Consider the following 286,667-nt stretch of genomic DNA (forward strand, 5'->3'; position numbering starts at 1 on the left):
GGGGGCTCAGAATAAAAGTGCCTGCAGTCAACAGTCTTCTCCCTGCCACAACTCTTCCCTTCACTGTTACTCTACTTCCTGTCCCAAATCACCCAGCTAGTTTTTTCAAAAGCCCTCTCCAGGGCTGCTGCAGCCCCAGGAAGAGGCCTTCTGATCCCACTGTGGTTGATGCTAGCCCCCATCCTACCCACACATCTGTGTCCTGTCCAGAACCCAAGGACTCTCCAGGTCAGGATCTTAAGTGTAATAGTGCCCAGAGGTAACCTCTAGTGAACACTACTCTAGCTAAGGGGCTGGGAACCTTCTTTGGGAGAAGAATGAAAGTTTGATTGCTGTAGAACCCAGAAAAGCACAATGTGTGTGAATTTTGCTCTCTCCTTTCTCAGTCCAAGCACTCTTTAGATTTTCCCAGGATTTGGAAGCTTGGGGTAGGAGTGGGATGGGTGCAGGGAGGGAGGTGTGTGACTCAGCTCCTCCCAGGAGCTTTGGTGGGGGACAGGGGACAGAGTGTCCTGCCCCAGTCCTCCTCCCCACTTCACCCCACCCCCCAGTCTTGGCCAACTCAAACAGGCCCCCTCCCTGCCCATTCCCTGCTCCTGTTTACACCGGGAGCCCCTTAGTCATTCTCTGGCTGGCTTTTCTACTCTCCCCAATATCCCTCCTCTCTTGGCTCTCTCTGCCCTTATAAGTCCTCTCTGAGTGGCCCCAACACTGCCTGCCTTTCCTTTTGCCATGCCTGCTTTTGTCTGGCCTTCCCCTCCTGTGCTCCCAGTTGGGCCTGAATTTGGGATTCCCTCCAACCCTCAAGGCCATCCATCCAATAGTCTTCAGAAGAGAAAATGGGTGTGGAGAAATGAAGTGACTTGTCTAAGGTCACATGATTAGCCAGATAGGGTGAGTCTAAAACCTAAGTGTTATGACTCTAAATCCAAAGCCCTCTCCTCTCAGCCCCCTGACCCTGTGTTCTCTGCCTCCTTTCAGCTTTGTCTTTGTCTGTCTCTCAGTTTATCTCTGGCTCAGCATGGGTGCCTCTTATTGTCTCTGTTTTCTCTCTCAACCTGACCTCTCTGCTACCTTCTGTCCCTTCATTGCTCAATGGGAATGATTTGATGTGATGACTGAGTATTCCTAATCATGGTGTACTAATCATGATGGAGGCACAGGGATGAAGGGCAAGGCCAGGACATTCACTGGGTTAGTACTGTCACTATCAGCCTGCTCCAAAGACAGCCGTTTTAGATACAGAAAATGACAGAGATTCAAGATGCAGGTGCAGATTCTAAAGCCAGGAATCATGCTGAATTTTGGTAGTGTGGGATGGGTAGAGTATTAATAGTGGTTTATTTAACACATGCTATTTGCCTGGCTCTGGGCTGCCCTTTAAGTTGCCTCTATCCCCTTTAATCTTCCCAACTATCCAGCACCAAAGGTATTGTTATCCTCATTTTACGGTCAGGAAACTGAAGTTTACTAACAACATGAACAGAAAAAAGAGCAGAGAGGGAATCCAAACCCAATCCCAGTGGATTCCAGAACTTTGCTTTTTTCATTATTAGCCCTCTATACTGGGTTGGGATTTCTATAAGGAATAGGATTCAAGAGTAAGGATTTTAACCTAGATCTGTAGTCTTTAGGGGTAGGGTGGGGGAAAGATTTTATGTATAGGTCATTAATCCTTCTGAAACTGGTTGGAAGTTCTTTTGTGTGCATATATGTGATAAAACTCAGTGACTACCTCTTCCCTTTTTTTCCTTTTATCTTTTTAACTTTTTTTTTTTTTTTTTTTTTGATACCGGGGATTAAACGCAGGGACACTTAACCACTGAGCCACATCCTCAGCCCTTTTTATTTTGAGACAGGGTCTTGCTAAATGCTTAGGGCCTTGCTAAGTTGCTGATGCTAGCTTTGAACTTAACGGGATCCTCTTGCCTCAGCCTTCCAAGCTGCTGGGATTATAGGAATGTGCCACCACGCCAAGTATCAGTGGCTTCTTTCAGATTCTCAAATGCCTGGAAATTCTGAGAACACTGGGTCAGGGTGTTCTGATTTCAAGACATAGGTTTGAGCCTTTTGAGGCCCGTAAAAACTTAGGTGGGTAGAGGTGACTTTAGCTGAAGTTGCTATGAAGTAAAAGCTCCCAACGGGTGTGCTGATGCCAACACAAACGGGTTATAGGTGTGCTGAGACTGACGATCCCCCTTGATTTTTGAAACCTGGGAAGATCTGGTTTTGCCAGAGACCCTAGGCTAGTGGCTTCTGGCCAGAGCAAGCCTCTCTTGCTTACTTCAGGGAATTGTGCAAATATAGCATTCTCAGCATGAACAGTGCAGAAATGACTGGTTAAGAATCGGATGAAAGGGGGTCAGAGGAGCTTGTTGGTTTGTGGCTCCTAGGTTTGGTCCTGGGCCCTGTTCCTCCTGTCCTGTGGTGGGGTGATGAGCAGGAGTTGGATCTCACAGGGGGAAGGAAGGAGGGACATTTGTGAAGGTTATGAAGCTGAAGGGAATTGGGGATCCCCATCAATAGAGTAGGGGCCCAGTCATAGCAGGAGTTGACTCCAAAGGCTGCTGAAATTGGGGCAATGCTCTGCATGTCTAAGAAGGAAGTCGGAAAGTACAGGAGCAGGCTCTCCGGACCCATGGGCTCTGTCACTGGCCTGACTCAGGTCTCTGCCTAGGGGAACTGACAGCTCCATCATCTGTGAGTCACCAGCACCACTCCTACCCCTGTCTGACCTGGGAGCCACCCCTCCCTCATGTCCCAAACCTAAAATAAACCCAGATTCCCCTCCCCTACCCCCACTTTGTTCAGAGAATAGGAGGGGTGGATGAAAGATGTCTGCTCGGGTGACAGGAGCAGTCCTGGGATGCTTCGATTCTCTTGGGGATCTAGGACTCTGAATCTAGTGATTGAGACTGTGACCAGGTGTCTCTGCAGGTACTAGACTGGGAGCTTTTCTAGGCTGGAGAGAGGCAGAGGGACAGGGACTAGTTCAAGGGCACTTATAGGGGAGGGGCAGGGCTGAGGGCATGCTGGTATAAAAAGACCCAGGGGTCCAGAATGAGCAGATCAATGAGAAGGAATTTGCCCCCTCCAGCTAGTGTCTTTTCTTTCAAACTCTCTTCAGATTTTAATGTTTTTTCTTTTTCCAGCATTTTTGGAGGCTCCAGAGTTCTACAGCAAAATGTAATGACCCCAGATAGGGAGTTAAAAGGAAAAGAAGATCCTTTGAGGTGTCCAAACATTGACCTCATTTTATTTGCTCACTTGCCCCATCCCTATTTCTTTTCTTCTTCGTTTCCCACTTTGCTGCCATTGTCCAGCCTCTGTAGAATCAAGGGATTCCTGACACTTCTCAGTTCAAGGGCTTGGAGGCTGGAGGAGAGACCCATCCAGGGTGAGAGCTGTGGGTGAGAATGTCAGCTTCCTGGGATGGTCTTCCCAGATGTAAGCACATCTGGAGCCCATCAGGCAGGGACGTGGAGCACCATGATTCCCAGTGCACATCTGATTGGGCTACAGATGAGCCAGGCATTCCCTCCTACTCCCACAAGTCTGCCTGCCATTTCTAGACCTCTCTTGGGAAGGATCACCCTTCCAGACAGGAAGTTAGGGCATTGGAAGGGGCCAGGGAGGAGAACAAGAAGGCCAAGGATTACATCCCAAACTCAGATGTGCTCTTTCAGTTTCACTAGCTTCAGCTCTTTGTATTTTTTTCTGACTCCACAGAGTTGACAGCACCTCTGATTAGGTAGAAATAGGTGTGTGTGTGTGTGTGTGCAGCATAGTATACACTTTGTCTTTAATAGTTTGAAGCTGAAGATGGGGCCCAGAATGACCCCCTCCTTGCTTTTCATGACCCGCATGAGTCCTCCCCATGAGTTCACTGGACCTCTGATGCTTCTCACCTCTCCGCCTCCGAACATAAACACACACTTCTTCCTTGGCTACAAATTCCTCCCTGTTCATCGTCACTTTACAGTGAGTACATTTGTTCTTCAGGGATTATGTAGAAGGCAAAGAATAGGTTCATCTCCTTGCCCTTCCCTTCTGGAAGAGCTGACCTGTTGGAGAGCTGAACTATGGGGTAAATGGGGTTTATAGTGATCCCTGCAAGAGTTCCAGGTGTCCCTAGCAACATTTCATAAGGGTAAAATAGAGAGTCATTGGCACCAACATTCTTGAGTTTGGTGATGTGGGGCACTCCTGGGGACCACAGTCCCCTTTCTTTCTTCCAGAACAGTACTATGAAGAGGAACCAGGTCTAAGGAGAGTTTTTTTTAATTAACTAAAAAATACTTAAATTGATCAATAACATTGCATGTTTTTATCATGAATAAAATGATACTTGAAGTATATATACATTGGAAAATGGCTAAATCTAGCTAATTAACACATGCATTACTTAGCTACTATTTTTATTGTGAGAGCACATAACATTTACTTTTTTTTTTTCTTTTACATTTTTCTTTTTTTGTGTTTGTTTCTTTTTTGTTTCTTTTTTGTCCACACTGGCCTCAAACTTGTAATTTGCCTGCCTTAGCCTCCTGAGATGCTGGGATTACAGGTGTGAGCCACCAACCTGTACATTTTTCAAGAATACAATATATCATGATTAACTATTGTCACCTTGTTGTACAATAAATCTCTTGAAATGTATTTCACCTATCTAACTGTAATTATGTATACTTTGACAAACATCTCCCTCTCCCCTAACTATCTGTTTTGGGTAACCACTATTCTACTCTCTCCTTATGTGAAATCAACTTTTTTAGATTTCATATGTGAGTGAGATCATGTGGTATTTGTCTTTCTGTGCCTGGCTTGTTTTATTTAACATATGTTCATCCATGTTGTTGCAAATGGGAGTATTTCATTCTTTTTTATGGCTGAATAATATTCCATTGTGTTTATGTACCACATTTTCTTTATCCATTCATCCATTAATGAACACTGAAGTTGATTTCATATCTTGGTTATTGAGAATAGTACCACCATGATTACAGAGACACAGATGTCTGTTCAACACACTGATTTCCTTTCCTTGTAGTGGGATTACTGGATCTCATGGTATTGCCTTAGAGGATTTTTTACGGGACTTGGGATTGAACCTAAAGCCTTTGGTGTACAAAGCACTCTTTCTGCCACTGAACTACACACATGGCCATGCCCATATACACATTCATATTTATGAGACAGGGGTCTCATGTTTTGCCTTGGTTAACCTCAAACTCCTAGACTCAAGGGATCCTTTTGTCACATGTTTGAGGCCAACCTTGGCAACTTAGCCTACCTCAAATATAAACAAACAAACAAAAGGACTGGAGATGTAGCTCAGTGGTGAATTGCCTTGGGTTCACTCCCTAGTACCCAAAACAAACAAAACACAAAAGGGTTGTCCTTCTGCCTCAGCCTCCCGTGTAGCTGGATCTGTAGATATGACTCTGAGTCTCTCAGAAGATTCTTAAACTTGGGGCTGGGGTTGTGGCTCAGTGGTAGAGTGCTTGCCTAGTACACGTGGGTTTGATCATTAGTACCACATAAAAATTTAAAAAATAAAGGTATTGTGTTTACCTTAAAAAATATATATATATATATATATATATATATATATATATATATATATATATATATATATATATGCCCTTGGATTCCAAGGTTGTGACTTATAAAGTTGAGATGATAATACATAAAAGGAGGTAGTATTGTGCTATACAATTTGCAAATTTACAATTTATAAGTGGTTTATTGCTAGGTGTCTCATATCAAAATCTGTGTGGCTTCCTGCATAGCCTGTAGCAAAGACTGCTTGCACTATGCCCTTTCAGCACCCGTTCTTTCCCATTTTAAGCCTCAACCCTTGATTGAACTTCAGAGTCCCAGGGGAGAAGCCAAGAGGAGTAGCTCCCTAACGCTTTGGCTTAGATTCCTTTCAACAGCTGTCCAGCAGCGCAGAGACCGGGCACCAGAGAACCCTGCCCTGTGTCTGATCAACATTTGGCTAGAGGGTTCTAGCTGACAGAACTCTGGGGTTCTTTAGTTTCTAAGATAGAGAAGGAATGTGTGATAGAGATTAATCAGGGAAGAGGAGTTGAGGGGTTAGGTAGAGAGATAGGTGGCTGGGGGAGAGAAAGTTGGCACGAAGCTGGCAGTTTCCACCTTAGGGAGACCAGCCCTTCCTTCAGGCCACACCCTTCCACAAGAGCTGCCATGACTGGCCACACCCCCACAGCTGGCTGGGAAAAGATCTCAACCTATCCTCCTCTATAAGCAATTGCTTACAGATGTTCTAGGAAAAGGGGGGTGTTCAGAGGAGGAAAGGCAGAATAGGGGGTGCAGGGAAGGAAAATAGAAGGAAGAAGGGGGAGATTCATAGAAGGGAGAGAGGAAGTTATCTTTAGGTGGGGAAGCCTGTGAAGACCGAGAAGTCCAAGAGAAAGTAACAGTTGAAGAGGAAAAGCAGGAGATGGAAAAGAGGGTCTCTTTGCCCCTGCAATTCGCCCTACTCACTGGGCTACTGAATACCTCGAAACCAAGGCTCTGATGATGTTACTTCTCAGTTTAAAGCCTTCTGTGGCTTCAATCTTTGAACCAATGAAAATCTTGGACTGCTCTAGAAGTGCCTAGAACTGTGCATGGCATGCAGAAATTGCCTTTGATCTTGCTCTGCACACAGTATTGAGTGCTCACTAATACATACAAAACTCTGAGGGCTTAGGCGAGGGATGAAAAGGAAGGAGGGGGAGTTGGGCTAGGTAGAGGACATAAGAGCAGAGAGGGACATGAGAGAGGACTTGGGTAGAGAAAAGGCAGAGTGTCAAATGAGGGTAGCCAGGAGTGAAAGAGAAATGGATGGGGGAACCAGGAAGGAGGTCCTGAAATAGGAATGGAGAGGACAGGGGAAAGGAAAGGGGAAAGAAAGAAGAGGGACAAGGACAGAGGAAGGGGAGAGGAATGTGGAAAGGTGGGGCAGGTGAGGAGTCCTGGAGAGTGGGAGGTAGATAGACTTCGGAAGCCTGGATGGCGGAGCCAATCCTTTCCTGGGACAAGAGCTCTCATTGGCCAGTGAGTGGGCAGGAAGCAGACAGCTTGGTCTGCTCTTTCCCCACCCCAGCCTACCTTCGTTTAGGACCCAGCTTTCTCTTTCCTTTTGTCATTTTTGTATTCTTGTGTTGACTCTGTTCTTTCCTGGGTCCTCTGCCCTCTCCACTCCCACTTCTTAGAATCCTGAAGTCAATCTCCTCCCCACTCACCACCCTGCAGGTTAGTCTCCTGGGTCTCTTTTGGTCCCTCTCCTCTGGGTGTGTTTCCCAGGGATGAAGCAGACTGGAGGTGCATCCAGATCTGGTCTGCTCTTTGCTCAGCGCCCATCCCCCTCCAAACCAGTCCAAGGCTGAAAAGTTTGCGTCAGAAGTCCCCTTGGCCCCTTTCCTGCTTCTGAATCCCAGGGGCGGTATTTGGGGGTGGAAGGAGGGGTAAGGTCCGAGGTGGAAAGTCTGACGCTGATTCCAGGCCCCCAGCCCCATTCAGACTGGCTGAGCTCATCTCTCCAAGCAACCACAGCTGGATGTTTTCCATGTGCTCACCTCAGGGAAGGGGCTGGGGGCCAGAATTCCAGACAGTTTCACCACAAGCAGGCTCAAGGCTGAAGCACCCTCAGGTGCCTCCTGTCTACCTTCCGCTTATGTTCCACAGGGGCCAGTCCTGGGGGAGGAGCAACGAAAGGAGAAATAGGCCATTAGAGGATTCAAAGCTGGAATAGATTTTGGACCCAAGTTAGCCCAGGTTTCTTCATCCCTCTACGGGAGTGTTCGCTTGCGCTGGCCAGGCAGGACGTGAATGTGTATGTGAGGTGAAAACCTGTGTGTGTGTGTGTGTGTGTGTGTGTGTGTGTGTGTGTGTGTGCATGCCTGCCTGTGTTGTCTGAATTTCTCAACATGCTATGTTGGTGTGTAGACTTTGGTGGAGTTCTGTGTCCTGGGTGATCAGTGGACCAAAAGTGTGTGTGTGTGTGTGTGTGTGTGTGTGTGTGTGTGTGTGTGTGCGCAATGGAAGTCCCAGTGCAGTGGAAGGTGACAGGTTTGGGACAAGTTCTTCCCATCACCTCCCTCCTTCCTTAACTCATAACCTTCTTTTTCAACCACAGATAACTGGAGAGCTGGGGAGAGCAAGTCCTGAACAGGAATGGGTCCTTTTAGTAGAGTAAGTTGGGACAGTGGGACTTCTGGGGCTGATTGAGGTGCGGTGATAAAACCTGAGTGGATATAGGGACTGAGGGGAGAGTTGCCCTGGCCCCTGCCATGGGGGCTGCAGAGCTGGAAGTTTTAGAGGGTGCCCTGTGAGGGTCTCTGCATCCCTTTCCTCCCTCTCCTGGAGGCTCTGAGTTCTTGGACAGGCTGGAGAAGACTGGGGGGAGGTAAGGAGGGGGTGGTAGGAGGCACTTGGCTGTTTGTTCCCTCTCTTTCCTGACTCCTTTGTGGCAGCAGACTGGCTTCCTTCCTCTCTTCAGCACCTTGGCTCCCAGCTCATTTCCGCTCTTATGCCCTAGTGCAGCTCTCAGCCTTTCACAGGGGTTCTCTAAGCTGGTCTTCTGGGGAAGGGGACCCCTATGTAGGTGCATAGGGCTGAGGAATGCCAGTGAGATGCCAGGGTGCCCTTTCCTCAACCCATTCGAAGTCAGCAAACCTGGTTTGCATGGATTTGGGGAGAGGCTTGTTTGCCAGGGGATGGGAAGCAGGGACCCAGGTGTGTGATTACCTGGGTCCTGCCTCTCCTTCAGCCTGAGATGTGGATAGAGCAGGGATGGAAAGATGCCCTGCCCCCCCAACCCCAGCTAGCCTCCCTCTTTGTGTCCCTACTTGGCTGTCCTTGCCTCAGTCTGCCCCTGCCCCACCTCCCACCTCTATCCACTGCCCTACAAGTCAAGGAATGTAAGTTTCCTCTCTCTCTCTCATTGATTAGTCATGGGCACCCCTATCCCCGTGGGAACCGTTACTCACCCTTGGGCCCCCCCAACCCCACCAGTCACCGACTGTCTCCCCAGAACTGGCTGAATTCCTGTAGGAGGAGCTCACAGCCAGCAGTTGAACATGGGGGGGCGGTTAGTGGGGGTTGTGGGTGGTGGGTAATGTCCTAGAGACAGCTACTTTTGGAACAGCAGTTTGATTTTATTATGGCCCAGAAGCAGGAGTCCCTATTTCTCCCCAACACGTACACATATGCACAGGAGGTTGTATTCTTGGTTCTAGCTACTTTAATAGTTATGGAGGTTTAGGCAGAAGGGGTGGGGTTGAGGTAGTGGACTGTCTGGAGAAGGGTTCAAAGCAAATGCGCACCTAGTCCCTTCATCATTGCTGGCTTTGGGGCCAGGGCTAGGGCCTGGGGCCTGCTCTTTGGACTTGGCTGAGTGCCCAGGCCTGGCCTCTTTCTCCCATAATCAGACAGGGCCCTTTCCCAATAAGGAGCCTCCCAACTCTGGGTCTACTCCCCTGCTGCCCCCACCTCTCCTCTCCCCTCCAACAGCTCCTCTGCCCTAAAATGGCCACATTTTCCCCTTCTTCCTCCTTCCCTCCCCCACACCCAGGTTTGGGGCCTTGGGGATGGAGGGGGGTTGGGTAAGGGTAAGATTGCACAGGGGCCAGATGGGCAGATTTGGAGAAAGGTAATGAGATCTCAGAAGATAAAGGAATTGGGCCACATGGCCAAGGTATGTAGGGGGTAGGGATGGGAACACAGCTTCCTAGAGTTATTGTCTCTCCTATAATAATAATAACTTGAGCTTATGGCACATGTTAAGAGCTTTACATATGTGTTAACTTATTTAATTGGCACTGCCCCTCTGTGAGGGAGGTACTATTGCCCTATCTCATAAGACAAAGAAACTGAGGCAAATAGAGGCTGATTAACTTGTCCAAGATAAGTGGGAAAGCTGGGATGCAAATTTAAGTAATCTGGTTTCACATCAGGAGAGACCAGCCCACCCAGCTGGTGCTTGAACCTCACTGACAGAGACATAAGAATGCCTCGTATGGGGCTTATGTGGGGTGGTGATGGCCACAGAATCTGACGGTCAAGTGTGCCCCACTTGGGATCCCCACCTTGGGTGTTTGGATAGATTCAGATTAAACATTCTCAAAAAGAGCAATCAAGGGCTGGGGAGATAGCTCAGCTGGTAGAGTGCTTGCCTTGCAAGCACAAGGTCCTGAGTTTGATCCCCAGTACCGCAAAAAAAAAAAAAAAAAAAAAAAAAAAAAAGAGCAATCGACCCATTAAAGTTTTTTTTGTTTTTGGTATTGGGATTGAACCCAGGGTGCACTTAACCACTGAACCACATCCTGAGCCCTTTTGTGTATTTTATTTAGAGACATGGTCTAGTTGAGTTGCTTAGGGCCTTGTGAGATGCTGAGGCTCACTTTGAACTTGAAATCCTCCAACCTCAGCCTCTGGAACTGCTGAGATTACAGGTTTGTGCCACCATGCCCAACGACAAATTCATTTTTTAAAAAACAAATATAAACTGGGCATAGTGGTGCACGCCTGTAATTCCAGTGGCTCGGGAGGCTGGGGCAGGAGAATTGTGAGTTCAAAGCCAGCCTCAGCAACTTATTATTAAGTGATATGCAGGTTAGCACAGGATCCAAATGTGAGTGACTGGAGGTGGAAGGTGGGAGGGGAGGAATGTGTAAAAAGGGGCAGAAATAAGGGTCAGGGAAGATCTAAGAGAATGAGGAAGAAACCAACAAGGTTGTATGTGTGGAGGGACTTCCTGAAGCTCTTCTCCAGTTTTGCTTATGTTCTAGGAAGTTAAAAAGAGTGATTTATTCTATCTACTGAGAGAAGCAAAGGAAGAAGGGGGTGCAAATTCTTACAGCCCTGAAAGCAAATGGGGACCCCCTGGGACAGATCCAGGTACTCATCCTGGAGTTTCAACTTGAACTCTGCCTTTTAGCTCTCAATTTTGTCTTTCTCTAAACCAAAGGAATTGGACGACATGATTCTTGAGGTTCCATTTTAGTCCAACACACTCAGATTGTTATATAGAAACTCAGGGGAAAACCAGAGTAGGAACTGGAGTCCTCCTGTGGGGGCCAGAAATAAACAAATAACTGGTAACCAGGATGAGCTCAGGGCTCTGGGGGAAAGGCTCTGCTGGGGGTAATGGGAGGGAAGCCAGGCCAGGCAAGGCAGACTTCAGGAAAAGTGAATGGAGGATGGACTCATTCACTGGATCCTGTACCTTCAGAAACTAAAACCTAGGAATCTGAGCCTCCCATCCAAGGAAGCTGTAAGGAAATCAAGAGCTCTGAACTTCTAGGAAGAGCAAATCCCCAGGTCCCTCTGCAATTTTAAGTATTATGAGGAAAAACAGCTACAGTTATCAAATACCAGCTATAGATCTAAGCATTTTACATATATTACCTCATTAACCTCAAAATAATCCTATGAAGCAGCATTTTATATTTTTCAAATTGATTTCCACATTTAATCTTTCTAACAACCCTCTAAAGCTAACCAGGCCATTTGATGAGGAATCTTTAAAAGCAGGAAAAGATGGAAATGTGTTCCAGCAGGGCTTTCTAACTGGTAAAGGTGGAAGTCCCTGAGGAGTTAGGGGACTCTCACATCCTAGTAAGATCTCCTGGCTCTGGGCTCGTGGATTGGGGTGGGGTATGCTTTCCAGCCCTTGACAAATGGAGCCTAAAGATATGTATCTACATCCCAGGTTACTGTTTAGGAGTGAGAAAATAGTACCTTGATATCTTTGAGAATGTTTCTGAGAAGTCTTCAGAGATAGAAATAATCATAGGGTTGGTGATTGCCTTAAATTTGCAAAGAGACCTGGAGAGATTCAGAATGCAGAATTCTGAGTGAGCTAGCTCTCCTTCTCTTTTCTTTTTTGGTACTGGGGATTGAACCCAGGGGCTCTCTACCACTGAGCTACATCCCTAGCCTTTTTATTTTTTATTTTGAAACAGGATGTCACTAAGTTGCCCAGGCTGGTCTCCAACTTGTGATCTTTTTGCCTCAGCCTCCTGAGTAGGTGGGATTAGGTGTGTGCTCCTCTTCAGTTTCACCAACTACTGGTCCAGTATCAGGAGAGAAGGAAACTAAATACATAGATATATAGAGGAACTTCCCTGTTATTGGGGGTTGATAGGAGACTGCATCTCCTGTGGGTGATTGTAAAGTTAATGCATTCTTCCATCCTTTACTGGACAGGAGGTGGAGGTGTGAATGGTAGTGTGATGGAGGGGGGTCTGGGAGTGAGGATGAGGTAGTTTGCCCGGATGACCTCTGATTAGCTAGAAGAGCCTGAGATTTTTGAGGAAGATGAAGTTTGCCAAAAGGGCATGTGGAGGAGGGTCAGTGTTTTTGGGTTCCAGCCTGGGGTGAAGTCAGAGACATAAATCACACCTCCCAACTGCCCGTTTCCGTTTTGAGCTCAGTTCCCAGCCAAGAGCCCAGCTAGCCTGCCAGAGGAGTGAGCATGTAGATGGGGGAGGGGCCAAGGAGCTGGAAGTGGGTGATTTGGAATGGGAATCAGCTGGGAGTGGGAAGTTGGTCTCATCAGGGTCACAAAACAGGATCAAGGTCAGGGCTGGTAGGACAGGGGGCCCAGGAATCTCCAAAGAACTGTCCTATAGATTCCTTATCCCAGTCAGTATGAACTGACTCTCAGCCACACCCAGTCTGTTGACTTCTCCCCCAAGCTTAAAATCACTGGGATGTGCCTAGAGGCACAGATACTGGCAAACACATACCCCACTTCTCTGCCACTCAGCTATCACTCACTTCTCCCAGAAAACTCCAGATCTTTTGGGTGAAGCTGGCAGTGAGTGAAATATCCTCCTCTAGTGATCCTTTTTTTGTTTTTTTGGTGGGCAGGAGGCTACTGGGGATTGACCCTAGAGGCGCTTTACCACTAAGCCATCTCCAGTCCTTTTTTTAAAGACAGGGTCTTGCTAAGTTGCTGAAGCTGGTCTCAAAATTGTGATCCTCTTGCCTTAGCTTCCCGAGCTGCTGGGATTACACTGTGCTGGCTCCTCTAGTGATTTTAAAGGCCGGCACTGTCATCTCTTTTGACCTTCCTCACTGTAGATGGGTCTGGCTGATTTTCCTTCTCACTTAGGAGGACCCTGCGGGCCTGTTGTCCTAGTGGTAGACAGTGCCTCCTGACCACAGTGATGGGAGAGGCAGAGCCAAAAGGTCTGGTTGAGTGTGCATGTTGGGCGGGGTAGGTGTTTGAGGGCAGGAAATCCAGAAAGCAACTCAGACAATGGCCTTTTCCTCTGGCTTGGGTTCAGGCTGCTGGTTCCTGCCTGACCCCAAGGGCACCTCCGATCTCTCCCTTTGGTTAGCTTCCCACTCACTGCTTATTTGGGGGCAGAGGCAGGAGGGCCAGTTCTTCGGAGGCAAAGTAGCCCTTCTGTCAATCCTTTTCCCAGTGATGGTTCTGGATTGACCACAGGGATTCAGGGATGTAAGAAACCTCATCTAGTCTGGGACTACCCTTCCCCTGCCTGGCATCCCCTTCCATGTAGTTTGCCATGGTCTCTTACATGGTATAGCTATAAGCACTTCAACATCTTACAAGAAATATCATGCTTTTGTTTTCGGTTCAGTTTACCCCTTCTGCTCTTGGAATTGTCTACTTGCATCCCATTGGACTTGGCTTTAAAGGAGTAAGGATTGTGTGCCTGTCGGTTGGTATAAACCAGTACTGGGAGAATAATATACACCTCTTTTTTTTTTGTATCAGGAATTGAACCCGGAGGTACTTAACCACTGAGCTACACCCACAGCCTTTTTTTTTTTTTTTGAGGTGCTGGGGATTGAACCCAGGGCCTTGTGCTTGCAAGGCAAGCACTCTACCAACTGAGCTATATCCCCAGCCCACTACCCCCAGCCTTTTAAAAAATATTTTATTTAGAGACAGGGTCTCGCTGAGTTGCTTAGGGCCTTGCTAAGTTGCTGAGGCTGGCTTTGAACTCGTGATTCTCAAATATACACATCTTGATATACAAGGTAGAAATATGATTATACTGCAGAAGAGAGATCTTGGAAATGATTTTTTTTTCCAAATTCTAGAAAAGGGGGAGTAGGGTAGAGCCACATCAGGACCAATTAATTGGGGTAAAATGACACTGAAGCTTCTACCTCTTCTACCTTCTCCTGCTTGGTACATAGAATAACAGAAAGCTTCTTTCCAATATACCTTCTGCTGTAGTCACTTGGGTCTCAGTGTTGTCTCATTAATGGACCCAGTTTATCTTTAGCCTTGCTCCTGTGAGCCCAGCATCTGGAATGCACAGTCGTCTGCATGCTTTATTGAGGCCCACGTAAGCTCTGCACAAGTTTCCCCAGCTCATTCTGACTCTGCTGTGTCCCACTCTTCTGAAGTCCTGCTGTAGTCTGCACTACACAGTCTAGCACTTAATTATCCAGGATATTTATAAAGTTCTTATGCAATTTAGAAATTGAATACATTTGTATGTACATATGATGGAAGCAACTATAAATATTTCATGAAAGAATATTCCATAGAATTTTCAATGTTGACATTTGCTTTTTGTTAATGTGCTTTTATTTTGGACAGGAAACATGTCTGTTATACTGAAAAGAGGACTTGAGTTTGTTGCCTCCCTTGCTTGATATGTGACAGTGGCAAGTTAGTTAACCTTGCTGAGTTGCATTATATTCATCTGTAAAATAGAGATAATATCTTTTTCATGGACTTGTTGGGAGAATTTAACATACTATCTGTACAATTGCAGCTCTTGGAAGTAAATATTAAAACCTCTCTGATGAATCTGAAATCTACTCAGTCTCATATGCTCTCCAAATGTAATGTGACTTATTTCATAGGTCAGTTCTCAGCACAGATATCACTTCCTCCAAAAAGCCTTCCTAGTTCCCTGTACTGAGTACTCCAGATTTCACCAATCATAGCACTTACCTCTCCATATTATATCTTTTGTTTGTCTCTTCTACTAGACTAAATTCTGTAAGGTAAGGTTCTTGTTTATTTCTGTTTTTCCATGGTCTAGGACATTGCCTGGATTAGTAAATACTATTTGAATAAACTGAGCCTTTAAAAAAAATGTAATAAAGGAGTTGGGGATATAACTCAGTGTAGAGCACTTAGCATGTGCACGGTCCTAAGTTTGATCCTTGACCCTGAAAAAAAGAAAGTAATAAAAATATAACACAGTGATGTTATAAAATTGTGACAAATATAGATTTTAAAATATTTTATATGACATTTAACATGGGTAGTCTTCTAGCAACATAGCACTTCTCACTTATCATGCTTTTAATGGTAGCCAATTCTTAAAATGGATCTAGAGATTGGTCCAATTACTTGTTAATGGTGGTCTTGATCTGTCCCCACAGAATTCTATGTTTTCTAAGTGTGGCAGAGATCACTGACTCATGGGATCTAGTCTATTTTTCCTTCTGGTAATATGACCCTTCTGCCCGGCTACCCACACACTGTGTTGTATGCAGCAGGGCACTTGGCTGCCAGCTGGATATGATACTGTCCTGCCTGTTTTCCAGTAGGCGGGGGCCCCATCACTAAGTTCTGGTCAATGGGATGTGAGTGAAGCAATGTGTGTAACTTCTGGGTCATGATCTCAGAAAGGAAAACTAGTAGCTCTTTACTTCCTATTTCTTACTGGGATGTGATGACATATTAAGCAGCCATCCTGGACCCCAAGATGCAGTCTTCTCCACCAGTCAAGGACTATCTATCTATTCTTTTTACCTCTGAACTACTTCATTCATTTGTGGGTCTCTTTGTTACAGCAGCATGGTCTACATTCTTTGCATAAAGATTATCATGGAATTCATGGAACCCTTAGCCTACTCTGAAGAAGAATGTTTTCAAAGAGTTAAAAAAAGTTTTAATGAAAAGAGAATCTGCTGGTCTATTTTACTGGATGGCATTTTGTAGAAGATCAAAATTTGCTGTATCATAAACATATTAAAAGTTTTTGTAGGGTTATAAACATACTGGCTTAAAAATATATATATATTTTTGGTGGTATTGGGGTATGGTACTTTACCACTGAGCTACACCCCTAACTCTTGATTTTGTATTTTGAGTCAGGGTCTAAGTTGCTGAGGCTGGCCTTGAACTTGTGTTCCTTCTGTTTTAGCCTCAGGAGTCACTAGGATTATAGGTGTGTGCACCCATGCCCAGCTACATACTAGCTCTTTTATTTAGCTTTATTAACTGCTTATGAAAACTCTGAAACCCCAGATGGATTATGTGATTGTCAGTTTCCAACATGGCCTCAGTGACCTGTATCTCTTGGTACTTATGCCATGTTCCCTTCATTTTATGCCTGAAAAATGGTTGGCCCCTGTGTCTAACACAATACTTGGAAATGACATGTTTAACAACCAAGGCTAAGACATAAAAGACATTGCGTTTCCAAACTTGGTCTTTTTCTTGATTACTTCCTCTGAGGGAAGCTAGCCACCATGTCATGAAGATACTAGAGCAGCCCAATGAAGAGGCCAAAGTGAAGAGGCACTGAGACTTTCTACCAGGAGCCAGCACCAATTTGCCAACTATGTGAATGAGCCACCTGGCAATATAGGGTGGTCAAACCCAAACTTTCAGATAACTGCAGCCCTAGTTGACATTTTGACTGCAACCTCATGAAAGACATTGAGTCAGAATTGCCTAGCTGAGCTATTCTTGAATTTCTGACCCATTAAAATCTAACAGAATATCTAAACAATGTTTATTGTTTTAAGTAACCACACTTTAGGGGTAACATTATGCATTAACAGAAAATATAGATTATAAATTCCTTGAAGTAGGATTCCTGTTTTATACTTGTTTCTACCTTAAGTTACTGCTTCAATCACTCTCCCTACTTCTCACCTGGCAGACACAGCACAGGAACATATTTGGTAGAAGATGAGAGATGAAACGACATTCGTTTTGAAATTCAGCACAATGCAATTGGCTGAAAGATATTAATTAATCTATTTGACCATTTTTTTTTTTCTTCCCTGAGAGTTAAGATTTTCCAGGATGGTGAGAACAACAGAACTCAGATGAGTAAATGTTGTTTGTCATACTGGGATATCTCCAAACTCTGTTCTCAACCTTTAAACAGGATATTTTTTTTTAAGTCTGGGTATTTAGAGAAGCTCCAGTAAATGAGAGTCTTCCAGTATTTGATAGAAACTCACCTGGGCAAAGGAAGCGAAACACCGCCTAGAGGGGAAGTAAAGGGACGCCTCTATTCACAGGATAAGTTCAGGCTCAGGCCCTTTCTCAGAGACCAGGTAAACACTACACAGCTACAACTAACTGAATGGGCAGTAAGAGACTTAGGTGAGGAAGAGCAGCTCTGGGTGGGATGAAGAGATCAGAGACAGACTTCCCTTATATCCAAACTCAATATATATTAATATAAAGGACATGACCCAGACGAATATCACTTTGAAACAGTAGCTTGGTTCCTTGATCCATTTTGAGTTCACTTTTGTTTTGGGTGACAGATAAGGATCTAGTCTCATTCTTCTACACATGGATAACCAGTTTCTCCAGCACCATTTCTTTAAAAGGTTATCTTTTCTCTAATATCTGTTTATGGCACTTTTGTTAAAGATCAGATGACTGTACCTATGTGGTTTAGTCTGTCTTCTGTCCCATTGGACTATGTGTCTGTTTTTATGAACAATGGGCTCATCTTATAGTTAAGAAAAGTGAGACCTAGAGAAAGGAAATGACTTGCCCAAGGTCATACAGTTAATGTAGGACAGAGTCTAGGTGTCTTATTACAAGCTCTTTTCACCATGCCACATTTGCCTTCACTCTACTTCTATTACGTATTCCATTTTATACTACTGACTTCCAACTTCCAGTTTTGGGTTCCAGACTCCCCCTGCCCCACCCAATATAAGAGACTTTGCTACTGTTTTTAGGTTGAGCATTGTTCCTTTCCTGACCTCGATGTTCCTTATTGCTTTCAATGAGAAACTGAGTCTATTTCTCCATAGGCTGGAGGGCTCTCAGAACTTCTGGCTCCATTCAGTTTGTGGCAGGGAAGCTGATGGGCACAGTGCAATGGGATGCCTTTTATCCTGGCAGGCTGATTGGACCCAACTGGTGGTCATGGTCTTGTGCCCATTGGCAGGCAAGGTGCTCACCCATGTACTAATTTGGTGCCTTATCATCCATGGGTACCAGATGGTTGGATGGATACCTATATTGCACATTCCTGGCCTCCTGTTCCTGGCTTGTGTCACTTGTAGGTTTGTATATGTATGTGAGGTTTAGGAGGGTGGTTTCTTCATGTATTTAAGATACTGGCATTGTCAGACTGTCAGGAAGGAGGATGGCTCACTACCAACTTAGACTCTGAGATGGACAGTCCAGGATCTGGACTTCAGAAAAGTCCTTCAAATGTCTCTGTGATTCCTCTTTTCCCAACTTTCCCTGATTCCAGAATTCTTGGTGTCACTCTTCCCTAGTTTGATACCAGAAGCTAAGGAGTCATATGTGGTATGTACCTCAGGCCAAAGTTCCCTTTTTCTTTCTTTCCTTGTCTTTTTCTAAGCCAAAGTTTCTTTGAAAGGGAAGGAAGAGAAATGAGGTGTGTGTGGGTTAGGATGAATGGACTAGAAAGCAGCAGAAGCCCCTTGCTTGACTCTTTCTCATAGGCTTTAGAAGACTCTGGGAACTAACTATCGCCTTATCATTTCCACGGCAGTTCCAGGCAGCCTTAGATTGTAACTCCACCTGCTGGACACCACGGAGATCAACAATGTGCAGCTTTGTCTACAACTAGCATAGAGACTAAAACTTCAATACTCCACCTTTATCCTAGTGCTAAATCTTTCCTCATAGAATCTGTTGAAGATGGTTCTTTCTCAGGGAAGCAGCCCGACTGCTTTTTCAAGACCAGGTACTAGGGAGATGAGGTACAATATCCCCTCTATGCTGTCCTTTCTCTATCAAAAAAATCTCTCAGAGGCTGAATAAAGAGCTTCCTTCCTTCAGTTGCCCTAGGATAGTAATTCTGTTCAGTGTTTGAGGAATTCAGACTCAAACTCGGCTTCTCCTACTATACTCTCACAACACAGATACTTCTGACACTAGGTGTGAGGGGGTTTTCCCCACACTCCAAGCAATCACCTCTGCAGAGGATACCAGCAAGCTGTCCTTCAATTCTGACACTATACCTAGAGATTATGTCAGATCCCTCATGCTGAGTCCCGAAGATTTCCCCCTCTTCTGATGCCAACCACACGCACTTGTTGTTTTACTTGGGCTTCTGAATGACTGGCTATAAATCAAGTTTCCTGCAACTCCCACTCTTGGGTTTGATTAATGTGCTTCAGCAGCTCACAGAACTGAGGGAAACATGTCTATGGGTTTATTATAAAGAATATTACAAAGGGTACAAATGAAGAAATGCACAATAAGGTAGGATGCATGGTGGGTGGAAAGGGTGCAGAACTTCCATGCTCTCTCTCAGCATACTACCTTCCAGAAATCTGCTCAGCTATCTGGAAGTTCTCCAAATCCAGTCCCTTAGGATTTTTATGGAGGGAGACTATTGCATATCTAATACTAATAGACTGTAGTAGACTGGGTAAGGATTCCCCCTGCTCAAGATCTGTCTACTTCAGCAATCTTTTTGGCCCATTTGGGTAGCAGTCCTCTCTCCCTACAGGGTATAGGGCAGGACCTCTCTGGAATGAGGACCATTTCACAAAAAGGGACAAGGGTAGGTGGGAGAATATTTTTATGGTCAGCTCCAAAACAAAAATGTGGGAAGATTAGAGATTCTGTGACTTGTCTTGGGGAGGAAGTTATGAGCCAGGAATGGTAGATGAAAACCAAAAAATAAATACCATACTCTCCTATGCCCATAAAGCGACAGATAAATGGAGTTAGATTATAGGATTCCTGTTAGCTTTAGGGCAGGGCAAAATAAATCTTAGGTAAAGAATTGCCTACACTAAGCTGGATGTGGTGGTTTATGCCTGCAAACCCAGCTACTTGGAAAGTTGAGGCAGGAGGGTTCCAACCATGAGACTACCTTGGGCAACTTAGTGAGACCCTGTCTCAAAATAAAAAGTAGAAAAGGCTGGAGATGTAGATCAGTGATAGAGGACCCTGGGTTCCATCCCTAGTACCACCACCAAAAAAAAAAAAAAAAATTGCCTAAACTTGTCTCTGTATCCTACCCAATTCAGATATGGGAAACTGGGTGTGTTCTCTACTGTTCTTTTCATATCTATAAGCAGTATTCTTCTCTTGCTTATTAGCAAAGAAAATGCCATTAGTATCCATTGACAATCATTCAATCCATGCTGACACCATGGGCTACATCTTCAGAAATGAAGGTCATTTATAAGTAGTGACAGCTCTCAAATTGAATTCTTTATTGGTGAAACAGTGGACAGTGTTAATCACATGCTTGAAACTGGTTGTAAAATAATATCAATCCATGGAGTTTTACAGGGCTAGGAAAACAGTTTACATTAGATCCAGAAATCTATTTCTCCTTCCCCACCTCACATTACAATCTATCAGGGTCAAAGAGCAGTCATTTCTTGGGGTGGGATAACCCCAGTGACTCTGGAGGCTGAGGCAGGAGGATACCAAGTTCAAGGTCAGCCTTGACAACTTAATGAGGTCCTAAGTAACTCTGGAAGACACTATCTCAAAGTTAAACAAAAAAATTTAAAAAGGTTGGGATATAGCTCAGTGGTAAAGTGTCCCTGTATTCAATCCCCAATCCAAAAGAAAAAATGTAATCATTTCTTATTTTTTGGAAGCCTAATTTTGACTTAAAGTATGCCCTTTAAATGTCTTTTTGAATTTTGTTTTAAAAGGAAGGAATTAAAAAATTAAGACAATGTTGGAGTTAACCTTGTTAGATACAGTTTGTGTGATTTTGTTATCAAGGACCTTCAGTTTACTCATTACAGTTAACTGTATTGAGTGTTCACTATTAATACTTTTTTTAAAAAAAAAAAAAACTTCGATGTATTTTTCCATTCATACCTTTAAACAATTATATGTCATAGGTATTGTACTTTTATTATCTTTAGGTTCTTAATTACTATTATGTTATATTCTACTCTGATTAGTGTGGATTTTTTAAGGACTTGAGTACTTAAAAACTCCCAATAGTGTTAAGTATCTTCCTTGTAAATTTCTTAAAAGTCCTTATTCAATAATATGTAGTTTCAGAAACTTTATTGTATATATGAATTAATCTAAGGTATGTTATGAAAAAAATGTGTGCTGCTCCACATTTTCTGATTCAGGAAATCTGGACTAGAGCCCAGGAATCTGCATTTTTAAATAAGCATCCAAAGTAATTCTGATGTAGGTGATAGTTAGTTGGACCATGCTTTGAGAAACACTGCCTTTGACTATAAATGGCCTGAGGGTAGGGCTGTAACTAAAACAAACTTCCATGTGTACATCCCATTTAATTTGGCTCCATGTAGCAATAGATACAACATTGGGGTTTGTATCATTTTTGGCTGAGAATTGAACCCTCATTCATTTTTCCCCTACAATAAGGAGAGGCAGTCCTAGGTTGTTAGAAGCCCTTCTTCCTGAGGGAAGAAACTCTTTTTGTGTTTAACGGGTCCCCTGCCCCCGCTTTTTGCTAACCTGGTCCATCTCTACACAAAGGTTTGGTGAAGGCTATGAGATCTGACATAAGGGCCCTGGCGATTCTGCAGTCCTCACTGGAGAGGATTCAGAAAAAACTGTTATTTTCGCCACCTTTTGAAATGTACAATGCAGGGGGCGGAGTGAAGGGAGGAGAGTCAAGGGACTAAGCTGGAGTTGGTAAACAAGCTTTGAAGAAAATAAGAAAGCATATTAGCAGGGGAGAAATGAAGGGCTGCACATAGCTCCTGGAACACCATGGCATTCTCTGGAGTCAGCTGTAGTCGCTGCTGGGTGTCTCCTATTTTGAGGGAAATAACAACAAAAAACCAGTATTGGCAAACTGACCTCTGGCTAACATCTGAAGGTTTGTCTGGAAATGGTTTTCTGAAAAGCAGTTTACATCAGAGAAGGAGAAGGAAGGACAAGTCGTGAATATAAAAAAAAAAAAAAAAAAAAAAAAAAAAAAAAAAAAAAAAAAATTAGGCCAAAAAGCATCGCAAGCACCTCAAATAGCCCGAAGGAGGTTGCAGGGTTGCAGGGACCAAGCGGAAAGCTCCATTTAATCTCTGGCCTAGCTAACGTAGCCCAGAGCATGCTTTCAGTGCACTTTTAAGCGAGACTGTGATGAGCTATTCCAGCTCCTAGAATCAGTGATGACTCTTTGAAGAGTTTCTTCCCCCGAAACTCTTGGGAAAAGATTAACTAAAACCCTGAATTGGGAAATTAGGGAACACTGTGGTTGCTCTGTGTGTTTTAGAAAGTTGTATTTGATTGAATAGGTGAGGGCAAAAGTCCCTTCACTTTCTAGGTGCCTCCCCCCACCCCCTTTTCTTGGCTTATCTGGATGGCCTCAGAGAATATTTTAAATTTGACAGGAAAATTTTATAGAATGATCAAAAGTCCCAGAAATGGATGTATAATCATCATCCTCTTTATTTCAAAAATACTTTTGATTGAATAACAAAACAAACAAAATTTTAGGGTGTGACCAAACCTTAAAAGTCATCTAGTTCCATTCCCTCTATACAGAGAAGAGAGGATTGAGGTACAGAAAGTTTGACATTTCTAAGGTCATAGGGCTGGTCTTAGATTCAAAATAAGTGTATGACTCCTAGTTCAATGTTACCTATTAACTGCTTTCAAAACCACTTTTTCACATAGTTTTTGCTTGCCTATTTAGTACTCAAATAATATAGCAACAAGGTTTTTTAGAAAAAGTTTTTATTGGTGCATTATAATTATACATTCACATGTTATACATTCACATATGTAGGCATATATAGGGCTTTTTTTGTGTGTGTGTGTGAATGAGATGGCATATGGCACCTGTTCCTCTGAACTCATTTCCTTTAAAGGGGGTGGGGGACAAAAACCAAAAGCTGACCTCTATCTTGTTAAAAAAGCAAACATTCAAAACTCCAACATGCTTTAGCAAACTCTCAATGCTCAAGGTACTGATTATCCAGTTTCCATTCTCCCTCTTTAGGTGACCTGCCCGCAGATGCAGATGTTTACATTAGTCAGTGGTTCTATAAAAAGTCTGATACTATGTACATTGTGGAATGGTAGCTAAGGTACCATCTTCTCAAACTTAGCATTCCAGTGGTCTTCAGAGGCTGTGGGCCCCTGACAGGTTAGTCCAGTAGTTCTGGGAGTTATTCCTAGAGGCCTGGCCTATCATCAGCTCTTTTAGTTATTCAAATGATCTTGCAACCACCCAATTTTCTGTATTATTTTTCCTTCCTGCTTAAAATATCTAGAGTGTTCTTTTTTCCTAAACATGACTGATGTATTTAAAAGACAATACCACACAACTCAGTAAATGCTATTTTAAAAGGTATGAACAAGTGCAGGCCATATAGGTCATCTAGTAGAGTGCCTGACTCTCGTGCTGGAGGCCCAGGTTCGAGTCCCCAGCCCTCTGTTCTTGTGCAAACAACAAACAAACAAGCGAAGGACTTCTCCATCGTATCTAAAAAGTATGAACAGAGAACAAGAGTATAGAACAGAGCTTGAAAAGGTTAGCTAAGGAGGTAACATTTGAGTTGGAACTTGAAGATGGAATAGGAACATGCTAAGCAGAAAAGTGTTGGCAAGGGTAAGAAATAAGTACATTTAAGGAAAGGTATTACGGTTTGGATGTGAGGTGTTCCTCAGAAGTTCACATGTGAGAAAATGCAGTAAGGTTCAGAGAAGAAATGATTGGGTTCTAAGAGTCTTAACCCAATCAGTGCATTAATCGCTGATGGGATTAATTGAAGCGGTAGGGTGTGGCTTTAGGGTATATATTTTGTATCTGGAGACTCTGCTTCCTGATGAAGCAAGCTGCTTCCTTCTGCCATGCTCTTCTGCCATGATGTCCTGCCTCACCCTGAGCCCTGAGGAATAGAGCAGGCCTTCTATGGACTAAGGCCTTGAAACTGTGAGCCCTATATAAACCTATCCTTCTTTATAACTGTGCTGGTCAGATCATTTAGTCTCAGCAGTGAAATAGCTGACTAAAACAAAAGTATGATCATTAAAGATGATAGTGCATTCACCAAGACTAGATTATGAATAGGATGAGGAGAGATAAAGTTGTAGCAATTTTAAAATGCAGTGGGATTAAGTGTGCTTGCTGGGCATAGTGGTGCACATCTGTAATCTCAGTGACTGGAGAGGCTGAGGCAGGAGAATTGTAAATTTGAGGACAGCCTCACAAATTTAGCGAGACTCTGTCTCCAAAAAAAAAAAAAAAAAAAAATGGGTTGAGACGGAGACTGTAGCGGAGACTGTAGCTTAGAGGTAGAGTGACCCTGGGTTCAATTCCCAGTAACACACACACACACACAGAGTACTGGCTTTAGGAGTAGCAGACATGACTTTAATTCTGGTTCTTCCTTACAGAAATCAAGAAACTTTGGTCAAATCTTCTGAATTCTATGACCCTCAGTTTCCTTATCTACCAAGTGATGGTACCTACTTCACTCAGATTATGTAGAATTAAAAAAAAAAAAAAAAAATATATATATATATATATATATATATATATGTACTTTATACCATGTTTGGCACATAACAGTTGCTCAGATAAGCCTTTGCTTTTATTACAAGGTAGATTGGGAACAAATAATTAAATATCTTGAAAGTTGTGCTAAAGCAATGGAAGATAAAATGAAATGGGAAAACCCAGAAGCAGGCGAGGCTGCTGATCTGAAATACAGCAGTTACAGTGGGGATGCAAAGAACTGGGTTGGCTTCAGAAGTCATCTCTGGTATTGAAATGCCAGCATTTAGTGACTGACTGAAAGTGAAGGAATTCTGAAAAGACTGGAGGAAGAGTGTCATGGTTAACTTAAGAATAGTTATATAGGAGGAAAAGCACATTTAATTTAGGTGATCGTTGAAATTCTAAGTGCCTTTAGGTCCAAGGCCTCCTTGAGGAAAGAACCTTAAGTAATTTTGTGTATAGGATTAATATGGTTCATACCACAGCATCACAAGAAATAACTTGTTACTCCTTGAATGCCCAGTGAGCGGTACTGAAAAAACCCACTGGTCCTGTACATTAGGAGGTCCAGTGGAGACAGAATAGAGTGGGCAGACTGCAGCAGATTAAAAAGTGAGAATGGGGCTGGGGTACATAGTTCAGTGGTAGAGCACTTGCCTAGTATGGGTGAGATCCTGTGTTTGCTTCCCAGTTCAATCGGGTGGGTGGGGGAAGACTTAAGTCCTTCAAGAATCTTTTAAAAAACCTGGCACTGAAGGAAAGCAAGCAAGCAACTGCTTGAGAAGGAGTGTGAAGGGGTCTATGTATTGGTTTACTGAGCATGCACTGAAAGAGACTGAAAAGCTAAAGATGATGTTTTCCACATTCCCTTGTAGCTAGTTAGTTTATTTTTATGGTGCTGGGGACTGAACCCAGGACAGTGCACATGCTAGATAAGTGCTCTACTACTGAATTATATCCTTAGCCTCCAGTTAGTTTAAATCACATCTCAATTAAACTCTGTCAATCAGATACGTTAGTTTATCACTTGGATTCAGAAGCTGGAGGGGTTAAGAAAGGGTGTAGGGAACACATTTGGGAATGCTGACAGTGGTAACAGTGGTGTGCTGCTTCCTAATGTAGGGAAGCAGTGTCAGTCCCTTAGCCATCTTTAGGAATCATTTCTGGTAGTCCAGCATTTGTTTCTTCAGCTCTTCTAAAAACTGTGGTCCATTTAGCACCCTATAACAAGTCCCCAACTGATTACACTAGTTAGAATGGGTTCTATTCTCTGCAACCAAACCCTGATCAACTCGGAGAAAAAGGGTATATCTTTTTATTTTTAAAAGAATGGATGTGACTAGATTTTTGTAGTAGAGTTAAGGAAAGGTAAAGAGAGGTGAGAGAATTACTTGTGGAAAATATTGGAGGATGGGGAACTGAGTGTGGCAGCCTGCCTTCAACACAATCCCAGTGATTCTTGTCTTTTAGTATTCATATTCCTATACAGTCCGCTCCCATAAGGAAAAGGGCTCATCAGTGTACCAAGAGCATAATGTAGAAATGAAGGAGTGTGACTTCTGAAGTGAAATCACGCATAGAAGAATTTATAGCTTCTACCTCGCTCTTTTTATTTTATTTTATTGTAAACAAATGGGATACATGTTGTTTCTCTGTTTGTACATGGCGTAAAGGCATACCATTTGTGTAATCATAAATTTAGAGTAATGTTGTTTGATTCATTGTTATTTTTTCCCTTCCCCCACCCCTCCCACCCCTCTTTTCCCTCTATACAGTCCTTCCTTCCTCCATACTTGCCCCCCTCCCTAACCCTAACTCTAACCCTAACACTAACCCTTCCCTCCCCCCATTATGTGTCATCATCCACTTATCTACCTTGCTCTTAAAATTGTCCATTCTGGGAATGTCAGTTGACACATGAGGACACTCAAACAGGCTGCAGAGAGTCCCACATGGGGAGGAGCTGAGGCCCTTTGCCAATAACCAACCCTGACTTGCCAGACATGTAAGTAAATCCCCAGACCCAGCCAAGTCTTCAGAAAGTTTCTGCATTTGCTGAATCTTGACAGTAACCACAGAAAGACCCCAAGTCAAGATGACTTAGGTAAGCCACTCCTGAATTCCTTTCCCACAGAAACAGTGAGAGTAACAAATATTTATTATTGTTTTAATACAGTGTGTTTGAGGGGAAATTTGTTACACAGCAATAGATAACTAATACAATAGATACAGTACAGGGCACAGAAATGAAATTAGCCTTGGAGAGGAAGTGTATCTCTGAGATAAAAGAAAAAAATTGCTGTATGAGATAAAAAGTAAGGTGAGTTTGACACCAGTATTTTCTTAAGAAAGATATAAAGTCATTGGTGAAAGTAGGGGGTGGGAAGTGGGGATTACTAAGTTAAGAATAGTAAAAGGATTGTAACAGTAACCAGATAAAGCCTAAAAGCTTAACAGAAATGAAAGCCTGATTTTAGAAATCATATATCTGCTGTGGAGTCAGGTAGTATATTTGATATTTTCCCTACCTATGCTTAATACGCTACAATTAAAAGGTGGTGGATTTTACCTGACTTGGAAGTTGGGGAAGGAGAGAGAGAACAAAGGGGTCTAGGGAATTCAGAGTGCTGGTTTTAGGCCACTGAAGAAACTGATCATGGACTTCAAGTTTGCAGACATGGAAATGAGTTCTGGAAGAAATCTGTAGCCTGGGAGAAAGAGAGGATGAGTACAGAATCAACATTTAGGGGCCTGGGGCTGTAGCTCAGAGTGGTGGAGCACTTGCCTAGCATATGTGAGGCAATGGGATTGATCCTTAGCACCACATAAAAATAAACAAATAAAATAAAGGCATTCTGTCCATCTACAACTACAAAAAAAAGGTAACAAACAAACAAACAAACAAACAAAAAACAACATTTAGGGAGGTAGACTGGTACAGATGCCCAAACTGATAATTAGAAATCAGAAATCTCAGGTTATGATCACAGTTCACTATGACACATTATGTATCCTTAGCAAAGATGAAATTTTCAGGTCCTGTGTTTTTTTCCTCTACAACTCCTGAGTTAAAAAATGTAAAATGCTAAGGAAGAACAGACTTGTGTTGCACTCTACAATTATTTTAACAATTATTCTTAAATGTTTTAAAATTATATATTACTTAATACACACATAGTAAGCCTAATAAACACCAAGAAACTCTAACTTATTGAACATACTACTACTAATATCCCTTTTCTTCCTGATCTCACCATGTTGGCCTCTTCCATAGGCAAATGCTATTTTGAGTTTTGTGTTTTTCATTCTTTTTCCTTTTAAAACACTCATGACTCATATTTATACATGACCTGTTTCTTTAAAAAATTTTTTTTGTAGTTGTAGATGGACAGATGCCTTTGTTTACTTTTATGTGGTGCCAAGGATCGAACTCAGTGCCTCACACATGACAGGCAAGTGCTCTGCCACTGAGCTACAGCCCCAACCAGTTTCTTTTTTTAAAAAACGTTTAGTTGTATATGGACACAATACCTTTATTTCATTTATTTTTATGTGGTGCTGAGGATTGAACCCAATGCCTCAACAAGTGCTCTACCACTGAGCCCCAGCCCCAGCCCCATTTCGTCATATGTAAAATAAATCTTGGATTAAGTGTTTTCTAAGCTCTCTTTCAGCTCTACATGAGATATAATAGGTGAACAACAAAGTTACATACTTAGTAGAATCACATCAATGCTTCTTTTTCAAGGGTTTCATAAAGCTAAAACTCTGAGTCGTCTGACAAAATCTCCAATTCAACAAAAGGATATCTCAATGGAGCTTTTATCTCAAGACTTTCCATCACTTTCAATTTGTACCCCTGCTATAAAGATTTACTGTAGAGAAAATCAACACAAGGAGTCATCCAATAAAAACCTCAAACTCAAATCTGAGGAAATAGAACTTGAACAGATGAACTTGAAAAGCATACATTATTTCAGTGACAAGTATTTTAATGAAAATTAAGAGGCATGGTTGGGTTTGTAAGTAGCAGTTTTTCATACAACCTGGATTTATTTTCTTATAACACAAACAATTATAATTGTCTTCAGATTTCCTCAAAGTGTCTTACACTATTTTTTTGTTTCATATAAAACAGTTTTAAAATAAGGAAAACACAAATGTAAAACTGCTGACCTAATAGCTGTTCTCTAGGGTTGCAGTCTGGCCTAGATGCTGTTCTTCCTAGCTATAAACAACATTGGATTCTGTATTTGTCTCACCATTCACCCAGTTTTAAGAGTTAAGTGAGTGGGAACATGCAGTAGAAATTGCTGTGGAAGTGGCAAATATCCTGTTCATACTCAGGTTTTCATTGATCAGATCTCAGTATGGCTGGAACAGAAAGTCAGCAGAGATTGTTGGTATGAGGTAACACGTTAATGCGTCCTCAGAGATTTCTGAAGAGCCAACACTGTAAAGTAGGATGTGAATGTGTTTGAACCTTACCAGTATCAAGAAGATAACAATGAAAAGAATGAGCAAATACTATTGCTACAGTATTCTTCTCATGGAATTTCAATAGTTTTTCCTTATTGTACCCATTGAATTATCACCTGAAATATGTACTTGCTTAAAGGTCTCTTCTTTCCAAGGCCAGTCCAGCTTTGATCCTTTAAATATAGTATACACAACAAGACCCCATCTCAAAAAAAAAAAAAATATATATATATATATAGTATATAGTTCTGGGGATATAGCTCAGTGGTAGAGCTCTTGCCTAGCATGCACAAGGCCTTGGGTTCAATCCCCAGCACCAAACAAAAACAACCAATCAACCAAAACCAAATACAAAGTATACAAATTGCCTTGATTTTTATATACTGCCTCTTTAAAAACGATAAAAGTAAAATGTTATTGCTTCAGTTTTTGAAGCTTATTATGAAGTGTGAAAAGGGTAACTAAAGGACTCCAAGATTGCCAGTATAGTACATACTGTATATATTTTGTATACTGTATATATTTTGTATACTGTATATATTTTGTCTGTATATATTTTGTCTAAGTGACTAACACAAGCAGCTACTGTTCTGCCTCACCAATGAAAGGGTATTGCAGTGCATTATTTGAAATTAAATCCAAACACTCTCCCTCTTCAGTTCAGGTATAGCTACCAGGAGAGTTAAGCATCACTTATCATCAACATGTGTTTATTCCTGGTGAGAACATTTGCAAATTACAATGGCACTTGCAGAAACCCTGCAGAGAAAGGCAATCTTCCAAAGAGCAAATCCTTTCCTTGGGATACAGAATGGAAGCCCTGGACAAGACCCAGATATAGAGTTTAGCTTTTTAGGCCAAGATTTTGAAACACTTCTGCTTTAACCTTCAACCATAACACTATAACTGAAATTAAGGCAGAATATTCAATTTTTTACCTTTTACTGTTCACATTTCAAAGGAAGGGTATCTCTAAAAAAGAAGGTTCCAAAGATAAGAGGGTCCCACAGATAAGCAGCTACTCCCAATTTCTGACAGAAGTGCTAGAGATAAATAACCATTTCTTTGTACTGTTTTTTTAGGACTCTTCAACTATTTCCAGCAAACTAAATCCACACTAGTGAAGCCTAGGTCCAATGAAAATCCCAAGCAGTCTCTGAAAGCTTGTGAATCAGACATATTAGCAGCTTTAATAATTAATTGACTAAGGAAACAACAGGACTATTTTGTGAGTTACCAAAATTAACATTCTTCTAGAGTGCTACTCATGCTCCAGAAGGTTGGATGTTTTATGATTAAGTTCTAGTAGTCATGAGCAAAGAGATGTCCTCCCAAAATAAAAAAAAAAAAACTAAGATTTTTTTCCACAAATGGTAGATATTAGCTTATCTTAGCCCTTTACATATTTAAAAGAACACAAAGTAACTATTTTCTATTCAATTCCTTTGTTGAGTTGTATTGTGATAAGACTCACACCTCTTGTTTTTCTTAACTAGTTAGGAGCTCCTGGTTACAAGTATTATATGGACTGTTTTGTTCTGTCATCACCAAAATTAACAAAATCAAAGGGGTTTTGTATCCAGTAATATGATCACTTTAAAACAAAGTTACATAGTTGTGAGGTATTGCTTAACGCACAGACATAAATGTCCGTAATGAGGGATACAGGGAGGTTTTATTTCCTCAGTAGAGTACCACCCTCTCTAGCTCTTATTAACTTAAGATCATGCAGCTAGAAGTAGAAATAGTATTGTACTGGGGGCTTATCCAGATCTCAAATCCCTCCCCAGGCCATACAGCTTTAAAACCAAACTAAATTTGAAAATGACCAAAAAATTGATCTGCAATGTCTGGGACTGTAACTTAGCGATAGAATACGTAGTTAGCACGCATAAAGTCCTGGGTTCAATCCCTAGCACTCTGGGGCGGCGGTGGGTGGGGGGGGGACCAAAACAACAAACTTCTACAAAAACTGATCTGGGGAGGTTATGATGTCTCTTTGTCAGGGCCCACAAAGTGCTATGACAGTCAGAGCCTTGGGTGTTTCAGAAATCTAAACTGTTATGCACACATTCCATGGCAGTCACCAGGGCCCTCACACATTCAAGTTTTGAAGCTTAATCAAATTTCACACACCAGTGGAAAGCCTACCTCTTCTCCACACATACATTTGTTTCTCCCCTCTATTTCAATCTTCATCCCTACCTAATCCACACCTACTTTGACAGCTAGTAGTTTCTAGCTGGAAGGTGGGATGATAATGAAAAAATCTACCCTATGTTGGAAATATTCAGACAGTAAGATGTTCTAAAGTTTCTAAAGAAGAATGGGGTACTCTGCTATATAAATGCTATCAATACCTGAGAGAGTCTGGATTAATAGATGGATCAGAAAAATCCCATTTCTATAAACACTTAAAAGAATTTGGTCCACACACAGCAAAAAAAAAAAAAAAAAAAAAAATTATATATATATATATATATATATATATATATATATATATATATATAAATACACACTTGTTTTCTCCAATCCAAGTTTCCTACCTACTTTAGTTGGATTTTGTGTGTGTACGTACACTAAGGATTGAACCCAGGGGTACTTTACCACTGAGTTACACCCTAGTCCTTTTTATTTTTAGGCAGGGTCTTGCAAAGTTACTAATGATCACCCTAAGTTACTGAGGCTGACCTGGAAATTGGGATCCTCCTGCCTCAGCCTTCTGAATGGCTGGGATTACAGGTGGGCACCACTGTGTCTGGTTTTTCCTGGATCATTTGAGATAACCTCAAAATCTATGTTTGGGATGTGATTTTTGATTTGGGGGCTACATGAACTTAACCAAACTATCTACCTTGATGGATTATCAAGTAAGCCATCTTCAGAAGAATTGATGGAAGTTCTTCTGAGTATGAGGGTTCTTGCATTAAATGAATGAGAATTCAAAGGGGGGAAGAAAAAAAGGTACTTGTCAGTTTGAAAGTCACAGACAATTTATCATTCTATTATTAGATAAGGAGAAAAAAATGAAGAACCCTTGGGTAGCAGGAAGAAGCAAGAGTCTTCTAGGACCTGGCATCTGCAAGGAAACAAAAAAACAAAACAAAAACAGACAAAACAGTTTTTAGTTCCTTTCAAAGACAAAAGCACCAACTACATGGGACAACAGGCCACACAACTATAACCCAATTAAATTCTCTTGGTCAACTGGAGGAATCCAGTTGTTAATGACAGAACACCAAGGGCGTTCTGACCCTTAGCTCTTCAGTACCACTGTGTACACAGAAAATGGCTAATTGAATTGAAAACATTTTATACAGACATTAGTGTACACTTCTATTAACAGTTTCCTAAGTGAGGAGAACATCAGAATTGACTCTCCAGGCAAATGATGCCCTCAGACAATTTTTTGGGGGTACTGGGGATTGAACTCCAGGGGCACTTAACGACTGAGTCACATCCCCAGGTCTTTTTTTATATTTTATTTAGAAACAGGGTCTTGCTGAGTTGTTTAGGGATTCGCTAAATTGCTGAGGCTGGCTTTGAATTTGCGATCCTCCTGCCTCAGTCTCCTGAGCTGTTGGGATTATAGGCATGTGCTACCACACTTGGCTCCTTCAGACAATTTAGGACTAATTCCAATCAACTTAGATGGATCTTTTTCTCTTCTTATATACTCTGTTTACTCATTAATTCAACAATATTTTTTGAGCTGTTACAATGTACATTAGGGGATAAAAATATGGTATTACCTGTCTTTGAGGTACATATCAGGTAAAAAGTGGAGTTGTTGATAAAAATACCAATGGGATACAGTGCAATAAGTACTAAGTGAACAAAACATGCTCATGTCTATACATCCAAAATTCTCCACCCATACACAAATTCCTTAGGGGAATAAATCACATCTTCTATTTCTTTTGTATCCTTTAAAGAAGTTACAGAATTCTGTAACAATAGACATTCAAAAAATGATGCTTCATTTTTATTGAGAGGATAAGAAAGTCTGTGGCTCTTAAGGATTCTTAATTAACCTAGGACATTTTTTTTTTTCACAGAAAAAATAAATTTGCAGTGTGTAAGGAGTTTAACAGCAAAGAGTTAAGTTCTAAAGAAGTGTCTTATCTTAAATTATAGAGAAAGAAGTTTCTCCTAGGTTTTCATCCTAGAGTTGCCGTTTTTACTAGCAAGTTATCTGTACTGCGTGATCACCAAACATCTTGTACAGCACATCAGAGAGGAATTCAAAGTTCACCATTTATCCAGGTCTGTTCGATGTATACTTTCTGACACACCCCAGTGCTATTGTGTCTCTTTTCCTTCTGAAGTTAAATCTTATTTTCTGGTTTTCAGATGTATTTGATAATTTTAAGTCAGAATCTCCCAAGAAAAATGACCAATATTTATTGAAAGATATTATTGTCTTTGGCTAAGAGGCATTTGCTTTTAGCATCTCTTTCCCACTTCTCAGCAGAAGAAACATTAGTTTTGGTACAAAATGAACCCTAACACAGATTAATCCACTTACTGTCCAGAGAGAGTGAGACTGGCAAGCAATAGGTCAATTATTTATTCATTCAGTAAGTATTCACCAAAGGCCTACTATCTGTAAGAGAGTTGGGATTACTTCCATTTTCAGCCTTTTTAATATTCCCTTTGCCAAGAGCAATGCTGGGCAAACTCAGCTAAGGCATATATGAAGTGTCGAACTTGGCCCTGCCAATCTCAAAGAAAGGCATCATCCTTGAAAAGTAAAAGATTTTGGTCTCTTCATATAGGTTTTGTGAAGTTCTGCTCAATCAAATACTCAGATAATATCAGCAACGTAAGACTCTTAAGAGACCCAAAACTTTTAACTGCTCATTAAAAAGTATGAATTTTTTGATGAGAATTAAACTGTACTGCACAGGGAGAGAATTGCTGAGCAGTGGAGCACAGCTGTCTGATTAATCTCAGTCCATTAAAAGAGGCGTGATGGATCTCAAATGCAACTTCGGTTAAAAAAAAAAAAAGGAAATGTGTACTAATGTTAGCAAAAACAACTTAGCATGTTAACAGAATTCTAATTTAACCAGTAAATGTCTATTCATTAGCGTGTAAAGCCATAACAGAGGCTATATACTTAAAAAACATGCGCGTACACAAAGCTTTAATTTGGTACCATAATCTGAAAGAAAATTGGACTCAAATTGCTTTATGTCCAGTTAAATCTTGCTACCATCTGAAGAGATACTGAAATAAAACTGAAACACTTACTTAAGATATTCAGTTACTGTGCATTTCCATCTGCAAGTAGAAATATTTCAAAATAAATACACCATGTCAATTGAAATTCACTTCATCCGCTATGCTTACTAAACACAAATGACTTATTCCTGGAGTATACTGAATAATCATATAAAAGTAGAAGAATTTAAAGTTAGTGATCAAATTCCTTTCAAGAGCATGGGAAAACAGTCCCTCACTTACCAACCCTTTTGGTTTGAAATTTGATGATTTCACTTTTGGGAAATGCAAGTATCCAGTGGGAGATGTTTTAAAGGGGATCCTCTAACCCCTCAAAAATTAGCTTAAATTGTAGCAAAGACTGAAATCAAAGGAATCTGAATTTGGGAAGCAATGCTAAAAAAAGTTTGTATTAAATAAAAATTATACTACCTTGGGTATTCTGAATGTGGGGATTTTGTTATCAGGGTAGTGTAATATGTATTTAGTTATCTGTTTACTGAGCATTTCTTTGGAGTTCTAGGGAAGACATCTGAATTCTATGTCTTATGCTGGCTCTTAAGACTTATTATTTTCTTTTTCTCTCTACCCATTTCTTTTTAGGACAATTTCTGATCCCAATTTCCTATTGATAGTATGCCTTGAAAATCAGGGATGACTTCCTCTTAGCCAAAATCAATAGTTTTTTATTGGGCCCCAAATTTACTTAGGATATTTGATGTGGTCTTATACTCTTCTTTTCTTTTTTGCGGGGGTTGGGGTGGGTACCAGGCACTTGACCACTGAGTCACATCCCCAGTTCTATTCTGTATTTTATTTAGAGACAGGGTCTCAAAGTGAGTTGCTTAGTGCCTCACTTTTGCTGAGGCTGGTTTGAGATCCTCTTGCCTCAGCCTCCCAAGCGGCTGGGATTACAGGCATGTGCCACTGCACCGGCCCTTATACTTTACTCTTTATAATTTCTGATTTCGAACCAGGGCCAGGAGAAGAAATAAGTGAGTGAGGGTGCTTAGAACACAAAATTTAAGGAGGCACTTACTTTTGGGGTGCAAGGTGTTTGGACTGAACATATCTGATAATCAAGACGGTTTTTGGCATGACAAAGAGAGTAAAAGCATTTTGCTGCTATTTCACTTACTGTTTTTCCATGGCAGAACATACGGCAGAGACTTGGGAACCCGCATGCCAGAAGCCAGGTTACTCTTATGTTCCATGACTATGTTGCTTGCAGGACTGCAAAAATGAGGAGAATTTTGACCATGTCAGCATATCTGAATTCTTCAGGCAGGCACACAAGAGATAATCAAAATGTGTGTTTTTGTAATTTGGGCAAAAGCAACAACCTACATTCATTTGAAATGTAAACACATTTCCATTAAAACATTCCTGCAATTAGGATGATTACCATTTTCTCTGGAAAGTTCCCTGTTCTGAACAGGCATCAAAATGGGTCTAACCATTTTCACTTTCCAGAAATTGAGATAAACAGCAATGCCATCTACTGTTCAGTAGTATGACAGGCTCATCAACTCATTCAATAAACAAGACATGAACTAAAGTGCCATTCAATTTAACCAAAGGAAGCAAATCTCAGAACTGATATAAAATTAAAATTGCAACCAATAGAATTCATCTTTAAGTTTTTCTATCTCAGGGCATATATAGTTTTTATTTAATAAAATTATCAACTGATCTCAGTAACTAAGAAATAAAAAAATCAATAAACATTCTATTCAGGAAAAAAATAAAGTCTATTATCTTATTCCTTTATTTTTCTAATCCAGAAATAGTCTCATTTGAATTGGAAAATTGATCTTCTAAGGACTGAGTATTGGTGGTAATGAGAAATCTTAGTTTTAAATTAGATACAAAAATTAGTGGGGAGATGTATTTTCTTTCCTGAAAATACATACTCTGGGTCTCCAAATCTCAAATAAAGAACTTTTATGACTACTATTTGTTTTTTTATGTAGACATTAGTTTCCTAAAGTAAAAATGATTCAAGTGGTATAACTGCAAATTTTTTCAATTAAAATAATTTAAAGCTCACAAAAACAAAACACAAGAATGTCTGGCATCAATGTCTCCCTTGTTAAGACTCTATAGTAATATTTTTGTATTCCCAGTGATTAGCACAGAACACATGACCTTTTTATAAATCAAGGAATAAGTAAAGGAAAAAAACTCCACTAAAACAATGTCTATATTTAGTTATTACCAAAGATCATCATCAAGGAAAGAGGGTAGATTTGAATTTTTCTTTTTAGTAATGGGATGCTCTCATCTGGGGAGGCAGTTCTGGAAAAGAGACCATTTCATTTACCTGTTGTTGCCACAGAAGTTAGCTGTGCCCCAGACAAATGGGGTGCTAGTCTGTTCCCACAAATCTGCCAAAGGAAGCAAAACATAGTTTGTAGTACTACTTGATAAGATACCAGTTCATGCTAGTTGTATGTGTAATATGGGAAATGATACACCTAAGTTTGGAAATGCAAGTAAAAATTGATCAAGCACCCTGCTGAAGTGACACAGAAGCAGGAATTTAATTGAAGAATATAAACACAAGCGACATAAATAATAATAAACGTGCCTAGTAACAATCAAACACAGATGGTACAACACAATTTATGGAAAAAAGCAGATGTAAAGGAGTGCTTTTTCCAATCAAGAGCGATAGGCTGTTCTACGTGTCTGCACAGGGATACAAATGTGCTCATTTTGGGGTCCAATAAAAATAATAAGGCATTCTGAACAACATGGTATGTTCATAAAAAGGGAAAATATTCCTTCTGTCTTAAGCAAATGGCTTGGGATTTAGACATGGTGAAGAAAAAGATGTAGAGGCACTTTACCTTTATCCCAGTCTTCATCACAAGGAGGGCACTGCCATGTGCTCTCAGTCAGAGTCTCTTGTCCAAGGTTCCGGGTTTGGTTAACTGCAAGACAATAGAGATCTGATATAAGAAGGAGACAGTGCCAAGTTACTGCTTTGAAAGATTGCAGGGAAGTCTAATGGGTCTTTGTTTCTAAAAAATGGATAATATAAAAACTAAAAAGGGATCTTATCTCTTTGCTGACAGAAAGAAAGCAGAAACAAAGATATTTACCATATTTAAGGCAACAAAAGGATTTTATTTTTAGATGATTCATTAGTAAAATGAATCAGGCTATTCAGAAGAGAAAGGAGTAATGACACATCAGAAACTGACAATCTACTGCTACTCCAAGATAAAAATCTCAAAGGCAGAAAAATATTGTTCTTTTGAAGTGAAGAAAGAAAAATCAAGTTGACAATGTAGCATAATACAGATCTGAAGGGGCTAACCTCAAGTATTGAAATAATTTAGCTAGTCAGGCTTACCCACATCCTGCTCAATACAACTTTTGTCATCACAGCTTGAGATATGATGACTGATTTCAGCCCGAGGAACCTGGTGGCGAGCATTGAAGGGACAAGTAGCCAATTTGTTTGCGACATCAGGATGATTCTATGGAACCAAAATTAAGGGATTTGTCAGTTCTTTAGAAATCTTAAAGTCTAAAGGGAGTAGCTTAACCTTAGTCTATAATGGCTTCCTTGAAATTCCTCAATAAACTTACAGCTGAACTATAGTAGGCAAACTCACAGGAGAAAATTAAGAGGGAATTATTTATCACTCACAGACAATATAGTCATTATTTCAAAATCAAAAGATAAGCTTCTTTGTTATGATTGTAGACTGACAACACAGATAACTGGAATTTAAGTGGGTTATGTAGAGCTAAATAGTAAATTTGAACCATATCTTTTTCTCCGTTTCTCAAAGTTGCAAGATTCAGGTGGTGTAGTTGTAATGGTAGCGTTCTTTGGATGTCTTTGCAAGCTGATATTCAGGATGAATAGTAACATTAAAACTCAGTCTGCACTGCAGTAGTGCCCTGCTATTGCAATCCAATAAGTGCTAGAAAATAGTTGTTGTAAGAGAGCTGCAGAAGAGACAAACCAATGATTTTTCAGATTAACACAGGGACACTTATTTAAAGTAATGATGCCTGCAATGAAGCTCTGAACAATTTAACCTTTATTTTGGCTATTTCACAAAGGAAAAGCCCAAATGATAGAGACTACTTTGCTGACCAAGTTCCTTGCCTTAAACCCAAATAAAGAGTTTAATGTCATTCAGATTCTATGGCAAATATTCCAGCAATTAAGAAATTTATTTATTTATTGATTGCAGTGCTGGGATTGACTCAGAGCCTCATGCTTGCGAGGCAAGCACTCTGCCAACTGAGCTACATTCCCAGCCCCAAAAAATATATTTATTAGGAAAAGGAAAAGATATGTCACCAATGCCAGGTGCAGTGGGGCACGCCTGTAATCCCAGCAGCTTGGGAGGCTGAGGCAGGAGGATTGTGAGTTCAAAGCCAGCTTTAGCAAAAGCAAGGTGCTAAGCAACTCAGTGAGACCTTGTCTCAAAATACAAAATAGGGGGCTGGGGAGATAGCTCAGCTGGTAGAGAGATTGCCTTGCAAGCACAAGGCCCTGAGTTTGATACCCAGTACTGAAAAAAAAAAAGAAAAAATACACACACACACAAAATAGGGTTGGGGATGTGGCTCAGTGATTAAGTACTCCTGAGTTCAATTCCTGGTAACCTCCCCAAATGAAAGATATGTCACTAATAAAACTCGAAGTAAAAATAATGTAAGGCAGGGAAAAGATTGGAAAAACAGAACTAAGAAACAGTTCTATGGGCAGGAATCTCCAACAATTTCATAAGAGGTATCAGGCATTCAATGCAAGGTTTTTTTTTTTTTTTTTAATTTTTTAGTTGTAAGTGGACACAATACCTTTATTTTTATGTGGTGCTAAGGATTGAACCCAGGGCCTCACGCTTGCCAGGTGAGCATTCTATCACTGAGCCACAACCCCAGCCCAATGCAAAGGTTTTGTGGCTAAAGATTAAGGACATTAAAAGACAGGAATTATAATAGAATCTTTATACCACTTGACTCCCATTCCCGATCTTTATCCTTGAGAAATGTTTGAGAGTATGTAGGGTGGTATGGGTGGTGGTGGTGGTGGAATTCTAGTGGCAAATGCTGATCCACATTGTTCAGGTTTAACTTTAAGAGATCCTTGCTCTAGAGATTAAAAAATATGCTAGAGAAATAATCAAAAAAGACATTTTATTTCTAGGATGATAAAAGAAACACTTTTTTTCCTTCTCTTTTTGGTGGTGGGGATTGAGTCCAGTGCTTCAAGCATAGTAGGCATGCACTCTACTACTGAGCTATACTTCCAGCTAAGAGAAACATTTTTAAAGGATGTTAAGTCTGAACTGTATGCAGTTTGGATTAAATACTCATTTTTTTCCAAGCATAAATGCTTGCATAATTTTGGTCTCTGTACCTGACATCTGCATTCTAACAACCCTGTCAAAGTTCCTCTTAATTAATATAGCATTAAAGTAGTTTATATCAGATAAGTCTATAAAAGAGTAACTAGAGAGGAAAAATTCTAAATTTTCTTTTTAAAAAAGATAATGAAATTTCAAGAAACAACTGTTTTTACGAATAGTATTTTCCTGGGCTAATCTCTAGATATTCAACTGCTCTAAAATTTCTAAACAAAATTGGAAAGCAGTGTATTATAGTATTTGATTCTTATCAAGACAATGAATACATCAAATTTATAAGGTAAGAAGGATTTCTCACTGCTAGCAAAAATTAATGTTTTTGTTTTAAAAAAGGGTAAGACGACTCCAGAGATGTTGTTTATTAAAGAGTACTTTGTAACTAGTTAGGGGGAAGAAAACCAAAACAAGAAAAAATGATGCACCCCAAGAAATAAACAAACTCCTTTCTATAAATGCTGGTGTTTAACACAGAGGTAGATTCCCAAAACAATTCTGGCATTTGATTAAAACATTTATGCTAAAACTATTTGCTGTTTACAAAGTTTGGCCTTTTAAAATAACTTAAGAGGGCACGAGAGGGTAAATTATGAAAAAAATACCCTACCTTTCGGCACTTGATAAGATGATAAGGAAACCTGCAGGCCCTGATCTGGTGGTTTTTATCATAGGGGCACTGTAATAACTTTTCAGGGTCCAGGGAGTCGACTGAAAGAGAAAAAAATACAGTGAGTATAAAGCATAACAGGTTCTTGTAAAACTACAGCATTACAGGAACACTGGATTTTCTATGTAATAATAGAAAAGTTAGTTTAAAGAAAACTTATGTTTAGCTGGGTGCAGCTAAATATGGGTCTAATCCCACCAATTTGGAAAACCAAGGCAGGAAGATTGCCAGTTGGAGGTCACCCTGGGCAACTTAGGGAGACCTTATCTCAAAAACAACAAAAAAAAGTGTGTGTGGGGGGCAGGTAGGGATATAGCTCACCGGTTCAATCCCCAGTATTGCAACAAAACAAAATAAAACAAATCTTAGATTTAAAATAAGGGTGACTACCCAAAGATGAAAATGTAACTTTGAGAAAACTGTGTTATCATTGAGTCTTTTTTGTTTTTTCTTTCTTTTCCCTCTCCCGTTTTCTGTCCATTTTTCCTCTCAAGGTAAATTACTTTCTAGAGGTGGTGTGACAGGGGACAGCCTTTTCTGTAATATATTCTTTGCCTGGCCCGACAGTGCTGAGGTCTGAGTCCTTACTTATGGAAGTCAGACTTCCAAGGAAGGACTAACAAGAGAAGATGCCCCTCCACTGTGGCAGCCTCCCCATCACTGCCAGACATCACTGACAGGCTCTGTCAGTCTGGCTGAGTATGACTATTAATAAAGGACCTGCAAAAACAGTTTAACTCCATGACCGTATCTTTTGAAGGACATCAGAGTTGCCTGAGGGGACAGGATTTCTCTAGTAGTCTCCCTCACTTCATGTTGTCTGGGGATTCAGGCTTTCTCTGGCCTAGAAGTGGCTAAGAAGAATTTGGGCATCTTGGAAGGAGACAAAAAGGGAGATGGAGGGTAAGGAAAATGGAACCAATTTCAGCCAGGGTAGGGAGTAAGGAAAAGGAGGCACAAGGAAAGCCCAGCCTTGACGTCACTCTGTCCAGTCTAAAGAGGACGTATCAATGTACAACTAATTAGAATAAAATCAAAAAATTTAAAAAAAATGAGGATGTATCAGATGGGGTTGCCTCCAATGAACCGGTAAGGAAGGCAAAGATGTGGGGAACCAAGGAAATGGGACACTGTAGATACAGGAGGCAGAAGGTAGAGTCTTGAGTTGGGAGAGGGTGTGGTACAGGACCCAAGCCTTCCCCCATCAATGGATAAGTCCAGTGGACCCAGCAATTGTGGGGTATAAGATCTCAGTTCATCTTTGTTTGAATATTGTTTTCAACATTGCTTATCTTTACTACAAAGAAAGTTAAGCTGGGTACAGTGTTGCATGCCTGTGATCTTAGCAACCCAGAAGGTTGAGGCAGGGGGACAGCAAGTTTGAAGCCAGATTTGGCAATTTAGGGACACCTTCAGCAACTTGGCAAACCCCTGCTTCAAAATAAAAAAAATAAATAAAAAGGTCTGGGGACGTAGCTTAGTGGTAAAGTGCCTCTGAGTTTAATTCCTAGTACAAAAAAAAAAAAAAAAAAAAAAAATTCTTTTCTTGTTCTTCTTTCTTTCAGAAATGGGCATTGAACCCAGGGCCTCAAGCACAGTAGGTAAACACTATGCCACTGAGCTTCATCCCTAGCTCTTTTCTTTTTCTAAAAGTGTTAATTAAAGGTCATTTCTATTCTTTAACTTTATCAATTGTGAATTGTTTATCTTATTTTACTTTATCATTATCTTCAGGGGTAGCAAGAGGTTTTATTGGGTTGCCGCTTGTCCTCAGAATGTGCTTAACCATTTAATTTCCGTTCCTAAGCAATGCTTCCAAGATCCTAAGGCCTTGTATGTACTAGGCAACCAGAATTTCCCAACGAGTGTGCTAAAGTTGGAATGGGTTGCTGGTGTGCCAATATATCAATATGTGGCCCACTGCACCTGCGAATCCTACCTCTCACCAATCCAAATGGTCCTAGGGCAAGTTGAGGCTGGTTAATCCCCTACGTTAGCATCCTAGTATTCCAAGACATGAACAAAGTTAGTAAGCATTGCTCTACTTTAATTATATGTTCTACGTAAACTTGAAAAATATTAGTGGACATTTTTTCCCCATCTGTCTGCTTTAATTTACCTTTATTTATTATTTTGTTTTTTGGTATTACTGGGGATTGATCCTAAGGCCTTGTATGTGCTAGACAAGCACTCTACCACTGAGCTACATTCTCAGATCCTCTTTTAAACCTTTATGTTGAGACAGGGTCTCACTAAGATTCCCATGCTGGCCTTGAGCTTATAATCTTCCTGCCTCAGCCTCTGGAGTAGCTAGCTGGGATTACAGGCATGTGCCACTGCATTTTGTCTTTTAATTTGTCTCCATAAGTAGTGCTTGATGTTGGTTACTTTAGTTGCCTCTTAAATGAAACCATTACTTTTATCAAACTGGTGATTTTACTTTCCATATTTTGGAACAGACAGAAAGAATGCAAAAGAATAATTGAGTGACTACCCAATTGGCCAGCTAAAAAAAAAAACAGAACAAGCTGCAAAAACAGAACCTCCTGAGGCTAAGACAACTGTAGACATACAGAACTGTTGTGTGAAAGAAAGCCCCTATCCTATATGTGCTATTTAAAACCGTCCTTAGCTGGGGGCAGTGGTGCATACTTATAATCCCAGAGACTGGTAGGCTGAGATAGGATCCCAATTTCAGCTTTAGCAATTTAGCAAGACCCTCAGCAGCTTAGTGAGAACCTGTCTCAAAATTAAAAATAAAAATATATAGCTTAGTGTAAGTGCCTCTGGGTTCAATCCTCAGAACCAAAAACAAAATCAACATTCTCCCCATCCTGCCCTTATGTTATATAAGATGCCCAGGCTAAGCCCCAAATCTTAACAAGCATGACTTAGGAAGGGAAATTAAATGGTTAAACACATTCTGAGGACAAGCGGCAACCCAATAAAATCCTTTTGCCACCCCTGAAGATAATGATAAAAGTAAAATAAGATAAACAATTCACAATTGATAAGAAGCTTATAAACCAGGAGACTGCAATGAAAATCAGGAGCCAGTGGGGAATTGAAACAGACAGTTTCACTGGAAGAGTGGTAAACATGGAATAAATTGCTAACCATGATCGTGATGCAAATGAGCCAGAAAGGTGACTTGAAGGACAGAATGAATAGGAAGGAAAAGTCTTAGAGGACAGGCAAGCTTATTATGCCAACCAGGCTCTTCTTGACCAGCAATCTTTTCAAATTTTGAGGCTTTAGGACACCCAGGGAGCATTTATAGAAGAAATTCTTATTAGTTTCCCTTCATTTAATCTGTTCCATCACTAGCAAATGTTAGGCCATGTCAGCAGTTGACAGACTGGACATACCTTATGATTCATACAAATCATACTGCTTATATAGTGGCATATGTCAGAATTGATAATGAGAGCTTCCTACCATAATGCTTTACTTCTTGGTTTCAAGCAATTGCAGTTATCTCTAATCTAATTTTCTAGATTTAAATTTATTTTTAATTAAAAATATTTAAAGCTGATAAAATATAAAATTTGCCACTTTGATAATTTTTTGATTTGCAGTGCTGGGGATCAAACCCAGGGTCTAGTATATGCTAGGCAAACACTCTACCATTGAGTCACATCCCCCAGGCCCCATTTCAGTAATTTTTACGTGCATACTTCAGAAGTGTTAAGTATATTCACACTGTTGCGCAATCAACCTCCAGAAATTTATCATCTGGCAAAACTGAAACTGTCCATTTAACATCAACTCCCCGTTTTCTATTCTCCCCAGTCATTAGAATCATTCTAATTTTTAAAATGAGTTTATTTTAGATATGTTAAGTGAAATCATACAGTGTTTGCCTTTCTTTGACTGGCTTATGTCATTTAGCATAATACAAGGTTCGTCCAAGTTATAGCATGTGACAGGATTGCCTGTATCTTCTATTCTAGCATTTTTATTCTCTTAATGTTTCTAGGAGCTACTTCCATGTCAATATGCATAAGGACTATTTCATTGCTGCATACAAATATACCATAGATTCTTTACTAAACATTTAAGTTTCCAATTTTTACTATGAAATACTATGACTAATAATCTAGTAGATGCTTCTTTGTGCACTGTATGAATATCTCTCTTGGGCAGATACCTGACAGTGCTGAAATGTATGTCCATTTAAAGTTGTAACAAATACTATTAAACTACTCTGCAACAATTTTTCTGGCTTACCAAAAATATAACTTGCTTTGGAAAACAAAGTGGGTCCTGTTGACAAGCTTCCTCCAAAAAGCAGAGACCCTGCTGTTACTCAAATTTAATTAAGGCTTAAATGGAGGAAACTTCATGGGAATAAGGAACCAGGCATAACAAAAGTATCATCTTTGAGGTATAATCCAAGGACAGAACCTAGAGATCTTTAGGACTCTTATTCGATTAAGGTATAAGCTTCAGGTAAATTTTGGAAAGAGGTCAAGTATACTTTAATGCAGCATTTCCCAAGTGTTTTTCATTTAGGGATTGTGTTAACATGCAGATCCCGATTCAGTAGGTCTGGGATGGGACCTGAGATTGTATATTTACAAACACATAGGTGAATTTTGTTTTTTTCAAGAAAAAATTGTCTGAAAAAAGGAAGAGCTGAGACAGAAAGGGGAGATGTTGCTTTCTAATTGAATACAGAATAGTAAGCATCCAAGAATAAATACATATACCATACAGAAATTTCACTTTTTGTATATGTGTGGCCCTGGGGATTAAACCTAGGCCTGACTTGTGCTATAACCAGAAATTGGACCAGCCCCATATATATCATATTTTAAGTAAAAACATATTAAGACATTAGGAAGTAGGGTGGAACCCTAAAGAAGATCAAAGAGAATTAGCCTTCTAGATCAGTGATTTTAAAAGTGTAGTCCTCAGATCAGCAGCATCAGCACCACCTGGAAACTTCTCAGAAATGCACATTTTTGCTGGGTGCAGTGATGCATAACTAATGCTATCTACTTGAGAGGCTGAGGTAGAAGGATGAAAATTTGAGGCCATCCTGAGCAATCCGGTGAGACCCTGTCTCAAAATAAAATAAAAATGGCTGGGATGTAGCTCAGTGGTAGAGCTGCTTGCCTGGCATGAGTGAGGCCCTGGATTCAATTCCCAGTACTGTTAAATAAAGAAGTCCAATGGAGATTTTTATTACCAAAATATACAAACTACAAAGAAATAGTCTTTATTAAACTGGGCATGGTGGCACATGCCTGTATTCCTAGTGACTTGGGAGGCTGAGATAAGAGGATGGCAAATTTCAGGACAGCCATGGCAATTTAGTGAGACCCTATCTGGAAATGAAAAAAATGGCTGGGGGTGTAGTTCAGTGATAGAGCACCCCTGAGTTTAGAGAGAAAGAGAAAAAAAAAAAAAAAAAAAAAAAAAAAGAGAGAGAGAGAAATAAAAATCCTTCCCAGGATTTCTTATCTTAAAAACTCAATACACATCAATCTTATTATGCATACTATAGTACTTCTCAAAATAGAAAGAAAACAGTTACTATCCCTGTTGTAAATATAGGAGGAAACCTGAATCTTGAGTTAATATGCCTAATTTAATAAACATACTGTTCATTATAGAATATATGCTTAGCATGTGCCAGGATCTAGGTTCAATTCCTAGCACCAAAGAACAAAAACAAAACAAAAAAAATTAAAAAATAGTTTAACAGATTTTTCCCCCCCTCAAAGTACTAGGGATTGGCCAGGGGTGCTCCACCACTGAGCTACATCCCCAACCCTTTTTACTTTTTATTCTGAGATAGGGTCTCATTAAGGTGCTGGGCTGGTCTTAAACTCTTGCTCCTCCTGCTTTAGCTTCCCAAGTCACTGGCATTACAGGCCTGCACCATTACACCTGGCAACACAGGTGTCTTAAGTGCTGCTTTTTCAAAGCTCTATGATTTCTTACACATCTTTAATTATTTAAGTTTCAATTGCCTCATTTAAAATTTGGGCACCTCTCTCTAGAGAGACCTTTCCATATTAGCAGTTCAGGGAGAAATTTGAATTTTTCACAACACAATAAAGTCTCGTTAAGACATAAACTACAAGTAAATGATTTAACTTATTTTCTAAAACGACAAGAAGTACATACTGTAAGTGTCTTCCATGCTGAAAACGAAGGAGCTGAATCCAAGTGCTAGGGGGGAAAAAGCAAGATTCAGAGAATCAGAAATGAAATGTACCAAAAAGTAACCCTAAGAAGTGGAGTCACTTCTGGAATCAAAGCTACAGAAACTGAAGAAACAAAACCTTTAGTGCATACCCTTCTCCCCCCTATTTTTTTCCTCTTTAAAGCATTCTTTATTCCTTTGAAGCATTTATAGCATTATTGCCCATTTCACATTCTTGGAATAAATTCTAGGGTCCACCAATAGTTAAGAAAAATACGACTACTAAAATGAACTCTATTCAGGTAATAAGATGTCCATCTATTTTAAGTGCCATTACACAGTCTGTCACTGTTCATCTGCTATTTGGGTTTGATGCTATTTAACAATAGAGGGGGTGAATCAAAATCATAAGACTACTTTTAAACTACAGTACTATTTTAAAACCCTCATCCCAAATTCTTAAAAATTACAGGAAGGGGAAGGCTACTAGTCTTGCCCTTCTCTGGGATATGAGAATGCTAGGTGTCTAAGTCAGACAGTGAACACTAAACTCATCCAAATGCTCAGAGACATTCTAGTTTATCATTTTCATGTATTCAACATGATTAGAAGTGCTACCTTGATAGTCCCCCTTTTTAGTGCTACTTCAATTTTACACCCCCTAAACTACTATGCTAAAATGACAAGACTTGTTGAGTTAAGCCTCTTCAGTTAATATCATTCCCTCTGGTCACAAAGGGAAAACTTTTGAATATTAGGACTTAAGAATGGTCTATATTATGGACAACATAATTATAAGAGAACAAACCTAACAAATGTAAAAGATAAATGGTTTTGTAGTTTGGATCCTCATCTACAAAGTTCTTCTCTGCTGAACATGTGATTAAATAAACTATGAGAAAAAAACTATTTTTTAATATAAAAGAACCCCCATAGGAAACTTCAAAAAATTGGTTATATTTACAGCTGTTGTCTCTAGGCAAGCTCTCCTTTGGTCTCTCACACAATTCTACACCCCTTCCCCTCATTCTATGACATAAGCAACATTAGAACCTAGGTTAGGAAATACAAGTGATGGGGCAGAGTATCATTTGTTAATAGCAATCATTAGTGAAACTATCTTAAAAATATTTTTTATGTTTGGATTAAGAAATCCTGACCTTTTTTGACATGTTTTACTTATATACAATTACTTCATACTTTTTCGCTTAAATAAAAGATCTGGAAGGAAGAATCAAGAATTGTTTCTTGATTTCAAGGCATAAAAATGAGGGATGAGTGCCAGATTCAGTGACTTGTAGGAAGTCAACCTATTCTTTCCCGGAGAAATGAGTAATTATAGTAGACTAAGGGCAGTGGAATTCACAGCATCACCACTCAGCTGTGTTCCTTTAAGTATCTTCCACATCAAACTGTTGGCAGGTGACTCTTTTCCTTTTCCTTAGACCCGTGGTGAATTTAACAAACTATGCAGTTCAGTCTGGGAACTGGATCTAGAAGGAAGCTACTGTTAAAACTTTTAACACAGTCACAGGCCGCTGTAATTTTTCCTCTTCAAACAAAAACAAAACCAAAAGCTGAGTAGATTTAAGCAGCGGGACTAAATAAGAGGTGGGGGAGATGGTTAACCTAAAAAAAGGTAGTAAAAAGTAGTAGGGAGGCCCTCGAGTGGACGATGGAGCGGAACCAGCAGAAAGTCAACAGAGCTGCGTTCAGAGTCCCAGGGCTGAAAGCCACTGGCGTAAAACTGAAAAAGAGAAGGTATTAGGTGGTGGCGCTAACCCAGTACACGAAAGCCAGTCTGTTTGGAGGAGCCAAACCAGCGTGGGAATGTCTTTCCTACCTCAGTCGAGAGGCGCTCTCCCGACAGTCGCCTTCGTCCTATAGCCACGCCCCGGCAACGCCCACTTCCGGTCCCTGGCGCTAGGGGGCGGGGCCCCCACTTCCTGTGACAGGCGTTCTTGGCGCTGGGGCCAGTGGGGTCTCCTACCCTTGCCCCTTCCCCACTAGGGCCCAGCTGGGCCCTTTCTGCTCCTCTGTGCCTTCTTGGGCCCATCCTTCGCTGGCCCCGGGCCAATAGTGGTCCTGCGTGGGTGGAACTCCAGCTTCCTTGCCTGGTCTTGGTGGCGGCCATCTTAGAAAAGAGGAGCATTTAGAAATGGGCCCTTGAGGGAGTGGGACTGGGTCGAGGTGGGGAGCTGTTTGGAAGGAAACCTTGTTTGTGGAAGATGTCTAAATATGTAATTTATGTTTTGAGGGGAAGGAAGAGGAATTAAGAAGGGCACAGGCAGAGCAGCCAGTTACCAAGGGCAGGAATTTTGTGTCTGGCGCAGTGATGTAGAATTTTCAAAATTCAAAAGACAGTAATAGTACTTGAGAACTAGGTTGGTAGGATGATGGATAAGTTAGTTGGGTTAAAGGGAGTTTTAGGTTGCAGAGGACAAACGGGCCAGAAAGTTAAAACCTGATAGAAAAGCCAAATATACTGTGAGCCTTTGTTCTGCAATCTGATAATATATATCAGTTTTGTCCCCAAAAATGCTTAGGGAAACAATTACAAAAATGGGTGAATGGGTAAATGGCAGTACAACATATGCCAAAAAAGTGGTAGAGACTGTAAATCCCCTATGAGGAAGAAATAAGGTCTAAAATGACCTGGGAAGGCATTATGGAAGAAAGGGATTTGTGATCTTTGAAGTCTCAATGTAAAAAAGGTGTTGACACTGCAGGTAGACCTAACATAGCTCCCTGACTCCCATTTAGAGAATTGAACCCAGGATCTTCCACATGCTAGTCAAGTGCTAGGGACAATGTTTTAAAAACAAGACGTAAAGAATGTTTTTGTACTGTCCAAAGTGTAAGATGCAGTCTGGGTGCTGAAATATTGGGATTTCTGGCACATTTCAGTGTGTTAGGGTCTAAATATGGGTTGAGAGGACCTATTCTGACAGTAAAAACTGTAGCCTTAGTGAAAAGGATCTTGGAGATCATTTTATTTTTGTATGTATAATTTGTAAACATAAATTATCAGGTCTGTCCCCACCTTAATTAGCAGTCCTTAGGTTGATGAGTGTGTCCTTCATAGTCTTCGATTCAGATTAAGCTCCTAAAAAGAAATAGGTGTTGATGGAAAACTGGCTTAAGCCATTCTTGTAGGCTAGTGAGTCTAAATCATGATCTGCACATTAGAATCATCTGGGGAACTCTTAAGACATACCATGCCAAGTTCCATTCTCATCCCAGACCAATTAATCAGAGAGAGCCAGGCATAGTTATTTTTAAAAACCTACCCAGATGATTCTAATGTGCAGCCAGGATGAGAACCACTGACCTAGGCACTGTTTTGAATTTATAAAAGCTCTTCTTTCACCTGGGTGGCCTGGATGATTCATGGGAAGGAGGAACAAGCTGTTAAAGTGCTTTTTCAAAGATAATTGCTAAGAATGAAAGCTTCATTGCAAGCTTAGCACAAAGCATTTTATAAAAGCTGCTGTTTTGGCAAGTCAGTTTCAGACTGTTAGGAAATAGTTTAAAAATATATACATATTTTTATTTTGTGGTACTGGGGATTGAACCCAGGGCTGCGCTACCTCAGCCCTTTTTATTTTTATTTTTTATTTTGAGACGGGGTCTTGCTGAGTTGCCAAGGCTGGCCTCCAAAGTGCAATCCTCCTGCCTCAGCTTCCTGAGTTGCAGGGATTATAGGTGAATGCCACTGCATTCAGATGGTTTAAATTAATTTTAATGAAACCCCAGACCTCTGAATTTATCACAATGTCATTCATGCATAATTAGCAGGCCAGAGTGATTTGAACCAAAATATGATTTTCCAGGCTTTAAATTGCATTAATTTGGAGCAGTTGTTGTCATTGTTACTACAGTCCATAAATTCTTTTCGTTCAGTTACCTGCAGATTGAATTGCTGAGGCAGAAAGAGCTATGGACATGAGAGGATGGGGAGTGGGTCCTGAACCTGAATCCCAAATCAGGCTTTACTGTGTTCAGTAATGCCTTGTCAGAGTGACAGGATCCTCAACTGATAAAGATGTCCCATTTAGCACCAGTGAACAAGCTTAAGAATTTATAAAAGCCCAACTGTCTTTTGGTGGTGATTTTGATATAAAAATGCACCACATATCCATTCTTTCTACTTTTAAAAGCTCTGTACATTCCTTTTCAACCTAGAAACAGTCTGCTTTGTCTGAGATCCCTGCTGAGCTTTCTTTCACACTGGTCTTCAGTCATGTTGATCATACTTGGAACAGGAAAAAACAATGAGACCAAGTAACTTGTACAAGGGTCCTTCTCCGAGTTAGTAGGACTCAATACCCAAAATAGACTCTAACTCTTGTTGATTCTCTCAGTGTGTATACTAGCATTTATCTCTAAATTATAGATTATATTTTTAGAATAATTATTAGTTAAAAATAAAGTATGGACTAATGAGTAAAAACATCTGTATTTTGTTGATTGAAAGAAGAGTTTTTTCTGCTCTTAAGACTAAAGGAATTCCAGTAGTTTTTGAGAGTATACAGAAGTGTTTCAGAAAACCTAATGAAACTTAAACCTTTGAAACATTATGGCAGTTCCTCAAAAAACTGAAAATAGAATTACCATATGAACCAGCTATAGCATTCCTGCATATATATCCTAAGAAAACTTGTTTCCCAACAAAAGAGATAGTTGCAGCATACTTACATACTCATTTTTGTTGTATCACTATTCACAATAGCCAAGATATGAAATCAACATAGGTACCCATCAACAGATGAATGGATAAAGAAAAAAAATATATGCAGTGGAGAATTATTATTCAGCCATAAGGAAGAATGAAATCCTGCTATTTGCAGGAAAATGGATGGAATTGGAAGATATTATGTTAAACAAAATAAGCTAGATATAGAAAGACAAATTTCATATGTTCTCTCTTGTATGTGTAAACTAAACAACAACAACAAACTCTCAAAGATGACCTGAAAGTGGAGGAGGACTATTATGGCCTGGAAAGGGGGTGAGGGGAGAAGAGGGGGAATATGAGCAAGGCTCAATATATGCATGCATGGACATACCAGAGTGAAACCCATTAATTTTTGCAATTAATATGAGTTAATAATCAAAGGTGCCAAAACACACAATGGAGAAAAGATAGCCTCTTCAACAAATGGTGCTGGAAAAGCTGGAAATCCATATGCAGTAAAATGAAATTAAACCCTTATCTCTCACCCTGCACAAAACTCAATTCAAAATGGATCAAGGACCTAGGAATCATACAGAGACCCTGAACCAAATAGAAGAATAAATAGGCCCAAATCTTCATCGTGTTGACTTAGGACCTGACTTCCTTAACACAACTCCCAGAGCATAAGAAATGAAAGTAAGACTCAATAAATGAGGTGGACTCAAACTAAAAACCTTTTTCTCAGGAAAAGAGACAATTATGTGAAAAGAGAGACTATGGAGTGGGAGATAATCTTTTCCACATGCACTTCAGATAGAGCACTAATCTCCAAAAGTTATAAAGAATTTAAAAAATTTTACACCAAAAATACAAAGAACCCAATCAATAAATGGGCCAAGGAACTGGGCAGATACTTCACAGAAGATATACAAGTGATCAACAAATATAGAAAAAAATGTTCAACATCTCTAGTAACTAGAGAAATGCAAATCAAAACCACCCTAAGATTTCAACTCACTCCAATTAGAATGGCTATTATCAAGAATACAGGCAATAATAGGTGTTGGTGAGGATGTGGGGAAAAAGGCATACTCAAATATTGCTAGTGGGATTGCAAATTGGTGCAGCCACTCTGGAAAGCAAAATGGAGATTCCTCAGAAAACTTGGAATGGACCCACCATTTGACTCTCTTATCCCATTCCTTGGTTTATACCCAAAGGACTTAAAATCAGCATATTACAGTAACACAACCACATCAATGTTTATAGCAGCTCAATTCACAATAGCTAAATTGTGGAACCAACCTAGATGCCCTTTAATAGATGAATGGATAAAGAAACTGTGGTATATATACACAATGGAATATTACTCAGCCATAAAGAATAATAATATTATGGCATTTGCTGGTAAATGGATGAAGTTGGAAAATGGATGAAGTTGGCCTTGAAATAGGCCAAGCCCCAAAATCCAAAGGCCAAATGTTTTCTCTGAGAAGTGGATGATGATACATAATGGGGGGTGTGGGGATAGAGGGGCTAAGAGAAGAATGGAAGAACTTTGGATTGTGTAGAGGGAAATGAGGGGAGGGGAGGGGATGAGGGAAGGAAAGATAGTGAAATGAGACAAACATCATTACCCTAGGTACATGTATGATTACATGAATGGTGTGAATCTACAACATGTACAACCATAGAAATGAAAATTATACCCTATTAGTGTACAATGAATCAAAATAGTCTGTAAAAATAAAACTAAATAAAAATTAAAAAGGTAAAAAGAATAATCATAATAAAAATTAACTTTTGCTCATCAGAAAACAAATATCATCCAGGTTTGGAAGCATATGTCTGTAATTCCAGCTACTTGGGAGACTGAAGCAGGAGGATTATATATTTGAGGTCAACCTTAGCAACTTAGCAAGACCCTGTTTCAAAATAAAACTTAGAAAAGGTATGGGGTTGTAGCTCAGTGGTAGAGAACCTCCCTAGCATTTGTGAGGCCTTGGGTTCAATCCTTAGTACAAAAACAAACAAACAAACCCAAAAGACTAAAATATTATATTTCTTTGCTTCTGGCTTGAATTTTATCAACTAAAAAATTGATTTTCTCATTTAATTATGATTTCTGATTGGTAGTTAAGTGTATAATTACAAGTAGGCATTTGTAAAATCTTTGAAAATGAGGGATTATGTAACAGGTGTTATTGGTGAGGATAGATTGGGAAATATTGCTTTAGAGGAGAGTGAAAAGTTGGGATTGGTTACAATTGTTTAGGCAAAGTAGCAGGGAAGGTGGTGGAAGCCAATGAAAATTATAGTTCTAAAATTCCAATACTGCTATTTGTCAGATCTGCTATTTTAAGGAATGTCAAATGTTTAAATGCAGGTTCATTTTCTCTATGAAGCTATCTTCTAAGCTCTACCTGGGATTAAGTCCTTACATCATTTTTTGTTTTTGTTTTGGTAACATCTCAATACCCTCTTCCCTCCCATTGCGTTGTACCAGTGGTTCTCAAAGTATGGTTCCCAGAGCAGCAGCAGCAGCAGCATCACTTGGGGACTTGAGGGAATGAAAATTCTGGGTCTTATGACAGACCTACTGAATCAGAAACTGGGGGATGAGATGCCCTTCAATCTGGGTTTTAACAAGCCCTCTGAATGTTTTGGATATCCAGTAGACTTTGAGAACAAATGCCTTAGACTATAGTCATTGACATTGTTCCCTCATAGCAGACCTTGCCACAAGTTCTTTTTTTTTTTTTAAATTGAGGTGTGATTGACAAATAAATTCTATATATTTAAGTGTACAACATGGTGTTTTGATATAAATACACCTTGTTCAATGATTCCCATAATCAAGCTAATTAACAAAACTACCATGGAACATCGTTACCTATTTTTATGTGTGTGGTGAGAATACTTAGAATCTATGCAGCAATTTCAGGCATAGAGTACATTGCTGTACAATAGATCTTTGGAACTTACTGATCTCATAACTGAATACTTGTAGGTTTTGACCAAGTATTTCCCATTTCCCCTATGCTATTATACTTTAAATAGTGTTGCAAACATAGTAGATACTTGATTATTTGACTTGTGAACACAGGTACATTTTGTCAGGAGCTGCAGTAAATGTAAGACATCATCTATCTTATAAGAGAGTATGTGGAAAGAAGAGACTGAAATATTTGCTTTTTCCCCCCTTTCCTTATATTATAGGTGCATGGAAAGCCTGCACAAAAAGGCCCATAAAGTTTATATAAACCACAAGAGAGATAAGGATATGGAACCAATAAGATATGTTTTGATATATATCTAGGACATGAATAATGGGCCTCTGCAATGTTTCCCCCGCCCCAGTTCACAGTGTGAATGGAAGAGTGAAAACCTTAAAACTTGATTTTAGGGAAGAAACTTTATAGCTGGAAAAACTTATTACTATTCCATGAACATAAATTGTCTTAATAGGACTTTTTGGAAAAGAGAAACTGGTTACCAAGGTGTTTAAAGGTTGATTTATTCTGATAGAAATATTTAGCCAGAGTATCAAGTCTCTTTGTACCTCACCATGTCTATATAGATCCTTCACATTCAGTGTCCTAGATTGTTTGTGGGCACAGGACTAGTACATAGTCAAGATCCTGCCTATCCTAGTGGGGTGATTTTATTGGTGACTCAGAAGTAGGTGTCCCTGGGTTCAATCTCCAGCCTAACATCAACAATCTTATCATAAAGAATATTATAATTTAACAATAACAAAACATGATAAAAGGTTACATAGAGAAATAAGCCACCTGTTATGGGGGTGTGTTGCAATATTTAGGACTTTGGGGAACCTAGAGAAGTTTTGAGGCAATTACTTTTTTTTTTGGTGATGCTGGGGATTGAACCCAAAGCCATTGTGCATGCAAGGCAAGCACTCTACCAACTGAGCTATATCCCCAGCCCTAAATGTTACTTTAAAAAAAAAAAAAAAAAAGCAAATACTTTTTTCCTCCATAAATTTGTTTGTTCATTCATTCATTCATTCATTTATTCATTCTGGTACTGGGCTTGAACTCAGGGGTGCTTTACTACTGAGCTACATCCTTATCCCCCCTTTCTTAAAAAAATTTTGAGACAGGGTCTCTGAGTTGCGCAGGCTGACCTTGAATTTGTAATTCTCCTGCCTCAGCCTCCTGAGTTGCTAGGATTATAGGCGTGTACGCTGTGCCCAGCTCTTATCTGGATTTTCTTAACGCTTTGGCTGATTGTTATATGAGAAGCCAAAAAGTGATATTTTAGCTTCTGTTGTGCCTTCTCCCAAGCACTGAAAGCTTATTAAAAGTTTTAGTAGGTTTGGCACCCATATTTTGAATGCCACAACTCCCTATTAAGTGATGTTTTCTCTCTTAAGACAAAGGTGACCAACTGGTTTGTCTGGTTGTTCCAGGACAAATATTGGTGGGGCTGTTTTTCACACTCAAAAGCATTAGAAAAATAAATAAAAAAAATAAACTCTGGGTTTAGAAGAAAAATTATGTGGTGAATCCAAATGACTGACTTTTTAGGGGAAGATTCTGTATATTAAAAATATGATAAAGACAGACATCTGGGGCTGGGGTTGTAGCTCAGTGGTAGAGCACTTGCCTAGCACGTGTGAGACACTGGGTTTTGTCCTCAGAACCACATTAAAAAAAAAAAAAGGAATTGTGTCTAACAGAAAAAAAAAGACATCTGCTGGTATTGGGCCATCTTCTTGGGGAACATTCTTTTGTTTTTATAGTTGATTGCTAAATACCAAAGTATAATTTAAAAAATTGAAAATGTGTGAGGCATTAGTCAAGAGATGAGAATAAGCTGGGTGTGGTGGCATGAGCCTGTAGTCCCAACCACGCAGGAGGCTGAGATGGGAAGATCACTTGAACTCATGGGCTCTAGCCCAATTTGGGCAACACAATAAGACCTTGCATGAAAAAAAGTATATTATGTAAATTTAAAAAAATCTTATAGTTGTAGGTGGACAGAATGCCTTTATTTTTATGTGGTGCTAAGGTTGAAACCCAGTGCCTCACACGTTAGGCAAGTGCTCTGCCACTGAGCTACAGCCCCAGCCCTATATTATATAAATTTAAGGGAGAAAATCAGTAGCTCTCGTTTGTACACAGTATATAGAATGTACTAGGTATGAAAAGTGCCTAGTTATTTTTCCTTCCATTTTCTGCTTTAATTGAAGAGAAAAAAAGATAATTTGAAAAGATCTAGAAAATTCTTGCATAAGGAAGAGCCTCAGGGCAGAAAATATTCATTTGATTGTAATGAGTTTTTATTTTTGTGGTACTGGGAATTGAACACAGGGCCTTGCACATGTGAGACAAGTGCTGTACCATTGAGCTACATCTTCAGCCCTTTAAAAATTTCTATTTTCAGTGGGGTCTCCCTAAATTGGCCAGGCTGGCCTCAAGCTTGTGATCCTTCTGCCTCAGCTCCACCCTTCCACCTCCATAGAAGCTGGGATAAAGGCGTGAACCACTGCAGCATGACTCTTTTTTTCCCCCTGTGGTGCTGGGGACTGAACCCATGACCTTGTGTATTCAAGGCAAGCACTCTACCAACTAAGTTATATCCCCTGCCCCTGAACTTTTTTTTTTTGTACTGGAGGTTGAACTCAGGGGCGCTCTACCCCTGAGCCACATTCCCAGCCCTATTTTGTATTTTAGAGACAGGGTCTCACTAAGTTGCTTAGTGCCTTGCTTTGCTGAGGCTGGCTTGAGGTCCTCCGGCCTCAGCCTCCCAAGCTGCTGGGATTACAGGCGTGCACCCCCGCACCCGGCCTTCTTACTTTTAATTATCAATCTAAATATACTTGGAATAATCAGTAAACTATAAAAAAGCTAGTGTTATTTTTAAAATTACAGCTTAAGGGAAACTGATGTCTGTCAAATTAGATCTTGGCATTTGAATTTCTGTTAGATGTACATAGCACCAGGCTCATTGTGTAGCAAATACAAAACACTTGATTGTGACTTCCCCTATGAAGATTAATGAATGGTATGATTGAGGTTGGAGAAACTTTAACTGTCATATTAGAAGTCACTAACAACAGGGAAAGTTTAAGTGAGGAATAAGTTGGATTAAAAAAAAAGCTAGAATAGGGATTTAAATAGTTGAAGGTGAAGGGGTGGCATTTAAAAATGAACAGAGTGACAAAGAATAAGGCATATTAATCCTATAATCCCAGAGACTCAGCAGGCTGAAGCAGGAGGATTCTAAATTTGAGGTTAGTCTGAGCAATTTAGCAAGGCCCTGTCTCAAAATGAAAAGGTCCTGGGAATGTAGCTTAGAAGTAGAATACTCCTGGTTCAATTCGTAGTGTTACACACAGAATAAGGCATTTTAAGATGAGGGTAAATTGACTTCAGAGAGTTAGGAAGATAGATTTGGAGCCATGTTCCAAGCTACACTTCTCATAAAAACTCTATTGTTTAAGTAGCACGGAAGATTTGTATAGAGAATCGATAGAAGAAGGATGGTCTAACGGTTATATACTAAGTGACTTGGAGAAAAAAATTGGGGGATGAAGAACCTAATTATGGAACAGCTTTTGAACCCACATGCTGACTATATTACCCCTGCTAAGAAGGGAAATAGGGAAGTAAGCTCTCTAGCTGTTTGGTTGACAAATGAATATATGAAAACAAGGAAGCATAAGAAATCAAATGAAACTTGTCATTGGAAAAATATTCTTTATTTAAATAAATAAACGTGTTAAGATGCCAATGACAAGAGTTGTTTCCTAAAATTTGACAGTTAAGTTTTCCCTAAAGTTAAAAAAAAAAAAAAAAAAAAGAGACTTAAAATTAAATCTTCTATCTGCTGGCTCTTCAACTCACAAGTTCTCCATTAGTTTTTCTGACCTGTAAGGACAAAGATTGAAGTAGTGTCATTTTGATAATGCTTTTATGGAGGGTGTAAGCTTGAGGTATGTTGGTAGCATTTCAGATATAGATTTAGACAATATTTTTTCCAAAGTCTGATTTAAAGCACTCAGGACTTCCCCTTATTGTGGGCAGAGGAAGGACTTCCAATATATATATTTATATATTTATAATATATATGTTCATATATATATTTTATATATATGTATATGCTCTTTATTTTTTGTTTGAGACAGGATCACATTAATTTTCTTTAAGGCCTGGCTAAATTGCTGAGGCTGGTTTTGAACTTGAAATCCTCCAGCTTTGGCCTCCAGAGTTGTTGGGATTATAAGCTGTGCCACTGTGCCCAACTTAATTTTTTTTTTTTTTTAAAGGAAGTTTGTCTAGGAATTTTTTTAAAAATATATTTTAATATGTTTTTAGTTGTAGATGGACATGATACCTTTATTTTATTTATTTATTTTATGTGGTACTGAGGATCAAACACAGTGCCTCACATGTGGTAGGCAAGTGCTCTACCACTGAGCTATGACTCAGTGGTAGGAACCTCTTTAAATACAGCATACTTCACGAATTTGTGTGTCATCCTTGCACAGGGGCCGTGCTAATCTTCTCCTTACCATTCCAATTTTAGTATATGTGCTGCCCAAGCTAGTACCTGTCTAAGAATCTTTGAAGGTTTAGACTACAACATTAGTGATTAGTTAAAACTCTGATATTAGGTTGGGCATCGTGGCACATGCCTGTAATCCCAGAGGCTCAGCAGGCTGATGCAGAAGGATCGGAAGTTCAAAACCAGCCTCAGCAATTTAGTGAGGCCCTGAGAAACTTAGCAAAGCCCTGCCTCAATAAAACATAAAAAGTGCTGGGGATGTGCCTTGGTGGTTAAGAGTCCCTGGGTTCAATTCCTGCTACAAAACAAAAAGACAGAAAACCCCCCTCTGATACTAGTCTAAAAAGGTTATTTTACCTTTTCTCCAGGATTTACAGTTGTTGGGATGATTATCATCCGTAGGCTCTTTTTTGAGGTCTCTTGAGTCACTGCAGGAAAGGACCATAAGAGGAAAGTTATTTGGAACAGGACTGAAGGCAGTTGAGATAACCAATTCTAGGAAGCTAAAGTTACTTTATCAAACATAATTTATATTAACTCACAGAAAGAAAAAAAAAAAAAAAAAAAAAAAAAAAAAAATCCTAATTTATGCTTTGCATAGTTTCTTTATTCCTTCCCTTCTCCCTGTGCAAGTGGTGGTAATTTCACTAAGGCTCCTATAACTTTTTTTTTGTACTAGGGATTGGACCCAGGGGAGCCTTACTATTGAGCTACCTCCCCAGCCCTTTATTATTTTAAAACAGGGTCTCCCTAAATTGCTGATGCTGGCCTTGAACTTGCGATCTTCCTGCCTCAGTCTCTAGAGTAGTTGGAATTTCAGGTGTGTGCTACTGTGCCTGGCTCCTTTAACTCTTGTTTGTGCCTTTCAAGTTTGTTTGGTTGGGGATCCTGACCTGGTTCATGTATAGTATGTTTATTCTTTCCCACAGTTTGAGGAATCGGTTTTTTATTCTTTGAATATATTACACAGATTCCAGAATGTTGTGTATGCAACTCGGTGTACAGTACTAAGTGGTGCCATTGAGAAGGAATGAAAAGACGCTGCCCACCACATCTTTTCAGTTCACAAGTGGTTGAAACTTAAGCATTTGCTCTGCCTGTAATCTAATGGCTTCTCACTTCAGCTGTCTAATTGGAGATTGAAAATACAGTTTATCTTACCTTTCACAAACCAGCGTTTTTGGAGTAAAAGTCTGAAGAACAAATGAAGGAGAATGATACATGTTATCTAGAAAGAAGGAAAGGTGAAATAACACATGTAGTAGGCATTTTTACATTGTTGCAGCAGAGGTTTGAGTCTTTCTTCCATAGTTGTTGCTGGGAAGTGGCTGATTACATGTCTATCTCCCTTACATTTAGGCATGATCAGGTCACTAGTTTTCCCAATGGAATACGAATTAAAGTATTTTACTCGAGGCCAAGGTGGTTAAAATACAGTTGCACAGTGGGCTGGAGTTGTGGCTCAGAGGTAGAGTGCTTGCCTAGCATGTTTGAGGCACTGGGTTCGATTCTTAGCACCACACATAAATAAAGATATTATGTCCACCCACAAGTTAAAAAAAAAAAAAAAAAAAAAAAAAAAAGGTTGCACAAGGGGCATGGTGGTGCTCACCTAATAATTCCAGTGGCTCAGGAGACTGTTCATGGCCAGTCTCAACCAACTTAGTGAGACCCCCCCCGCCCATCTCAAAATAAGGACTGGGGATGTGACTCAGTGGTTAAGTACTCCTGGGGTCAGTTAAAAAAAAAAAAAAAAAAGAAAAAAAAAATGAAATGCAGTTACACTTTCTCCATTTTCCTTCTGTGGAAGACAAAAGTGCAAGGTGACAGACACAAGATGAAAAGAGTCCATTTTCTTGAATCACTACCACCGCGTGGATGATTGTATTGGGTTTAGTACAAGGAAACTTCTGTGTGTTAAGCCATGAGATTCACATGGTTTGGACTTTATATTTTATAGGAGCTAGCATTGCACTAACATACACATTTGAAATTTCTTTTTGGTAGTTCTACGTATTGAACCCAGGGTCTTGCACAGGCCAGAAAAACACTCTACTCCTGAGCTACACCTCCAGCCCCTATTTAATATTAAGGTTGATTATGAGGCAGGCTTTTATAGATGAGAAAGATGTGCTGGGAAGCAATTTCCTTTAAGGTGACAGCAGAGAGCTAAATCTAGATCTAACTGAAAGCCAGTGAAGTATCCCTTACAATATGCTGCATCTTGAGACACAAAATATAAAAATTTATTTCAAGACACATTTGAAATAAATCTCAACCGTTCATATTACAAGTTTCAGTTTATAAAGTTTTTTGTACACAGGAAAGTGACCAGATATTGCTAAGAAAAAAAGGATTAGATGTGAATTTAGGCTGGGTGTGGTGGCTCAAGTCTGTAATTCCAGCAGCTTGGGAGGCTGAGGCAGGAAGATCACCAGTTCAAAGCCACCGAAGCAACCTAGCAAGGCCCTAGGCAATTTTGCAAGATCCTGTCTCTAAATAAAATATAAAAAAGGGGGTTGGGGATGTGGCTCAGTGGTTAAGTGCCCCTGGGTTCAATACCTGGGAAAAAAAAAAAAAAAAAAAAAACCCCAGAAAAAACAAAAGAACAAAAAAAATCCCCATGAATTTATATTTTATTTAGACTCTTTACTGAGCTGCTTCTCTGGAGACAGATGAAATTCATAACTTTACTGATTTGATTGTTCTAGTGAAGGATTTTGTGGGAAAAGTACTGAGACTCCGGACTAGTGCTGCCCACTATAAAGGGCTCAGGCCTTCATTCATGATTATGTTCATTGTTTTACCTTCCTCACTTTCATTCCAGATATCAGGGTCCAGAATCTGATGGGCAGCATTAGAAGGTCTTTCATTTGGTTCCAAACTTGGAGAAATAAACTTTGGAAGATTAAATGGCTCTGAAATAAAGTAGACCAGAAATTATAGGACTGGAAATTTCTTTTGTTTTTCCACTCCTTTTGTTTGTTTAGGGCTTCCACAGCTATGGGATATAAGGGCACAAAACAATAGAACTTGAGGTCACTTCCCTACTCCCCAAAATAAAAAAAAAACTTACCATCATCTACTGCAGTTCTGTCAGTACAGCTAGCCTCATGCTCCTTGAGCCTTTCAATTGGGACCACATGACAAGCATTATATTTGCAGTTAGCCATCTTTTTAGCTATCTTTGGATTTTTCTAGAAGGAAAAATTCCTGTTAGGTTTTGCCTGTATTCCAATCTTTCTGGAAATGTTGAAGACCTATTGTCTTCTACAACAGATTCTTCAATGTTCCAACATTGAGACCTGGCAGGTGCTGCATATGGTTGGAAGCTAGAAGCTTTTTTGTTGTTGTTGTTGTGCTGGGGATTGAACCCAGGGTCTCAGAGCATGCTGGGCAAGTACTCTAACACTGAGCCACAGCGCCACCCTTAAATTTTTTTTTTTTTATTTGGATACAGTCTCCCTAAATTGTGATCTTCATACAAGTAACTCGGATTATAGGCATGCCTGGGTTTAATTTTTTTTTTTAACTTTTTATATTCTGAGCTTATTTTCTCTATCTGGTGATTTACAGTTCTTATCAGGAAAACTTACCTTTTTGCATGATGCTAGGTGGTACTGTAACCTGCTGGCTGGCATCCTGTGGTTCGGGACATAAGGGCATATTTTTAAGTCTTCTGGCTCCATGAGGCCTAAATGGCAGGAACCAAGGATTGGCAAAGAAAAGACTGACATTTAAGATCAGGTGGTCCTGACATAGGTCTCTTTTCTACTCTCGAAAGAAAATTGATATGAAAAGTATTGGTCTCTCAAGTCTTACCTATGAAAGTTTGAATTCTAAAGTATTAGCCTAGTCAATTTAGATAATAGGGAAAAGCTCACTGTTTCTGTGCATTGGAAGACCAAGGATTAACATTTGTACAAGTCTTACAGGCTGTTTTATTTATTTTGGTACTGGAGATTGAACCCAGGGGACTTTACCATGGAGCTACATCCTCAGCCCTTTTTATTTTGAGTCAGGGTCTAGCTCAGTAGCTGAGGGTGGCCTTGAATTTGTGATCTTCCTGTCTCTGCTTCGGGAGGTGCTGAGATAACAGGCGTGTGCCACAACACTAGGCTTTACAGGTTATTTTAAACAGTGCTTGGCTCCCATATAAAGAGTATTAAATAAGGAGACATCCTCAGAAAACTCACAGACCTGGGATAAGATCTTTAACACTGTAAGTGTGAGTACCAGCAAAGGCAAGGCTGGGGCAGCTGGTTCCTTTTCTGTTCATTATTGCTCCCTTCCCTTCCTTCTCCAATTTATCCCAATTGAGCTCTTTGCCAGGAAAGGATGCTAATTTTCAGGTCAGCATAGCACTTTTGGGAGAGAGAATCAAAAGAATGAACAATACTATGGTCATGTCCAGGTTACTTTATAATTACCTGAGAATGCAGTCTGAAATCTCTAAAATTTTAGATATTAACACAGGAAGACTCCTAGAAGTGAACTAAAAATACACCATCTCAAATCTGCTGCATTTTGCTGCCAATAGGAGGCCAACTTTCCCCTATGGCTAGCTGTCTTTAGCTATCCTAGTAGACATTCATTTCAAGGACTTCCAAGTTTCCAGGCAACGGCTAAATCTGAGATTTCTGCAAAGCAGGGATGTATAGTTTGATAGGGGGGATAAAAGATCAAGGCAGACTGGCATAAGCACTAGGGATAGAAAAGTGCCCCAGAATAGCCCATTTCAATTCTGCTTTCCATCATGCCCAGGGCATAGACAAAGGGCACAGAGCTAGACTGTTAAATGTCAGATTTTCCTGAGGGCATTTTGGTGATTAAATGCAGGGATTTAGATTCAGGTAATTTTCAGCAACACAAGTCAGGGTGGTTCTTTAAAGCTTTCACTGCATATTAATTATTATATTAAAACCATGAACACTTCTTAGAGTGAATTGACTTTCTGAAAAATAAAGGTTGTAGTATAGTCCAATGTTGTATACAGTTTTTGTTGTTGTTGATGGTGCTGGGGTTTGAACCAAGGATGTCTTTAGATCTTAAAGGAAAAGGTATAATTAATACCTCAATGTAGTCATCAGATAACCACAAATCCTTTTTTTTTTTTTTTTTTTTTGATAGCGACCTAGAAAAGTATGATTTTGACCAGACTGGTAAACGTGGTCTTGATAAAAAGACTTGTTTCAGAATAGACAGTGACAATTGGTGACTTTGGATGGTTCACCTAATGGTTGAAAGCCAAATGTCCCATGTAGGGAGGCCAAGTCTAAGGTGGGAGGCATTTGACTAACTCATGTCAGATTTGGCAAGAGTTTTCCAACATTGATGCCACCTTCACAGCCAAACCTAGCCCAAAGGGGCTTGAGACCTACCTTATTCTCAAAGTAGTGTCTCTCAAGAATCCCAAGGGAAGTGTCACTAGAAGAGGAAGACGTTCTTTCTGTAAGGCACATAAGGTGAACAGCTGAGGTTTGAGGGGAGGGAAAGCACGATACCTTCCAGTCAATGATGGAAATTGGCTTGCCTTTCAAGCCTTCTGTTTACTTTCTCTCCTCCCACTGTAGGTTCTATGGTTTCTCAGAAGTTTGGAAGGTCTTGATGTCACAGTGAAGTCTTAGAGAAGTGATTCTCAATCTCGTTGTGCAAGAGAATCACTGAGTAGTTTTAAAGTGACAGATCCTTTGGGGCCACTCCAGAACTACTGGATCAGAATCTCACGAGCGGAGTTTGACTGAGCGTGGCTTTAAAAGGGTTCCACCGGGGATTCTGGTTTGCAGCAAGGGTTACTAGGCCTTGATCTGTGGTAATTAGTTACCTTTAGAAGGGCATCTTCAGCTCACAGGAGGAACTGCTGCATAATCTTTCTAATAAAGTTTCCCTGAAGACTACCAATTGGCATGATTAGTCCATCTTTAAAACCTGGCCTTTTTCTTTATAAGGCATCTACTAGAATTCCCCAAAAAAGTAATTTAACAAGCTCACCACAAACTCAAAAATCAAAATTTTAATTTGTTTGCATTCCTAATGCAATGTGCTGGACCTTGAGCCAAACATTTACATTTGCCAAATCATTTAATCACTTTCACGGATGTATGGAATTATCACCATGTTATAGATTAGGAAGCAACTCAGTGATGATAGCCTAAAGTTACAAAGCTAGTATATGTTTGAACAGCATTAATATTGTTTGAGGTAATACATGTAAAGCACTAAAAATACCTGTCACACAGTAAGTAACTAGGTTATATCATTTTGCATGTACTAATTTATTCAATAGACACAGTAGACCCATGAGATGAGAACTGTTATCAATTTCACCTCCATTTTACACGCAGGGAAACTGGTTTACCGGATAAATGGGAGACTGGGACAAGACCTTAAGCTACCTGACTCCAGAACCTGGGCTCTTACTCTCCATGTCACAAGGCTCAGCCCACTCTCCTTAACTACATTTAGTACCAATTCTGACCGATTCCAAAGTGTAGACTTCTCCTATATACCAAGTATGGGAGACTAAGTTTTTCTAGGCTACAGTGATCTTTCACTTTTGTATAATATAAAATGAGCAATTAAAGTCAGAACCTGATTTAGGTGTGAAGGATCTAATATAGACCAAGTGCTGTTGGAGCTCAGCAAGGGCTGGACTTGGGACTAGAGCTAGATTCGGCAAGATTGTCTTGGTATGGTGAGTCTTCAACCAAATTTTTGGGATAAAGATAAGAAATGCAAGTGAGAAAGAACCAATAGAACAATACTGACTCAGAGAAGGCTGGTGCTGTGCTGTTGTTGCTCAGTGGCCTAGATGTTGACATCTTACAGCCTGCCCTTTATTCTTCCTCATCAAGATGAAAAGACCAACGGAAGTCCCACAAATGTCTTTACTAGAAACTGGGTTTCTTTGATAATAGCAGGTGACTCAAATCTTCAGGGCCAATATCACATTATACCAGGCCTGTAGCTAAATATACTGAAAGTCAGATTCTCTTTGCCAAGAATTCATAGTCTTATAACTGCGTATGGTGGTGCACACCTATAATCTCAGTGACTAGGAGGTTGAGGCCAGAGGATTGTAATTCAAGGCCACACTCGGTAATTTAATGAGGCCCTAAGCAATTTAGTGAGACCCTGTCTCAAAATAAAAAATTAAAAGGACTGGGAATATGGTTCAGTGGTTAAGTGTTCCTGGGTTCAATCTCCAGTACCAACAAAACAAACAAAACCCCAAATGACAACAAAACAAACCGAAGTCTCCCTTAGAGATGTTTGAAATTTCACATGTTAAGCTTTGACATCTTTCTGTTTCTTTAAAGAAGACATTCTCTTGGGAGAAAACATGTTAAATTTCTTAAATAATAATGCTGATCAGCCCTCTCTTTTCCTTCCCCCAGGAATGGATTGGGACAATGTGAGAGTTTTGGATATGGAAAATGGGAATAACTAAAAAGCAGAGAAAAGGGATCAGAAAGGAGATGGATACAAAAACAACTGTCTGATTTAAAAATTTTCGTAGGGACTTTGTGATTTGAAAGAAACCCCTTGAGTTAGGGGATTGAGGCTTGGTTCAAATGACAAGAATATTTTAGTGCTAAAATTTATTCAGTCCTCTAAGGTTTAAGGGTTATTGTTAATTTCCTTTTGTTCATCTTTCAATGTGGTTCTTCATGGGGCTTATTTCTCAATTCAGTCTTAATTCAACAAATAAACCAGCATATTTAGTAAATGGTTGCTGTGTCCAGGAGGATACCCTGCCCTAGAACATTTGCACTCCAATCTCCTAGCGTACTTATAAATACAGATTTCTAGGTCTTCTCAGAGGACTGCCAATTAGAACCTGAGAGGACAGGGATTGAGCTCGGTTTCTTAAGCACCTGAAAGTATCATTGTACTATAGCAGTGGTTCTCAAACTTGAGAGTGCATTGGAATCACCTGCAGTGTTGTTAAATTAGTGCTGGACCCACCCCAGAGTTTTGAATTCAGTAGATCTAGGATGAATCCAGAAAATTTGCATGTCTAACGGGTTTCTAGCAGATGCTGATGCTGCTGGATCACTCTTTGGGAATTGCTGTACTAGAGCTTTGTGAAGGAGATAAAGAATATTAGGTATAATTTCTGTCATTAAGGAGCATATGATGTAGTTGGGAGAGAGAAGACAAAATTAACAAGAAATATATATATATATGCATATATATATGGCAATATACAATGTAATACAATATAATATAACTATACATTGGATGGTATAGTTAGGGAGAGATGGGATTTGACCTGGGTCCTATTATATGATGGTGCCTATGGTTCAGTAAAGAATAAGAGAGGCATTCTTTTTTTTTTTTTTTTTTGATACGGTGGTTGAACCCAGGAGTGCATAACCATTGAACCAGCCTTTTTTATTTTTTATTTTGAGACAGGGTCTCACAAAAATCCTGAGGCTGGTCTTGAACTTGTGATCCTCCTGCCTCAGCCTCTTGCCTTGCTGGGATTACAGGTGTGTGGCACCACGCCTGGCCCAGAGTTGTTTTTTTTGCAGTGCTAGGGATCGAACCCAGGGCTTTGTGCTTGCAAGGCAACCACTCTACCGACTGAGCTTTCTCCCCAGCCCCCAGAGTCATTCTTGATGGCATATAAAAGAGGGAAAGTACAGACGTGTATTGGTTGGGGTGGTAGGTACTTGTTTGTCTGGTACCTAGAGCTTTTTCTAGGACCCTTATGGAGGAGTAAAGCCAAAAAGATTGGTGCCACCTTGTGAAGAGCCTTGAAAATCTGTCCCTTTCCCCAGCCTCACCCACTTCACTGCCTCACCAAAAGAGGAAGTCTCCTCTGCTGAGTGTGCAAGAGGAAGAACAAGAAGGCTCCGAGGGCCCGTGAGCCATTGTAACTGCTTTCACCCATCGGCCAATTGCAGAGGCACAGGAAGACCAGTCCACCAACCAGGCTGGGCCCTTCCGCCTCGAGGGTGTCACCACACAAGCTGAGAGTGTTTGGGGAGATCGGGCATTGCTGTTCGGACGCTCTTCTCTCTCAGTGGCCATCATGTCTTTGACCTCTGCCTACCAGCATAAACTAGCGGAGAAGCTCACCATCCTGAACGATCGAGGTCAGGGGGTTCTCATCCGCATGTACAACATCAAGAAGGTAGGCAAGAGGGAGGGAACTGGTGCTTGTCACTCGCGGTACTGGAGCAGAGAACCCTGAGACCAGAAGGTCCGGTAGTTAGAGCCCCTCGGCTTCTTACTGCTTTCACCGGCATTCATCTACCCAGATTCTGTAGGCCCGACAGGTCAGGGAGGCGAAAGGGAGCCGCCTTTTCAGGGCTTTCTATTTCTAGGTATAATTCTCACCCCAGGGAAAGCATCTGCTTTCCTCTAGGGCTGAGGGTAGGGGTGGGGGTGGGGGTGAAAGGGAGAATAATTCTGTTCTGGGTGATTTGGATAAGGGTCTGGGGTTTAGAATTCTGACTCTCATTATTTATTGTTGACCCCCCCTCCCCAACACACACACACACTCTGAAGCGATCTTAAGGTGGGTCTCTGGCAAAAAGTTTTTTGTTGGAAGCACTTCCCTAAAAGGAAAAAGAATTAAGTAGATAAAAAGGGATAGGTGACTTCTGAGGTGCTTTGGGGCAATACATGCTCTGTGTGCGTGCTTAGGATAGAAAGTGTGAAACTGGGAGACCTGTTGGTGAGAGGTGGGTCAGAAGAAAAGAGATAAAAGAAGCGTCATTGAGTTGAACACTGTGGCCCATTCCTGTAATCCCAGTGACTCTGGAGGCTGAGGTAGGAGGATTGCAAGTTAGAGGCTAGCCTGGGCAATTTAACAAGACTGTCTGAAAGTGGAAATATAAAGGACTGGGGTTGTAGATCAGTGGAAAGGGACTACTGGGTTCAGTCCCCAGTGCCAAAACAAACAACAATCGAATTAAAAAAAAGGGGGGGGGGGTAAATGTGGAAGAGAAAATTGTGGGAGGGAGGGTACTTTTGTACATTTTGTAATACCAGAAACGTGGTTTTTCAGTTTGCAGGCCTCCTATAAATGCCCTTAGGATTAAGATTCTTGTATAATGGACATAACCATGACACTGGGTCTCTCACAAAGTATGACTCCTGAGCAGCCAATTTCTCATGCCTTCCGGCTTCAGAAGCAGGGCGGAGAACCTGCTTCCTCTTTGTGCTGGAACCGAGTAGATGTTAAGCTTTACCTAGCAAGACAAGATCCCAGGTTGTTTATTCAGATCTGAGATAGTTGGCTTAATGTCTTGGAACTTGCTCCCAACTTACCTGCTTTTATAATTAATTCCTGGATTGCTGTTTCCTAAAGAGATTATGAGGATGGAAGATGCAGGAGGAGGTGTGTTTCTGAGGGGCAGGAGAAAGGGTTAACATATTGCATGGTTTATCTGTGCAGACTTGTTCAGATCCCAAATCCAAGCCACCTTTCTTACTGGACAAGTCCATGGAGTCATCTCTCAAGTACATCAACAAGAAATTTCCCAACATAGATGTCCGAAACAGCACGGTGAGCACTTGTTCCTCCTTTCCCCCTTTCTCTGATTCCAGAGAAACTCCAGGCTTTGCTCAGATTCTGTGTTTTGACTGATTCTTTACAAACTTGGTGTTTTCCTTGGCTCAACTGCAGGGCTTTGGGTTGTTGTAGAGTTTTAGGTCATGAGGACTTTGAGATAAGATGGGAGTCCCCCAGGGTGAGCTGGAGCAAAGCATCATCCCTTTCTCCATGAGAAGATTCATGAGCACACTTTGCACTCGGAGAGCAAGGCAGTTCTACCGACCCAACAGGGTGCTGTATTCTATTGTTGTTCCTGTTTCCCACTCAACATTTCCTTGCTATTTAGAGCTATGCACCTAGTGGAATAGCCCCCACTTTTCCTTCATTGAATGTTAGCCCTCGATGTTTCACCCATCTTATCTGTGGTATCTTCTTTTGTCTTTGACATAAATAGTAAACCTCTTCAGCTGAAAGGGACCTTGAAATGTCCTTTCATTGAACCCTCTGTATCAAGTCAGGTTCAAATGCAACCATCCTACCTAGATAGTATCTTTCCAAAGACCTGGAGAACATTGGAGAGTTTCAATTTCTCTGTCCAGGTATTTTCATCCCACTGTTTGGGTATTACTCCTCGGTTTACTTTGATCAATTGTCTTCTTATTTTGCATTTTTCTTTGTTTTGTGTTTCTCCCAGCAACATTTAGGACCAGTACATCGAGAAAAAGCTGAGATAATTAGATTCCTCATCAATTACTACCAGTCATTTGTGGATGTCATGGAATTTCGGGTGAGCTTTCTCTAGCCCAACTGCCTAATATAGGCACAGTCTTTCAGACTTCCTATACCTTACTTAGTAGATGTTCATTTATGCTGCTTACTACAAGTTCTTGAGAAAAAAAGAGAGATATACTGACATGGAAAGATATCTAAGTTGCATTGTTAAATGAAAGCAAATTGCAAAATAGTATATGACATATCAGTATTTTAAAAGATACATAAATTTATACACACATAGGGTTAGTATTTACATAGGAAAGATTTGGAATAAGAGACTATTAAATTGTTTAGAGTAACTATCTTTGGAAATGGATTACAATTGGCTTTAATTTATTAAACCATACTTTAAAATTTTTTTATTATAATACACATGACACAAAATTTATCATCTTAACTGTTTTTAAGTATACAGTTCAGTGGTATTAAATATTGTCATAATGTTGTACAATCATTCTTTTCATGTGTAAAACTGAAACTCTACACACTTTAAATAATAACTGCTCACTTCCCCTGTGCCTTCGCCCTGGGGGACTACCATTCTACTTTTTGTTTCTATGATTTTCACTACTCTAAGTATTTTATGTAAGCGGTATTTTTGTCTTTTTGAGACTGGTTTGTTTCACTTGGCAGAATGTCCTAAGTTTCATCCATGTCCTAGCCTATGGAAGAACTTCCTTCCTTTTTCAGGCTGAGTAATATTTACTTGCATAGGTCTGCTGCATTTTGCCATCCATCCATGAATGGACGCTTGGGCAGCCTCCATGTCTTTAGTTGTGAATAATGTTGCTGTGAAGTGGATGTTCAACTGTCTGTTTGAGATCTTGCTTTTAATTCTCTTGGGTGTATACCCAGAAGTGGAATTTGCCAGATTATATGGTAATTCTATTTTTAACTTTTTGAGGAACTGTTATCCTGTTTTCTACCATGGATATACCATTTTATATTCCACCAACAGTGCACAAGGGTTATAATTTCTCAACATTCTTGCCAACAGTTGTTATTCTCTGTTTTTTGGGTGTGAGATTTTGCTTCATTGTTTTTTTTTTTTTTTTTTTTTTTTTTTTGGTGGTGGTGCTAGACCTTGAACCCAGGCCCTCAGGCATGCTAGGGAAGAACACTACCCACTTAGCTACTTACCCAGCCTCACTGTAGTTCTGACTTGAATTTTGTTAATAATTAGTGATGTTGAGCATTTTCTCATGTTCTTATTGGCCCTTGTATGTCTTCTTTGGAAAAATGTCTATTTCCTTTGGCTATTTGTGAATTTTATTTGTTTGTTTTGCTTTTTGAGTTTTAAGGTATATATATATATATTTTTTTGCAGTCATTGAATTTTAAAACACTAAATTATTTTCCATCAATATTTTATTACAAACCTACTAAAAAATTTCAAGAGTATATGGGTATCTTTAATGTGAGAATCTAAATTCTGAAATGTTTGAAAATCTGAAAAATTTTGAGTGCTGACATGTCTGCCACAAGTGGGAAATGCCAAATCTGTCTTCATGTGACTGGGAGCAGTCAAAATTCAAGTATATTTAAAAAAAATATTGTATTAAGTTACCTTCAGGCTATGTGAATAAGTTGTATATGAAGCATAAATGAATATTGTGCTTAGCTTTGGGTCTTATCCACAAGATATCTTATATGCCTATGTAAATATTCTCAAATTAAGAAAAGGTGAAATATGAGACACTTTTGATTCCAAGCTTTTTGGGTAAGATAGTCAACCTGTGCAAAGAATATTGTGTTTGTCTTCTCCTGGATCTCCTCATTACTAGTATCTTGCTGCATTTTCTTATTTTTTTTTGAACCATTTGAGTTAGCAGACATGAAATTTCCTTCTCCAAATATTTTAGCTACCTCTGCTAAGGACTAAGGACAAGAATATTTTCTTACATAATTCTAATACAACTTTTATACTCAGGAAATGTAACATTGCCTGTAACACTATTGGCTGATACATGACCCATGTCCACATCTCTCCAGTTGTTTCAAGGATCTTTCATTGGATTTAGTTATGTCTCTTTAGTCTTTAGTCTGAATATTTCCCAGTCTTTGTTTATCTTTCATGACACTTTTTTTTTGATACTTGGAATTGAACCCAGGGTTGCTTAACCACTGAGTCACATTCCCAGCCCTTTTTTAAAAAAATGTTTCATTTTGAGACAGAGTCTCACTAAGTCCTTAGGGCCTCGCTAAGTTACTGAAGTTGGTCTCAAACTTGCCATCCTCCTTTCTTAGCCTCCCAAGTTGCTGGGATTACAGGCATGCACCACTGCACCTGGCTACTCTGACCTTTTCTTTTTATTTTTTCTTTTTAACTGTACATGACAGTGGAGTGTATTTTGACATATTATATATACATGGAGTGTAACTTTCCATTTTTGTGGTTGTACATGATGTGGAGTTACACTGGTCAGGTATTCACATATGAACATAGGAAAGTTATGTTTGATCATTCTGTCTTTCCTATTCCCATACCCTATCCCTTCCCTTCATTCCCCTTTGTCTTATCCAATGAACTTCTATCCCCCGCATTGTATGTTAGCATCATTTCAGAGAGAACATTCAACCTTTGTTTTTTGGATTGGCTTACTTCACTTAGCATGATACTCTCAGGTTCCATCCATTTACTGGCAAAGGCCATAATTTCATTCTTCTGAGTAATAGTCCGTTGTGTATATATACCACATTTTCTTTTTCTATTCATCTGTTGAAGGGCACATAGGTTGGTTCCATAGCTTACCTATTGTGAATTGAGCTGCTATAGACATTGATGTGGCTGCATCATTATAGTATGCTAATTTTAAATCCTTTGGATATATGGTGAGGTGTGGGATAACTGGTTAAATGGTGATTCCATTCCAAGTTTCTGAGCAATCTCCATATTGCTTTCCATAGTGGTTGCACCAATTTGCAGTCCTACCAGCAATGTATGAATGAATCTTTTTCTCCACATCTTCACCAACATTTTTTGTTACTTGTATTCTTGAAAATTGCCATTCTAACTAGAATGAGATGAAATCTCAGTGTAATTTTAATTTGCATTTCTCTAATTGCTAGAGATGTTGAACATAGTTTTATATATTTGTTGACCATTTGTATTTTTCCTTCTGTGAAGTGTCTATTCAGTTCCTTTGCACTCTGACCTTTTTGAAAAGCCCAGCTAGTTATTTTTCAGAATATTCTTCAATTTGGATTTGTCTTATTGTTAAAAGTTTCTGGTAGCAATATTACATAAGTGATATTTATTGGAATTTTAAACAATAAGCAAATAGTTTTTTTGTAAACATGAATAACCATTAGGGTTATTAAACACAATGCTTTTAAAAAGACAAATTAATAATGTGTTTCAAAAGTGTTAAAAATTAATGAGGTAATTCTACTTCTAGAAATTTGTCTTAAGGAAATAGATGTAAGTGCAAAGACACATGTACAATAATGTAGTCTTTGGCATTATTTATGATAATGACAACTTGATAATTGATATATCTTTTAAAAACAGATTTGGTGAAAAGTTTAGGGTATATACCTGTAAATTATTATTATGCTGTTGTTAAAGATGATAACATGTTTATATTAATTGATATGCAGAAATGTTTTCACATGTTTAATGGAAGAGTAAATTATAATCTTACTTAAGATGTAAGATGTCACTAAAAGGTATATTTACATAGATAAATATGCATATGCCGAGGATCAGAATTTCTGATAGGCAGGATTATGGGTGGTTTAACATAAATTAAAATTAAACTCGTCTGTATTTTCTAATTTTTCTACAATGAACACACTATTATTTATATGTTCAAGAAATGTGCATATTTTAGTCCTCTGAGCGATCTAAATTTGTGGCGGTGTAGTACTTCTTCAGATGATGCAAGAGTGTGGGCCCTGCCTTGGGAGCCCTGTGCCTCCTTCAGGCTGTGAATCCATTCCGTAGCTTCCATAATGAAGAGACTGGTGGGAACGTGCAGGACTGTGAGTCTGAGGGAGCGTCAGGCTGCAGAGTGTTAATCTTGGAACTGGGAGTAGCCGTTAGTAATAGGGTAGGTGCTGGTGGAGACACTGGAAAGAATGCTTGAAGCTTACAAAAAGTCTCTTGCTAGAAAAAAATTGGAATCCAAAGGATATTTTAGGGCATCTGCCAGTTGCTGTGGTGGTAAAGTTCTGAGCCCAAAGCGTTTGGTATTGCTTGTTTAAGGCAGGAAGAGAAATAAGGACATCGAATTATGGTGCATTGTAACGTAGGTAAGCATTAAATCAGATGGGGTTTCTGATGTCAGCTTTGCTACATACAACCTGAATGACTTCAAACAATGTTGCCACTATCCCAGTGGTATTGGGGATTGAACCCTGGACCTCACACATGCAAGGCAAGCACTGTACTTCTGAGCTCCATCCCAGCCCTTCTCAGAACTTTATTTTTTTGTTATTCATTTATTTTTTATATTTTTGATTCATTATACACAAATGGGGTACACGTTTTGTTTCTCTGCTTGTACACGAAGTAGAGTCACACCACTTGTGTAATCATACATGTACATAGGGTGATGGTGTTTGTCTCATTCTATTATTTTTCCTCCCCCCCACCCCCTCCCTACCCCTCATTTCCCTCTACACAATCCATCCATCCTCCATTCTTGCCTTACCCACTCCCCCCCCGCCCTGTTAGAATTTTATTTTGAGTTAGGGTCTTGCTAAGTTGCCTAGGCTGGCCTCCTTGCCTCAGCCTCCTGAGTAGCTGGGATTATACACTTGTACCACCACATCTGGCTAAACAAAAAAATTCGTTGAATCTGTTTTCTTTTTTGTAAAAGGGAGAAGTAATATTTACTACATGTGGCATTTGGGAGAATTAAATGAGATAATGCATGAAAAAAGTCTAGCTCAGTGTTTAGCATTAAGTAATAAGCCAACAAATATAAAATCTTTTCTCCTCTAATTCTTGTATTTAGAGTGTAGGACCTTTGTAGTGACTGAAAGGGAACTTCAGCTATATCCTGTAGGCCCTGCGTTGCAGACTAGAATGTAGAGAAATGTTCCTAGCAAATGTGGCAACATAGACCTGGACAGAGGTACAGGTCGTATTGTGTACAGGGAAGGTCACAGGATATAGGTGCTGTACTTCACTAGCTCTCTGATCCTGGGAAAGTTGCTTAACTACTCAGTCTTGGTTTTCCCATTTGGTAATTTTAGACACAGCCTTTTAGGAAGATAAGTTGAAAACATTTTTTTCCTATACATATTAATAAACTTTGGCAACTGTATATGCCAGTGTATCACCATTGCGAAGTTAAAAAACATTATTACCTGCAAAGTTTCCCTAAGTCTTTTCTTCCCCCTCATCAATCCCTACGTTTTATTACCAACCCCAGGAAGCCACTGATCTGTTTTCTTTCTTTTTTGTCTTTCTTTTTTTATGATTCAATGTCCCTTTAATACAATCCACTTTCTAGAATAGATTTTTCTTTTTTCGAAATTCAAATAAATGGGATCTAATTAGCATGTTTTGTGTATGTGTGTGTGTGTATCTGGCTTCTTTCATGCAGCATGATATTTTTAAGATTTATGTTCTGTGTATCAGTAATTCATAACTTACTTTTGCTGAGAACTATACCCTTATATGGATACAATTAGTTTATCTGTTTACCTGTTGACAGACATTGGGTTGTTTCTAATTTTTTTGGCCAATATGCTATAAACATTTAATTATAAATCTTTGTGGGGACATATTTTTCATTTCACTTGAGTAAATAATTTAGAAGTTGAATTTGCTGAATGATATAGTAAGAGTATGTTTAATATTTTGAGTTTTTCAATTTCTTTCTCTTTTAATTGACATAATAATTGTACGTATCTGTGGTGTACAGTGTGATAATTTGCTTCATGTACAGTGTCTGGTGATCAAATCAGTATAATTAGCATTTCCATCTCCTTGAACATCACTTCTTTGCTTTTGGAAACTTCAAATTCCTCTCTTCTAGTTCTTAATAAGAGTATTAGTTCTTAATAAGAGTTTAATTTTCTAAGAAACTGCCAAACTATTTTTCAAAGTTGTTCCATTTTACCCCATAGAGGAGTGGGACACAGGGATGATAAGGTCAGGGACAGTGTGTACAATAGAGATGTGAGGTGTGCCTGTGGACACACAGACGTTTGTCAGGGTAGCCTGAAAGGGGCTCCTGGTGGCTTACAGAGGAGAAACTTCTCTGTCTTTTTAACAATGCCTCCCTTCCAAGACCTGGCGGCCCCCAAAGGAGTGTTCTCTCCCCCTCACTTAATACCCCCTCTGGTATTACCTGTCATCTTCTCTATTGTTTTATTCATTCTCATCTTCATTTCCACCCCCAGGATCATGTATATGAACTTCTCAACACCATCGATGCCTGCCAGTGCCATTTTGATATCGTAAGATCCTTTGTAATTTTCTTTTACTAGGGAATAGAATTAAAGAAAAGATGGGTTTAGGATGGGACTGCAAGAACGGACCATATGGTCCCTCTCAGGACCATAATTCTTTTGTAAAAACTGCCAAAGATAAGATGTACTTACAAGTTAAGTAGATCAGCAAGGTGATTTAATCAATTCAAAAACTACACAAATTTTTTTTTTTTTTTTTTTTACTTCACTTCCTTCAACTCTCAAATGCTAACTTGTTTCCTGGTCTCCTTGTGTCTGGAGCTCATGTTTAGCTCCTGACTTTTGTTTCAATTTTCTTCTTCTGAAATTTTGATCCTATCAGTTCCTACTTCAAAATAGACCCACCCAGAGTCTATTTAGCACTCTCTGGAATGGCTGGAGAAACAGGGAGATCCAGAACCATTGGTCATGCTGTGTCCTTGGGTTTCAATGTTTCTTCCTTGTAGAGTCTCAATTTTGACTTCACTCGAAGCTACCTGGACTTGATTGTGACTTACACCTCAGTTATTTTACTTCTATCACGGATTGAAGATCGACGGATACTCATTGGCACGTACAACTGTGCCCACGAGATGCTACATGGGCATGGGTGAGTTAAGGCGAGGTGAGGTCTCAGGAGCGGTACTCTGAGGTGGGGGTGGATACAAAGGAAAGGGATGCTATGACTTCTCAGGTGAGAACCTAAGATCTACATACGTCCCAGGGAAAGGAAGGTACACTTTTACAAATAGTTAACTCTTGAACATCTATTAGTGGATCGTCCATTCTGCATTACCTCTGATCTTTTTTTTTTTTTTATCCTGGACTGGCTTCTACTCTGCTTTTCAGGTTATTGCAAAAATCACAAAGACAATTCTCTGTAGTATTGTTAGGACTAATACTAGTAAGGTTTAGCCACCAGGGGTAAGTAATGTATGCTAATACATTTGAAGCCAAATATAAATGAATTTTGAATGATCTGCAATTCTTCCCCAACTTGAGTAGTGCACATACAAGCATTTAAGGACTGAAGAAATGAATGCTGGAGGAATTTGAGGGGGACCTGGCACATTGTTCTATGTGTGATGTGCATGCCCAGGTGTCTGCCTGGCTACCTGGGCATACTCCCATCAGCTTTACATATTTATATATCCTTTTGGGTTGTGTACAGGCATGCTACTTGATTTCTGACTAGTTGACACAAATTTAGAGAATACCTATTGTGTATCCACCCCTATTTTGGGTGCTAAAAAGGATAAACTTTTAAGGACCTGCCCCAAATTGTATGGTTCTGTCTAACCAGTGACTGAGTCTCGAGTGGTGTATCTGTAGGTGTGATTCACAGATCAGTCTGTCTTTGGAGGTGCCAGGGATGTCGGCCTATGCACATGTTTTTATCCTGTATGTAAACATTTATGTTTCTGTCATGGTTAAGGCCTAGAACTCCTCTGTCTTCTGCCTTCTTCCAGTGACCCCAGTTTTGCTCGCCTGGGCCAAATGGTCTTGGAGTATGACCACCCTCTGAAGAAGCTGACAGAAGAATTTGGGCCTCACACAAAGGCAAGTTCCCTAAGAGAGCAGGGACTGCCTGAGGCAGAAGTGTTTGTACCCAGCTTTGACACTCAGGGTGACTTGCCTCTTCCTGCAGGCTGTGAGTGGAGCCCTCCTCTCTTTGCACTTCCTGTTTGTCCGGCGGAACCAGGGGGCTGAGCAGTGGCGCAGTGCCCAGCTTCTCAGTCTCATCAGCAGCCCCCCTGCCATGATTAACCCTGCTAATTCAGACACAGTAAGTTCCCTTTTCCTTCTGTTAGGGGAGGCATTCTCTGCCAAGGCTATAACTTTAGAAGGTGCTTCTTTCAGGAAACATCAGCCCTAGGAACAGTTAGCCTTCTTCTAGGATATGCCTCTAGGTCCATCACTTCTTGTAGCTCAAAAACATGATTGGGTTGGAGCTTCTGTTTGGACCCGGATTAGCATGCACCTTCTCATAAAAGGAATTAAGTAACTGTTTGTGGGACGAATGAATGGATGGAAGTGGTTCATTGGGAACTAGGAGGAACTTGAGTTTGTGAGTCAATCAATGAATAAATGTTTTGTTAAACTAGTATGGGCCCAAAGTCCTTCCTTCAAAGAACTTATCATTGCTGGGTGTGGTGGCACATACCTGTAATCCCAGTGACTTGGGAGGGTGAGGCAGGAGGATTGAAGTTCAAAGCCAGACTCAGCAATTTAGTGAGGCCTTAAGTAGCTTAGCGAGACCCTGTCTCAAAAAATAAAACATAGGGGGCTGGGGTTGTGACTCAGTGGAGAGTGCTTGCCTGGCATGTATGAGGCTCTGGGTTCGATTCTCAGCACTGCATAAAAATAAATGAAAAAACAAAACAAAACAAAACAAAAACAAATAAAGGTCCATCAACATCTAAAAATTTTTTTAAAAAAATAAATAAAACATAAAAAGAACTGAGGATGTGGCTCAGTGGTAAAGCACCCCTGGATTCAATTCCTAGTACCAGAAGAAAAGAATAGAAAAGAACATATTGTTTAGGAACGCTATGCCATGTTGTCATAAAAATATAGCTGGGGCTACGAGATTAGTGATAAGGGCCAACTGAGTGATTTGTGTGGTAAAATAATCTAAAGGAGAAAGAAATCATGAGGAGGTTTTGGATTCCCTTCTGTTATTAAAAGCCTCTGAACTGTTGAAGAGCTGTATGTTAAACCTTTTGTTTGTCCTGATCTCTGGCTCCAGCCCCTTTTCCTTTTCTCAACTATGTCCTTTTCCCCTCAGTTCACTTCCAGGCCTCCCCTTCATTATTGGCAGATTTCCCAGCTACTGGCTTATCAAATAGCCCTTGTCCAGTGTGGTAAAATAAAAGTTGGTGCTGGGGATTGAACCCAGGCCTTGGGCATGCTAGGCAGGCACTCTACCCCTAGGATACACCCCAGACCCCTAAAGTTGGTTTCGATATTCAGATTCTAGATAGGCTTTACTCCTTTAGGGGAAGACTGAGTTAGATAACTGCTTGACGGTCTCTGTCTCTCTGCTCTCAGATGGCCTGTGAGTATCTGTCCGTGGAAGTGATGGAGCGCTGGATTATCAGTAAGTTTTGGGGGTCAGGCGGGGACAGACGCAGCAGCATCTGACATGGAGAGCAAATTCTAAAAGGCTTTCTCCCACTCTCTACGCCCTACAGTTGGGTTTCTTCTTTGTCACGGATGCCTCAACTCCAACAGCCAGTGCCAGAAGCTGTGGAAGCTGTGTCTGCAGGGCTCCCTGTACATCACGCTCATCCGGGACGATGTGCTGCAGGTGCACAAGGTCACAGAGGACCTGTTTAGCAGTTTGAAAGGGTAAGAGGTGTGACAGCCTAATTGATTTTGGGGTTTTTTTTTAGCCCCTTCCAACATCTTTTTTTTTTTTTTTTTGTCTCAATTTGTGTTCCCAGAGTATGGGTGGTAAGGGGTAATTCTAACTATTGGAGAAGTATTTATTGAATACCGGCTGTTTACTAGGTGCTTCACTGGGTTTTAGTAATACAATGATTACTAATAAGATAACAGAGGTGAAGAGTGAGAACTCAAACTAGATTGAATTCAGGCTTTACTACTTATTAGCTGTGTGACCTTGGGCAAGTTGATTAACGTCCCTGTGCCATTGGCTCAATTTCCTCATCTACAAAATGTGGATGATGGTAACACCTTCTTATGACTAACCTCATAGGGTTATAAAGAATAAAAGAGTTGCTATTTGTGAAGCATATAGAAAGTGCCTTGTATATTTTAAGTACTATATGATTGTTAAAATCAACCAACCAACCAACCACTCAACCAGAGTCTCTGTTCTCCAGGAGTTTACAAATTGATGGGAAAAGGTAAACTGGGGGCTGGGGATGTAGCTCAGTTGGTAGAATGTTTGCCTTGCAAGCACAAGGCCATTGATTCAATCCCCAGCAACACACACACACACACACACACACACACACACACACACACAGTTTGCACACACGGCAAACTGTTTTGATAGAGTAAGGAGTTGTGGTATGCAAAAACAAAGTGCTGTAGAAGCAGTAGAAGCAGTTAGAAGGTATTTAAACTGGCCTTTCAGGATCAGGACACAGGTAGACCTAAGAGTTAGTCAGTGTGGATGTGTGTGGGGGATTCTTTATGTTTTATTATTTTAGTTGTAGATGGACACAATGATTTTATTTTACTCATTTATTTATATGTGGTGCTGAGGATCAAACCCAGTGACTCACACATGCTGGGCAAGCATTCCACCCCTGAGCCACAACCCCAGCCCCCAGAGGAAGGGATTCTATGCAGAAAAATGATCAAACCCACAGGTTCAGGAAATGAACAGCTGGGTGACAAAGGTGGGGATGTCAGAGAGATGGGTTTGGGGAGGTAAGTCAGGGCCTTGTATGTTCTGCCCTGGAGTCTGAATCTGTTCTAAAGAGGATATGGAGCCATTTAGTGAATTCTAATAGGGCAATATCATGATCATGTTTGCACTTTAGAAAAAGTTACTCTGCTGTAGGGAATAAAAGATATAAGATGGACAAAGGTAGAGGCAGGGATTAATTAAGTAAATTAGGAGGAAATGAGGGTGATGTCAAGGCTTCTGAAACATATAGCTAGCATTCCTTAAGACAGAGGACATATGAGATAAAACAAGTTTGTGGGGAAAAGTTTGTGATTTTCTTTTCTTTTTCTTTCCCTTTTTGCTTTTTTGTGGTGCTTGGGATTGAACCCAAGGCTTTGTGCTTTTGTGCATACTAGACAACACACTAACCTTGGGCTACATCCTCAGCCTTTGTCAATTCAGGGTTTTTTTTTTTTTTTTTTTTTTTTTGGCTATTAGAGATTAAATGCTGTACCACTGAGCACCCACAGCCCTTTTTATTTTGAGAAAGGGTCTTGTTAAGTGTTAAGGCTGGCCTCAAACTGGCAGTCCTTCCTCAGCTTCCTGAGTAGCTTGTGTGCCACCATGCCTGACATGACTTCAGTTTTGAACAGGTTGAATCTGAAGTTTGTGTAGGAGAGTGAGGACAGATGTGTTGAGCCTTTTGCTGGAAGTGAGGAGTGAGGTTTGGACTCAGATGTAGACTGGTTAGATGATAATCAAAGCCACGAGAGTTAGTGAGACTCAAGGAGAACTAGAGTGAGAAGAGAAGGGGGGACCATGTGCCTCTGGGTACACTGAATTTCAGAGGCAGAAAAATCACGGGGACATTGAGAAGAAGAGGGAAAACAGAAGCCAAGGGAAGAAGGGAGAACTGAACTGGTTATGTATGTTGGATGGTGTTAAGTGATCAAATAAAGTAAGGATTGAAAATGTGCTGCTGGGCATGGTGGCGCATGCCTGTAATCCCAGCAGTTTGGGAGGCTGGGGAAGGATTGCAAGTTCAAAGCCAGCCTCGGCAACTTAGCGAGGCCCTAAGCCACCTGTCTCAAATAAAAAAATAAAAAAGGGCTGGGAATGTGGCTCATGGGTGAGTACCCCTAGGTGTAATCCTTGGTACAAAAAAAAAAAAAGTCCCTTGGGTTTGGTTATAAGGATCACCTTATGCCCTTCTTGTGAACAACCTAAGTTGAGTGATGAGTTTGAAAGCCGAGTTGCACTGGTTAGGAGCAGTTGGAGATAAGGAATTTAATAACAACTTTGTTGAGTCATTTGTGAAGGAAAGAATAGAGCTATAATGAGGAGGTGGTATGTGATTAAGAGAGGGGTCAAATTACCTATATTATTACCTCTGGTGGCAAATGTGACATTCAGAAATGTGAAAAATACAGAGTGGAAACTGGCTACAATGTTACCTCCCAGTGTAGTTTGATGTACATTCTCTAGATGCTTGTGTGTGTGTGTGTGTGTGTGTGTATGTGTATGCACACATGTATATAAACATAAAAGATGTGCATGTATTTTCAACCTTACATAAGTAATTTTTAAAAAAGAAATATACCTGCATTCTATATTCTGCCTATAGTTTGCTTTTCCCCCCTTACTATATTTCTGGATATCTTCTTTTTTTTTTTTAACAGATGAACAGTATTCCATTATGTGGTTGTAACATATTTATCCAAACTTCTATTGGTGAATATTTGAACTGCTTTCATTTTTAAAAATCATTATAAGCCAGGTGTGAAGGTACATGCCTGTAATCCCAGTTACTCCAGGAGGCTGAGGCAGGAGTATTACACATTTGAGATCAACCTAGACAAGTTAGTGAGGCCCCATCTCAAAATAAAAAAGGGCTGGGGATGTAGCTCAATAGCAGAGTGCTGGTCTAGCATGTACAAGGTCCTATGTTCAATCCCCTGTACTGCAAAAATAAATAAATAAATAAATAAATAAATAAATAAATAAATAAATAAATAAATAAATAAATAAATAAAAAATCATTGTAAAATGCTATCACGAACATCCTTAGACATATACCTTTACCTTTGTGAACCTAGGTGAGTATTTTTATAGGGTGAATTCTCAGATGTGTAATTGCTAAGAATAAAGGATTTGCACATTTTAAATTTTAATAGCTTTTGCCAAACTGCCTTCCAAATAGATTATATTATCAACAGCCTATGAGAATGCTGATTCCTAAGTATTATTTTAAAAAAGCCTTAATTCTCATCAAAATGCAAATGATTTTCTTTACCATACTAGAAAAATCAACGATATAGTTCATATAAATGCAAAGAAAACCTCAATAGTCAAAACAGTCCTGAGGGGGTGGGAGGAAAAGCATTGCTTTTCTTTCTATACTACAGAGCCATAGTCATATAAACAGTGTGGTTCTGGCATGAAAACAGACATGTAGACCAATGGAATAGAATAGAGGAATGGAATAGACACATAGACCAAAGAAATAGAGTAAATAGGCGGTACAGCCATCTGATTCTTGGCAAAGGTGCCAAAAACCTAAGTTGGAGAAAAGAGAACCTCTTTAACTAAGGGTGCTGGAAAACAGGATATCCTTAGGAGGAGGACTGAAACTCGATCTCTATCTCTCAATCTGCACAAATATCTACTCAAAATGGATCAAAGAACTACAGGTAAGACCTGAGACTTTGAAACCGATAGAAGAATACACAGGGGAAACACTTTAGAACGTAGGTACAGGCAGTGACTTCCTGGCCCTGGGTAGGACTCTAATAGCTCAGGAAATCATGGCAGAAATCAACAAATGGGATGGCATCAAATTAAAAAGCTTCTGCCTGGCAAAGGAAACGATTAACAGAGAGGGAAGAGAGCCTACAGAATGGGAGAAAACCTTTGCTGGATTTTAGCTAGCAAAATCCTCTTCCAACATAGGATTAATATTGAGAATAAATAAAGAACTAAAAACATTCACACACAAACAGGTAACCCAAGAAGTAAATGGGCAAATGAACTGAACAGACACTTCTCGAAAGAAGTACAAATGGCAAATATATGAAAAGATGTTCAACATTCTTAGCATCAGGGAAGTGCAAATCAAAACTATATTGAGATTCAATTTTACTCTATCAGACTGGTTATCATCGAGAAGACAAAACCAGGGCCGGCGTTTGTGGCTCAGTGGTAGAGCACTTGCCTACCGCGTGTGAAGCACTGGGTTTGATTCTCAGCACCACATATAATTAAAATAAATGTCCATCAACAACTAAAAATATTTAAAAATATTTTAAAAATATAGCTCTATGTAGAATACTTGCCTAGCATGTGTGAGGCCCTGGGTTCAGTTCCCACCTCTGAAAAAAAAAAGTACAAAAAACCAGTAAATGTTGGCAAAGAAGTGGAGGAAAAATGGAGAAAGGAACACTTATACAGTGTTGGTGGGAATATAAATTAGTAGAGCCACAGTGGAAATTAGTATGGAGGTTCCTCAAAAAAACTAAAAATAGAACTACCATATGATTCAGCTATACCATGCCTTGGTATACACCCAAAGGAATTAAAGTCAGCATACTCTAGAGATATTTGCATATTCATTCTTATTGTGGCACGATTCACAATAGCCAAGTCATGGAATTAGCCCATCAATGGATAAATGGATAAAGAAAATGTGATACATATACATGATAGAATATTATTCAACCATAGATAAGAATGAGACCATGTGGTTTGTAGGAAAATGGGTAGAACTGGAGATCATAATGTTAAGTAAAATAAGCCAGAACCAGAAAGGCAAGTGTCATATATTTTGTCTTATATGTCGAATCTAGGGGCGGGGGAAGATGATTTGAGAATAGAGGAGAATCAAGTGAGGTACACGTGCCTGTAATCCCAGATAATTTGAAGGCTAAGGTAGGAGAATCATAAGTTCAAGGCCAGCCTCAGCAATTTAGTGAGAAACCCTGTCTTAAAATAAAAAATAAAAAGGATTGGAGATGTTGCTCAGTGGTAGAGTACCCCTGGGTTCAATTCCCAGTATGGTGGTAGGTATTCATTGCCAAAGAATAAAACAATATAAAAAGGAAAAAAAATCTTTGCCAGAGTTAAGAGAGAATAAATTAAAGATTAATAATTAGAAGTTGTAGGAGGTGGATTGGGGTATAAAATCCTTGATGATAAAACTGTCTAATGATGACCACTTCTGAGGAATGGAAGGCATATTGGAAGGTTGCTCAGTTCCCCATCATTTTTTAAATTTTTTAATTTTATTGTAAACAAATGGGATACATGTTGTTTCTCTGTTTGTACATGGCGTAAAGGCATACCATTTGTGTAATCATAAATTTACATAGAGTAATGTTGTTTGATTCATTCTTTTTTCCCTTCCCCCCACCCCTCTCACCCCTCTTTTCCCTCTATACAGTGCTTCCTTCCTCCATACTTGCCCCCCTCCCTAACCCTAACTCTAACCCTAACACTAACCCTTCCCTCCCCCCATTATGTGTCATCATCCACTTATTAGCGATATCATTCATCCTTTGGCTTTTTGAGATTGGCTTATCTCACTTAGCATGATATTCTTCAATTTCATCCATTTGCCTGCAAATGCCATAATTTTATCATTCTTTATGGCTGAGTAATATTCCATTGTATATATATACCACAGTTTCTTTATCCACTCATCAATTGAAGGGCATCTAGGTTGGTTCCACAGTCTGGCTATTGTGAATTGAGCAGCTATGAACACTGATGTGGCTGTATCTCTGTAGTATGCTGATTTTAAGTCCTTTGGGTATAGGCCAAGGAGTGGGATACCTGGGTCAAATGGTGGGTCCATTCCAAGTTTTCTAAGGAATCTCCACACTGCTTTCCAGAGTGGCTGCACTAATTTGCAGCCCCACCAGCAATGTATGGGTGTACCTTTCAGTTCCCCATCATTAAGAACAATAACCAATATATATGATTTATTGTTTAGGGAGTTCTTTGGCATAAGTGATCTACGTTGATTTTCATGATAACTCAGATATAAGTATTAATATACCTTTTTGTAAATGAGAAAATGAGAAGCTCAGTCTCAATGTCCCTCAGTTAATAAGAGGTGGAATTAGGAAACAATTCTAGATTTTTTGACTCCTAATTCTGCCTGTTTCCTTCCTTTGTAAAGGTTGAAATAATTATCCACCAGGAATGCTGTGGAGTTGAATCCTAATTTAATTAAGATACTTTTCAACTCTAAATTTCTTTGATTTTGCACTGTTCAACAAAGGAGTGGTTTGGAGAGGGGAAATGAGAGGTTATAAAGTCCCACTAATGTGACACAGGAATACTCAATGAGGGAAGACAGATGCAAGGAACACAGAAAGCAAAGAGTCTATGATAATAGACTGGGATTCTACTACAGGTTGCTAGTAGAATAAAAGGAACATGGCCAAATGCTGCAGACAAACCACAGGCAATGAAAAGTTTATTTAATTTGGTGATTCAGAGTTTCACATTGACCTCAGAGAGAGCGGTTTGTTAAGTGTTGAAGGCCTTGTGGGATCCAAGGGTCAGTGAGAGGTGAGGAAGTAAAGTGATGTCTCTTCGAAGGAGTTTGGTGGTGTGGGAGAATGGGTGAAGTTCAGTGGATTGTTAGGGTCAAGTGAGGTCTTTTTAGAATAAGGGAGGCTTTGAACTTATTTGTTGGAGAAGAGAAGAAGCCGATGGAGAGGGAGAGATTAAAGTAACAAAGAGATGACCCATAAAGTTGCATTCCAAGGGGTGGGAAGAGGACCCCTGGTACAGGTGGAGCAACTACTTTTACTTGAGAGCAGGGCCTATGTGGTATTTTGCATTGCTTCTTTTATCCTGCTCAAACTTGGAAGTGTCTTGACTCTAAGGTGTCAAGGCAGGAGAATAGGGTGAGAAGTCCAGCCTCAACTTTGCCTTTAAGTCCCTATGGGGACCTTGGGCAAGTCATTTCCTTTCCCTAGCTATATTTTCTATTTTTTTGTGGTGCTTGGGATTGAACCCAGGGCCTTGTGCATGTGAGGCAAGCACTCTGCCAACTGAGTTATATCTCAAGCCCCCTAGCTACTTTCTTTATCTGCAAAATAAAGAAGTAGAAGAGAGTGACCTTTAAGCTCTGTGAGTCTTTTATTGCTAGGCCAGGGTAAGAAGTTAGGCTTAGAAAGGTCCTGCTAACCTCTTCTACCCCAAGCCTATAGGTTGCAGTCTAAGGACAGGAAGGGTGGGCAGGGCCCCCCAGTGGTATGCTCAACCCTGCTATGCTTCTGTCAATCCTTAGGTATGGCAAGCGTGTGGCAGACATCAAGGAGAGCAAGGAACATGTGATCGCAAACAGGTAAAAGTGGGGGATGGGCTCTCTGAGAGGGGTTGAAATAGGGCTGTCTCCTGACTTTGGTTCTTACCTGCTTTAATCAGCTTTTTTGCTGCTGTGACTGAAAGACCAGCACAATTGTAGAGGAGGAAACATTTATTTGGGGGCTCACAGTTTCAGAGGTCTCAGTCCATAGACAGCAGGCTCCATTCCTCAGGGCTCAAGATGAGGGTGAACATCACGGCAGGAGAGTTTGGCAGAGGGAAGTGGCTCACATCATAATTGGGAAGAAGAGAGAATCTACTCACTAGATACAAAATATGTACCCCCAAAGTCACACCCCCCAATGTGGCTACCAGGCGATTAAGTCACTGATTGGGTTAAAACTCTTACATCCCAATCATTTCTCCTCTGAACCTTCCTGCATTGTCTCACACGTGAGCTTTTGAAGGATACCTCACATCCAAACCATAAGATCACCTAAGTCATCCTGAGCTTCTGGACAGACTTATTGCCTCAGCCCAAGAATATGCTGCTGCCTCATAGATTCCTGTATCTTCCCAAGGCTGACTTCGGCATCCAGCCTTCTTTCTTTCTGCTGACACCCCTTCCTAAAGCCTGTCTTTGCCGCACTGCCTGTGGAGGGTTGTTATGGGCGGGAGAGAGAGGTGGTATTCTATAGTTTCTGCTTTCCTTCCTCAGTGGCCAGTTTCACAGTCAGCGGCGGCAGTTTTTGCGGATAGCAGTGAAGGAGCTGGAGACTGTATTAAGTGATGAGCCAGGACTACTGGGTCCTAAGGCAAGAGAGAAATGTCAGGAGGGGAATGATGGCCGATTGGAGGTTCTCTGGGGGAGTGAACTTAGTGTTCATGAAATTTTTGCATTTCTGAATCTTTTGTGATCTATTTCTATGTATATACGTCGATTCCTTAAATTTCCTTAGAGTACCCCACAACCTTTTCAGACGCCTTTTTGGGGCACTCTCATAGAATGCCATGTGTTTTAGCTATTTATGTACTTGTTCTTCTATGTAAGTATGAACTAATTGATGGCAGAACTTGCTTCTGTGATTTATTTATTTATTTTTTGGTGGTGGGGGGAACTGGGGATTGAACCCAGGGGCACTTAACCACTTGAACCACATCCCCAGCTCTTTTTATATTTTATTTTGAGATACGGTCTTGCTAAGTTGCTCAGGGCCTCACTAAATTGCTGAGGCTGGCTTTGAACTTGCAATCCCTCTGCCTCAGCCTCCCAAGCTGCTGGGATTACATGTGTGCCCCACTGTGCTGGCACATTTGTGTTTTAAACCATATAAATGCCTAGGAAATATTTCTAAATTTTATTTTGATCAGGAGGGAGGGATACTGACTGCACCAGTGTCACATGCACACACATCTAATTCTGTGCCACATAGTTGAGGTTTTTTGTGGGTCTGTGTGTTTACACTGTTGGTGTGACTATATGATTGTATCCACATGCAGATTATCATGGTAGTTTTCTCTGTGCCTTAAATCTGTAAAGTTGAAAAATTTGACAGTCCTTGCCTTCTCCTTAGGCCCTCTTTGCTTTCATGGCCCTGTCCTTCATTCGTGATGAGGTCACCTGGCTGGTTCGCCATTCAGAAAATGTCACCAAGACAAAGACCCCTGAGGACTATGCTGACTCGTTAGTACTTGACATGGTTAAGAACCTTGTCCTAAGATGGGCTGGAAAAGGGCACAGGGAGGTATTAAATGATCTTGGGAAAGTCCAGTTTATGCCCTGTTAGCACTCTGTCTCCATGCGTGTTTCTAGCCTCGTTCGTCTCTCTGTTCATGTCCTCAACTCCTCAGGAGCATCGCAGAGCTGCTTTTCTTGTTGGAGGAGATTAGGGCTCTGGTCCGAAGGCACATCAAAGTGATCCAGCAATACCACCTTCAGTACTTGGCCAGATTCGATGCTCTTGTGCTCAGTGACATCATTCAGGTGTGTTTCTTGATTATAATTCGGAGGTTTCAAGGCGGCCAGTGGTCATCTTTCTCTTGGAGTCATGCTGGTTGAATTTCATGCTTTGAAGATTAGGCATCAAAAAAGCCCTATCTCCCCCTCTACATTCGTTGAAAGAAAAAAAGAAAGAAAAGACTACTAATCTTGGCAGCTTTTTTTCACCCCTAAGTGAGACTACGTACAAATAGGAGAGATAAAGAAAAATTGATGTTAACATGGCAGGGGTTCCAGGAAGTTCCCTCTGTCCCTTGCTGGCTTGCTCTCTGGTTTTGGCCCTTGGCAATTCTTTCTGCCCTCATAGGTTGACTATCACGTAGACTAGTTTCTGCCCTGATGGAACCTGTGCCCACTGACAGCAACTCCAACCCTCTTATAGAACCTGTCTGTGTGTCCAGAGGAGGAGTCCATCATCATGTCCTCTTTCGTCAGTACCCTCTCCTCTCTGAATCTCAAACAAGGTAACTGGAGGGAGGTGGGGGAGGCAGGGTGTAGATGAGAGTCAATATCTTTTTTCTAGAAATATTGATCTTTAATCAGGGAATAGGGCCAGGTGACTCTGAAAAGTACTTAGATTCCATGCAGTCAGATATTAGGCTGCAGTTTTATTGTTTCCTTTTACACTTGCTTCTGGTTTTTTGCAGTTGATAATGGAGAGACATTTGAATTCTCTGGATTAAGACTGGACTGGTTCCGCCTGCAGGTAATGGGCACTCCTTAGATTTTTCCTCTCCCACAATCCTTTCTCTTTTATTTCCTAAACTCTACTCTATGGAGTAACTGAACTTGAAAACTTATGCTAGATGGGACCCAGCCAGGCCAAATTGTAGTCCCAAGCCTGGGACCTGTTTCATTCACCTTGCTTCTTCCTCCCTTTTCCCAACTCCAACCGCAGGCATATACCAGCGTGGCTAAGGCTCCCCTGCACCTGCACGAGAACCCTGACTTGGCCAAGGTGATGAACCTCATCGTCTTTCACTCCCGCATGCTCGACTCCGTTGAGAAAGTGCTGGTGGAAACTTCTGACCTGTCTACTTTCTGGTATGTCCTGGTTCAGACTATCAGTTCAACTGATCTCTTGCCTGGGCTCTGTGGAGGACCACTATTCCCCTAGACAGATGGGAAAGTCCTGTTTTCTTTGCAATCTTAAAAGTAGATGTTCAACTCCACAACTCACTCATGCCAGCTTCCAAGAGCCAGTAATCCTAAGAGGGAGAATTGAAGCTGATTCCCTTATGTTCTGTATTCTTCCTTGTGAGGAGAGCCATTTAGACTTCACACTGCCTCCCCTTATTTAGGATAATTCAGTCAGATGTCTTCTTCCAATTTTTTGCATCTTCATTGTTATCTTTGGAAACTTCCTCAGCATCTCTCCCCTCCCCACTGGTACTGGGGATCCAGACCAGGGCCTCACATGTGCTAGAAAGTGCTCCACCATTAAGCTACAGTCCAGTCCCCAGCCTCTAGCTTTTTATTTATTTATTTATAAGCTCTTGGGACCTTGGGCTTTAAAGAAACACGAAAAACTTGGAAGTTTATGGTGAGAGCTGAAAATAATTGAGATGGTGGAGAATAGGCTCTTTGGAGAATAAACATTTAGTTTGTCTTCCACAGGTAGCACCTGACATTTATTAGGGGCATAACTCCACTCCTTGAAGGATCAAACAAACAGAGCAATAGGTTGTCTCTGCTCTCTGCAGTCAATAAATGGGGCGACATAATACTCACACTAAAAGGACCGCAACATAATACTTGCAAATGTAAGAGAATAGAAAAATAATCCATGAGTTGTGAGGCTATAGGGTTTAGGAAAGATTCGTCTCCTAGAATTAATCTGAGAAGGTTTTCTGAAGCCTGAGTGTCAAATTTTGGGAGAAATGTGACTTTAGGACTAAATTAGGAGGAATGGCCCAAATCGTGCAAAGGTTCTGAGGGAAGAATAGCAACTTGTGTGCAAGGAAAAGGAAGAAGATTATCGCTGAACAATCCTGAGGGGTTAAGGTTCTTGGATTTCCTTTTACCTCAAGGGAAATTAGGAGGGAGTGGTGAATATCAATATTTGTTGAAAGAATGAATATTCTCTGTTCCTCAGAGGGATCAACTCATAACCTTTGTTTTAAGTCTCCTTCCCCTTTCTCCGCAGCTTTCATCTCCGTACTTTTGAGAAGATGTTTGCTGTGACCCTGGAGGAACCTACTATGCTGCGATATGCCATTGCTTTCCCCCTAATTTGTGCCCATTTTGTCCATTGCACTCATGAGATGTGCCCGGAAGAGGTGGGTGTCCTGAACCCTGCTGTCTCTCTAGTCACATCTCATCCTTATCCCCCGAAACACAATCCAAGGGTTGATTTTGGTCCCAGAAAGGGTACAAGCATAGGTATGTGATGTGAGTCCCTAGGTGTCTCAGTTTGATGTTGACAGTGTCCTCTCTTTCTGGACCTCAGTTTCTTCTTCTGTGGCAGTGGGCAGCTTAGGCTTGGGGATGAGGAAGAAGTGACTGTCCTGGAGATAACAAATTCCCCCTCGGTCCCTTCCCGCAGTACCCCCACCTGAAGAACCATGGTCTTCACCACTGCAATTCCTTCTTGGAGGAGTTGGCCAAGCAGACCAGCAACTGTGTTCTGGAGATCTGTGCTGAACAGCGCAACCTGAGCGAACAGGTGGGCCCAGTCTGTTTCTGTCTCCTCTCCAGCCCTCAGTGCCTTCTTCTCTCTCTGCCTTTGTGTTCCTCTCAGATACTAAGTTCTTTAACTCTTCCTCAAGTGGGGCTGAGGCTTTTGTGTATGTGAAGCGATGGCAGGAATCCTTTCTTAGTGTAGCCCTGTCAGTCCTAACTCCCATAGGACTAGATAGAGGTGTCTAAAAATACTCTTATTTGAACAGCTGCACTCCAACAGACCCTGTGTTCCATTTGAGGAGATCTGGAAGATGAGTTAACTTTCTAATTTACTCCCTTCCTCTCTTCAGTGTATGCATGCTTGGGGACTGTGGCCCCCGATCCCTTGTCTTGTCTCCTCTGCATGCTAGCCTCCTCTGTGGCTCTGTGGACATTTTTAGGCACCTCTTCTGTGTTTATCCTCAGGGTTGCTTTCTTGTCTTTGTCTTCTGTTTTTTCCCCTTCTCCTCCCTTGACTGTCTCACAACACCTGGTCACAATTAGCTCAACCTAAATTTCAGAAAATTTGAAAATGAGGAAGTAGTTTTGCTGTTGCCCTGGAGTCTTTTAGATTTCCCAAATGACCCACCCTTCCTGGGTTTGAGTCAGGCTTTGTAGCAGCTTTGGTAGAAGGCAAGCCCCGGTGCATGTCTTTGTGATGTGTATGTATGTGTGTGTATTTTTTTAGAACAGTTACATTATTACTTAACCTTTTCATTTTCTCCTATGTAAAATGAGGATTAAAATACTTTCTTCCGAGAGTTGTTATAAGGATTAAATGAAATAGAGTACACTAAATATTTAATATACAACACTCAATAAATGTTAGCTCTTGTATTAATTGCTGTTGCTGAACATTAAGCCTTTTGCTAGATGTTTGGGGTGGGGATGCCGAAGGAAGGCACATGATCCCTTTCCTTGGAGAATGTTCTACTTTATGGAAAAGGGGAGTACAAATATATGTTTGAAAGAAACTTAAATAGTTAATGCAAGGAAGCTATGCAAGTGAGCATACTTACCAGTGAATTCACTCCCAGGAATGTCTGCCATGGGCAAGAGACACAGGTAAAAAGATTTTCTCAGTGCTGTATCAGGAATGACTAAATTGTTTTCACACAAGAACTTTTGATAACTCTGGCCCTTCAGAATTAACATTTTGGATAAATAATTAGTGATGTGGCCATTACTGATGGTGCTACATTTTGGAGGACTGTTTACAGACTCTACCATAGACACTTCAATTAATTAATTAATTATTTATTTACTTATATATTTTGGTACCAGGAATTGAATCCAGTGGCACTTTACCACTGAGTTACATCCCCAGCCCTTTTTATTTTTTATTTAGAGACAGGGTCTCACTAAGTTGCTTAGGGTGGCATTAAATTGCCGAGGCTGCCCTTGAACTTGTGCCTCCCAAGTTGCTGGGATTATAGGCCCATCATGCCTGGCCCCATAGACACTTTTGGATAATCTCAGGGTTGAAGCATCCTCAAATCCATTAAGGTGGACTCTTTTTTTTTTTTTTTTGAACAGGTGTGAGTTTGGATTTAAAAAAAATAAAATGTGACCGAAACAACAAAATTGGTTTTCTTGTGTGGCTCTTATGTCAATCTAAGAGTAATTGCAACTGAGGAGTTTTCATACATGCTTTGCACATGCTCAGTAGCTTTGGAATCAATGGAGAGAATTCCAAGGTGATTCCTTGAAGGCCATACCTGAATATCCAGTTGTATCAGATGTTTTCTGTATGGCTAACTGAAGAAGAGAAGAGATGCAGGATTGATGTTTAAGTTAACTAGCAAGAAATTTATTTCTTAAAAAGAGGTGGGAGGGGAATGTTGGCTACTTTGGAACTCTGAGTTTTTGGAGGGCTTTGGTGCTGTGGGGAGCTGTCTTCATGAGGCAGGGTATGCAGGAATGTAGCAAGCGAGATAATTGTTCCATCTAGCAAAACATAATTTTCCCAGGTTGGAAGACCCTAGAAAGCAGTTGAGTGGAACTGTTTTATCTTATTGTTTTTGCTTGAGTTTTTCCTATTAGGAAAGTCTCTGTGGCTATAGGTGGGGGAACATGGTGACCCCTGAAAGACACTACTGTCTTGGAATTTTAAGGTTGTACATGGGAAGATATTATGAAAACTGAAAGAAGTGAGCACATTCTAAATAGGCCCCCATTAGATTAGAGAAAGAAAAGCATGGAGGAGAGAGGAGAGAAGAGAGATGACAGAGAGAGAAAGAGAGGGAGAGAGGGAGGATGATAACAGAGAGACCTTATAATTCTTAGGCTACACGACACTTTTAGCAATGACTCTCATTTCTCCCTTCACCTGTGTTTGTCTCCAAAGCTTTTGCCTAAGCACTGTGCCACCACTATCAGCAAGGCCAAGAACAAGAAGACCATGAAGCAGAGGCAGGCTCCTAGGAAAGGGGAGCCCGAGAGGGACAAGCCAGGAGCTGAGAGTCACCGCAAGAACCGTAGCATTGTTACCAAGTATGGACCTGGCCCCAGAGGGCTAAGGGGGTGCTGTATGAAAGAAGGGAAGAGGGAAGGTGATATAGGAAAGGGGAGAAAAGTGGAAGTGGTGGGAAATGAGGAGATGGGAAAACACTTTAGTGTGGATTTTCCACTTTGCTCTTAAGTCAACATTATGCGTAAGGTTCTCGGCTGAGGATGGCTAGAGGAAGAAAGGGCTCGGAGGCCGTGTGCCTGCACAGTCCTCACACACCAGTAGGCAGGGCCAGATCTGTAATCAAGCCTCATTTTATTTTCTAGCATGGACAAGCTACACCTAAACTTGACAGAATTGGCCCTGACAATGAATCATGTATACAGCTTCTCTGTGTTTGAACACACTATTTTCCCTTCTGAGTATCTTAGCAGCCACCTGGAAGCCAGGCTCAACAGGTATCGCTCTTTCTTGTCTATGTTGGCATTACTTTTTCCTTGTCTGTGCGGCATAGCACAGCAGTCCTTGACATAGGGCTTCGATAAGTCAATCCTGAAGATTCTGTTACAGTCAGTCTGGCATAGATTCCAAGTTCCTCTGAAAAGCAAACACAAAGAACCCCAAATCTCTACAGGTGGTTTTATTGAACAGCCAGAACCCTTCACCCTTGGTTTAGTAGAATGAGCAGAGCCTTTGCAGTCAGCAGAGCTGTATCAACATCCAGGCCATTAGCTAGGACACTGCAGCAGATTAGCTTATTTAAGCCATTTTCCTTCCCAGTAAAGTAAGGATAATGATATTTACTTTGTAATTACAAATTATCTGTGATTTAGAATTGATAGAGAATTAGAGATAATTATGAGTGCAAAGTTCCTGACATGTTATAGCCCTTAATAAAATAAATCCCCTTTCCTCCTCATTGCCCCTTATTGCATTTTCCCCTAAATTAGAAGGAACACCCATTATATTGGAATTGAATGCTGTGATCAGCTATTAGGGATGTTGGATAGAATGATCATGAATAATCCTTTAGTCTTCTGTGTTTGGTTTTGGAATAGGTAGTATGTTCGTTCACCAAGAATTTATTAAACACCTAGTATGTGTCAGGAGTGTTCTAGAAGCTATCAACACAGCAGTATACAAAACAGATAAAAATCTCTGTCCTCTAAAACTGCCTTCTAGTGGGGGAGATAGACAAACAAAATAAAAAAGTAGAATTAATGGTAGATTAGATAGTGATCATCCAAGTAGAAAGACAGTGCAGGAGAGGGAGATGGGGCTGTGGAGGTGGGTGTTAGGGGGTGAGAGTAGTGCAGTTTTATATATAGGGTGACCAGGGAAAGCTCCTAGAGGAAGTGACATTTTTCTAAAGGAGCTAAGGAAGTCAGGTGTGTGACTGTCAGGGAAAAAAGCATTCTAGATGGAGGAATTAGCCAGTGTGAAGACTCTGAGGTGGGAATGTGCCTGGTATGTCACATGGACATGGGTGAGCCACTGTGGCTTCTGCAGAATCAGCCAGCCTGGGTGAGACTGGTGGGACGTGAGGCTAGCGGGGGTGGAGGAGTGGAAGACTGTGTAGGTGCTTATGTGTCGCTGCGACGACTTTGGCTTTTATCCGAGATGGAGAACCTTGACTGATTCTCTGCAGAGCTGTCTCCATGTTTCTCTCTGGTTGTCTTAGTAGGAGTTAGGACAGAAACAGGGAGAACAGTTTTGTTTTGTTTTCGGTACTGGGAACTGAACTCAGTGGCACTCTACCACTGAGCTACATTCCCAGACTCTTTTTTTGTCCCTTTATTTTGAGACAGGGTTTCTCTAAGCCTTTTTTATTTTATTTTGAGACAGCGTTTTGCTAAGTTGCCCACGCTGGCCTCAAATTTACCACCCTCCTGCCTCAGGCTATAGGATAGTGGTATATATCACTGTGCTGTGTACAGGATTATAGGTATATATCACTGTGCTGGCCTATGAGTCTGTTTTCTTCATTTGAGTCTTTATTTGTTTATTTATTTTGCAGTACTAGGAACTGAACCCAGGGGTGCTCAACAACTGAGCTACATCTTCAGTTCTTTTTTTTTGAGACAGGATCTTGCTAAGTTGTTCAGCGTCTCACTATATTGCTGAGGCTGGCCTTGAATTTGCAATCCTCCTTCCTCAGCCTCCTGAGTGCCACCATGGCTGGGTCGACTGAGTCTGTATTTTGATTATGGGAGATGCAGATTTTATTTTTCAAGTAGTTCTTTTTGGCAATCCTAGAGATTGAATCCAGGGCTTTGTGTGTGCTTGGCAAACACTCTGCTTCTGAGCTACATCTCCAGCCTCTTCAATTAGGATTTTGCTTAGGTGAGGTAAAATTAGTTTGCATTCGTTACATACACATTAGCTACATGAGAGAAAGTGTCTCAGCTGTATACACAATGTCAAAAAGATGGCAGTGTGATAATCACCCATGTGCACCCCTTCAGAAACTGCTGGTGGTTTCTAGGTCCTGGAGCAGCATGGGCAAGATCCTCTAGTTTCCCCTAACATCTCTGATACTTGCTTCATTGGGCATCCTTGTTCCCACAGCTCCAAGGTTGGCCTAGATGCTCGGCCTCACCTCAGTCTATTCTTTCTGTGACTGAAGGGTCTGTTACCCTTCATCTGGGGAGCACACTCTCCTGTCCCCCTACCATAAACATTTTGCCATAAATATCAAACAAACAAAAAACCTCCCAACCATTTTGTGGCTTTAAGGAAAATCTGAGGAACTCATTTATATTGGGGTGCAAATGTCTGATAAAGGCCTGGAGTGTGGTGTTCCTCCTCCTCCTACAGTTTACTTTTTTCCAAGGAAAAAGGCTTCTGTCAAAGGACTAACTCTAATAGTGACATCTCAGGTAACTGGGGAGAGCATTTTGGAAGGAGCTGGGGTTCCAGGTGGGGAAGGTTCTGCTATGGAGCTCCTGTAGTAGTGTAGTGTGGACAGTCATGACTGTGGCCACATGTCAGCTGAGTGTGTTCCATCCAGCCCTGGCATCCGTGGCCCCTGGGGACTGCACAGCATGTCCAAGGAGTTCCAAGCATGTGTTTCCATTCCTGTCATTGGTCAGAACTATTTCCAAGATAAGACAAATACTGGCACTGAGAGCATGGGTGGTGTGAGCCTGCCTTCAGAGGTACATGGAGTTTGGAAGTTCAGCTCTTGTACTACTTGGCTCAATTTCCCCAGGGGAGGCAGAAAAGTATAATGGTTAGGGATCAAATATTACTGGATTCTACTCCTAGCTCTGCCACTTGCCCGTTATGTGGTCTTCAACAAGTGATTTATTCTATGTCTTTGTTTTGTTATTTATAAAGTAGGGATAATTGTCCCTAACTTATTAGGGTGCTATGAGGTTTAAGTGAGATAGTATGTGTAGTAAGATCAGAGCCCAGGACCTGGAGTGTAAAACACACTCAATAAGTGTTTTGGTGTCTATCCTGTGATTGTTGTTATGTTTTTGTCATTTAGAGCCATTGTGTGGCTGGCTGGCTACAACGCTGCAACCCAGGATATCCTAAGGCCTTCTGAGCTGTTGGCAGGCGTCAAAGCATACATTGGCTTCATACAGTCACTGGCCCAGTTTTTGGGTGCAGACGCTTCCAGAGTCATCCGCAATGCTCTCCTGCAGCAGACACAGCCACTAGACTCGTGTGGGGAGCAGACCATCACCACTCTCTACACGAATTGGTCAGTGTTGCTTACCCTTCCCCAGTGCCTTACCTCCTTGTTAGCACTTTTTCCTTTACACAGTGGGACCTCAGGACCCAAGCATTTTAGCTTCCAGGGTCATGGACCCCCAAATGCAGGCTTGTTCCTGCTTGAGGATCAGAGCAAGACGCTGGGGCAAATGCTGACCCACTTCTGTCCCCCGTGACATTTCCTTCAGAACTTTAAGATAACATCCATCGACCCACCCTGCAGCCTTTTGACCCTTTTCCTATTAAACTCCACTTCTTAACCTTCCTTTTCTAGATTCTTACTGTTTCAATTTCTAACTTCCTCTTTCTGATATTCTCTTAGTTCTTTTTGCCTTAGCTTCTCCCTCTGAGAACATTCTTCCGCCTTCTCTCTGGAACGTTGTGTCCTCATCCCCAGACATGACCATATCAAGTCTAGTAGATTATTCTTAATAGGAAAGGTGGCCTCCTCCCCCAAACTGGAGAAGGCCACCAAATTGTAATCAATATTGTTTCCTTTGAGTTTTTGAAGAGCTGGATTCCTACTTCCCCAAACCACTGGGTGGTGCTCTTAATCTAATATCAGCTTAGTGGGAGTTATCTGCAAAGAACCCCCTGAGTAAGGGGAGCAAAATTTACAAATACAAATGTCAACAGGGGTCAGGCAGGTAAGATAATGAATGTCATGGGCTAGGTGAGGACTTCGATGGGGTGGAGAGGGGGTTCCTTTCTAAAGGGAACAGCTTTCATTTAGCAACACCTGAATGCTGCCCACAAAACTCTTATTTTTTATGTAAAATCCTCTGCCTAAAAAATTTGATAACAAATTGAAATTGAAAGGGAAAAAAAATATATTTGACAGCTGGGGTTTTCCCACTGGTGGTTAACTTATGACATCTGTAAAATATAGACTCAGAGCTGGTACCTGAGTGTGTGGCAGGGGCCAGGCAAACCATCCCCACCTGTACTGGCTGGTGCCCAGCTCCTTGAAACTTTGGTCAGAGGTCAGGAAAAAATATTTGGAGAGTGGATGACCAATGTTCATGGGGCTTCTCTCTACCCAGGAAGTTTGACTTGAGGTTGACTTCCAGGATCCTAGGTCCTCAGTCCAGCCCTATTGTTGGAGAGGTTGAGGCTAAGTCTCTCTCACAGGGGCCCAATTATTGGGATTTTTTTTTTTTTTTAGAGGAATTGAACCCAGGGCCTTGCACATGCTAAGCAGGTGCTCAACCACTGAGCTACACCCCAGAAATCCAGTAGGATTTCTTTTTTTATGACAGGTTGAGTCTGTCTTATCTGACAGAGCATAATATTAGGGGAATGCATTGTTGGAGAAGAGCAGGGCTGACAGGGTGGAAGCATCCATCATTGCAAATTTTTGTGGTGCTGGGGATTGAACCCAGGGCCTTGTGCTTGTGAAGCAAGCACTCTACCAACTGAGCTACATCCCCAGCCTGCCTGTCATTGAATTTTCAGCATAAATACCCTACAGACTAGAGGCCAGAGCTTGGAGTTTGGACAGTTACACTGTCTTCTTTGAGTTTCTCCTCATCTTGGTCTTTAGCAGAGTTTCTCTCCCCAAGCCCAGTGGTAGGTAGGGTTAGGCAGCAGTGGTTAGGAGAAGGGATCAGACGCTAATTGGTGCTTTCTTGGCCAACCTTGAAGGTACTTAGAAAGTCTGCTCAGACAGGCAAGCAGTGGGACCATCGCCCTCTCCCCAGCCATGCAGGCCTTCATCAGCCTTCCCAGAGAGGGGGAGCAGAACTTCAGCGCAGAGGAGTTCTCCGACATCTCTGGTGAGCTCGGGGCCTGGTCTTTGCCTCCCAACAATACCTTGGCCCATAGACCCTCTCTAAATTCTCCTACCTACAGAGTGATCCTTCTACACTCTCTTTAACATCTCTGCTAGGCCCTGCTAGGATTTTGGGAAAAATAAAGAGATTCTAAGTGAGGCCCAGAATTGAGGAGTGGCCTGGGGGTGCTGAGAGTGGAGAAGGAGAGTTTAGGAGCTAGGCAGGGATGCTGAAGTCACTGAAGGGGTTAATTTTTCTCTGAAGAATGAAGGAGTAGCACATTAGTGATGGGTAAAGCGTAAGGAGGGCATTCTCATGCTTGAAATGATTAAACGGTGGTCTGATGCCATGGCATTTTCTTTCTTGGGGATAAATTTAGAGCCTTGGCCCATGTTTGTGTTGCTGATATTTAATAATAACAATGATGATGGGACAATGAATACATTCTGAGCAGAGTTCTAAATGTTCACACACAGTAACTCAGTTAATCTTTACAACAGCTTGAAGTACATACGCTCATTATTCCCATTTTCCAGATGAAGACACTGAGGTACAGAGTTTAAGAGCTTGCCTAAGGTCATGCATTCATAAATGATAGGACTGGAATTTCAATTCAAGGCAAATGCCAGAACAATGTAGGGCTGGTTCCCAGTGTATAGAAAGAAGGCTTTTGTGCATGTGGGTGTATATGTGTTTTGTGGGGGCAGGAGGATCAGGGGCAGGTAAGCGGTGTATAGGGAAAGAGTTGGGAAGCTGCTTTCCATTTTTCTATCTTACTATTACTTCCAAGATACTGGAGAATTTAACCCAGGGGTGTCTTACTATTAAACTATACCTAACTATATCTCTAGTGCCCACCTCCCCAAAGATATTTTTGTGAGACAAGGTCTCATTAAGTTGCACAGGCTGGCCTTGAACTTGCCATCCTTCTATCTCAATATTCCCAGTAGCTGGAATTATGGACATGTACCACCATGCCCAGCAACTGGTCCCTTTTAAAAGAGGGTTTGAAATCACGCAGGTCTTTTTTTTCCCCATGGTACTGAGGATTGAACCAGGGCTTTGCACATGCTAGGCAAGTACTCTATCACTGAGCTCCATCCCCAGCTCTTTTTATTTTGTGATAGGGTCTTGCTAAAGTGCCCAGGCTGGCCTTGAACTTGTGATTCTCCTGCCTCAGCCTCCTGAGTAGGAGGGATTACAGGTGGTGTGCTACAGGACCTGGCCAGATCCTTTTTTTTTTTTTTTTTTTGGTACCAGGGATTGAACTCAGGGGCACTTAACCACTGAACCATATCCCCAGCCCTTTCTTATATTTTATTTAGAGACAGGGTCTCACTGAGTTGCTTAGGGTCTCTCTAATTTTCTGAGGCTGGTTTTGAACTTGGAATCCTCCTGCCTCAGCCTCCGGAGCTGCTGGGATTACAGGCATGCGCCACCACTCCTGGCTTGCCAGATTCTTTTTAATAGTTGTTTCACAGACTCAGTTATTCACGAACCACTTTCCTTCTTCTTCCTCTCACCTCTATACAAATCATGAGTTGTGCATGGTGTCTGGGACAAAGAAAATGTTCCAGGGAGCCTACCTTCTAACTTTTTCCTTCCTCCTTTGAGAATGTTAAGAAAGCCAGAGTATACAGTTGTGTTTTCAAACAATTGTGTTTTCCAGTTTCACCTCCTTACTGTCATTGTATCTTAATCTTTACCTGCTGGGGGTTTTAGATGTCCCCTTCCCAACAGTTCTACTCTCAAGCTGTAGGCAGCCTCTCAGATCTGCTTTAGGTCTTGCTGACAACTGACAAGCAGCAGGAGGTAATGCTCATTCCCCCTTCTACCACCACACCCCAATTTCCGTGGGTTACCATGGCGATGGGGCAATTCTATTGCAAAAATAGATAGAAAGGGAAGAATATCCTGGGGTTACTAGCTGGGTGTAGAAAAGGCTGGAATAGGGAGGTTTGGCAGATCCAAATAGTAGATCAGTGCGTCTCCTCTCCATCACCCCCAGATAAGGCGACTGTGGTCCCCTTCCCCTCTGTCAGCCATGTCAGCATTATCTAAGTTAACTAGTTAGGAAATCCTTTCATAATTCTCAGCTGAGCTCTCCCTATTGCAAATAGGTGACTCTGAAAATGTCTAGTGTCTGCCGTGGACAAGGTTGCGTGTTAGGTTTGCTTCCTTCCTCTGTCATTGGTGGAGGTGGAGATCAACGAATTCTGCCTTCAAAGACTTGGGTGCGGAGTCTTGACTCTTTGCTCTCTGAACGCTGATTAGTGATAGTCAACTTGCCTTTCTTCTACAGCTCTCTAGTTGTTGATACTTCTGGTCTTTTATGGTTTTTCCTGCTGCGGTGGCCCAAAGCCAAAGATCGCAGCTAGAGTTCCTCTCTAGCAGAATTTGTCAGTAGTGTTTGCAACACAGAATTTCCCCCGGCAGGTTTTACTTATCTCAGAAAAGGCAAAGCAGGCTGGGTGGGAGGAAGAAGGCATTGGGGAAGACCAGATTTGGAGGAAAAAAGAGTCGAAAGGAAAAAAAGAATGGAGATGCTGGGGATGTGTGTTGAAAAAAGAAAAGGTAGCTTGTGAAGGGACAAGCTTCACTTGGACAGTGGTGCATTAAATAAGGGAAGTAAAAGGGGCAGGAAGGCATTGCATCATGTTTCTGGACCTGCCTCTGCTGGATGAGCACCTAACCCCTTTTGTCTGTAGAGCCAGGATGAAGTGCCTGGGACCGAGATTTCAGAGGGCTGTTAATAAATGTCGTAATAAAAATCCTTTATTCATATGTATCTTTATCGTTTTCGAAGGGTTTTTATAATGTAGCCTCTTACTCTCATGGCAATCCTGTGAGGAATTCATGGAAAATATGAATTTCTTCATTTTACAGAGAAGTAACAGGCTCAGAGAGACTAATGGCTTGTTTCAAATCTAACAACTCATGAAGCTAGTATGGCAAGAGCCAAACCCAGGTATCATGTAAAGGGCTTGGGAAAGTTTAGATTTTTATAAGAAAGTGAAGTACATAGTTATCATTTATGGCAAGTCTTGGCATGAGTTGCAGTGGGAAGAGGGTAATTGTCCCATGGTGATCTAGACCTGTCATCCGAATGCGGGCTTTCAGGCCATCTTTGTTTTTCAGCTTCCCATTTCCTTTCCTTGCTAAACATTTGAAATGTTCAAATTACTCTCATCCGTTGTACAAATGCTCCAGTGTCCCCTGGGCCCCACCTGGGACCTCTAAAACTCTATTCCAGAGATGCGAGCCTTGGCTGAACTTCTGGGCCCCTACGGCATGAAGTTCCTGAGTGAAAACCTGATGTGGCATGTGACCTCTCAGATTGTGGAGCTAAAGGTACTGTGGAAACAGGTCCCCTGGAGAATGGTCCCACCTTGGGAGAGAAAGGGTAGGTGAAGGAGGCTGGGACAAAGATGTAACACTGTTTGTTGTCTCTCTCTCTCTCTTTTTTTCCCCTACTTAATGTCTCTCTGTTCCTGGGCTGCAGAAACTGGTGGTGGAAAACATGGATATACTTGTTCAGATCAGATCCAACTTTAGCAAGCCGGACTTGATGGCATCTCTGCTGCCCCAGTTGATGGGTATACACATCCCCCGACAGTCAGAAGGAACTATGGGAATGACATTGTTAATGACAGGGGTGTCAGGGACCTGGGGGTTTGGCTGAGTCTGAAGAAGCATAACTATCACTCTGCTCCTAAGTTCTCTTCTCTAAGATCCTTCTTTCTCCTCAGGGGCAGAGAATGTGCTGAAGCGCATGACCATCATTGGAGTTATCCTCAGTTTTAGGGCCATGGCCCAAGAGGGACTTCAGGAGGTGAGTGTGAGGGGGGACTTATTAGAGAAGCCCAGAGGCTCTGTGGATAGGGCTTGCGTGAAAAGTTGTGGAAGGGCTGGTGAGCACTGAAGAGAGGCAGAGGTTCTAGGAGATCCCTGTGGCTGGATGAGCGCAGGAAATCTGGAGGCACGAGGAGAGGGAGAGCTTGGGCAGCTGGCGAGGCTCTTATCTAAGTTGAGGCCCCTTTTCCGCCTGTTCCCACTTGTTTTGGAAGGTGCTGACTGCTGCCCTGGGGACTCATTCATCTTTTCTTCCTCCAGGTTTTCTCTTCCCACTGTCCGTTTCTCATGGGTCCTATCGAGTGCCTGAAGGAGTTTGTTACTCCAGACACAGACATCAAGGTAGGGAGGAGGGCTGGGGCTATAGCTCAGTTGGTAGAGTGCTTGCCTTCCATGCACAAGGCCCTGGGTTCAATCCCCAGCAACACACACACACACACACACACACAGTAGGGAGGTGCCAAGTAGAGACCTTGGCTGGGGGAGAGGATGTAGCTAGGGACTGTGAGGGAGAGGTCTCTAAAGAACGCTGCAGGGATCAGAGCTAGGATTCCAACAGGAGAACTGGGCAGGCAGATATTCTCGAGAGAGAAAACAAAGCTCACATGAGGGGTTTGGAGAGAAGAGGGAGTCTGTGGGGGTTGGGGAAACAGTACCGGACGGGGAGGCACCTAATCTAGGATAGTGTCTGTGTGTTTTCACGTGAAGTGAGCAATGCAAATTAGATGCCAGGCTACGTGCAAGCAGGTCCCTTCTTTAAGACAGAAGCTTGAGTACTTTTTGTAAGATTTGTTTCTTCCATTCTCAGCCACCCGGCCTCCTCTCAGAGTTTCCTTTCTTTTCTTGGCCTTTTCTTCCTCCTGGTTCTAAAACTTTCTGACCTTGTGTCACCTGCCTCAAGGCCCTGTTGCAAAAGAGCAAGCAGGGTTTCTGTAGGTTACCTGAGCTAGATGTCCACACCCCTTGAACATCTTTGAGTCAGCTTGTCTTTTGAATCATCTGGAACAAACAAGTGTGTTATGTAGGAAATATAGCCAAAGCCTAGGGACAAGGTCCTTCCAATGCAAAGGCAGGCAACTACTTTATGATTCCTTTAAAGGAGAGAGGTTTGATTAAAGGGAACTGATGAACAGGAAGAATTCAAACTGGAGCCAGTGGTGCCTGCCTGTAATCCCAGCTACTCTGTAGGCTGAGGTAGGAGAATTGGAAATTCAAGCCAGCCTGGGTAATTTAGCAAGACTCTGTTTAAAAATCAAAAGGGCTTGGAATGTAGCTCAGTGGTAGAGTGCTTGCCTAGCATGTGCCAGACCCTGGGTTCAGTCCCCAGTATTGGGGAAAAGAATTAAGTTGAATATTAAGAAAAACTTCCTTGCTTTGAGAACAAAAGAGAGTGAAGTTTTCCCTCTACCTGCCTGAAATCACCTGAGGGTTGAATGGTCACGGATGCAGCAAGAGTGATGCATCGCTGGCTTGGCTGCCCTCTTGAATGTTCTGATTGGGGACTGAGCCTGAGTTTTGGCAGCTGTTGCTGTTGGGGCTGAACGCTCCAGCCTGTCAGGAGCTTGTCTAGCTGATATCTCCTGGGCAGCTGTGAGCTCTAGGCTCAGCTTGCCTGTGGAAATAAGCAGGTGTGGGCAGGGAAGGGGGATGGCCTGTCCATCAGAGATCTGTTACTTGCTCAGAGGGATAAAAAGATTAGGAGGAGAGAAAACAAGACCCCTTCAATCAATCCCTTCTTCCTTCAGGAAGTCACAGGTCATAGACCAGGTCCCTGATCTGCTTGGCTGTGGTTGCCACAAACAGAGTCATCTGGGGCCTAGAGGATTTAAATAAAGGGCAGAACAGAAGGTGGCTAAGGTTTGCCTTCTGGGTCATTACCATGAGCAAAGTATGTGCATGTTGTAATGTCTGTATAAAGATCTGCTACTTAGAAGCAATTGTCCATGTTCTCTTGGAGTATTTCAAAGTTTTATATATTTTTAAAATTTTTTTAAACCTCAAAAGGGGTCTTGGTGTGGGAATGGGGGTTGGGGCACATGTCCTGGGAACCTTATTGTAAGTACAGTGAGGGATTCAGGTGTCAATCAATCAATCTCTGTTGAACATCTTCTGTGCTCTTAGCATTGTGTTAAATGATAGAGAGGATAAAGAAAAATCAGAGTTCCTGGAAGAGGACAAGGCATAACAACATTTGCTCTGTTAGTCACTAGGGTGGATAGGTTCTTTGCACTTGAGATCTAACTGAATTTTCAAAACAGCTCTGTGAGCTAAGTATTATTATTCCAGTTTTACAGATGAGAAAATTGAGGCCAAGGAAGTTAAGTAACTTTTAGTCAAAATCACATATTTAATGAGTTGGTGTTGCTAGGATTTGAGCCTAGATCTGTTTCTATCCAAAGTCACCTTCTCCCTTCACTATGTTGCGGGGTTTAAAAAATTATAATTTATTTGGTGAGATCAGGCATATGTCTTACTTCCTTTCTGAACAGATAAGCAATGCAGGTACTGTGTGTGACCAATGCTAGTGGGACCAATTTAAGGGGTGGGGTGTTGCGGGGAGAAGGGTTTGGGCTGAAGGAATCAGGGAGGCCTTCACAGAGGAGATGACATTAGAGTTGAGCCTAAGAGATCCGTGTGACTTAAAATGTAAGTATAGGAAAGAGAGGCAAGGAAGTGAACCAAATGTAAAAGAAAGAAAGGAAGCTGTGGTTTGGGGACAGTGAATAAACTACCCTGGCTTCATTGAGGGAAGCATTTAGGGAAATAAGATTGAAAAGTAAATTTGTATAGTAGAGTGTCCTGAATACCAAGTTAAGGCATTTGGGCTTTTTTCCTGGAGGCTAGGGAGAGCTTACAAGGAATATCTAGAAAAAAATGATAGTACACCAAAATCTTAAAATCTGTGATCCAGGAATGCTGGCAGCTTGTAGCCTCTGCCAAGTACTTTTCTTCTGGATTTCTACCCGAAATGTTTTCTTCTCTACCAGGTGACCCTGAGTATCTTTGAGCTGGCATCTGCTGCAGGGGTGGGCTGTGACATTGACCCGGCCCTGGTGGCTGCCATTGCCAATCTGAAAACTGGTAAGATAGGGGACAGCTGGGACGAGGGAGGGCTTGTGCCCTACTTTTGAGTGAGAAATGTCAATGTCAAAGAATGCCTTTATTTGGGATTGTGAATTCAGAGGATATAAACTGGCAGGTAAGGAAAGACCTACAGTGTAGACCCTAACCTCTGGAAAATTAAAAAAAATTTTTTTTTAGTTGGACACAATACCTTTTATTTTATGTGGCACTGAGAATTGAACCCAGTGCCTCACATGTGCTGGGCAAGTGCTCTACCACTGAGCCACAACCCCAGCCCCAGAAAATATTTATGTAGGTGATTTAGGGTTCTCTGTAGGTTCCAACCAGTTGATCTACCAATTAGCTAGATGTGGTTCTCTAAATGAGAGCCTGTTTGGTGCTTAGCAAGTGCTCACAGGAACTTACACACTGGTTGGGGAAGGAAGACTCATGCAAATGAATCAAAGAACAAGCCAAAATAGTACATGATTTCTCGGGAAGTTGTGTGGTATAGCATCTGAGTTCCCCACACTGATCCTGTGTTCTTCCCTCCCACGTAATCACTTTGACACTATCCACTCCTTCCCTAGTCTCACACTCATTTCTTATACTTTTCATTACACATTTCCTCTGAGTAGCATGTTCCTACGTACACATACCCAGAAGAGGATGGAATCCAGTGACTGGTATTAAGCCCTTTCAAAATTGCCAGACTAGCTCCTTTCTCTGATTGTCCATGAGGATCCTCCCTCTTGTTCCTGCCGCTCCTTCCCTCCAGGCAGCTGATCGGTACTCTAGGACTGCATGTCAGCAGAGCCCTGGCATCAGAGGAGGCCTCCAGAACTTGAGCCACTCGCTTTAAGCGAATGCTAGTCCTGCCTCCTTTAGTCATAATAACTTCCGTGCAGTGATAGAAAAAGTGTGTGCACAGATATTTTCTCATGTAACCACAATCTTGTGAAGATAACTACCATTTGCTGACTTACTCACTTTTCCTCCCTTCCTTTCTCCCTCTCACCAGATAGCTCATCCCCTGAAGAAGAATATAAGGTGGCCTGCCTGCTCTTGATCTTTGTTGCCGTCTCCCTCCCACTCCTTGCCATGGACCCTTCTTCCTTCTATAGCATTGAGACAGATGGTAAGTACAGAGTAGGTGTGAGGGACCAAGGGTATTCAGTTTAGTGTCCTGGGGGTTACTTACCTGGAACATACAGATTTCTTTTTGCTCTTTTTGGTACCAGGGATTGGGTGCTTAACTACTGAGCAACATCTGCAGCCCTTTTTATTTTTTATTTTGAAGAAGAGTCTCACTGAATTGCTTAGGGTTTTGCTAAGTTACTGAGGCTGGCCTTGAACTTGTGATCCTCTTGCCTCAGCCCCTTGAGCTGCTGGGATTATAGGTATGCACCACTGCATCCAGCTGGAACATACATATTTCTGATATAGGTGTAAATTTCTGCTTCAAAAAACACTTGAGAGTGAACTATGCATAAAATTCTAATCTAGTCAAATGTCATAGGAATATTCTTCCTCTAGTCCCCAAAGGTCTTCTAGTCCTTTTGGTGTCAAGTAGGGGGAGCTCAGCCTGAAAGAAACGAGACGTACCCATTGGGGTTAGCCTGGGATGGCTCACTTTGTCATTTCCTTTTGTTTCTCTTCCCTGTCTCAATAATTACCCAGGTTACAGCAATAACGTCCATTGCTTGACAAAGGCCATCATCCAGGTGTCTGCTGCCCTCTTCACGCTCTACAACAAGAACATTGAAACTCACCTCAAAGAGTTTCTGGTGGTGAGTGAGTCTAGATGATAAGGAAGGGAGGACAGCCAAGGGCTGGGATGGGTCAGGCTCAAGTTCACAGTTAGGCTGCTCAGGCCTTTGAGGTTAACCTCCCCCTGGAGTCATTCATTAAATAGCGAGAGACCACTCTGTGGAAGGCAGGAGTTTGTTCTAAACTCCCCGGTAACTGGTGTTTCAGCCTCTGCCTGAATACCTGAAAAATCCCTGGGAAAAGAGAAAATCTGTGTTCTGCCACTACAAAAAGTTGTATAACCTCTGAAGAGCCGAACTTTTAGGCCTTCAGTTTTCTCATTTATAAACTAGGCAGATAAAACTGAATCCATCATTTAGCACGTTGGTGTGCATCAGAATATCTTGGGGAACTTGTTAAAATAGATGCTTGATTTTTACCCTAGACCTACTGAATTAGAATATGCCAGGGGAGGTTGGGCTTCTGTGCTTCTAATTTGGTCTCCAGGAGATCAGATGCATGTTAAAGTTGTCAAGACACTGAATTTTATAACCTGCCAGTCCCCTTCCAACTCTATACTGACAGTCAATGATGAGTTTTCAGACTTTACTGGAAATCAGAGTCACCTGGAGAGTTTGCATTTGTTTGCATTTCCAATAAGTTCCTAATTAAAGTTGATGCTCTTTGTCTTGGGTTCTTACTTTGAGAACCACTGACCTAGATTTCTAGGGACTGGAGTTGACAGCCAGACATCTGATTGCTTTATAGGTATGTCCAATTTGTTTGAAAAATTGTTTCAAAATGTTTTCAGCCAAAGTTTGACTCCCTGTAACTATCACCATTGATCTCAGTTTTGCCTCTGGGAAGACATTGAATAAATAATCTCCTTCCGTAGTTGAAAGAGGCCCTAGAGTTTTCCATTCTAAATCCTCCACAGAGGATTCCCATCCATATACTTCTGATACATGGTCCTTTATCCACTGCCAGCTTGAGCATTCTCAGTAATAGGAAGCTCCTTCCTTTGCAAAGGTCGGTACTGATTTAAGAACTGGGGCCTTGTTTTTTTTTCTTCCAGGAAGAAACAGTAGATCACATTGTTCTTTCAGGAATTATACCCTTGTTCTGAGAAGTACATGTCAGGGACTGTAGGTTGGTTAGAGTGGCTCTATTTAAGCTGGGACCACCAACCAGACAGAATGGGATCTGAACATCTGAAATATAAAAAGAACTCAACACCAGATCTCTAAGATGGGATGGGATGGCTTCCCCCTCCTTTTCCTTTTTATCCTATTTGTTTGTTAAATGCAGGTAACCTGAGTGTGGGATGTGAATCACATTTCTCTCTCCTGCTTTGATCTGTTGGGGGCCTGGAGGTGAATGGAGATGACAGCCACTGGGGAGTTGACAGGAGGAGAATACCAAGAGCCGAGTCTGAATCAGAGGCCGGCTCTGGCTCCAGTCGTGAGGGGAGTCAGCTGTAAACAGCCTGATGACAGAGGTGTCTGGAGGCTGCCTGGGAAAAGAGAGATTAATCTCCTGGCACACAGCATCACTGGCCTTTTTTCTAATTCTTCCTTCCTTTGCAGCCTCTCCCCTCAGCCCCTCAGCAACCTCCTGTTGTTGGCACTGGGGTGGCCAATGGGATCTGGGCTCATTTATAGGCACTGCGTGTCTCTGAAACCTTGGGGACTTGCCACCTTTCCACCTAGAGTCCTTGGGAACATCCTAGCTCTTCTTAACTCTTCTCCTTGATCTTTTCTTAACTTCCTGTAGCCTGAGGCTGTCCTATTCTGACCTCCATAAAAATCTGCTTCTTTATAAATTCTTCTCTTACAGGTGGCCTCTGTCAGCCTCTTGCAGCTGGGCCAGGAGACTGACAAGCTTAAAACCAGAAATCGGGAATCCATTTCTCTGTTCATGCGCTTGGTATGTATCTTGTTTAAACTGGTCTGAGAAAAGAAAAGAAGACTCCTTTTTAGGGTCTTTGGGTTCCTGCCATTGTCATCACCCAAAAACATTAACTGATAACTTAATTCTGCTTGACCCTGTGGGTCTAGTGCTCACATTCTGGCCAACATTCTAGACTTGTCCTATAATCCCATAGAAGAGCGTTCAAGGACTCTCAGCAGGACAGGGCTTCCTGGTCCCTAGCTAACTGGGTTCTTTTTCCTGCATTGTTTGAGTTTGACCTGGTGGCACAGCGTGTCCCTTATCAGTAACTACCTGTTCAGCATGTGTTTGGTTTTACTTGACAACTTCCTACCCCTCTATTTCTTGTCCTTAACAGTATTGTGAAGAGAGTCCTAACTAGCACAAAGTAGAACAGGAGCGATTTAGGGGTAGGGCTTGCAGGAAGCAAGGGATTTTAGCTGCGAGGCAGGACCCAGTGGGCCATCAATCAGCCGGTTCCTGATGTCACTTTTTGCTTTTCAAGCTGTGGGTTTGCCTCTACCTTGGCAGAAAGTTCTGGAAACTCTGACTTAGTCGACTTAATGTTTTCCCCCTCTTGTGACCCTCTTCAACATGCTTATTCACTCTTTTGCTCTAAAAGTATGATTCTCCTGGTTGGTATCATGCTTAGATGTGGCCAGGAGTGGTTCCTACCCCTGGGCCCATGTTCTGGAGGCCCTCCTGTGGGCTATGGGGAGAGGATTTGCTCACCTGGAGCCTGTGTCTTACCTCAAAGCCCACATGAAACCTATATGGGTATGGAACTTCTTCCCCAAATCCATCCTACTGGGGCAGACTCTGGGTGTATGTACCCCTAGTGCCTGAGGAATGTGTGGCTGGCATTCAGAAAGTCTACATGGATACAAAATCCCTCAAGCTGGGGGTGAGAAAAGTATGAGGATGGGATTAGAGCCTGGCTCCCTTCCTTCACCCTGTTCTGGCAGGATTTTGAGGATGTTATAATTGTTTGATTGATTGATAGTACTGGGGATTAGAACCCATGGGCCCTACCATGGAATTACGTCCCAGCTCTTTTCATTTTTTAATTTTGAGACACGTTCTTGCTAAATTGCCCAGGCTGGCCTCCAACTTGTGATCCTTTTGCCTTATCCTCCCAAGTCACTGGGATTATGGATGTGTGCCATCATGTCTGGAAAAAAGCTTTATTGTTGTTTATTTATGTTTGTAGTAGTGAGAATCAAACCCAGGGCCTAACACATGCTAGGCAAGTGCTCTGCCACTGAGCTGCATTGCCAGCAGAGTTTAAGTTATCAGTCTTAATTCAAGCAGAATTAAGTTATCAGTCTTAATTCAAGCTCAGACTTCCATGAAATTACAAAGGTATATTATAAGGGCTGAAAGATAGAAGATAATAGTTTGCTAGTTTATTCAGTGATTGGTAGCTGTTGGTCGGGGGGCAGGCTCCATTTGTACTATTGGCCTGGGTCCAGAGATGTTAGAAGCAGGCATTTCTGGGACTCACTCCAGGTCCCCTTCTTTAGAGTGGTATCTGTGTTTCAATTTCTTCAGATAGGAAGAGGCCTAGGCCGATTGGGGGTATGATGGAGGAGAGAATGGACATGATGGTGTGTATGTGTATTGGGTATGTGTGGTGAGGGGCGAGAGGGCTGAGGAGGCAGATGAGGGCAGAGGAAGGGCAAAGGTCAGAGTGGGCTAGGTGGAACACAATCTTTGGAGCAGCATAATTCCTTATCCATAAAAGTAGATAATAAAGCTGGGTGTGATGATGCACACCTGTAATCCCAGTGACAATGGAGGCTGAGGCAGGAAGATTGCAAGTTCAGGTCAAACTCAGCAATTTAGTGAGACTCCATCTCTAAAAATTTAATAAAAAGGGCTGGGTATATAGCTCAGTGGTAATGTGCCCCTGGGTTTAACCCCCAATACCAAAAAAAAAAAAAAAAGAGTAGGTAATAATCCTTATAGAGTGGTTAGAATGACATAAAATATGTAAAAGTGCCTAGTACATAGTAGGTGCTCAACAAATGCAGTTCCTTCTGTTTGCTGCTCATTTTAGTTTACAGGTGATTTAGGTATTCCTCTTGTGGTTTTCCCCTCTGTAAGATTGGAGGTGGTTCTGAATTGCCACTTGGCCCACCTCCTCTGCTTTGCCTCTGCCCTCCACCCCACCCCACTGCCCCCAAACATGGAAAAGTGTCTTCTCCTTGTGGCCTCCCAGGGAGGCCAGCAGAATGGCAGGAGCTGGCACTTTTTGCTGGAGGTGGAGATTGGAGGGACTAGCTGCTGCAAAGCAATTTAAATGCAAATGTTTCTACAGAGAAATTGGAAATGACTGGAGGGGAAGGAGCTATGTTCTGAGTTAAAAGAGGGTAGCCTCAAATTCTGGCCAATGCTTCTCTCCCTGGGGTCTTCTGTCTTCAATGACAAGCCTGGGCAGTGTCCACCCCAGTGTTGCCAGCCTGTTCCTGGCATGGTTTCCTGGGGGCAAGAGATGACTTTCTCAGAAAATCATGGCATCTGTGATATCAGATCAGACCAGATCCTGGCAATTAGTCCAGGACTGACAATTCATAGGAGGGGAAACTGAGGAAGAGGGAGAGAAAGATAATACTCAAGGTCTCCTCTGTGATATGTGGGCAGATTTGGGACTAGAACCTAAGATATTCAAGCCTTTACTCTAGAGCTACTTGGCACTACCATAGACTTCTGCCAGTTAGGAGCACTGTTATTATCTTGTGCTTCTCTGAGGACAGGAAGTCACGGGCTGGTGGATCCTTCTGGAATTCATCACTCATTTCCCTGTGCCTACGAGTGAAATCCTGGAGAGGAGAGCTCATCTCTCTCCTGGTTTAGGGTCTGAAAGTCTTATGAGTAAGGGATTCTTTCTGTTATCAGACCTGGGATCTGGGCTCAAGTTTGCCACTAGCTTTCCTTTCCTTCAGTCCACAGTGTCTGCTCTTCTGAGGCTGTTCTGTGTATCAACACGCACACGTGTTTGAGATTAGCAAAATCTTATAACTTGTGAAACTTGAAAGTACTTCAGATAGAGAGAAAAACATGTAAGAGTAGCTATGGCAGAGTCTCTTTCCTTGGTGGATTTTCAGAACTTGGAATTCCAGACATGTTAGGAAGGGGCCCATCTGTGTGAATAGCCAGGGATAGGGGACACACCTCTCCACTGCTTTCTCTGTCTTTTTTTCCCCTTTCTTTCTGTATTGGGGTTTGAACTTAGGGCCTCATGCATACTAGGCAAGCACTCTACCACTGAGGTACACCCCCAGCACTTATTATTTTATTTTGAGAAAGGGGTCACTCAGTTGCCCAGGCTGACCTTGAACTTGCGATCCTGCTGCCTCAGCTTCCCAAGTAGCTGGGATTACAGTCGTGAGCCACCATACCAGGCCATACCTTTTTAGTTCCTTAACCTCTTGGACACACTGCTTCTCCCTGCAACTTGGGGCTGTGCTGCTCTCAGGGAACTGGCTCCCTCTGCCCATCCCCACCCTTCACCCCTACCCTTGCCCTAGCCCTTACTCTTATCTGGGCATCTTGATCTATCTTCCTGCTTGACTGTTGGGGCTGCTGGGATTACCACAACACACAGGCTTCTAATTAAACTAATTAATCATGCCTGCTCCTTTATGCAGCATCCTTAGTGTTCCCTAAACACTTCTGAGAGAGGGAGGAGACAGGACCAGCACAAGAGGACCCATGTGGATTCCAGACCCCTCTTCCTTGGCCTGCAGTGGCAATTGTTCCTCTTGCTGCAAAGCTTCGTAATTGGCACTTTTATCCATCTTCACCTGCATCTGTGCTGCCCTCCCACATATAATTTAATATCCAGGAGAGAATGGTTTTTTTTTTTTTTTTTTTCCTGCCACCAGGAAAATGTTTTTTTATCCCCCTGCCTTCTGCTTCTGTTCTCTTTACAATAGCCCTGATGAAGGGGACAGGGGCCATTATAATGGATCTGAGGAGTCCACATTGCCCTCCTGGTGTCAAACCAGGTGAGGGAGGAAGAGGGGAGTATGATTTGGAACCCTGTTCTCTTGGAGCTCTTAAGGGCCTCAGAGAGCTCGGGAGCTGCATGGAGGGGAACAGTGTCACAGACATACATGCTGCTGAGGATTCTCATTTCTTGGCCCTGTCTGTTCCAGGTGGTGGAAGAGTCATCCTTCCTGACCCTCGACATGCTGGAGTCCTGTTTCCCTTATGTCTTGCTTCGAAATGCCTATCGGGAGGTATCCCGGGCCTTCCACCTGAACCGAGTGCCTGCCAGTACCCATTGAAGGGCCCTTTGGACCTGCCTAGACCTACACCAGAGTGGAAGCTGTGGTCCTTTTCTCAAGGGTGGGAGTGGGGTGGGGTCACTAGGGAGAGGGTCAGGTGCCAGTGCTGATGAACAGGTATGCAGAGGAACAGTTCAGGACTGAGAACTCAGAGGTGGGGCAGGCTGGGGGTGTGGGGGACAGTTTATGAACAGTTAGGGGACTGGAGCTTTCACCAGAAGAAAGAAAAAAAGAGTGACATACAAGTTTCTGTCCTATCTTCTGGTGACTAGAGCTGGGGCTCTGATAGGCATGGGTCTCACCGACCTTCATCACTATTCTAGGATAATGCTGGCGGGCAGAGATGATCAATCATCATATTAAACCATAATGAGCTTATAATCCTCCCACTGGAGCTGCTATTGTCTCCTGCACATTCATTAGGACGATTATCTCCTCTCTTCCTCTTCCAAATGCATTCAGCAAACATTCAGCCTGTTCCCACTGCAGAGGAGCATCAAAGGGACCCCTTTTCTCCTTTGTGGGGTTCTTCCTTCGCCTCTGCTTGACTGCCTTTCCCACTGGGGCAGGGAGGAAGTGCCCTCCAGAGGGTTCTGTTGCCCACCTGCTGTCCTACCGGTTGTGGATAGTGCGTCAGTTCTCTGCTGTCACCCTGCTTGCTTTTTCTTTGATATTTCCCCAACCCAGAGCAGAGGGACAGTCTGGGTCAATCCTAGGTCACATGGCAGTGAAGCAAAACAGACTCATATGGATTTTCCCTTCCACACCATTTGGGGGCACTCTTCCTCCTATTTGGAGGGACTAACTTAACCCCAAATCCTCTTGTCAGCCTGGGTACAGCTGTTGCTTCAGGCAGGGATTTCTCTTCTAGATCTTAAATTTCACAGACCTCATTAGGTTGTAGGGCCCTGAGAGTGGGTATCCTTGAGGGACTACAAGCTGTTTCAACTTAGCCCTTTTCTGCACTAATTAGAATTTCAAGTGTCACAGAGCCTGGGGCATTGAGGATAGCACTAAACTAGGTTTAGTTAACTCCGTAGCAGGAAACAGTGGTCCCGTCCATCACTGCTGTGCTCCTACTGCCAGGGAGGATGAGAGCAGCGGATCATGTATGTCAGAGATCCAGAGCAGTTGGAGTGGGCAAATATAATTAGCTAGTTGATTAATTAGGGTCATGTCCATACTTCCACAATGAAAGGGAAGCAATCGTTGGCTTTTGGCAAAACCATCTGGCCTTTATTAAACCCATTTGATATCTGTTGTTGGATTCCGTTCGTGTGTTTGCTTTTTACTTCTCCAGATCCATGCTTAGTTAATACTTTCTTGACACCTGAAATCAACACACAAGTTTTTCTTAGCAACGACTGTCTGTTCTTTAGGATAGAAGCAACAGAGAATCCTGCTTCATGCATCAGCTAATCGTCCTTCCTTGCTACAGGAAGGACATTGTGTCGTAAGGAGTTATTCAGTGTCAGGCCTACTGAGACAGTGAACGCAGCTGAGGAGGAAGAGAAGACTCGGAAGGAACTGATCAACCATCCTCACCCTTATATCTCTGCTCCATTCTTCTGCTTGAGAGGATGGAGACCCCTTTTCCATCTGCATGGAGAACTGCTTATGAAGACCCTCCCAGAAGACAGAAAGATAAATTGTTCCAGCAGGATGGAGGATAGACATGGCATCTTTCTTTTCAATTGGAAAATTCATTGAGATAGTTAATCCATATACACTTGACAGAAGTCATTCAGCGTGATCCCATGTACCTTTGCACAGTTTCCCTCAATGGTAACATCTCACGAAACTATAGTACACCATCACAACCAGGATATTGACATTGATCTAATCCACTGATCTTACTCAGATGTCCCAGTTTTACTTATACTCGTGTGTGTGTGTGTGTGTGTGTGTGTGTGTGTGTGTGTTTAGCTCTAGGCAGATTCCTGGATCTGCCAGCTCAGTCAAGATGCGCAGCAGTTCCTTCACCCAGGATCCCTCACGTTGCTCTTTTATAACATGCCCACTTCTCTCCCGCACCCTCATCCCCACCCCTCATTCCTGCCGACACAGATTTGTTCTTCATTTCTGAAATGTTGTGGTTTGACATAATATCTTTTCATAAACGTGTAATTATACGCATTTATCTACCACCTATACTTTTTCAAAGTGATTTTGCATCCTTATAGCAATTCTGCAAGGTAGCCGGGGAAGGCTTCCCTATTTCAGGTCAGGAAACAGACTTAGCAGTGTTAAGTGATTTATTGAAGACTGTGTGTCTAGTATCAGTAGAAGTAGAACTGGGACTTAAGTCTGATGTTCATTTCTAGACTTCTCTATCTGACCAGACCACTTCTTCTTAAGGCAAGACTTAGAGACCCTAGAAAATAGGAGAAGGTGAGGACACAGATGACCTTACTACCTGAAACAAAAAGTGACTGTCCAGAGGTAAAGGGACAGATGGAGTAAAAGGACCCACGTTTGCTTCCTTGATCAGGATGGTCTCCCACTTCTTACAACCTAGACACAATTGACTCTGAACTGCTTTTTGTCTCAGATCCCCAGCTTGCTTTCCCTAGGCTACAGAAGAACTGAGGAATGATGATCAGAAGAAGCTCTGACCCCAATTGTTTTGTCTTGCAGGCAGAGAGCAGGTTCTAGCCTCAGCATTTTCATTAGTGCGTGTTTTCATTAAAGTCTCCATTAACTTGTTTGCAGCAGTGAGATGGAATTACTCCTCCACCAGGCCTTGGCGGAGAGGCATGCCAAGCCACTCTCTTTCCTTTGGGCAACAGAGACACTGCCTCTTCCACTCTGGGTTCAATCCTGTGGGCAGGCAAGGACCAACTCAAGGTGCAGAAGGTTCAAGGTCTGCCCAAGGGGGATCTTGCCCTCTGGCACGTTGCCCTGAAGGAAGGGAACAACTGTGTTTTGAGCACCAGGACCCAGCGGGGAGGGAGGCCCTTGGTAGGGACTGGGCTTCCTTTGCCTTAGGTCCTCATGTCTGCATCAGTTCTTCTGCAACAAAGTTTGACTTTGACTTTGAGAAGAAGCTGGCACATGGTTAAAATGCACTCACGTTGTTGGGGGAAGAACGTTCTTCGATCCTCCTCCCCACAGGGCCTCCTGCTTTTCCCAAGTACCTGTCATCAAAGGAGATGAAGATGAGTCCCCCCTCAACCCCCACACCTCAATGAGTTGTCAAGTACTCTCCCTCCCACCTGAACAGGAAGCAGGAGCAGCAGGCCAGGTTGCAGGTTGGGGAAGTCAGAAGTTAACTTGAGCTGAGTTTGCAGCACTGGAGAGATTGAGGAGCAGGCTTTTCTCTTGTCACTTTGGAAAGAGAGGATTGTGGGGCTGCCCCTTTAAATAGCATTCCTGTAGGAGGCAGATCACATCCATCCGTCACCTGCTGCCAAAGCATCATTTTTGGTCTCTATCAAACTCTGAGCTTGTTGGAAGGGGCGATGGGGTTAGGGAAGTGAGGAGGCAGGGTTTCCAAGAGGGTAGGGGCAGTTCAGAAGCTGAAAAGGAGAGGAATGAGGTTGGGTAGAAGGAACCTGGGAAAGGTGGGGGTGGGGGCCAAGAGAAAAAGGCAGGGAGAGAAGACTGAGTGTCTTCTGAGTCTATGAATGGAACAAGTATACACTATTCTTATCTCTTTAGAGGTTCGGTAAAGCAGAAATGGGATTGGATTGCCACAAGAGGAACAAGGTTGAGGCTAAGCACCAGGACTGAGGACTAACGAAAGTGAAAGAGCCACAGAGTGGGAAAAGGCATTAGAAGAAGAGTAAAAGACCTGGCTCTGGACCCTGTGGGACTGTACAATTTTTCTGGTCTTAGTTTTCCATTTATTATGTGGAGGAAACTAGACTAGACGGACTCTGAAATCTCTTTTACAAATGACCTGTTTCTTAAGATGGGTTAGGAGTTGGAGTCCTGGGAAAGTATCACTGCGTTGACAAGGAATGTTGAGAGACAAGGAATGTTGAAAGATATCTCTGGAAGTATGTTTTCTGCCTTTAACCAGGTCCTTTCGTTTAAATACCTACCTAAACCAGGAACTCTTTAGCTCTAATTTCAATTTGCTAATTAGAACTCTTAGTTTCTAATCCCAATTTACAGTCCCTTTGTATTTTCCAGCTCATTCCTTTTTTAATTGATTAGGAAGGAGACAGCTCCCCAAATTTGGGAAATGGATTGTGTAGCAATATGACCAGGATCTTAGATGTAGCTGTTTCTTGGCTGCAACTGTTAACTCTGGGCAGGAGGGATGGGGGTATGTGCTGGATTTAGATGGACAGAGGGGGACGTCCCAACCTTCTTTCCACATTTTCCTCCCTCTCTGACTTTTCCTTCTCCTTCTGCCTCTGTACTTCCTGGGAGCTGCTTCTGCCAGATCTGAAGCCTTGACCTAAGTTGGCAATTCTTTCACGTTGAGAGTCTCAGTTGGGACAGTCCATCCTTTTCTTCAGTCAACCCTTCACCTTTGTTCTTTTCCTTTGTCTGAGAAAGGGGGAGGGAGTCTCTACCTGATATTTAGAATAAATACTTTCTCCTGATCACCTCTCCTTCCATCCTCCAGAGTTCTTGCAATTAAAATTCAAATTCTGGGATCCTGGATTAGGGGCCACTGTTTGACAAGAAATATTCTGGAATAGGGGCCTATTTTGAGTTCAGCAGGTAGGGAATAGTCTCCACTTGTTTACACGATGTTTCCATGCGGATGGTCATTAGGGGAGAACAATACTAAGAAAGAGAGGTGGTTCCTGCAGGAATTCCAGGTAGGACTCAGTTGGATGGAAGATGTTTTGCCCTGTCACAGGGTCTTGGGTTCAAATCCATTCCCTCATTCCACAAAAACTGATTTGTGCTGGGCCTTCAGCCCTTAGATTTCTTTCTGAAGACAGAATAAGAGGAAATGAGCTGGAACGTTGCAGCCTGGGTTGAGGCAGGCTCTCAGGAGTGATTTCCTGGCAGTGTGCAGTTATTATGTAGTCAGGCAAGATGTGGGGCTGCCTACTCCGGAGAGCTTTAAACTTGGAGAAATTCCCACCGGTCAGGCGCAGTGGTTAAAGACACCTTGGGGACAGACCACAGCCATGGAGAGACAGGTCAGAAAGACCAAGCTGAGGGAGGCCAGTGGAGGTGAGGGATACCATCACAGCTCAGAGAGGACCTTGAACTTTTCCCTTCAAAAATAGGAGCACGGAAGGGCTCTGGTCTGGCTGGGTTCTATGGTAGGTGGCTAGCTCAACCCTTGTCCCGGTGCCCCGGCGGGGGCTGGGGGGTTATGGGCTTCCCTCTACTAGTCTCTCACACATGGGACACACAGGCAGTTAGGCGCTCGTGAATACATGAAACCCCATACGCATATACACAGAAACTCCAAACAAACACAGAAGGAAACCACACGGTCCTGCCCGCCGCTTGCGCTGCACTCTGTAAACACGCACTCACAGCCACCCGCTCAGGGCACACGCCGCAGCCACTCGCGCCGGGTGCCCGTGTGCGCGCGCTCGCCCTTGGGCACTTCTGTGTGTGCCCCCGGTTTCCAATCGTTCCTTTGGGAGGGGAGGAGCGGCTGCGCGGAGTGAGAGACGGGCGCGCGGGCAGGCCGAGAAGGGAGGGGAGCAGAGGGAGGGGGGACCCGGCCGGCGGAGGAGGAGAGAGGGGAGGAGGCGGCTCTGGCAGCGCGCGCGGCGGCGGCGGCGGCGGCGGAGGTAGCGGCAGCGGCGGCGCGGAGAGCTCGGACTGGGAGCCCAGAGCTCGGCAGGGCAGCGGGAGAGCAGCAGCCGCAGGAACTGCAGCTCTGCCAGCTAGGGCCGAGCCTAGAGACACCGGCCTGGCTGGTCCACGCCAGCCGCAGGTGGGAAGGGCCTGGGATGGGGAGCGAGGGTCTCTCGGCTAGGGGCTGAAGCTGAGCCGAGGTGCTGTTTCCTCCCTCTGTTCCCTAGACAGTGGCCGAGCATGGAGCTGTCCCCCCGCAGCCCTCCAGAGATGCTGGAGCCGGATTGCCCGTCACCCCTGGAGCTGAAGTCAGCCCCAAGCAAGAAGATGTGGATTAAGCTTCGATCTCTGTGAGTCCCTGGTCGGGAAATGGGGGGAAGGGGCCATAGGAGCTTGGAGTGTGTATGCGGGGGGCGGAGGGGGGACCTGGAACCGGGCTGGTAAATTCTCTTGGGCACACATTTTGGCAGGTGCGAGGAAACACGGCCCTAACACGCGTGTCCAGGCCACATGTGCCAGGCATGTGCGGAGCAAGCCGGTTGGTTGGAGCGGGCTTGGGAGTTACAAAGCTAACGATGTACCAGTGCCTGTGGACCCCCAGGGTGACACACGCAGCGCGAAGAGGCGGCACAGTATGTGCGGTGTGGCAGGGCTGCAGACGGGCAGCATTCTGGAGGTGCCAGGCTGACTCACACGTATCCATGTGCAGGGTTGTGCAGATGTGATACACATCACATGCGTGTGCACGAGTGTCCGTGGGTCACAGAGGTGTGTTGTAGTGGTTGCACACAGCTGCAGATGTAGTGCATGGGGATACTTGTGCCAACCTGTGGGTCATATATAGGTTGATTGGGATTGGTAGTTTCTGCCCTCTGCATCCCACGGGGTACCCCATACTTGGGTTGCTCATCTTTCTTGGGGCCTGGAAACTCACTCTGCATATTAATGACCCACCTGGAATCTGGAGGAGGGGGTGGAGCCCCCACCTGGGAGCTGGAGGAGGAGGTGGCAGTGAAGAAAGGATGATTGACAGGAGCCAGGTAATTGGCTTAATCAAAGCCTTTTTGTTTATATAGGATCTTCCAGGATCTCCAAGCACATTTTGGCATCATTTCTTATTGTTGCAGGATCAGGGCTTGTGGGGAAGAACAAATGGGGGAAGGAAGGACTCAGGTGTCCCATACACCAGTCTCAGGGAGGAAAGGAACTTTTCTTCTTGCCCCTCAGAGGAGGAGAGGATTGGGTCAGAGACAAGCCATGCACCATATTTACCTCCCAGTCAGCTACTATCGGGCAATAATCTCTGCAGTCTGTTGATTCTTAATCAGAGAACAAGGAATATATCCCTCTTGCTAAGATGACTCCCTGCAGCCGCAGGAAAGGCTGGATAGGAGAGAGGATGGATACTTGGTGAGGAAACAGTAAACATAGCCTCTGAACCCTGTTTCTCTCCAGTCACCTCAGAAGTGAACACTGAAGCTTTCTATTTCTGGGTTCTGATACAGGGAGCGGTGGAGGTAGGGGATGGATAGATGCGTATGGTTGTGTTCTTCAGATACTTTGCCTGTGGTGATAAGATGACGCCTTTTTATTGGGCAGGTGGGTTTGATTTATACTCTCACTGCTTAGAGAGGCCTTAGGGAGAACTGAGGCACAGTGGACAACAAAGCTTGAACTCCAAATTTGCTCCTCCGTCCCCCTCCTTTGCTGCCTCTGGCCAATGCAATTTGACGGGCTCTATGAAGCGCAGCCTTGGAATGAGTTCTGGGATGAAGAAATGGAAAACTGGATTGAATTGATTTTTGTTGGGAGGAGCACTGGGTGATTTTTGATAGAAAATGATGCCTTACTAATGGTAACTAAGTTGAAGAGAGGGCCAGGTAAGGAAGTGTTCGAAAGGCAAAGAATGGGCCTTAGGGTCTATGAATGGGAGAACTCCGTGTCCTGGGATGACTTCCCCATAGCACTAGTGGCTCATCGTGTACTCCCCTTGCCTACTCCAGGTAATGGGGCCCTATAGAAGAGAGGGTTTCACCGTCTCTCACACCTTTCTAACTAAAAGTCTTTCCTGAAAACAAATTGCTGTTTCTCCCTTGATTGTGAGAAAAGCTCAGTGGTGAGAGAAGAGGATCACAGAAGGCACCGAAACCCGGGAGGGAAGGGAGTGGAGGCAGCTAACCCCCTAGAGAGCTTCAGCTGACATGGTCTACATGGTGGATAAGGATCACTAACCTTAGTGATTAGATTATTCTGGTGTCACTCACTTCAACCATCTGGGCCTTAGGTCTCGCAGGATGGCCTCCCCACAGCATAAATAGCTCATCATATACCCACTTTGCCTCCATTCTAGCTAGCTATGTGTACTAATTTAACCAGAAAAGTACCATATCCCCATGATTAATTACCAGGAGTAAATTCCCAGTCTCCTTTTCTCAAAGCAGAGAAGGATCTTGGTATCAAGGTAGATCCCAAGTTGATGGCTTTCTGGATTTGGTATTGTTTGAATATTGGGGAGGTTTTGAAAATCAGATGAAAGAAAATTAAAGGATTTAGGGGTTTTTCTTGGCTAGCAGAAGTTCCCCAACTTTCTGGGTCAGGTGGTTCCTAAAAAGGTGAAAAAGGAGGAATTCCCTTAAATGGGAATATAGTCCTCCCTCCCCTTCACGGGCTAGGGAGGAAAAGGTTGTTTAGTCTAACAGGGAGTAGACATGATTATCTTAGGACTGGGTACTACATGGAAATGAAGACAGATGGGATTATCTATCTATTTATCTATCTATCTATCTATCTATCTATCTATCTATCTATCTATCTATCTATCTATCTTACATAAAGAGAGATGTCTTGATTCCCCTACTCAACACATCCTACCCCACTCCCCTTTAATTTCTAATCTAAGACATCTAGATTTCTTCAGAGGGCCCCATGCCTGGTGTTTCTGCCTCTGACTAAAAAAACCCTCTAATATAATTGTGTAGGACAATTACTAGTTGGGAAGAATATCCAGGAATTCTGTTTCTAACACTAGAACCCTGTCAAAGGATAAATTCAGAATCTGGAGCATATGAGCTTGAAAAAAGTCTTCAACTGTGGGATTTTACCTCTGGCTAGCCAGAAATTTTTCCTAACTAAGCAGACTCACAAACTGAAGCATAGGAGAGGCTGGAGAGAAAGTCTGGAAATGCTGAGTAGGGCAGGATGATTTTCAGTATCTCTAACCCTAAGATGAAGGATTTGACTAGACTGGCTATTGGTCCCTGAGACCAGAGGACTTTGGAGAGTGTTGGGAGAGATCAGTAGAGGTAGAAGGAGTTTTCTATGTCTTTTGTGAATCAAGGAAAACTATGAGCAGAGACTGGCTTGCTGCTGCAGCTCTTTCATTCATCTGACAACTAGCTGCGAACCTCCTGTGGCCAGGTGGTATGCTTGATGCTGGGGATTCAGTGGTGGGCCAAATGGACATGGATCTTGTTCCCATGGAGCTTGGATCTGGTTCAGCTCCATTCAGTGGTATGGAGAGTGGGGTAGGCACCCTTTCCCTCATTTTGTTATATCTACCCAAGTGGTAAAATTCTATCACTCGGGGTCTCTACCTAATTTTTTCTTTTGGGGGGTTACATACACATAGGAAAAGCACAGATATGAGTTCCCTCTCCCAGGACAGTGCAAGGGTCACTCTCATCCCTCTGCTCCAATTTCTATTGGATTTTTTTTTTTTTTTTTTTTTTTTTTTTTTTTTTGCAGTGCTGGGGATTGAACCCAGGGCCTTGTGCTTACAAGGCAAGCACTCTACCGACTGAGCTATCCCCCTCAGCCCCTCTATTGGATTTTTAATTTGACAGATAGAACTTCCTCCTTCCTGTGGGACAGAATAGATAAAATCCCTTTTTCTTCTCTCCCTGCTTGATTCACACACAGATCTCTGAGGTCTAGATTCAATGTCCTATGATGTGGTTCAAGGTCATTACAGATGAGATTGGAGCAAGGACCCAGTTGTGGATTATATTTTTGTTCATCTTTGTTTCATCAAAGTCTTCCCTGGTACCTTCAACATAATAAGCACTCAATAAATAGTTGTAGGGAAAGGAATGAATGAATGAATTAATGATCATATGTCTATATGCCATGGAGCCTAGTTCTGCGGTGCGTGGGTACCTCCATGCAGGAGGTAGGAAATGGAATGGAGGAGAGGGAGAGTCTTAAAAGGTGTGGGGTTTGGGGACCTCAGGACACAGCCTGGAACTGGAGGAGTTACAGATAGGATATAAAAGCTACGGTATTTGGATTGTGTGAATGATGTATGTCAGGATGAAATTGTGAATGTGTGACGTGTATACGTATGTGTTTAGGTAAAGGTTGATGTGCATGCTGGAGAAGAGCTCCATGCTGATGTCTCTGTTTTTTTGTTTATAAACGGCATGTGTGATAATAAATGTGCTTGGAAGGTGTGCAGTTACCTGAATATGTGCATGAATGGGATGACGTAAATGTGTGTGTATGTAGGTAATGGAATAATATGTATGTGTGATCCTGTGTATGTATTTGTGACACACACACACAAAAATATTTTTTGACAATACTGGGGTGATCCAGAGGGCAGGAGAAGGAAGCCGAGGGACTAGACTGGTGGCTTCATTGATTTACCCTGCCTTTTGTCTTCATTTTGTATATGCCCTGTGAAGTAATCTTGTGTGGCTCTTACCAGTTCTGAAAAACATGCTGCTCTCCTCCATTCTCTGTATATAACTGGAGCTGCTGAGAAGATTGCAGGATAAACCGTGGTTCCCTGGACCTCTGGAGAAAAGGGAACATCATTTCTCTCGGATGATTTTTTTTGGTGTCATCTTCCCTAGTTTAGCCTTACTGTCTTACCTTCTTCACTTGCATCCATGGCACAGGGAATCTCTCCTCCCGGTTTTTATGCCCCCTCATCCATCGGATGGTTCCCGTCTTGATTCCCTCCATCTGCTTTGTTTGAATGAGGATTGCGTGGCATCTCTGGAATGGTAGAGGGTGGAAAATTCCTGCAGTAAGGTGAAGGGGAGGTGCAGAGACAAGGAAAATCAAACTCAGACCAGAAGAAGAATTCCACACACCTCTGGTCAGAATAGGTGGGAATTAGGGAGGCAGGGTGGTGATAGGGGAAAAGCAGAGAAAATATTGGGAGCCTGGGGTTTGAAGTTCACATTCCCACTCTGGTAATCACTGGCTGTGTGATCTTGAGGTCATATGGTTCCCTGGAGTCTCAGTTCTTCATCTGATATCATCCATGTGAAAGTGACTTTTACATGACAAAGTCTTTCCGCATAGGAGAGCTTGCATTGTGAAGAGGCAGGGGGAATAGGAATGAATAGGAATGACTGGGATAAGGAAGAAAGATAAAGACTCAAGTGGCAGGAATATGAATGATCTAATAAGTTCAAGTTCCAGTGTTCAGGACATGATTTGGAAGATTTTTGTTGACAAATATTTACCTGGAAGGGGTGAGGGCAGGTGTCTGAGCTTAGGGAATAGAAGTTTGGGTGGTGTTGGCGGAGGGCTATACCATGAAGGATATGGTATCACCCTCCAAAGGAAAGAGAGGGACTGCTTGTCATCTAGTGGTCAACTAGAGGTGGATGGAGAGATGGCAGTTCTGAGCGTGGGGAGCGTGGGGAGCCCGACATGGGTGGATTCTGGGAGCCTTGGGAATTCCCTTTGGCTTTCATCCTTTCATCCTAGGCCTGGGGTAATGCCTTCAGGTATGCCACATCCTATTTTAGAGAACCTTTAAGTCCTTTAGAGCCCGATTTTCACTCTGCTTGTCCAGGAGCCCCAGGAGGCAGGTTAGAAAAAGACAGAGAGGAAATTCCACCTCTGAGGCTGCATTTGTCTCACTTTTGCACAGAGGAAGGTGAAGGAGGTTGGGGATGTAGTGAGACTGAAGGCCAGGTGACTTAGTTGGAGAGAGGCCTGGACACCGCCAGATCCTTCTAGACTCTTCTCTACCTGCCCCTGCCCAGGGCATTACTAAAACCCCTGAATTGAGTGGTGGTCTCCAGCTTTCCCTCTTTTTATTTTTTGCCCCTCCCTGCCAGCCCCCAACTGGGATGGAGGAAAACAATACCTGGGAAGAGGTCTTGCCTGTCTTTTAAGTCTATAAAGGAATCATGAGGATGTATCTTCGACTGGGCTGCCCCCTCCTTTCTTCTTTGTTCTTCCTGCATCCTCTCCTCTGTCCCTTCCCTCCTTTGTCCCCATCTTTCTTTCCTGGGTTCCATTTTGCTCTTCATCCTGTCTCACTTCTTTTCCCTGTTCCTGTTCCCTTTATTACCCTCTCCCTCTTGCCTTCGCTCTCCTCCTCCTCATCTTGTCTAGGAACCAGAACGTCCCTGGAAGGCCTCCCCTCACCCAGATGTTGCTGTGGTGGTCATGGTTGTTGCTGGCTAAGGTTGCTGCAGGCACCCTTTGGGGCCTTCATAGGAGTCCAGCTTCAATTCCTGTGTCTGCAGGTCTTTCTCCTGCCTTCTCAGTGACCTCATCCTCCCAGCTCCTCTGGGAGGAAGCCGAGTAATTGCCTTTGAATCTCAAGGGGCTGATTTTCTCAGGTACGGAAGTTGAGTAGCTATTTTCCAACTCTCTTCAGGACAGCAGCAGAGAAAGAGGGACAAAACCAGGGCAGCAGGTGGAGTAGAGGCGAGACAACTGGGAGATGGGAATTTGTTAGATAATGAGATTGTCCCCTACAGGAGGAAGCCTAGATGGTCCAAGAGAACTGGGAGAGAATCCCAGGAAGGGGCATAGGTGGGAACTGTGGGGCAAGCTCCTAAGCAGGGAAAAGGAGAAAACCTAGTTATCCACTCAATGCGGGGCTGTCCCCAGGGCCAGTGCTCTTCCCCCTCTGCCCTCATATCCCCAGTGCTTCAGCTGCTCCTGTCCGCTTAGCTCCTGCTGCATCTGGAGCTTGCCCCTGTCTGAGAAGAAAACATCCGGTTAGGATTTTACTTCAGCATCTCGGACCTGGCAGAAGTGTGGCGAAGGAGCCGTGTTGGGGCTTTGGTAGAGGGGCGGGCTTGTGGGAAAAAGGCCAGGATGTATCCAGGGAGAGGCCTGGGCTGGGGCGCTGGCAGGAGAGTTCAAGAGGAGATGATTCAGGAGTTGCTGTTGGCTAGAGCCAACTCTTGGGCCAGTCGATTGCACAGTTGCAATGAGAAGTCAGAATTGCAAATAATGAGAGTGGCCGCAGTGGGGTGACGGGCTGCCACTGGGTATTGGCACCCTTTCGGCGGGGAAGGGAGCTTGGCCTGTGGGGGGCGGTGCTTAGTGATTCTCTGGCAGCAGGACCTGGAGGCTAGGGCAGTTTCTTCCTTCCCTTCTTTGCCTTGGCTTCCTGCTCCCCCGTTTATCAGCCCTTGCATATCTAGCTTGGCACCTTCTCCCCGTTCTCTCCTCTATGCTCACCTTGTTTGGAAACTTCCTGGGGCCTGAGCTGAGTGAGCACACATGCCAGCCCTGTCGTCAAGCTCCCTGAACCCTGATCATCTCGCTACCAGGCAGGAGCTTTGGATACTCCAATGTGAAAGGTTGAAGATAAACCCAGTCCCACTAGCCTCACCCCAAAGATGTCTTTGTCCTTCCTATTCTCTCTCCTTCTACTCTTTGAAATGCCAACAAAGTTGGCAGTTGTTTTGATTGCAGCAAAATAGATTGGTGGTAGATATGCAGGAGAACTTCCTGGGAAATTCATGGAGGTCAGAACACGGCCTTTCTCTGACAAAGAAGAAAGTGCCTTCTTCCTTTAAAGCTTCACTGGGAGAAGCAGTGAGTCAGTAAGAAAAACCTGGGAACCAAGGCCCAGGTTTCCTATTTCTCTAGTGTCTCCACCCCAGGCCTGAATCTGAGAGTCGTAAGGGGTTACGGAGAAGGAAACCGATGCCAGAGATAGATGGGGACAGTGCTGGGACCAGACTGAAATCCTGCTGGTGCATAATCTAGTGTCCCATCACACCTACAGGCATCCCTTGCCAAGCTTCCAATCACTTTTCCTTCCCAGGCCACCTTCAGCATCTGTTAGGCTCCCTGGAAGCAGGGCATCTGCTGGAAACATCTGTTGGGATGTGGTTTGGAGGGCTAGTGGGGTGGTCCATGTGGAAGTGGTTAATGAGCAGAATAAAATGGCATAGGGAGGGAGAGAGAGGTGGACAAGTGAGCCAGAAGAAGATTCTTTTGGACTGGGTCCTGGGAGCTTCCTCTCCCATCTGCCTTCCTCTGACATTCTTGCCCGCTCCTCCCAAGGCCTCCTTTTCCCAAGGGCTGAAGCCCGAGGGAGAGGTGACTCCTTTGTGTGCTGGGCTGGGAGCTAGGACACCTGGGTTATTATTAGTCTGGGCTAAGGCTCCAACTGTTTAGATTATTCCTTTCCTCATGTGATCTGCGCTGTGCTGGGCTGTTGCTAGGAACACCTGTTAGAAACAGCTTCTGGGTAGAAGGGGGAGCTGCCTTCAGACGTGGGGAGGGTGGAGCAGACTTCTCCTTCTCACCTCCTTCTTCCATGTTTTCCCATACTTTCTCCTGTAGCACCTTCCAAATCTTCCCCCCGAACCTGCCTTCTTAGTACCTCTTGCCCCTCTCCCTTGCCTCCCTCTGCGCTCTGGTTTCTGTACTTCCCAACTATCTTCCAGTCTTCCCCTGGCCCTGCCCCATCTCTTCCCCTCCCTTCTCCCCTCCTCCCCCTCTCCCATGCCTAGAGATCTCTCGCCACTGCTGCCATGTCAACCTGAGGCCTGCTGCCTCCCAGGATGGCACCCCAGCTCTGCCACCAGGGGGGCTATTTTTATCTCTGGAGCCACCCCCGCCACTCTGCCCAGCCAGCTGCCAGAATTGGGGCTGCTCCTATAGCAATGGAACGCCAGGGGAGTGATGGGAATGCCTGAGTGAGGTGGAGGCCGGTGGTTCTTAGCTCTGGAGCTCCATGCTCAGCCAGATCCCTGGCTCCTGCTTCCACGGCTTCCCTGGCCTCTGTGGAATAAGAAGCCAGAGAGAAGCCCTGGATGCCTAGAGTGGCTGTGGCAGGGAGGCCGGAACTTTCCCACCAATAACCCAGATACCATTTGGGGCCTGGATGGAAAATCGGGGCCAGGGTACAAGGGTGGGCACCTGGGACTTCTTCTATGGAGCTCTCCTGGTAAATATTTGCTGGACTAAATGAAGGCTTGTATTAAACAACAATCCTTTGCATGTATCACTTTATAGTTCCCAAAGTGTTGTCATACAATATCTCATTAGGTCTTTGTGAGAATTCTGTGACATACAGTTTATTTACCTGCAGCAGGCAAGAAAGCTAGAGCTCAGAGTGACTTGCCCCAGGTCACAGACAGTGAGAAAGTCCAGGCAAAAGTCTCCTGACTTTAACTCATGTCCTCGTCTTCCTGAATTTAGATGATTTCTTTGGTTCTTTCAATTTTCAAGATTCTGGACCCTTGAGATGAGCCAGTTCATCCCTTCACCAGAACCACCCGCCCTTATGCCTCCTCTTCTGTAACGGGGAGAGAAGGGGAGACAGTTTCCCATCCTTTCTTCCCTCTCCCAACTCCTGTTCCTCAGCGCAGGATGGGGAAGCTGGGTGTGGGCAAGGGAGAGAGGCATTATGGTTGGGCTCCTTTTTGTTTTTAAACTAAATTGATGGGCTAAAGGAAAATGGATACTGGACTCTTTGCTGGTGTCCTCGCCTCTTTGTACTGCCTCCCAGCTGGGTGACGGTCTCCTTAGCTCAGGCAGAGGCAGAGTGTGGGGTGTGGATATATGTGGGTGTGTGGAATTTTTTCCTAAGGAAGAGATGGTAGTTGACCAATATCCCTTCTTTTTAAGAGCAATAAATAATAATAGACTAGCATGAGTGATACAGCATGTGCTGTGTGTGTGAGAGAGAGAGAGAGAGAGAGAGAGAGAGAGAGAGAGAGAGAGAGAAAGAGAGAGAGCAGTCATTTGTCCAACCAACTTTGGTATTATTGGGCAAGAGAGCAGAAGAATGGGCAGGATATCCTTGTCAAGACTTTTTTTTTTTTTTTTTTTGGTACCTGGGATTGAACCCAGAGGGGTTTAACTACTGAGCTACATCCCAGGCCCTTTTTGAAATATTTTATTTAGAGACAGGGTCCCACTAAGTTGCTTACAGCCATGCTAAGCTGCTGCCTAGTCTAAGAAATCCCATCTTTCAATAGGAGGGTTGAGGCTAGGGTAGCAGGGTCTGGAGTGAGGCCACTGGAGAGAGAGGAGCTGGCTTGATCTGGAGGTAGTTGGTGTTGCAGGCTGAGTGTAATGGCTCCCACCTGGCCCATTCCCACCCCCATCCCTCCAAGCAAGCATGTCCAGAGAACAGGCCAAATGATTTGGCCCTCCTAACCTGAGTGACAGTTCTGTGTCTCTGACACTGAGTCTAATCCTTTTTCTCTGAAAACCCATCAGCTTGTGGTGGTTGTGGGGAGGGTGGTGGTGGTGGGGGGGGGGCACAGAGAGAACAAGGTGGACAGAGTGGGTTTCCTTTCTTCCCCCGTCTGCAGCAGCCCTACTTCATGGCCATTCGGAGTTCGCTAAAGAAAACCACTCGGAGGTCTTTAACCTCCATGGCTCTTGTTGCTGTCGAAGCCCACTTCAACTCGTCCAGCCCTCAGCAGGGCTGAGGAACAGCAGCTTCCCAAACTTCTTTTGTTTATAATCCTTCGAGACTTTGGCATAGTGACAAGGTATTTTAATTTCTTTCTGCTCTTGGTAGGAATGAGGAAGAAGACTTCCTGTCATAAAATCCAAGCTCTGGCCTGTTTCTTCCTTTCCCTTTCTCCCGCCATGTTCATCTGCACGAGCCCTTTTCCTCGTTTCCACATCACCCCCAGCCCTAGACCCTAGATTAAGGAGACTAGAGGTGCCAGAACTCTTGTCACTGCAAGCGTTCCTCTTCACCCGCTCCCTCTCCTTCTTAGCCCCGCCCAACCCCTCAGCTGACCAATCGCGGCCCCAATGTACTTGTATTGGTGATGTCATCTCTCAGCCAATCAGGAGGCTGTCGGGGCTGTGTGCACACGTCCACTTTCCGCTGCAGAGGCCAGGTCCTTTCCTTCTCTGCCCGAGGGAGAGCAAAGTGTGGAGGTGGAAGAAGAGGGTTTTGGTCTCCAGGCTCCTTCTGGGTGCCTCTTGTGGTCCCTCCTGGGCCATTTCATTACCTCTCTCCCTCTGAGCTGGGCTGATCACTCTCTCTAGTTAAATTCACCACTCTCTTCTTCCATTTTACAGATGAGAAAACTGGGGCTGGGAGTGTTAAAGTAATTTTCCTAGCCTGTTGGTGTTTAGAACAAGACCTCCTGACTTTCAGTGACTGCTTGGGGTGGGTGTCCTTCCCTCCATATGAAACCTTCTCTCAGGATCACCTGGATCTAAGTTTCAGCAAGCGAATACTCTAGAGTTTCTAATTCTCTGTGGGAAGTTCATCCTCCTGTCTTGCTTCCATTGGTGGGTTAAAACTCATTTCGAAGAATGGTCCCAGAAAAAGACCCTGAGGGGGAGCTGAATCTACTTAACCCTCTAGGGGGCTACTGCAGGGTTCCTTCCCCTTCCACCACAGACTTATTTGTGACAGATTCAGGGTAGTTCCTTGTCCCTGTATCCTAAAGCCTCTTTTTCCCAAAGAGGAGCCCCACCTCCAGAACAAGGGGCTGGACTATGCTATTTCTGTCCTTTCTGGGATTCTTCTGACAACATCTGATTCAGATGTGAAACTTTTCCCCATGGCCTCTCACCCAGTTCCTGTAGGCTGAGTCTCTGCCTCATCACTGGTTCTTCCTCTAGTTGGACCCTCCACTCCCATTACCCAAAGTGATTTCTGACCAGTCACTCAGTTCTGTTGGGACCTGAAGAAGAAACTTGGGGGCTCAAGAGGGAGTTGTTCCCTTGTGGGGGCCCTGGGTCCCAGGGGTCAGCATTTGGATACTCCAAAGTAGGAACTTTCGATTTCCATGGCAAACCCTGTGCCTGTTCAGAGGAGCCATCTTCAGGGTCCCATCCTCAGGTAGGTACCAGGGATGAGATGGGGGGGGGGGGAGGGGAGGAAAGAACAGGTTGTTTGTGGGTCCACCGCTGTAGTTTGGTGGAGGGGAGGGATCAAGACCTGAGAGTCCCTGTATGATTTGTGTGTCTGTGTGCACCGACTTCTCCATCTTTTACTCCATCCACCCTGCCTTCATCTTATTCTCTCCCATTTTTCATCACTTTCTTTTTTTTTATCACTTCCTCCTGACTATGGCAGGTGACTTAGCAGTGTATCCCCCCTTTTCTCCCCTTCCCGATCCTCAATGTCCTTAGGACCTCACATTCCTTTGAAATTTCTTCATCTTGTCCTAAAAGCCCAAGCTGGAAACAGGATTCTTCCTCTGACTCCGAACCCTCTGGCTTGAGGCTGACTTATCCTAAGCTCCCTGCTCGCGGCAGGTGATCTTTTCAGAACGGTGGGTGCTGGAAGTAGTGGCAGAGGGTGTTGGAAATCCCCATAACATCAGCCATGTGGTGATCCAAAGAAATGAGCTGGTGGGGGCTGGGGAAGCCGGGCTTTTCTGAAGTGTTGGAGTTTTTACTGCCAGGAGTCTTCTCTTCCAGCTGGCTGCCTAGAGCTAGGAGAGACTGGGGCTTCCAGGGGTGAGGATCTGAGGCTTTTTGCATCATGCAGGTACTGAAGGTAAAGGAAAAAAAGTGGTAGTGGGGAAACAGGGGTAGGGGTGGAGGTGGGAGGAATATTGGGGAAGCTTCCAGTTTTCTTTGTGGCTGAATGAGAACGGGACAGTGTTGAGTAGGGAAGGGGGACCATTCCCTGCCAGATTCTCTGAGGCCTGAACCAGAGGGTTGAATTAAAACTGATTCCTGCAGAATAGTGAGGTGAGGGCTTTGGGTGGGTCTAGGAAGATCCTAATTCTGAAGGATTTTGGAACAAGAGAAGACCTGCTGAGTAGAAACTCTGGTGTGTGTGTGTGTGTGTGTGACTTCAGGAGGGTGCAGTTCAGCACCTGGATCCTTTCAGCTGCCTGAGTCCAGATCTTCTTCTTGGACTCCTCCTTTGTCAAATTTATTCTTTAATTTTTCCTTCCCTCCCTAACCCCTCTTTCTGGTGTCTGGGTCATGTTTGGTTCAGATTTCACCAGAAGCTGTACAAGAGCTCCTGGATGAGCTCTAGAGGCGAGGGAAAGAGGACCTTGGGGAGCCGTGTGTCAACCTGCAGTCTTACTCTTCCCCTCAGCCTTACCATTGGAGTTTCAGAATGTGTGACTCTGAAATTTCCGTGGTGAGCTCTGGGGCATGGCTTCCTATCTGATTAATCTGTCCCCTTCCCCTGATATTTATTTGTTGAACTGTCACTGAGCACCTACTATGTGCTTTGAGTATGGCAGCCAAGAGAAACCAGTCAAAGTCAGTGCCATCCAGACACTCACCTCCCATTGTCCCACCTATAGGAGCACTTAAGGTCCACTGGTAGAGGCTGGAGGGACTGTGGTAAAATGCTGTCCACAGCTCTCCAAGCAAAGTACATGACTGGACTTGCTTTGCTCTAACACCTTGATTGTGTAGGGACATAGGCAGGTCCATAAGTGTGAGCTGGAGACCTTGCCAACCTGAGATGGACAAGTTGTATGACCTTGGACAAGTCACTTACCTCCTTGAGTAGTCATTATCATTCTTCTGTGTCCTCTCTAAGGGGGCTTCCTAATTACCTGCCTCCATCCAAACTCTACTTCCTCTTCTCTACTGGACTTGGGGGAGAGCATACAAGCGCTTCCTGGGTTTGAAGGGAGTGTGGGAGGAGCCTCACAGGGTCATTGTGGTGCTGGTCACTTAATTCCTATTCAAACCAGATTTATGGTGACCTTTTGCATGTGCCAGGTCTTTTGCATATATTATTTTGTTTAATCCTCTTAATAGCCTTATGAGGCTGCTTCATTATCATCTTCACCATTTTACAGAAGAGGAATTGATGCTCTAAAGAAAGTACTTGAACTTTGAGTGTATTAGAATCATCTGGGGTATTGGTTAAAAAATGCATATTCCTGGATGATCCCCTGGGAAATCCTGGTTTAGCAGGTGCTCAGTGAGGTCTGGAATCTAAGTTTTAACATGTCCCGAGGTGATTCCAGTGGGGAGTCTCTAGGCCACATTTCAATAAATACTGATTAAGAGTTAGCCACTTGCCCAAGGGCTCACCGCAGGAAGTGATAGCTTTGAACCTAGGGTTCCAGCCTCTAGCTTGCTGCTTGGGTGCCCTGGGTCCAAGCTGCCTCCTGAGCCTGGGGTTTTGCATTGAAAATAGGGCTAGCAGTTGCTTCCCTCCTCCCTCCCTCATAGGCCCATTGTGAGGATAAAATGAGATAATGTAGGAGAAAGGGCTTTTTAAAATGTAGAGCTGGCAGCATTGTTAGTGATTATGCAAATACACGCAAATGAGCACCCGTGGGCGTGGCTGTTCACTTGGGAGGCAGTGCTGGGATGTGCAGTTTCTAGAGGTGGATTGAGAAAGAAACTGGGAGAACTTTGGTGGTGGGCCTTGATCCTTGGGGACAGAGTATTTGGTTGCTGAAGGCCGAGTGACCTGGAAGGTTAAAGTAGAGAGACTCTGGGGGATAGATGGATCCATAGCCCATAGAAGAGGGCTTTCTTTCTGTTGGGGTTGTATGTCCCCAGATTCCAGGGTCCCTGGCCACTGGGACTGACCAGGAGAGGGAAGCCCCAGCTTATGCTTGGGTCCTCAAGGTACCTCTTTGTTCTGTGATCCCTGGTGTGTTCTGGAAGATACTGGCCAGTGGCCCCTTTCAGACTCATTTGGCTGGGAAAGCCTTGGCAATGTCTATCTAGCCTCTCTCCACACCTCCTGATGAAGGTGAGCCAGGGCTGAGCTTTGCTGAAGCCGCCTTCCTCTCGGCTGTTCCCACGTGCTGCCACTGAGGAGGCCCAGCACCACCCTCAGCTTCTTCACCTCCCATTTTTGCTGCCTTTCCTTCTGTCCCCTTTGCTCTTAGACATGCTGGTCAGGACGGGCAGGACTGCGCGCCCTGAGGTGAGAGCTGGCCTGTGATACTTGCTGGCGCTGGCTATTTTGGGCACCCCTATTTCAGAGCTGCGGAGACCCCAGGATTCTAGAGCCGCTTCTGTTCAGGAATGCCATTGTTCAGCCCTCCCCCCGGCATCCCTGGGAATTGATGCTAATTTCAGCCTCTAGTCCCTGACTCATCCTCTTTCCCTGACTCATGGGTGACCTTGGATTTCTGAAGCCCCCTCTCAGTGGGGAATTGTAAGGGCCACCGTGTCACTCTGGTATGGGCTTTAGGTGGGGCAGGGTGGGATTAGGTAAGGGGGAGGAGAGAGTCTTTAGTCACGTTTTAAAAATTGCCACCTAGAATCAGAGAGCTTCATTTGCTTCTGACAGCCTGGTCTGGACTTGCCAGACATCTAAGAAGCCCCTCAGTTAATCACTGATCCCCAGAATTCCTAAGCGCAATGTGAGGGGACTGTCCCTTTAGGGAAAGCATCTGGGAAGTGAGATGCCTGGCCTCACCTCACGACTTTTGCCCTGGATGAAGCTTAGGCTGGTCGTAGGCAGGGCATGGGGACAGTAACTGCCAGAGCTGGTGCAAGACCGGGGAGGCAGGGGTTAACCCAGCTTTGTCCTGGTTGATGGATTCTGGAATCATAATCCATTAGCTCTGCCTGCGTGGAGTGAGGCCAGGCGAAAGCATTCAGATTGGTCTTTGTTCTGTGCCTTTGCCATCCCTGCCAGGGACAGAGGGGCTGCGGACATGTTCCCCCCTTCCTGCCTTGACCAAGAGACAATGAAAGAATCCTGGGGGTTATTCTGGTTGCTGTGGATCCTCAGACCTCTCTCCTGGGTGAAATAGCTCTAGGTTATTCAGGTGATCAGACAACTCAGCCCCCAAATGTGACCCCAGAGGCTGTACCTGGCTAATTTTGCTGGGCCCAGGCAGTTTAAAGAAGAGTTTGCAGGAAGCAGAGGTCAGATGGTAGGCGAGAATGGTAGAGTCAGGAGAGCCTGGGATGAGACTTTGGGGATATATAAACTTCCTACAGGCAGTAGCCAAAACCCCAGAAAAAAAAAATGACCTGCTATTGTCATTGATGTTAGAATTATTAACAACTTATGGAAAACTGAAGCGATTTCAGTAAGAGGTGTCTTATTAGAGAGTTTCATGACAAGATAGCAGTCTCTGAGCGGGTAACTGTCCCCACACCCTTCTGCAGGCTGCGCTACATGGTGAAGCAGTTGGAGAATGGGGAGGTAAACATTGAGGAGCTGAAGAAGAACCTGGAGTACACAGCGTCTCTGCTGGAGGCTGTCTACATTGACGAGACGCGGTGAGAGACTTACACCACCAGCTAGACCCACGCGATTCAGTCAGGGAGTAAGAAAGTAAGGAAGAGACCAGACGGCGGCGCCCGCCTGTAATCCCAGCAGCTCAGGAGGCTGGGGCAGGAGGATCTCGAGTTGAAAGCCAGCCTCAGCAACTTAGTGAGACCCTAAGCAACTCAGTGAGACTCTATCTCTAAATAAAATATAAAAAAGGGCTGGGGATGTGGCTCAGTGGTTGTGTCCCTGGGTTCAATCTCTGGTGCAAAAAAAAAAAAAAAAAAAGGTGGAGAAAAGGGTAACAGGGGCAGAGTCAGGGAGAGAGGAGAGGCAGATAGAGCTCTTGAGAGAGAGGAAGGGGCAGATGCAGAGAGAGAGGGGGCTAGAGGCGAAACTCAGTGGTAGAGCGCTTGCCTGGCATTTATGGGGCAGAGAGAGAAAGAGGGAGAGAATGCTCCAGAGTTGGAAGAGACCTTCAAGTTCATCCGACTCTAACCTTCCCAGTGTGGAATACTTCTCTGGGCCTGCGTGGCCCACTTTGGGAGCCACTGATTCTGTGTGGCTCTCGAGCTCTTGAAATGCGGCCAGGATACTTGCTATACACACGTAAGTTACATGCTGGTTTTCAAAGACTTAGAAAGACTGTAAAACGTGTCCTTCATATTTGTCATAGGGATTCCCATTGAAGTGATTATTTTGGAGGTATTAGCTTAAATCAAATTTGTCATTAAAACAAATTTCACCGTTTTCTTTTTACCCTTTTAATGTAGCTACTAGAAATTAAAAACTTCACATATGCAGCTTGCAGCTTAGTTCTTCGGGCTGTGCGGCTGGGTAGCATGCCTGGCCGATGACCTCACAGGGCCGCCTTGAACTCTGCCACATCGGGGTGCTTACTACCCCACACAGTGAGCTGCTTCCCTTCCGGAAGATGCCAGACAGCGATACAGAAATAAAAAGATGGAGCAAAAGAAAGGAAAGGGTGGGCAGAGGCAGAGTGAGCTGGCATGGTACTCAGCGTGGGGTGGCGGGTGCAGGGTCTCTAGCTGTGGCAGCGCCTGTTTCTCCTCTGTGACCCTCTCTCTGGGCTGCAGGCAAATCTTGGACACAGAAGATGAGCTGCAGGAGCTGCGGTCGGATGCTGTGCCTTCGGAGGTGCGGGACTGGCTGGCTTCCACGTTCACCCAGCAGACCCGAGCCAAAGGCCGCCGAGCGGAGGAGAAGCCCAAGTTCCGAAGCATCGTGCATGCTGTGCAGGCTGGAATCTTCGTGGAGCGGTGAGGTTTGCCCACACCCAGCCTCTCTTTCCCTCCAGCTCTGCCCTGCTTTCCCAGCTCTCCTGGTCTTTTCTGAGCCCACCAGCCACATGACCCCACATGCTCATGGCTCACCCCCATGGCTCCACCCCGCCAGGTCCCTACTCCCCAGACTTCACAACGGGGCATCTTTTCACTGTTCTCTCTTAGGATGTTCCGGAGAACATATACCTCCGTGGGTCCCACCTATTCCACTGCAGTCCACAACTGTCTCAAGGTGATCCTTGGGTTTTGGGGAAAGAGAAAGTTAGGGGTTGAAATAGCCACTGGGACTTCCACATTCTTTTTATGATGTGATTTTACCTTCCCTTTTATTGTTCCCATGTTCCTCAAGACAACGTTTGCCTACTCCAGAGGCAAACCCTTGCCTTTCTTCCTCTTCCACACTGTGAGCTATCTGGGAAGAAAGGGTTCATTTGTTTTCCTGCTTCCTAATTTTCTGTGATCTTGGGGAAGTCCTTGAAGTCTAACTTCAAGCTTTGTTGCTGCAAGGAAGTTCCCCAAAGGGAGCTTCCCTGCCTAGTCCATTTTTTCTCCACAGAACCTGGACCTCTGGTGCTTCAATGTCTTTTCCTTGAACCGGGCAGCAGATGACCATGCCCTGAGGACCATTGTTTTTGAGTTGCTGACTCGCCATAACCTCATCAGTCGCTTCAAGGTTGGGCAGGATTCTCCACTCCTCTCATTCTTGTTCTGAAAGATTCCCAGCCAGTGGATTCCACAGGCTGCCTCATTCTGTCTCAGTGCCAGGGCAGCCTCCCAGGCCAGCCTTTCCTGCCTTTGTGTAGTCCCAGCCTCTGACCTCCCTGATTGCTTCCTGGTGGAGGACTCCAGGTGTGCACCTGTCTGGCCTGGGATTCTGCCTCCCTCCCTGCACGTCTGGATGGCGCTCACCTCCCTTTTGGCTCCTGTCTGTGACTCTGGGGGTCTAGAGTGCAGATGCTGTCAGCTGGTGTCCTTTGGGACTAGAGTCTCTTCTGTTTCCTGGGCAGGAAGAGGGGACATGTTTGGCTACCCCTTCCCTTGCCCCCCAGGACTGGCCTCTGTGCGAGGGATTTTGTGGAGAGGGCCGGGTCTCGGCAGGGCTGGCGTGGGGCCCTGTGGGCAGGAGGGTGTGTGAGCTCCATTTACTCTTCAGCTTGACTGGCCAGGAAGAATGATCTGGGATTCAAGGCTTCTCCAGATCCTGCGCTTGGAGGGAATAAAGACCAGGAAAAGGCATTCCACATGGAAGAGCCACATGTGGCTGTGGGGGTGAGGGTTGAAGAAAGACTGCAGGCGGCGGGGAGGTTCCTGGTTGGCATGCGGGTGCAGCCATGGAGGCTGAAGGTGGAGGGAGATGTCTGTGTTCTCAGCCAGCGCCATAGAGAGGCCCAGTCCGCGGCGTCCAGGCGGAGGATCCCCTCCCACCTGGGCTCTGGAAGGCCACCATGGCCATCCTCGCCCTCTCGCTGCAACAGACCACAGTCCTCGTGGTCCATGGGAGCCTTTCCTGGACTCTCCAGTCCTCCCCTCCCAACAATTCCCAAGAGAGTTTACAAAACTTTCCCGTGGTGCTCAGCTGAGACATTCTTAGCGCTTTCCTGAGGCCTGTCCCGCAGTTTCATGATCTTCCCTCCAGCTCTTCTGTCCCTGTCCCGGTCTGTCCTCATGTCAGAGAACAGCAGGGTCCTTTCCCCAGCTCCACACTGGTCCACGACACACGTCAGACACAAGCTTTTCCCAACTCCATCTCCTTACCTGGAAGGCCTGGGTTTGGGGGACCCCAGGGCTGGGTTAGGCCGGCCCCATCTGCCTGCTCGGAGGCAGTCTGTGTGTGTGTGTGTGGTGTGTGTATGTGGCGCATGCACTATTGTTTGCCGGGCAGCGCCTCCATCTTCAGTTTCCCCTTCTCTTCCTGGGCACCCAGCCCCTCCTTGCTCCTCTCTTTCCCTTCCCTTCCCTCCAGGGATGTCATGGCAACGCAAAAGCAAGGGCAGTTGTCATAGCAACAGTCCTTTAAAATTCCCTGAATTTGGGGCACAGCCCTCCAGGGGTAGGGGAGGGGGATGTAGGGTCTGACTAGTGGCGTGTCTTCTGCCTCACTCTGCACTTTATAGCTCATCTCTACAGGAGCTTCCCAAAGTGCGGAACCTTGCTCCCTTGCAGCCCAGGAGATCCAGGGACAGGGGAGACACCAGCTCTGCCCACCGGGAGCCTTGAGCCTTTTGAAGGAGGCAGACACACCCTAGGGCATATATAGAGACAGGGCCAGAAATGTGTATGCGTGTGGGGGGGTGGGGGTACTGTTGGGTGGAGGTCAGTGTGGTGGGGAGGTGGTCAGGGAGGGCTTCTTAGAATGCAGGGCGAGCCACATCTGCTGGCTGGGTGCGTCCTCTCTCTGTCATCTTTATTCCCCTGCTTCTGAGCCTTTCCCATGGTATTGGATTTAGGGATGGGGCTGTATGGTTGGAAGGCAGGAGGGAAGCTTTCTTTCCTTTTCTTAAAAATCTCCAGGGAAATAACAATAATTATAGCAACTCTTTAGAGAGCACTTACTAAGTGCCTTGTACTTATCTCATTAAATTCCAGGTAGGTGGTATTATCTTTGTTCTGCAATTAAGTATCCAAGGCACAGGGAGGCACGTGGCTTGCCCAAGGTCACACAGCCAGCATGAGATAGAACCGGGATATGAGCCCAGGTTCAGCTGGCTGTAGCCCCTGCTCTCTCCCCATGCCATGCTGCCTTCTAAAGGACGATGGGCTTGCTCGTTGCTGCCATTCCTGCAGATCCTCAATATTTCTCCATGTCCTCCCTCCTACCACAGATTCCCACTGTGTTTTTGATGAGTTTCCTGGAGGCCTTGGAGACAGGCTATGGGAAATACAAGAACCCTTACCACAACCAGATCCATGCGGCTGACGTCACCCAGACAGTGCATTGCTTCCTGCTCCGCACAGGGATGGTGGTAGGTGCCTGGAGAGCACATTCCCATGGCTCAGGGTCACGCCGTCAGCCCTGCGAGTCTAGCTTATCCTCCAGTTCCATGTTCCCCTCTCTGCTTCTGCCTCTTTGGCATCCCAAAGCCCACAGAGTCAAATTGAATGAGCTCACGCTAGAGAATTCCCAGAGATAGCAAAACTTCACGGCAGTGTTGGGGACATGCAGGATGCAGTAGGATGCAGTAGGACTGTTGCAGGTTGGGATGGAGAAGGGCCCTTCCCCTTCCAGGAGCTAAGGTACCTAACTGCATTCACCTAAGAGCTGACCTTGAAGACTGGAAGACGACTGAGTGGTCTACCTTTGGGCAGTGACTGGCGCGGCCACCTTCTCTCGTCCTCTCTCTTTCACCCCAGCACTGCCTGTCAGAGATTGAGGTCTTGGCCATCGTCTTTGCCGCAGCTATTCACGACTATGAGCACACAGGCACAACCAACAGCTTCCACATCCAGACCAAGTACGGGGCGGGACGTGGCAGGGCAGGAGGGGCCGAGTGGGGGAGGGGAGGTTGCCAGGGTTTCCCTCACAGAGGGCTGGACAGGACGACCCTGGCTCTGCAGGTCGGAATGTGCCATCCTGTACAACGATCGCTCCGTGCTGGAGAATCACCACATCAGCTCTGTCTTCCGCATGATGCAGGATGACGAGATGAACATTTTCATCAACCTCACCAAGGATGAGTTTGTGTGAGCAGAAGCGGCCCTTGTCCTCCTCAGAGACCCTCAGCCCAGCCTCTTCTCCCACTTCCTGGACCTCCTGTGTAGCCGGAGGGCCCATCACTTCTTTTTTTCTGTTCATGTAGAGAGCTGCGGGCCCTGGTCATCGAGATGGTGTTGGCCACAGACATGTCCTGCCATTTCCAGCAAGTGAAGTCCATGAAGACAGCCTTGCAGCAGCTGGAGAGGTGGCGCGTGGTGGGGTGTGGCCGGCGCCAGGCCAGGGGGCGGGGCGTGTGAATTGGGGTGTGTGCCAGGAGGCTGGTGTGTTAGGTCTTTACCTGGGTGTGGAGACTCTCCTGGCTCCAGACATCTACTGGTGCCAATCCCTGTATGAGAGTGCATGTGACATGGGTGAGTGTGGCCTGGGGTTTGCGTGCGGATGGTCACCTGAGCTGCTGGAAGGCACTTGGCCAGGAGTCTGAGAGGGGTCTTCCCCTGTGGCCTCAGGATGGGCTTACTCCGCAGTGTTGGGAAACTCAACCCTTCTGGGCTCCTGGGTCCTTATCAGTGAAGTGGCGAAAATGATACGCCTCTCTCCACAACTGGCTTGCCCCTAGCTCCTGCTCCAATAGGGCCATTGAGAGAGTCATGTGAGGTTAAAAGAAAGAACCTCAAAACAGGACACACCAAATGCCATAATTACATCTAGTGCTGCTTTGAAGTGGGGAGTATCTAAATGTAAAGGAGAACAGAATATGTTTGTGTGTGCCCTGAACGTGTGTGCTTATCTGTGTACAGTCTGTGTGGGAGAGTGTACAGTGTCACAGCGGGTCATTGTCGGGGGTATGATAATAATAATGATTATCACTATAAATAACATTGACTGAGCACTTATTATGTGCCAGACACTCTTCTAAATACTTATTTGTTGTATGTCATTTAATTCTTAGAACAACTCAACATGTGGTGGAGTTGTTATTTTCATTTTAGAGTTGAGGAAAATGAAATATGGAAATTTTAAGTAACTGGCTCAGTGGCACTCAGCTAGTGGGTGGTAGGTTTGGGGGATTCAAACCCATGCCCTCTGATCCTAGGAGTCTGGCTTCCCACTCCTAACCTATGCTGCTACCTGTACACATATAGGTGTGTGTGTGTGTGTGTGTGTGTGTGTGTGTGTGTGCGCATGCGCGTGCATGTGTGTGCCCAGGTACATGTGTGTGCATGCATGTGTATTTGTGTGTGTGTGTGTGCACAGCTCCGGTGTTTGGACTTGTGTGAAGGGATGTGCTTGGATGGTCTGAGAGAGGGCACCGGGAACGGCTCAGATTTCCTTTCCCCAAAGGATCATTTTCCCTTTCCTTGACACCTGCCCCACCCAGGATCGACAAGTCCAAGGCCCTGTCTCTTCTGCTCCATGCTGCTGACATCAGCCATCCAACCAAGCAGTGGTCAGTCCACAGCCGCTGGACCAAGGCCCTCATGGAGGAATTCTTCCGCCAGGTAGAGTGGCAGGTTCAAGGCACAGACTCTGCGCCCACAAGAGCCCCTGCCGTGCCAGCTGTGCACCAGTCTGGTGGGTCTGAGGCTCCCTGTCCAAGCTTCCCCACCCTGTCCTCTCCCCGCAGGGAGACAAGGAGGCAGAACTGGGCCTGCCCTTTTCGCCACTCTGCGATCGCACGTCCACTCTGGTGGCCCAGTCTCAGATCGGTGAGTGACTTGCAACAGGCTAGGGGAGCCATGGTGGGTGCTGTGTGGGCCTGGGAAAAGATTTCTTCAAGTCCCCAACACCCCAGACCACTCTTCCTGCAGAGGCAAGGCTGCTCCCTGTGCTATGGGGTTCCACAGTGGGAGGCCAGGGGCTGCATGGCAGGAGCCCTGGGCTCACAAAGACATCGTCCCAAAGTCTGTCCCCACTGGGAATGTTCCAGGTTACCTCTCCACTCTGTCCCACCCACGGCCGGGGTGGAGGGGTCACATGTCAGCTGTGCCCTCTGCCACGCCCTCCAGGTAAGTCACCTCTACTGCCTTACCCGCCTCCCTACAGGTTTCATCGACTTCATTGTGGAGCCCACGTTTTCTGTGCTGACCGACGTGGCAGAGAAGAGTGTCCAGCCCCTGTCGGATGAGGACTCCAAGTCTAAAAACCAGCCCAGGTGAGGGGGCTGGAGTGACCAGGTCTCCTGGTTCTGGGGGAGGGACTTTGGAACATGGAGGACCAATTCCTGAGGAGGAGGTCCAGCCACAGGGGGCTGTGGAGAGGTGGCTTACTCTAAGCTTGGGGCCCCTCTGCTGCTTGTCACACAGCAAGGGTGGAAGGATGGGGTGGGGGCGGGGCCTGGACTGCTCCTCTGTGCCTCATCACGTTTTGGCTTCCTCCGTTGGTGGTCTTCATTGCCTTTCCAATAATCTTTGTTTCCAAAGAGAAGGTGTGGAGAGGGAGGGGTGAAACTGGGGGGTAAGGGACAGGGACTTGCAGAGTGTCTAGCATAGGAAAGAGGACCTGGCTTCTAGGCCGCCTCCACTGGCCGAGGGCCCTGAAGCTGGTGCTGGAGTGGGCGTGCTCTAACTTTTGGAAGGGGGTCGGTCCTGTTTCTAGCTTTCAGTGGCGCCAGCCTTCTCTAGATGTGGATGTGGGAGACCCCAACCCTGATGTGGTCAGCTTCCGCGCTACCTGGACCAAGTACATTCAGGAGAACAAACAGAAGTGGAAGGAACGGGCAGCGAGTGGTGGGTGCTGTGTGCGGGGTGAGCCTGTCTGGGTGGCTAAGGAGCAGCAGCAGGTCTGGGCTTTCTTAAGCCCGGGGGGCAACTCTGACCCCCTAGAGTTGGGAAAGGAGCCAATTAGACTAAAGCTAGGTCACAGGAAAGGTTGACTAGCTGAAGGGCCTGGGTGGTTCTAGATGGATGTGTGCCTCTGTAGATTTATTTGGGTAACTTGGTGGCTCTGGCTTTTCCTCCTGGGGTGGGAGTTGGGAGTTTTGGCCAGACTTGGGAGGAGCTTCCAGGGAGGATGGGTAGGATGGAGCTCGGCTGGGAGGCAGGGCACTGGATGAGAAGTCCCTTTTTTTTTGGATTCTCTCCTTCATATTCTTTCTTCTCAGAAAAAAATACGTCTTGGTCTAACTTCGGCTTCCTTTGCACCCGTCTGCAGGCATCACCAACCAGATGTCCATCGATGAGCTGTCCCCCTGCGAAGAAGAGGCCCCACCCTCCCCTGCAGAAGATGAACACAACCAGAACGGGAATCTGGACTAGCCGGTGCTGGCCCAGGTGAGCGGCCCAGGTGAGCCGGTGGAGGAGAAAGGGAGAGCCATATCCACATGTCCTCTTGGATGGGTCATTTCTGGGCGCCAGGGGAAGTGAGGTTCTCCTGTCCTCCTTTCAGGCAGTAAAGTGGAGGAGGTAAAGGCACAGGGCAGGGGTGGGGGCCGGGAAACCCTTCCACCCTCTTTGGTCCCACAGTCCCTGCAGGAAGGAAGGGCAGAAGCAGAGGGTGGCCCCTGCACCAGGCTTTGTGAGGGTTAGGGACAGGCTTGGTGAGGTCAGGTGAATGCCACTTCCATTTCAGTGCAGCTCATGCCCTTGGCTGCTGGCTCGCTTCTGAAGGGCATTTTTGCACTACCTACTTGGGACCAGTGGGGCTCTGGCAGGACCCGGATCTGGCAGGTTGGGCTGGAGATGAAGGCAAAGGCCCCAGCACTGCAGCTTCTCTCTCTCTCCCCAGGTCCTCCCTGAGTCTGCAGTGTTTGATGTCATTAGCACACCATCCATCGGGACTGGCTCCCCCATCTGCTCCCAGGGAGCATGGAGGTCGCGGAAGATACAACCCACCCGAAGGCCAAACGCCAGAGATTGTGGGGCTGGGGGAAGGGCCCCTCCCCACCTGACACCTACTGGGGCACACTTTAATTTCCCGGCAGCAAGACTGGGGAACTTCAGGCTCCCAGTGGTCACTGTGCCCGTCCCCCTGCCTCTGGGCTCCCCTCATGACCAGATAGCTACCTGGAAGAGGGGAGCTTCCTGGAGGCTTCCCAGGGCCTAGAGGGGAGGGTCAGAGATGCCAGCCCCCTGGGCTCTCCCCCATCCTTTTTTGCCTCCAAGTTTCTAAGCAATACATTTTGGGGGTTCCCTCAGCCCCCCACCCCAGATCTTAGCTGGCAGGTCTGGGTTCCCCTTCTCCTCCTGGGGGAAGGGCTGGAAGAGGATAAAAAGCTGGGGGTTTTCAAAGCCCTATGTGCAGGAAGGGGAGGGGTTTCCTCGGGGTATGGTCCCTGAGATGGACAGGGGTGGGTGGGCATCCTCCTCACCCCACACTTGCACTGCTTGGGCCCCATCTCTTGCCCGACTCCCTGCGCTCCTCTCTCCCATCCTCAAATGACTGGGGGAGGAGAGCAACCATTGGGGCCAGGGTCTGAGGGGAGGCCTGTCCTGAGGGCCTCGAGAGCTGGGGCTTGTTACCTGCTCTGGCCAAGTCTTGAGCCCTTTGCCTCCTTCCTGTCCCCTGGGGCTAGGAGGCTCCCATCCGACCAATGTCTGTAAAGTGCTTTGAGGTCTCCACAGCAAAGCACCTTCAGGGTGTATTTTATGAGCACAGGCAGGAGAGTCCAGCTGGGTTGGGGTCCAGGGTGTGTGGGGAGGGTGAGCTATAATCCAGTAATCCTGTGTCACTAACAGAGAGGGTCCCTCCCCTCCCTCCATCTCCCAGAACTGGCCCAGCTGCAGGCACCAAAAGACCCCTTCCCTGGGACCTTGGTGGGTAGAAGGCAGATGGTGGGGGTGGGGGTGGAGTCAGGGCCACTGCTGTCATAACCTCTGGGGAGAGCCCAGCCAGGCCCGGTGCCCCTTCCTCTCCTCAGGCTCCTCTCCACTCCACCTGGCCCCAGGAAAGGCCAGTCCAGGTGACTGCCTCCTCCTTTCTTGTAAATACCAACCATGCATTTGTACAGTGGACCCTGTTCTTGTGAAATCCATATTCATGGTCCCTCAGACCTGCTACCCTGAAACTTTCCCTTCTTACCCCACCGTGAGTGGGGCAGAGACGCATGTGACTCACCCCTGCCCTTGGTCTCCCCGGCCCCTGCATAGCCAGAGATCAATAAAGAAGGGAGACTGGGCCTGGCTGTGTCTGTGTTGACGGGGTGGAAGTTGGTCGAGCTTTGTCACGTGCCCTGTTTTAAGCTGGATGGGACGCTGGTGTGGTGTGCCGCCCGTATGTGAGCTGAGGTCCAGAGGCACAGGAGGGCCTGTAGGGGCGGAGCTTACACCTCTGCACAACACTGCTGCTTCAGCAGGAGGGCGAAAGAATGATCATCTCCCCTCCTTCTCATCTCCACTACGTGGGAAAATCAGTCAGTGGCAGGAGAGGCCTGGCTGTGGGATCAGAGGACATTTCTTCACCTATGCTTGGTTTTTATCTAACTCTAGCCCCTCAGTACCTAGCACAAGGGAGAGATGATTCTTCCGTTCCCTGCAAGGGCCTCTCTATCTATCTTTGTTAATGGGTTGGAATAAGGGCCTATGGTCTTACTGCGGGAGGAGGGACACATCAATTAATACCTCTCTACCATGAGCTAAGGGCCAGGGTGCATTTCCCCTTTTGTCCAGCAGATGGCACCTGCAACACAGTCACATCTGGGCGAGGGCACAGGCTTTAGGGCTCCATGCCTTCCAGGGGCAGGGCACCCCTGCCAGGTGGGACAATCTTTCCTCGGTGAGAAAGAAGAACCTGGGGCTATCCTTCCTCATTGGGATCCTGGAAGGCACTCCTTGTACCTGACATGCTCTCTTTCCCCACATCAAATCCAGGGAAAGGAGTCCCTTCTCAAGGCTTCTGCCCAGTGTCTGTCACCCAGAGGCAGCAGGTGAAGTGGTGGAGGTTGTAGGAGGACAGATAGGAGGGGAGGGAGGATTCTCCAAGCCTGGAAAGAAGGAAAGTGCCAAGGACCTAACACCAAATTTATCACTTTTTAAAAACAAGAGATTTTCCCCAAAAGTGAAGAAATAAGAAACATCCAGTGTCCATGCATTCTCAAACTGTGGTTGTGGGTTCAGGATACCTCCTCCTCTTAGACCTGTTGAGGGGGAAAGGGCAGAGAGGGAAGGTGACTGTGGGACCAGAGGGTCATCTTGTCCCCTTTGGTCCACCCAAACATCCACTTCTCAGGAAGCTAGCTCTTATGTCACAAGTCTCTGTCCCTTGCCAGAGGGTTATCTCAGCAATGCCTCCACCTTCAGGCAGGGCCACTGTCCACTCAGCGTGGGCAGGTGACAGCCTCTCTTTGGGTTCCAAATGCCCTTTATGAAAAAAATCCATGATCTACTTTTATTACCTGTTCCAGGAACAAAAGTCCTACACAAAGTCTAACTGCAGTCCCTCCTGTTGCAGCTTAATCTCATTTCTCTTCTTTGTCTGTCAGAGGAGATGCAAGTCCTTTTGCCCTAAAGGACAACTTTTCAGTGACAGAAGTTGGTCCTTTGCTTCTCCTTTCTCTGATTCCAGATATGAACCCCTTGCTCTTATTCACACAGCCTGCTCTCCTGTAGGCCTGGTGGCCCTGCCCTGGGCTCTTACCGAGTTGGCTCCCTGGGAATCCAAAGGTGGTATATGGGTGGAGGGTTCCTCTGTGCTGGGTTCCTCACTGCAACGCTCCTGAGTTTTAGGGATGGATTCTGCAGGCTCTAAAGAGGGGAAATGGGAGGTGGGAGGGTAAGGCAGCGTTTATAGAGGCCTTGGAGAGAAGGGACTGTTGCTCACTGCAGCCTCTGGCCCAGTGATCCCCGAGAGGGGCACAAGACCATGTTGGGAAAGACCAAACAGGGGTTTCTGTAATCACAATTACTACTATAGGTTCACTATTTATTGGTGTTTTTTTTCTTTGAGATAGGGTCTTGCTAATTTGCTTAGGGCCTCACTAAGTTGCTGAGGCTGGCTTTGAACTTGCAATCCTCCTGTCTCAGCCTCCTAGGTCACTGGGATTACAGGTGCGCACCACTGCATCCCATTCTGTATCCCAACTGTTAAAAACTTTTTTGTAGAGTTTGGTTTTTCAATTTCTGAGCGTGGACTAAAAAAACAAAAAACAAAACCCAAAAAACAGTGAACTTGGTGTGGTGATGCTTGTCTGTGATCCCCAGCAACTGGGGAGGCTGAGGCAAGAGGATCACAAGTTTGAGAGCAGGCTCAGCAATTTAGGGAGGCCCAAGCAACTTAGTGAGATCCTGTCTTAAAATAAAAAATAAAAAAGGGCTGGGGATGTAGCTTAGTGGTAAAATGGCCCCTGGGTTAAACCCCATTACAAAAAAAAAAAAAAAAAAAAAAAAAAAAAAAAAAAGTGGTGATACAACCTTAAAATGTAGCTAAAGTTGACCTGAACTGATATGAGGCTATTTTAGTTTTTATTTATTCCACTTAGTGAGACCATTCTTTGGATTGTACAATATTAATGCATTGATTACAGGATATTATATAACATATAGTATATATACATATGCTATATCACTTTCATAAAATTGGAAAAATTCTGAATTCTGAAATTCATGTGGGATGAGGGACTGTGGATGTGGATTAACACCACTGCCACCAGATGCCATTTATTGCATGCTTTGGATGCATGCTAAGAATCAGACTCATTTCAATATTTGCAAACAACCCAATGGAATAGGCACCGTCATTATCACAGTATCATTTTACGGACTGAAGTGAAGTTGCTCAAGGTCTCCAAGCTGGTAAAGTGGCAAGTGGCAGAGCCAGGATTCTAGTCTGTGAGTGCTGTTCCTATTGTGTGTTCCGTACAGCCACAGTAGGGACCTCTGGGGTCCAACGTGGGAGGACTCAGGGTCATACAGTAAGAAAAGGTGAGAATTCAAATACATGCAATGCGTGGACAGACATCCATAGCCCTGGGATATGGAGAGAGCCCTCCCAGGTACCAATATTTTCCCTTCCCCCAGTGGGTGAGTTGTGTCTCTTGCTTGGCTGGGGAACAGGATGCTTGGGGCCCTCCCTGGCCTGCACGTACTTTGTGCTGTCCCAGAGGTGCCCAGCCGTGACTCTGCTCCTGTGTCTGTGATCCCAGCGGGGTAGGACTCCTGGGTCCCTGTGCTCTCAGCAGCTCCCTCAGGCTCTTCTCCTTGCTTCTGTTGCCCCAGGTGATGTTCAACCATTGTCTGGAGCTCTGGGGGCACAGAGGAAGGGAGGGGGCATTAGATATGACTGCCCAGGACTCCCTTATGGCCTCCAATCCAACAGCCCACTTGCGAGTCAGTGACACAGTGCTGAGTATTTGCATTTTTCAATTCCCTGAGATCTGAACAAGGAGGGGACACTAGCTGGGCAATAGAGAGAAATGCAAGTTAGAATACTGCAAGTACTTCTCCAAAGGTAAAGGAGGTGCAGGGGGAGAGCTTTAAGGACCACGAGACGGATACTCTTAGCTTGCCGGGCTGTGTGGTCTCCCCTGGGGCAGGAGAAAAGACTCAATTTGGATTCAGGAAATAATTTGAGTACCTTCTTTGTGCTGTGCACTATGCTGATGAGTTCACATATATTATTTATCTGCCATACTGAGGTGGCATTCAGAGTTGGATAGGTTAAGCAGTTTCTCTAAGATCACCCGCTAGATGGTGGCAGAGCGAGGGTCCAGGCTCAGGACACCTAGCAACAGCTCCATTCTAATTAAAGTAGATTCAGTGACCTCTCAAGGGCTCCTTCCAAGGGGTCATTGAGTCTGCTCCGGAGTTTCAGGCATAGAGGGGCAAAGAGGGATGGAAGGGTCTGCCAAACCTTTCATTGTGGGTGTGGTCCTTGTCATCTTCTTCCGTTGCCGTGGAGACATTGCCAGAGTGGACTATGAAGGACACAGAGCACAGATGGGTGTCAGCCCTTCCCACCCTCAGCCTCTGCCTTGCCATGCTTGCCCCGACTGCAGACGGGGCGAGGTATAGGCTTCAGGAAAGGGGTTGGGGGAGAAGATTCCTGCTTCCCAGCTGCTTCTACCATGGTGAGCAAGACACTGTGTGTGTGTGTGTATGTGTGCAGGGGCATGGGTACAGGTCCACTTGGGCACTTTTGGGGGAGTGCAGGGAAGAGGGAGTCAAAAGATTCTGTAGGTTTTTTTTTTTTTTTTTTTTTTTTAAAGTGCTGGGGACTGAATTCAGGGTCTTGCACATGCTAGGCAAGCATTCCACCCCTGAGCCACATCCTAAGCAAGATCAAGAGTATTAGGGTTTTGAGGAATAATCTGCTAATGCCTCTGTGAGTTCTTTGGGCTGGGCTTATTGGGTGGGGCCAGCTCACCTTGAGAAGTGGGTTGGGGATCCGATCTTCATCTATCTCTGAGAGGAGTAAAGAAAAGGAAAAGATGATATGGACAGGAAATCCAGGGAACCCCTGAAGATCTGACATCTAAGAGGAAGGGACTCTGCAATCATCTCCTTCCTGATCTGCCCCCAGGAAATTGGTCTGCTCCCTCTAGCTCCCTTCCTGCCTGGCTGGCTGGCTCTGTCCTGTGCATCTAGTCCTATCCTTGACCCTGGGATCCATCTGTGCCTACATCCTTGCCTTGGCCCTTGTGGTTCCCAAAGGCAGGATGGTCTTCTTCCTTTTTTTTCTCCCTGAAGTATCCATGTCTCTTTCTCCTTCCAACTGTTCCCCTAACCCAAGGCCAGAACTGAGTCCTGCATGGCAGGACAGAACCATAGAGAACAGTGAATTTGTTCTGTGTAGGGTCCAGGAAAGTGTAGTCATTTTGGTAGCTGGAGGGAAGCTGGAGACCCTAGCATCCTGAATTCTAGGCAGGCTCATTAGCCTAGTCACCATTTCTCCACTCCTTTGTCAAGTTCCCTTGACATTCTTTGAGACCTTGTTCTCTCCCTAGACCTTGATGAGGACACTGGTGACCAGAATCCCAGCTGCTCCCTGGGTTGTTTCTAACCTTCCCCTTCCCCTCTAGGGGCCGTGAAGATAGCTGATGGAGGCAGGCCCTCCCTGTCACAGCTGTCACTGCCTCTGGGGGTGGGGGCAGCAGCATCTCAGTTGCTGGAGAAACCTGGAAGGCTGTTGCCACAGCAACCGGCACTCAGTTGACCATCCCAATTCCTGGGGGGCTTAGGAACCAGGTGGTCCCCCTCTCCTTCCTAGCACTGTTCCATCTTTCCTACAGCAAAAGAAATCCTGCTTGTCCAGCCACCACTTCCCTGCCTTCAGGTTGAGGAGATCCCTGATTCCTCCCATCTGTCTTCTGCTTAGCACCCATCTGCTCTCTTTGGGACCCTGCTATCTGCAATGGCTCCTATTCCCTCCAGTGACCCATCCCTTGGTTTACCTGGGGATGACTGGTCACTGGTCAGCACAAGGGTGGCTGGGGTGGGGCGGCGCCTCCGAATCTGGGGGAAGGTGGGAGAGGAGGAAGAGGTCAAATACACATGGAAGTAGTAAAGCCCCATCCAATGCCACTCAGCCACATAGTATGGGCCAGTCCACTGAACGTAATTCAAAAGTGCCATTTTATACTGACCCACTATCCTAGGGTTACATCCTTGGACCCATCCCTCTCCTTTGGGGAGAGCTACTCTTGACAACCCAAAAGACCACCTCCACTCCCTACAAACCCCCCGGCCCCCTGTCTATCTCTCCATCTCCCCCGGTCCTGCCCCAGCTCTCCAGCTCAGCAGCTTTATCTGCTCTAACGCATCGATCTCTGGCCTGCTGTCCTTCCGTCCATCCTGGATCAATGGTCAGAAATAACCTGAGAGGGCAGAGGGCTTTCCCTCAGCCTACCAGCCTACACCCCAAGCAGACATTAACCATTTGGGCACCAGCACCTGCAGGGAACATGCCTCAAGCCAGCACCGTCTGGGAGAACAGCTCAAAGAGGAATGGTGTGAATGTGCATGTCCCCTGGCGGTGAAATCCTACACAGGACCTATTCAAAAGCCAGAGGTTAGCTGAAAAATCCTATCCTGGGTTCCAGGTCCCATTCTAAGATAAAAACATATAAAGTTGATTGACTGCCAGGGCTCTGAGTGCCCTGTCCCCAACCCTACCACCCACTGCTGTACTTTTGTCATGTTGCCAATAAAGTTGATCGTTGTTGAAGCCAGTCCAAGGACTCCTGGGATGTGTAGTTTTTCCCCTTCTTGGGATGTTTTAGAGGGTTTAAAGAGAATGAAATAATGGGGGTTGAAGACCCCACAGCTCTCCGCCAGGGTAGCAGTGGGCAGGAAAGGCTAATGGGGTTGGGAAAGGGGTTAAAATTATCCAGGTCTGAGAGGAGTGGGGTGAAGACACTGAATGAACAAGTTCCTATCTTTGTGAGTCCATTATTCAGTATTGTCACCTCTGGCAGTGAAGGCTGGTAGAGGGGGTGGTGGAACACTGCCCATCTCTATGTCTAGAAAGTGGGTACTAGCTGCAGTAAGAGGGGCTGCTTAGCCTGAGAGGGGACTTTCCCCAAAGAAAAGGCAGCAAGCACAGAATGGGGGTCTGGGGGAAAGGCATCGTTCCACAAGAACATAGTGGCATCTGTTTATAGTGACATTTCAAGGTCCCTGGCAGCTTGAGTCCTGTGTGTGTGTACACATGCATGCCCCACACAAACATTAACTGTGAGTCTTCTCTGGCTATTCCTGGTGTGATGGGTGGAAGACAGGTTGCCTGACATTCATGCCTGACGCGTGCTTCACAGATGCAGTGGTTGGAGACCATCCCTTTACTAGGAGGGGACTCCTCAATTTCTTTTCTGTTCTGGGGGGGGGGGCAGGCAGAATGGTGGAACAGAAAGCGAGAAGTTGGAGTGGGAATGTGTGGGTGGAGATAATATCCAAATTGGAAGCCCAAGGTGACTTCAAATATGATAAAAATGGCCTTTGAAAGGGGAGCAGGGCTTTGTGATCTTAGATAGGCCCCTCTTGTTAACCCATTTCCTGGCCTTGGACAAGATTTTGAGGCACTTAGAGTCCTTGAGAACTTTGATATCCTAAGCAGGAGGGAGCAACCAGACTTCTGGAGGCACCTTCCAGGCACCTGAACTATTAGGAAATGAGTAGAGGGTCACTTTTCTTTCTTGGTACCTATCTCAAATCCTAGCTCTCAACAGTATGTGGTGACTTCCCCTCATGCATTTTCAAACCAGTCATGCTGAGGTTCTGGTAGTTGTGGGCACCCTTCCACTCCCTCCCCCTGGCACTGCATCCTCGGTAACTGAGAACTTGCAACTCCTTTCGCCCTCCCTGTGGGTTTGGCTTAGGCTCTCCTGCCCCATCTGGATCTTTTGCCTCCACACTTGGTAACACAGCAGGAGGGGCTGAGCTGAGATTGCAGGTAGAATTTCAGGCTAAGGAAACACAGATTTCTGAAGATTAAAGAGTAGCAGCTCTCCTTTTCCCTCTGGCTCCTTCAGACTGCTTGGTGTTCCTTCCTTGCCCCCCAGGTCCCTGAACCAGCTGGCCTGCCCCCTCCTCCTCCAAACATACACCGACCACACCTGCCTCCTCCAGCACCAAACAGGAGCAGGTGTCAGGCCTGTCTGTGCTGGTGGGAGGTGGTGCTGCATGGATTGCTCCCCCCACCTGCCCACGCTCTTGGGTCATTTTTCCTGGGTTAGAAGTTATCTTAGCTGGTCTCCTGTCTCTGGGCAGAACAGCCTATTTCCTGACCACAAGGAATGCTCATGCACATTCCTCATCCCCCACATCCTCAGGTCTGCAAGGTCTCATCACAGTCCCTCCTGCAGCCTGGCCAGGGAGAAGGGCACTTACTCCACCCTGGCTTGGGGAAGCTAGTTATAGAGAGGTACCCGCCTTTCCCTTCACAACTGGACCTTATTCTACCCAACCCCTGGGGCAGCAGTAAAGCCTAGGCACTCCCTGCGGGTCCCAAGGGATCCCCAAGTTTTTTGGTAGGGGGCCTAGACAGAGCCTGGCAGCTGGCTGGGGCACAGCATTGACCTTGTGGGAACTGGATACTCTTAGGAATGGGGAGGTCTGGGCACATGGACAGAGAACACAAACAGAGATGGAGCCATGGGCAAATACGCAAGGATTTGGCCAACCCACGGCAGGTAGTAGCCCTCTCCACACACGCTCACTCTCACTGAGACTCACTCGCACACTGCCGCCTCTGCCAGGCTGCGTGAGCTAAAAATAGGCCAGGCCAGGAGGCTGGGCCAGGGCCCTGGACTCCCACCCTCCAGCCAAGGCCCTCACAGTGCCTTGCAGATTGCTCAGCTTGGACCCGGGTCCCCAGGGTGCACCCACCTTTGGCCCACAGTGTCACTCCCTCTATATCAACCCCGCTCCCAAGGGCAGGAGTTGGGAACGAGGACCCACGTGTTCAACCTCGAAGAACAGAGCCTCAAGTCCAAGACCTCGCCAGCCCTCTCGCCCCGTCCCCAGCCCTCTGGGGTCCTCAGCCCGTTTCCCTAGCACTCTCGGGAGCCCGGCAAGGTGCGCCTCCAGTCAGGAGGAGGCAGGGAGAGCGGCTCCTCCTTTCCCAACTCCCACAGCACCAGGCTAGGCTCCCTCCATTACCGACCCCCGCCCTGCCCTCCTCCCGCGCTGCTGCCTGTACCCTTCAGCGCCGCCACCCAGCTCAGAAACTCTGGCGGGGGTTGACTGGGTGGAGGACGCGAGCTTGCTGAAGGGGGGAGGGGTCGTGTCCTCAGACAGGCCCCCTCCCCCAGGGCTGGGGAGGAAGGGAGCGACACTCTCGGGGACAGACATCGCATGGACGCGCGCGTCCTTCGGTCCTTCCCCAAGAAGCACTGATGGGAGATGTGGCTCCGACGGTGGGGGAGGGGGCAGGAGACCCCCAAACTGAGCGCGTTCACCCTCCTAAGGGCGCACTGCCGAGCGAGGACGAGGCAGAGGCCCCGGGTCCCACCAGTCCAGGGGGTCCTCGTCCTTTGCTGGCAAGTCCCCTGCAGCCCCGCCCTGCTCCGCACCTGCTCGGCCGCCTCGGGGTCAAGGTGCGGCTCCAGCAGCGGGACGGTGAACTGGATCTTCCGGGGGCTGTTGTCTTGCTCCATGGCTGGGGCGGCGGCCGCTGGGCCCGCGCTGCGGGAGGAGGCGCGGCGGCGGGACTCGGGGCTGGGGCGGGCAGGCTCCCTCTCCGCTCCGCTCCGGCCCCGGCCCCAGCCCGGCGCGCTCGGCTCCCGGCTCCGGCGCCCGGCTCCCGGCTCAGCGCTCCCGGCTCGCCGCTCCGGGGACTCTGCGGCCGCCGATTGGCTCCTCACCCGCCCCTCCCGGCCCCCTCCCCTCCCCCAGCCCGGAACCTTAACCCCGTCGTGGCTGCGCCGGCGGCTGCGAGGGTCACCGCCTCCGGGCGAGCGAGCCACAACGCGGCCCGGTCACTGTCCTCGTCCACAGGCGGGGCGGATATCCAGGTGTCTTCGGAGTTCAGAGCAGACAGTGAGGGTAGGGAGCGGTAACCCAGAACTTTTTCAAGCTAGGGCAGGTTCTGAGGGTCGGGAAAGTCGAGGGGCGCTGCGGGAGGGGAGGCTGCAAACGCGAAAGATTTCATGTATAACCCAAAGGGGATGGTCGCATAGAGAAAAGATGGAAGGGAATTTAGGCATACAGCAGGAGGGATAAGGGTTAGACTTGGAGAGGAACTTTCCTTTGAGAGGAAAACACGAGCGGAGGTGAACACTTGGAGGGGAAGTGGGGGTTCTAGATCCCTGTCCAGTGTTCACTCAGCGGCAGGGAGAGAGAGCTGAAGGCCCCAGAGGGTCTTCGGAGGGAGCGCCTCTCTTCAAGTGCCAAAGGGAGTGGGGTGGAGGGCTTGGGGAGAGAGGACCATCTGGGGCTCGGCAGAAGGAGTAATGGGGGTGGGGAGCCGCTAATGCTTGTGAAATAGATTTCACTTTTGGCTTGCTAAATTATGGGGATCTTAAGTGGGTGAAAGGCTTGCAAGGGGAGAATGCTGAGGGACGGAAAGCAAAACTCCTTTGGTGGGGTGGCTTGTTTACAGGCGGGGTTGGTTTCCAGTTTCATTATTGGCAGAATAATGAAAATGATCTGCTGTAACCGAAGGCATGGAAGTCAGACTATGTGAAGAACTTACTGGTTTGGTGTAGGACCAAGATGCCAATCAATTACAACCAGTGAGGGAGATAGGATATTCATAGGAGCTGGTGTGCCCTGCGCTAGGGACTGGGGATCATTGGACAGCGGGAGGGGAGGTGCTGGGGTTTGGGGAGGGAGGGAGAATGAAGAGGGGGAACTGGGGGGAGGAGGAGGGAGCGGGAGTGATGGAGGAGGGGCAGGGCCCCCCTGCCAGGAGATCCATTTCTTTATAAACTTAAGCCAAGCAACTGGCAAGTTCTTTACAGATTTACAGCTGGGTCTCCTGGGGCGGCATCCCTCCTCTAAGGGGACAGCTTCAGCCCCCAGTGGCCTCCTCTCCTGGCCCCGATTTCACATGGCCCCTTCCCCTCTTACCTCCCAAAATAACCTCCCCTGCCTCCTCCCGTAGCCATATCTCTTTACACATGCCTGGCTCAGTTTTCTCACGGCGAGGCTGGGGGTTTGTGGACCCAGTGGGCCCCAAAGGCTCTGGCCAGCCCAGTGGACCTGCACTTGCATGTTAAGCGACCCCTGTCTTGCTGAGACTCGTCCTCCAGGAGTGCCTCCCCCACCTAGCGGGCACTTGCAGGGCTCCTTTGCCCTGTCAGGGTAGCAGGGCCCACCCGAACAGCTGGTTGGGCTTCCCAGTCCTCCTTGTCCCGGGTCTGTGCACCCTACCCCCAAGCACGTGGGGGAGGGGTTGGGAAGGCGCCAGGAGGCAGGGAGGGAGGTGGTGCTGCCCAGGAAGAGCCCATTCACCTCCCCTCCTGCCACACACAGGGCAAGACCACAGGGCCTGAGGCTAGGATCCCCGCACTCCTATCTTTGGGGACCCAGGCCCCTCTTGCTAAGCCTCGATCTCGTGCCTGCCTCACAGTGTGAGCGTCATGTCAGGTACCTGGCACCTGGAGGGGTCCTGGCTTACTGGTAGCTACGGATTCGGTCCTCTGGTTCTCTCCTGGCAGGATGTCACCTCCCCAGGCTTTCCAGAAGATCCCCTACCGGGTCATCCAGTTTGCCTAGGTCTCTTCTGTGTTCCCTTCTTCCCCTCTGGTCTGGTCTTGGAAAGTCCTCTCAAAGTCTCACCCTCATCTTCCCCGTTACCTTCTCAAGCCCCAGACCCCCAGAGCCCCTTGTCCTGAAAGCTAAGGGTTGGGAGAGGGGCCATGAGCGCTTAGGCTTTGGAGAGATGACTGGCGAGGGGTTTCCTGGGAAGAGGGGGTTTGGGAGCAGCTGGTGCCGGGGTGGAGCAGAGGAGGAGAGAGGAGAGAGGGGGAAGAGAGCTGGGGGTGGCGGGTGGAGTGTGCCTTTGCTGCCGGGTACACTGTGTAGGTCTGTCTGTGGAGGTGTGTGTTCTGTCGCTTTGACCTTTACTTATACCCAGAGCCCAGTGAATAATTGCTTGAGAGCGCCTGTGGGATGTGTGGCTGTCGGCAGGCGTGGGTGCTCACACCACCCGGGAGGGGCAGAGGGCCTGCCACCCGCGCTGGGAACCCGTCCTAGCGTGAGTAAGAGTTAGAGCCGCCCTTTGCAGCCCTGGCTGGCGTGTGTCTGAGTGTGCACATCCCGGATGCAGCCACAGCCTGGGCCTCAGAGCAGCAGCTGTTCTATGTTGCACTCTGGGTCCATGAATATTTAAGGTTACAGGGATGTGACTCAGTCATACAGTCACTTAACGGCTCCCACTCTCCCCTGCCCTCTGTGCCCGGCCTCTGGGTTAATGGGGCCACTCTTGGTTGCTCTGGACACATTTTTGCTTCTACTTTTCTACCTTCCTCACCCCACTAACCTCCTCATGCCTGAATTCTCTAATTCTCACAACTGGGGCAGGTATTCTTCATATCTTTATTTTACTTTTTGAGGGCAGAGTGGTAGAGAGAGGCGTTGCTGAGCTGGGCCACCTGGGCAGGGATTTGGGTAGCCAGGTTCAGCACCTGCCATGCAATCGCGTCCCTGGGTGACATCCACCACCACCCTCCCCAGTGGGCTCAGTTTCTTCATCTACAAAAAGAGGGGACCAGGTGACCCGCAGAGTTCTTCCTGTTTTTGTATCTGTGCTGAGTTAGGGATGTAGTACTCCCTCAGCCAGGAGGTTTCAAGGGCCTTTCTCCTGGCCGGGCCAGGGTGGCTGAGGCAGGTCCTGCGTGCTGAGCACAGGGGTGCACACATGTTCTCACACACTGTTCGGAGGAGGTTAGCTTTGAGGCTGCTCTTAAACCCCCAAAGGAGCAATGACCCCATCCAAGGGATCCCCAGGGAAGCCATATGCTCACACCAGTGTGCTGCTGTTTCTCCAACATTTCTGGAAACTCTCTTGGAATCATCTCTTGTGGCATATGCTCTGAAAATCCTTAGTGGGGAGTACATCTCTGTCCTTTAGGGTGACTTTACTCTTTTGAAAATGACTGAGAGTCTTTGAGGGACAAATCTTGGGAAGAAGGAGGGAGGCCAGGTGGGCCTGGCCTGGAAGAAGTGTGGATGCCCTGCAGAGAGACCGTGCGCCCCACAGCGCTTCCCAAGAGAAGTTTCCAGAGCTTCTTGTGGGCCCCAGAGGCACCAGAGGTGGAAGCGTGGCTTCTCAGGGTGGATCAGAAGGCCGGTGTCCTCTGACTGTGTGAGGTCCCGCTCGCCTGTGAAAGGGCCACGGCCGCCATTCTGCCAAGCTTGGGAGCTCACCATCCCTGCAGCTGGCACTCTTGGGAACGGGGCCAGAGCTGCTGGTTCAGAGGGGTGATCATTTCCTAAGTGCTCTGTCTCTTCACCAACCACAAATCCCACTGGTAGAGGTAGAAGAGACTTCAGCCAATGCAACCCTCCTGGGAGAGAGAAGAAGCAGCGCTCCCAAGGACCAGAGCTACGCCAGCACTTATCCCAGTAAGGTAGATTTGGTGGCTATGGCCAGGCAACGGCTGGACCTGAAGCAGGGCATGGGCCAGGTGACCTCGTTTTAAATTTATTTTTAGTTGTAGCTGGACACAATATCTTTATCATTTCTTTTTATGTGGTGCTGAGGATCGAACCCAGTGCCTCCCATGTGCTAGGGAAGCGCTGTATCACTGAGCCACAATCTGGGCCCCGAAAGACCTCTTGAAATACATTTTAATCCTCCGATTATCCAGAGCCTGGAAGACCCAGTCCCTGGACAACCTCTGGCCAGCCCTCCCCTTCCCAACTCTGTAACAGGGTGAATTTTTTTCCCAACAAATATTGATCAGGTATTCATATATGCCAGCCATTATGCTAAGCGCTAGGGATACAGTGAATACAGCGGAACACAACACAGATACAGTTTCTATCCAGTGACCACTTTCAGCCTAGTCAGAGTCAGGGGGACACAGAGGGAGCCAAGTAATTATCAGCTATGACTATTACAAAAGATGTTATGGACTAAGGGGCAGCAGGAAGGAGGAAGGAGGTCCCCGTGACCTCTGGCTGCGTAGATCCATTGCTCCTCCTCCACACTTAGATCCCTTTCCTGTGGTGGTCTGCCTGGGTTCAGGGCCCAGCTCTGCCATTTAGTAGCTCTGTGACCTTAGGCAAGTTGCTTAACCTCTCTGAGCCTCAATTTCCTCAGTCTTAAAACTGGCTTAAACAATAGGTATCCCATTCACAAATGGTGAGGGATGGGGCGAGGTCATGTCTCGAAGTTCCTAGCACCTATTAAGCACTTGCCAGTGTTTTCTCCTTTGGCTCTCGCTGAAATGGGGATGCAGGAGGGGGATTTCAGTGTTGTCAGGACCCGGGAGGGCGGTGTCTGTAGAACACCTCTTCCTCTTTCCAGCCAGGTCATGTTCTTCCCCACCTTTGTCAGATCAGCTGTTCTTGGTGTCCAGCTGTGTCCTCATCAGCGTGGACAATCACCCAGCCCTGCTCATTAACACCCGCCCTGTTAATGATTAAATCTAATGACTTTGACTTGGGGGTGGGAGGATGGAAAATTCCCCTGCCACAGGACAGGACGAGGGGAGGTGGTTAGCAGTAGGAATACGGGAGGGGAGGCCCCCGGGCTCTGCACATGTTGTTGTGGGTGACTGGGGAGCAGATGCCAGGTGTTCTCTGGGGGCTGCTCAGCAGGGGAGTGTGGCAGGAGGGGTCATCCGAAAGTTACAGCCAGCACTCTGCAGGGCTGGCCGAGCGCACCGGGCCAGGCCCCACCCTTACACTTGCCAGGTGAGCCCTTGGAGGGACTTGGTGAGATGACATAGTGCCACAAAACCAGGTGGCTTAAAACAACAGTAAGTTATTCTCTCACAGTTCTAGGGAGTGGGAAGTCCAGAATCAAGATGCCAGCAGCCATAGACTCTGGGGAAGGACCCTTCTTTGCCTCTTTCAACTCTGACAGCCCCAGGCATTTCTTGCCTCATTTTACCAGTAACTTCAGTTTTCACTTCTGTCTTTTTTTTTTTGGTACCAGGGTTCGAACCCAAGGGCACTTAACCACCAAGCCACATCCCCAGCCTTTTTTTGTATTTTATTTAGAGACAGGGTCTCACTGAGTTGCTTAGGGCCTCGCTAGGTTGAGGTTGGCCTGAACGCACAATCCTCCTGCCTCAGCCTCCCGAGCTGCTGGGATTATAGGTGTGTGCCAACACGCCTGGCTTCACTTATCTCTTCTTATGGTGTCTCCCCTCTGTCAGTCTCTGTGTCCTCTCCTCTTATAGGGACATCATCATTAGGTTTAGGGCCCACTCAAATCCAGGATAATTTCTCCCTGAGATTCTTAACTAAACGCATCAGCAAAGACCCCATCTTCATCTTCTGAAGTTCTGGGTGGACACACATTTTCCAGGGACACTATTCCACCCAGGATGGATGGTGCAAGTACCCGACGGGGTAGGGACATGGAGCACCCTGGGATGCTCAGGGCCGTGCTGGGACTGACACAGGAAGTCAGTGGCCCAGAGCTCTCTCTTGTCCATGAGAAGTGGAGGAAGTGCTGAGGGCCCTGGTGGCGTCGGGCTGGGTCTTAGGAGATCCTGAAGGGGGGACCACCAGGGTGAAGAGGGGAGAGATGCGACCGGGGAGTTCTAGTCAGCAGGAAGGAAGACTGAGGGGCTTGGAAGGGAAACTCTGGTGTCCTCGTAATTTACTCCCAGTGGAGGGGAGATTGTAACCTGAGTGATGAACAACGAGACCTTGTCATGATTAAAAATGAAAGTCAAGCACTCGCTCGCAGCCTGAGGTGCTTTTCTGTTCCACGGTCTTGTTTCCCACTGTCCCTTGTACAGTATCGGGGGGTGGGCAGGGGTGACTTTTTCCTTGCTCCTGGGTGAAAGCCTGGGACAGCCTCCTCACTTTTGTGCTGGCTCTGAGGTGAGGCACGGACCCAGTTCAGCCATCAGGACGACTGGGCTAACAGGCGAGGCGAGTCCTGGACCCTCTGCGTCCCGCTTCTCAGCCGGCTGGGTCCGCTTGGGTGGGAAAAGACTGAGGAGCTGGCTTCTGCTTTCCTGTCTCCTTCCCTCTGCCCGTGGTCCCAGCCCAGCCCTTCTCCTGCTTTCCCAGGAGTGTGTTCCAGTCCTGGTGCGAGGTGGCTGGTGGTAGCAGGGGGTGGGGATGGGCAGGTGCTGAGCAGACAGACGTTGGCTCAAGTTTCTGTGAGTGTCCAGTTGGTGCTCAACCTGCTTCTCTACCACCTGGTCTGGTCCTCAGACCTCCATACTCTTTGGGGTCCATTCTCTTGTTGGGGGATCTCCTGGCTCCTCAGAGCTCCCCTGCCAGCCCCTTCACCTGCCATCCTTGTTCCAGAAGCTTGGGATTCCTTTCTCAGCTTCAAGGCCCTTTTGTCCCTGGAGGTGGCCCTAGAGTCAGGTCCTGCGTGGGATCCATGGGGTGCACCTCCCTCCCTCTGCTAGGACCCAGCTTGCTCTCCCCTTCAGGTGAACTCTGGAAGTCAGGGTGTCTCAGCAGCTCGCCCAGCCTGCCCACATGGCGATTCCTCAGTCCTCATTCTCCAAAACCTCTGCTGGCACCCAGACTCCAGAACATTCTGCCACCTACCCCAGTGACACCATCACAGCCCTGGGGGTCACCGGTGCCAGTGTTCCACTAGGGTGGGGTAGGCCCTCTCTCTCCTTCCCTGGGAAGGAGACAGTACCGCTTTTTTCTCACAAATCCCTCCCACCCCTGCTTCCTTTCCATCCCATACCTCCTCTTTATACCTTTAATCTGGCTGAGGGAGTCAGAAACTAGTTCTTAAAAATTTCCTTTGAAATCTTCATATGAGATATCTCACTTTGAAGTTTCACCTATCGTATTTTGGTGTCTAGTTGAAATTATAATTTTAATTTCTTTTTGCAAAAATAATCAGGGTAATTACCATTGTGCCTGGGGAGAAGGGTGTCAGTCTCCCAGTCTCTACCAGCCATTATTGACTAGGAGAGCCCGGCTCCCATCAAACAGCGGAGAGGTGAAATGGCCACCAGAGGGCAGAAGATCCTGCTTCAAACCCTGTTTCCTGGGACTTCTTGGAATGAGAGGGCTGTATTCAATCTCCAGAGGCCAGGTCTCCCCAGGTGCCCGGGTCTTAGCTCTCATGGTGTCATGTCTGGTTCCCTGACATTGGCCTGCTTCCTGGATTCCTGCAGTCTAATCATTGTTCTTCCAGCCGAAGTATCAAATATGCATCAGTTCTCATTTGAAACTGACAGTCATTAATAAGTATCTACATTGTCAGGGGTGCAGAGATTAAAGCCACACTCTCTGCTCTAGAGAAGCCTAACTGGGAGGGAGACCCGAGAGCAGACAGTAACTGCAAGAGAGTAACTGCTGTCATAGAGGCAGAAATAAGAAATAAGGGCTTTGGGAGCATTTAGGAAAGAGCAACGAAAAGAAATTGGAGAAGGATTTTTAGAGGAGGGCAAATAGGAGTTAGCCTGCATGCATGTCTTTCCCTCCCTTCCTTCCTTCCTTCCTTCCTTCCTTCCTTCCTTCCTTCCTTCCTTCCTTCCTTCCTTCCTTCCTTCCTTCCTTCCTTCCTTCCTTCCTTCCTTCCTTCCTCTGGATGCATGGGAATTTGGGGAAGAAGAATGTGAGAAAAAGGGAGAGGCAGGTTGACAAATTCCTGGGGACAAGAGAGTGAAATGTTCAAGGGGACGGCAGAAAGTGGCTGTTTGCGGGGGCTGAGTTTGAGGACCGAGGGGGAGATTGGGCCCTTAGGAAACACTCCATTTTCCTTCTCAGTAGCGAGAGAACTTCTTTCCCCACTCCCGGTTTCAGGGATGAGGGAATGAGGCTCTGGTTGCAAGGATTTTATTGAACTCGAATCTTATGGGGAAAATGGGAGAGGATGGGAGCTTAAGCTTTTCAGAGAAGAAACACTTGAAGGATTTGATGCTGTTTAGTGGGCAGAGAAGGAGCCTCAGTTCGTGGGGGTGTGGGAGGTGAGTGTGGTTTAACAGAGGGTTGAGGGTGTGAACTTCAGACGGGCCCCAGAACAGTCCTGCTTCTTCCGGTACCCCAGTGACCTGGGGCTGGTTGCTCTCTTCTCTGAGCGTACTTCCTTATCTACGGAATGGGAATAATAATCTCTCCATCCTAGAGATGTGGCAGGTATTGAGTAAGGTAATATACATAAAATTCTCAGCACAGTTCCTAGTGAGAGCTGGTTAAATGGCAGTGTTTATTATTGGAATGATCCTGGTCTTCAGATATTTGGGAAGTCGTCACTTGCCTGTGCCGCTCACCAGGCTGCACTGTGGATGCGAGGTGGAGAGAATGGGGCTGGCGGGGAGGAGAATGCTCCATGAGGGCGCCGAGCCTGGAGGAGCCCGCCTGGGGCTGCAGGAGATCTCGGTTGCTGGAGGTGCCCAAGCAGAGGCCCTCCGGGCTCTTCCTAACACAATGCTTTGGGACCCTGTGAATCAGGGCACGTGGATGAAAGGTGAGTCCACGTGACCAGGGAAGAGGAGCCAGCGGTGGAAAGGATGAGTCATCTGCTGGTCTAGGCCAGGTCTTCTGCGCCTTAGAGTCCTGTCTCTGCGGGTCAGGGAAGGGCCTGCAGCCTCCTACCTGCCTGTGATGGAACCCCATATTCTGTGAAGGAAGTTTGGGTGTGGTGAGGGATGTTCTGTTTTTATAAGACCCTGCCCCGCCCTCAATAAGAGAAAGCAGTTGAGGTCCCCCTGCCCCTGCGGGTGTTGAGAAACGGTACTGAAAAGGGGACATTGGCCTCCTCCCTCTAGCGTCTGGATTTCCGATATCATGTCACATCCTCTGGGCAGGCGGCCTTCTCAGCTCTGCATGAATGCGGAGGTTGGGACGGGAGAACCGGACCTCTGAGCTGGTGCCCTCTCAGCCCTTCCCAGGGGTCCTCCTTCCCAGCCACTCTGAGAGAGGAAGTTCCTTATCTGTTGCTGGGTCCCTGTGTCTGGTTCCCACGCTTACACCACCCCGCTCTCCTACCCAGTGCATTATGGCCACGCGGGCAACCTCCCCGGTCCTGGACCCGTGGGTAGCCTTCCCCAGCTCGAGGCTCTTATCCTGCCTTTCCCCTTGCTGTGTGTGCAGGTGCCCCTCTCACTGGCTCACAGGCTGCCCTGTCACGCCATTTAGTGCCTTCTCACCAGTTCCTTCTGTCACCTCCCCAAGATATCCCCTCGGTGCCTTTACTATGCTCTGAAATGATTTCATGTATACATTTGTTAACTTGTTCATAGGCTCTTCACCTCACAAGCTCCGCGTCACCTGGGAACTTATCAATTGCTATTATTCACTCTTTTCTCCCCAGGACCTTTGAACAGTAATTGCTGGGCAAAGAGAGTTCCATGAATGAGTTTGAATTGAACTCGGGAGTGAATTCAATGAATGAATGGTGAAATCAGCTGCTTCCTTACTAGAAAGGAGCAAGACAGGAGCGAGAAGGGTCCTCTCCTCTGATGGAAGACCAGGTGCCGAGGTCATCATGAAAGTGAGACGGGCAGGGAGGTGGGGTGGCCTGGTCTTGAGCTTCCAAAGAGGGAGATTTTTCAGGGAGAAAAGGAGATAGGATACAGGTTAGCAGCCATGATACAGAATAAGGAGGACGCCCTTTTGCACCTTCTGGTTCTGAGGTGATTAGCAGCTAAGCGAGTAGGCAGTTTCCACTTGAGAGGATTGTAGAGGCTGTGGGATTCTCATGAAGTCTTAAAATGTTAAGATTAGTTGATAGAAATCAGGAACAGTGGCCGCACACCTGTAATCTCAGTGATTTAGGAGGCTGAGGCAGGAGGATTGTAAGTTTGAGGCCGGCTTCGGCAACCTAGAGAGATCCTGTCTCAAAATAAAAAATAAAAAGGGCTGAGAGTATAGCTCAGTGGCAGGGTGCCTCTGGGTTCAGTACTGGGAGAAAAAAAAAGATTAGGTGGTAAAGTATTCAAAATAAAACATTGGGAATATCAAAGAATTTGCTGATTACAGGTCAGAAGTTCTAGAAGGCACAATAAAAGGGTTTGGGAGGGAGAGACTGGGTAGAGATTGGGTTGGATCAGGTGCTGGCAGAGCCAAGTAGAGTTGAGGATCTGGACAACAAAGATCCCTAGAGGCTTTGACTTGGGTCCTTGAGGTCAACATAAGAGGTGTGACATTAGGGACTTGGTGACTAGCCCTTTTGCCTATAAGAGCAAGGTCTCATTGCCTGCCTAGATGGTTTGGGGATCTTCAGAGACTGATTCCTGTGATTTAAGGTGATGGACAATCCCATAGGAGCAGGAGATACGTGGGAGCAGAATAAATTTCCCAGAGGATATCCACATCCTAATCCCCAGAACCTGTGAATATGTTTGGTTGTGTTGCCAGTGGGGGAGTTTGCAGATGGAATTGAGGTGGCTGATCCACTGACCTTAACATAGGGAGATTATCCTAGATGGTCTCGATGGGCCCAGTGTAATCCCAATGGTCCTTAAGTGTGGACAAGGGAGGCAGAAGAGAGAATCAGACTGATGGCGGGTGAGAAGCTTTGACCAGATGTTGCTGGAATGGAGGAAAGGGGCCATGGGCCAAAGAATGTGGGCAGCCTCTTGAAGTTGGGAAGAGGCAGGAAGCAGATGCTCCCCTACCGCCTCCAGGAAAGGAATGTAGCCCTGTTGACACTCCTTGATTTTAACCTAGTGAGACCCATCTGGGACTTCTGAACTGCAGAACTGCAAGATAATAAACTTGTGTTGTTTTAAACCAGCAGGATGGATCCTGGTAATTTGTAATTCGAAAACTGATACAAGATGAAAAGTTCTACTCTCCTGGTGACTCCCCGCTCCTGCAGGGTGCGATGCTGTGACAGCTGGTGAGGTAGAACATCAGACCTTGGTTCACAAAAGGGCGGAGTTAATGCATGAACAGGAATGTTCCACCCTCTCTCACAGGGGCACAGGTTTGCACAGAGCTTCTCTTTCCTACCTCTTTCTCCCCTGGGGAAGGTCTGCTGTTTCCTTCTCTGGTGGCTCAGGCAGGAGGAAGGCAAAGTGGTCCCTTGGACTTGTGTCTCAATCACAGTCTCCAGTCCAACTTTGCCAGTGAGGTCAGAGTGCTGTGGGTTGAGTGGCACTTGTCTGCCATTAACAACATGGACATTTTGGTCTCCTTTCTGTTCCTGTTCTCTTCCCCGATTCCACTGATTGGGCTCAGATGGATGGAAGGATGACATTCAGGTGGACCTCCCTGGGGCCTTGGGGATACGCTTAAAGGGGACTCTTCGTAGTGGGTTTGAATAGGCAAAGGCTCTGAAGGTAACTCTGACCTGCAGCTTTGTAAATGTAGGTGAGTCTGGAATGAAATTACCCTAATTCCATGTGGGTGTAGACAGCCAGACTGTGAAATGTTGGCTTCAAATTAGGTGTGGCAGTCAATTAGGTGATGCTCGGCTGCCTGTCCCAGTTCCTGACTGTCACTTTGGAATTGCATTCTGATCCACAGCAGGAATCATGGAGGGATTTAATTTATGATCTGATCACAGACTTCTGGAATTATTTCCTGCCACGTAATCTCCAGTCGGCTTGGGGTTGTACACTTATTAAACTCTGACTGGGGTTGGGGATTTCAGAGGCCCCTTGTGGGACTAACCACAGATATAAAGGAACAGGACCCCTTTAGAGAGGAAATGTCATTGTGGGTGAAAATGGAGAAAAACTCAGTGGAATGATTACCAACCTGAAGGAACAGTGAATAAGTCCGGTACCTGGAACACTCTGTCCTTAGGGAACAGATTTATTCAGGGAATCGGGGGACTTGGGGTTCATGTAAGATTCAAGTCTTGGTCTTGTAGTGAGAAAAGTCAGAGAGAAAGAGAGCGAAGGCATTTCTGTTGATTGGACTGGGAGAAAGTATGAGATTTTTCTGGGTGAAACGTTGAGTTCTTAGTGCCCGTGCAGGAGATATAGTAAAAGGAAAAGGAAGTGTTTCCGTGCTTAAGTACTTTTAAGGATGAGACTAGAGAAGAGTAGAAGATTCATTCATTGCTCTATCAGGAGGGTGAATGGGCCCCAAGAAATTTAACAAGAATGCAAAACGGAAGGCGGCCACTAGAGGGAGCGTGGACCCAGAAAACCATTGCTCGTAGTGCGCGAAGACCAAGAGGTTTAGTGTAGAGACTGCAAACACTACCAGGTAAGTTTCAGAAGGGGCGAGTTACTCATTTCTTTCTTTTTTGAGGGGATATTGCCCAAGCCTTGAAGAAACATGCCCAGGAGCCATGCTGCACAGTTACTGAGAAGATGAAACACTCTAAGGGGAACTCATGCACGAGAGAACTAGGCCTAGCAACATCTGCGTTAATCTTGGACTAATGGGAACAATACTTAAAATCTCTATAACAACGTGACCGAAGAGACAGTGCGCATGTGCAACCCTCCAGGGGTTAGACTTCACGCTAAAATTAAGCCTCTTTGGGAGATTTCTCCCATTTGAGGTTCAAGTTTATGTGTTGAGAACTCTAAAGAGCTGCTGCAGACTGAGAGCTTCCTGGCAAGGTGACAATAAGTCTTTCTCAGAAATCTCCAGTTTTCTGCCACAGCGTGTAGCGGGCATTACAAAGCAATTCCTGCTGAGATCAAAGCTCCTGCCTGCCTTTTGGAATTTGAGGAGGAGGGAGAGACTGTCATTGAGGTGCCTTGGCATCACCTCTTCCATTCTGGCTGCATTCTGCCCGGATAAACAAGACACATTTCTGCCCCCTGTGTCACCACCAGCTGCCTGCTGATGATCCTTAGGGGGAGCACTGGAGAGATGAAGCACGCAAGCAGTAGCAGATACACGGCTGGAGACCTCTCTAGAGCCACCATCACAGGAAGTGCTGTGGCCGACTCTGGCCGTCCTCCTCTTCCTCATGCCCCTTGAACCTGCATTAAAGGCTTCTCCCCTCTCCCTGAGCCCCACCAGAAACCATGCACTAGGTTCTGGACACAGAACTTCCCTGGGACCTGAGAATATGCCTGTGTTTCTAAGTTTTGTAGGGTGGAGCTGGTGCCATGGAATCCCATGTGTCTTAGTTACACTGATTTTCAAAAAAGATGGATCCATGAGCTACTTGGGGATGGAGTAAGTCAACTCTGAAGAAGCTAGAGGAAGTTCTACCACTTCAGGGAAAGAAGACCAGGATGCCGCCAATGGCCAGATCTAGAGTCCTTTGCAGTGAGTCCCCTGGCTAATGAGGAGCAAAATAAGAAATGGGTGTGGGGACGGGAGGGGGATGGGATTTTTATTTCCTTTTGTTCTAATTTAAAAGAGATTTTAATTTCACTTTTGTTCTTTGCTGTTGACACCAGGAGGGGTTTTTTGTTCAAATTTAGGGCATTTTATTGGTTGCTGGTGTTGAGTTGTTTGATATTCGAGGCCGCCATGAAGCACTTACTTGGTAAGCCTCAAGGGAGCTGTACTGAGCAATGCGACTGAGCTGACTGCAGAGAGGAGGTAGAGTCTAGGGCACCATACAGCTTCCGGGTCCTACACGGACCCAATTCAGAGCCCTTGGGGGCCAACAGCAACTTGGCCACCTCACTGATTCCAGGAGATTACACAGAAGAGCAGTGACGACCCGGACTTCACTTTCTTCACCTGAAAGTGGGGATGACAAATTTGAAAGTCTTTTGCAAGGATTGGATGAGGAAACGTGTGTAAAGCATTTGGAAACGGGGCTGCCCCATAGTGGGAGCTGTATAGGTCAGTGAGCCACATGGTCACCTGTTTGGTCCCAAATGGACAGAAGTTCGCCAAGTGGGAGACCACCCTGGTGCGCTGCCCGTCTTCTCCCTACAACTCCCATCCCCACTGTGACTGACTAAATCACAGGCCCACCGGTTAAGCCTTCAGCATTGTCAAAAGAGAGGTTCTTCATGTCGGGGGCTTTCTGCATTAAATGCTTCCTTCAGACAAGAGGGGCAGGTTGGAGGGAACGCTTCCCGGGCTACCTTTCCGTTCCTTCCTTCTTCCCGTCTCAGCTCTCTTAGTGAGTGAGCTGGGGCGAGGAGAGTAGGGGAGAGAGGAGAAGGCCCTCACTCTTTGGTCTGTTATCTAGTGTTGATAGGAGCCCTGCATTTCGGGTTTACTGGTATAGCTGTCCAGTCATTAGCTAGGTGGACACTTTGATTGCCACTGGGCAGTGTGCTTTATGTCATTTTCTGTATTGGTCTGAACTGGAGGGTCAGGAGGATGAGTTTGGGGATGTCTTATCTCCAAGATGCTTCAGTTTTGCTAATCTAATCTCAGGAAATCTTCCAGTTTCTTCCAGAACTCCATAATATTTTGATATTTTGGCAAGAATTTTGCAGTGTCTTAAGCAACCGCTGGGGGGAAATTCTTCATAGAACTTTGCGTCTAGTCTGGTGGAGTTGTGTGACCTTATGCTGGGGATGGGGGACTAAGCAAGGGAAAGTGGACAGGGGGCTACTTTCCATACCAGGAGAAAGCAAAGGAGGAAGGAGATTTTTGTATGTCTTCAGCTCTGAACACACTTCTTCCAGATTTTTCTGGGTCAGGATAGTGCCAGCCCTGCACTGTAGTTGGCCAGTTGCTCTGTTGGTCTTCTGAGTGCCTTTCCTGTGTCCTTGGAATAGGACACTAGAGACCAGAGGTGTCTTCCTTCCTGCCATCCTAGCTGCCCTTGAATGGGCAGCCTTCTTCTCCTTTGGAAGACAGAAAGAGACTTTCATTCTCCCATGTTCTTTTTTATCCAATGAGTTCCACATGCCCAGGGTCACAGAGAGATCAGCACATATTAGGTAGATGGGTCTGGCACATGGTGGATGTTATCATGGAGTGGGTACCCTGAGAAGTTCTGGAAGATGAGGGTGTCGAGGAAGAGGGGTGGAGAGAAGACAAGAAGGTACAGGATTGGACTCTGGAAGCACGCTTCGGAGTCCAAAAATGTACTAGGAAATGAACAGGGAATTTGGAGAACCAGCAGAGTGCAGTGTCCTGGAAGTCACCAAGGGGAAATTTCTAGAAGGGATCCTGCACTGACAATGCAGAGTCAGGACTGAGAAACAGCCATGAAGCCTGTGGTTGTCTGTGGCTTTCGGGGGAATAGTCACAGAGGACTGTGGGAAAGGGCGATCTGCAGGGAGGTGCCTCTCTGATGACGTGGAGGGGCAGGGTGAACAGTGTCAAGGCTTCGCCAAGGATGTTCTGGGAGGCAGAGACTTGAATAGGTCTGTAAGCAGAGGAGAGCAAGAGGCTTGAACTCAAAGGGGCAGGGCAGTTGAGGGAGTGGGGGCCTCCTGCCTCCTTTTCCCACAAAGTCACACACAGCTGGGTTTGGATTGCAACGCTTTAATGCACGGATTTGAGGGGCTGCGATGGTGGTGGAGGTGAGTGCAGCGTGGGTGGCGGAGGCACCTCCCATGGCCCAGCCTGGGATTTAGGTGCCCTTGTCCTCAGGGTCCCATGACATCATTGGCGTTAGGTAACAGGCCTTTCAGATAGTCCAAGATTTCTTTTATTACTTTCTTCAGATCCTTCCCCATTTTATATCCAAAGATGGTTGATTTTCCCTCCGAGGTGGTTGCTGGGAAATAGTGGGAGAAAAATGTCAAGTTCAGGCTGGTTCTCTCCCCACCCTTCCCAGCATTCTGGCAACAACCTTCTGCAGTACTGGCCATCAGTGGGTCTTTTGGTCTCACATATTTAATTCCTGTTCCCCCCTCCTTATTGCCATCCAAGTAACTCCCCCACCCCTACCCTTTTCTGGGCAACACCTCCCAGTCATTTCCTCCCTTCCCCGGCTCGTACCGACAGTGGGAGTGAATTCCGTAGTGTCTTCCATAGCATGTTTGGAACTGTCCCCTTGGAGTATGGGGTGAAGCACTTCCCGTTTTTGACTTTTTGGTCCAGTGGATTTTATCACCACATTCTCTTTGGAAATCGGCTCTGTGGAGATGAAAGTCTCCGTGGTGGGGTCCTCACTGGAGATAGAGGCCTTCCCGGGATGGTTGATAGGAGCCAACTGGGTGGCTGGGGCCAAGGAGTTGGAGGGAGTGTGGGGCAGAGAAGGAGCTCCTGGTGAGTGTAGTCAACCATTGCCGTACCCTTCCCTTAGTGTGCAGAGGGCATCAGGGTTGAGCCTTGCCTAGCCAACGTACAAGTGGGATAGATGTCTGGTACCAGAACCCAATTCTGTGCGCACCACCAAGGTACATACTTGGTTTTGAATGACATTGATTAGGAATGCCACTTTTCCCAGCAAACCCACCTTGCCAGTTAAACGAAATTAACTTGGCTAACACCTGTCTCATTGTCTGGTTCACAGGAGGCATTCACAAATACTGGTTCTTTTCCTGTGAATTCTGGATATCATCACCTGAGATTAAACCATGTCCACGGAGAATCTACAAAGTAAAACCTTGCCACGTTCTTGGTTTTGGGACTGTGGGGGTGAGGAGCCTGGAACTTGGCTCCACTTCTTCAGATGGGGAATTCATCATTTATTGAACAATGTTTTACCACTACCATCTTACTCTAAAGGACTAGTATGAGACTTACAGTCATCTGTGGCCTGAGTCTTCAAGGGGATTTCATCTTCTGGCTCTGAAAGAGAGGAGATTAAAGCCCCAGAGGTTTCCAGACAACTAACATGTGAGTCATTCCGCTATAACCCCCCGCAACATTCTCAATCTCCCTTACTCTTCTAATGTTTTTCTTCTCATTTTTAGCACTCCAGGTAATTTATTGAATATGTTTATTATTCTTTCTTTCTCCTTGAATGTAATCTTCATGATAACTGAGGGCTGTCTAGTCTGTTAGTGGATCCCAAGTCTTTAGAGCTGTGTCTGGTACAGAGTAAGTGCTTGATAAGTAGCTATTGAGTGTGTGTGTGTGTGTGTGTGTGTGTGTGTGTGTGTGTGTGTGTGTGTGTGTCTGGTCCTCATCATACGAGAAAGAAGGAGGCCCAGGGATGGGTAGGGACTCTGCGTGAGTAGCCCACCATTGCCAGAGGCTGGGATCCGGTCTGAATCTCTGTTGACCCATATTCCACCTGATTTGGGCCCAGTTTATCTCCTTTGTTCCCAGTCTCAAGCTTTCTGAGTAATAGGGTTCCTAGGTTCATATCCCCTGGTCCCTCACCTCCATCCCTCGGTCATCTCAGGTGTGGACTTTGTGTTCTGCGTCTCCCCATCTTTCCGTACAGCATATTACAAGGGCTGAGAAAGGGCCTACCTTGTGCTGATTTCCCTCAGTGACCTCTAGGGGACCAAGGAGAGTGAGAAAGAGGCTACACTCACCATGGAGGATGGCGAGAGAGGTGGAGGCCAGGCTGGCCAGCAGCAGGACAGTGAAGAGTTTCATGGTGGAGCTGGAGCAGGTTCTGTTTTCCTGGGGGAGGCTGCTCAGAGGTGCTGAGGAGGCCTCTGGAAGGGGCTTTATTTATTTTAGGGTAAGAATGGACTGTGGGGGAACCGGTTTGGGATTGGAGCATACCAGGTTTCCCCTTCTAAGTTCTCTTTTCTGAACGTGTTTATTTTTGGGAACTGGAACTTCTGGGAAACCAGTTAACAGGAAAGTGAGGCCCCCAGGCTTCCCCCTGGCCAGGGCCATGCCGCAGGTGTGCCAGCCCCAGGCTCCATCCGTGTGTGCCTACGGAATGATTTCCTGGGTATGAGTGCCCCTCCTCATGATACTCATTACTGGTATCAGTTTGCTTTTATTCTTGCAATTATTTAATTCATATCCATCTCCCTCAGAAGAATGAATCTTCCATGATGGTTGGAATTATATCCATTTTTCTGGCATTGTTTTTCCAGTACTTTTCCAATAGCTGGTACAAAGTAAGGGCCTGGAAAATATTAATTGGGTGAATGAATCAAGGAGGGGCCAGACTGCTCTCTAGGGTGCAGATAAGTCTCCCCAACAGTTTAGGAGTGAGGCTGTACAGGAATTTTAACAAACTGCCAGAGTTTGTTCACATGGGATGTCTCATTTAATTCATGACAGTTAGGAGGTTATTTATAAGCAGAGAAGTTCATATTCACAGAGGTGAGGTGATTTGCATGAAGTCACATATTTGGGTGCATTTGGACCAGGTCAGACTAGTTCCACATCCAGAGTCTAGTGGGCAAGATGGAGCAGTGGGTTTCCTGAGGAGGCTTCTGGAGAGGAGGTGGAAGATATGCCTAGGACTTGGGTTCTGGTCCTAGGCCTAGGAACTGAATTGGTTGGTCTCCTGTGCCCTCCTCTTGCTGGAAGTTTTGATGCTCTCTCTGAAACCTCTGTTTCTGGATCATCTCCTGGCAGGAGAGGGTTGCCAACCCTGAGACTGAGCCTGCTGCCCCCAGCAGGGTGCATGCTTGCTGGGAATGTGGGGTTCTACAGAGGGTAGCCTCTGGCCTGCAGACCACAGTGAATGTTGGGCTGTGCCAGACTCGAATGCGAGTCCTTCCTTTCCTGGAGGGGAGAGCCCCGGGAGCTGGCAGCTGTTCTCCAGTTGCTGCAGGACAGCCCTCACCTTAGGCAAGATGGTGGGGTGAAGGAAGTTTGTCTTGAGCTGCCTCTCCCCTCTCCTTCCTCCCCGAATCCCTCTCTTACCAGCGGTCTCCTCTCCATAGCCCAGGGAACTTAGGAGCAGGACATGGACAGATAAGGGCAGTCACAGTAAGTCCATGAGGACAGGATTTCAGCTCTGTAGGCTTATTTCCCAATACACAGAAAAATACACTGGTTGATGCCCCCATCCCTGCTCTTCTGGCCTCTAGTCTGTTTCCATCACAATCCGTTGTCCACACTGATCCTGGGGGGAGCTCCTGAATTCTCGCTGCTTCCCTGCTTGAAGGTCTTTAATGACTAGCTATTACCCAGAGAGAAAGTCCAGAATTCTCAGCCCTACCCCTTTCCAACCTCTCCTTTTACTTCTGTGAGTTATTCCCCAGCTGGTGAAGTGTTAGACCTGGGTTCATGCTACTTCTCTTTCAGAAATGCTCTCTCCTCTCCTTCTGCCTGGTTTGTTCCTGTGCCATGACCGAGACCAGACCCCCCACCCGCTGGAGTGAAGACCAACACCTTGGTCAGTCAGCTCACCTCTGTGGCTCCACAATGCATTGTTCCTCTCATCATCTTTCCATTATTACTTTCCAGTACTGTTTATTGAGTACCTGACATTTGCAAGCTTTGGAGGTGTAATGGCGAACAAAACCCATCTGGTCCCTGGCCTAATGAAATTTATTGTCTAGCATGTATGACATTCTGTGTCATGATCTGATTTGAAACCTGTAATTTTTACGGTCAATTGCCATGTCAAGGACAAAAGCCATAGGTTATCTCTGCATCTTGATTTATTTAGCATAGATCTTAACACATGCTGAATGTTCCAGTCTGGTTTTATGGAATGAGTCAATTTGCTTGTTCAAAGATGACCTCTGGGGACATATTTGCCCAATGAAGTGTCTCCTGAGTGTGTTTGAGATCTTTCAGAGGCTTTCATCAGCAAATAAATATTAAAAAAGAACTCAGTGAATGCCTACTCTATACCAGGCGTGATGTGGCTATTGCAGCTCCAACAAAACAGATCTTGTCCCTGTTCTCCTGGCTCAAGTTACCAGATAAAGATAAACTGTAAGTCACCCAACCAAATGTCAATTTAATATAAGGAATGAAAAAAATTCAGTCTGTCTCAAATATTACACAAGCCATAATAAATATGTCTGAAAACATATTTAACATGTTCTGTATTTATTTGCTAAATTTGGCTCTCAAATCTCCAGGCCAACTGCAGACTAGCAGGAGAAGCAGGTAAGACTTCCCACATATAGTCTTTCTGACTTGTCCTTCTAAGATCCCGGCCTTATCCTATGTGCTTGGTTCAGGTATAGGGAAAGTTGCCTGCCATACCTGTAACTTCCTCCTGAGAAAAGAGGTCACAGAGATTCTTGGCATAGAAGATGTCAGAATGACCTTATTTTCCTGACCATTCCTGTTTTGTGAGGAATCTGGGCTTTATTCAAAGGCAGCTTAATAGGCTGGACATAAGGAAAGCCAGTGACTTCTGAGGAGGCCAGGGTGAAAGAGCTGTCCTTTTCTGGTGCTCCATATGGGATGGTTTCTAACCAAGTCAACAAGACTGAATTTTGAGACAGAGATACAAAAGAAAGAGTTGCAAACACAATAGAGGAATAAAATAAGAAGCAGAGTGACAGTAAAATGGAGACAGAGAGCTGGGCACGATGGTGCAGGCCTGTAATCCCAGTGACTTGGGAGACTGAGGCAGGAGGCTCTTAAGTTTAAGGCCAACCAGGGCAACTTAGTGGCACCCTGTCTCAAAATAATAAAAAGGGCTGGGGATGTAACTTAGTGGCAGAACACCCCTAGATACAATCCTCAGTACCATGAGGGAAAAAAAAAAAATGGAGTCAGAGGTGAAAATCCATGCCTGGAGGAGCTCTGGGCCTGGCATCAGATTTGCCAGAGCAGCTGGAGGGCTCATGGCTCGGTAAGAGGCCTCCTGAAATGGCTCGCGTTCTTCCTTCTTACTGTCACTGGATGTAACCTGAGTGCATCTTATAAACTGGAAAAAAATCTATTTCCTTTGAAGATATTAACTTCTCGTCACTCTTCTGGCCTCCAGTCTGTCTCCACCACAGTCCATTGTTTACACTCATGCTGTAGCAATCTTCTGAAGTTTATGCTCTGCCACCCCATCACTGTGTGGCTTCCATCCAGCCATGCCCTTTCTCTGGGCCTCAGTCTCCTCCTCATCAAGAAGAGGGAGGGTCCAGATGGGCTTTCTAGGATTCTTGTTCCAGAATCTGACAGCACCTTGGGTCCAGGCTAGACAGCTTCTTGGGAGATTTTCATTTAAGAAGTAGAGGAGTGTCAGGCTGGTTGTACCCAGACTTCAGTGCACATCAGAAACAGCTGAATTTCCTCCCTCTTCATTTAGTAGGTCTGGGATGCAGCCCAGGAATCTTCATTTAAAACCAAAGTTTAGGGAAGTTCTGAAGTGGAAGTGTTGGGGACAATGCTACCTTAGGTTGACAGTGTGGCTTCTAAGCAAAAGCTTAAACTACTTCTCTGGCAACGATTTTGTGGATCAGAGAGTGTACTCTGTGTGTGTGTGTGTGTGTGTGTGTGTGTGTGTGTGTGTGTGTGTGTATGTGTGAGATAGTCGCTGACTGGGCAGTAAGAGGCTGGAAAGGAGGAGAGGAGGAGAGGAAGGAAGAGACCAGCATTCTGTGAAGTCTGACCCTGAGCCAGATACATGATGATTTAACTCACAAAAGCCCTGCAGGGTAGAATTGATGCCCTCTCAGACTGGGAACATTGCAGCTCAGAGAAGTTTAGTAAGTTTACCAGAGTAACACAGGTGGTAATTAGAACCCTGGTTCTGATTCTCTTGCTCTTCCCATGATGCTCCATCCCATCCTCCCTCAAGCACCACCATTGTCAACTTGGCAGCATAGTGACCATAAATCCTCGCTTTCCCAGCGGAATCCTATTGCACATCTTCTGTGCTGTTTCTCACATATCATTTTGGATCTCCTGGAAAATTAGCATTTCTGTCTCCAAACACTCTCCAGACTTCGTCTCATCTGCAGGAGCAGTAGGGTAATCTTACTAGAACAAGGAGGAAAATAGGCCATTGACAGGAGAGCTCAGAGAGTAACGGAGCCTGAGGAAATAAGTATGCACTGGAGTTCTAGGTGCTCAGAAGAGTCAGCAAGAAAGACCCCACTTTGACACTGGAGCAGGTGAGGAAAGAGCAGCTTCTGCCTTATTTCTAGTCAGGTTCTAATGATTCTTCCTGAGTGAACCTCCAGTTCCTCCTTCAGGGTCCATGGCTGATGTGTCTGTTCCAGCCACATCCAGTTTCTCTACAGGAAGATCTGAGCCAGACATGGCCCAGCTTGGGCAGTCTGTGAAAATACTCTCCATATGGAAGAGAATGGGTTTTGAATGTTGTCCACATGGGCTGGCTACTCAGTGTCCCCCACGGAGCTCAGCGAGCTGGGTTGGGAGTGTGTGAGTGACCCTGGGTTGAGAACTGGACAGGCCAGCTACACTGGAAGCTGCAGTTATGGACACGTCTCTTGGTCACTCCCCGACTCCTGAAGGTCTGGGCAGTCATCTTTCTATTCCCTTATAGCGCTTAGGAGTGACTCCTCAAGTTACAAAAGCAATTCCCAAATTGAAGGCTGTGGTCTGCGGGGTTACCTCCTAGTGTGAGGACTGTGGGCTGTGAGAAGGGTTACAGCACATCAGGATGGTTGGAGCTAAGCACCCCAGAGGCAGGGCACCCGTCCTCCATGATAAACATGGCCGAGTGCACAGTGGTAGGCATGGAGATTGCTTTTGGGGAGAACTGAAGACTGTCATTGAGGAAAAACCGAAAACAGATGTAGTTGTGACCCATGAGGGTCACATTAGTGTGTCACGGATGCTCATATTTCTACTAATTTATTCAGGAGATGGGTGTGTGGGTTCATGCTGGGGCTCTAGTTTAAGGATGTACTGGCTTTAAAACATAGGTTTTTGTTTATTTATTTTGCAGTGCTGGGGACTAAACCCAGGGTCTTGAGTGTGCTAATAATGTAGGTGTTGAATGCAACTCAGAACACTCCATTTCCTGGATAACCTCAGCTAGGGCACTCTTACCTGTGAATAATGGACATTCTAATTTGGGTGGCTTAAATAATAAAAAAGGTGCTATCTCATGCTGAAGTGAGGCTTGGTTAATTCAGCAGCTCAATGAAATCATCAAGGACTTCAGATTCCATTTCTTCACATTGTTCTTCTCTGTCCATGAACCTATCTTTCGACTATTTATCTTCAGTAGCAAGCTGGCTGTTGCTACTCCTTGCAATATTCAGAGGCAGAAAAAGACTCTTGTTGTAATTTTTTTTTTTTGTCCGCAGAACCCACACATTTATTCTTTGGCTTATTAAGAACTGTTATGGTTTGAAAGACCAATGGAAACAGAAGTCTCTCAAACTGTTTGAGCCCATTGTTTGGCTAACACAGTCCATCAGAAGTAATCATGCACCAGATGGAATGGTAGAGAATAGTACTCTGTTCAATTCTTTGGTATAACCCTTGCAAAAACTGATTAGATAATAGCAGATGACAGTGGACTGTCCTAATTTAACCAAGTGGTAGCCCTGATTGCAGCTGCTGTGCCAGATGGAACATCTTTACTATGATAAAACACTTGGTGTGATGCTTTTGATCTTGCAAATGCAGTCTTTTTAGTGGCTTGCAGGAAAGAGGCTCAAAGCAGACAATGTTCATCTGTGATGGACAGCAGATGATGTTCACAGTCCTACCCCAGTGATAATTCTTCTGCTTTCTATCCCACTATACCCCTAAAGTCAGGAACACATGACTGCAGTTCCAGCTACTTGGGAGGCTGAGGCAGGAGGATTGCTGAAGCCCAGGAGTTTGAGACCAACCCAGGCAGCAAAGGGATATCCATGTCAAAGGAGAAAAGAAAAAGAAAAAGCAATAAACAGCTACAACAATATAGTCCTCAGAACCTCAATCTTGGCTAGGGATATAGCTCAGTGATAGAAAACTTGCCAGGTTTACAGAAAGCTCTGAATTCAACCCCCAGCAAAAAAACAAAGAAATAAACAACACCCAAATCAGCTTGACACACTGATCCTACTGTAAAGCATATCACCTTGAAGCAGCTAGCTTGACAGAATGTTAGGCTAAAAGTCACAGTGGAGCCTGGTGTGTTGCCCATACCTATAATCCCAGCAAATAAGGAGGCTGAGGCAGGAGGATTACAAATTCAAAGCCAGTTTCAGCATTTTAGCAAGGCCCTAAGCAACTTAGTTAGACATTGTTTCAAAATAAAAATCAAGAAAGGCTGGGGATGTAGCTCAGTGGTCAAGCATCCCTAGGTTCAATTCCCAGTACCACCCTCCTCCCCGCAGAAAGCCACGGAGGTGGTGACAGGGTGCTGCAACCTGCAGCATCGGGTCTAAAGCTACTCCCACTCACAAGGCTGTGCTTAATGTTATAAACTCTTTCTGCTCTCCTCTCCATGTTTGTTTTTCTTCCTGCTGTTATGTCAGCAGGTTAGGGTTCTTTATCTGGTAGAGGTAGAGTGAGTCAAAATTTTCTTTCCAAAGGGTCTGAATTCTCAGCGGTCCTGTTTTGTTGGAGTTGCTTGAATTCCCATTAACATTTTTTTTCTGCCATTAACTTTTACTAGTGGACATGGAGGTACTCAGAAGTACCACATAGAATCCTCTGGGTGCCAGACATCATTTTTCTGACTCTATAGCAGCAAATTGGTAACTGGAGGGAATCATCCCAGACAGTGATCTTTTTCTTCACTGACTGACAAGTGCAACATGCCCAGATTTCAGTTCAATGGCACTATAACTGTGTCCTCTACTACTACTCCTCCCTTGGGAACTATGACCTTTCACCAGAGCTTGAAGCTGTTGCGACAGAAATTAAAATTGGGTGTAATGGCAAGAAGCATTACTCCTATATCCAGACCTTCATATAGTATTACGTGTGTGTGCGTGTATGTATACATGTAGGATACATGACATATATATGTATATATGTGTATATATGTGTGTGTATCCTGAGGGGGAGGAACTACGGAGCAAACAGAGGGCCTGGAACGTGCCTGGGCAAGCACTCTGCTACTGAGCTATATCCTGGGCCTTCATCATTGGTTCACAGCATAGACGGCATTGTGTAAGACAGATCCCAGCCTTTTAAGAGTTATTTTCCCCAACTTGGCACCAGAACAGAATCTCCAGTAGGCTGTTCCACCATTCATTTAAGCCAGCTGCTTCTGGGTGACAGGGTTCATGGTAATATTAGTAAAATTATATGCACTCATACTTGCTGCTGCTATTCGTTTGCTGGGAAACTATTTCTTTCATCAGAAGCATTGTTGTATGGGTTTCCATGAAACACAGCACTCGAAAAGTCTGTGGATGGTGACATTGGCTGGAGTGATAGATGGGGAAGGCAGATCCTATTTAGAATGCATGTCTTTTGTAGCAAGGGCAAATGGTTGTCCGCTCTGTGACAGAAGGGGTCCATTGTGGCATGTTGAGCAGGGAGGGAGAAGTCAGTCTTGGTCTTTGCTGTTGGGAGGTTAAACACTCAGAAATGGCAGTAGCCAGCTCAGTCTTGGTGAGGGGATGCTCCTGTTGTTTGGTCCATGCATAGCCTCCAACACTGCCACGTGGACACAGGAACCAACCCTGGTGGCTGGGGAAGGAGGCTCACTGACATCCACAGAACGTGTCATTTTGCCCACTTACTGAGAGCCTCATGGGTCAGAGCTCTTGGAGACATTGACGTGGGATAGCATGGCATCGTTTTGTTCACACTGTCCATTCCATGAGGTTCAGTCACATACCTCTTCCCCAGATTTCCTCCACTCCTGTTCTTTCAAGTGTTCGATAGCTGCTGCCCATAAGTCCAATTTCAGTCCATCTCTGAGTCCAGACCAGGGAACAGTTAAATATTATGCTACAAGTTCTGCCCCCGGGATAATTTCTCTTTGTTATTGTCTTTCAAAGACACAGGAGTGTTGGCTCAGGCTTGTCATCTCAGCTGCTCACCTGCAATCGCAGCCACTCAGGAGGTTGAGGCAGGAGGATGCCAACTTTGAGGTCGGTCTCTGCAACTTAGTGAGACCATGGCCACCTGCTGTCCCGGAAAGCACTGCATGGTGTACAGAGATCACTTCTGGTGCTCCTTTTTAACATCAAGGGAAACTTTTCTCAAGCCTTTGTAGCAACTTTTCCTCACGTCTCATTAGTCAGAATTGTGTCACGTCTTTATGACACATCAACTGGTCTTTGGCAAAAGGAATGAGATTGTTCTGATTGACTCTGACTCACTGTGATCATCTCTTGTTGGGCTTTTCCTCCCCTGAAACCCAAGGCCATGAGGAGGGGCACGTGGGAATGCAGTAAATCTGTCAGCAAGGAGAGAGGGACTGCAGCTGCGGAGCAGGACAAAGGTGCACCCCACAGTCCGAACTTGATGAGGTTCAAATATGAAATGGGTTTATTTCGTTCTGATCGCTGCTTCAAAAAGGGTCCGTGGGACCTCCATTTCTGGTCCCTTAGTAATACCTCAGCTTTATCTCTAGTCTAGTTTAAACTCTCGTGCTCATGTCTGGTTCAGCACTTACGTTCTCCATTTCCTCTCTCCTCCCGCAGGCCCTCTCCTTCTCCCAGCGGCTTTAGGTCAGGAGGAGGGGCTGGATCGATAAAAAGAAACAAACGTCCTTACTCCGATTGCTCTTGTACTCCTCACTGGCCCAGAACAGATGACCACATCCTCTGTGTGGGAAGAGCTAGCTCAAGGAAGGGGTGTGTTTGTGAGATCTTGGGGGTTCTGTGGGGTCTCCCTACTATACAGTTTTCTTTTCCAACCCCCACAACAACCATTTCAGATGGTCTCTTCTGGATCTTTTCTTATCGGGGTCCCCTTGTCTGTTAACCACCCTTTTTTAGGGGGGATGCCAACAGGGGGGTTCAAGTCACAGATTTGCTTGACCCGCAGGGAACGCTCGCCTCTTCTCCACCCCAGTCGGTGGGATGGCAGCTTGCTTGCCCGTCACACTCTGCACCCTCCTGTCCTGTTGTAATTCTCCTGCTATGTTTTTTTCTGTTTATATGGCACAGAGGGCAGATCAGCAAGTCGGCTGGGCAAGCAGGTGTTGAATTTTGAATGAGACTTTAGTCTTTCTTCCAGCAGGCACCAAACCCTTGCTGCTGGGCTGGAGGGAGAAAACGTGACAATCCATGATCCTGGTAAATCTGCATTTTTCTTCTCACCTGTGTTCTTTGCCCATGCTGGGGAGTAGGGTGATGGTGTTAGACCAATTCTGTGACTTCTGAATCGATCCTCAGGGATGCGTCTGGTGGTTCCTCGCTGGCTGTCTTCAGGTTACGAAGTGCTCCCTATTTTCAACTTGCAGTTATAGTCTGAATGATCAAATAATAGGGATTTCTTATTCAGCATCTTCTTTCAGGTCCACTTTTGGCTGTCCATCATTTCAAACAATATTCATCACAGGCACACACTTGAAATTTTTTTTGCACTGTGTGAAACACATTCCTCCTGCTCTAAAAGAAGACACCCCAAAGGTTCTCATCATGTATTGTACCTGTTGCAGATCCAGGTCTCAAGTCTAGTTGAAACTCCTGGATATCTTATGACTATGGTAAAAATTCCAAAATACAGCCAAGCGAGGTGGTGCATGCCTCTAATCCTAGTGGCTTGGGAGGCCGAGGCAGGAGGATTGTGAGTTCAAAGCCAGCCTCAGCAACAGTGAGGCACTCAGCAACTCAGTGAGACCCTGTCTGTAAATAAAATATAAAATAGGGCTGGGGGGGATGTGGTTCAGTGGTTGAGTGCCCCTGAGTTCAATCCCCAGTACCAAAAAAAAAAAAAAAAAAAAAAAAAAAAAAATCCAATATACAGTAGTGGAGAACAAAGAGTATAACTATAAAGACAACCCCACTGCCACCAGCCAATGGTTCACAGTAACCATGCTGTTAGACAGCAATAGTACCCTAACTAGTGTTGGAATAGCACCCTTGGTCAGCCAATCTGGCAATCTCGAGTTCTGTTCTCTGGAAGGATCTTTCTTGTCCACTGTCTTTTAGGGCCTTATCTAGGGTAGACATTGAACAGAATGAATGCCTGCTGTAATTTAGGTTTGGAACGTCCCCCCAAGTCTTGGTCTCCAGTTTGGTATTATTGGGAAATGGTGGAAAATTTAGGAGGTAGGGCCTCTTGGGAGGTTTTAGGTCACTGGGGGCATGTCCTCTTCAAAGAGGACTGTGGGACTCTGATCTCTCTCTCTCTCTCTTTTTCCATCCTGTGAGTGGTTTTGTTATGTCACACACTTTCTCCACGAGTTTCACACAGACTGAAAGCAACTGAACTAACTGATCATGTTCTGAAATCTCCAGAAGTGTGAGTCAAATAAACCTTTTCTTTTTAGGAGTTGAGTATCTCAGGTGTTTGTTACAGTAACAGCAAGTTGACAAACACAACTGTCCTTTTTGGGGAACAGCTTGGTTCTTTGCTCTACTTTACTAACAGCCAAATCCATTTAGAGAATTCTCTGTACTCTAAATCACACTTCTACCGAAGCTACCCCACAAATTGCTCTTGTCAAGAGAGCCCTATTATTGACTCTAATACTCTCCTCAGATTGCTTTATCTTTCAGGAAGATTTAACACATTTGATCACCTCATCATTTTTTCCCTTTTGGCTTCAAGGACACCATATTTTCCTGGTCTTTTCTTACTTCAGTGTTTTCTTCTTTGCCCCTTCCCTCTAGCTTTCTCCATTCTCTAAGGTTTGGAGGAGACATTTTTTTCTTTTTCTTTGTACTTTCTCTTTATAGTTCTTTGGTGATTTCTTTTAATTTCATGGCTTTAAATCCCATCTGTAACCCATCTATGTATTTATTACTCTTAAAAATGTATCTCCAGCCTAGACTTTTCCCTTCAACTCTGGCACAGGAAGAGAGTAGAGAGAATTTCTGAAATGCTGGTGGGAAGAAATGGAGTTTCAGACGTACATACTTCTTCTTTAACAGAACACGTACTTTATGCTTCTTTGTCCCTTTAGTCTCTTCCCCCATGTCTTGCCATGTTGGTATTTTCTAGAAGTTTAGTTTTAAATTGTAGATTTAGTTCTATGATATTTTCTTTTTACTTTCTGATGTCCTTTAGATAATTATTTAATTATTTTCATTTTCCATATCTCTCAAAGCATCTTTCTAGATCAATATGTTTGAATATGTCTTCCATGATGGTTTTCCAAGTGGACCTTCCTGTGGCAAACCTCTAGTGTGGCTTTTGATTACCACTATAATTTATTTTTATTAAAATTTTTTTTCCTGGTTTGTAGATGGACATAATAACCTTTATTTTACTTATTCATTTTTATGTGGTGTTGAGGATGGGACCCAGTGCCTCATGAATGCCTGGCAAGTGCTCTACTACTGAGCCACAATCCCAACCCCACCATTAAAATTTAAATGATAATATCATCTTTAAAAAATAAGAATGTTGATGTGTCAAGTTACTTTGCAGCACTTTTGGGATATAAACAAATGCTTTTTCTTTGTTGATCTTTGGCGTAGATGATAGTCACACATTTCCTAATTCTTTCACTGCTGGTATGGACCCACTTGCAGCTGAATTCTGTTAATCATACCTTATTTAGAATTTTGCCTCAATGTTTATAAGAGAGAAAGATTGATCTACATTTAATGTTTTGGTGAGCACTCTTTTGGTTTTTTAAATTAATATTCTTCTGGCTTTGCTTAAGTATTTGAAATGTTTCCTCCTCATTCTGTGTTCTGGAAAAGTTTAAATGGAATTGGGTTGCATTGAGAATGGTAGGATTCGCTTGTGAAATTCTCTGGGTCCAAGGCTTTTTTTGTTTGATGGTTCTTGATATTTACTATTTCTCCTATGTGTTTAGGTAGTTTATCTCTACTGGAGCAAGTTTTCTTGAATACTTTTCTAGAAAATAATCCATTTCACCTATGTTTAAAAAATTGATTTGCACAGATTTAAGCCACATAATATTTTAATAATTCAAGTTTTTTTTGTTAGGTTAGATAATGGTTCATCTATTTTTTCCCTAAATAATTAGTTCTTGGATATTTTAAGTTTAGTCCCATAATTTTCTGTTTAACTAATTTTTGTTTTTATTAAATTTGATATGTTCTTTAGGCTTTTTTGGTGCTTAGTTAATTTAAAAAACTTTTTATTTGTTCTTTTTAGTTATACATGGCAGTAGAATGTATTTAAAATTTTTTTTAAATTAAGTAAACACTTTTATTGGTTCTTAGTTAATCAAAAAAACTTTTTATTTGTTCTTTTAGTTATACATGCATATAGAATGTAGAATGATGTATTATACATACATGGAGGGTGCTTGTTTAATTTTTAAAAACCTCTTCTTTAATTAATAAAAATATTTAAGATTTTGAAATTTTCTGTAGAAACAGAAATGTTTTAGCTGTATCTCATAGATTTTGATATTCAATATTTTTATTATTACCATGTTCAGTTCTTCATTAATTTTGGTTTTGTTTTCCTCTTTGAAACAAGACTTAAGAGGGTTATAAATTCTCCTATGAATAAGATATTTTTGATTATCTAGTTCTGTTTTTAATTTCTAGTTTTATGGCCTTATGATCAGCGAAGGTCCATTTGCATGGTTTCTACATTTTGGAGTTTATTAAAATATTGGTCAATAGTGTAGACTTGGATCCAGACTGCCTGGGTACATTTACCCTGAAATAAATATTGGCTGATATTAAGATCAATATTCTGTTTTTAAAAATTTGCATAAAGGACTTTTGCTGATCTTTTGGCTTTCAATCAAAAGTTAAAAATTTTCGAGTTACTTAAACCTACTTCTATTGAATTTTCTACAAACAAGGACCTTGTCATTGTCACCTCCATGCAACCATTAATATCAGGAGACTAATATTTGATACACTATTGATACCATATTACTATCTAAACCACAGATTTCATTTAAAAGTTGCCCGTTGGGCTGGAGAGGAGAAGGGATGAAATTGTCCTCTCAAAGAGTGGGACAATGAATCTCCGAGGAAGTGTGGTAAGACTGCTCATCAGTGTTGCAGTCACACTTGATATTTAAGTCATCGCAGTAGAGCTGGACTGGTCAGAACAGCTCTATTACTTTTCCCAACCATCTTCAGCTGCTTTGGTGCAAGTGGGAATAGTGTATCCCCGTGGTTTGTTGTAACCAGTACTGGGATCGACCAGGAGAAAGACAAGGAAGTTTCAATTCTTTGCAAGGGAGTGATAAAATGTGGGGCCATTAAATCCAAGTTTATCAAGGAAGGAACCAAGAGGAAGGCATGGTGATAGAATGAAAGCGGGGCATGTGTAGACTAGAGGTCTTCAGGAAAAGAATCTCTGACTGGGAATATTTGAGTCCATGATTCAGGAAGTGGGGCTCAGAGCCAAATGCTGCAGTCAGGGAGTGATACAGCTCATGGGAACAACAACCTCAAGAGTGGTGCAAACGCCAGGTGTGGTGGGGGCGCCTGTGGCCCCAGATCCTTGGGAAGCTGGGCAGGAGGATCACTTGATCCCAGGAGTTTGAGACCAGCTTGGGCAACATAATGAAAAAAGAAAAGTGATGCTTAGTATGGTAGAAAAAGAGATTTGGGGGCAGATATTTGTGGGCCTTTGATGGCTCACCCAGGTGGATATTGCATTTGATGAGAATTTCAGGGATGTTGTTAGGGCCCAAATGATTATACAAAATGTATTTTTGAGGGTGTCATTAAGTTTCATTAAGAAAATTTTTATATTGCTAAATCCTCTTAACGTCTCACCTTCCCAGACCCTTTCTTCTTCTCTAGTTAAAAAATTTGCTCTGTGGGTTGGCAGTGTAGTTCAGTGGTAGAGCACTTGCCCAGCATGAGCAAGGCCCTGGGTTTGATCCCCAGCACTACAAAAATAAATTTGCTTTGTTACCATTAAAAAAAAAAAAAAAAAAAGAAAGAAACAAAAACTAGCCAGTTGTCCCAATAATGTCTCCATGACAAAAACATCCAGTTCACCGTTATGCATAGCATTTAATCACCACAGTTCCTCAGTCTTTGACTTTTATGACATAGCCACTTTTGAAGATTATAGGCCATTTGTTCTGTAGAATGTTTCCCAGTTTGGGTTCATCTGATGCTCCTCACAAGGCTCAGGTTCTGCACCTTTGGCAGAAATATCAAGAGGTCATACTACATTCATCACATTGAATTCTCTCAGGTGATACATGATTTCAATTTATCCCAGTATCATGATGTTAACTTTGATCACTGATGAAGGTGATGTCTGCCAGGTTTCTCCACTGTGAAGTCATTCTTTTTCCCTTGTAATTAATACAATTATTTGTGGGAAGTTATTTTGAGACTATGAAAGTATTCTTTTCTCATCAAAATCTCATCAATTAGTTTTAGCACTCATTGACACTTCTTGGCTTAATTATTACTGTGACAGTTGCCAAATATTGATTTCTAGTCCAATTGCTCCTTCTGTATTCACTAGCTGCCATTTTGCTATAAGGAAAAACCTTTTTCACATCTCCATTTATTCATTCATTTATATCAATAAGGACTCATGGCTTCCTATTCCTATTGTAATTCAATGAATTAAAATATTTTTGTTTTATTCTTTATTATTATCATCATCTTTTTTAATGTTTCTATTTTCCATTGAACTTACGTAGCTTGGGACAATACATTAACATTGGGATTAAGCTAATCTTCTTGATAGCTTCTGTAATCTTTGGAGGTATCTCTGTCATTCTCTAAGCACTTTCTCACTTTTTGATACTACGAGGTATTCTGGGCTGATCCTGTGCCTTTCTCTGCCCTATCCCTGGCATTGGTCATTTTCCCAAGGATCCCTGTTCTCTTAATAGTATTTGAAAGTGAGGATACAGGCTGTGTGGATTCTCATTGTTCTCAAAAGTCTCAGATGCTTCCAGGCCCTCCCAGTGAAACTAGGAAAGGCATATATATATTTATATCCTTGTGTGTATGTATTTATGTATATATGTGCATTCCTACAAATAAATAATACATATTTACATCTAAATGCCTGTATCTAATGTACATGTATTTATGTAGCTGTAGACACCTATTTATATATATTGAAGACCATAAGTTTTCACTGTTATCTTCAATTCCAGTCCAATATAACAGGGTTCAGGCTCAGGCATCCTGCACCTTGTTTGCAGCTCCAACACCCCACATTGGGTTGCATGGGTGTTCTCTTTACCCTCCTTGGGCTCATACCCCATGCCTGGTCACCCGTGGCAGACACAATCCTCTTCTTCAGTTCCAGTACCCCACTCCAGCTTTCCAGGAATCCCCCATGCCCCTCCCAAGCAGAGGCCTACCTTCCTTGGCTCTAGCTATTGGCTTCTGCACTAAATTCAGGAAGGCAGGCAGGAGCACAAGCAGGCAGGAGGGGAGACAGTCAAGAGCATTGACTTTGTTCTTGATGAGTCTTTTAATCCATTTTTTTATAGTTGGGTTTTATGTTATGATCCAATGTGAGGATTGTTTGCTTTTAAGACATGAGTTTGTGCTATTTTTATTTGTCATATGAAAGATGTGTTTGGAATTACCTTTATCTTCTTAATGCTCTCCTTTCATTTTAACAGTTTTTAAATTATTTATATTTTACTATGTGATCTGTTTCTTTTTCCTTTATTTTGTGTGTAATTTTGATAATATAAAAGAATTGCTTTTCTTTAAAGTTCTTATTGATTATTTTTATATCCACAACTTCAAATGATGTACTCAACTCCTTATTTATTTAGAGTTGATTCCCTCTACTAATAATGATTAAAATAGTGTACTTTCACTTTCTCCTTTTCCCATTCCTTTTCACCAACTCATTTTCATGGATTATATTATTATTGTTACATCTTCTAGTGACTTACTTTATACCTTTATTACTTGATTTAGCAGGTTAAAAATATTTTTCCATCCTCCAACTTTAAAAGTTGCATAAGCCTGCCTACATACACCAACTCTCTTTCTCTTCCATCCCTGTTCTGATCTTTTGTTAAATTCTCCTGGTTTATAACATTTGCTCTTTGCTCTGTAATCATAATTTCAATAGCAGTTTAGCTTTGTCTTGCACTCAAGTGGATTTATCACCCACAACTAATCCTTTTACTTCATTTTCTCCATTTATCTCTTAACTGGCTGAAGTTTATCTTCTTAGCTTTTTCTTTTCGAGAAAGATGTTCATAGAAATGAAATTCCTTGAATTCTGGCATGCTTGCTTGAGAATATTTGTCTGTTGCTTTAATTCTAGTAAAATAGTTTAAGTACAAAATACTTGGCTATCACTTTTCTTCTCCCAGACAACTTGTAGGGGTTTCTCCACTGTCTTTTGGTGTTGAAGTCTGGACCCAGTCTGATCCTCAATCCCTCAGTACATGTGTTGATATTTTGCCTAGATACCCAGAAGGTTTTTTTTTTTTTTTTCTTTTTCTTGTTTTTTCCTAATTTATTTTTAATTGACATAGTAATCATACTTACTGGGTACAATGTGATGCTTAAGTACACGTATATAATGTGTAATGATTAGATCAGGATAACTGGTGTATTCATCACTTTAAACATTTATCATTGCTTTGTGTTGAAAATAGTCAAATCCTCCCTAATAAGCTATTTTGAAATATACAATCAGTCATTGTCAATCATGGTCGCCCCTCTGTGACACAGAACATTAGAAGTGATTCCTCCTGTCTGACTCCACCCCATGCCCACTGCCGTCCTCTCTCCATCCCCCCTCTTCCCCACCACCCTACGGAGGATTCTTTCTTTATCTTTGAAAATAAGGAATTTGTTAGGCCGCTTCTCAAAATTGGTCTTTTGGAAACAGTTTTTCTCTTCCATCTGTAGATTCGAGTTAAAAATTTTACTTTTGGTAAAAATAGGCATAAAATCTACCATCTTGATTGCTTTTGAATATGCAGTTCAACAGTATGTTAAGTATACTTGGTGTCGTGCAACCAAACTCCAGAACTTTTTCATCTTGCAAAGCTGAAGCTTTATGCCCTGATTCCCTCCTCTATCCAGATTAAAGTTTTCTCTTATTTTTAAAGACACTTTCCTTCAGTTATGTTTTCCTCTTCCACATATTCTTTTCCCGGAGTGTTATGATACACATGGTGGGTCTGGTTGCAAACAAGGCGTCCTTGTTCTTGCTCTCTGGATGTCTTGTGCACTTTAAGAAGCCTGTGCTTGCTGGCTCCACCCTTGATGGTCCATATGGGACACTGCTTCAGCATTCTGCAGCAGGCAGAACCTTCCATAGAAAGTGTCACTTGTGATTATAAATGCTTCCGATTTTTCTAAGATGGCACTTATATATGTCTTTATTTTTCTTATTGTAATCATTTAAATTGTCTTTAGAGTTAAGAGATTGGTTGACGTGTCTTTACTCTTCTTCCTTACACTGGGAATTATGTTGTTGGATGCTTTCCCATTAGTCTGTATCATTTGCATTTGCATCTGAACGTTTATAACCCCAGGAAGCAGGAAAACAACTGCGAACCTAGAAGTAAGCCTGTTTTTCTTAAAAAAAAAAAAAAAAAAAAAAAAAAAAAAGTGTTTTTGGTCATTGTGTGAGATCTGGTACAGACTGTTTGCTCCTATCTTGAGTAGTTCTTTCCACACAGTCCACCCTCCCTCTCTACAAAGGCACACGTTAGAGTCTACAGACCCACACTGCAAGGGGGAACTGTCTGCCTCCTGTTTCTCATGGATCCTATGGACTACTGCTGTTGCTGCCCTAGGTTGAATTAGATTTCATCAGCGCTGAGATTTGATCTGAAACAGTATCTGGAGAAGCTGTTTTCCCTCCATCAGGTTTCTTGTCATCACCGTGTATACAAAGCCACCGATGTGTGGGTTTGAGATGGTTGAAGTTTTCTGTTTTTGAGGGGAGTGGATCTAGAGTATGTTGGGGTAGTGTAGGCAGGTCACCCCACAGCCTGGGTGGGGAGGGCAGCTGTGGCCTGAGTGGACTGTGTCCTCCTGTCTCTTTCAGTACCGCCTGTCACCTGATGAGCATTCACCATCCTGACCTTATTCCACACAGTCCTGCTTTTAAAGAGTTGCCTATGGTGAAGAGTTAGCAGACATGCAAAAACCTATTCTGAGAACAGAGAGAACAGAGACATTAATTTCACAGAAAGGAATGGGGAGGTGGGTGGAAAGGGGAATTCACTCAGCATTCAGTATATGCTTCTTGAGTACCTGCTCTATTCCAGGCACTGAGATCACAGAAGCACATTTCTGTGCTTACTTTCTAGTGAAGGAAACAGACGATGAATAAGTAAATTATGTGATAAATAGGTAGTGAGGAATGCTAAGGACAAAAATAAAGCAGGGGATTTGTGGGGGAGCATTATAATTTTTATAAAAATTGGACTTGTTGAGTGGGGAGCTGAAGGAAATGGAGGAGTGAGTCATACAGTTACCTGAGGGAAGAGTGTTCTAGGAAGAAGAGAAAATGAAGTCCTTGAGGCAGGAACACAACTGGTGTTTGAGGAACAACAAGGAAGGCAGGCAAAGATGGAACAGAATGAAAGGGAGTCAGTATTGGAGATGAGGCCAGAGAAGAAATGGCGGGTAGGTCTTGGAGGCCCTGGCAGGGCACTGGGAAGACTCTTACTCTGAATGACATGGAAAGTTTTGGAGCTTCACAGCAGTAAGATGTCATGAAGTAACACAAATGGCCATTGAGAATGGCCGCTGTGTTGAGAGTAGCCTAGGGGATGGCCAAGGATAGAATCAGGGAGATTGGTTAAGAGAAAATCACAGCAATTCAGGCAAAAGATGATAGCAGCTTGGATGTGTTGGTAACAGTAAAAAGAACAGGAGGGAGGGTGGACTTCAGAGAGGAAGAAAGAAAGGAGGTGGAAAGGTTATTTTGGGGCGGAAAGATGTGGGCAATAATCAGGAGAAGGAACATTTGTAGATAGGAAGAATCTCAGTGTGGCTCATGGAGAGGGTGCATGAAGAGGAATAGAAGAAACAAATTAAGAAAGAAGATGGGAGCCAGGTCATAGGCCTCTTGGTTTGGTAGGAATACCACGGACAGTAAGAATCTTAGTCTATGAGGTCTTAATGTGCATGAAATATGATGAGAAATTGCTAACTTTACTTCCCTGTTGGTTGCATTCTTTATGAAGCTTCTATCACCATTTTTTATTGCTTCTTCCCTTCTAGTCCTGGCATTTATTCATGGAAACATTCTCTATTCCCTAGTTGGGTGCTGCCTCTTCCACTCCTTATCCCATTTTGGAAGCCCTGAATATCCTTTGTCCTCTGTAAGTTGTCTTTTTACTCCCTCCCCTATTCCAACCTCAGCAGCTCTATTCTTTCCTTGTGTGCTCAGGCAGGAGTAGGTGAGGGGATGCACGGTCCATAGCCTCCTGGGCAGAAGCAGCCTCTGTGGGATCATGGCAACTATTTTCTGCAAAGGAGAAAACAGACCCTGAGTCATCAGGTGGTAGTAGAGATGAACTAGGCTCATCCAGGCCTCCCCAGAAGATGTTCCAATTCAACACCTCAGCTCAGGACAAGCCAACCAAAGCTGCAGGTGGCAGTGTCCCCTGACTGTCCTTCTTCACATCCCTCCCTGGTGTCAGGATTGTCCATTCTGTCTAACTTAGAGTTCTGATGTGAGGTAGGGTGAGAGTGATGGAGTCTTAGATGGCTTTCTTGGCCTGCTTTCTTGTGTCAGCTGGATTGATTGGAGGGCACTTTCCCAGAGTGACAGTGCCCATCCCAAGAAACTGTTCTCATGAGACCTGAGAGGTTCTTATTCTTTGCAGTGGAGTTACTCTCTTAGAAATGTTTGGTCCAGGTTAGGACTAAAGGGAGTTGAAGTTCCTGAACCCATGTGAATTGGGGATTAGGTGGAGCCAAAAGTTTGCCAAATGGATGAGCTTGGGAGTGAGAACATTTACTGCTTTCCTGGGGCTACCATAGCAAAGTACCACCAACTGAGTGGCTTAAAACAATATAAATTTATTGTTTCATAATTTTGGAAACTAGATGTCCAAAATCCAGGTGTCAGTAGGGCCATACTCTCTCTTTGAAATCTGTAGGGGAGAATCTTTCCTTGTTTCTTCTAGCTTCTGGGGTTTTCTGGAAAGCCCCACATCTCTTGTCCTATAGATATATCATTCAAGTCTGCCTCCATCGTCACAGGACCAACTATTTTTGTGTGTCTTCATCTCAGCTCCACTATGTGTCCAAATTTCCTCTTCTCATCACAATATCAGTCCTATTGAATGAGGGGTCCACCCTCCTTCAGTATGATCTTAGTTAATCATGTCTGTAATGACCTTATTTCTAAATACTGGCTGCTAGGACTTCAACGTGTCTTTTTGGGGGATAAAATTCAACTTATAACTGGGCACAGTCTACTCCAGTGTGAATGGTGTGTGTGCTCAGTGATGACTATGATCTAAAAAGAACCCTAGAGAGCCCAACTTTGTTTCCTTGGCACTGCTTTCAGAAGTCAAGGATGTGTGTGGAGGTAAATAGGGAGGTGTATTTCTTCATTTCTTTAAAAGAGACTAGGCTGGAAGCTCCCCATACCCAGCATAGAAGGGGAGGGAATCAGATGGGGTAGGAGGAGGGCTGTAGAATCCAGGACTCTAGGGATGTTAAAGGGTAAGGAGTCCACACACTTGCCCTGGTGAGGGGGCTGGCAGGAGATCCAATTGTTCTTCCCTGGTTCACCTGTGTGCAAGGTGGGGTCCTGAAGGGGAAGAAAGAATTCAGGGGAGGAGGTGACCAAAACCCCTTTGAAAGGTTTTAGGGTAAAATAATTTACACATCTAACATACAATCGTAAACAGATTCTACACACTACCTGACAAGGATGATTTTAATGGCTTCAGTTGGTCTTTTTTTTTTTTTTTTTTTTTTTTTTTAATCAAGTGCCAATCACCTGTACCTCCTACCTGACCTAATTAGCAATTGCCATTAACTTTGGTCCAGTGTAGACCGTAGGCAAAGAAGACAGGATGGAAGAGTTTCTAATGAAAGTATTAGAAAGCAACTTTCAGAGAAATGGCCCAGGCTTTGACTATTTACAGGAGGATGAATTCTGGTTCTCTGGAGGTTGATTTAATTTTTGGAAGTGCTCAAATGTCACCTAGACCCACGTGTGAGGAACAGGAGGCGGATGAGAACTCGAGTGGCATTTGGACTCAGAGACTCAGCGTGCGGACACGTGGCTGGGTATGAGTAAAAGGGCCCATTTTCTGCCTTGTGGGCAGCCTGGGGCTGGCTGAGGGTTTGGACGGGGACCCTGTGGGTCTCAGGAGCTCCAGGCGGAGCTCTTCTCCCTGCTTCTCCTCACGGCCCCCTCCACAGAGCACAGGCACACAGTGAGTTGCATGCTCAGTTTAATGGTCTTAGGGCACAAGGGTGTTAGGCTTTGAATCCAGTGACTCCATTCTTTTCAACTTTTAGGACCAAATTGCTTCAGTAGTTTTGCCAATTCTCTTGCTTCTGAAAGGAAAGTGGAGATGAGAATGAATCTTCAAGGGCCCTAGGCACCACCTCCACCCCTTCCGTTCCTCCTAGACTCCACCTCTGTCCCTCAAATCACTGAGCCGCTCGAGGGGCCCCTCCACAGAAGCCGGGGGGATGGAGATTCAATTCACCAGGGGCTGGAGAACCTTGGTAGGAGCAAGAGCAATAAGAAAAGGCAGACTCTCCAGTGGAAAGTCTGGGATTAGATTTCAGGAAGAATCATTGGCTGAGGACAGTGGATGAGAAGTTGGAGAGATTTGAAAACACAAAGGGAAGAAGGCATTGGTGGCAGGGGCCGTGGGCGTCCTGGGTTTCATGTGTTGGGTGGAGTTTGCCGGGTACGTTCTCTCCCACCTCCCACCTATGGATGGTGGGTGGTGAGTATTCGCTTTTCCACAAAGTCTTGCCTTGGGATGCACTCACCTGAAAGTAATCTTTTTCCACCTCCAAGCCCATTATTCAATCCTGTTTTTGCTTTGTTAGCGCCAGATTTTGCCGAGGATAGAGCTTTATCTAGGAGGAGTTCTAATTTGGGGGCAGAAGAATCCCATCAGTGAAAATGCCACATCATTTAAAGAGAGCTCCTCCTAGACATCATCATTATACAAACTTCTAACATGGAGACATTTTGCTGAGGGGCTCTGTATGGTGCAGGCAGCAAAATCCACTATTGTAGAAACCCTGTGTGTGGGTGCAGCCTGTGCCCCTCTCCTGCCTTTGTGTTCAGGTGTATGAGTCTGTCTGCTTCTCTCTGGCTTTGTCTCTATGGGTGGAGATGTCACCTGGGCCTGCTGTGAGAGACTTCTCTAGCTTGTTGATCTGGCATAGGGACAGAGACTTACGGAAGTACTGTAGTTCTTGGTTTTCTTCTGAGTGCTGCTGGGTTAAGGCAGATTCTGCCGGAAGTGTGGTCTCCCCATCAGTAGCTACAAACACACAGATTTATTAATTTTAACAAAGTGTTTTCTTTTCCCTTTGGAATGGGTGGCAGGGCCCCAGATACCGAATGTGTGCTGGATGCTGAATTGAGAAGTGATAGGGCATAAACCCTGCCTGCTCAAAGGAGATAGGATTTCCATATACCATGTGCCTCCTGGGATGTGCTGGGTAGGGCTAGGCACTTACAGCGGGTAGGGTTGGGGAAGGACTTGGGGTATGGTGAAAATCAGGGAGCACATGAGAGAGAAACTGGGTCTTGGAGGCAGAACTTTGTTGGGAAGGGCCTCCCATGGGGACAGGAAGTAAGTCAGCAAGAGCTCAAGGGGAGGCAGGTGTGGGCCAGGTGCGGGGGATGGAAACAAGTTCAGCTGAGGTGATGTGGTGGTACATGAAGGAGGGTCATGGAAAATAGGGCTGGAAAATGAACCTGCTGCAAGAGACCATGGTAGAGAGTTGGGAGACATGGAAGGTATTAATACCATGTGGGATCATTTGCCTCCCTGGTTATTATTTAACCCAATGGTTCTCTCCCTTTTATTCAGAGCAGACCTTCTCCTCCTGCCCCCTACTGGCCTTGCCCAACTGGGTTCCTTACCCTCTTTTGTCCTTAGCCTTTCCCACTCTATCCCCTCTACTGCATTGCCTGCTCCTCCCATTATCACCAAGAGCAGGGACCCAACCCGCTCCCGCTGGTTTCTTCTTCCGTCCTCCACTCACATCCCCAATTGTTACACCCTCCCACCAATGGCAGGGTTGGGAGGGAGAGGAGGACTCACAGGTCAGAGGCTTCTGCAATGTAGGAAACAGATGTGAGATTAGAGTAAGAGAGACCCAGACCTACCTGGGTCACCCTCTTCTTCCCATTCCCCAAGCATCGCTCTCAGGAATGTTTGTGGATAGAGAGGACTCAAGTACACTTTTGGCTGAATGTGCTTTTCTGCCACATTAGTAGGTCCACTGGGGCATCCCTCTGAGGCTTACAATTTGATTCCTTCTACAATTTTTTTAAAAATGGGTTCTTTGTTGGGAAGTGTAATATCTGAGAATACTGCCCTCTTTTGACTTGTTCTGGATCGTAATTGTTCCTTGAGATTGTGGACAAGGGGCCAGACATGGGTAGAGGGGCTCAAGGTCTTCAAGGTAGGGGAGGTTGGTGTGGGGACTAAGGGCATGCCCGGTAATTTCTGAGATTGGGAGCCCAGCTCTTATTCCCTCTATTTTTTTTTTTTTAACTTAACATTTATGCAAAGTTCTCTGCAAATGGTTGAAGATACAGTACTGTAGAAGACAGACAAGACCCCTGCCCGGACGGAGCTCATGTTTTATTCCAAATGTATTTAATTACAGGTGTGATGGCACCAGAGGGAAATGTACAGCATGGTGTGACAAGGGCAAATAGGATCCAGTTTGTTCTGCATGTTCATGGAGGATTTCCCCAGTAATCATATCTAAACTGAGATGGGATAGATGAAAAATCATCAGCTAGGTGGCATTAAGAATTGGTTGGTTTGTTGGACAGGGAGAGGAGAAATATTCCAAGCAGAGGGAATAGCAAGAAGGAAGGTCCCGATGTTCAAGGAACAGGGTAGTGCTGGCCCAAACTGTGCTTCTGTGTGATTAGGAAAGATGTCCCTTCCTCTTCAGAGATAGCCCTGGCAGGGCACACTACCTGGCAAGTGGAATGTGGGCTAGATTTAACTCCAACCATGCTTCACCTTGACACTCTTGTGCAGGGGAGAAACTGCCTAACTATTTGCAGTGGCCCAAAGGCACTAGAAGAAGATTGGTGTGGCTGGAGCATCACAGGCAAAGGACAGTGTGTGGGGAGATCTGTGAGAACAGGGTGGGGCAGAGAACTCCTGGTTCCCAGCCCAGGGTGGTAGAGAGACCATGTGTGGAGAACTGGAAGCAGGAGTCACTCGCAGAAGCAGGGAATCCAAGACAGCATGGGAGGGGATGAAAGCAGGAGCTAAGGCCTCCTTGGGCTGGGAGGACTGGTGGAGAGCAAGGGAAGGGCCATACTTACTAACGCAGTCCAGGGCCCCTGCCAGAGCTGTCACGAAGAGCAGAGTAGTGAATTTCATGCTTTGGGATAAGGAGTGAGTATAAGCTCAGAGTCTTCAGAAGGTCTAGGGAGTGAGTACTAAACTGTTGAGCTCTTTTAAGGATATCAAGGGCCAATGGGAATCAAGCTTGGAAGGGTGTGACTTCTGCGTCCTCCTCTCTTTCCCAGAATGTCACCTGCTAAGTCAATAAGGGCTAGCAGGTATCCTGCAGGCAGGTCCTGGATAAAAGCCCTTCCCTACCAACTTCCAGCCATTTCTTTCTGTCTCTCTTCCTCCTTCTTCACCCCACCTGTCCTTGGGGTTCACACTCCTGGAATCTCTAGGACTGGAGGAAGATCATGTCATTTGGGTAGATTCCCAAACATGTCTCTGGAGGGCTCTGGTGTAGGACTCCATCTCACTTATCTCTCTAGGAGTTCAAGGGCTCAGGAGACCACACTGTGCATGTCCTGCCTCAGTCTCCACAGGACTCAGTGTGGGCATGAAGGTTCCCCAGACTGAATGAGTCTCTTTCCCCAGGAAGCGGCACCTGGGACATTTTGAGGACTGAGGATGTGGCTACTTTCTCCTTTGTTCTTCTTAATCCCCAGGAAGGGCTCCTTAGCCCCACACAGGCCCCAATCAGTCTCTGTCTCCAGGCCTAATCCATGGGAACCCACATTTCTGAGAGATGATGGGTACTCACTGAAACTGGAGCTTGTTTCTTTTTTCAAAAGTGGAAGTGGACCATGGCGTGAGTAATCCAGAAAGGCAGATGATTCTCAAAGAAACTTTCTGTGACTTGGGATTTCTTCTTTCACTGATCAGGGATTCAGGAGGCCTGGATTTTGAGTTCTGGCTTTGTCACACACATGTGACAATAATTTACCATATCTTAAAAAATGTTGGGATTTTCATTTGTCATCTAGGACTTATGACTCTCACAAATAAGAAGGTAGTGGAGATGAAATGAGATAATCTATACTGGAAGTATTTGGGGGGGCAGACAGAAAACTGTTTCCTGAAAAGGGGGCCTTGGCTAGGACAGTAAGTGGCATAGGGTTTCCAGTCTAGAGTTCAAAAATTACTGGTGGGACCCAGAGGAACATGCACTTTCCCCTTCCATTCTTACACAACTGTGGGTGGGTGAGCCTCAGGGATCTTGGAACCAGGGTTCTGATCTTGACATTAATCTACACTTATTCTCTGACCTCTGAGAATTTTTTTTTTTTCTTTTCAGCCTTAAATTCTCTCTCTCTGGAGAATAGAAAATTTCTTCTGGCTACCCCAATTTCCCAGTGCTGCTGTGAAACAAACTGAGATGCACTCAACAGGCTTTTCTTGAGTGCTTACTCTGTTTTCTACTGGGCTTGGTTCTAGAAACTCAAAGAAATATTGTTTTGGCCCTTAAGGAGTTTCCAGTGTGACAAAAGCTTGGACGAGCAGAGAAAAAAAAAAAAAAAAAAAAAAAAAATCAAGAGACAGGTTTTTAATCCTTTATTTGGAAATGGTGGGGTCATATGTGTTTAAGAATGCTACATTTTTCTAATTGTTGAAAATATTAGGGAGCACATACTAAGGTCACTTCATTGCCAAACTCATTACTATTTCAGTGATGACTATTCATATAAATTGAGCTAAAGATGGATGATAAATAACGTCAGTTGAGTCAATCTTTTTTTTAAAATTTTTTCTTTTTCTTTTCTTTTTCTTTTTTTTTTTTTTACCTAATGAACAAAGCACTGGTCAGATTTTTTCCGCCAAATGATTTGTGAAAAGGCTTTTGCTTTTCAGAGCTTTTTTTGGATCTCAGACCTGTGCATAGACTGTGGGCCTGTACAGCAAGGAAGTATTTAGGGAATGGAGGGAATATGCACTCTCAAGTCCAAAAAGACCTGGAGATGAACTTTTGCGTTACTGTTTGGGGTAGGTGGAGTGATTTTGGGAAACATCAATCACTTATCTCAGTTCTTGCATCTGAAACATGTGAATGGTAATTCAGAGCTATTACGAAAATGGAATGAGCAAACACGCGCAAATGTGCCTCCTCGGCTCTCTAAGGCTGATTGGCATCTTTCCTTTCAAAGGAAGCTGGGCCTTATTTTTTTGGGCACATATTCTTCTTGGCAGACATCGGGAACAGAGAGATGTTCATGGCATGTCCTTATCCTTAAGGAACTCAAAAACTTACCTTGAGATTAAAGTTGCATTATAGGATTTGATATTTGAGATTTATTTGACATTTGTTGGTGGTCAGTGGGTGAAGAGTTGGGCACTGAATGAAGGACTTGGCAAACACTGGCTGCCAGGGAGCCTTGAAGGTCTCATATGGGAGGGGGAAGACTAAGGGACAGGAGAGAGTGCCCTGGGTGTGCCAGTATGTGGAATTGTCAGTTGTGTACATTATCGGGGGAGAAACCCTGACTCCAGATCTCAAGCATTCTCCATAGCACATCTCAAAAGTCAACAGGAGCAAACTGTGCTATTTGCACAAGGTTTTTTCTAAGAGGAAATTAGAACTTTGGCATCAACACTAGAACTGTCACAGAGCAGGGTCAGTGCCTAGCTCTTTTTTTTTTTTCCTCCTCCTGAGCTCAGGAATTTAAGAGACAGATATTCACATAAATAGGGATAAGGCGGAAGGTAGTGACATCCATTTTATATAAAAATTTTATTACTTTATAACAAGACCAAGTTGTAGTGTTACCCCAAATTATAGGGCCTGGGAAGGAATTGGATGTATACACCGAAGAAAAAAAGATATACCACACATTTCTGAGTGAGGGACTGTCTTGTTTGCTATCTTTTCTTTGAGGATGTCTGACCTCCAAGATATTGGTTTGCTGTACATTTCCATTTCCTTTATCATGTACTACGTGCTGCTTGTTCTCTGTCGGTTGTAAACTTCACTCCACATCTGCCCATCTCTGCCCTAATCTGCAAGGATGACTTCTGTGGGCTGCACCTGGGCTTTTTTATCCTTTGGCTTCTAGATGAGTCTGGCTAATGGGGGATACTGATGGGAGATGAGAGGATGGGAAAGAGGGAGAGATCCAGGCATCTGTTCTTCCCGCTCCCTTCCTACTTTGGCATGTGTGTGTGTGTATGTGTTTCTAATATGACTCCCAGTGATGCCCACTTCCTGGTGTTCATGCCCTTTTGTGGTCCTCTCTGCTTAAGTGTGAGCTGGACCCAATGATTCATTTCTAAGAAATAGAAGATAGTAAGTGATAGGATAGCCATTTCTGGGATTATTATTATCAAAGACTATGTCTTTGATCTTGCTTAATATTCTCTCTGTATTTTCTCAGTTTGCTTGTTCTGTAGAGGTCAGTCACCATGGTATGAGCTGCCCTATAGAGAGGGCCTGGTGGCAGGGAATTAAGGGCCTCTAGTCCATAGCCAGTGAGGAACGAAGGACCTCCGTGCAGCTGTCTGTGTTAATGTAGAAGGTAAATTAGATCACAAGAGCTGTAACCTAATCAGCGAATTAATCCATTTGGTGGGTTAATAATTTTAATGAGCTAACTGGGAGGTAACTGTAGACAGGGTGCAGGGTGAGGCTAGAGGAAGTAGGTCACAGGAGGCATGCTTCAGGGGTTGTATATTTTGTCCCTGAAACCTCACTTGCTTTTTCTGCTTCCTGACCACCATGAACTGAGTAGCTTTCCTGTGCCACACCCTTCTGCCATGATGTTCTGCCTCAAAACAAAACAAAACAAAACAAAAAAACAAAAAAAACAAAACACAACACCACACAACACCACACCACACAACACCACACCACACAACACAACACCACACAACACAACACCACACAACACCACACCACACAACACCACACAACACCACACCACACACCACAAACAAACCAGACAGTACCTTGATGGCAATCTTGTCAGAGACTCTGAATCAGAGGACACAGTAAAGCTGCACCTGCACCTGACCCATAGCAATGGTGAAGTAAGAAATAATAGTGTTTGGAGCCACCAGGTATCAGAATAATTTGTCTTGCAGCACAGGTGATTAATGTAGCATGTTGTGGCAATGGCCATTTCCTCTATGACTATTGCTTGTCACTGGTGGGCTCGGTCCACGACTTTGTCTCTCTACCAGTTTCAAGTAACACCATTTTCTTTCCCTTGCTGTTTCAGTCTTAGGGATGGTAATGGCTTTGTGCTATTGCTAGTCTTTATTTGCATCTCTGTAAATAATTTTTTAGAAAGGTTAAAGTGTCTCTTAAAAAAAGACCTTCTGAGTCAGCTGCAACGGCACATGCCTCTAATTCCAGCTACTTATGAGGCTGAAGCAGGAAGATCACAAGTTTGAGGTCAGCCTGGACAACTTAGCAAGACTCTGTCTCAAAAATAAAATTTAAAAAAGGCACTGGGGATGTGGATCAGTGGTAGAGTACTTGCCTAGCTTGTATGAGGCTCTGGGTTCAGTCCTAGCACTGCGAAATACAAGGGCCCTTCTGAGTGTGCTGTTTGTACACTGACACAGCCCTCCCCATCTGATCTGTGCAGAAAGTCTTTTCCTTGTTCTTGTCCCTGTGTGTTGCACCCCATTCTGGGAGTCAGAGGGGAAGCAGAGACTCCAAAGGGTGGGCCTGAGCTAGACTGTTCGGGGCAAACAGCTCATACATTCAGGACATAGATATGAGTTGTCTCTGAGGACCATTGTACCTTATTTCTGTGGCTGACATGGTTGGTCTTCTCTGCCAAGCTCTCATGGGCTTGCCCAAGGGCTGCCACACTCCCCTGACGACCTTGCTCATCCACCTTGACCAGTGGGGGGGGATGTGGACACAGCAATGAAATGGAATTTTTGTAAAACTTCAATTCTGTTTCTTTAACAAACACACAACAGGTTGTATGTGCCAAGGACTATTCTTGCAGTTTTACAAATTTTAATCTCATTTAATTCTCTTAACAACCCAGTGAGACAGGTACTATCAATACCCTCACTTTACAGATGAGGAAGCTAAGGCAAAGACAGGTTAAGGAACCAGGCTGTTATGGCAGTTGGTAAGTGGCAGAGCTGGATTTCACACACAAGCCTTCTGGCTCCAGACTCTATACTTTCAACCATGACTCCTTGCTGGAGCAGTAAATTCCCATTTTATAATACATGTTGGCCTCTGTAACAAGTTTCTCTTGCTTTAACTAATTGGTATCTGTTTTAGTCATGCTTCTCCAGGGAAACCACCAATGATGTGTGTGTGTGTGTGTATGTGTGTGTGTGTGTGTGTGTGTGTAGAGAGAGAGAGAGAGAGAGAATGAGAGATATAGAGAGATGCTAAGAAATTGATTCACATGATTATGGAGGTTTGCAAGTTGAATATCTGCAGTTGGAGTCCAAAGGCAGAATTCCTACTTGCTTGGGGAAGTTTGGTCTTTTGGTCTAGTTAGGCCTTCAGTTGATTGAGGTCCGGCCCTTAAGTGAGGTCCACTCACAGTCTGAAGGGAATCTGCTTTACTCAAAGCCCACTAATTTAAATGTTAATTTCATCCGAAACACCCTTACAGAACTATTTGGAGTAATGTGTGACCACTTATTTAGGCATTGTGGCCCAGCCAAGTTGGAACGTAAAATTAACACGACAGCATTAAGATTTTTATTTCGAAAGATTTAATGGACACTAAGTGGAGCCCAGACAGGAAAAAGAGATGTTCTGTGCAGCTTTAGAAAGTGTTTTCTAGACTGTAGATGAAGGACTTGCTTTTTATATTCCTGGTTTCATAGGTGAAGGGTGAGTTCCAGGGAGACACAGAATAAGTTTACAAGGAAAGCCAAGGAGCTGACCCTCCCTCTTCCTGTGGTCTAAGCAGAAAGAATTCTCAGGGCTCCTGTTGGTCCAGTTACTTCACTTGGCAGAGTCCAGATAGGAACTTGGGGTCAAAGGTCAGCATTAGGACTGCAGCTTTCAATGCCTATCAGAGTCAACAGGTAACTTAAATGAGCCAGGCAGCCCAGGTGTGAGGCAAGCAAGAGCACAGGTATAGTGACAAATGCCTTCCATTTTAGATCAGGGAGTCAGTCAGGTAGAGCCAGAGCAAACTGGAATGTACCTGCCCCAGCTAGATGGCCAGCCATTCCTCCCTGGAGCTGGTTATTGTCAGACATTCTCTTTCTTCAAGAAAAGTTGGAAATCCATATTTTCATGTGAAATCTCCTGATTTCTTCTTATTTTTAGTACATTTAATGTAAGATTTTACTTATTTATTTTTAAAATATTTTTTAGTTGTAGATGGACGCAGTATCTTTATTTTATTTATTTATTTACTTTTTTGTGGTACTGAGGATCAAACCCAGTGCCTCACATGTGCCAGGCATGTGCTCTACCACTGAGCCACAACCCTAGCCCCAGATTTTACTTTTTATTATTAAAAAAATTAACTTTTAAATTGATATAAAATTAGGTTTATCATATACAACATGATATTTTGAAATATGTATCCTTTGTGGAATGACTAAATTAAGATAATTATATGTATTGCCTACTTTTCATTTTGAAATAACTGCAGAGAATTAAAAAAAATATTTACAAAGAATTTCTACATATTTTCCTAGGTCCACCGGAGACTAGAGTTCCCAGATGTTAACGTTTAATCATGCTTGCTTTATCATTCTCTTTCTCTCTCTCTCTTCTGGTACTGGGGATTGAACCCAGGGCACTGAACTACATTGCCACCTCTTTTAATTTTTTGTTTTGAGACAGGATCTTGCTAAGTTGCGGATGCTGGCCTTGCATGTGTGATCCTTCTGCCTTAGCCGCCCCAGTTGCCGAGGTTGTAGGCATGCACTGCCGTGCTCTGCTATCTGTCCTGTCATGGACGGTATCTAGGTCAGTCATAGAAGAAAGAGAAGGAGAGATTGAAAGAGAAGAGGAAAGAGAAAAAGTGAGAGAGGGAATTGGGGAAGGAGAGGTGGAGGGATTCCATTACAAATGAGGCTCCAAGGACTCAAGGTACCAGCTCCACCTGTTTTGTTCCTTCAAGTTTCCTACTGTTCCCTTAGAATTTTTCTGCTTCTTCAGGACCTTTTCCTAAAGTGGTTTATGATTCAGGGAAAATGAAAGTCATGTTGGTAGAAAGATTGCATCATTTTGGTTCAGATATCAAATAGCATCTCTCGTGGATTCCTGGTGTTGCAGAGATTGCTCTCCCATCTGCCCATGACCACGTCCTGAGGTGAGGTCTGGGAACTCTGGGCAGCCCCCTGGGTATTGGCTCATCCACTGCACCCTACTTGACAGTGTCACTGTTCTCTGCTTTGCAGGTGACCCAGAGGCTGCCTCTGCCTCAGGATTGGTCCATGGTGCCCAGGACAGAGGGAAGTTCTCACACAAATGAAGCAGCTTTTCTGCTGATGTGACCTTTTCTGCCCTGAATTTGGATTAATCCTGGAAAGAGGTCAAGAGGGAGCTGAGGAAGTTAATAAGGCCCCCGCCCCCAGCCACCGCAGTTTTCCTCATATCAGCTTGTCACCTGATATGAGGACTCCCTGCCTTTGTTCTGCCAACAGCATGAATGAGACACATGATATGTACCTGTAGTGTTCTAGAAGCCAGAGAAATAGCTGTGAGGGAGATGGTCTTCACATGGGGAAGCTGGTCAATGGGACATTTGGAGGCATTAACAGAATTGCATTAGGAATTATTTAATTACATTGTGATAATGTAAGGAAGGAAAAATACAGGAAGCAACAAACAAACAAACCAACCCCGGGAATCTCAACTACTCTGGGACTTCAGGAAGGCTGCTCTAAGCAAATGCATTGACACAGTGAAGAAAAGGGGCGAACATTTAAAAGTTGGGTAGGAAGGATGTAGACGGAGGGCGAATGAAAGAATAGGGTTGGGAAGAGGCAAAAGTATGTGCAAGTTTCTTGGCTCATTGAGGAAAAAGGAAATCAGAGTGACTGGATCAGAGTGGGCAAACCAGAGATAGGGAGGAAATGCAGCTGCAGAGCTGGGCAGGGGCCAGAGGACTCCTCACTCTCTGACAGTGGGCACAGGGTCCTTGTGTAGTGAACCCAGTGGGAAGCAGGAGTGGGTTGCAGAGACAGATATGGGAGAACTGCCTCTGCTGCAGAGGGGAAGACAGGAATAAAAAGATAGGTGCCATACTCACTGGCACAGGCCAGGGTCCCTGACAGAGCTGCCAGGAAGAGGAGAGTCGTGAATGTCACGCTTCTGTATGCTGGAGTTGATATGCTGCAGAATCCTCAGAGAGCCTTGGAACTAGGATGTCAGTACTGTCTCTCTGGGCTTCTTTTAATCATGACAGGGGCCAATGGGAGGGAGTCAGTCTTCCACTGGTGTGTTTTCTTCTTCCCTTCGTCCCCCACCTCATCCACCTGCTAAGTCAGCAAGGACTTACTGGAGCTGGCTGGTGCCCATATGCCCTGAGGTGGGTCCTGGACAGTACTTCTGGAGCTGGCACCAACTTGACTGACATTCTTTGCCTGTTTCTTCCCTCCTTATCCCATCTATCACCTGGGCTTCCATCTTTGATGACCTCTGGGTTCTTGGGGGAGATTGTGAGGGGTTTCTGGGGAAAGCTTTGGCAGGAAGACTGTGGCCAGAAATCTCTTCCCACATGTGGAAGCAGGAGGTGACTCAGGCGCGCAGGCTCAGCCTCCTCAGGGCAGAGCCGGAGTGTCTGGGGCTTTTCCAGAGTGGGCCAAGCACTTCCCAGTAGGCTCCCTCAGAGAGATCCCTCCTTACCAAAGTCCAGAGATGCTGGGGCTCTCTTTTGGGGCCTCCATACTGTAACCAGAGTTTCCCAGTCAATGTAGACTCCAGTAAGGTGTCTTCAGTCCTGGGTAACAAACTTCAACTTTGGAAAATTCTGGTAAAATAATAAGACTACGAAGTCAGTTTCCAGCTTACCTTCAGATAGGGGAGGGCAGCAGGCAGTGTGGATCATCCATGTTGGGGGTGGGTATAAAGGTGCTTCTCTCTGCCTCAGAATCCCTTCTTGTTTACTTGTGTTTGCTTTAGAATGGTTGGAACAGCCCTGGATATACAGGTTTATGACTTGATTTTGTGTTTACCAGTTGTGTGGCCTTGGGAGGCAACTCATCTTCACTACTTTGATTGTTTTCTTTATAATTCTTATCCCACAGGCTTAATGTGAGGAATATATATGTGAAGATTGGTCATCTCCCTCTTCCTTCTATTCCCAGGAGTTGAGGACGACATGATCCTGATGAAACCAGTTACTTCCCTGAGATGTCTTCTCTCCATGCAGTAGGTCCTGTGAGTGAGTCCTTGTGCATTTCCTGGGGCTGTGGCGAGATGGACTGAGATTTGTTTTACAAGATACTTTCCCTATGTCAGGCACTGACTGTGCTGGGCCCAGGCAGACAAAGATGAGTAGCTTGTGTCTTGCTTGGGCAAGAGCCCCAGACAGGTGAAGAGACAGCTGGGAGGAGTGGTGGTAGCAGGAAGCTGATGTCCTGGAAGAAGCTCATGCCCTTCCTGGTCCATTTGGTAGCCCAGCGATTAGGAGCATGTATAATAATCTATAATCTCTCTGACTCTCTGTCTTTGTAATGTGCAGAATAATCCAGTATATTTGTAATATTCAAATGGGAAAAGTCCAACTAGTAAGCCTTCTTGGGTTCTCCCTGTGCCCTGGGTGTCTGTCCCCTCACCTCTGTAGAGTTGTTCCATTGAGCGCTCTCTTCTCTCTCCTCTGTGACTGATGGTGAGCCTCTCTTGGATTTTTTACTTCAACTTGTAGAGATTGTAAGTAGAAACAAACAAAATGTTCCTTTTACATTCGCCCTTTCTATCTTCTTTCCAATTGTTTAACAACATTGCTTTTTGAAAACAATTACATTTTTGCCTCAACATCCTTGTTTTACATTATGTTTTCATCTGTAATATTTCTACCACCATCCCTGGAACAGAGACAAGTCCTTGCCAGGGTACACAAATAGAACCATCACTTTTCATCTTCATGTTATTTGGTTTCTGTGGGTTTGTGACACTGTTAGCCACTCATTCTTTGAAATTCTGGGATTCTCCCTCTTTCTCCCCTTGACTCACCTTCCCTCTCCCCTTAGAATTCCCCAGTGTTCTATTCTTAGCCATTTTCTTTTCTCCTCTTACACACTCTTGTGTATGACTCACTCTTGGAGTCATTTATGACTCTTGCACCTTCATTCCAGCCTAGACCCCACTTCTGAACATTAAGATCCACCAGCTTGTGGGTAACCACAGGATGTACCAAGCCTGCACAAACCCTACAGGTTATAACCGGTCTCGTCTACCTTCCCCATCTTCCCCATCACCTACTCATCCCTTTCCACTGTTTTTTTTTTTTTTTTTTAATGTTTAATGACATTTTTAATAGTAAAGAAAAACAAAGTTCAAATGCCTAACAATAGTTATGTTTAAAATTTGGTATACATATGGATAAAGATGAAAGCCTGCTGAGTAAACACTGGAGTTAATAAAGGCATATACATATAATTAACTATAATTTATTTTATGAATAAATAAGAAAAAGTCACTGGCCGAAAAGGATTTGGTTTCTAATATTATTTAATTTGGAGTCCCCCACTCCCCAGCAAATTTCCCAATAGGCCAGATGACAACTCTCCCTGCCAGGCATCACAACAAACCATACCACTGGCCCCACAGGTTTGGAGGAAAATATTTGGTCTGTGGTTCTACAATCTTTATTCTAATCTGATTCCAGCTTGAGGAGCAAACCCTTGCTTTTGGTCACCTGACTTTTTCTTGGTACTAGTGATTGAATCCAAGGGTTCTTAACTGCTGAGCCACATCCCTAGTCCTTTTAAAATTTTGAGACAAGGTCTCACTAAGTTGCTTAGGGTTCCTCTAAGTTGCTGAGGCTGATCTCAAACTTGCAATTCTCCTGCCTCAGCCTGCTGGGTCACTGGGATTACAGGCTTGAGCCACGGTGACTAGCTTGCTTTTCAATTTAAAAGAGAGAGGTAGGGAGAGAAGAAACTTATCAGAATCAAGACCACCCTAGGAATGTTCTTAACCTCAGCTTTTGGCTGATGTATGCAACCACAGAATAAATATAACCTTCCCACAAAATGGCAGGCTAAACCAGCGGCTTCTGGAAAGATGTGCTGCCTAAAGGGTAGGGCTGGTGATGTGGCTCCAGTAGGCTCTGCGAATGAGGCCCTGCCAACAACCAGTGGATAGACGCATAGTATCCTGCACCCTGCTGGGGTCTGTCTCCTGAGTTTCAGGGGCAGACCTGTGTGAGGGGAGTAGCCCTACTTCTTTGGAGAATGGCTGTAGTGCTTTCCAAGGCGCAGCCTGGATGAATGATGCCAAACCTTCCAGACACGGATAAGTCAACCACAGTAGAACCAAGGCGACACTCAGGGCTCTGGCCATCTCCAATTGGTCCCCCATCAATGCCTAGGGACAAATGAGGCCAGAGATCTTGGAACTTCTCAACATTCAGAGAACTGACCTGGGAGCTGAGGTTGGCACTGCTGAGAGTAAGATGTCCCCCAAACACCTGGGCCAGGACGTGGGTAAAGGGGTTCAGGTCTTCGTTGAGCTCTTCCGAGCGTTCCATCACCAGAATCACTGCACCTGGCAACAGGTCTTTTTTTTTTTTTAATTCATTTTTATTGTAAACAAATGGGATACATCTTGTTTCTCTGTACGTGAAGTAGAAGTGTACCATTTGTGTAGTCATACATTTACCTAGGGTAATAGTTTTTGATTCATTCTGTTATTTTTTTTCTTCTCCCCCACCCCTCTTTTCCCTCTATACAGTCCCTCCTTCCTCCATTCTTGCCCCCCTCCCACCCCACATTATGTATCATCATCCGTTTATCAGCGAGATTATTCGTAATTTAGTTTTTTGAGATTGGCTTATCTCACTTAGCATGATATTCTCCAATTTCATCCATTTGCCTGCAAATGCCATAATTTTATTATTTTTTATGGCTGAGTAATATTTCATTGTATGTGTATATATATATATATATATATATATATATACCACAGTTTCTTTATCCATTCATCAATTGAAGGGCATCTAGGTTGGTTCCACAATCTGGCTATTGTGAATTGAGTGGCTATGAACATTGTTGTGGCTGTATCTCTGTAGTATGCTGATTTTAAGTCCTTTGGGTATAGGCCAAGGAGTGGGATAGCTGGGTCAAATGGTGGTTCCATTTCAAGCTTTCTGAGGAATCTCCACACTGCTTTCCAGAGTGGCTGCACTAATTTGCAGCCCCACCAGCAATGTATGAGTGTACCTTTTTCCCCACATCCTCGCCAACACCTATTGTTGCTTGTATTCTTGATAATCGCCATTCTAATTGGGGTGAGATGGAATCTTAGGGTAGTTTCGATTTGCATTTCTCTTATTACTAGAGATGTTGAACATTTTTTCATATGTTTGTTGATTGCTTGTACATCTTCTTCTGTGAAGTGTCTGTTCATTTCCTTAGCCCATTTGTTGATTGGATTATTTGCATTCTTGGTGTAGAGTTTTTTGAGTTCTTTATATATTCTGGAAATTAGTGCTCTATCTGAAGTATGAGTAGCAAAAATTTTCTCCAACTCTGTAGGTTCTCTCTTCACATTGCTGATAGTTTCCTTTGCTGAGAGAAAGCTATTTAGTTTGAATCTATCCCAGTTATTGATTCTTGCTTTTATTTCTTGTGCTATGGGAGTCCTGTTAAGGAAGTCTGATCCTAAGCCGACATGTTGAAGATTTGGACCTACTTTTTCTTCTATAAAATGCAGGGTCTCTGGTCTGATTCCAAGGTCCTTGATCCATTTTGAGTTGAGTTTTGTGCAGGGTGAGAGATAGGGGTTTAATTTCATTCAGTTACATATGGATTTCCAGTTTTCCCAGCACCATTTGTTGAAGAGGCTATCTTTTCTCCATTGCATATTTTTGGCCCCTTTGTCTAGTATGAGAAAATTGTATTTATTTGGGTTTGTGTCCGTGTCCTCTATTCTGTACCATTGATCTACCTGTCTATTTTGGTACCAATTCCATGCCGTTTTTGTTACTATTGCTTTGTAATAGAGTTGAAGATCTGGTATTGCAATAACTCTTGTTTCATTCTTCCTGCTAAGGATTGCTTTAGCTATTCTGGGTTTCTTATTCTTCCAGATGAATTTCATGATTGCTTGCTCTATTTCTGTAAGGTACGTCATTGGGATTTTAATTGGAATTGCATTGAATCTGTATAGCACTTTTGTAGTATGGCCATTTTGACCATATCAGTTTTGCCTATCCGGCAACAGGTCTTTGAGGAGCTCCTCTGGTACTCTCAGTTGGCACTACCTGTAGCTGTAGGCCATGCGGCCCAGGCACACAGCCAGCGACTTGGCCTTGCTGTGGCCCTTGAGGCGCTACACGGCGTCCAGTGCCATTGAACAGCTCGCCTAGCAGGCCAGGCCGTACAGTGTGTCGGTGGGGACAGCCACCACGGAGCTGGTGCGCAGCTCGACCGCGGCAGCTGGCAGCGCCTCAGTCCAGCCAGAGCGCTCGGGGCTTGCAGCCTGCACAGCCCCATTCCCCAGGAGCCACAAGAGCCGGGCTCCGGGGCTGCTAGAGCCTGCCCGGCGGGTGGAGGAGGCTTGGGCTGCTTGAGGAGCCCGTCGGCCCCTCGCCCAACCCTGTGCTGGCAGCCACTGCGGCCGTCAGCCGCGTGCACGGTTGCGCTGGGGACCTGGTTCTTATTAACAGCACCAACATTGACCCAGTCATCTAGATGGAGATCAGAGAGTGGTTTTACATTCGTCCTTACCTCCCATGTTGCAGGGATGTGGGGTCTACCATGTCTTCCCCTTCACATGCTCCTCTTTGTCAACCCCATGGCCTCTGGCTCTTGCCATTTCTTATCTCCCCTGAACAAATAGCCTAACTACTGATGATCTACCTGCTGTCTAAGTGATTCCTGGTACCTAAATTGTGATGGAGCACTCATCGCCCCTGCGAGCTGGCTCCTGACTGCCCTTCAATTTCAGCCCCTCTTCCCTCCCCTCTCTAGAGTCTGCCTTGATCACCTTACAGTTCTTTCAGATTCTTGCATATGTATTGGTGACCCTTGCCTCTGCTTCTTCACAAAATTTCCTCAGTATATTGTCTTTAGTACCCTCCCACATTTAGATGGCAGAGCCTCTTCCTCCTCGTCTTTAGAATTCACAGTAGGAATGCCTTCTACCTGGAGGATTTCCTTGGCAGTCTTCTTGTCCTTCTTCCTCTCCCTAGGTTGGGTCAGGGTTCTGAGTGAGGTGCTCCTGTAGGATTCCTTCTCTCTCTCTGTGCCGCAATGGTCTGTTCCTGGGTGGTCTCCCACACCAGAGAAGCTATGCAGTGTACATGCTTGGCTTGTCTATGTTATGCTGGCCCCATCAAGAGGCCTGTCACACAGTAGCTTTTGGTGAAGTGAGATCAAATGATAGGTGCCAGAAACCCTCAGAATTGGGGCCAAAGGGTTGTGAAGCTGCTGGATAGATCTTAGGTAAAACCAACAGCATTAATCATTGGAAACTGGGAATTTCACTTACATGCCTGAATGCTTTTTTTTTTTTTTTAAATAGGATTAAGTATTGGCTCATAGTATTTTTTTAATGGGGTAGAACAAATATACAATTAAAGTACATATTAACAACATGTTGGAGTTTTGACAGACCCATCTACTGACTCCAAATAAGATATAAACATTACCAGCATCCCAGAAAATTCCCTAATGACCTTTTAAAGAAATTCCTATACAAGCCCCTAAAGACAAATGCATCTGCTTTTTAAATGTACTGTTTACTGGAATATCTGTAGGGTTTGCTCTGTGAACCCAACCTGACAGCCTTCTCTCTGTCTTGCTGGGTGTGTTTGTGCTTATAGAAACCGGCAATTCAGGCCGTAAGTTTCCTTGAGTCAGAAGAGAGCTTGCATGTCCTCAAAGCATGGAGAGTCTCTTTGGGGTTCCATGGTGGAGAGGGTTAACACTGGCCTTTGACTTTCTGTGTGGCTCATGGTAGAATTTCCCAAGAAGTTTCCTGAAGAGTGGCAGGGAGGGGAACAGGTCTGTATGATGAAGACCTTTTATCCTTTACAAGATACTTTCTGTGAATTTAGAACAGGTCTGTAATGATCCATTGCCAAACTGGACCTGCTATCCAATATGGATAAAGCCACAAGAAGGGAAAGGGGGCAGATGATGCCCGGAAGACTGTCATTCCTTTTCCCTCTTTTCCCAGCTGTGGTTAAAGAAAAACACACCAAAGTTCTTTGTACTCTCTTAGGGGGTAACTGTCCCTAGATGCCTGGTTGAAGATCCTGGTTATTGTTGGGGTGTGGATGTGACTCTCCTCTTCTGTGAGTTCTTTCCCTGTTCATCCCTGCCTGGAGAGAGTCCTATCCTAGTCAGTAGGGTAGGAAATGTGGAATATGGAGGGAAGAGGTGACCCTACTTTTAAGAAGATGGGAGTGATGTTTCCTGCATCTAAGACATGGACATAAAGTTCCTGTTCTTGGCCATCTCACACTGAGCATGCTGCCTGACCTCACTGCTCTTTCTGTCCAGCACCCTTTGGCTTGCAGTGATGAGCTGCTTCTCTGAGCTGGTAGAAGCTGACCTGTCATCTTTGTTGACTAGGTGTGACCAGAAGATAAACTGGCTGAATTTTACATATGCTGAAAATTATCCTTAGAATGTCCCAGGCTTTAAATAATCTCAAGGTGATATGGAATGTACCTCTAAATGTTGAGCTGATATTTGGAACTGGTCAATATAATTTAGAGCTAAGGGTGAGGAATAAGGTGGAAACAGGTGTGGGTTAAATATTTGACTTGATTACTTCATCATGAGGTTCTTTTTCTTGTCTGTCTCCTAAACTGGTTCTGAAAGTCATTACAAAAGGGAAGATAATTTTAGAGGCCCATATTAGATTCATGTGGCTTCCCAAGATGAGTTTAAAGAACTAGTCTCATGTAGTTGTGGAAGTTCTGGTTATTCATGACATAGTTCCTCTCTTCTCATTATCACCAAGTTTGTACTTTGCTTCCCAAGTTCCTTGGCACACTTAGTATATTCTGATTTCTATGCCAAGGGAATAGAGTTGAGGAATCATCAGACCTTGGGATGTTACTGGAGGGAATCAGTCTAGGGAGATTCCCTAGGGAGAAGCCTGTGGCAAAGAGATGGGAGCAAGAGCCTTCAGTGCTGGGGAATTGTTAGTGTGAAGTTTGGATACAGAATCAGGGCACATAAACTGTGCGGAATTGACTTTGAGGACCCATAGAGTGAGGGCATAACAGAGCTGAGAGCAAAAGGGGATGCCATCCTCTGTTTCTGGATAACTGAACCCAGTTCTAAAGGACTCATAGGGCCCAAGTGGATCTGAGTCTTCCTCAGCTTCTAGCTCTTGTGATGTACCCCACAATCCCCCTAAGTGCCAGGGGATAAGGTGTAGATGCAAAGAAAGTCAATTTCTTCATGGAGATAACCTGGACAAATAGGATTCTTAAATTTGTTTTCATCCATGTGTGAGCCGGGGGCATTGTGAGCTGGGAGCTGAGGAAAGGAGTTGCCAGTGAGGTTTGTAGGAGGCAACTGGTCTTGTTCTCTTTTGGGATTAGGAACTTCAGAAGGCTGCTTTCCTAAAATGCTCCCAGTTGACCACAAACCCTGGCTTCCTCTGGTTCTCTGGCTCTCTCCCGGGTAGAATTCCAATCTCTTCCCTGCTTCGTATTCTGAGTTAATGACAAGGATGGGGCCAGAGAGATAAGTGGGAATATATAACCCCTTCAGAGATCTAAGAACACTTAGCGGGGTGGATTGTGGAGAGAAGTTGTTCCATCCATATTCATCAGACTGGCAGAGAGGAGGGAAGCAAATGGGACAAGGTCAAGGGTTTAAAGGAGAGAGTGAGTCATTCCTTTTCTCTTCATTCCTTTGTTCATTTCTCTCTCTCTCTCTCTCTTTTTCATACCAGGGATTGAACTTAGGGGCACTCAACCACTGAGCCACATCCCCAGCCTATTTTCTATTTTATTTAGGGACAGGGTCTCACTGAGTTGCTTAGCACCTCCCTGTTGCTGAGGCTGGCTTTGAGCGTGAGATCCTTCTGCCTCAGCCTCCTGGGCTAGTGGGATTACAGGCGTGCGCCACTGCGTCTGGCCCCAGTTATTACTTTTCTTAAGCTCTACAATTTACTTTAAGAATATAATTCTTGGGCTAGCTTTTTCCCCTCTGCTTCATGCATTTGTAGTCCATCTTTCTTCATGAGGAGATGGTGGAGAAGGCTTCTGGCCCTATTGGCTTCCTTTAATACAGTCATCCCTCAGTATCTGCAGGGACTGGTTCCATGACCTCCAGAAGATACCAAACTGCAGTTGCTCAAGACCTCTATGTAAAATGGTGTAGTATTTGTATATAACCCACACACCTTCTCCCATATACTTTAAGTCATCTCTACATTACTTGCAATACATACTACAATGTAAATACAATATAAATACTTGCAATTCTGTATTGTTTAGGAAATAACAACAAGAAAAAAAAATCTGTACGTGTTCAGTACAGATGCAATTTAACAATATTTTCAATCCTGGTTTGATTGAGTCCCGAGGATGCAGATGAAAGCCTGTGCTTGTTTTTAATATGTAATAAATAGACTTGACCCTTCTTCCCACTGGGAGAAATCCAACATGCTCATCAACATCCGTTTGGGTTCCCAGGAGCTTCTGCTCTTGTGATCACGGTTCCCCATGACTTCCTCTTCCTGACAAAGCATCCGTTTCTTTCGCCTTGATTCTTTCAGCTCCTCTGTGTCCTGAATCCCTACAAATATGGCACCTAGCCCCTCCTCTGATTTCACTGAGCACACCAAGACAAGGTTTTTGTCTTTGCTGAAAATTGGGGTTTAAATTCCAGACACACAACACTTTGTCAGTGAACATTAGTCATACACACCCCAAATTTCAATGCTCCTGTGGAAGGAGGGCCAATGCAGTTCCTTACAGTAGGAACCCTCACACCATCTGACACCCCTTTGGACCCCAGTCTACCCTGGCCATTGTCCTTCCAGAGTTCCACACCCACTTACTTAACTTTATTCTGCATTTGTTCATCAATATATGTTTGTTCAGTGCCTACCATGGGCCAAGTGCTGTTCTAATCACTAATTAGTTTTGACTGCTTAGTCCTCTTTGTCTCCCACCACACAGTGGAACTTCACCTTTCTCCACTGAGAACTCAACACTGACAGTTGTCTATGCTGCCATTTTAATTAAGCACATGTATCACATAACTCAGAGAAAAACTCTTTTATATCCTGTGATAAACCACAATAAACCAGAACTCTGTTTTCCAGAGACTTGATCCTCCAAGTTGTTGGTTCCCTGGTGAAAAGAACTTACCTCTGACTTTTCCAACACCAATGTCTGCAGATGAGACTGTGACCTTGTGGGTATGGTAGTCATGACAGGAACTGCTGTTTTTCTGCTAGTGAAATAAGAAACAGATCAGTTCTTATTTTGCTGTTTCTCTTTACCTTCTGTGTATTTTATTCAAGGGGCATAGTTCTCCAAAAGGAATTCCTTGCAAACCCTGCAAAAAAACCTTCCCTTTTTAAGTATTCAGATTTACCTCTGAGTTTTCTGTTTTTCTTTTAGTCTTACCCAAACGTCTTTTCTTTTGACGTTACCCAAAGCTCACTGAAATATCTTTTTAAGCAGAAAATCACATACATCTGGATAAATTATGCCATTATTTTGGGGGGCAGGAGGACTATAGCCAGTCATTTTTGTTATAAATTTTGATAATAAGAATGACACAATTTGGTTGGTATGTGTGAGACAGGCCTGGGCAGAAGGAGAAAGAGCACCTCCTGAAGGGTGAGGTAATTCCATGGGCCATGGTAGTTCCTCAAGTACCTGCTGGTCTGACATACTGAGGCTCTGGCACAGTCTCTGCCTCTCCTCTGTGCCCCCAGCCCCCTGCCCCACTCCCTGAAACTTAGTGTGCATTCCCTAGCTTTCTGGATGATACCACAAGAAACCAGAACTGACTAGCCAATCCTAGGAGCGCTTATGAGTTTATGGGAGGCCATTATCATTGCTAAGTTTCTGGGTGGTAAGGTGGCAGAGAGATCTTTAGCATGAACATGGACCAGGGACCAGGAAGGATCAGAACCCAGGCAGGGAACCTGTAGGTTTCTGCTAGCTGCCAGGAGGCCAAACAGCATCCTTGTGAGTTATAGGCGGCCTCTGAGCCCTGGCAGATAGCATTCCTTGGTAGGGGTAGGATTCTGTTGACTGGCCTGTGTGTGAATTCAGGCTTTTGTTTCTTAATTTCCTGTTTATTCTTCATAAAGTTGTGCTGAACATCTCAGACCACTCCTGGTGGGCCAGATGAATTAAACAAAGGGCATTTCCCCCGTGCAAGAGCTGGGAGGACTTCAGGGGTATCATGTGGTGGTATGGTTGCAATATTCTCCAGAAGGACTCACAGGGACAGATTCTGGCTGCCTGGCTTGACTCTCTCCCTTTTCTCTTCCAACACAAAACTCTTAGCATTTCTGGGTTTAGAGCTAAGAAAAGAGGACAATCCCTACATCTAGGACTCATTTTTTAGTTTTCACAGGGGATCAGGGACACAGGGAATGACAAGAAAATTATCCTTGTTTGGGTAGAGCATCTGAGCAAGACATAGGATCACATGATAGGAAGGTGTTAGCCAGACAGTAGACAATCCCCAGTGTGGGCTGGAGCTGTCCCAGGGATGGTGCAGCCAGTCTGGGCTTTCTAAGTCATTAAGCAAAGCCACCCCTTACTACTGCTCTACTGTTATCTTAGAATGTTTTCCGAGTTTGCTGTAACCAGAGCTTATAAACTGTGCATTTCTGGCTACTGGTTGCCTCAGATCCAGGGGAAATATCCTACCACGGGTATGGTTCATCTCTAGTCTACCGATGCCATTTCCAGGGAGTAGCTTTGCTAAGGGTCTGAGAGAAGCTGCCTTCTTCTCACAGCTCGGTCACTGACGCACTGGGTCTTCCTGGAAAGCCACCGCCCCTACTTTGGCCTTAGTCCTCTCCTGTGATAAGTCTCTTCTCTGCCAGTTCCAACAGTCCCAGTGTGAGGGTTGGGCCCTCCCAGGTCTGCCGGTGCTCGCTGGCTGATGCGGGATTCCTGAGGTTTAAGGCTCCAGCCCTGCCTGGCTCTACCTCTCTGGGGTGCATTCTGAGTACCTGCCCTGGACTGGCAGTCTTCACCCACCTCAGCCCCAACTCCAGCACACTTCTGCTTTAGAAAAATTCTGGGCTAAGAATTTATTTTTTCCAGTTTTTTTTGTGTCTTCTGCTTCTCCAGGTTTGAAGATCCATCTCAAGATGCAGAGGCTGGTCCTTGAGTGAATGATGACAAAAGTGTGTGTGGAAGGCAGTGCCCAGTCTCTTCCCCAGGGTCCCCCAGAATCAAGAGCTCTGTTTTAGCAGGCACAGTAAACCTGGACCAGCAGATGCCCTATGGGAACAACCTGATGGCCCCAAGGCCCTGTGGCCTCTGCAGGTCTCCTGAGAGCAGGCAACCCTTGCCTTTAAGCTATTCTCCTTCCCACAGCCCAATCTAACCCCTGCCTTTTCCATTTCTGTAATTTCCATAGAGTAATGTACACAGAAAGTGCATGGGAGAAGAAACATGCTTTTTGCATGTTTGTCCAATGAATGAACAGATGCAAAACCCAGAAATCTCTAAGTTTCTACCTTGTATGGACAAGGAAAGTTGCCCTTCTCTCATCCATGTCTCACCCTAAGTCCTGTTGCTTCAAAATGACTTTTGGAGACCATGGACATAGGTAGGGTCCAGCCCTGAGCAGTCTTGGGTCAATGCCCTGATTGTGTTTAGGTTCTGCTGTTTATCTGACTAAATTTATGGGAGAGCTCCATTCAACTTCAAGAATATCTGGTGGTGGGGAGGTGGTGGTGGTGGAGAGAGAGAGAGAGAGAGAGAGAGAGAGAGAGAGAGAGAGAGAGAGAGAGAGAGAGAGAGAGAGAGAAAGTTTGTTCAGCAAAGTTGGTGAACTTCAGAGCAGGTCTGGGCACTGGGAGAAAGGTGCTTTCCTGCCGTCTCATGATGGAAATCTCATGATGGAAGATGAACCAAGGAATTAAAGTTCTGGGAGACATGGGACAGGGGAAGCATGTCCTCTTCCTGCTCTAGAGTTGGCTGGTGCTTAGTATTAGGGTGAGGCCAGATGTAAAGAAGGGTGGGGTTATGGCCTCAGGGCTGCAATCTGATCCTCTGGGGAAGAAGCCAGGCCATGGGGGGTTTGGGGTCAGGATGTTTTCTTTAAACACCTGCTGTGTGCCAGGTGATATACCAATGGACTGCCTCAGGCTTTCAGGGAGTGCAGTTTAGTAATGTGGAGAGAGGGAAGGGAGAAGTCTTCAGAAGTGATCTGTGATCTGGCTCTAGACTCCAGGTGCAAGAAAGAGAGATCAGCAGGAGTGAGGAGACCTCGTGGACCAGCAGGGGACTCCTGGGACTGGGAGTTGAGGCAGGGGATTAGTGGGACCTGGTGGTGGTAGTGGGTAGATATTGCCTCCATCTGCAGAAAGGAGGCGCTGGAGTACAGTGGGAGAGGAGCCTGGGGCGGGTAATTGAGGCTAGATTATGTATAAGGGGGCAAAATTTTCCTCAATTTAAAAATTACTATTTTTGTTCGTTGGGCTGTCTGAAAACACAAGGGTATATATTCCCTAATGAGGAAAGCATCCTAGCAACATGCATGCCTTACTGTTTAGAGTACTGATGTAAGGCCCCCAGAAAGGAAACCCCAACTCTGTCCCATGGATCAACGGCAACCCCAATCAACCGCAGGAGGCGTCACTTGATGCAAACCGCAAGAGGTGTTTATTCCAGCGCGCTGGGACCCAACGAGGAGTCGAGTCCCTAGCAGAAAATCTTGTAGGTTTATAAAGGCAGAAACCACACATCGGGAGGGGTCGCACATGAAAGGGAAAAGGGGGACAAAGCTGCTGGGAAATTTCAAAGGGGGTCTGGGTTTGCTGATAACATACAACATGTTTCACAATGTTTTACAACAGGGCGTAGATTCTGGTCAATAGTTTCTGATAACCCTACTGTTTGAGCACTATCTGGCTATCTGGCTCAATTTACCCTTTTACTCCCTGTTTGGGGCTGATTCCTGGAACAGCTTTAAGGGCTTTGTTCCCGTCACTGGGAGGGAGACCTTAGGGAGTTGAGATAAAACAGACAGCTTAAAAAAATGTCCATTCTTTCACTGACTCACTGATTCTCTAAATTCCATGTCCTCCTCCTATCACTCCCTCCTGGGCCCAGGCTGCCATAAGTCTTGTTTGTAATGAGCACAACCTCTTAAATGGCATCCTTGCCTCTTCCTCATTATTCTGACTGAATGAGGTTGCTTTTTTTTTTTTTTTTTTTTGGTACTTGGGATTGAACCCAGGGACACTCTGCCACTTCCTCAGCTCTTTTTATTTTTTACTTTGAGACAGGGTCTCATTAAGTTGCTCAGAGCCTCACTAAGTTGCTGAGCCTGGCCCTGAACTTGCAGTCCTCTTGCCTCAGCCTGCCCAGCTGCAGGGATCACAGGCCTGTGCCACTGTGCCTGGCCTCAGAATGAGTTTTTGAAAAAGTCCCATCAAATCACACTAGCTTTCACTTTCAGAATCTTTGTCAGTGCAAGTAATGAACTGTAAACTTCTTAGCATGGTCTTAAGGCTATTGAAAAATAATCCTCATTTAGAGGATTCTAAGAAAATGGGGCAACTATGGTATAGATTTTGAATTTTTCCAAATCCCCAGTTAAAAACAGGAGAACTAGATAGGAAAACCCCCGATACATGGACAATATTTACAACAAAACTAGTTAACAAGTATCCTCAAAACCTCTAAATAAAAGGGGGTGAGGACCAAGCACCAACTGATGCAGACCTCTGTTTTGGTGTCTACAGAGGAGAAAGTAGAGACAAGCCTTGGGAAGCCTGGCAAACTCAGGAGCAGAACAACCCCCAGATATCCAGCAGGTACTTGCATGGAAGCAAGGCAGATCCGCTTGAGGAAAGCAGTGCAGAGGAAGATTTTGCTCAGTCCATTAGTGCATGGGTTCAGGGGATGCAAGGTAAGGTCCAAAAGGGCTGGTTGCTGAAGTTCAGCCCTGAGCATTGCAGAAGCAGAGCACTTAGTGCTCCCTTCCAAGTAGGAGAACTGCTGGGAGTGGATAAAAACGGAGCAGGCTGGGGACAAGAGGGAAAGAAGGTAGGGAAGAGAAGGTAAAGTTGGTAGGGGCAGAGCCAGGAAATCTCAGAAAGCAAGCTGCCATGTATTTCTTTTAATTCTACATGAAAACAACAAAAGAGGGAGTTCTGCGAAGTTGGAAAAACTACCCTGAACCATGTTTCCGCCTAAAGATCCAGGAATATGAATTTCATGTGAAGAATGAGCAACAAGAAAGTATTGAGGTCAAATTTCATAAAATTTCTTTATACAAAAAAGAAAAAGAATCACAGTACCATCCTTGTAGATGAAGAAAGCATGCCAAGAAAACACACCCACAGAGCAAGAGCAAAGCTTGCAATCTTTGATTTCAAAATGAGCTAAAAAGCATTGAAAAAATGATGCCAGACAGAAAGGAAAAACATAACTTAGAATCATGACCTCAGAAACAAGGGGACAATGGTCAGGAGGGAGAAATGAAAGAAAAATCATTTTATAAATGAACTTATCTAGAAGGAGTCTAAGAAAGAGTGAACAGATAATGCCTAAAGTAAATAAAGTAGGAAAAATTTAAAAATAAAAAAGAAATTAAGGAAAAGGAAAAAAAAAAAGGATTCAAGAGTAAGTGACATATTGCAAATAGGCAAAGAAGATCTTCTTACATATAATAGAAGTTCTTGAAGGAGAAAACCAGAGAGGAAATAGAATAAATATGAAAAATGATACATGAAGAGTATTTTCCTGAAATAAAACAATATTTGAAACACAAATTGAGAGAGTATAGCATCTACCTGAGAAAATCAACCTGGAGTGACCAACACCAAGACATAGTGTATGCAATAAAATTGTTAGACTTTAAAATAAAAAGCCTTTGAGCCAGTAGGCAAAAATAGTGGCTTAAAAAGGAAAGAAAATTAGATCATCGTTAGACTTTTGAAATAATGCCATTTGTGCAAGAAGAAAATACAGTAACATATTTAAGGCTGCTAGGAAAATGTGAGCCAAGGTTTATTTATCCAACAAAACAGAATTTAAAATATAAAGGGTACAGACAGACTGTTATTAATGTGCTATTCTGACGAATCTACAAGAGAACGAGATGCTATTAAAATAAGGAGCGGGAGCTTACCATAAGGAATGGTAGTGATCTTAAGTTTAAAAAATAGTTACACATTGAATTAAAATGAAATGAGAGTTAGAAAAAAGAGAGAATACCATGAGATGGTTGCACATTCAGTCAGCTGAGAGGGTAAGAATAAGGAGAGGGTGTCGGCAACTAAAGACAACTATTCTGAGTATTGAAGGTGGTCGTATTGACATTGGTACGCTCAAACTATTGTGTATATAATGTGAACAGAGTAGATGAGTAATTACGGGCTGCTCTATCATCTTCTTGTGGCCTTATGAACCAGGATTCTTGATCTGGAAGAAAACTGATATAAATGTAACAGAGAAGAGTTGATAAAAAAAAATCCTGTACTCTTAAAATGAATAGAAAGAATATGAATTTATGAGGTATTTTAACATTAAAATATGTGCATATATATGTATATAGTGATCTGTGTGTGCATATGTGTAACAAAGAGAAGATATCACACTGGATCAAGGGGCTGAACTTCTGTTTTTTTTCCTCACAAAAATAAACCAGGGCTTCTTGAAGAAATGACTGATTCAAGGTCCAGGACAGGAAATGTACAATATGAACTGGGAATATCATACCAGTTGGTGAGGAAGCTGTCAGAGATTACTAGGATCATGTCAAAAGAACTGAGGATCCAACTGGCCCAAGATGGGACAATCTGAATGTCAACTGGGGTAATAATTATAATTGAAAACCATTAATTGTTTAAATTCTTGAGTTCCTCCTGATATTAAAAATGCTAATTGGTCACTTTTAGAGGGTGCTAGGAAACAAATTCATGTTCTTTAAAACTATTAAGTAAAATCAGAATGGGGGAGGGAGAAGAGGATGGGAAGGGGAGGTAACTGAGGATGAGATTGATCAAATTAAGCTATGTGCATATACAAATATGGCATAATGAATCTTACTCTCTTATGTATAATTATAATGCACTAATAAAAATAATTTTAAAAACTATTAAGTAAATGGGAAGAATTGAGTATTTATTTCGCTTTTCCTATTTGAACTACCACTGGGAAATCAAATAGTAAGCGAGGAAAATGTCTTTCAATGAATGCATTCCAACCAATAAATGAAAAAATGTTACAATATCACTACTTTGAAACTGTAATTAATTAAAGTTTAGATATTAGACATCAATAACTGCTAATGATGCATGTAAAAAAAATAAGGGAGATGTTATCTGCCTCTTGGTGAAAGGATCTACTACCTCCTATCTAGTCTTACCAAAAAGGTTGAGCATCAGTCTAACCCAGCCTCTGGATCCAGTTGCCAGTGTTTTATAAAATACAGAGAAGAGAGAAATGGGATGTACTGATCACAAATGTGGAACTGACAAAAATCTAGACTATCAGGAATCGTACAGGCCAAATGTCTATTCAGAGGCCAAAACACCATCTTCAATAGACACACTAAAAGGTAAAGAAATGGATGGAAGGGAAATGGTTACAAGAAAAGAGATTTGAGAAATTACAAGTTAAGAAAAAGAAATTCTAAACTATAGTGCCCAGGAATGTACACTTGGGTGAGCACCAAGTAAGCACAAGTAAGCACGAAGAACAGATTATAAACACCAGCATAGTGGCCGTTTTTGGTGAGAGGAGGGGAGTGTGATTGAAATGGGGTACTTGGCTGGGTTTCTAATGTGGTCAGCAAAGCTCTAGGACATCTGGAGTATGTGGGCGTTTGCCTTAAAAGAACTCATTAAGCTATATAATTATTTTGCATGGTTTTCTGTATCTGTTTTATTTTTTAATAAAAAGGTTAAAACAAACCTAGCTCTTTCCTATAAATTTCTCCTCTCTGTAAACCAGTCCCTGTGCACCCCTTTGATTTCTCATTCTGAGTACTAATCACCCCCTGACAGACTAGTGCCCTCTTCCCACTTTATGATTTTGTATGTCTGCTTTTGCAATAACCCTTTCAAAGGGTACAAAGGTGGCACAGCACTCCTGGTTGGCCAGTTCCCAGACCTGACCCTTTTTGGTAGAATACTCTTCCTCATTCATAATTCAATTTGAAAAAGAAATCCGCCATCACATAGCTGTTGCCATTTCTTAGGTGATAATCTCCCCATCTTGCTCCATGAAGCGTGAGACCCAATTACCTGCTTCAATTCTTGGAGATGCCTATCTTCTCTTAGGGCCTGTGGCTTTGGAACTCAAAATTCTTCCTTCTTTGCATTTCCTTTGGAGCTTATGGTCTTTGGCACTGCTCATTTTCCTCTTGGCAACCAGAGAAGTTTTAATCTTCTAGTTCTTAACTTTAGGCAAGAACCTAATGTATACACCATGTGTATTTTGGTTTCCTTTTTGGTCTTCAGGCCACTCATTTAGCAGTTCGAAAGGCTGATGAATCCAAAGCAGGTGAGTACCTGGCCTTAAGTTCCTGCATCAGAGAGACCAGTGCAGAGAACGACCAAGGGCGAGCAGCACAGTAGCACCAGGGCTCAAGGGCGTGGTTCTTTTATTTTTCTCCTTGTAAAAGTGACAAATACAATTGCAGGCATTTATCACATGCAGCATGATGTTTTGAAGCTTGTATACATTGTGGAATGACTAACTTTAGGTAATTAACACACTACCTCACATGCTTATCGTTTTTGTGGTGAGAATACTTTACATCTACCCTTTTAGCATTTTTTAAGGATAAGGGTATGAGTCTTTTCATTGACCTCATGTCCTGCCCTTGTCCCCCAAACCCAACACCAGGCTAGAGTTTCTGGATTGAGGGGCTTTTGATCATAGCCACATGTTGGGTTGGAACCATCTCCCCTGATGTCCCACCCTAGGCCTTGTGTAGTAAACCCCCTTTTGGAGGTCCCTGGAATCCTTTTCCGTCGCTGGCTCTTTGCGGTTCCAAAATCCATGGATATTTGTCACCGCCTGCAGCAACAACTTGCACGGGTCTTATGGGTGGTGGAGTGGAAACTGAGGCACTTCTATCTTTCTCTTTAGTGCACTGCTTTCTTGCTTGTTTACTTATAGAGGATAGAGGAAATGAGATTTACTTGCTTTGAGAGGAGAGAGAGACTTTGCTCATCAGAGATAAAGAGACTTTGCTTAAGAGAGAAACTTTGAAAGACAGGCTTTGCTTAGAGCTTAGAGGAAGAGGCTTGCTACACCTTAAAGTCCTGCATCCTGTGAACTAAGGGTACGTCCACCCAAGGTGCCCTAGTGATGCGTCTCAGTTCTCTATTCCGCGATCTGCCTTCTGCCGCTGCTCCTACTCGCTGCTGTATTCTTTCTTCTGGCTTTTTTGCTAATGGCTGCTGTGGCGTGTCTTTTTCTCTGGCTAATGCCCCACCACGTGTCTTCTGCTACTGCTTCTCTGCTAATGGCTGCTGTGTCTCTGTCTCGCTCCGCCTACACTTATATCACCTCCAGGACGCCGAGAGCAGGGCCATGCCTCTTGCGCAAAGATTAGGCGAGATGCTCCGAGCAGGCAATTAGTGCTTGAGAACACATGTGCATACATTGTGTGCGTGGAGGAGAAAATCACCTGAGTGTGCTTATGTCCATTAACCTCCTCACTGCCAATGTGATCAGGCGCCATCCCGGCGCCGCCAACATGGCACAGCCCCCAACACTTTTCTATGAGCAGACTTCACTAAGATGACCTGAAGCAATGAGAGGGGTGTGTACTACTGTTTAATTCTAAAAGAAAAGGGGTCAGTGTCTCTATACCTTTCTCTTTAGAAGCATTGTTGATATTAACCCACTTTTACTCCAGGAATCTGCTCTAGCTATTGAGGGTCGTAAATAAACTAGTCATATTTGTGCATATATCAAAGTTTTGATGACACCATTTGTCCCAAGAGAGTGAGTACTTATTTGCTTCACAATTGCATAATTAAAAGAATTATTCAATGATTCCTAATTATAATAATAAGCTGCTCAGAGTGACTTCTCTCTAGATGTTTAAGAGACTGGTGTAATCTTAAGTTCTATATTACTAAGCATACTTAAATACTATACAAATAGTACTTTCTCATGTCTATTTACTAAGACACTTATAACTTATTTGCCATAGCTAATTAGGGTTGGCACATTGTTGCCGTTGGAGTTGTTGAAAGAGGGCAAATAGTTAGAGAACTTCCATTACCACCTTCATGGACCACTAGAGTTGTGGGTAGTCCAGGTAGGGAAATGTTTTATATGACACAGATCTAAAATGTATTCCATATCAAGCCTTGATAAAAGGATGCTCCTTTTGTGCCTAAAAAGATGCATATCCTGCTGACACTCTTGTCCATGTCTATTAGAAGGTTCTGCTGGGAAATGTGTGTGTTTGTAGTATACATTCCAGTCACTCAATGGGAGGGGTGTATACTACTATGTAATTCCAGAAGGGAAGAAGACAGTGTCTCCATCCCTTGTATATAAGTTTGTGTTGCAGAGCATTCATGGGGAAAATAATGTTTCCAAAACAATTAAAAAATTTAAAGTCAATATATTTTCACATACATTAGATTATTTAAAGTGGCTCCAGAAATAAAGATGATGCTTGGGATTCTTCAGAATTTAGGTCAGGCTTCTAGAGTAGAGAGAACACCATAACTCTGTGTGTGTGTGTGCAAACATACCTACATATATCAGAGGGCTCACTGAGAAGGGAATAATCCACATGGCCAAGGAATCAGAGATTGGAAATATCCACTTGAGACCAAGAGGCATGTGTTGGGAGACTCCTTCTTTTGTTCCACAATATAAAATTTTTGTACCTGACATGTTTATCCTGGAAATCTAGAAAAAAAAAAAAAAAAAAGAGAGACCGCTTCTTGATCTCCAGAGTCATAATACAGTGGTGGGGGATAGATAAGAAAACTTATGATTATAATGCTGGCTCAGAGACAGGGGGTCAGTGGATGGAGACTGGATAGCATGTAGATTTGAATCCTGTGTCTTCTCTATAAGTAGCCACTGTGATTTTATATGTAACTATCCAAATCTTTTTCACAAAAATATGTACAAGTTTGAAAATTAAGAATACGGTTATTTTCTATCTACAGCTAAATGTCTTAATGATTTGACTTATCTTCTTGTATAATTTTATTAGTACTTGTAACTGTATCTCATTCTTTTACAACTATAGTCCAATATTTCAATATTTGGTTGTTTCCATTTTCCTCTTATTATAAGTAATGCTGAAGTAGAATAAGTATAAGATAGACTCATAGAAGTTGAATTGATGGTTCCAAGGATATGCTTATTTAAAATCTTGTTAGATATTAAAACTGTCTTCCTAAAAGTTGTCCAGTTACATCCTCACTAATATTGTGTGAAAGTACCTATTTCTCATAACTTGATCACCACTAGATATTGTTCATTTTTAGATTTTGGCTAATTCCTTGGGCGAAAATAATAACCTTTTTTTAGTCACTTGAATTTGCATTTTCCTACTTACCAGTGAGTTTGACTATCCTTTGATAGGATTATTAGTCTTTGGTATTTTCTGTTCTGTGAGTCATCTGTTTATGTTCTTAGGCTTTTTTGCTGTTCATTTTTAAACTTTTCATCTCTCTGACAGTAGCTCCTTAAATATTTTCCTAGTGTATTTTTGTCATATATTGAGAAGAGTGATCAGTTTTCCTCCATTTGAATGATTTTATGTTGAGAAAACTTTCTGCATAATGCTCTCTCTTCGCTTCTAAGTAAGAGTGACTTAACGCTGTCAGGCAAGAAGGGACCAGGTAGGTGAGGCTGGCCAAATGCTCTTTCTCCTCCTTCATGGGGACCCAGTCTGTCTGAAGAGAGCACAGGTTCTGCTTCGCTCCTGTGTTGGGAGCACTATCTGTGAGCAGATGGATAACTGAATAATTCTGGGTCCATTGGTAGAAAGTTTCTTTTATAAAGATATGAATTTTATTCTCCATTATCTGTTCTATCAGTAGGAAAGTTGACATCTCGATCCTCCTTTGTAATACTCTATAAGAAGAAGGTGGACTTTTAATTTTGAAATACTTTAAAACTCCAAGAAATGTAGGTAAATAAAAAAAAAAAACTTATGTTGCTAATAATTTATTGCATTTACCTTATCATCTCATATTTTTTTCTGGTTCAAAAAAAATCTATAGTATATTATTGTCATCTGTAGTCACCTTACTGTGCAGGATAGCACTCCAGAACTTCTTACCCCTATCTAGCTATAACTTAGCACCCATTGATCAACCTTTCCTCACCCAAGCCTTCCCCCTTCTTTCCCCAGCCTCTTGTAACCACCACCTATTCTTGACTTCCAAGAGATCAACTTTTTAGATTCCATTTGAGTGGCATCATGTGACACTTTCATTTCTGTGGCTGGCCTAGTTCACTTAATGTATTGATCTCCAGTTCCTTCCATGTTGTCACAAAGGACAGGATTTTGTCCTTATTTTTATGACTGAATCCTATTCCACTGTATATAGGTACCACCTTTTCCTTATCCACTTACCAGTAGATGTTTCTGTTTCTTGGCTATTCTGGATAGTGTTGCAATTGTAAATTTCAAGTGTTCTTGAGCACGTGTGAAAAGTGAATTCTTAACTTATTGCTCCATTAACTTTGCAGTTAAAAGATGCTGATTGTGGAGGTGGGTGACTCTGGTCCCCCGTGGGCTTCAGTTACTGCTGTGGCAGTGCAGGCGGCGTGAAGGAGACGCTTGACAAGATTCTGGCCATCATGATGGTTCCAGCGCTTGAACTCAGAGGAAGCCAGTGCATCGAGTACAGCATGGAGGATCTTCTGATTTCACACGGATACAAAGCATCAAGAGAACTACCAGGACCATGTGAGGGTAATCCTGAGGGGCACCAGTAAACGAGGACAAGGACCAGAGCTGCCCATGTCTTGCTGAATGGGTATGAGGGTGGCCCTGTGGCCTTTGAACACAGTACATCGCCCCTGGGGAAAGGACGTGTGAATGACTCTGAGAGCCAGGCAGCACTCTGAGAGGTGATGGGGAGTGCCAGCATGCTCTGCTTCTAGAATTTCCGAGGTGAGGTTTCATAAGCTGACCCACCTTAGCATGGTCCTCTTAGTCTCAGATTGGTTCCTACAAATCCTATTAGAGAAGAGGAGGACAGGAGATTCATATGATCCCAGCAGAGTGGAGAGGCGTGATGAAGCCTGGGACTACCTTAGTTTGCTAATGGATTATTCTCTGATATAGTCCATCTGCCCATCTTACCCGTGCAGAAGCTGGCAACTGCTGGTTTTATATACTGATTCCTCCTTCACCACTGTCAATAGGAGACTCAAGTCATTCAAAACTTGTCATCCATACAGAATTGCTTGTGGAGATAAAGCTGTAGTCTATTGAAACCATCAGTTTTTATAGCATGAAGATCTAATGCTTATATGTAGAAAAGAGTTTTCACATAACCTCTCCTTCCTGATGAAATTGGCCAAGCTGCTAAGTAGTTTGGTGTTAATTTGGTTCTTTGTGAAAATGTAAACATGGAAGATGTAATGAATGATTTTGAAAGGACTCTGAATGATATCAGAGTTCCCTTCTGCATCTCCATGGCCCGTGGTCCATACTCCACTAAGTGGGTTGGGACATAGGCCTTTGCCCGTGTTTGGGTACTTCCAGTAGAGGGTAAATGTGAATGAATATATATGATCCATTTCTAATCCATTTGGCCTTCTGCTGCTGGAAATAACTTTTTTTTTTTTTTGTAAGTAACTTGCTATCAGAGAAGAAAAATCATTATCTTTTAAGTTTCTAAAAGATAAGACTTGTATTGCAATATACTAAGAACATTATCTGGCAATGAAATACTTTGGTCATTTGCAAACATGCTATGGTCTGCTTTGCACTCAGTATTATCTATTTTTATTTTTCACATGGATGTTTAGATATTCTTTATAAGAAAAATAATTGCTGGTTTAAAATGACCATTTTAACAAAGTAACTATATTTTTTCTTACAAAATTGCTATTTTTTCCTATGATGTAAACAGTTGTTAAGTGGTGAATTTTTAAGAAATTATTACTTGAGAGTCTATCCCTTTGTGTGAGTCTGCTTTTGCTTTAAAGCATATGTCCTTGATCTGTTCTTAACTCTGCTTCTATTTCATTTTAGAAAATGTCAATATAAACCTATCACAGGGTTAATAAACTTTCACAATTGTTTTGCAAATGAGGTTATGTTATATTAGAAAACAATCCTCTTAAAACCAGCTTACATCTCTGCCACACATGTTACTATCATATCAATTAAAATCACCAGAAAACATTGTTTCATCCTGGTATGTCTGTGGGGATCTGTCCTGAGACCGTACCTCCCTCCCTCCCTTCCCCCCACTCTGCCTTTTTAAAGAAATATGTATTTTTATCTGGAATGATTCTGAATTAGTCTCACATAGTTTTAAAAAGTGCTTGGAGACATTACAAAAGTGTTATAAGGTTTATGTATTCTACTATGTTTAATATTGCATTAACCTGCACAAAATTTATGCATTTTTTATGAATTTGTGCCTTTTTTCTAAGTAAGGTTTTCTTGTTAGCTAACATTTTCTAGATGGTTTCTTATCTGTTTATTTCTTCCCTTCCTCTCTTTCCTCCCCTCTTTCTGCTATTATGGTTTTTCTTTCTCTCATTATTATTTTTTTTTTTTTCAATTAAGAAACCACTTCACCTATTTTTAGATATTTCAAATTCCTAAAATGTGAACCATTGGCTGGTCGATCTTTTGACCTTAAAGTAATTGACCAGGCTTTTCATGGCCGGCTCTTATCTGTACCATATGATTTTATTTTGTAAGAACCTCATGTATTCAGACTATAGGAGACAAAACAGTCTAAGTCATCTTGATAATTCTTCTCAAATATACTTACCTGCCATCTTGGTTCCTACCTAGTCCACTAGTCACCTCTTTCCAGAACTTGGCTCTTGTGAGAAATTGGAGTAGACTCTGGTTTCCACAACAGCAATCAGATGACCAAATCTCTTTCCAGGAAAAATCTGGTAGGGAAGAGGTCAATTACTTTGTTATGAATGGAGAATCATTCAAGTCATCTGATAGAGCTAAGGGAGGACTTAGTCACTTGGAGGTCTCTGTGGGGTTTTACTTCCCTCTTAAAAAGCAAATGGAAGTAGGTACACACATATATAACTATGTGCACACACCAATCAATGCGTAGGTACGTATGAGTTTCATATACATGAACTCTATTCTGACTTCTTAATTTTGTTAATACCAACTCAAGACTTTTTTTTAATGAAAAAAAATTAAATTTTAGCTCATACCTCAAGAGAAAGAGAAGGATCTTTAAGGAAAATAAAAGTTGTACTTTATGTATAACTTGATGCTCTTCTGTTTTTGTTCTATTGTATCATTTTTCCGGAGCCATTCTGCATTTGGTAAAAATTACTTATATTTATAAATATATATATTTATTTTTATTTTTTGGATACCAGGGATTGAACTCAGGGACACTCAACCACTGAGCTACGCCAGTCCTATTTTGTATTTTATTTGAGACAGGGTCTCACAGAGTTGCTTAGCACCTCGATTTTGCTGAGGCTGGCTTTGAACTCAAGATCCTCCTGCCTCAGCCTCCTGAGCTTCTGGATTACAGGTGTGTGTCACTGCACCCAGCTATACTTACACTTTTAATATTAGTTTTTCTAGATTCAAGCCTTGAGTCAATCTTTTGGGGGAAAAGGGGACTTTAAAATTAGTAACTTAAAAATTTGACTTTAATACTTTCATATTCTGAGGTAAATGACAGTTTCTAATCAAAAAACAGATTTCCTAGAGGTTTTGAATTTAATATTAATTATTTGTTCATTAATTCTATTTCTAATACATACACACTGTGACTGAAGAAAATGTGTTCTTGTTTTGTGTTTGTCATTGTTCTCACACATGTGATTTCCTGTTGTGTTTAATGGTTTTGAACTTGTAAAATTAAATTAAAAGTTCTAATTTTGACCATTTGAAAAAAAGATGCTGAATTTACATCTGTGTCAGTGTCCTTAGGCAAGTAGAAGATTAGTTAATTCTAGTAATGGTTTCATTCCCCTAGCTAATTTCTAGAATTAAAGCAAAACTTTTAGAAGTTTATTTGATATTATTGAGAATACTATTATAAATTTAGCTAAAAGGTTTAAATTTGAAGTTAAAATGGTTTTTGTGGTAAAAATATGACCAAGATTTTTGGTGGATCACAAAATTGTGATAAGAAAATTTTAAAATAAAATAACTTATGAAATAGAAAGTACCTGGGTATACGTATAATTTCTAATTGAGGTCAAATAAGTGACAATGTTTTATCAATCCAAAAATAGCTATAGTAGACAAAATTTATAATATGTACATATATGTTATGTATGTGTATTTTGTGTGGAAGTTGCTATCAATCAACTTAAGTGTTTTAGAGTGGCATTAAAGTTTTAAAAATAAGTGGAATAATAATAATTATATGTTCATGGAATTTTAACTGTGAATTGTGAGTGCATTTAAAAATTTTAATAATGAAAATATTCACCAAATGAAGTGTTAGAAATTTTAGCAGTGGAAGAAGCTTTGGATTGAAAAAAGGGCTTCAAAGAGCTTCAAAGAGGAGGACATTGAGATTTATCTGCAAAAAATCAAGTGAAAAACTGAATAAATTAAGTTGAGTATTTAAATGGTTTACAAGCTTTCAGATTTTAGATCACCTCAACTTGTGGGAAGAATTGTTTGTTAAATCTTCTATATTTAAATGAATAATTTGATATTATATTATGAAATAGATGAAATTGAGAAGGTTTATGATTTTTCAGCATCTGAATCTGCTAAAACACTCAGAAAACCATAAACAACAATAACTTACTATTTCAGCTTACCTTCCAAAAACATTTGTAATATTATTCTGAATAAGATAGAAAGACAGTAGCTGTGAAAATGTATAATATATTAGTGAAATATTTATACTACTTTCAATGAGAGAAAATTAGAATAGAATTTTCTTTTGGCAGAATTTTCTGAGTTTACCAGGTATTTTAAAAACTGAGTACAAAATATTTTCTCACTTAAAATGTTACGCTTTGTAGAAAAGAGTTAATTGAAGGTGTCAACAATTTTAAATTTATTAATCATAAAATATAACCTTGGCAAAGATTGCAGAAAATTTTAATAAATATAAAAATTAACAAGATCATATTGAAAAATATTCTTTAGAATAAAGTCAGTGACATGGTATTAGAGGTAGATATGAGTGAGAAATAGATTAATGATGGTGCTAATAATTATTCTGCTATTATTTTCTAATGTGTGGATTTGAGGCATGATACATCTATTACATTCTAGAAATATCAATACTTGTACTTGAATTATATTGTAACTTACTAAAAAAATCTTGTGTGGTCACTACTCTGTAATTTTCTGTGTTGCTCTTTCTTGAACTGTTGGAAATCAATGGTCTTCCAGAAACAGTCCTTTACCTCTCTAGGTGGGAATTGTTTAATCACATAGCAATTTGTGGGGACTTGTGGGAAATTATCAGGCCATCAGAACCAATGCATCAGAGTATTTAATGCCTTGAAATGATTTCTTTGTCAGGGATAGTCCCCCTGGCCTCTAAAAGTTCAGCCCTTGGAGCTGCCCTGCCCCAGGCAATTGTTGTCCAAGTCTTATTGTTTAGAACAAGAGAACAACATCAGTGAAATGTCCAGTGAAACATCCAGCGCTGGGTTGTCAGACATGACCTGTGGAGAGGGAAGAGTCAAGGCAGGATTCCAGGAACTTCCATTGCCAGAGCTCATGCCCTACAGGATTCAAAAGGGGTGGAGGATTCAGGAACATAGAGCTCCATGGTTTTATTTTATAAAATGTCAAGCAATGATCTCAACTATGCCTGGTCTTTTTGAGTCTTGGATCATGATTTGAGTCACCTGCATGGTGATTCTCTACTAGTCTTTAAAAAAAAAACAAAACACATGTGAATCTTCTTTCAGTGGATTTAAATGTTTAAAACATTTTATTTATTTTTAACAGGGATAAGACTTTCATACAAATATTAAAAATATCATGTGATGACAAGCAAGGCTGAAAGTACCTAGAGATGGGTCCATATTAATCTGGGAAGGGTGTGAAATGTTGTTTATGGACTCTCAGGGTTTATCCTGGACCTTTGAAATAATAATGTGATTTATGTAAAATGGGTCAAAGTTTAGTTTAAATGAAAAGAAGTCTGATGAGAGTCCCTAAGTACACGTGTAATGATTGTCAAAGAATCCCAACCTTGTGTACTTGGTGTTTGTGTTTCTATAGTTGACCATTGGTGGAGAAAATCATATGCTGGCTGGTCTTAGTTTAAATGGGTTACTACAAACCTACACTGGTCACTTATCTTTGTCCAACAGCCCTACAACATATTCTAGTAAATATGATTTACCACTTAGAAGAAGGAGGAGAAATCTTACAGACTCCACAAAAAACTGTTAGAACTTGTCTTAGTTTTGTGTTGCTATGACAAAATACCTGAGGTCAGGCACCTTCTAACGAGAAGAGGTTTATTTAGTTTACAGTTTTTGAGGCTGAAAGTCCAAGGTTGGCAGCATCCTTTGTTGGGTTCCAGAGAAGGCCCTTTTGGATGTGTCACAACATGGAGGAGAAGTAGAAAGAAAAATGGCCATGTGCAGAAGGCACCCAGCATGGGGGGTAGCCTCATGTTATAACGACTCACTTTCAAGAGAACTAACTCAGTCACACAAAACCTATCCCTTCCCTTGAGACAAACATTGATCTATTCATGAGGGTGGAGCCCCCAGAACCTTACTACTCTCTTCTAGGCCCCACCTCTTGAAGGTTCCACCACCTAAACACTGTCATACTGGGGACCAAATTTCCAGATATGAACCTTTAGGGGACAAATCACATTCAAACCATCTCAGAACTAATAAATGAATTCAGCAAAGTTGCAAAATATGAAATCAGTTACACAAATCAATTGCCTTTCTTTATATTAACAATGAATTATCCAGAACAGAAAAAAAAAACAAAACACTTCTGTTTATCATATCATTGAAAAGAATAAAATTCTGTACTAAAGAATAGCCTCTTCAACAAATGAAGTTGGAAAAGTTAGATAAACACGTGCAAAAGAATGAAATTGGACTCATCTTACATTATACACAAAAATCAACTAAAAGGAATTGAAGATTTAAATGTAAGATCTGACACTGTCAAAGCTCCTAGAAGAAAACATAGGTGAAAAACTTGACATTGGCCTTGGCAGGCAATGATTTCTTGGATATGACACCAAAAGTAAAGGTGACGAAAGTTAAAATGGACAAATGGGATTATATTGAACTAAGAAGCTTCTTCAGAGCAAAGGAAACTATCTGCAAAGTGAAAATCAACATAGGGAATGAAAGAAAAATTTGTAAATCTTATATTTGATAAGAGGTTAATATCCAAAATACACAAAGAACTTCTGTAACCCAATAGCAAGAAAACAAATAACCCTATTATAAAGGGCAAAGAACTTGGATATACGTATCTCCTAAGAAGAACTACAAATGGCCAAGGGGCATATGGAAAGGTGCTCACCCTCAGTAATCATCAGGGAAGTGAAAATTGGAACCACAATGTGATATTATCTTACCTGCTAAGATGTCTGCCAGAATGGTTTTAAAAATGCAAATATGATCCTATCATTACTTGCTTAAAATCTTCCTGAGACTCTCAATTGCTCTTAGGGATAAGACTCTTCTAGATTTTATGTGCACTGCATGTTGAACTCAAAATGACGAGGAATTAGAGGGTCTAGGGGTCCGCTGATTCTCTGATCAAGAGGGTGTGGGAGACACTCCTGGCAGTGTGGGGGTAGAATGGGGTGGGGGACATCGTGGGAGATGGGACAGGGTAGATAGAATTGCACTCCATTTCTCTCTCGGGTAAACTTTTTGCAGATTCCCATTCTTAAAGAGATTCACGGCCATAGAGGAGGCCGCTCGGCACAGCGCTGGGACTCGGAGCAGCCACTGGGGCTCCGGCGGCTGCCCGGGGGAGGAGTGGCGGGGAGAACTGTGTGGACTCAGGACACCGGGGCCTGCCCTGAGGAGGAGGAGAGGAGCGTGGCCACTTGGATTCGGAGAGACTGCGCCAGAGCTGCAGGCGGTTGCCAGAGGAGAAGCCGCGCGGCGAGCTGTTTGGAATCAGAACGACGCTTCTGAACCCCCGGGCCTGCCCTGAGGACGAGGAGGAAGAGGAGCGGCCGCTTGGATTCGGGTGACTACACGGGAACTACAGGCGGTTGCCAGAGAAGGGGCTGCGTGGCGAGCTGTTTGGACTCTGACCACTTCTGAACCCTGGGGCCAGCCCGGAGGAGTAGGAGAAGGAGGAGAAGGAGCCCGGCGGGTCCTTTGGACTCGCAGTGACTGCATTAGCGCTCCAGGCGGCTGCTCAGAGGAGAAGGCGAGTGGTGAGTTGTTTGGTCTTAAAGTGACAGCTCCTGAACACAGGGGGGCTGCCTGGAGGAGAAGCGTGGTGGGACGCTTGGTCTTGAGGGGCCACACCAGAGCTCTGGGCGGTGCCCAGAGGACCCGTGCAGCGGGTCACGTGGATTCAGAGCCACTCAGAGGGACTGCTCCTGAACACCCGGGGGGTTATCTGGAGAAGGAGGAGGAACGGGGAGGGTCACTTCGACTCGGAGTGATTGATTGCCCCGGGCTACGGGTGGTTGGTGGGAGGAGGAGGCACGAAGTGAGTTTCTTGGACTCCTAGTGACCGCACCGGCATACTGGGCGGCTGTCTGGAGGAAGAGGCCTGTGGCGGGTCTCTGGGACTCAGAGCGATTGTTCGGGGCCACAGGTGGCTGCTCAGAGGAGGGGCCACGCAGCCAGGCGATTAGGTGCAGAACAGGGTCCCAGGATCTAGGAGGCTTCTGGGTGGAAGAGCCGCACAGAGACAGGCTTAGGGCGGAGCGAAGGTTCCAGGCCTATGGGCAAATTCTCTGAGGAGGGGCAGCCTAAGGAGATTCATCTGCGAAGGGTGAGGCTCCCAGGCCCAGGAGGTAGGGCTGGGCCCCTGGAAACTTTGCAGAGGAAGGCAGCCCAGCCCAGGCAGTAGCTGTAAATTGAGGGGAACCTCTAGGAGGAAACTGACCAGCGAGACCTCCCCACTGGGTGAGTCTTCCCTGCCTGGTGAGGTTTCCCCACAAGGACGGTAAAACCAGAGACACAGGCCCAAACAGGCCTTGCCTCAGCCCACAGCCTAGGTCCCTTTTGGATGACCATTGGTCAACAAGTGGAGGCACCTCTGCCCACTAGCAGGGAATATACCCCACCTGAAGGCCACCACTCCTAGAGAGGCAGCTTCCTTGTGGAGCACCGCATTATCAACCTCCTCCAAGACTTCAGCCTACTGAAGGCTAAGAGGGGATATATATAGAAATCTTCAGGGTCATTGTAAATCAACAGAGGAAATCTGCAATATCTCAGCGGTCCACTGATATCTGAACAACATGAGAAAACAAGGAAAGAAAATGCTGCAAACAAATCTAGATGTTACATCAATAAAACCCAATGACAGCATGGCAGAAGAAATGACAGAAAAGGAGTTCAGAATGTACATAATTAAAATGATCAGAGAAGCAAACGAGGAGATGAAAGAGCAAATGCAAGCATTGAATGATGAGATGAAAGAGCAAATGCAAGCATTGATTGATCGCACCAATCGACAGTTAAAAGAGCAAATACAGGAAGCAAAAGATCATTTCAATAAAGAGTTAGAGATATTGAAAAAAAACCAAACAGAAATCCTTGACATGAAGGAAACAATAAACCAAATTAAGAACTCCATAGAAAGCATATCCAATAGGATAGAACACCTGGAAGACAGAACCTCAGACATTGAAGACAAAATATTTAACCTTGAAAACAAAGCTGAACAAACAGAGAAGATGGTAAGAAATCATGAACAGAATCTACAAGAACTATGGGATATCATGAAAAGGCCAAATTTAAGAATTATTGGGATTGAGGAAGGCCTAGAGAAACAAGCCAAAGGAATGAACAACCTATTCAATGAAATAATATCAGAAAATTTCCCAAATCTGAAGAATGAAATGGAAAATCAAGTTCAAGAGGCTTACAGGACTCCAAATACACAAAATTACAACAGACCCACACCAAGGCACATTATAATGAAAATACCTAACATACAAAATAAAGACAGAATTTTAAAGGCTGTGAGAGAAAAGAACCAAATTACATTCAGGGGGAAACCAATACGCATATCAGCAGATTTTTCAATCCAGACCCTAAAAGCTAGAAGGGCCTGGAACAACATTTTTCAAGCCCTGAAAGAAAATGGATGCCAACCAAGAATCTTATACCCAGCAAAACTTACCTTCAAATTTGACGATGAAATAAAATCCTTCCATGATAAACAAAAGCTAAAAGAATTTACAAAAAGAAAGCCAGCATTACAGAACATTCTCAACAAAATATTCCATGAGGAAGAGATGAAAAACAAAGAAGCAAATCAGCAAAGGGAGGAATTATCCTAAAGGAATTGTCAAATAAAGGAGGAAACAAGTTGTGTCAAACAAATAAATAAACAAAATTTTAAAAATGAACCAAATGACCAGGAAACCAAATCATTTCTCTATAATAACCCTGAATGTTAATGGCCTGAATTCATCAATCAAAAGACATAGACTGGCAGACTGGATTAAAAAGAAAGATCCAACAATATGTTGCCTGCAAGAGACTCACCTCATAGAAAAAGATACCCATAGATTAAAGGTGAAAGGATGGGGAAAAACATACTATGCACATGGACTCAGCAAAAAAGCTGGAGTATCCATCCTCATTTCTGATAATGTGGACTTCAAGCCAAAGTTAGTCAGAAGGGATAAAGAAGGTCATTTCATACTGCTTAAGGGAAGCATAAATCAGCAAGATATAACAATCATAAACATCTATGCCCCAAACAGTGGCTCATCTATGTATGTCAAACAAATCCTTCTCAATTTCAGAAACCAAATAGACCACAACACAATAATACTAGGTGATTTTAACACGCTGCTCTCACCACTGGACAGATCTTCCAGACAAAAATTGAGCAAAGAAACCATAGATCTCAACAACACAATCAATAATTTAGACTTAACGGACATTTATAGAATATTCCATCCAACGAAGAGTGAATACACTTTCTTCTCAGCAGCACATGGATCCTTCTCTAAAATAGACCATATATTATGCCACAAAGCTAATGTTAGCAAATACAAGAAGATAGAGACACTAGCATGTATTCTATCAGATCATAATGGATTGAAGTTAGAAATAAATGAAAGAGTAAAACACAGAAAGTATTCCAACATCTGGAGATTAAACAATATGCTATTATATGATGAATGGATAACAGAAGATATTAGGAAGGAAATTAAAAAATTCTTAGAGGTAAATGAGAACAAAGAAACATCATATCAAAATCTCTGGGACACTATGAAAGCAGTACTTAGAGGGAAATTTATTTCATGGAGCGCATTTAATAAAAGAAGTAAAACTCAACAAATAAACAACCTAACACTACAGCTCAAAGCCTTAGAAAAAGAAGAACAGAACAGCACCAAAAGTAGTAGAAGACAGGAAATAGTTAAACTCAGAGCTGAAATCAATGAAATTGAAACAAAAGAAACAATACAAAAAATTGACAAAATAAATAGTTGGTTCTTCGAAAAAATAAACAAAATTGATAAACCTTTAGCCACACTAACAAAGAGAAGACGAGAGAAAACCCAAATCACTAAAATTCGGAATGAACAAGGAAATATCACAACAGACAGGATGGAAATACAAAACATAATTAGAAGCTATTTTGAAAATCTATACTCCAACAAAATAGAAAATTTCGAAGACATCAACAGGTTTCTAGAGACATATGAATTGCCTAAACTGAATGAGGAGGACATAAACAATTTAAATAGACCAATTTCAAGTACTGAAATAGAAGAAGTCATCAAAAGCCTACCAACAAAGAAAAGTCCGGGACCAGATGGGTTCTCAGCCGAGTTCTACAAAACCTTTAAGGAAGAGCTCATTCCAATACTTCTCAAAGTATTCCATAAAATAGAAGAGGAGGGAACCCTCCCAAACTCATTCTATGAAGCCAATACCACACTGATACCTAAACCAGACAGAGACTCATCAAGGAAAGAAAATTTCAGACCAATATCCTTAATGAACATCGACGCAAAAATTCTCAACAAAATTTTAGCAAATCGCATACAAAAACATATTAAAAAGATAGTGCACCATGATCAAGTGGGTTTCATCCCAGGGATGCAAGGTTGGTTCAACATCAGGAAATCAATAAACGTAATTCACCATATTAATAGACTTAAAGTCAAGAATCACATGATTATTTCAATAGATGCAGAAAAAGCATTTGATAAAATACAGCACCCCTTCATGCTCAAAACACTAGAAAAAATAGGGATAGTGGGAACATTCCTTAATATTGTAAAGGCCATTTATGCTAAGCCCATGGCTAATATCATTCTAAATGGTGAAAAACTGAAAGCATTCCCCCTAAAAACTGGAACAAGGCAGGGATGCCCTCTTTCACCACTTCTATTCAACATCGTTCTTGAGACTCTGGCCAGAGCAATTAGACAAACCAAAGAAATTAAAGGGATACGAATTGGAAAAGAAGAACTCAAACTATCCCTGTTCGCTGATGACATGATTATATATTTAGAGGAACCTGGAAATTCCACCAGAAAACTCTTAGAACTCATAAGTGATTTCAGTAAAGTAGCAGGTTACAAGATCAATGCCCATAAATCCAACGCATTTTTATACATAAGTGATGAATCTTCAGAAAGAGAAATTAGGAAAACTACCCCATTCACAATAGCCTCGAAAAAAATAAAATACTTGGGAATCAATCTCACAAAAGAGGTGAAAGACCTCTACAATGAGAACTATACAACACTAAAGAAAGAAATTAAAGAACACCTTAGAAGATGGAAAGATCTTCCATGTTCTTGGATAGGAAGAATTAATATTGTCAAAATGGCCATACTACCTAAAGTGCTATACAAATTCAATGCAATTCCAATTAAAATCCCAATGACGTACCTTACAGAAATAGAGCAGGCAATTATGAAATTCATCTGGAAGAATAAGAAACCCAGAATAGCTAAAGCAATCCTTAGCAGGAAGAGTGAAACAGGGGGTATTGCAATACCAGATCTTCAACTGTACCACAAAGCAATAGTAACAAAAACGGCATGGTATTGGTACCAAAATAGAAAGGTAGATCAATGGTACAGAATAGAGGACACGGACACAAACCCAAATAAATACAATTTTCTCATACTAGACAAAGGTGCCAAAAATATGCAATGGAGAAAAGATAGCCTCTTCAACAAATGGTGCTGGGAGAATTGGAAATCCATATGCAACAGAATGAAACTAAACCCATATCTCTCACCATGCACGAAACTAAACTCAAAATGGATTAAGGACCTCGGAATCAGACCAGAGACCCTGCAGATTATAGAAGAAAAAGTAGGTCCAAATCTTCACCTTGTTGGTCTAGGATCAGACTTCCTTAACAGGACTCCCATAGCACAAGAAATAAAAGCAAGAATCAACCACTGGGATAGATTCAAACTAAAAACCTTTCTCTCAGCAAAGGAAACTATCAGCAATGCGAAGAAAGAGCCTACAGAATGGGAGAATATCTTTGCCAATCATACTTCAGATAGAGCACTAATCTCCAGAATCTATAAAGAACTCAAAAAACTCTACTCCAAGAATTCAAACAGTCCAGTCAACAAATGGGCTAAGGAAATGAATAGACACTTCACAGAAGAAGATCTACAAGCAATCAACAAACATATGGAAAAATGTTCAACATCTCTAGTAATAAGAGAAATGCAAATCAAAACCACCCTAAGATTCCATCTCACCCCAATTAGAATGGCGATTATCAAGAATACGAGCAACAACAGGTGTTGGCGAGGATGTGGGGAGAAAGGTACACTCATACACTGCTGGTGGGGCTGCAAATTAGTGCAGCCACTATGGAAAGCAGTGTGGAGATTCCTTAGAAAACTTGGAATGGAACCACCATTTGACCCAGCTATCCCACTCCTTGGCCTATACCCAAAGGACTTAAAATCTGCATACTACAGAAATACAGCCACATCAATGTTCATAGCTGCTCAATTCACAATAGCCAGACTGTGGAACCAACCTAGATGCCCTTCAATTGATGAGTGGATAAAGAAACTGTGGTATATATATACTATGGAATATTACTCAGCCATAAAGAATGATAAAATTATGACATTTGCAGGCAAATGGATGAAATTGGAGAATATCATGCTAAGTGAGATAAGCCAATCTCAAAAAGCCAAAGGACGAATGATATCGCTAATAAGTGGAGGTTGACACATAATGGGGGGGAGGGAAGGGTTAGAGTTAGGGTTAGGGAGGGGGGCAAGTATGGAGGAAGGAACTACTGTATAGAGGGTAAAGAGGGGTGGGAGGGGTGGGGGGAAGGGAAAAAATAACAGAATGAATCAAACAACATTGATCTATGTAAATTTATGATTACACAAATGGTATGCCTTTACGCCATGTACAAACAGAGAAACAACATGTATCCCATTTGTTTACAATAAAAAAAAAAAAATGCAAAAAAAAAAAAATAAAGAGATTCACAACCAGGTTTAGGATGAGAATTTACATAAAGAATTTGAAATGGGCCTGGCTTCTAATGGGGGACCCCCCAGCAAAAGGGGACAAATGAGATTCTGATGTACTTCATGGCCAGTGTGTAGAAAAAAGAGATATTTTGGATAAATATTCAAAGGAGTTGATGAGTTGAGTGAGGAGAATGGATTGATGCCGTGTGTCTTAGGGTTTGAGTGTGTGTGTGTGTGTGTGTTTGTGGTGTTTGTGTGTCTAGTGGGTGGGTGGGTAGAAAAAGGATGGTTTCTGACTCTAGGACTCAAATGGTCTCAAGGTGCAGAGTATTGGAACCAACCCTTGAGAACTTTGAAGTTTGCTTGTCTTTTCTAAAAGGAAACCACCCACACCAGCACTGCCACAGAGCAGGGTCTTTTTAAACACCATTACTTACCATTCGCCCATTCCTTTAGTTGCCTCAGTCCTGGTCCCTGAGTTAGTGAGAAATAATTCACAGAAATGAGAATATGTGAAGTACCAGTATGCTCTCTGCAGTATTTCCATTATTTTAATTCGGTCCCAGATTCGATATCATTCTAAACTGTGAGGGAAAGGAAGGAATTAAATGTGCAGACTAGCTGGATACTTTCTGGAAAACCCGTTAAAAAGAAGACCCCTCCCGTCTTATGCATCCTGTCAAAGGCCTGTTCTCCTTGAAATCCTGTGGATCTGATGAACATCAGAACTTACAGCAAGAAATCTCTCCGGTTTCAGCCTTCCCCACCTTTCTCCCCTGCCCAGGCTCAGGAATTAAAGAGGAATGCACTCACAGGGATGAAAGGCAGGGCAGGGATCTGTGTGGTAAAGACTTTTATTAATTAGAGGAAAAAAAAAAAAAAAAAAACCCAAAGACTCAGGTCTAGTGTCAACCCCTGATGATGTCAGAGGGGAAGTTGTAGGGTGGGAGAAGCAGGGGTTACATCAGAAAGGATTATTTTGTTTTTCTTTTGAGATGTGCTTGGTGGCTGGAGAAGCCACAGAAGGATGTTCCTAATGGCCAGGTGTCTGACTGTCCTGCATGTACCTTCTCTAGTCCTGTCTTCACATGGAGTCTTGTCCCTACAGTGGGGAATGGAGAAGGTGGAATCCCGTGGGAGGGGATGACCCAGATCCTTCTATGTGCTCCTGATCTGAAGATGTCTTTTACATATTCAAGACACTGACGGGAACTCTCATGACATGAGCGCCTCACACTCGATCCCTTTGCCTTTCTGTCGAGCGCCTGCTGGCATTGCAGAGGTGTTTCTTGAGCAGATACAAGCTAGCCAGTCACTTTGGTCTAGTGTACTGGGTATGATCAGAAGGCAAAGAGGTTCAGTTGTATAGGAACTTAGCAGAAAAACACCTTAGAATGAGTTTCTCATGCTTCGGATACTTCCGGTGTGATATATCACAGACCTATGGATGCTGGGTTGATATTTGAAAACAGTCAAATGTCACTCAGATCTAATGACGGGGAATATTAGGAGAGATTAAAACAGAGCTTCGCTACACTAATATGAGGCTGTTTGGTTTGAAGAGCCTGCTAAAAATGTTCTAAAAGTCATTAACAAATTGCCACATATTTTTGGACCAATGGACGCTTTTTTGGAATAATTGCTTCACCTCTAAGAGTGACTAGTCTGAAGAGGATAGTGGCCAGGTAGATATAGAAGTGCTGGTTTATCTGTGACAAATCTGTTCTTTTCATCTTGCCATCTTGTCTTGGACTTGGCAAAACCACTAATACTTAGTGCAAACTAAGCTCCTTTGTCCCAGGGGGGATGGAGGTCTGAGGCATCATTAGATCCTGGGAAACTGGAGAGACGATGAATTTCAAAGGACTTCCTGAAGGACAAAACCTATTGATAGAATTAAAAAGGAGGGGAGGTGGAAGTGAGGGTCTCAAGTGAGAGGTTACTTATTGTGAATCTTGGATATAGAAGGAAGGAGGCCAAACCAGAATGGGCTCACTAAGTTGATTTTGGGGTTCTCTGTAAATAAAGAATGACATAGATGTAAGGTGGAATCTCGCTTCCTTTATGGGAGGCTGTAATTAGATGGTGTTCTAAACATGAGAAAGGGGGCTTCCTGCTTGGCCCTCTGACTCTTCTACTTTTGGCAACTGGAGACAGTGCTAAAATACTGATGGGGCCTTGCCAGCTTCCAGTCCTCCTGACCCATCCCTTTAATCCCTGAAGGGACCAGGGAGTCAAGCCAGATACACAGACTGCAAATTCCTTCATGGAAATGACTTGGATAAATAGGATTTTTATGTTTCCGTTGGTTCATGGGTAGGGAGGGATTGGGGAGAAATGAGCTGCTCAGTGGGGTGTGAAGGACACGAGGGTTCCCGTTCCCTTCTGAGATTCCAGGAACCACAGGAGGCCAGTGTGTCCTGAAATGCTCCAAATGGCCACGGTCCCTGCCTGGTTGCCTCTGGTTCTCTCTTGGGTGGAATTCCATTCCCCTCTCCCTCCTTCTATTCTGAGGTGGTAACAAGGGAGGGACCAGCTGGATACGTGGAGGAATTTAGCTTTATTAATGATTCAGAGAGACTTGGAGGGAAAGGGCTTAGGTGGATGTCATTCCATCTTATCTGTGAGACCAACGCGGGGGTGGGGGGAGGGACGCAGATAGCCTGCCTGTCTGTATGTGGTGGAGTGTACTGTGTATAATTGAGTCAGGGTGAGTTCTTTTTTTTTTGGTACTTTTTTTTTTTTTTGATACATCACCAAACTATACCCCAGTCCCAGGGTGAATTCTTTACTTTGGCTTTACCTTTTTCTGTAAGCATGTAACTTTGCTGTATGGATACATGCTGGATTGTGTATTTATAAATACATCTATCTCAAGGCTGGGAGTCTCCTTGTCCTCCAGAAATTTAAAATATCTCCTTTTAATATATGGGGCAAATCCAGCTCACTCCCCCAATGTTGCAGATTCCTGGGCTTCTGTTCTCTGTCCCTGTGGTTTCTTCTTCCTGCACATCTGCCTGTCTCATGGGTACCAGTTCCCTGCAGCCATTCTGTCAGCCTTGCATCCCCCAGAAATGAGACTCAGTCTCCTTTCTCTGAACCCTGTAAGCACCAGCAACATGAAGCTGCGGTGTGACAGGTCCTTGCTGATGGATTGGATTGATATCACAGCATGACAACTTATATTGACCTTCAATCACCCATAATTCGTGGTGGCTGTGGCTGGCAGAGCTTCTCTCCACCCAGCCTCTCATCCTCTCACTCTCTTTCCTTGGGCCTCTCTCCGGATTATTTCTGCTTTTATTGGGGTGGGGGTTTCTCGCTTACTAATGAATCAGGTGTGCTATACACAGACGTCTGGTGCAGCCAGTTGGTTCTGCTCCCTTGGTCTCCTGCTGGCTTGCAGAACCTCACCTTGACCAGCAGCAGAACTTTCAGTGGTCCTCAGGGTACATTTTTAAGCAAAACAAAAAAACCAAAACCAAAACCAAACAACAAGAAAAGGCAAAACAACAAAACAAAGAAAAAGAATGAAAGAAAAAGAAAAGCATCTGCTTCAGGAGGAAAGTTGTCACTCTTCTAGATGGCAGAAGGTCTGAAGTCAACTATTTTATCATGGCTTATATTAATTTCTGCTGTCCATAATCAGGATAAGGCTATTATGGGTAGTGTATGTGTGTGTGTATGTGTGTGTGTGTGTGTGTGTGTGTGTGTGTGTGTGTGTGTGTGTAAGGACTGGGAGAACAGGAAGGGTCCTACTGAAAGCTGATTCCTTGGGCAGTGGTTGATAGCATTTGTTTATAGTAGTGCTCTGACCTTGACCCTGGAATCTGGTCCTCCCTCTTTCCTAAGCTCCTGGTGCATGCCTGGTCCTCTGGTCAACTGCCTCCCAGGGGTCAGTACTGCATAGCTGATCCTTTGTGAGATACAAGGTAGTCTTGTGACTTTAAGAGGGAAGTAGCCTGTGTCATTGACCAGTTCCTGGGTGGTGTGGTGTAACAGCTCCCAGGCAAGAGTGGAGCAGGATCAGGGGGATTCTTGCTCATTTATTATTATCTTTTTAAACCAGGGATTGAGCCCAGGGGGCTCCACTGAGTCACATTCTCGGTCATTTTTTTTTTTTTTTTTTTGTACCAGGCTATCAATCGGGGGTGCTTAATCACTGAATCACATTCCCTGTCCTTTTAAATATTTTATTTAGAGATAGGGTTTCGTATCCTCAACCCTTTTTATTTTTTTTAGTTTTGAGATAGGGTCTCAATTGCTTAGGGCCTTACTAAATTGCTGAGGCTGGCTTTGAACTTACGATCGATCCTTCTGAGCTGCTGGGGTTACAGGCCTGTGTCACTGTGCCTGACTTGCTTATCCTTTAGGGGAGCATGGAAGCATTCACCTGGAGAGGAAGGAGGCAGAATGGGTCAGTCTCTGAGCTGGGGCTGTGAGTTCACCAGCCTGAGGCCAGGACACTATTTACATTAGCATAATATAGTCTTGATGGACAGGTCTAGACAGGGGATGCCTGGTCTGATCCCCAGTTCTGCCCATAATTTCCTGAGTCACTTTTCAGAAGATCCTAGGTTCTTGTGTGGGAAAGATGGGTGTGCAGGGTTCTTACCTTTCAGTTTGATTGAAGTTAAGTCCAAGAATTGGAGGTCAATGGAGCCTGTAAAGGAGGGGAGGAGGGCAGCAGGGAGAGGTTAGGGTCTGATACAGTTCAAGGTCAATGGGTGCAGAGAAGAGGGGATTCATTGGGCAAATTACAGTGTTAGCAAGGACTAGACTTGGCATCTGAGCAGATGTAGGACATGGAGAGAGGGATTCCGGAGGATTTCAGTGTAACAGTGCATGAGGGAAATGTGGTGGTGAGCATGTGTTGTGCCTGAGGAGCATGTGCCCGTGTTATACGTCTGTATGTGTGTTGTATGTGAGTGTGTGTGTGGTGTGGGGTCTCCATGTGTGGCGTCTGTATATCTGTTTTTTTTCTGTGAGTATGTGCACAGGCTCCATGTTGATTTACTTTAATTTTACTTTTCCAACCTTAGAAGAAGTGTCCCAAGCAGAAAGAATGTACACAGGGAGACCCAGAATTGAGGAGAACTTTCATAGAGTGTCTGAGCCGAGTCAAACGTGGCCATTTGCATGCTGTCCTAAAGCTCCACTGCTCCCGAGTGACTTTGTCCGCTAGGGCTTGGAGCTATGTGGGTCATCTGTCAGGGGAGATAGGCACCCAAGGAGACTCAGAGAAAGCCTTTCCTACAAGGTCTGTGTCCCCACCAATCTGCTTTTGCCATGACCTTGGGGGAGTGAATTGTAGGGCAATAGTGACATCAAAGTCAATGCCGAGCTGGTGCTGGCTCTGAACCCTGGGAAAATATTCACCAAAGAGCAAAGAAGATGCCCCCAGGCAGCAAGCAGTGGCTCAGTGGACTAGGGAACAGGCGAAGGACAGAGGGGGAAAGGAATTGCAGGAGGCTTATTTTGGCAAGGAGGCCTGAGCCCTATGTGGGCTACTGAGGATGTTCACTCCATGTTTGTGGACAAGGCCTTTTGGGTAGAACTCACAGACTTCTGGGTGTATATTTTGGAATTGATGGTGTACCATCATTCCAAGGAATGTTCTAGTGAATCAGGGGAGAGGGAATAAGGAGAATGGGATGAGCAGGGTCTGGCGTGGGGGTGAGGCATAGAAAGTGTGGATGGACAGAGACACAAAGAGACAGACAAGCAAAGAAGAGGAAGGAAGAGACCAAAGGGAGGGGGAGACATTTGGGGAGATAGAAAAGTAAAAGAGATCAAGAAGGGAGTTAAAGGGGCAATAAAAAGAAGATTCTGAGAAACTCTCTCCTCTTCAAGTTTGAGTTCAGGTATAGAGAGGGCTGTGGTTACTCTAGTGGCTGTAGCCTGGACAGGTCTGAAGGTCCCTGGGAATTGGGACAGAATTGGTACCTGTACCTACGGAAGATGGTGTGCTTTACCCAGCTGGAGAGAAGCTGGGGTCTAGGGAGGTGGGAATCTGCCACGACCAGCACAGCCTTCAATTCAGGAACTGGAGGGGCTATGGGGGATTAATAAAAACACTCGCAGACACCTTGGACTTGTGGGTGAGCCAAGCCCTGGTGAGGCTTGACTGGCACCAGAGCTAGCTCAGCACATTTAATATATAGGTTTTATCATCAGAAGGTTATTTATGAGTTTTAGCAAAGCAGCCAGTCTGAAGGACGCAGCCAAACTTGCAAGACATGGAGGTCATTTTGTTTTGCCCAGAACCCTCTACCCCTAGGAGAAGGTGCTGAACTTAAGGCATCAACTGTTAGAACCATGTGCCTTTGCAGATAGCCACCCCTGGCTGGCATTCCCATAGCAACTGGGGCATCATGACCTGCACTTTTGCATAGTCAGCTCCCAGTGCAAATGCAGCCATGAGGGAATCAGAGATCAGGGTTCAGGTCACCACTTTCCACAGGAATCATTCTTCTTAAGGGTGTGGCCCCACTACTCTATGTCCAGGAGGGAAGGGCTTGAGGTTTCTGGGAGACACTTCCCTACCTGGACGACAAGGAAGGTGGTCCCAGAGAGTGATGGCGGGGTCTTAAAACCATTCTCCCTGACTGGGGTGGAGGGGTTGAAATGGAGTCCCAGATAGTATCCGATTTCTCTTAGAGTTGGTGAGGGACTGCAGACAAGCTGCAGTGGACATCTGTGCTGTGGGCTGTCTCTGTGGTTGTGCCCACCACCTGCCTGCCCTCTCTGGAATGGAATGACAAGCAGGGAGCATCCAGCAGGCCTCCTCCAGATTTATGGGAGAGGCTGAGAAGAACCTGAACTCCTCGACCAACATTGCACTTGGAAACGCCAGCCTCCTCTAAGGATTTTCTGTGCAGTGCCCCATCCCTGTGTCTCTCCTTGGGAGCCACAGCTGCAGTCCAGGGGCAACTTGCGAGCAGCCAACTGATCTTTCTTGTATTTTCACCCTCTTCTCTCCCTTTCATTGTTCTTTGGATAGTTTCTCTGTCTTGCTCTCACCTGCTTTAAATTCCCTGTTTTAAATAATCAGATTTATTTCTGTTTACCAGGTTGGGCCCTGAGCAGGCTAGAACAGTGATCAGAACAGGCTAGACCCCTGTAGTCATGGAGCTTATATATTCGTTGGGAGGGGGAGTCACAGAAAACAAATGAAATAAATATAACATGCCAGGAGGTGATAATAGCAGATGGAAATGGGTAAGAGAGACTCCCATGCTGGGGGTGGGTTGGGAAGGGAAGACCTCTTTGATGAGGTGACATGTGAGCTACAGGAAGTGAGAGAGTGAGTGTGGTGGGTATTGAGAGAAGAGATGCAGGCAGAGGCCCCACCGTGGAACGTCCTGGCACCCTGGGCCAGCAAGGAAAACCTGCACAGCGGGGTGAGCAAGAGGAGTAGTAGAGGGAGATGCATTCAGGAAAGGATAGGAGGGCGCACCCTACCCAGTCTTGTGGATCACTGTGGGGACTCTGGCTTTTGCTTTGAGTGAGAAGGAAAAAGACTTTGAGAGGTGATATAATCCAACCTACATTAGAAAGGATTATTTTGGCTGCTGTGAGGAGAACAGATAATAGATGCAGATAGCCTGGTTTATCAGGTAGGCTTGCTAGGTATAACAGAAAACTCAAGATCAGAGACATGTCTCTCTTTTCATATTAAACCCCCAGAGGAATGCACTTCAGAGCTGGTGAGGCAGCTGTGTGAAGTCATCAAGGACCCAGGCTTCGGTAACTCTGTGTCACCATCCTGGCATCCATCCTCCTGGGTGCCTCGTGTTCCATAATGAAGGCTGCAGCTGCTGCCCCTGGGCCCTCTGAAGGGAGCACAAGAGTAAGGAAGAGGGGCGGGCCTGTTTCCTTTGAATAAGCCTTCCCAGCATGTTCTAAGTCTATGATGGGGAATGCAACTCAGCCACATGGCCACACCTAGCTGCAAGAGAATCCAGGCACTCTAACTTATCTAGCCCACATGTTGTCCAGGTTTTCATCATGAGGAAGAGAAGGAGGATGGACATTGGGTAGCAATTAGCATCCTCTATCACGCAGTTGGGAGGCCATGATAGTAATCTTGGGGAGAGATAATATTGGCTTGTGTCAGGTGGTGGTGTAAAATGGTTGTAGGTGGTCAGAGTTGAGATTCTGAAGGTGAATTTGGCAGCATTTGTTGGAAAATTTTATGAGGGTAGGTGGGGGAAGGAAAGGGAAAAAGGGGTGCATAGAGAAAGAAAGAGGGAGGGAGAGAGAGGGATCAAGGATGAGGCCTGGTTTTGGACCCGAGCTAAAGAGTGAGTTTGCTGTGGATGGAATTGGCTTGTGCCGGAGCTTGGTGTGTGCCTGCTGGAGAGGGAGTGCTGTCTTGATGGGGTCACATCTGAGGGGCCTGTTAGACATCTGGGTGGAACTTTCAGGAAGGCAGTTTAACATATGAGGCTGGAATTTAGGGGATATTTCTGGGATGAATAATATTTGGAGTCAAGAGATGAGATGAGATCACCCAGGGCATGAGTGCAGTTAGGAAGATGGAGGAACCAGACATGGAGATGGGCAAGGTCCAGTCAGGGAGTAAGAGAATGGAGGCGGGTGTCCAGGAGGCCTCAAGGACAGAGTTGTGAGGAGGCTGTGGCTGCCTATGTCATATGCTGCTCACAGGCCAAATGAGACCACACAGGCATTGATCAGTCAAAAGGTGATCGATCATCTTGACCAGAGCCTTTTCAAGGTACCTGTAGGGAGCTCAAGCCCCACTGGAGTGAGTCCAAGAAAGAATGTGGGAAATACCGTGAACTATATATTCTGAAGTTTCCTTCTATGATCAAGCAAGTATAACCTGCATAGAATATATCTTTTATTGCATCATTGGGCTTGCAAGAAGTTAAGGAATTCTCCAAGGGATGAGAATCGTCAGATAAACTATGAGCTAAGACCAGAGAGATGAGCAGTAGGCTACTTCGAAGGGCAAGGAGAGTCAGCCTTAGTCTTATCTGCTCAAACAGTCTCCTCCTAGGTCCCTCTCCTTCTGTACCAGCGCCCTGTCTTTAGCATGAGACACCAGGAAGGGTGAACTCGTGATTGGTGTCGTGGCTCTGAAACCTCTGAATCAGACCCTCGCTGTGATCCTCAGCTCTATCTTCTCTGCAGCCATAGGACATGAGAGAATCCTTTAAAGCCACCATGAAGGCCTCCAGTTTCCCACTTGTAAACTCATAATTTACAATTGCTTTCCCTCTTTCCTAACGACACTCCAGCACTGTGAGAAGAAACCAGGTAATTTTATACATTTTTCTAAAAACACCATTGCTGTCATGGCAACTAAGTGCCAGTGGCACTTGCTCTCCCGATGCCTTCTCTGCCTTCCACCTGCACTTCTTCCCATGCTATCACCAGCGATCATTTGAGTAATATGATGTGGCAGGCTCAAAACATGGATCTCTAGACTTTCAGTTCCCCGCAGCAGGAAAGGTTATCCCGCCTTTTGTGGAGAAAATCACCAGCCCTGAGTGGCCTTGCCAGGTTTGTTGCACAAAACCACAGAAGAGTAATGAATAGAATGTAGATGGTGTACCTGGGACACTGCGATTTTTCCTAACACAGTGATAGGGTGCACCAGGCAGTGTTGACAGGACAGGGTCTCCCTTCTTTCCTGTCTCTTCCTCTGCCCACTAAGCCTGAGGCTGCCAAAAGCCTGTGAGTAGTTCAGGGTGCTACTGCCTGGTGTTTATTTTCTGATACCATAGAAATTATCAACATGGATGCAAGACTATTACAAAAAATGAACAGATGAATCACAGTAGAAGAATTTAGAAGATGACTAAAACTTGCATTAAAAAAGTACAGGAATCAGCTGATTTTAGAGCTGAATTATAATTAAACTTTAAAGTGGTGTTTCTGAGTCCAGAATGCTAACCAATATGTAAAAGAACTGCCACATACAATTATAATGCACCAGGGAAAAAATGGAAAAAAGAAGTGTTTCTTCAAATTTCTATGGTAAAGAATTAATATCTTAATTTTTTAGTATATTGAAGACTGATATCTGTATCAGCATAATTTTGCTATAAAACAACATACCAAATTACAAACCCCAATCTTTTATTACTAGTTTCAGCAGACATAAAATCAATCTGTCCAATTGCTATAAAGTTTCCGAACAGTCACTTGCAATCCCTGTATGTGGTGGGCAGAACTATGGTGCGTCAGGGAAGTCCACATCCTAATCTCTGGAACCTATGAGCATGTTACTTACATGGCAAAGGGACTTTGCGGATGCAATTGAGGAGCTCCAGACAGCAAGCTCATTCTGGATGATGCAGGTGGACCAATGTCACAACATGGGTCCTTACAGGTCAGGGGGCTGCAAGGAGGGAAGCGGATGTCAGGGTGAGGTGAGCCAAGGAACATGGATAGATCTAGAAACAGGGGAAAGATTCTCTTGTGGAGCCTTGTCAGAGAGCACTGACGATATCTGACCTCCAGAACTGTATTATTTATGCCATTAACTTTGTGGCAGTTTTGTTACAGCATCTGTAGGAAACTAAAACACTATACTTCCGTTATTGTGGACCAGGAATGCAGAATACATTTTGCAGACTGACACTGGTATGGGGACCACACTTTAAGTAGCAAGGCTTTAAAAAGCACTTAATTTGATATTATTTGAATTCTTCCAGACTATAAAAAAGATCCCAAGCCTTATGAAGCTTGGATAAACTAATGTCAAAGTAATAAAGGAATTATAAAAATAAAACTATAAAAAACTTGTTAACATAGAGGCAAAAAAAATCTTACCAAACATATTAGCAAATGAAATAGGCATTATATTAAGAGTGTACTAGGGCATATCAATAATCATAAGCATGATTCTTTATAGAAAATCTTATTAAGAAATATTTCAATATACTTTATCAGTTCAGCAAATGAAAGGAGAAAGATTATATTAATAGATTATTTCAACTTAATAGATTCTCCAAGGACCATTATGATATTCATGAGTCATTCTTAATTAAACTGTAAGAAAAAATTAAGGCAGGAAACCACAGAGTTACAGAAGATATGTATTAAAAACCAATAACAAACATTGTACAAATGACAAAATACTAAAATGACGACCATTAAAATCAGGAAAATATGGGGTACTTGGCATCTCCACTATTATTTGACATTGTTTTGGTTTAATATATTAAACCAAGATAAGGAAGTAAACAGAATTAACATGACAAAAGGAAGAAATTTACTTTCATTTTAAGCTGATTAAATGATATATTTCTAGAACATCCAAGATACTCCGTTACCAGAAACCTGTGAAAAAGCTATAGAATAACTTGGGAATGTTTGAATATAAGATAAACACAAGAAAAGTAATAGCTTTTCTCTAATCTGAAAAAATAAACCCACTTAAAATTAGAAAAGGGAAAATACATCCTATCTTCAATATTGGGGAAATGTGTGAGAACAGGTAGCAAATTTTGGAAAAAGAAGAATTAGAGAACACAGGTGTTTAAAATAGTAACACTCCTCTTAAACTACTACAGTTCATTCATTTATCCAACAAATGCTTTCTGAGCCCCTACAGTGGGGAAGGCATTTTTTGAGGCATTTGAACATTTTTTAGGTATTGGGGATACAGGAAAGAGAATATAAAAAACAAAGCTGCCATCCTTATGAAAGTAGTATTGTGGCGTCTGCATGGGATAGACAAATAGACATACGCTGGGGATAAGCAGAGAATTCATATTGCAGAAAAAACTAATCGGAATTCAGTGGGTGCAATAGTTACTTAATAAGAGATACAATAATAATTGACTCTTAAAAAGATGAAAATAGTTTCTTTCCTCACTTTATGTATAAAAGATATTCCAGATGATCTAAAAGTATAAAAACAATAAGTTAGGTGAATGTGCACACTTAGAATATGAAAATCACTTGGGGGTTCAAAAGATAAACAAAGGAAAGAAACAACTTAGAAAAACTAAAAAAAGAAAACAAACATTCTTGATTACATACACATTTATAAGTTTTTCATGTCAGAAGGCACTATAAATATTAAAAGGCAGAAGACAGACCAGGAACATTTTGGGGGGGCACATATGATATTCAGAGGTTTCTATCTTTCTTATACAGAGAATTTTTGTGACATGACAAGAAGGAAAAAATGATAACAATCATAAAATAGGCCAAGTTTCCCAAAGAAATCTCCCAAAGAGCAATGTATATTGGTAAAAAAAAAAAAAAAAAATGTAGAAATTGTCTTTGCTTGTTAGGGAGATAATAATTAGAACACCAATTGAGGAATCATTTGTCATCCATTCTACTGGTGATAAATAGAAGATTGATGGCATTGAACACTGTTAGGTATGGGGGAAAACAGGCGTTCATGCCCTGTCAGTGGGAACATGGCTGACCGAAACTTTTTTGGAAAATAATCTGACCATATCTACTAAAATTAAAAATACACACATAAACTTTTTGTCCTAGTATTTCCAATGATCAGACTCCATCCTACAGAAACAAAAATATCCTTACCTAAGTTTGAATAGACAAGGATGTTTAATTACAGACTAATAGCAATAAAAACAGACACAGACCTACATGCATTCAATTAAAAAAAGGAAAACACAACTAAAACCACAGCGACAAGACACCTGTGTGTCTATCAGTAAGAGGGCACCCTACAGATTAGGGTCCAATCCCAGTACTGAATACTATATGGCTGGTAAGAGTGAATTGGACCAGTCTAGCTGATTCAGAAGGATGCTCATACCAAATCCGTATGTGAAAAAATGAGTTATAAGAGCACATGGCAAGATTTCATGTTAAAACAAAAGGACAGATTTTCAAAAAAATATGATCTTAGAGAAAGGTGTGAAAGAATATATAAGACTATTGGCATGTTTTTTCAGGGACTGGGACTAGAGGATGTGAGAGAATGAGAGTTTATGGCCTTTTCCTATCTCTGTGGAATTTAACTACTGCAAGAAAGTGAGTCTAACAAGGACAAGATTTTTGTCTTATTCATTGCTAGCACTCTAGTACCTAAAATGCAACAGGCAGATTGGATCCATTCAATAAGATTTACTGAAAAAAATAACATTTATTATTTCTTTAATTAAAAAAAATAGGATCATATAATAGAGAAATTAGAGGAGAAATAAGAGCAACCCAAAAGAGACCTGGAGTGGCTACTGCAGAAATGAAAGCTCTCTTCCCAGAGGAATCGGGAGAAACTTTTAAGTCAGGAATCAAAGGAGATAGGGAGGAGGCTGCTAAAGGTGAGGCAAGTGGTTTGCCACTGAGCTACATGCTAGACCTTGTACTTATTTATTTACATATTAATTACTACTGGGAATCAAATCCAGGGCTGCCTTACCATTCAGCTATATCTCCAACCTTATTTGTTTATTTTTATTTTTTTTTAAACTGCACAGTGACATTTATTGTTCCAGCCTGGGAAAACACCCCTTTCTTAAATTTCACACAGCAAAGCAAGTTAAAAACTTCAAATAAATGATAATTTAAACAAGAACTTGCTAAAGAAACCTCATCACAACAACACTTTAGGGCCTGATCACTTTTAAGTCCATGGCCTATTATTGAATATCAATCAATCAAGCGTCTCTTTATAATCCGCAAGCTGTTTTTCCTACAACAAGAAGGTGTAACATGTTTCCTTGATTCAGGTGGAACAGTTAGAACACTGGTAGCCCACGATTGCCCGTTGGAGGATTCCGAAGTCTGAATTCACCTTTGACAATTGTCCGGTAAACATTTGAAGCAACAGAAAGCCCAGATGATTTCTTACCCTCTGTAGTGACTTGTGTGAACTATCTTAAGTTGCAGGACTATTCAAGCATTGAGATAATGTTGACAGCAGTAAGAGAAGGGCAGCAGTCATTCATATTTCCTGATCACAAGAAGAAGTCAGTGTCCGCCTGATATAGCAAAAGAAAAAAAAAATCATGATTTATTCTTATTTTGAGACAGGGTCTTCCTAAGTTGCTGAGGCTGATCTTGAGTTTGCAATTCTCCTGCTTCAGCCTCCTGATTAGCCTGTGTCACCAGGCCTGGCAAGATCTGGTGTAATTCTGAGTCTCCACAATGGTGACAGAAAGAAAAAGATCTATGTTACGGAGGAACAAGAGGAGTCACAGCCTGTCCCTGAGACAAGATGACTGCGTGCTGCCTGTTGATGCTCATCCCCACTCCCTAAGGGAATACCACCAGCAGTATGCTCAGCCATCAGCCTGAGGCTGCAGTGTGCCACTCCAGGAGACACAACCTTCCTGCACAAGTGCGGAAGGGTCCAATGCCTGGTGTCCACAGTGTTCAGCGTGGCTCTTCATTTGAATCAAAGCATTAGCAAATGCTTGAGGAAAACAGAAGAGCCAAGAATAAACAGGATGACAAGCTATGGGTGTAGAAGATGAAGAAAGGCTTAAAAAATTATATCACTCTATTCAGAAAATGTTGAAAGTATATGATATTCATAAATCAAGGGCCAATCATATACAAAAAGTTCTTACAAGCTAAAAAATTGCTTAGCAGAAGGAAGCTCCAAACAATTGGAAGACATGACTGTAGAGTGAATCACTGACGTAGCAATCAGGGTGTGCTTCAAAACAGAGAGAGGACTATGAGGATAAAGATAAGAGACATGCAGGACAGGTCCTAAGGTCTAACATATGTATATTTAAGAGGAGGTTTGGATACTTTTGGATAAGGAGGAAGAAGAAAATTTCAGAAGTGAAGAGATACTTAATACTTTGGATTCAAACTGCCTATTGAGGGAAGGAGAGGACAACCAGGTGAAAATTCTAAACTCTAAACTTTAGGGCTAAAGAAAATAATTGACAAGTTTTCAGAAAAAGTGTTACATGCAAAATTCCACCAGCTGGAATGGCATAAGACTTGTCTATAAAATTAAATAACAGTAGACAAAGGGGTCAGGAGTTCCTTGGGTCTGAGAAAAAATAACTAAGAATATGAATTTCCATGGTTAGAAAAAAAATTAGAAAGGCTGGGTACATGGCTCAGTAGTAAAGTGCCCCTGGGTTCAATACCCAGTACCCCCTGCCAAAATATATATATATATCATATAAAAATTAGGCAAAACCACAGCATTCTGAAAATGTGCTATTCATACCCCATTTCTGAAAAAATTACTCTCAGATAAAAAAAATTAAGAAAGAAAATGATGTAGATTATCATAACTTTTGGTAAGCAAGGAAACTATTGTAACTTATAGCTAAATTTAATACTTACTGTTACAATTATATTTCATACAATTATTAAGAACTGATTCCTGTAATTAAAGAGTATATTGTACAACAGTTGATCATAATTTTGAAGCAGAATTTCACTAATATTGGGAGCTATGTTTGGGAAACACAGAATATTGGGAAAGATATTTTTTATTTTGAGGGGAGATCACAATGATTAATTATTGGTATTTATAGAGAAATGCTTTTTTAAAGAAGTGTTGCTAAACATTAAATATAATATCTGTTAAAATGGTAATCATATATTGATTTTGACTGAGATTTCAGTTGCCTAGCTAATATCCTTTCTCAGAAACAGAATGGGGTGGTGCCAGACTCATCTAAGACCATTTTTCCAGCTATCGTCACAGTGAGTATGTATTAAATATTTATAATCGCACCCATGTGGCCCTGGTCTAACTATGCGTAAGGGGAAGTCTGTGTAGAAGGAATTTCAGGGAAGACTCCTCCACTGGAGCTCACCGGTGGAGACATGCCTTTTCTTACCTTCCCCCATTTCTTCTTCTTGATGCATGGTGCTTGGACACAAAGGTGGGAACCCTAGCAGCCACCTAATGACTCTGAGAAAAGAAATTACTCCCTGAGAATGGTGGGGCAGAAAGAGAGTGGTTAAAATACATGTGTGTGTACATGTGTTGATCTGTGTGTGCATATGTGTGAAATGAGCAGTTACATCACTGGACCAAGGGACTGAAATTCTATTTTTTTTTTTCCCACAAAAATAAACCAGGGCTTCTTGAAGAAATGACTGATTCAAGGTCTGGATCAGGAAATGTACAAAATGAACTGGGAACATCTTGTCATACCAGTTGGTGAGGAAACTGTCAAAGATTACTGGGATTATGCCAAAAGAACTCAGGATCCAACTTGAGGAGGTTCCCCCTGGTCCAAGATGGGCCAATCTGAATGTTAAGCAGGGTAAGGGGACTGGGGCCATCTCATTCCAACCCTGGTACTGCCCCTGCCCAGACTTGGGAATATATATATATATATATATATATATATATATATATTTTTTTTTTTTTTAGCTACTTTTATTTTAGGGATTCTGCTTTACTAAGTGGAATCAAGTTCTAACTGATAAAGATTCTTGAAACCATTTGGAAAAAAACAAAAACAAAAAAAGAGAGAAAGAAACAGAAAACCCAATCAATCTTGGAAATGTCAGTAAGGGGAAAAAACAAAAAAATACAAAGAAGAAAGGGGAAAAAGCTACAAAGACATAATAGTTGGCAGAATCCAAAAGCAAAATGCAGAAATATGTTCTTTATGAGCTGTGCTAAAAATAAATGGACACAGCAAAGTGGGAAAACAAATGGATGGGTAAATATATAGAAGGGATGTGCTAACTGAAAGAAAACAAGGTTAGCCAGGGAAGTTTCAGACAAGGTAAAATCAAGGCCAAGATCTTTAAATGGAACAAAAAATGCTATTTTATATATACATAAAGGTTCAGTTGCCAAGATGCTAGAAGTCACGAACTTTTATACACCAAAACTACCTTGTGTTGAGATAAATAAAAAAAAATCTGTTGAAAATAGAAAGAAAAAATAATCACGGCAGGTGACATTTAAAACACTTTTCTTCAAAAATAGGAAACAAAACAAAAACAACAGGGAAGATTTGAGTGCTATGTCAAAGAAATTTTGTTAGGGTTTTGCACACAATGAACAAAGAATAAACATTATTTTCAATTCCCAGGGAGTATTAAAAGTGGGACATTGATCAATACTAGGCACTGAAAAATCTCACTAAATCCCTAGGTAAGGTATGGGCCACATTTTTCAATTCAATGCAATATTGGTAGAATGTAAGACAAAATTGTAATTAAATAATTTTTAAACCACTTGGAAATATTAAGAAAAAGTTTTCCTAAGTATCTCTAGGTGAAAGGGAACACCGAGTATTCAGTTCCTGGCTATTTGAGAATTGACAATTGACTTTGCATCTTAACATGGAGTTGCACAGAATTTTCCATTCATTGTGATTTTTATTGCAAAATGAGATAATGTCAAAAGTAAATGAACAAGACACTTAACTTTCAAAAATAGAATATAAACCCAACTAAACTGAGAAAAACAGGAAGAAATTAGTAGAGAGGAAAGCAGAAATAATTTAAATAGAAAACTGCAAACAGAACAGAGTAGGCAGGAGCCCCTCTTTCCAGGGAGTCGCCAGCAGGACAGTTGTGGAGCTCAGAACTGGTTCCCTCAGGGCTGGAGGTGGCGTCCACACGTGGAGACCTTGGTCTGCACTTCAGCCTCCAGACAGGACGGCTCCCTTTGCTCCCGGCAGGCGCCTGCCCTCTGGCTAGCCCTGCTGATTGCTCCATCGGCTCTCCTCCCAGGCACTCCTCTTCCTACGTGGAGGGCTTTGACTCCTGGCTCACCTATCCCAAGTCCTGCCAACATCCTGGATAAATTTTGTTTTCTGGAGCCTCCCTGTTTTTGGCTTCCTCTTTTCCAACAAGTTTCATCTCAACTGCTTTTGGCAAAACATAGACCCAATTCATTTCCCTACTTTTTCCACTTTTGAAATTCTTCGTTCCAATGTCCCCCACGTGGCTATTCTTCTTCTCTTCTTCTCACGTGGCTATTTCCTTTGTACCTTCCTTTCGCCTTCAGTGGCTTGGCCGCTTTGGTTTCTTCACTTCTGTCTTTATAACCCTCCCCTTTTGCATTAGATTTCAGATCCAATACTCTCAATTCATGAAATGTGATCATTCTGGCTTATTTGTGAAAAGTGACCAATGCCTTCTCCTCCTCACTTACCATAATTCTTTGGAATGGGATCTCAGCAAGTCACTCGCTGACTTATTGCAAAATTAAATTCTTAGGTCCTAGGGAACCATCCAGAGCCCCGAGGCCTCCTCAGGCTTTGAGAATTGGGGAATGATGTGGGAAGGCTTTGAGGAGGGAGAGAACTGAGTCCTGGTTAGTGGGGTGCTTGCCAGTCGGGAAAGGGGTGTCAGAGACGGGTAGAAATGCCTGTGGGTCCCCAGGGAAGTGAAAGGGTGGGGCAAGCCTGTGAAGGAGCCATAATGTCACCACAGTGCCGTCAGAACAGATGGAAGACAGAAGTGTGTGGCACAGAATATAGGTGAGGCAATGGCTTCTGATCTCTTACATGGTTTCAGGAATTCCATCCGGCAATGAATCCAGGAGTCCTCTAATCTGGCCACACATCCTGAACACTCATGTCCTCTGACCCTCCCCAAGCAGCAGGTCACATTCCTCTATTGCAAAGAAGTCATCAGCAGGGAACAGGACAAGCTCCCTAAGAGAGAAAGCACAAGTAGAGGGAAGGAGACTCAGGGAAGTTGTCCCATCCATATCCTGCTCAGGTAGGAAGATGGGTGTTGTCCCTCCTGTCCTTGGGTGCTCAGGGGATCCTGAGGCTGGGGGAGGGGGTGACTTGCTTACTAGGGATGGAAGAAGAAACCTTCCCTGAAACTCCTGTCAGTCAGCCAGTCAGTCAGTCCTATTCCTGTGTGGAGAGCTCCCTGTGCCAGCCCTTGGGGAGGAAGGGGACAGAGAGGAAAGAGACACAATCGAGTGGGGACATCCTCTCAGACTGACATCCACGGCCTTTCATAACCTGATTCAAATCTCTTTCAGTCTTATTTCCCCCCTTTGCTTCCATCCATGTGTTTACGACATGTTCCTCTTTTCTGCCCCTTTCAAGGAGGTCCCCATCTTCATGTCTTTACCAGTTCTACCCCTTCTCCCTGGAGGACTCTTCCTTTCTTTTGCTTTTGTCAAAATATTGCCTGTTCCTAAGGCCTGCACAAAAGCCATCTTCTCTGTGAATTCTCCAAGCCTCACTGGCTCAGCATTAATTATTTCCTCTTGGTCCTCATACGCCTCTCTAGTGCAGTATTGAGCTCTAAAAGTAGATTGTGTGTGTGTGTGTGTGTGTGTGTGTGTGTGTGTGTGTGTGTGTCCTGACCTGAGTTGTAGGCACTGCTTCCTGAAGGCAGGAAAATTTGTGCACAAAGCTGGCATAGCATAGGTGCTCAATAAGTATTTCTCAAAATGAAAACAGTTGTTCTTCATCCATATCCTGAGACACTGCAGAAATAGGCAGGAAGTAGAATGATCTGGAGCTCTAGGGGAAGGCTGTGAGTTGAAGTATGTAGCCCTTCTTCCTGCCAATACTGGCTGTGACTGCAGTTTTGTAGGCAGAAAAATGCTTAACGATGTCCACAGTCCCAGGACCTGAGAGATCGTTCGTTACATGGCAAAGTGGAATTAAGTTTACTAATCACCTGGCATTGAGATGGGGGGCTTATTTAAGATTATTTGGGTAATTGCAAGTGTTCTATAAGTGGAAGAGGAAGGCAGGGGGTCAGAGTCAGAGGAGATGTGAAGTAGGGGTAGGAGAGCTGTTCCTGCTGGCTTTGAAGATGGAAGTGGGCCATGAGCTGAGGCATGTGGACGGCCTCTAGAAGGAGAAGGAATGGAAATGGATTCTTCCGAGACCTCTTGCTGATGCCTTGATTTTAGCCCTGAGTTCCATTTCAGATATGTGACTTCCAGAACTGGAAGATTGAGGCTGTTTTAATTAAGCCACTAACTAGTAATTGGTTTCAGCAGCAATAGGAAATAGACACTGAGAAGATCTCTTTGGCAGGCTACTTTGCGCAGCTGCCTCTCCCCCAGGGAGATTTCTCCTGGAGCAGAGCCCTGAGCAGCTCTGAGTTTTCAGCCAACACGGGAGGACACTTGGGTTGCAGTTTCCTTGTGCTTGTGGGGCAGGCAAGGGTAAAGACAGTGGGGAAGGGGACCGTGTTAGCCAGACTTGAACACAGCATGTCTGCAAATTACCGGTGACTTGGTGAGGACTCCTGCACAAGGACAGAGTGCTGCCAAGTGTCATATCCCTTTCCCGGGGTGCATTTCTTTGTGTGGTTTGGAGTCAGTGGGTCTCTTTGAACTGCAAACTCCTCATTTGTAAATAAAGGGATTGGATCAGATCCCTATCAGGCCACTGGCAGCAGACCCTGCCTTTGCCCCTCACTCAGTTGGTGTTCCCTCAGCCCCACCTTTGATACACTGCCACTCAAACAGCCTTTGTCCCTCAAGGACAGATCTCAGGCCCCCGGCTTGGCAGACGTACTTTGTACAGAATAATTATCATAAAACATGTTTTTACCATATTCTCTAGATCCCAAAACATGACTCTTCTGGGGCAGAGGCTGCTTTCTGCTGGAGTGGAAGGTAGGAAAATATGTAACCAACTCCTACCTTTTCAGGGTTTTTTTTGCTGTAAATTGTTGGCCATAGTCTGAGTGGAACGGTAGAGGGCGCGGTTGGACAGATAAATTTTCATAGGTAACAGGCTGTGTGATTTCATTTTTCATAATCCTGTGATAGCTACTCAGAAACCAATCATAGTTAATCTATTTTGTGAAATAATTCAAATAAGCAAATAGAATAATATATTTAATATCTATGTCACATACCTGCTGTTATCTAGACCAAATTTTAGTTGTATGTGTATTTAATTCTTAAAAAATAAAGCATCAATTGAAACTTGAATCCTCTCCTTTCAACCCAGAACCAGCTACTATCATGAATTTAGTGTTTATGTCTACCTTTTATGCTTTTAGTTTTAAAATTACATAATTGCACATCTATTTGTATTATAAAGTGTTGTTTTACAGATTTAAAATTTTACATGAATGGTCTCATACTCTTGTTTCCTCCTGAAATTTGCTTTTTCACCATTCCACATTATATTTTTGAGCTTTGTCTTCGGTGCTAAATGTACCCCTAGTTCATTTATTTGAACTGCTATCTAGTGTTCCACTGTAAGAACATAGCCCATTTATTGACCTATTCCTCAGTTAATTGATGTTTGGTTTTCTATTTCTTTTACAAAACTACTGCAAGGATGTTTTCATTCATGTCTTGAGTGTATAGGTTAGAATTGTGGGGTTGTGTGACAAGAGCCTCTTCAACTTCAACACTTATTACCAACGTGTTCTCCAAAACATTTGAACCAAATGCTCAGCAATGGTGGGCCTAGCAAATGTATTTGACTTTTCTCATTGTTCCAACATTGGATATTTTCAGACTTTAAAAGTTTTGCAAATTGCTGAGTGTCGTGGCACATGCCTGTAATCCCAGTGGTTTGGGAGGCTGAGGCAAGAGGATCACAGGTTCAAAGCCAGTCTCAGCAACTTAGTGAGGCTGTAAGCAACCTAGTGAGACTAAGTCTCAAAATAAAAAACAAAAACAAACAAGCAAACCAACAAAAACAAAGGGCTGGGGTTGTGGCTCAGTAGTTAAGCACCCCTGAGTTCAATCCCTGGTATTTAAAAAAAAAAAAAAAAAAAAAAAAAGAAAAGAAAAGAAAAAAAAAAGTTTTGCAAATATGATGAATAGGAAAACAGTTTTTCACAGTTTTATTATTTTTATTTCTCTCATTATTAGTGAGGTTGAGTTTCTTTTTGTATGTCTATTGGCTTTTGCATTTCTTTTGCTTAATTTTATGTTTATATTTTTTGTTAATTTTTCTGTTGGGTCATGAATAACTTGCCTTTGGTTATTAGTTTGTCAGACTTCTCTATCACACTCTGACCACTATTTTTTGAGTATCTGATTCACAAGTATTTTCTATATCTGTGGCTTTTCTTTTAGATTAGTCTATGGTGGTTATTTTGTTTTAAATTTTAATGTAATTAATCACTTTCCCACTATAATTTTGGCTATTTGAGTCTTATTTAGGACTTCCATATCCGTATGTGACATAGATATATTATTCTATATATATCTTAAGATTCTGAACTTTTGTTCTTCACATTCAACCTTTAAATGATCTGGATTAACCTAGGCATATTTTTCCACGTGGAGCATCGGTTGCTCTGGAACCACTCATGAATTGCTCATTCTATTCCCAGTGACCTGGCATGGCTCACGTTTCCTTATATGCAAAAATCTATTTCTGGGATCTCTATTCTGATCTACTAGACTTGGGGGTTTCAATCTTGGTACTATTGATATTTTGCACCAAATAATTCTTTGTTGCAAGGGGCTGTCCTGTGTATTGTAGACGGTTTGCTGGCATCCTTGGATTTCCTCACTGGATGCCAGGAGCATCTCACAGCTGTGACAATGAAAAATGTCTCCAGACATTTTACCCTTGGGGAAAACTGCATTACACTAATTATTTGTGTCTATAACAGCATTTGTGTGTGTGTATTTTTTCCCCCATCCATTTATTGGAAGAAATAAGGATCTACCTTCCTTCTGATCAATTCTTATCTGAAGGTCTGTGAGCTTTGTCCCAGTGCTGTCTCTTGATGAAGAGAAGCATTTTCTATCTTGAATGCAGGTAGTTTCTGGCGATACACCCTGGGAGTCTCATCTGGCAGTTCTGGTAACACCTGCTGGTGTTTCAGGATTTGTTGGATCCCTCTCCTCATCCTCGAAGTTGGGTCTTGGGAGGGGAAGAGCAAGCTGCACGCTTAGATGACAGGCACCCATCCCCATGTAGCAGTCTCCTTCTCCTAATTCCCCTGAAGGAAGGTTGATGAAGGTGTTTCCTCCACTGGGCCTGTCCTTCCTGTCTTTATCTTTGTGCTTCTTTTTATTTTTAGATTACAGTTCAGGAGAACTCACTTTGCTATTTCAGTTCACTATTTTGTTCTTTTTGATTATCCATTTTGCCATTCAGACCATCTTTTCATAAACCTAAGGAACACTTGAATATCTCTGCTGTTCTCTGGATTCTGTGGTCTCAGCTGCTGTTTTTCTTCTTGTAATATTTAATGTATTTCCTCATGCTCATGTCCCCACAGTGTTTGGTGATTTTTGTCTGTGGTATGTCTTTGAAAGTCTGCTTACGTATCCTGCCTCTGTTGACTGCCTCAAGTGAGAGTTCCTCACCATGAAGTCTCCTCATTCTTCTTGAAATGACCCTGATATAGTTTCTCCTGGTCCAAAACCCTCTTCAGTGTTGATCATAATCCCAAAAGATACAATCCCAAATGTTGAAATCCAGAAAGAACTGTAATTCCCACTGGGAAAAACAAGGTTATGCAAAAGTGGAAGATACTCTGTTGTGTTTTTATATGTTTCTCAAGTAAATCCCCCCATAGAATTGTAAATATATGCTTTAAAAAAAAACAAAAAACAAAAAACAGAAGTTTTAAAATTAATTTTGGATTTTGGTATTTTGGAATTTTACACTGTAGGGATTTTGATCTTTCAGGATTTCAACATTCAGGATGATGGTATTTGGGATTGCGTTTTTCAGGAGTATGGCCCAAACTCATCTCTTGTTGATCATACTAATAAACACTCCTGAAGTTCAATTCCTTACATCCACTGACTATGGGTTTAGGTTCCCTAGACCACTCCTTCCTCTTTTGCTATCTTTTTAGCCCAGACCCAGATGTAATTTTGTCTCATTTTATTTCCCTTCTGTTTTTGATCCTCTGCTTTCTATTTTTTGAGGATTCCTAAAAACATGCTGGTGGTGCTTACTCTTGGTCCCCAAACTATTATAGGTACACTCTGGCTTCTTTTGTTTTTCATCCAACTTCTCAGGGATGGGGTGAGAAGCGAGTAGATGCTTGTATTCCATTTGCAATCTTGATCTGATCTCTTTTATTGTCTTACATTATTTTAACAGAGGATGCATGATTTTTTAAGAGTAGCCTATGAACCTTGTATAATGAAAATCTATTTATGTTACTTGTGTAATAAAAAGGCAAGCAAAAGTTAATGATAGAACATTATTTATCAAAACTAATGGCTAAAATGAGACTGATGAGAAGGTTTTTTGATAATATTAGTTATAAAATAAAAAAGAATAAAAATTATCTAATTTGTAGAAATAACAATGAGATAATCTCAAGGAATGTAGAACAGCAGCAGAAGAAAAAGCATAGATTAGGAGATTAGAATATGATGAGGAGAAAATAATAAATGAATTCAAATACTTTTTAAACATAAAACAAATATATTTTAAACATAAAATAATGGAAATGGCAAAAGAGCAAATACCTATTAATGAAAGTTACATAGGGATACAAAAATAGATACAAAACTTAAAAGTTGTAAGATCTTTCTTTGTTAATACGTTTTAAAATATCAAGGTAATGAATACTTTCTATGAAAAGATAAATTTTTGATATTTACCCTGAACAATTGAGAATACAAATAGACAAAAAATTATAGAAAATGTTTTAAAATTTGTTGCCATCCTTCCAAAATCCTTGCATCCCAAGCATCAGAGCTACATGGTTTCACTCACTAATGCAATCAGCTCTGTAAGAAAGAGATCATTCTTATGGTATTTAAACTATTTCAGAACATTGAAAAAATAGAAAAATTCCAAAATAATTTTATTAAGCTAACATAATTATCACACTGGAACTTAAATCTAGTAATAAAACACATGAAGATCAATCCTACTTATGAGGATTCAGACAAATTTACAAATTCAGAAACAAATTATAAGGACAGTCAACATCATAATTAGAAATTATGATTTATGATTAAGGATATTCTCTCCAGATTTACTGATGCATAATGGACAAGTAAAAATTATATACATTAAAGTGTACAACATGATGATTTGGTATATGAATGCATTATAAAATGGTCATTATAAAATGAGGTGACCATATCCGTCACCTCATGCCCAATCCCATGTTTTTGTGATGAGCACATGTAAGATAAACTCACATGTTTATTTCAAGTATACAGTACAGTATTATTAACCTTAGTTGCATTATATTCCCTAGAACTTATTCACCTTATAACTGAAAGTTTGTACCCATGAACAGTGCCTCTGGCAACCACATTTCTACTCTCTGCTTATGAGCTCAACAGTTATAGATTCCATATATAAGTGAGATCATATAGTATTTTCTTCTGTGCCTGGCTTATTTTCACCTTGTCCTCCAGGTCCATTCAAGGTTACCTTTCTGAGGAACTATAAGAAAAGTTTAGGGGCCAGGGGTAAAACTCAGTGGTAGAGCCCTGGTCTACTTGTGAGGCCTTGGGTTTGATCCCTAGCACTACAAAACCAAAACCAAAACAAACAAACAAACAAAAAAGAAAACCTTTAAGATTATGATTTAATACAAACAGTGCTGCATGATCTTGATAATTAATCTTTACAAAATAAAAGTTTAAACTAAAATATCCATAATGGAAGCAGACTGTCTTAACATAAAAACATAAATAAAAATGTGTTATTATTTTTAAACTATAAAGTGTTCATAGATTATATTAGCTAATATACATTTTCTGAAAGTTATGGAATACCCAAACCAATAATAGCTTAAGTGAAATGGTGTTTATTACCTCACATAAGAATTGGAGAGATGGGACAGTTCTAGTTCTGGGGTTAATTCCTAAACTTAATGGCAAAATCAGGGACCCAATTTCCTTTCAACTTTGGGTTGCTGCATCCTCAATGTATGAACAGTGTTGTTCCTCACAGTGGAAAGATTTCTCCAGCAGTTCCCATACATCCCATGAGGACATGTCAATGGTGAAGAATTAGACTCTTTGGATCATTTCTTTATATTAGATGATGGGGAAACCTTTTCCAAAAGTCCCAGCTAAGATTTTTCTCAACTTCCATTGGCCACCTACCTCTAGTTGAAAGTGAAGTAAGAAAGTGGCCATCCACCTTCGAATCTTTGATAGAGCAAAGTGGGATGGCAGCAAGGGAGAGGGTGGGCTGGTGAAGACATGGGCTTCCAGTTGGTTGGTAGTCAAGAGTGCTCACCACACAAACTGGTCAGAAGAATTTGAAGAATCTAAGAAAATCATGCTAAGGATGTGACAAAAAAATTCACAAAAAATCTAATGCCCAAACAACTGGAAAATGTATAGCTTTGCTAGTAAGTAAAGAAATGCAAACTAAAATAATGAAAGCTTACCTTCTGCCTATCAAACTGGTGAAGATGGAAAAGAAAAAAAAAAAAAACTCAGAGGTGATTTAGAGAAATCAGGAGCACACCATGTTGAAAAAGATTGTAAATTTACTGGTATATATTAAAATCTTCTAAAAGACATATATATTAGAATCTTTTAACCCAACAATACCACATTTGGAAGTTTCTGCTGAGCAAACAGTCAGGTAAGATAAAATTTTGTTTGTTCCATCTGTTATGGAGAATTTCATAATGAGCACTCACCATGATTCATTTCTTTAGTGGTGGACACCAGATTTGGTTTCAACTCTTTGCTATCACAGTCAATTTTGCTGCATGTCCTAAGGTGTGTTTTTTATGAATGTGTGTGGGATTGGAATCAGTCAGTTTTAGGGTGTATACATACTTAGTGTCACCCTGGACTGTCAGATTCCTCCCGGAAGGATACAACCAGTTTGTGCCTCCACTGACAGCTGATGAACCTCTCTTTTTGCCTACATCCTCATCAATATAGAATATGTCAATATTTGGTTTTATCTGTTCTTCTATTTTTTCCAAAATAATGGTAGAATATAGTTGCTTTGATTTGCATATTTATGATTATTAAAAAGTTAAGAATACATTCATATTCTCATTAGCCATTCCTATTTCCTTTTCTGTGAATTGTGTATATCCTTTGCCAATTTTTTTGTGTTTAGTGTTTTGTTGCTGTAATCGATATCATCTAATTTTTTACTGAGTATTTTCTATTTGCCAGGAAAACACTCCTCTAAACAATTCAATACTCAAAACACCTTATGAGGTAGGTACTATTATTGCTATGTTCTTATTATTGGTGAAGGAAGTGAGACCAGAAAGGTTCAATAAGGTGTTCAAGATTCCATGGTCAGTTAGTTGTGAAGCTGGGTTATACAAGTGCTCTTCCCAATAGCTGTTCAATATTAGAACTCTAAATTGAGCTCAGCCCATGGTTGAACAGAAAGAAATTGCATTTCTCAACCTCTCTTGCAGATAGATGTGGCCATGTGGTTAAATGTGGTCAATGTGAGGTCAGCAGAAGGGGTGTTATACAACTTCTAAAAAGTTTCCTCAGAGCATGTGTGTATAGGAACATCCCATTTCCCTTTCTTTTTACTCCTGCTGCTTGTAAAATGGGTGTAATAACTGAGGATAGAATAGCCATCTTGGACCACAAGATGGAAAATACATGGGGAGTACATTAGAACAACAGGATGGAAAAACCCTTGTCCCTTATGGTGAACTGGACATGCAAACTCTAGAATTGCAGAGACAGAGACAAAGAGGGGGAAGTGGGGGGGGGGGGGAGAACAGAGGAGTGGGGGGGAAGATATGTCTAGAATGGTTAAAGCCACGGTTGGTTTGTTCATTTCAAGCTGAATTCAATTCTAACTGATTTATATTTTGGTACCTGGAAATGGGAAGATGCATGACTAGTGGGCAACAAGGACCCAGAGTTTGCAGGCAGAAGTCTAGTGACTAGCCAGGTGTGGTGATACATGCCTGCAATCCCAGTGACTCAGAGGCTGAGGCAGGAGGAGTGAAAGTTTGGGACCAGTCTGGAAAACTTAGTGAGACTCTGTTTCACTATAAAAATTGAAAAAAGGGTTGGGGATGTTGCCAGTAGTCAAGTGCCCTTGGGCTGGATCTCCAGTGCACCCTGGCCCCCACCCCCCACAACACACACACACACACACACACACACACACACACACACACACACACACACAGTCTGGTGACAACAATTAGGCAGTAGCAACACATTTGAAAAAAAGAAGCTGTCACAGTTAGAGAGCTAATCACCTGCCAAAGGAGGATGTGGTATTACTGAGGTGATGGGGAAACTAGAGTACTGCTGTGGTGTGGGTTCTTCTTTCTGCTTTCATCAGTGTTCTAGGAGAGCGATGAGAGCAGACTGGAGCTGGTCCACCTGAAAGCAGAGGTAGGAGGACGTACAGTCCTCTGGGAGGTGCTCACTGCTTGTGGCCTCCAGTTCAAATTGGTTGAAAGTCTGAAATTTGGAACTGTGCAGTTTGGATAAGATAATCACTATACTCCCAGTGAAGCAGTGATATGCTTCAATGGCTGTGAAAAGACAGCCTAAGCAGGAGATAAAACTGTGGCCCCAAGTCTTTTCCAGTACCTTCTATTAAGAGTTTTCTGCCAGTGGGAGCCCAGTGCATGCCAGAAATCAGATTAAGGATGACGCCTTTATGCTAAAACTGTTTCTCCTCTGAGGTTTTCTGGAAGTCGTAAACTTGGTAGAGAGGGACCTGGGCTGAAGAGACTCCAGAGTCCACAGATTTAACAACTATGTGCGGAACTGTGTGCAGTTTGGTCAGTGGATGTTTGCACGTGGGATATTTGGAACAGAGTAGATGCAAACAGCTCATCTCTCTACCAAGTTTTTGGAGGAATTATATTGACAAAGAAACCATGAGCCTGGCTGTGAAAACCTGAGATTTTTCTACCTCTGAAGTCCAGGCCTCCCAACCTCAAACAGCAGGACATTGTGCACTTCCAAGAAGGGGATGCTTTCAAATGTCCACCTCTATTTTGGCCATGGAAGATAATGGACAAGGAAAATCAGGCTGGAGAGCACAGTGAACCAGGGAGGAACTCCACGGGCAGAACCTGGCGAATCTGGATGGTCTAAATAAGGGACTTTCTCTGTAACAGAGAACAATGGAATTGGTTGTTGTGGACTCATGACTACTATGAACTTTTACCTGTTCCCTTTTACCTAATCATAGATTTAATTGCAGTTAACCTGCTTCTCACTCCTCCCTTGTAATCTTGGGGTAGATGGCAACTCGTAGTCTGTAGGTCACAGGATCACAAAGAGCTCGATTTGACTGAGAAAGAGTTCATCACTGAGATAATCTGAACCCTGATCTGGAAGAGGTACCCGATTTGCATTTTGCTGCAGTATTTTGAGGAGGGTGAGTGTGTGTCCTGTAGGGAATGGAATGGTGTGCACAGAGAGTTGGGTGACCCAGGAGGCAGACTGAGTTGGAGACAGCCATGAGTCCCTGATATCTATTCTTCCATTATTCCTCTGCAAGTGCCCTCAAATGTTAGCTAGAAACTAGGCTATTGGACCTATGCATCCTTTCTCAGTGACCATGGCTGCTTACATGGCCACAGGCTGAATTCTAGACAAGAGTATATGAATGGAAATGGTTGGCACATCTGTAGAGTAGTGTCCTTAAAGGGGACAATGGAAATGCCCTCTTATATCTCCTTTCTCCTTCCTGTTGGCCAGAGTGAGCGCCCGTTAGCTGGAAGTGGAAGAGATATCAACTGGGAGGAAATGCAGAATCCACATGATGAGGACAGATATGGATGCCAATAATTGTGGAGCCCTGAATAGTCATGGGTTGCCTATGCTTATGTGAGGTTAAAATATATTTTTGGATAGGGTCCTACCTAATAACATATTTCCCCCTAGATTTATATAATCCAGAAAAAACCCCAGAGTAGTGTTTTAAAAAATGACCAAATGACAAGTACAACAATAAAACTCAAAAGCACCAACTTGAAGGAGGCAAGGAGAGGTGAAGTTATGTGTAGTGTTCAATGTGACGATCAAGAGACATAAGCAAGTTTGTGTTTTCTTTCCTCTTAGAGGCCATCTTGGTGAGTCAAGGCGCCTACTGCATTGCTGGGATTTGGGTGGGGATGTTTTGCAATTTGACTGGCAATTAGGCAGCCGTTGTGCCTTCCTGGCATTGTTGAGATCCTTCCCCAGCGCTGTATGTTTCTTGAACACTTTCTCCTGTGTGTGATATTATTCATAAGCAACTTTGATTTTCTTCAACATCAGGCATAAATTGCATTTATAAACAGGTAAAATAGGTTGATTCTGTGTTAGAGGGCTACACATAAATAATTTATATGCTACATAAATGCCACATAAAAGTATTTTAAGCGAGCTGTGGTTATCAGCCCAGTTACAATACCATAGAACAATAAAGTACATGCTGCTGGCTACTCTAATGATAGATGTGTCTATGTTCTATGCACATTAAAAATACTCTGTGATTTATTATTTAAATGGAATTATTATACCACCTTGAAAAGTCTAATGCTAAAGAATAACATCTGAAGCATTTATATGTCATAAACATTGGAAATATATATGGAAATAAAGAAACTGTGATTGTTCTCGCTTCAAGTAAAATCTTACTCTGAAGTGTGAGGTTTAAGGAAGTTTCAATTTGAGTTCCTGTGATGAGTCCAGGTGGGTGAGTGTCCCGGAGTCCAGCTCATACAGCTGTCCCCAGCTCATACAGCTGTCCCCGCTGCCAGGGCTCCCTCAGCGGCCTCAGGGCAGTGCCCAGGGTCTGCAGACTGCAGTTAGCAAACTTCTCTAGTTCTAGGCCCTCATTTAACATAAGAGGGACTACAGCTGGGGATTGGGGGGACATTATGCTTTTCAGATAATACTATGTGCATGAGGGTCTGCACTATGATTGGTGTCTCAGGAGCTCTGTAGTGCTTCTGGCCCAGATTAGACTCCAGCCTAACCTGAGTTTACCAGAGAAAGCCTGCAGGTCGGGGAGGGGCAGAGAAGGGATAGGAGAGGTAAAGAGGCAGGGAGGGGATGTGCCAACCTTACTCTTTTTTTTTTTAATTTGACTCAAAACTTAAACATCTACTCAACATACAATGGGCACTTTAAAAGCATTAATGAGATGATTTACATTCTTGTTTGCACACCAAGCTTTGGAAATCCAGTGTATATTTCATACACTGGATTGCAAGTACCACTGTGTTGGACCATGTGGAGATGAGGCTGCGCTCTCAGCCTCCGTGCTCTCCCCAGCCCTGTGTCTGGCATAGAAAGTTTCCTTCTTCCTTCTTTCCTTCCTTCTATCAATGGATTCTTTTCAAAAAGTTAAAAAAAACCCACTTTCATAAATATATTATTAGAATATGTAAAAGACTTATTAGTGAGGGAAACAGCCAGATAGAGATTGGCATATTTGTTCAATTAAAGAAGAATGCTGGAATAAGATAAAAAAATTAGGTACAGACAGGATTCAATATGGCGGACTAGAGGGTGGCTGCGTTTCATGTTGCTCCAGGACTCAGGACTCAAGAAGAGGAGATATAGAGAGACTTAGGACCAACTCAAAGCAGCCAGGTGAGTCTCTCCCATTGGGGAGGCGTCCCGGATGGGGCAGTAGTCCCCGAACGCAGGGAACTTTGTGAAGTAGATTTGCCCGATGAAGATACCCCTCCCCCCGCTGGAGCAGTGAAAGCGGACAATTGGGAGCATCGGAGAGGAGGCCGCTCAGCACAGCGCTTGGACTCGGAGCAACCCACCTGGGCTCTGGGAGGCTGTCCAAAGGAGGGGGTGCGCGGTGAGCTGTTTGGACTGAAAGCGACCACCCCTGAACACCAGGGGGCTGCCCAGAGGAGAAGGAGAAGCACGGGCTCGGCACGTCACTTGGACTTGGAGCAGCTGCAAGGGCTCCAGGCGGCTATCTGGAGGAGCAGCATGGTGAGTGGTTTGGACTCAGAGCAAATGCTCCTGAACACAGGGGGGGTTGCCTGGAGGAGGAGGAGGAGCGCGGCGGGGTGCTTGGGCTCGGAGTGACTGCACCAGGGCTATGGATGGCAGTTGGGACGAGGAGGTACACAGTGAGTTCCTGGGATTCGTGACGAACGCACCAGATCTCTGGGTGACTGCCTGGAGGAGAAGGAGGTGCGCGGTGGGTCACTTGGACTTAGAGCGACTGCACGGAACACCAGGCAGCTGCCGGAGGAAGAGGCATGTGGCGGGTGACTGGGACTCGGAGCGCCTGTAAGGGGCTCCAGGTGGCTGCTCAGAGGAGGGGCCGCATAGCCAGGCGATTAGGTGCAGAGCAGGGTCCCAGGACCTAGGCGGCTTCTTGGTGGAAGAGCCGCACAGACAAACTGAGGGGCAGAGCAAAGGCTCCAGGACTGCAGGCAGCTTCTCTGAGGGGAGGCAGCCTAAGGAGATTCGTCTGCAAAGGGCGAGGCTTCCAGGCCCAGGAGGTAGGTCCGGGTCCCTGGGAACATTGCAGAAGAAGGCTGCCCAACCCAGGCGGTAGTTGTGAATTGAACGGAACCTCTAGGAGGGGAACTGACCAGCGAGACCTCCCCACCAGGTGAGTCTTCCCTGCTGGGTGAGGTTCTCCCAAGGGACTGTAAAACCAGAGACACAGGCCCAAACTGGCCTTGCATCAGCCCACATCCTACTTCCCCTTTGGATGACCATTCGTCAGCAAGTGAAGGTACCTCTGCCCACTAGCAGGGAATATACCCCACTGGAAGGCCACCACCCCTAGAGAGGCAGCTTCCTTGTGGAGCACTGCATTATCAACTTCCTCCAAGACTTCAGGCTACTGAAGGCTAAGAGGGGATATACTAGAAATCTTCAGGGACATTATAAGTCAATAGAGGAAATCTGCAATATCTCAGCGGTCCACTGATACCTGAACAATATGAGAAAACAAGGAAAGAAAATGCTGCAAACAAATCTAGATGTTACATCAATAAAACCCAATGACAGCATGGCAGAAGAAATGACAGAAAGGGAGTTCAGAATGTACATAATTAAATGATCAGGGAAGCAAATGACAAGATGCAAGAGCAAATGCAGGCACTGAATGATCGCACCAATCGACAGTTAAAAGAGCAAATACAGGAAGCAAAATATCATTTCAATAAAGAGTTAGAGATATTGAAAAAAAACCAAACAGAAATCCGTGAAATGAAGGAAACAATAAACCAAATTAAGAACTCCATAGAAAGCATAACCAATAGGATAGAACACCTGGAAGACAGAACCTCAAATATTGAAGACAAAATATTTAACCTTGAAAACAAAGTGGACCAAACAGAAAAGATGGTAAGAAATCATGAACAGAATCTCCAAGAACTATGGGATATCATGAAAAGGCCAAATTTAAGAATTATTGGGATTGAGAAAGGCTTAGAGAAACAGACCAAAGAAATGAACAATCTATTCAATGAAATACTATCAGAAAATTTCCCAAATCTGAAGAATGAAATGGAAGATCAAGTACAAGAGGCTTATAGGACTCCAAATATACAAAATTACAACAGACCGACACCAAGGCACATTATAATGAAAATACCTAACATACAAAATAAAGACAGAATTTTAAAGGCTGCAAGAGAAAAGAATCAAATTACATTCAGGGGGAAACCAATACGGATATCAGCAGATTTTTCAATCCAGACCCTAAAAGCTAGAAGGGCCTGGAACAACATTTTTCAAGCCCTGAAAGAAAATGGATGCCAACCAAAAATCTTATACCCAGCAAAACTTACCTTCAAATATGATGATGAAATAAAATCCTTCCATGATAAACAAAATCTAAAAGAATTTACAAAAAGAAAGCCAGCATTACAGAACATTCTCAGCAAAATATTCCATGAGGAAGAGATGAAAAACAAAGAAGCAAATCAGCAAAGGGAGGAACTATCCTAAAGGAATTGTCAAATAAAGGAAGAACCAAGTCGTGTCAAAATAAATAAATAAATAAATAAATAAAATGAGCCAAATGACCGGGAATACAAATCATATCTCAATAATAACCCTGAATATTAATGGCCTGAACTCATCAATCAAAAGACATAGACTGGCAGATTAGATCAAAAAGAAAGATCCAACAATATGTTGCCTGCAAGAGACTCATCTCATAGAAAGAGATACCCATAGACTAAAGGTGAAAGGATGGGGAAAAACATACCATGCACATGGACTCAGCAAAAAAGCTGGGATATCCATCCTCATTTCAGATAATGTGGACTTCAAGTCAAAATTAGTCAGAAGGGGCAAAGAAGGACATTACATATTGCTTAAGGGAACCATAAATCAGTAAGACATAACAATCATAAACATCTGTGCCCCAAACAGTGGCTCATCCATGTATGTCAAACAAATCCTTCTCAATTTCAGAAACCAAATAGACCATAACACAATAAAACTAGGTGATTTTAACACACCTCTCTCACCAGTGGACAGATCTTCCAAACAAAAATGGAACAAAGAAACCATAGACCTCAATAACACAATCAATAATTTAGACTTAACGGACATTTATAGAATATACCATCCAACCAAGAGCGAATACACTTTCTTCTCAGCAGCACATGGATCCTTCTCTAAAACAGACCATATATTATGCCACAAAGCTAATGTAAGCAAATACAAGAAGATAGAGACACTACCTTGTATTCTATCAGATCATAATGGATTGAAATTAGAAATAAGTGAAAGAGTAAAAAACAGAAGCTACTCCAACACCTGGAGATTAAACAATATGCTATTACATGATGAATGGATAACAAGATATTAGGAAGGAAATTAAAAAATTCTTAGAGGTAAATGAGAACAAAGAAATATCATATCAAAATCTTTGGGACACTATGAAAGCAGTACTTAGAGGGAAATTTATTTCATGGAGCGCATTTAATAAAAGAAGTAAAACTCAACAAATAAACGACCTAACACTACAGCTGAAAGCCTTAGAAAAAGAAGAACAGAACAGCACCAAAAGTAGTAGAAGACAGGAAATAGTTAAACTCAGAGCTGAAATCAATGAAATTGAAACAAAAGAAACAATACAAAAAATTGACAAAATAAATAGTTGGTTCTTCGAAAAAATAAACAAAATTGATAAACCTTTACCCACGCTAACAAAGAGAAGATGAGAGAAAACCCAAATCACTAAAATTTGGAATGAACAAGGAAATATCACAACAGACATGATTGAAATACAAAACATAATTAGAAGCTATTTTGAAAATCTATATTCCAACAAAATAGAAAATTTCGAAGACATCAACAGGTTTCTAGAGACATATGAATTGCCTAAACTGAACGAGGAGGACATACACAATTTAAATAGACCAAATTCAAGTAATGAAGTAGAAGAGGTCATCAAAAGCCTACCAACAAAGAAAAGTCCAGAACCAGATGGGTTCTCAGCTGAGTTCCACAAAACCTTTAAAGAAGAGCTCATTCCAACACTTCTCAAAGTATTCCATGAAATAGAAGAGGAGGGAACCCTCCCAAACTCATTCTATGAAGCCAATATTACCCTGATACCCAAACCAGACAGAGACACATCGAGGAAAGAAAATTTCAGACCAATATCGTTAATGAACATTGACGCAAAAATTCTCAACAAAATTTTAGCAAATCGCATACAAAAACATATTAAAAAGATAGTGCACCATGATCAAGTGGGTTTCATCCCAGGGATGCAAGGTTGGTTCAACATCAGGAAATCAATAAATGTCATTCACCATATCAATAGACTTAAAGTCAAGAATCACATGATTATTTCAATAGATGCAGAAAAAGCATTTGATAAAATACAGCACCCCTTCATGCTCAAAACACTAGAAAAAATAGGGATAGTGGGAACATTCTTTAACATTGTAAAGGCCATCTATGCTAAGCCCATGGCTAATATCATTCTAAATGGTGAAAAACTGAAAGCATTCCCCCTAAAAACTGGAACAAGGCAGGGATGCCCTCTTTCACCACTTCTATTCAACATCGTCCTTGAAACGCTAGCCAGAGCAATTAGACAGACCAAAGAAATTAAAGGAATACGAATAGGAAAAGAAGAACTCAAACTATCCCTATTTGCTGATGATATGATTATATACTTAGAGGAACCTGGAAATTCGACCAGAAAACTTTTAGAACTCATAAGTGAATTCAGTAAAGTAGCAGGTTACAAGATCAATGCTCATAAATCCAATGCATATTTATACATAAGTTATGAATCCTCAGAAAGAGAAATTAAGAAAACTACCCCATTCACGATAGCATCGAAAAAAATAAAATACTTGGGAATCAACCTCACAAAAGAGCGGAAAGACCTCTACAATGAGAACTACAGAACACTAAAGAAAGAAATTAAAGAAAACCTTAGAAGATGGAAAGATCTCCCATGTTCTTGGATAGGCCGAATGAATATTGTCAAAATGGCCATACTACCAAAAGGGCTATACAGATTAAATGCAATTCCAATTAAAATCCCAATGATGTACCTTACAGAAATAGAGCAAGCAATCATGAAATTCATCTAAAAGAATAAGAAACCCAGAATAGCTAAAGTAATCCTTCGCAGTAAAAATGAAGCAGGGGATATCGCAATACCCGAACTTCAACTTTATTACAAAGCAATAGTAAGAAAGACGGCATGGTATTGGTACCAAAATAGACAGGTAGATCAATGGTACAGAATGGAGGACACGGACACACACCCAAATAAATACAACTTTCTAATACTAGACAAAGGTGCCAAAAATATGCAATGGAGAAAAGATAGCCTCTTCAACAAATGGTGCTGGGAGAATTGGAAATCCATATGCAACAGAATGAAACTAAACCCCTATCTCTCACCCTGCACAAAACTCAACTCAAAATGGATTAAGGACCTTGGAATCAGACCAGAGACCCTGCAGATTATAGAAGAAAAAGTAGGTCCAGATCTTCAACATGTCGGCCTAGGACCAGATTTCCTCAACAGGACTCCCATAGCACAAGAAATAAAAGCAAGAATCAATAACTGGGATAGATTCAAACTAAAAAGCTTTCTCTCAGCAAAGGAAACTATCAGCAATGCGAAGAAAGAGCCTACAGAGTGGGAGAATATCTTTGCCAATCATACTTCAGATAGAGCACTAATCTCCAGAATCTATAAAGAACTCAAAAAACTCAACACCAAGAATACAAATAATCCAATCAACAAATGGGCTAAGGAAATGAACAGACACTTCACAGAAGAAGATGTACAAGCAATCAATAAACATATGAAAAAATGTTCCACATCTCTAGTAATAAGAGAAATGCAAATCAAAACCACCCTAAGATTCCATCTCACCCCAATTAGAATGGCGATTATCAAAAATACAAGCAACCAGTGTTGGCGAGGATGTGGGGAGAAAGGTACACTCATGCATTGCTGGTGGGGCTGCAAATTAGTGCAGCCACTCTGGAAAGCAGTGTGGAGATTCCTTAGAAAACTTGGAATGGAACCACCATTTGACCCAGCTATCCCACTCCTTGGTCTATACCCAAAGGACTTAAAATCAGCATACTACAGAGATACAGCCACATCAATGTTCATAGCTGCTCAATTCACAATAGCCAGATTGTGGAATCAACCTAGATGTCCTTCAATTGATGAGTGGATAAAGAAACTGTGGTATGTATATACAATGGAATATTACTGTGCCATAAAGAACGATAAAATTATGGCATTTGCAGGCAAATGGATGGAATTGGAGACCATCATGCTAAGTGAGATAAGCCAATCTCAAAAAACTAAAGGACGAATGATCTCGCTGATAAGTGGATGATGACACATAAGGGGGAGGGTGGGAGGAGTTAGTGTTAGGGTTAGGGTTAGGGAGGGGGGCACGAATGGAGGAAGAAAGGACTGTTTAGAGGGAAAAGAAGGGTGGGAGGGGTGGGGGGAAGGGAAAAAAATAATAGAATGAATCAAACAACATTACCATATGTAAATTTATGATTACACAAATGGTATGCCTTTAACCCATGTACCAAACAGAGAAACAACATGTATCCCATTTGTTTACAATAAAAAAAAAATTAGGTACAAAAATACTAAAATACTTTCTATTGGACAGGAAATCGCTTGCAACTTAACAGTCTTTTTCAAATTGGCACCTAACTTTACAGAATATGGGCCTGACTCAGAAATAAATCAGTCAGTCCAATAATACTGTACTCCCCAGATAATCAGGTAATCCTTTTAAGATCTTGTTAGACTGTGTCCTAGTATGACTTGGAAAGGGTGCACAGTAATCTTTTTGTCTTATTTCCAAGTTTCAGAGAACTTTTCTTAATGTAGTCTTTCTTCCTCACTTCCAAGCACCTTCAATTTCTTCTTCCCCCACTTAACACCTACAGTGCTTTATACGACCTTCATGGGTCCTGTCTGACTCTGGGGTACAGTCGGGAGAGACATCTGCAGAGTACTGCCAACCACAGGCTCCTGGCAGCCTTTGTTGGGACTATAGTTCTGCCTCCCCATCCACTCTGGTGTGAGAGGTAGGACAGCCACCTGTCAGCCGGCTGCGTGGGTCCTTTTGAAGCCAGAATTGGGAACAGGTAGGGTAGAAATAGGGGATCGGGTCAAATTGAGGAAATGGAGGCCATAAAGCCATCTGCCTCTGGAAGTTGGAGACTGCCCCTGGAAGAATGGAATGTCACCAAATTTACCTGCCTTTATCAAGGACTGCAAACAAGGAGCTGCTAATTGGTGCCCCCTGGGCCCTCCCCCTGCCCATGGCTTCTTACTTAATGAAAAACCAGGCCTAGTCACGTAGGCAGGAAGGAGAGATAAGGGGAGGAGAGAACTGGAGAACAAAAGAGAATTTAACCTATAAAAGATGTAGGGTGAGCACACTTCCGGGGACTTTTAGAACATCAGCCATGGCCCCCTTCTTCCTGCTGGGAGAAGTCTGTATTATTACCTTTAAATAAAACCTGCTTAATATGCTTGCCTTGGCGTGCTTCTCTAGTGTTCAATCTTCAACATTAGAAGGAGCAGAACTCGTCACCGGTAAATGGCGGTATCACTTTCTTCTCAGGAGCTAGTCCAGTCCGTTCATCTGCCGTTCATCTGCTGGGGTTTCTCTGATAGCTCTAGATTGGGCGAGTGTCTGCTGAGACTTACAGACTGCTCTGCGCCGGAGGGAGCATCCATGTTACGTTGCTCCTGAGACAGAGCCACAACTAGAAAGTGGAGTTCTTGAGTTTCACATGGATTTACCCAGGTATTTACCTCTTTTTCTTTCTTTGACATTTGTCAGGCATTTCAGAATACACATGTGCAATATTGTGTTCATCATTCACTCTTACTCTGCCCTCTAGCATTCCCACCTCCTCAGAGTGAGTCGTTGTCCTTTTGAAAAACAAGGAATGGCTGTTATTTCATTTTGTTTGAACATAATTACATGACAAAGAACTTTCAAAGGAACTCCTATGACAGATAGAAAAATGGTGACAGTCGCTCATTATTTTCTTGTTTCCAGCCAGTAATTTTGTTAATTATACGCTGCTTTATTATTTTCTGAACAAACAACTGAAGGGCATGACCCAAACATGACGGTTACAGTTGCGTGAGTTTCCTCGTTGCTTTTCACAGTTGATGAATACAGTCATCCTCGGTACCTGTGGGGGACTGGTTCCAGAACTTCATGGACACCAAACTCCTTGGATGCTAATATTGCTTATAGAAAAGGATGAGTTATTTGCATTTAACCTCTGCAATCCTCCTATGTACTTCAAATCATCTCTACATTACTTATAATACCTAATGCAGTGTAAATACTGTGTCAGTGGTTGTTATACGTATTGATTAGAGAATAATGATGAGAAAGAAAAGTCTGTACATGTTTAGTACAGATATAATTTTTTTTGTTTTTTTTTTTTTTTTTTTTTTTTTTTTTTCCCCTTTGGTACCAGGGATTGAACCTGGGGCACTTAACCATTGAGCCACATCCTCAGCCCTTTGTATTTTTTATTTTGAGACAGGATCTCACTAAGTTGCTTATAGCCTCAATAAATTGCAGAGGCTGACTTTGAATTTGGTGATCCTCCTGCCTCAGCCTCTTGAGCTCTGGGATTCCAAGTCCAAAGGTTTTTGGGTTGGTTAAATCTGTGGATGCCAAACCCATAGATATGGAGTTTCTACATCCAACTTCACTATACTGATGAGTCCCAGAAATCTCTCTGAAAGCAAGTGAAGGATCTGTACAGGCATTTGATGTAGAAGATGGTGAAGCAGCATGCTTAATAGCACCAGTAAAATACAACTCAGTGGCACATTCAAAAGAGAATTTTGAACCTACAATTAGTAAATTTGGGAAAATCTTAAAAATCCTTTTTCAATATCTGAAAAAGACTTTCGGGGGATTCAAGATGGCGGACTAGAGGGTGGCTGCGTTTCGTGTTGCTCCAGGACTCAGGACTCAAGAAGAGGAGATATAGAGAGCCTTGGGACCAACTCAAAGCAGCTGGGCGAGAGTATCCCACTGGGCAGGCGTCCCGGACGGGGCAGGAGTCCTGGACGGGGCGGTAGCCCCAAAAGCAGGGATCTTTGCAAAGTAGAACTGCCGGCGAGGCGCCCCTCCCCCCGCCGGAGCAGTGATCGCAGACAGCTGGGAGCATTGAAGAGGGGGCTGCCCAGAGGAGAAGGAGAAATACGGGCTCGGCACGTCGCTTGGAATTGGATCAGCTGCGCCAGGGCTCCGGGCGGCTATCCGGAGGAGCAGCGTGGACTCAGGACTCAAGAAAAGGAGATATTGAGAGACTTGGGACCAACTCAAAGCAGCCGGGTGAGTGTTTCCCACTGGGCAGGCATCCCGGACGGGGCGGTAGCCCCGAAAGCAGGGATCTTTGCAAAGTAGAACTGCCGGCGAGGCGCCCCTCCCCCCGCCGGAGCAGTGACCGCAGACAGCTGGGGGCATTGGAGAGGTGGCTGTTCACCACAGCGCTTGGACTCGGCGCAACCCACCCGCGCTCTGGGAGGCTGCCCAAAGGAGAAGGTGCTTGGTGAGCTGTTTGGACTGAATGTGACCACCCCTGAACACAGGGGGCTGCCCAGAGGAGAAGGAGAAATACGGGCTCGGCACGTCGCTTGGAATTGGAGCAGCTGCGCCAGGGCTCTGGGCTGCTATCCGGTGGAACAGCGTGGTGAGTGGTTTGGTCCCAGAGCATCCGCTCCTGAACATAGGGGGGTTGTCTGGAGAAGGAGGAGGAGCGCGGCGGGGTGCTTGGGCTCGAAGTGACTGCACCAGGGCTACGGGAGGCAGTCGGGACAAGAAGGTGCACAGTGAAAAAGACTTTCAGTTCATAAGTAATCATTTTGAAATTTTTTCCCCTGAGGCAGCACTCTCTCACACTATTCTCGTGAGGTCTGCTGGTGTGAGGTCTGGTTAGGGAGAACACGTGGTTTCCAGTACTTGCCGTAGTACTTACTGATCACTTTCCTGTTTTTTTTTTTTTTTTTTTTTTTTTTTTTTTATAGGCAGATCTGGTGATTTGTTTATTCCTATGAGCACTTGATTCTACAATACAGTTCACGGAGTAAATAGAGGCGCACGGCTATAATTTCCACCACAGTCTGCTGTTGAGGGAGATTCAGTGTGAGGATGGGATCTGGGGGTGTGTCTGAGTCCTGCAGTCACTGGAGGCCTCCTGATGAACTGTACAGGGATTCTACCTGCCAAGAACTGACTGAGGCCTGAAGATCAAGACTCTTGGTGGGAAAGTTACAGCAAGTCAGCAAGTCAAATGTGAGAAGGAGTCAATGCTTGTTCAGTTCACTGCAGTCCCAGGATGGGTCCAAGTCTACCTACACCCCGGGTTGAGGTGAGTCCGATCTACCACCTAAGGGAAAGAACTGTGTCAATGCAGGCCTTCCCTAGCATTCAGTGCACTCTGAGGGAGTGCCTCATGGCCTGGATATGTCTGCCCTTTGCCCTGGAGTGAGTAACAAATGCAAGTTATAAGATTACTACTACATCAGTTTCTTTCTTGACTAGGCCACAAAGGGATCCTATCTGATGTCTAAGGAAGAAGAGACACAAATGGGGGTTAGATTATGTGCCCTAACTCAGGTAAGGAAGATGACTTATAAAGTCAAAAGAGAAGAAAACACACTTTTACCAAATCCTTCACAGGGGAAACAAGCAAGGACTAGTCTGATTAGATAAAGTGGGAGTCTGGAGCCAGGATTCAAAGTGCAGTGAATGAGGGGTTGATGTACAGAAAAGCTCTGGCTTTGACTTTCACAGGGCCACTGTACTCTCTAAGACACCCCTATCTTTTTCCTCATTTTTCCAGGGCTGTGCACAGCATTGGCCCTAAGTGGGGGCTAGGGCCATCTGCCCCAAACATAGGCAGAATAAAGAGATTCTGAATCATGTGGCAGCAAATGGAGTGAAGGCCACAGCCAGTGTGCACTGGGTAACCCCATGTCTTAGGAACAGGAAATACCAACAAGTAAGAAAACAGCTCCTGTGGCTGGGCATAGTAGTGCACACCTGTAACCCCAGCAACTCTGGAGGCTGAGGCAGAAGGATCACGAAAACCAGCCTTAGCAACTTAGCTAGGTACTTAGCAACTCAGCAAGACCCTGTCTCTAAAAAAAAGAAAAAAATACAAAAAAGGGTTGGGGATGTGCTCAGTGGCTAAGTGCCCCTGGGTTCAATTCCCAGAACCACAAAGAAAAGAAAACACAGCTCCTGTCTCGAGCAAATAAGCATCAGGAAGACAACTCCTAACCACTGTTTCGGGGTCTTTGGGCCAAAATCCTCAGCGCTTTCTGTGATCAAATCCTGATTGGCACGTGATGGGGCACATCACAGGCTTTGGCTCTGTGGTCATTCTCATCTCATCTCAGATCTGGTTCATTTTGTTCACCTCAGGTGGTCATTGGCTTTATGGACACTGTTCCAGTTGGTGCCTACTGCCCCATCAAGCAGTGAGATTTCTGGCTGACTTGGAGGCACTCTGGGCCCGCTGAACCACCACAGAACACTTCTCCTGCCGTAGCAGCTTGTGGTTCTCAAATAGACCTTCGTTGCAGGGGATTCCATGAGAACCATCAGGGAAAGTTAGCAGGCCAAAACCATCTACTCTGCCATTTAAAAATTCCCCCTCAAAGGTCATGTTGTCATGTCAAATGAAGACTCCAACGCCATTAAACTTGCCCTGGGCAAACTCCCCTTCATACCTTGAGTCATCTGAGAAGGTCAGTACCCCCAAACCATTAAAGAGTCCATTCTCAAAATGACCCAGGAAGGTGCCACCATCTGCAAACATCAGTTGTCCAAAACCATGTCTGCGACCCTCCTTCCACTGGCCATGACCCTCCTTCCACTCCCCACTGGAGTAGGTGAAGGAACCTTCTGTCAGGGTCACAGTGATAGTGTATAGAAGAAAAGGACAAAATCTGGGTCTGCTCTCCAGAACCGCAGCTTCTGCTCACACACTTCTGTCATTCGCTCCAGACGAAGCTTCTCCTGCTAACATGGGTGCTGTGGGACTCGACTCAGTGGTCGAGAAACTCGAGTCCTGGGCTTGGTACCCACCACGGAAGGCAG

At 43.7% G+C, this 286,667-nt stretch overlaps 6 protein-coding genes, 1 long non-coding RNA gene and 2 pseudogenes across 16 annotated transcripts in view; 3 read left to right on the top strand and 6 right to left on the bottom strand.

Moving 5' to 3' along the window:
* Positions 1-31,886: 31,886 nt before the first annotated feature.
* On the bottom strand, positions 31,887-46,578 carry GTSF1 (gametocyte specific factor 1; the record flags this gene model as incomplete). The annotated part of the gene is made up of 8 exons (XM_079139729.1): positions 31,887-32,214; positions 34,392-34,421; positions 35,500-35,594; positions 36,685-36,748; positions 37,214-37,297; positions 37,723-37,849; positions 40,365-40,465; positions 46,563-46,578. The coding sequence occupies 7 exons, from the start codon at positions 46,576-46,578 to the stop codon at positions 34,405-34,407; spliced, it is 504 nt and encodes a 167-aa protein (XP_078995855.1). The 3' UTR covers positions 31,887-32,214; positions 34,392-34,404.
* Positions 46,579-58,141: 11,563 nt separating this feature from the next.
* On the bottom strand, positions 58,142-62,481 carry LOC306661082 (gametocyte-specific factor 1-like; the record flags this gene model as incomplete). Its single annotated transcript, XM_079139894.1, has 6 exons — positions 58,142-58,155; positions 59,150-59,220; positions 59,954-60,020; positions 61,609-61,710; positions 61,869-61,989; positions 62,389-62,481. The coding sequence occupies 6 exons, from the start codon at positions 62,479-62,481 to the stop codon at positions 58,142-58,144; spliced, it is 468 nt and encodes a 155-aa protein (XP_078996020.1).
* Positions 62,482-67,760: 5,279 nt separating this feature from the next.
* On the top strand, positions 67,761-115,913 carry NCKAP1L (NCK associated protein 1 like). Its single transcript, XM_079141564.1, has 31 exons — positions 67,761-67,934; positions 69,204-69,314; positions 69,997-70,089; positions 76,434-76,490; positions 76,949-77,091; positions 77,951-78,041; positions 78,130-78,267; positions 79,533-79,581; positions 79,676-79,832; positions 87,143-87,199; positions 87,878-87,974; positions 88,734-88,843; positions 89,011-89,143; positions 89,541-89,622; positions 89,806-89,864; positions 90,057-90,202; positions 91,305-91,437; positions 91,704-91,823; positions 94,167-94,312; positions 94,595-94,726; positions 97,762-97,980; positions 99,636-99,766; positions 103,017-103,114; positions 103,266-103,359; positions 103,513-103,595; positions 103,877-103,957; positions 106,603-106,696; positions 107,700-107,816; positions 108,359-108,468; positions 110,264-110,353; positions 114,517-115,913. Exons 1-31 carry the CDS (start codon positions 67,833-67,835, stop codon positions 114,646-114,648), a joined length of 3,405 nt encoding a protein of 1,134 aa, XP_078997690.1. The 5' UTR covers positions 67,761-67,832; the 3' UTR covers positions 114,649-115,913.
* Positions 115,914-120,324: 4,411 nt separating this feature from the next.
* PDE1B (phosphodiesterase 1B) lies at positions 120,325-146,810 on the top strand. 3 transcript variants are annotated; one of them, XM_079143045.1, is made up of 16 exons: positions 120,325-120,511; positions 120,600-120,722; positions 136,636-136,749; positions 137,836-138,018; positions 138,208-138,274; positions 138,599-138,715; positions 140,865-141,005; positions 141,394-141,494; positions 141,598-141,723; positions 141,840-141,941; positions 143,076-143,196; positions 143,322-143,403; positions 143,741-143,849; positions 144,293-144,423; positions 144,848-144,979; positions 145,421-146,810. In XM_079143045.1, the coding sequence occupies exons 2-15, from the start codon at positions 120,613-120,615 to the stop codon at positions 144,949-144,951; spliced, it is 1,608 nt and encodes a 535-aa protein (XP_078999171.1). In that variant the 5' UTR covers positions 120,325-120,511; positions 120,600-120,612; the 3' UTR covers positions 144,952-144,979; positions 145,421-146,810. The 3 variants fall into 3 exon arrangements, with proteins under 3 accessions (XP_078999171.1, XP_078999172.1, XP_078999173.1); XM_079143046.1 differs by having other exon boundaries at positions 144,848-144,966; XM_079143047.1 differs by lacking the exons at positions 120,325-120,511; positions 120,600-120,722 and adding an exon at positions 131,464-132,409.
* Positions 146,811-147,637: 827 nt separating this feature from the next.
* PPP1R1A (protein phosphatase 1 regulatory inhibitor subunit 1A) lies at positions 147,638-155,867 on the bottom strand. 2 transcript variants are annotated; one of them, XM_079143048.1, is made up of 7 exons: positions 155,637-155,861; positions 152,019-152,079; positions 150,992-151,029; positions 150,479-150,542; positions 149,715-149,870; positions 148,268-148,374; positions 147,638-147,767 (listed from the first exon to the last, which is right to left on the bottom strand). In XM_079143048.1, the coding sequence occupies exons 1-7, from the start codon at positions 155,718-155,720 to the stop codon at positions 147,762-147,764; spliced, it is 516 nt and encodes a 171-aa protein (XP_078999174.1). In that variant the 5' UTR covers positions 155,721-155,861; the 3' UTR covers positions 147,638-147,761. The 2 variants fall into 2 exon arrangements, with proteins under 2 accessions (XP_078999174.1, XP_078999175.1); XM_079143049.1 differs by lacking the exon at positions 150,479-150,542 and having other exon boundaries at positions 155,637-155,867.
* A 99-nt stretch (positions 155,868-155,966) lies between these two features.
* On the top strand, positions 155,967-175,265 carry LOC306662862. 5 transcript variants are annotated; one of them, XR_013764280.1, is made up of 6 exons: positions 155,969-156,108; positions 165,488-165,647; positions 166,916-167,104; positions 169,239-169,359; positions 172,472-172,797; positions 175,129-175,265. It is a non-coding gene; the product is annotated as an uncharacterized lncRNA (long non-coding RNA). The 5 variants fall into 5 exon arrangements; XR_013764278.1 differs by lacking the exon at positions 175,129-175,265 and having other exon boundaries at positions 155,967-156,108; positions 166,913-167,104; positions 172,472-173,302; XR_013764279.1 differs by lacking the exon at positions 175,129-175,265 and having other exon boundaries at positions 155,968-156,108; positions 172,472-173,302.
* LOC306662861 (glycosylation-dependent cell adhesion molecule 1-like) lies at positions 171,274-175,132 on the bottom strand. The gene is made up of 4 exons (XM_079143050.1): positions 173,445-175,132; positions 172,705-172,749; positions 171,955-172,176; positions 171,274-171,730 (listed from the first exon to the last, which is right to left on the bottom strand). Exons 1-4 carry the CDS (start codon positions 173,506-173,508, stop codon positions 171,600-171,602), a joined length of 462 nt encoding a protein of 153 aa, XP_078999176.1. The 5' UTR covers positions 173,509-175,132; the 3' UTR covers positions 171,274-171,599.
* Positions 175,266-209,399: 34,134 nt separating the features above from the next.
* On the bottom strand, positions 209,400-212,004 carry LOC306661083 (threonylcarbamoyl-AMP synthase-like; annotated as a pseudogene). Its single transcript has 2 exons — positions 211,541-212,004; positions 209,400-209,873 (listed from the first exon to the last, which is right to left on the bottom strand). The product of its transcript is annotated as a threonylcarbamoyl-AMP synthase-like (transcript).
* A 72,954-nt stretch (positions 212,005-284,958) lies between these two features.
* LOC306661084 (MORN repeat-containing protein 4-like) overlaps positions 284,959-286,667 on the bottom strand; it is a 1,763-nt pseudogene continuing 54 nt past the window's right edge. Inside the window, exons 1-2 of the transcript in view lie at positions 286,652-286,667; positions 284,959-286,544 (exon numbers count right to left, since the gene is read on the bottom strand). The exon at positions 286,652-286,667 is cut by the window's right edge and continues 54 nt beyond it. The product of the transcript in view is annotated as an MORN repeat-containing protein 4-like (transcript). The remainder of the gene's footprint in view (positions 286,545-286,651) is intronic.

The sequence above is a fragment of the Sciurus vulgaris genome (assembly GCF_902686455.1).
Source record: "Sciurus vulgaris genome assembly, chromosome: 5".
Classification (NCBI taxonomy): domain Eukaryota; kingdom Metazoa; phylum Chordata; class Mammalia; order Rodentia; family Sciuridae; genus Sciurus; species Sciurus vulgaris.

Excerpts from the sequence above, each read along its gene's own strand:
- PPP1R1A (XM_079143048.1), bottom strand. The coding sequence starts at position 155,720 with ATGGAGCAAGACAACAGCCCCCGGAAGATCCAGTTCACCGTCCCGCTG. Across the intron at positions 152,080-155,636 it reads ACCCCGAGGCGGCCGAGCAG|ATTCGGAGGCGCCGCCCCAC; the intron begins GTGCGGAGCAGG and ends ACCTTCCCCCAG. Across the intron at positions 149,871-150,478 it reads GACCACACCCACAATGAAAG|AGCTCCAGACAATGGTTGAA; the intron begins GTTTGGCAGACC and ends CTGTGCCCCCAG.
- PDE1B (XM_079143045.1), top strand. The coding sequence starts at position 120,613 with ATGGAGCTGTCCCCCCGCAGCCCTCCAGAGATGCTGGAGCCGGATTGC. Across the intron at positions 138,275-138,598 it reads CAGTCCACAACTGTCTCAAG|AACCTGGACCTCTGGTGCTT; the intron begins GTGATCCTTGGG and ends TTTTCTCCACAG. Across the intron at positions 141,724-141,839 it reads CTCACCAAGGATGAGTTTGT|AGAGCTGCGGGCCCTGGTCA; the intron begins GTGAGCAGAAGC and ends CTGTTCATGTAG.
- LOC306662861 (XM_079143050.1), bottom strand. The coding sequence starts at position 173,508 with ATGAAACTCTTCACTGTCCTGCTGCTGGCCAGCCTGGCCTCCACCTCT. Across the intron at positions 172,177-172,704 it reads GACTCAGGCCACAGATGACT|CCACCCAGTTGGCTCCTATC; the intron begins GTAAGTCTCATA and ends CCTTGGCCCCAG. Across the intron at positions 171,731-171,954 it reads GGAATTCACTCCCACTGTCG|CAACCACCTCGGAGGGAAAA; the intron begins GTACGAGCCGGG and ends ACTATTTCCCAG.
- NCKAP1L (XM_079141564.1), top strand. The coding sequence starts at position 67,833 with ATGTCTTTGACCTCTGCCTACCAGCATAAACTAGCGGAGAAGCTCACC. Across the intron at positions 89,144-89,540 it reads TGCTCAGTGACATCATTCAG|AACCTGTCTGTGTGTCCAGA; the intron begins GTGTGTTTCTTG and ends ACCCTCTTATAG. Across the intron at positions 106,697-107,699 it reads CATTGCCAATCTGAAAACTG|ATAGCTCATCCCCTGAAGAA; the intron begins GTAAGATAGGGG and ends CCCTCTCACCAG.